General features: G+C 42.0%; 7 protein-coding genes and 1 long non-coding RNA gene across 12 annotated transcripts; 3 read left to right on the plus strand and 5 right to left on the minus strand.

The window, feature by feature from the left end:
• Positions 1 to 5,583: 5,583 nt before the first annotated feature.
• On the plus strand, positions 5,584 to 37,702 carry LOC140116672 (uncharacterized). Its single transcript, XR_011852896.1, has 3 exons — positions 5,584 to 5,912; positions 36,982 to 37,358; positions 37,650 to 37,702. It is a non-coding gene; the product is annotated as an uncharacterized lncRNA (long non-coding RNA).
• A 9,398-nt stretch (positions 37,703 to 47,100) lies between these two features.
• On the minus strand, positions 47,101 to 57,171 carry SNRPE (small nuclear ribonucleoprotein polypeptide E). Its single transcript, XM_072137587.1, has 5 exons — positions 56,965 to 57,171; positions 55,335 to 55,361; positions 53,477 to 53,539; positions 49,529 to 49,607; positions 47,101 to 47,330 (listed from the first exon to the last, which is right to left on the minus strand). The coding sequence occupies exons 1-5, from the start codon at positions 57,016 to 57,018 to the stop codon at positions 47,275 to 47,277; spliced, it is 279 nt and encodes a 92-aa protein (XP_071993688.1). The 5' UTR covers positions 57,019 to 57,171; the 3' UTR covers positions 47,101 to 47,274.
• Positions 56,901 to 162,263, plus strand: TRAF3IP3 (TRAF3 interacting protein 3). Of its 5 annotated transcripts, none has more exons than XM_072137583.1 (15): positions 56,901 to 57,218; positions 121,310 to 121,691; positions 123,258 to 123,381; positions 125,430 to 125,493; positions 128,338 to 128,362; positions 130,055 to 130,084; positions 131,416 to 131,511; positions 134,895 to 134,966; positions 140,724 to 140,864; positions 141,498 to 141,635; positions 146,994 to 147,138; positions 149,620 to 149,682; positions 158,972 to 159,117; positions 160,444 to 160,557; positions 161,980 to 162,263. In XM_072137583.1, exons 2-15 carry the CDS (start codon positions 121,371 to 121,373, stop codon positions 162,100 to 162,102), a joined length of 1,602 nt encoding a protein of 533 aa, XP_071993684.1. In that variant the 5' UTR covers positions 56,901 to 57,218; positions 121,310 to 121,370; the 3' UTR covers positions 162,103 to 162,263. The 5 variants fall into 5 exon arrangements, with proteins under 5 accessions (XP_071993684.1, XP_071993685.1, XP_071993686.1 ...); XM_072137584.1 differs by lacking the exon at positions 56,901 to 57,218 and adding an exon at positions 112,616 to 112,741; XM_072137585.1 differs by lacking the exon at positions 56,901 to 57,218 and adding an exon at positions 117,794 to 117,845.
• HSD11B1 (hydroxysteroid 11-beta dehydrogenase 1) lies at positions 63,947 to 74,351 on the minus strand. The gene is made up of 6 exons (XM_072137581.1): positions 74,165 to 74,351; positions 70,742 to 70,872; positions 68,320 to 68,431; positions 67,729 to 67,914; positions 65,951 to 66,094; positions 63,947 to 65,096 (listed from the first exon to the last, which is right to left on the minus strand). The coding sequence occupies exons 1-6, from the start codon at positions 74,250 to 74,252 to the stop codon at positions 64,870 to 64,872; spliced, it is 888 nt and encodes a 295-aa protein (XP_071993682.1). The 5' UTR covers positions 74,253 to 74,351; the 3' UTR covers positions 63,947 to 64,869.
• Positions 162,264 to 166,977: 4,714 nt separating the features above from the next.
• Positions 166,978 to 172,577, minus strand: C2H1orf74 (chromosome 2 C1orf74 homolog). Its single transcript, XM_072133129.1, has 2 exons — positions 172,356 to 172,577; positions 166,978 to 168,289 (listed from the first exon to the last, which is right to left on the minus strand). Exons 1-2 carry the CDS (start codon positions 172,380 to 172,382, stop codon positions 167,474 to 167,476), a joined length of 843 nt encoding a protein of 280 aa, XP_071989230.1. The 5' UTR covers positions 172,383 to 172,577; the 3' UTR covers positions 166,978 to 167,473.
• A 15,303-nt stretch (positions 172,578 to 187,880) lies between these two features.
• IRF6 (interferon regulatory factor 6) lies at positions 187,881 to 200,794 on the minus strand. Its single transcript, XM_072137588.1, has 8 exons — positions 200,515 to 200,794; positions 196,168 to 196,344; positions 192,354 to 192,561; positions 191,319 to 191,429; positions 190,156 to 190,302; positions 189,658 to 190,050; positions 189,297 to 189,415; positions 187,881 to 188,803 (listed from the first exon to the last, which is right to left on the minus strand). The coding sequence occupies exons 2-8, from the start codon at positions 196,339 to 196,341 to the stop codon at positions 188,510 to 188,512; spliced, it is 1,446 nt and encodes a 481-aa protein (XP_071993689.1). The 5' UTR covers positions 196,342 to 196,344; positions 200,515 to 200,794; the 3' UTR covers positions 187,881 to 188,509.
• Positions 200,795 to 240,122: 39,328 nt separating this feature from the next.
• LOC140119013 (guanylyl cyclase-activating protein 2) lies at positions 240,123 to 254,079 on the plus strand. The gene is made up of 4 exons (XM_072137590.1): positions 240,123 to 240,787; positions 247,213 to 247,362; positions 250,934 to 251,048; positions 251,953 to 254,079. The coding sequence occupies exons 1-4, from the start codon at positions 240,587 to 240,589 to the stop codon at positions 252,078 to 252,080; spliced, it is 594 nt and encodes a 197-aa protein (XP_071993691.1). The 5' UTR covers positions 240,123 to 240,586; the 3' UTR covers positions 252,081 to 254,079.
• A 9,372-nt stretch (positions 254,080 to 263,451) lies between these two features.
• GUCA1A (guanylate cyclase activator 1A) lies at positions 263,452 to 272,155 on the minus strand. The gene is made up of 4 exons (XM_072137591.1): positions 271,641 to 272,155; positions 268,214 to 268,363; positions 268,032 to 268,122; positions 263,452 to 266,091 (listed from the first exon to the last, which is right to left on the minus strand). The coding sequence occupies exons 1-4, from the start codon at positions 271,836 to 271,838 to the stop codon at positions 265,913 to 265,915; spliced, it is 618 nt and encodes a 205-aa protein (XP_071993692.1). The 5' UTR covers positions 271,839 to 272,155; the 3' UTR covers positions 263,452 to 265,912.
• Between the last annotated feature and the right edge of the window lie 14,478 nt (positions 272,156 to 286,633).

Here is a 286,633-nt window from a genome sequence, read left to right on the forward strand (position 1 = left end):
CAATGCAATGCAAACAGCGGCTCATTTCGCAAAAAATGACACCTCACACAGCTCTGTGCGCCAAAGTAAAAAAAAAAAGTTATTAGCTTTTTTGTACACATTCATTTAATTTTTGAAAATGTATTAAAACACAATAAAACCTATAAATTTGGTATCACCGCGATCGCACCGAACCAAAGAATAAAGCTGAGGTGTTATTTGGAGCGCACAGTCAAAGTCGAAAAAACTGAGCCCACAGGAACGTGACGCAGTTTTTTTTCAATTTTTCCACATTTGGATTTTTTTTATAGCTTCACAGTACACGGCATGTTAAAAAAAAATCACATTACGGGAAAGTAAAATTTGTTACGCACAAAATAAGCCCTCACACAGGTCTGTACACGTAAAAATGAAAAAGTTATGGATTTTTGAAGGTGGAGAACGAGACATGAGCGAAAAAACCCTGCATCCTTAAGGGGTTAAGCTAATTCTATAACACTTTCTAACGTGATCTACACTTTTATATAGTTGGCAGAGGCTACTTTGGCATAAAGTAGCCTTTTCTCCCACTCCCCAGAAAGGCTACTCCATGCCCCAGTAGCCTGTATCCTCTCTCCTGACCTCACAGGTCGGTGAAGGAAGGGAGGAACAGTAAACGAGCACAAAGGTGGGGGCTAAGATCTGATGAGTGAGTGACACAGACAAGTCACATGTTGTTTTTAGAAATGCTTTCAAACTAAAACCCAACCCCTGTAACCACCCCAGGATTTTGTCAGGGTGCATGGTAAGTTATAACACACAGTTATATTGTAATGCAAGTGCTTATGAAAGGCAGAGAGGCATTTTTGCACTGCAGGTGTGATGGGCTTCTGCAACCTGTCTTTAGTGAAAATGAGGTCCCTGGTGACCTGGTTCCCTTTAATAGGTAGATTCCTGATGGTAGATTTCCTTTAACTGCTACAGGGAAATTTGAGAACTAACTTCATTTGTGAGCATTTCTCCATTGATGTGAAAGCAAGTTACAACAAGAAGGGTCAGCTCTTTCTAGAGCTTCCATACACTTCACGGGAGAGAGACAGATACCACTCTCCACCTTCTTTACTGCAGCAATACAGCAAATGGATCAGGATCATCACAGTGTCATGTATTTCAATGTCAGTGCTATGAACAAAGATCTGAGACCTCTGATATAAAACCCAAAGCCGACTGTAGAGCTAGGTCATTCTTTGAATTTAGTGACTGGAAGGATGGGGCTTATCTCACAGATCTCCACTTGAACTTGAATGTTAAATTTAGAAATACATGATGTTCATAATTATTAGGCAGCATTATACTACAGGTAAAACTGCACAAAAAGAGAATCAATGACACTGGCAGGACACAAATTGTAAAAAGCCATTCAGAAGGAATTAAGACTCAAACTACTGAAGCGTTATGAGCACTCCATCCGATGCTTTGTTATTAATAGCAGGGTTGCACAAAAAGGGTTGGAAAGAAAAGGTGCAAATTAACTTCAAAAGGCTTGAGGAGAATTAAACGTGAAACAGCCATAAACTGTTTAACCCTATCGCTACCAGGAGTTTGCGGAAATTTTGCACCTACATTTGGCAGAGCAATTTTTACAATTTTGACAAAAACAAAATTACAAGAAGAATCATACTTAATTTCAAAAAACATACACTTGTCACAATTGAAATTTATAAAAATGTATAGACATAGGCACCATCATTCAATTTTGATTCAAATTTTTATGAAAAATGTACCTTAAACAAACTAATATGTTTCCCCCAGGAGATAAAAAATGGGTGGCACGGTGGCTGACTGAGTAGCACTCCTCCTTGCAGCCCTGGAGTCCTGGGTTCAAATCCCACCCAGGTCAACATCTGCAAAGAGTTTGTATGTTCTCTCCGTGTTTGCGTGGGTTTCCTCTGGGTACTCTGGTTTCCTCCCACACTCCAAAAACATACTGTTAGATTGTGAGCCCCAAGGGGACAGGACCAATTTGTCATGCTGTGTGCAGCGCTGCGAAGTCTGTGTGCGCTATATAAATAAAGAATTATTATTATAATGGGGCTCATTTACAAATGGTTGCGGATCCCACTTTCTTCGGTCTGTGCTCTGTTTTAGGGGATTGCACGGCTTTGACAGGTATTGTGTCACACGCAATCGTTTTTGGTGCAGCGGCGCTGGCTTCCATGCAACAAAATTGGGGGGCGTGCCGTCGGACGATCCAACTGATTCGGACTGAGCGCGGGATTTAACTTTTAAATTGTGTCACAATCCACTGCACTAACATGCACCACTTAAAAGAAGGTGAACTCCATCGGACCTGAGCGGGGAAGTGACACATGTGGATATCGGGTGCACAATCTTAGTGAATTGTAGCAGAGTGCATTCCCGTCGGACAATGCACTTTCGGTGAACTCCGTCTGACGGGTAAGTAAATGTGCCCAAATATGTTTCACACCTCCTAAATGTTAAAAGTGAACATGTGTAGAGTTCATACATCATACATACCTCATAGACATATGATCACATAAACAAATCATAAAACTAAAATAAGCAAAAATCTGCTACTTTCTGAATATATATTGATAACACACATTATAAAGTTAATGAATACATAAATTGTATATACACTCACCGGCCACTTTATTAGGTACACCATGCTAGTAACGGGTTGGACCCCCTTTTGCCTTCAGAACTGCCTCAATTCTTCGTGGCATAGATTCAACAAGGTGCTGGAAGCATTCCTCAGAGATTTTGGTCCATATTGACATGATGGCATCACACAGTTGCCGCAGATTTGTCGGCTGCACATCCATGATGCGAATCTCCCATTCCACCACATCCCAAAGATGCTCTATTGGATTAAGATCTGGTGACTGTGGAGGCCATTTGAGTACAGTGAACTCATTGTCATGTTCAAGAAACCAGTCTGAGATGTTTCCAGCTTTATGACATGGCGCATTATCCTGCTGAAAGTAGCTGTCAGATGTTGGGTACATTGTGGTCATAAAGGGATGGACATGGTCAGCAGCAATACTCAGGTAGGCTGTGGCGTTGCAACAATGCTCAATTGGTACCAAGGGGCCCAAAGAGTGCCAAGAAAATATTCCCCACACCATGACACCACCACCAACAGCCTGAACCGTTGATACAAGGCAGGATGGATCCATGCTTTCATGTTGTTGACGCCAAATTCAGACCCTACCATCCGAATGTCGCAGCAGAAATCGAGACTCATCAGACCAGGCAACGTTTTTCCAATCTTCTACTGTCCAATTTCAATGAGCTTGTGCAAATTGTAGCCTCAGTTTCCTGTTCTTAGCTGAAAGGAGTGGCACCCGGTGTGGTCTTCTGCTGCTGTAGCCCATCTGCCTCAAAGTTCGATGTACTGTGCGTTCAGAGATGCTCTTCTGCCTACCTTGGTTGTAACGGGTGGCGATTTCAGTCACTGTTGCCTTTCTATCAGCTCGAACCAGTCTGCCCATTCTCCTCTGACCTCTGGAATCAACAAGGTATTTTCGCCCACAGAACTGCCGCTCACTGGATGTTTTTTCTTTTTCGGACCATTCTCTGTAAACCCTAGAGATGGTTGTGCGTGAAAATCCCAGTAGATCAGCAGTTTCTGAAATACTCAGACCAGCCCTTCTGGCACCAACAACCATGCCACGTTCAAAGGCACTCAAATCACCTTTCTTCCCCATACTGATGCTCGGTTTGAACTGCAGGAGATTGTCTTGACCATGTCTACATGCCTAAATGCACTGAGTTGCCGCCATGTGATTGGCTGATTAGAAATTAAGTGTTAACGAGCAGTTGGACAGGTGTACCTAATAAAGTGGCTACTTTCAAAAGTAGAAAACCTAGCTCTTGTAATGTCTTTAAACAGTTTAAAGCACGTACCACCTTCATGCAACATTTTGACAAACATAAAGGGGCACATTTACTTACCTGTCCCGTTGAGACCGCCGATGCGGAATGTCCGACGAGGATTCGGAGCTGCCGCGATTCACTTACGGCGTGCGCCCGATTTCTTGAATGTGTTGCTTCCCCACTGAGGTCCGCCAGTCACATTCTTTTTCCCGGTGTATGTCAGTTCTGATATTGAGACACAATTTGATTTATAAATTCCGCGGTTCGTCCAAATCAGTCAGGTTGTCTAACGGCCACGCCCCCCGATTTGTGTCGCATGAAAGCCAGCACTGATGCGCCAAAATCCGATCGTGTGCGCTAAAAACCACTCTGCAATTCAGGGAAAATCGGAAATATTTGGAAACCTGACGGAAATGTGTCCGATGGACCCTTAGTAAATGTGCCCCAAAATGTGGAAAAACATATATTTCCACATCGAAACAGAGATCTACATACAAAAAGACTTGTAAAAATATTAAGTGACCATGGAGGATGAGGAGAAGTAGAAATCCATGGCGGCCTGCTGTGATTTTATGTGATCATATAAATAGGGTAGATATGGCAAATTATAGAGGGAAAAGGACCTAAGATGACATCAGCCTGGTCACATGACATGAATTTAAGACAAGGCATTGTGTAAAAAACTTGACACATTGGGGGATGTTTATCAGGACCTCTGCACACCCCCAGTAGCGCAGAGGCCATGAAATAATCGCAAATGCTAGCTTATTGCTAGCTTTTGCGATTATTTGCCTCGATCCGCTACCTTCACGCCAGTGGGGCATGAAGGGGGGCGCGGCCGGCCGAGAGGAGGGCGCGGCCGGATGGGAGTGGGCGTATGAGCGCCAGCGTATGATAAATATCCTCCAATGTTTCCTATAAAGGAAGGTATGTCCTCCGAAAGGTTGCACAGGTAGCTGGTCCCTCAGTAAGAGGCTCACATGTGTGTCTGAACGTGGAATGCTGAAGTCTTTGTACTAAAACTGTTGCATTAATGCAGATTACTGCAGATAAGTACTTGCAAACAGACTCTTTTTTTGTTACCGTTTTATCTCGAATTTGTGCTGATGAATATCAGTGAAAAAATGTTTTGCAATAAATGTTTATAAGAAAAGTAAGAAGCAAGATTTAAGTCAGTGGGAAATGGTTTAGAATATATGCATGGATGAAGTGAAGAGGTAATTTAATTAACCCTGACTATAAGTTCCACTGCCAGAGCTGATATATAAAATGTTATTGTATTGGGATTTTTCTACTGATCTATAACATTGCTATAGTTTGTGCCTATAACATTGCTATAGTTTGTGCAGAATGAGAAGCCTGGGGGCTGTGACATCAAAGTTTTTCCAGGGGAATTGGTAACTTCCGTGACCAGTGCCAGAAAACACCCAGTATGTATGAAAAGGGCTCTGTCCATGAGCCCTCTTCATACACCTGCTGCTCCCTGTATGACTAGAATGTCCTTGTGTGGAAAGGGGTTAAAACTACCTTCACCAACCCTAACTATTTGCATAAGTTAATAGGCACTGTTCCAATGATTCCAAACCAGTTGGAATTTTCTTTCTATTTCCCAACTAGTTCTCTAGTTCTGTACTGTGCGGAGGGAAGTAGAGCCAGTTGATGCAAGACAGGGAAAGCATTTACTATAAAAGCAGCAGCACACTGTGAACCAGTCTCTGCATAGAGCTCACAAAATGCTAAGGCATAAATGAGCATAGCGCTGTGCCAACAAAACATCAGAACTAGCAGACAGGACAGATGAGGGCATCTGGTACACAGGGCCGGATTATAGGGGGATGCCCGGGGCGCGACCCCAGGGCCCCCCACCAAATGTGGGTGATTCAGGCGTTCGCATGACTGCCTGAATTGCCAACAGTTTATTTGGGTCCAGCTCCCCGGCACTACCGAACACACTTTTTAACCCCATAGACCATTGGAGGTGTACCAAGATGCCAGTATCCTGACACTGCGAGAGAAGAGGAGGAGGTTGGTGCGCATTGGGGGAATGGAGGAAGGTAATAACAATTTTATTATTTTACCTAGTTATATAGTTATAATATGAGGCTCTGTATAGTTATTATGGGGGAGGTGTATATAGTTATTATAGTGGGTGTATATAGTTATTATAGGGGAGACACTATATTGTTATTATAGGGAGACTGTATAGAGTTATTATAGGGGGTTGTATATAGTTGTTATAGGGAGGTTGTATATAGTTATTAAAGGTGGACAGAATGTAGTTATTATAGGGGGACTGAATATAGTTATTATAGGGAGGCTGTATATAGTTATTATAGGGAGGCTGAATATAGTTATTATAGGGGGACAGTATATAGTTATTATAGGGGGCTGTATATACTTATTATAGGGGTCTGTATATAGTTATTATAAGGGGACTATATATAGTTATTAAAGGGGGCTGTATATAGTTATAGGGGGCTGTATATAGTTATAATAATAGGCTTATATATTTATTATAGAGGGGATATTTATATAGTTAATACAGGGGGGCTGGGTATAGTCAATTTAGGGGAACTGTATATAGTTATAGGGAGCTGAATATAGTTATTATAGGGGGCTGTATATAGTAATTATAGGGAGAGTGTATATATTTAATAAAGGGGGACTGTATATGTTTATTATAGGGGGCTGGATATACTGTATTTATAACTAGCAACAATGGTGGGGAGGGCCCCCACCAGTTAATGCCCAGAGTCCTCCACCATCCTTAATCCGGCCCCGCTGGTACATGTACTTGCTATTGTTGGTGGGGCACAGTATACAGGGCTATTATTGCTATCACAACACATATGTACTTGGAGACCCAAATCTGTTGGTAAGAAACAAGTACCACATTTAGATCCAGTTTTTTTGTTCTGAGACAGTTGCAGTGTGGTACTGCCTAGATTTCTACATTAAAAGCAGTTGAAATAATCTGTCAGATCCAAAATTCCCAAAAACCCAAAAACAATATTAGTGATGTGTGATGCTGGTCTCTGTTTGTATACAGAACTCGTCAGTGCTCTTCCCACCACACCTGCCTGCTACTGCTTGTAAATCATGCCTTGGCTGTGTTAGGGACAGCACTTCGGCTTCTGTATAAAAACATAGTGACCTTGGCTGAACCTGGGCGCGGAGAGAGGTGAGTATAAAAGGAGAGCCATTTGTAAATCTTTTTATTCCTGAACAACCCCTTTAATATATATTACAATATCCATATTAGGAGTCCCAAGTGGTTGAAAGAAATCACAGCCATATACATCTTCCACTCTTTATGATTCTTTACTATATACAACCACCATTAGCCACCATGGCTTACTGTAGAAACGCAGTATATATATTAAAATGTGGTAAATTATATCAAAATTAAAGGTATAGTTGTTTGCTGCCATCCTTCCTATCTGGTAAACGTTCTGATTCTATAAAGCATTAGGTTCTTTGTCCATTGTCCTGAGATTTTAAATGTTGTTATGGATGGGAAGATCAATGAGCATTCAACGCCAGATTCATGGAAAACTTTCAGACTAGAAACATTGTTTCTTGTTGACAATAACAAAATGCCCACTTGGCAATAACTAAATAGCAGCTATTATTGTCATTTGCAATCTTTGTCAATGCTGAATTGTTACATTGTTATCTGACAGCATGTACTACATTGAGTTAAATCATTTGTACAGTATGTTGTATAAAAGAGTATACCTAGGCTGGAAAATAAAAAACAAGACGTATTTCATGATATTCCATCAACTCAGATTTATCAGGTTTTAACAAAACATCTCTACAATAATGTCAAATTTAATTAACATTGTTGTAAATGTTATAAAATGCAACCAAATAAAATATGTTCTGCTTGAAGTTTTAAAGGGATTGTCTCATCAACAGCAATAATCTTTGGCAAACTACTGAGGTGGTATTTAGTATGACATAATATTCGGTATGTTGTACTATATTATCATCTTAATTTTTTTTAATGTAGTCCAAGAACAGCTTAGCACCTGATCATTTTATGTCTATATACCTTAGTGAAAAGTAGCAGAGACAAAAAACAAAAGCGCTCATAGGGTGATATTGTCCAGTTTTAGATGTGTGATATAGTTGGTTGGTGCTCACCTTGTGGAGTTGTGCTCAACATAAGGCACTGCTCTAGTTTAGGCATATAGGACGATGGTTAGAGGTACAGCCAGTATCTTTGGGGTCTCCAAACTCGGGGTGCTGGACCGGTTGGAGTAAGGCAATAGGTTCAGGGGTGTCAAGGATAGGAGGCACACAGCAAGATCAGTAGTTCTCCAAAGGGTTTTATTAGTATTAAAAAGATCATACAGGAATACAACGCGTTTCAGGGATCAAAACGTCCCCTTTCTCAAGTGAAAATATAGATCCTGGCCTGTGTAGTATTGGAGTCTCCCAGGAATTACACATCTCTCTCTTGCCTTTTAGTTTGTCATAATATTAAATGTACAATGTTTTGTACAATGTATCAGCCTGGAGTTTAGATTATTTAACATACAGAGCATTGCCAGGTGCTACTGCACAATTGTATCCTCTTCTCATATGAGAACCGGGCTACGAGATCTCAACCTCTGGAGATCATCAAACTTTCTCTTTCACTCAGAAATAACACATATCTTGAAAATGTGAAGGGACTAGTATATGAAAAAGAGAGAAAAAAACTTTTCATTACTGTTCATGTGTAGATAAAACTAGAAAGATGTAATAATCTTATTTTAAAAAATTGGATTTATTAATCCCTTTTCCTTTTGGTAAACACAACTACTCTGCAGAATGGAAAAGACATTACACCAGTGATCAAGTTATATTTTGTATGTAAATGCTGTGGCTGATAATAAATTATTTTTTTCATTGTGTTAGCTAAATCATCTCCTATCTTTTTTTAATATAATCTCTTCAACTAAATTTGAAGGTGAAATAATCTCTTTCCAATAGAATAATTCAAGTTGACCAAAGTCTTTCTTATCTGTCTCATATGTTCTTTCACTGCAGCCAAGAGAAGTAATAAGCATTGCTCACTGGTAGTGAACAAAAGCGCTTCTGAAAATAGCTGCAACTCCCTCCAGCCGGACTGGATCCTGGTTACATAATGTCTGTCGGCAACACAGGCCCATTGTGCTGCTGTCACTGGACTCATTGTCTGATATCCAGGGCCTCTCCGCTTATTGTTCTCAGCCCTTTGTCTGTCAGATTCCTTTGTCAGTCTTTGCACAGAATTGCTCTCCTTTCTTCCTTTGTTCCATCTCTCGCATTTGTCTTTTATTTTCTCTCCTATTTTCATCTTTTTTGTTAACCCGTTCAGCACTTGCTGACTCTAGAAGCCACTGACCTATAGTGTGCAGAAAATAAAATGATAATGTTAAACCGTTAAAGCATTGAAATTTCCAAACAATTGTGCTTGCAAAATTTTTTTCATAATGAATCATTATTTACTAAACTGTTTGAATTATTTCTAGCATACAGTATTTTTCGGACTATAAGGCGCACCGGAGTATAAGGCGCACCATCAATAAATGCCTGCTAAAATGTCTAGGTTGATATATAAGGCGCACTGGACTATAAGGCGCACCTGATTATAAGGATGAATGGCCAGCAGGTGGCAGACCTGTGCACAGTTCAAGGCAGCTGTTGTCTGTAAGTACGGTTCATATACGGTTCAAGGCGCACTGGACTATAAGGCGCACCTTTGATTTCTGAGAAAATGAAAGGATTTTTTGTACTTATAGTCCGAAAAATACGGTATATTAAAGCTCGCACGCACACTTTTGCCGGACTGTACACCGTTTTTGGGGCTAAAACGGCTTGTACAGGTATTTAATAAGTGTGTGCTGGGATTGTGGTGCAGCTTAACTGGCTTCCATGCGACACAAATTAGGGGGCGCGCCTACGGACAGTCCGACTGATTCGGACTGAGCGCGGGATTTAACTTTTAAATTAACGTATATACTCGAGTATAAGCCGACCCGAGTATAAGCCGAGACCCCTAATTTTACCACCAAAAACTGGAAAAACCTATTGACTCGAGTATAAGCCGAGGGTGTAGTATACAGCCAGCCAGCCCCCTGTAGTATACAGCCAGCCTCCCCCCTGTAGCATACAGCCTGCCCCAAGTAGTATACAGCCTGCCCCCAAGTAGTATACAGCCTGCCCCAATAGTAGTATACAGCCTGCCCCAATAGTAGTATACAGCCTGCCCCAATAGTAGTATACAGCCTGCCCCAATAGCAGTATACAGCCTGTCCCAATAGCAGTATACAGCCTGCCCCAATAGTAGTATACAGCCTGCCCCAATAGTAGTATACAGCCTGCCCCAATAGTAGTATACAGCCTGCCCCAATAGTAGTATACAGCCTGCCCCAATAGCAGTATACAGCCTGCCCCCAGTATGCCAAGTGAATAAAAAAAACAAACTTAATACTCACCCTCCGACGATACTCACCTTTGATGTTCGGCACGGCTCCCGGTCCTCGGCGGTGGCTCCCGGTCCTGGCGGCGGCTTCCGAACCTCGGTGACAGCTCCTCTCTTCTTTCTTCACTGGCGGCTCCCGGTCTCTTTTCTTTTTGACTAGCCGGCAGTCGTGTCCATGCGACTTGCCGGCGGGCGCACACTATGATGCGGCAGTGTCGCCGCCGCTGACGTCATCCGCGGCGACAGCGCCGCATCACAGTGTGCGCCCGGCCGCAGATCGCATGGACGCGACTGCCGGCTAGTGACAGCGCCGCATCATAGTGTGCGCCCGGCCGCAGATCGCATGGACGCGACTGCCGGCTAGTGAAGAAAGAAAAGAGACCGGGAGCCGCCAGTGAAGAAAGAAGAGGGGAGCGGAGCCGCTGCCAAGAATCGGGAGCTGCCACCGAGGATCCGGACACCGGAGGGTGAGTATTATTTTTTTTTTTTTTGCCCCTTTATGTTTGCCCCTTAGTTGACTTGTGTATAAGCCGAGGTGAGGTTTTTCAGCACATTTTTTGTGCTGAAAATCTCGGCTTATACACGAGTATATACGGTGTCGCAAGCTCAAGCACTTAGATGCACCACTAAATTGATGGTGAACTCTGTCGGACCTGAGCAGGGAAGCGGCACATGCAGGATATCAAGTGCACGATCTTAGTAAATCACAGCACAGTGCATTATAGTCGGACAATGCACTTTCGGTGACCCTGTAAGTAAATGTGCCCCATTAAGTATCACAGAAGGGCAAATTTACATGAAAAAAAATTACTTGATAACTAATACTTTCCAAATACCTGTTGTATTTTGTTTTTTAAGTGTCCTCTCATTTTTGTAGGATGTTATGAAACTTTTGGTGAGATTTTTCACATTTTCGTTCAAACCACAAAATCCTACTTTTAAGGGATCTGCTCATGTTTCAAGTAACTGCAAGAGGCCTAAATAATAGTAAAACACCATATATTAACCCATTTAAATGTTTCACAGGGGTTTAAAAAAATAAGGATGTTAAATTTTGAAATTGTCATTTTTGGGGGGGGGGGGGGGTAAGTGAACATTTTTAAAAAATACCAAATGGCCCCACAAGTTTGATACTCAATTTCTGCTGATTATGCCATTACCATATATGTGGTGGTAAATTGCTGTATGGGCATATGACATGGCATTGAAGGGAAGCTGCGCCATTCAGAGCAGGGCCTGACTGTAATTTGGATTGCACACAATTGATAAATAATTAGATAATAATTTTAATCAAGCATTGTGGCAGTAGTAATGATCAGCATCAGATTCCATTTTTTGCAGCCTCTCTCACTTATTATTTTGTCCCTGAGTACATCTAATTTTTAATGACACTTTTTACTTTTGGACCCCTACTTAAACCTTTTTTTTAATTTTTTTTTTAAACCACCTCGAATCTATAATACTCCCCTCACATTGGCTGAGAGAGCCATGAATGCCACATATTTTAAAATGTTATTCCGTAAGAGCTGTACAATATGCACATGACCCCCAGTAGATAGGTAGTCCCAGTGTATTGGGTGCCCCTGCGATCTACGTCTCCGTGGCGGCACCCCTTTCCGAGCTCACTCACCTCTCCACGTTCCTGCTTCCTGCTGGCTTGTGCGCACGCGCCGACACTCGCAGATTTAAAGGGCTAGTGCACCGCTAATTGGCACTACTCACTTCCCGGGTTCCTATAAAGACCGACGGCTCCAAGCATTCCCTGCCGGATATTAGTGCTTCATGCCTATGAGGAAGCTTTCCACAGTGTTTCCTTCCCAAGTGTTGACCTCCCGTTGTGACCCCGGTCCTGTTCCTGATTATGCTCCTTTGCTGCTAGCCCTGACCTCTTGCTCCATCCCCAACCTCACATCATTGCCGCCTGCCTTGACAGTCTGCCTGTTCCTGACCACAAGACTGCCTAGTGATCCTGTACCTCGACCTTGGCTGCCTGGTGGTACCACGCTGCAGCAAGACCATCCTGCTTTGCTGCGGGCTCTGTTGAAGACCAGGTGCCACTTAGATTCTGGTCCCAGGTGTCTGCTTAGATCATCGTCCACGGTGGTCCAGGGGGTTCACTACTCCAAATCCTGACACCCACCACATGCCTCCCAGTAGATAGGTAGCTACAGCATATTCTCCCAGTAAATAGGAAATCACAGCACATGCCCCCAAGTAAATAAGTAGCCACAGCATATGCCCCACAAGTAAATAGGTAGCCACAACACATGCCTCCCAGTATATAGGTAGCCCCAGCACATACCCCCAGTAGATAGGTAGCCCCAGCACATACTCTCAGTATATAGGTAGCCACAGCACATGCCTCCCAGGCTTAGACGATAGTGGTGATGGCACCTGGGTCGTACAAAGAATGAAGGCAGAGGTAACATCGCTGCCTGTGTCCAGTGATCAGTCTAACAACAAACAGCAGCCATCACTATTTATTAAAGATCCGTCTGAGAGCCAGATGCAGCTAACAAAAGAGCTATATCTGGCTCCCGAGCCATAGGTTCCCTACCCCTACATAAGAAGGTCGCTGGTCTTTTCTGCCTCTACATGCGAAAGTCCCCTAATTGGGGTCAAATTATAGTCAGGCAGGATCTTACTCCAGTTTTTAGAAGTGATTTATGAGCTACTTAGATGTCTTTTGCAAATCAGATTCATCATAGTACAGGCAGTCCCCCGGTTACGTACAAGATAGGGTCTGTAGGTTTGTTCTTAAGTTGAATTTGTATGTAAGTCGAAACTGTATATGGTTATAATTGTAGTTCCAGACAATTTTTTTTTTGCCCTTTTGACAATTGGAGTTTCAAAATTTTTTGCTGTAATTGGACCAAGAATTATCAATGAAGCTTCATTACAGACACTTTTAAGCTGATTATTGCAGCCTGGGACTATAATAAAGCATCCAGAGAGCTTCCCCAGAGGTCACAGTGGGCAGAGGGGTCCGTCTGTAACTATGGGTCGTCTGTAAGTCGGGTGTCCTTAAGTAGGGGACCGCCTGTAGTTTGATAAATGTAGTGTCAGTATCACAGACGTACGTCCAGGAAGGAAGCCTTCCGGGTCACACTGGACTTTACTCTGACAGCTCTTCACCCTGCAAACCTAAGCAACTTTAGCTGCCACCACTCATATAAGGCTGAGATTCAAGACAGGGAAGCAGCACTCCGTGAAAAAATCAGTGTTTTATTTCGCCAGTGGGCGAAACACTGATTTTTTCACAGAGTGCTGCTTCCCTGTCTTGAATCTTGGTTATCCATGGGTTTTGGAGTCGGATCCCTTTGAAGCTTGCACCCACCACGAATCTTAATTCGTTTTTTTCATTGTGCTGCTCCCCCCCAATTCCTTTTTTCTTGCACTCATATAAGGCTGATAAGATCAGACAATGCCCTATTTGGGTAACTCTATAATAAGGGTAACCTTTCTGGGCCATTTACCATTTTTGTGTTTTGGTTGTTTATTTATTTTTCTGTTTATATACTGTAGACATATGATGGTTTGTTATCTGAGGGGCAAATTAGACTTATATTTTGTTCAGAATACAGGGAAGCTTGACACATTTTTAAATGTGGCAGAATTGCCTGAAGTTGCTCCATGATCTTACGGGCTTTATTTTTGCATCTTTTCCTATGTGGTCCAAAAGACACCTCTCCTTTATCCATTGGGTTGATACTTTCACAGAAAAAAAAAAAAAATCTTTTGTACAAAAAAAATCTTGCTGTGTAAGGTGTAATTTTTTTGGGACTGTAAAATCTTTAGGTCACTTTTTATTTAAATTTTTATGTGTTGCGAAATGGCTGGGGAAATGTAAATGTGCATGCTATTTTCTGTTACGGGGTTCATCATTGGGAATAATTGTTTTTATATTTTGATAGATGCAATATTTTAAGATGTGGCGATACATAAAATGTCTATGATTTTACTAGTGTATTAATTGTGTTGTAGAAAAAATGAGGTCTTTTGAGATTTTATATTTTTAAGCTTTTTTTACTATTATTTCAGGCACCATAGGGTACTTAAACCAAAAGAGATCTGATCATTTATACAATAAACTGCAATTCACTCACCGGCCACTTTATTAGGTACACCTGTCCAACTGCTCGTTAACACTTAATTTCTAATCAGCCAATCACATGGCGACAACTCAGTGCATTTCGGCATGTAGACATGGTCAAGACAATCTCCTGCAGTTCAAACCGAGCATCAGTATGGGGGAAGAAAGGTGATTTGAGTGCCTTTGAACGTGGCATGGTTGTTGGTGCCAGAAGGGCTAGTCTGAGTATTTCAGAAACTGCTGATCTACTGAGATTTTCACGCACAACCATCTCTAGGGTTTACAGAGAATGGTCCGAAAAAGAAAAAACATCCAGTGAGCGGCAGTTCTGTGGGCGGAAATGCCTTGTTGATGCCAGAGGTCAGAGGAGAATGGGCAGACTGGTTCGAGCTGATAGAAAGGCAACAGTGACTCAAATCGCCACCCGTTACAACCAAGGTAGGCAGAAGAGCATCTCTGAACGCACAGTACGTTGAACTTTGAGGCAGATGGGCTACAGCAGCAGAAGACCACACCGGGTGCCACTCCTTTCAGCTAAGAACAGGAAACTGAGGCTACAATTTGCACAAGCTCATTGAAATTGGACAGTAGAAGATTGGAAAAACGTTGCCTGGTCTGATGAGTCTCGATTTCTGCTGCGACATTCGGATGGTAGGGTCAGAATTTGGCATCAACAACATGAAAGCATGGATCCATCCTGCCTTGTATCAACGGTTCAGGCTGGTGGTGGTGGTGTCATGGTGTGGGGAATATTTTCTTGGCACTCTTTGGGCCCCTTGGTACCAATTGAGCATCGTTGCAACGCCACAGCCTACCTGAGTATTGTTGCTGACCATGTCCATCCCTTTATGACCACAATGTACCCAACATCTGATGGCTACTTTCAGCAGGATAAAGCGCCATGTCATAAAGCTGGAATCATCTAGACTGGTTTCTTGAACATGACAATGAGTTCACTGTACTCAAATGGCCTCCAAAGTCACCAGATCTCAATCCAATAGAGCATCTTTGGGATGTGGTGGAACGGGAGATTCGCATCATGGATGTGCAGCCAACAAATCTGCGGCAACTGTGTGATGCCATCATGTCAATATGGACCAAAATCTCTGAGGAATGCTTCCAGCACCTTGTTAAATCTATGCCACGAAGAATTGAGGCAGTTCTGAAGGCAAAAGGGGGTCCAACCCCTTACTAGCATGGTGTACCTAATAAAGTGGCCGGTGAGTGTATAACTGTATTGCAGTATATTGTGAATTTACTGCTTCTATATTAGTCTCCAGCAGACTCTAATATAGATTACCTGAGAAACCTGGTAGTGTTGAGCGAGTCCCAGAACTTCAGCTAGAATTAAAGTTTGGTGTTTATTTAGTAAATTATATATTTTTTTTAAAAATTGCACATTCACAAATGATAAAATCTTCGGATCATGCCAATACCGTATATGTGTCAGTAAATTGTTGTATGGGCACATGATATGGCATTGAAGGGGAGCTGCGCCATTCAGAGCAGGGCCTGACTGTAATTTGGATTGCGCAGACCCGGGGCACTTATCTGAGAATTGGATACCCTGGTAAGAGGCAAGGGGGGTCCGATCCACATTGGAAGCTCCTTCCGGCATGACCGCTGCAGTGTATAAGGAGTTAACACTTGCAATCGGAGGAACCTCTGAAAGCAGGTGCTACATCATTATGCCAGCTGCGATATGCGTTTTGTATGGTGACGGCTCTGCTGGTGAGTAACGCACGCCTAATAGTACAGCGCTGGTGGAGAAGTACCTTTCCGCCGTGCTGTACTATTATGGCGCGTGTCGGTAACGAGTTAAACAAACAGCAAACAAGCTGAGAATGGCTGCAACCTTACTGATCTTCTTTCACTCCTGTTATGATGCTTAACCCTTCACCGACCCGTGACATAAAAGCACGTCATGGGTTGTCTGCAGGTGCATGGAGAGGGCTCACGGGCTGAGCCCTCTCCAGAGCCGGTAAGTCTTTGCTGCATATCGCTAGCCCCGATCGCAGCTTTGCCAGCGGCTTCAAAAGATCTTGTTGGAGAACGTCGATGGTGAACGGTTGCCATGACAGCCTCAGGTTTTCCAAAAACCCGAAGCTGTCTCATTTTAACCCATTGCTTAAAATGTGTAATTCCCGCATTGTAATGAATGAGGAGGAAAATCCCCATGTACTGCCATACGGTAGTATGGCAGTATATGGTAGGATCAATCAGACAACCTAGTACCCTAGGGCAGTGTTGGCGAACCTATGGCACGGGTGCCAGAGGTGGCACTCAGAGCCCTCTCTTTGGGCACCCAGACCATCACACAGCACAAAGGTCACCATTCAGAACTTAAGACCTGAATCAAGGAGTTGTGGACAGAGCTTGATCATCATTGTAGCCCCTTCTCTGGACCTGTTATTCATCCTGTTAAGGGGACTTTAGAGGGAAACTACAATAATAGTACAAATTTCTCCTTCTTTCTCCTGTATTGGTGTCCTCAGGGCGTCAATACGTTTGAAACCTGTTACCTTAAATTGGCCTTTGCAAAAATTTATGGCTTTTGCTTGTAGTTTCGGCACTCGGTCCCTAAAAGGTTCGCCATCACTGCCCTAGGGGGTCTGAATAATAGTAAAAGTAAAAATAAAAAAAGGAAAAAAAAATTATAATAAAATAACCTAAAAATTCAAATCACCCCCCTTTCCCTAGAACTTATATAAATATAAATGACGAACCAAAAAGTTAGCACACAATTCAGTCGTAACATTTGTTCGTAAATTAATGCGAACCCACTCTACTATATATCAATGAAACCTCAAGAGAGCACAAGAGTGAAATCTGGTTCATAGAAATCTCATTATACCGTTTGGTTAAAATTTAATTACTTTTATTTAATCGTTACATTAAAAACCACAGTATGACAATAAAGTTTGTGAAGTGCAAATAAGAAATAGGTTATCCTCGGGAGTTCCACTATAGCGTCCACACTCCACAAAAACACAGGAGTACATCCAGGTTGTTAGCCACATGTAAATTTATCAAGGAGAAGTATACATAGAGTACCAGTGCAATCTCCACATATAAACTTATCACAGAGGATACTGTAAAGTGCCTAGTGCAGCAATAAGTGACAATACAACCCGACATAAATATCTAATGAAAGTTTGTAAACATTATAGATCTTTCTTTTGCATTGTGCTAGGTGACATAATTGGCTTACCCATGTTCTGTAAGGTGTGGGCGCTGATACCCCGACGCGCGTTTCGCGTTGCCGCTTCCTCAGGGGGCCTGCATGCAGGCCCCCTGAGGAAGCGGCAACGCGAAACGCGCGTCGGGGTATCAGCGCCCACACCTTACAGAACATGGGTAAGCCAATTATGTCACCTAGCACAATGCAAAAGAAAGATCTATAATGTTTACAAACTTTCATTAGATATTTATGTCGGGTTGTATTGTCACTTATTGCTGCACTAGGCACTTTACAGTATCCTCTGTGATAAGTTTATATGTGGAGATTGCACTGGTACTCTACGTATACTTCTCCTTGATAAATTTACATGTGGCTAACAACCTGGATGTACTCCTGTGTTTTTGTGGAGTGTGGACGCTATAGTGGAACTCCCGAGGATAACCTATTTCTTATTTGCACTTCACAAACTTTATTGTCATACTGTGGTTTTTAATGTAACGATTAAATAAAAGTAATTAAATTTTAACCAAACGGTATAATGAGATTTCTATGAACCAGATTTCACTCTTGTGCTCTCTTGAGGTTTCATAAATATAAATGAACAGTAAAAATCACAAACACATTAGGTATCACTGCATCCGAAAATGCCCGATATAACAAAATATAATAACGTTTTTTCACTGCATTTAACCCCGCAACGGAAAATAGCACCTGAATTTGGAAATGGCATAAAACCTATAGAAATTTGGTATCCCTGTGATTGCACCGACCCAAAGAATAAAGTAGACATGTCATTGTGGTGTACAGTGAAAGACGTAAAATCCAAGCCCACAAGAATATGACGCAAATGCGTTTTTTCACCAATTTCACTGCATTTGGAATTTTTTTCCCAGTACACAGCATGGAATAATAAATATCTATGAAGTGCAATTTGTTATGCAGAAAACAAGACGTCACGTCTTTACGTGTAAAAAAAAAAAAATTATAGAGAAATGAAAAAACAAAAAAGGGCCAGGTCTTTAAAGGGTTAAAGGGGGTTCAGTTTTTTTTTTTATATATAGGTCCCAGGGGTGTATAAATATAACAAATGTACAAATAATCACTCCTGTTTGTATACAGAGGCTCAGTTGTGATGCAGCATTGACAGCAATGCACCTGCTACAGCAGCAGTTGCAGGCTGTAACAGATGTACACCGGTGGACTTGATGTAGCCACTGAGCCTCTTAGTATTTTCAGAGCAATGTGCAGAACAGGGAGAACACCTAGTGCACAATAGATAATTCCCCCCATGTCAAACATTATAATCAAGCATTTGTGTCACTGTGGCAGTAGTATTGGTCAGCATCAGATTCCATTTTTTTGCAGCGCAGCCTCCCCAACTTATTCCTTTGTACCTGAATACATACGATTTTTAATTACACTTTTTACTTTTGGACCCCCACTTTATGTTCATGCTAGACCGTAAAAACCTGGTTGATGGGTGCTGAGCAGCCAATCAGTCAGCTTTTAGCTCTTAGCAACCACAGTCATGCACCAAAAGGACTTGGCTGTGATTGGAAAGGCAAGACATGTGATAGGGAGATATGGAGAGTCAGTTAGAAACTTATATAGAAATATTTAATATTTGCTCTTTTCAGGGTAGGTAGGTAGGGAGAGGAGGCTGTGAGGGACAGCCATCTATTTCATATAATTGCCCTTTTCAGGGAAGTGACTGTAACTATATCTATATAGACATATCATCCTATAGTACAGTGTCAGTGACTGTAACTGAATCTGTATACGCATGCCATCCTACAATGCAGTGCAGGTGACTGCAACTATATCTGTATTCACATACTGTCCTATAGTGAAGTGACTGTAACTGCCTCTTTATACACTTACCATGCTATAGTGCAGTGACTGTAACTGTGTCTGCACACATACTGTCCTATAGTGCAGTACCAGTAACTGCCTCTGAATATGCATACTGTAATTGTATTTCTATACTCAAGTCATCTAAAAGAGCAATAACTGGATTTCTATGTTTCGACATTGTATTAACGCAGCAGCTGTATTTCTATAATCATACTGTGCAATAGGACAGTAACTGTATATCTATACTCAAACGGTGTTATAGTACAGTACCTTCATTTCTATACTCACACAGTCTAGTAGTGCAGTAACTGAATTTCTATACTAAAATGTTGAAATGAAGAATGCAGCAAATAAGGGACAGGGAAGTGGCTGTGGCGCTGCTTCTGGAAGTGATGGAGCTGATCCTGCAGGTAGAGGACATGTTATATCTGTGCCTTCTACAACTAGTGCAAGCTTGTGCTAGGGTTTTCGGCATATTCCTGTATGTCACAATAGCACCCCTGATTTCTGTTGCATGAAAGCCAGCTCCGATGCGCCAAAATCCGACTGCATTTGACACAATCTCCTTCTAAATGTCTATCCCCAAAATACTAACGGAAATGCGGCCGCGGGACCCTTAGTAAATAAACCCCACTATGTGCCATGTTCGATTCTCCACAACATCCACCACCATCGGATATGGCCCGTAGCACAGGGAGGCAGACTGTGTCTCACATGGTGGAAGATTATAGGTCCTCCCTGTTTAATATCTGGGTTGGTAAATTGGAGGCATGGCCAGAGCTTGCCCTCTATGCCTTTGAAGTGCTGGTCTGCCCTAGGGCAAGTGTACTATCAGAGTATGTGTTTAGTACCTATGGGGGTGTCATCATAGACAAGATGATCTGCTTATCCACAGATGATAAATGAGGAACCAGGCATGGATCCCACAGGTTAGGTAGTGGTCATACGTTTGTGGTCTGGCATGTGACAGTGCCTCTTCCACAGCCACATTCATCTTTAACTCCTCCTGGACCTCTGACACCTTTTTCAAAATGATTACTTTACTTTATCTGCTAAAATTAAAAAAAAACATATATTTCTCTTCATTTTATTTTTTATGTTCTCATATTAAGTACTTCCCTAACCCATTTTTGCATGGCAATTGCTGAAGAGAGAGAATATCTGTGTCTGCCCGCCTGAATCGCCAATATTGTATTTGGCTCCGGGCTCCCCGGGCCGAATCTCGCCAATGTTCCTGCCTTTTGCCTATGGCAGAATGAGGGAACAATAAGTTCCCCACTCTGCCATAGAGGATCGCATGTAAACAAAAATGGCGGTGCCCTGCCATCTTTGTTTACATCTGATATCGCGAGGGGAAGATGAGGACGGCGCGGGAAGGTGAGTACAATTTTATTATTTTATCTACAATTGTATATAGTTATTATAGGGGGATTGTATATATTTATTATGAGGGGGGTTTATATAGCAATAGTAAGAGTCTGCATATAGTTATTTATTATAAGGAGGCTGCATATTGTTGTTATAGGAGGACTGTATGTAGTTATTATAGTGGGTGTAAATGGTTATTATAGGGGCTGTATATCGTTATTATAGGCGGACTGTATATAGTTATTATAGGGGGTGTATATAGTTATTATAGGGAGACTGTATGTAGTTATTATAGGGGGACTGTATATAGTTATTATAGGGAGGTCTGTATATAGTTATTATAGGGGGTGTATATAGTTATTATAGGGAGGCTGTATGTAGTTATTATAGGGGGACTGTATATAGTTATAGGGAGGCAGTATATAGTTATATAGTTATTATAGGGGCTGTATATAGTTAATGCTGTGGGACTGTACATAGGTAATGTTGGGGGCTGTATATAGTTACTGCTGGGGAGCCATATATATTTATTACTGGGGGCTGTATATATTGATTACTGGGAGCTGTATACAGTGATTGCTGGGGGAGCGGTATACAGTGAATACTGAGGAGGCTGTATATAGTTATTGCTGGGGAGTGGTATATAGCGATTGCGGTTTCCTGTCTGGACTACATTCAATGGGGGTCCCCACCATATACCAAATGTATATGGTAAAAGCCCTGGATTTGTCTGCAGTAACCCAAGGGTTAATGCAGACATGTGGTAAGCAGGAGAAGTCTGTTTGGTCTATGTTGGTGTAACTGGCACAGACACCTTTATAATGTCTGTACTGGGCCTGCTTATTATGGAGTAGGGGTAGGCTGGTAGTGGGACTCCTACTCCACCCGGGCTCCGGTCCTGGGTCTCTGTATAGCCCACAGGTGCGGGTCACAGACCTCGTTAGAGCCTGATTTAGTCTGCAGGCCAGAAGCAGTAGGAGAGGCACTACCTGGAGAGCTGAAGGCTGGACTGTGTTCACACAGCAAAGGTAACTGAGTGCCTCCTGATATTCTGCTGGCCAAGAGCGTGTGCCAGGCAGCCTGGAACCCGTATAGTTAGGTGCTATAATTGTATTAGGCAGTGCCTAGCCGGGTTTATGGTTTATTGTGTATTCTACTGCAGAAAGAATAACTGCGTCTGGATACCAAATGCAACTTCTACTGCAGTGACAATAACTGCGTTTGCAAATCCATAGTGTCTTCTAACGCAGAGAGAATAACTGCATATAGATACCTATAACATCCTCTACCAAAGTAACAGTTTTAATTGGTTTATTTTATTTTTTTTAATTAGTTTTAATGTTATGCCATAATTCTATGTACTTTCCCTGACTGAGCTACTATTACCCCCATTTTGCAGTCCTCTACACCTTACTACCCCAATTTTAAAGCCAATTTTGGGACACAAAGTTCAGGTCGCCACTGATTTCAATGGGATTTGGATTCGCTGCTAGGTTCGGTAAAATACAGGTCCATGAACCATACTATTTTTCGAAATGTGGGAAAAAGGCTTTGAACCCAAATTGCAATGGGTTTGTTCAACACTATTGGTAAGTTATAAAAGCTCCAGTGACCCATGCTGTGGAATTTAGTTTTCTTGCATCACCACAGTGCAAATATGCATTTTCACTGTTTCTCCCTGGGGATATACCCAAACTCCCTGGAGACCTACCCCTTGATGCAATCGCTGGTCTTTCATGTGAGCCACCCGCACCACTCTGCTTCACTAACACTGCAGAGCAATACCGCTTAAGTCACTAATCTGTGTGCTCCGCACCTCACTCTACAGTCACGGCCAAAAGTTTTGAGAATTATATAAATGTGAATTTTTACAAAGTCTACTGCATCAGGTTTTATAATGGCAATTTGCATATGACCTCTCAGCCACCATGGGAATATCAAGAGATGGCTAGGATACTACGTGCCTGCTATATCCCCTATAAGTGAGGATTTCCCATGAAGATGATTGTGAGTAAGGAGGGCAAGAAGTTCAACGTTGCATCATCAGCAAAACTCCAGCAACTAATCCAATAATGGGGATTGCCCCAACTGGGGACTTCCCCTGGAACCGCGTGAGCACCGAGGATTTCCGCTGGAAATCAGTGCAGAAATCCTGAGCTCTACCCTCGATTTGATGTGTCATTTTTGGGTTCTTAACCTGTTAATGAGATCCTTGGAACAGTACCTGGTCTGGTTTTAATGTTAGATAGCTGTGGATCTATCATACAAGATTCATCACCCTATGGAATCCTCTGGAGGAATTATCACATTTTCTATTTTCTTGACATATGTCAATGTTGCTATTATTTGGTTCTCGTTAGATGTTAATGTTCACTGTGTTAGGCAACTAACTAGTGGTCTTACAGTAAAGAATTGGTCCGACACAAGCCATAGCTTACTGCATATGCTAAATCTAAGTGGTCGTTATGGTAATACGAGTCACACCAATTAATGTCTTTACAAGGGGTCTAGAATGTGGAAAGTGGCTATGGACTCTAAAGCAGACTTTTTTGTACTCAGGATATGCACTAAACCAGAATGATATATTTAGAGTGCAAAATCTAGCAATCAAACAATCAGTGGCCTTATCAGTGATAGACAAACAAATTGATCCACAGGGGCGCTTTATTATTTTAGTATGCTCTATTAATAATATTCTATCTATAATTGTGGCCTTATACAGTCCTAATTCTAAGCAAAGTAAATCTTTTACATCGCTGTTTACTAAAATCATTCAATAACTGCAAATGTGGCCCTCAGTAGATATCTCCAAAACAACAAATAACAGCAGCCCATCCGAGCTGGTACATAGAGAGGCGTAATTAGATGTATGGTGGTTGCATCACCGCCAAGAAAAAGACTATTCCTCTCTCTCCCATCCGCATAAGACAAAACAGATATGTTTCTGACTTACCATTTACTGTTTTCAAGAGTAAAAGCTTCCAAGATATATATAATTACATGGTCTGATCGTGTCCCTATCTTGTTAGAAATTTCAGAGCAATATGACAAACCACACTCATCTGTGTGGCGATTAAATAATTATTTGCTGCATCACTCAGCATTTTAGAAACCAACAGGAGACACTCTATCTCAGTTTTTTTAAGACAATGGGAAAAGTGAGGTTTCCCCTGAAATGAGTATGAGAGGTCATTTTAGGAGTACAGTATATGCCAATAAAAGGATGAATGATGAAAAGAGACTAATCAAGTTTAATGCTTCTTCATGTATTGTATAAAACAGTTCTCTGTCCGCATAGAGAGAACATGATTACTGAATTGCAATACCAACTAAAGGAAATTGACTCTATGTATGAAAAGACACTAGGAAAAGTTTTAGCAGCTCAAAGAAAAAAGCACAGAGACGGATTGATAAACAAAATTAAAAGGTCTTTGATCCCCAACAGATTGCAGAGGTTATGGCTGACTGTTACTCCACCCTATATAATTTAAGGCTCGATAAGGATACTCCACAACTTGATAAGCTAGCAATCCAACAATTTCGTCAACTTACCCGCTTTTAAGACAGAACAAGCTAAATCTGTGTCAGTCTTTATTACAGCTACTGAGACAATCAGGTACATAAAGCAAAACAAAGCCCCTGGACCAGATGGTCTGACAAATGACTACTGTACTATAAGAAATATTCACATATATTAGCCCTGTATCTAGTAAAAGTGTTTAATAAAGCTCAAACAACAGGTATGTTGACTAAAGGAATATTACTAGCATCCATTAGAACACTGCTGAGGTCAGGTAAAACCCCAGACAGACCCTCCAATTTCTCCTATATCCCTTCTTAATACTGACTTCAAGCTATAGTCTAAAATTATTGCTGAGAAGGTGGCCCCCTCCTGCCGGGGCTCATACACCACTTCTTCAGGAGGAGGGACTCTTTAGATGGGACACAGCGATTCATAAATCTGATTAACCTTGTTGAGTGAACTTGAACGCCTTCTCTGCTCCTATCTTTGGATGCGGAGAAGTCATCCGACCGAGTTCACTGGGACTCTCTAAGCAGACAAATTATTCTCCATCTAGTTCTGTGGGGTGACAATGTGGTAAAATTATCAAAGTACAGGTGTATAAACACTTTCATCTGGCTTCTGACATTTTACTAACACACTCAGCGTCGGACTGGCCCACCGGAGTACCGGAGAATCCTCCGGTGGGCCCTGACGCCTGCTGGGTCTCGGCACTCTGGTGCCGGCGTGGCCCCGGCGCTCATGGGACCGCGCGGCCCCGGCGCTTCAGGAGAAGGCGCGGCCCCGGCGCTCAAGTGACGGCGCGGCCCAGGTGCTCATGTGACGGCGCGGCCCAGGTGCTCATGTGACGGCGCGGCCCAGGCGCTCCGATATCCGAGGCCTGCTTCCTGCTCCTGTGACGTTCCCGCGGCTGCTGCAAAGGTAAGGCCCTCTGTGTGTGTACTGTCTGTACTGGGGTGGGGGGTGAGGCCCTATTTCTATGCTCGGGTGGGAGTTTAGGCCCTATTTCTATGCTGGGGTGGGGGGTGAGGCCCTATTTCTATGCTGGGGTGGGAGGTGAGGCCCTATTTCTATGCTGGGGTGGGAGGTGAGGCCCTATTTCTATGCTCGGGTGGGAGGTTAGGCCCTATTTCTATGCTGGGGTGGGAGGTGAGGCCCTATTTCTAGGCTGGGGTGGGAGGTGAGGCCCTATTTCTAGGCTGGGGTGGGAGGTGAGGCCCTATTTCTATGCTCGGGTGGGAGGTGAGGCCCTATTTCTATGCTGGGGTGGGAGGTGAGGCCCTATTTCTATGCTGGGGTGGGAGGTGAGGCCCTATTTCTATGCTGGGGTGGAAGGTGAGGCCCTATTTCTATTCTGGGGTGGGGGAGAGGCCCTATTTCTATTCTGGGGTGGGGGATAGGCCCTATTTCTATGCTGGGGTGGGAGGTGAGGCCCTATTTCTATGCTGGGGTGGGAGGTGAGGCCTTATATCTATGCTGGGGTGGGAGGTGAGGCCCTATTTCTATGCTGGGGTGGGAGGTGAGGCCATATTTCTATGCTGGGGTGGGGGTGAGGCCCTATTTCTATATTTCTATGGCAGTACACAGCCATACATGCAGCTACAGTCGCAGTACACAGCCATACATGGAGCTACAGTCACAGTACACAGCCATACATGGAGCTGCAGCCGCAGTACACAGCCATACATGGAGCTGCAGCCGCAGTACACATCCATACATGGAGCTACAGCCGCAGTACACAGTCATACATGGAGCTACAGCCGCAGTACACAGCCATACATGGAGCTACAGCCGCAGTACACAGCCATACATGGAGCTACAGCCGCAGTACACAGCCATACATGGAGCTACAGCCGCAGTACACAGCCATACATGGAGCTACAGCCACAGTACACAGCCATACATGGAGCTACTGGAGCAGTACACAGTCATACATGGAGCTACTGGAGCCGTACACAGCCATACATGGAGCTACAGCCGCAGTACACAGCCATACATGGAGCTACAGCCGCAGTACACAGCCATACATGGAGCTACAGCCGCAGTACACAGCCATACATGGAGCTACAGCCGCAGTACACAGCCATACATGGAGCTACAGCCGCAGTACACAGCCATACATGGAGCTACAGCCGCAGTACACAGCCATACATGGAGCTACAGCCGCAGTACACAGCCATACATGGAGCTACAGCCGCAGTACACAGCACAGTACCACATGAAGGGTGAGGGTGCGGGGTAAGGGGGGGGGGTCTGGAGGGGGCCCCCCAAAAAATTTTCTCTGGTGGGCCCAAGGTACACCAGTCCGACACTGAACACACTGACACGTAGAAAGAGAGATAAGATTACACGTAGGCTGACAGAGGCTGAAAGACAGAGGCTGAAAGACAGAGGCTGAAAGACAGAGGCTGAAAGACAGAGGCTGACCGACTTTTACACTGTTAGACTTTTAGATCTGCTACATTTCTGTTCTCACATATATGTGCCTGCCTCCCCGTAATCTATTTGGAGTTTGTAGTTTGCAGCTCCTCTCTGCTCAGGATGTGCTGACAGGAAGGGAATCAGTGAGAGTCTCTGTGCTCCGTGCAGGGAGCGGGACTACTGGCTCAGAGCAGAAAGACATAGAAACTCAGCTCCACAGCTGTCACACAGAAATACAAGATGGCGGCCTGACCCTAAGTCATAAGTCACAGGGTCGCATCTAGGGGCAACTGAAATTGTGCACTAAAAGGAAAATATAAAATGGAGGCAAACAGGAGGACGGCGCCTCGTGTATTAACGTAAAAAACAATAGGGAAGAAAAATATGCACCAAGGAGGTATACAATTGGGGGGTGCCGTGATACACCCCCCTAAAAATACGCTCACCTAGGTTGGCTTAATATAAGCATATAGTGTCCCAAGTGATTTCAGTCTGCCCATCAGCTTGCCGGCGTCATCTATAGATGGAGATATCGACCAAATACATAGAAGGGATTACATAACCCAGAAAATAGCTGGTACGGCGCTGTAGCTCAAAAACGGTCCTCCGGTAGGGTTAGAATTCTTTGTTTATTATTTTTCCAAAACGCAAACGCGTTTCGACCAAAAGCTCTTCTTCAAGTACAAATGGAACGGATCTTGAACCCTGACGGAATCATCTGTGTAGTCTACACAGGACTACACAAATAATTCTGTCAGGGTGCAAGATCCGTTCCGATAAAAGTATTTTTTAAAATCGGCATATCATAGGCTATTGGAACCTGTTACCAGCAAAAAATTACATTCCTGGTAACAAGTTCACTTTAAGGTTCATGCACATAACCCATGTGTTTTGTGAGTTGGCCACACAAATAGCGGCTACCTCATGGACTCTACCCTACTTTGTATTGGGCACATTCATGGAGCATTGTTTGCACCTTGCATCACCTCGCCATGAATGTTCCAACTCCCTGCACTGCAACAGATAGAAAAATTCCTATTCCTGCCCGTCTTTGCAACCTAGGAAGTTATTTAGTGGGTTAGTGTCACCCACCAGCTGATGTGAGATGGGCCACAAACGGGGATCACATTCCCCTTCTGGTGACCTGCACATGTTCTGAACAGCACCCCTTTATTGCTATCCCATCAGGCCTGAAGTGATAACGTCATGTATATTGCAAATGTGGCATCTGGTCCAATCCCTAACCACAGCAGTCACTGGTGAGGTTTGGTATTGCACCGAAATGCTTTGTACACAATGGGGCTTATTTACTAGAGCAGCGATGGCGAACCTATGGCACGCGTGCCACAGACGGCACGCAAAGCCATTTCTGTTGGCACGCGTACCGTCGCCGGTAAGCCTCTGCCCGCAAAAATTTGTCTATGCGAGCGGCGGAACTACATGCCTCTCCATAGACAGAACCGCAGAGTTTTTGCGCATGCGCGGTAACCTGGGAAGCGCTGAAAGTTTCAGTCGCTCCCATAGAAACCGCGCATGTGCAGTAATTATCCCGGCCCGCTCCGCTCTGCTCCCTCCCGGTTCGCTCCACTCTGCTCTATCCCGGTCTGCTCCCTCTGTCCCGTTCCGTAGCCCCCCTCTCCTCCGCTCCATAGCCCCCCTCTCCTCCGCTCCGTAGTCCCCCTCTCCTCCGCTCCGTAGCCCCCCTCTCCTGCGCTCCGTAGCCCCCCTCTTTTCCGCTCCGTGGATCCCCCTCTCCTCCGCTCCGTAGCCCCCCTCTCCTCCGCTCCGTAGCCCCCCTCTCCTCCACTCCAGGTGGGAGTGGAGAATGCATGCAGCGTAACCTGCATGCATTCCTGGAGAACTTTCCTGTAGAATAAAAGAAAATAAAGTAAGTTTATCTGTGTATATGTATGTTATATGTATATGTATGTAATGAGTATATGTATGTAATGTGTATATGTATGTGATGTGTATATGTATGTGATGTGCATATGTGGGTGTATATGTATGTAATGTGTATATGCAGGTGTTTATGTATGTGATGTGTATATGGTGTATAAAAAAGAGATTTGCGGCACTCACCCGTTGGAGATATTCTTTATTGTGGTTTCACATAAAATCAGTCCGACATGGTACAGCCAAGGTGGGGCAGAGATAGGAGCAGGGGGTCAGATAAGGCGACAGCCGTTTCGCGCCGTCTGGCGCTTTCTCTAGCCTGTGATGTGTATATGTAGGTGTTTATATGTGTATACATATATATATTATATATATATATTCTGTATGTATTTTATACTACATGGCGATAAGCTGTATGCATTTTATACTACATGGCGGCATTCTGTATGCATTTTATACTACATGGTGACAAGCTGTATGCATTTTATACTATATTACGTATATGGGGGGGGCGTCTCTCTATGGCTCGTTTTCTCAATTAAAACCTTGTTATTCTAGTTAAATTTTTGTGTTGGCACTTCACTTCAAGTCAGAAGGGTTTGGGTTGCATTTTGGGCACTCGGCCTCTAAAAGGTTCGCCATCACTGTACTAGAGGGTGGGTGACAACTGGTTTTCATTCCCTTCCTACACCAACATGACAAAAATAGAAGAATGGTTTTACAAATATGGATTAAAACAAAGAGTACAATGCAGTACAGAATTGTGATTCTGATTGTCAGAAGACAAAAATAAAAAAAATAAAGTAGTCCATAAAATGCTAAAAAACTCCAAAGAAGACTAGAGCAAGCACTGGGAAATGGTCAAACAATCCTCTTATGAAACATGAGACTCACAGTCCTGAGAGTGATTGGACTGGTCCCTTGACATCCAACAAACAAAACCAGCAGGGTTGGAATGTGAGTTGAGGAAGCATCTCTCCATTACAGCTTACTGTCTGCAACCCACGAAAAAGTCAACAGGAGACAATGAGGTGTGGTGGAAATCAATTAAGACAGCCAGGAGTGATATAAGAGATTTTTTGCAAGAAAGGGTTAAACCACTCTACAGGCGCATCTTCCAAGAGTATAAAGGATTTTTATTCTTGCTCATAATACAGGTCTGCAAACAACCAATTGAGCCAATGCCTTCATCAAGTAAAAACAATGTATGTATAGGCGTGGTATAAGGGAATTTTGAGATTAGTGCGGGTTAGAATGCAAGCTAAGTACAAAATCACAGTCAGCAGCGCATCTTCTTATTTACATTAGGGACAGAGTAGGGACTAAACAGGAATTGGGCACAGATGTTTGAAAAAACCTTTGAATATTGGCATGACAATATGTATTGAATTCCCAATCATGAAGTAGCCATGTAGTCCTCCAGCAGTTTTATACATTGATGTTTTGCTTAAGTATTAATCTGCTCTTTTAAAAATAAACTAGTATTTAAATTTTTCTGTTGGCATCTTTATATGGTATGAATGTAGATTTGCAGGTGTACGCCTCCCACCTCTATTGATATCTAAAATCTTGTTTTATTTTTTCAAGCTTATCTTTTTGTTATTGTGGTCTGCAGTTATACGAAGGGAGGATGCTGGCTTCTCTCTCAAGCGTCCGGGCAGTTTCCTATTTACAAAAGTTCTAGCTAATGTTCATACCCCCTCCTCCCTTTACCCTTCCCAAACTGAGCCACAGTGAGGTCTGGCACCTATAGTGATCCTATCTCATTTCCTAAACCAAGTCACATGGTTGGCACCAGCTGCTGACATACAGTAACAAGTAAGTTATCACATCCTACACCTGTGGGGATACAGTGTACATTGGAAATGATACTTTTTTAAGGTTAGATTAGTATACAATGCCCAGAGAATTGTTTTTGACTGCATGGTAGATAAATGATTAAATTCATTTCTAGACTGATTTTTTTTTTTTACAATGGGTGTTTATAAAAAGTCAAATTACACACTTGTAAAAGTACATTGCTTGCAGTTTACACTTTTGGTCAGTAAAATTTTCTGTAAATGACCTTGAGAATGAACTATATATATATATATATATATATATATATATATATATATGTTATAGAAAAAGACCCTTGTCTTTAAGCCATGTGTTAGTGGATCCATCCATATAAATCATAACCGGATAATTCAAATCGTCACCAAATAGTAACTATGGTGGAAAGTTCTCCTAACATTTTTTTCCAAAACTGACATTAACTCTGTAGACTCTTCTGAATGTGCCTTATTAGAGCAAGATGCAATATGAGGAGTATAGAGCAAGCAGGTGCTGATTGAGGGTGCGTTCAGGTGAAAGACTTGAACTGAATGAGTGAATTTGATTTTGGAGGGGAAAAGTGCTCCACAAATGTCATTCACTCGTTCAGTTCATGTCTTTCACCTGTTCAATTGACAAAACTGCACCTAAAACTGCACCGCAATCAGCTTTGAGGTGGTTTTAACTGCAACGTGTGAACGCACCCTTAGAGAGGAGCGACATTCAAGACCAATGCTGCTATAAATTAAAGAGGTTGACCTTACATAAGTTTCCCATATGCCTTTAATAATGATAATCTCTGAATGTTTCTGTGTCAATGAGAGAGAGAGACAGACAATGGGTAATACCATGAGGGTGCTCTGGATTAGTGAGATAGAGATAGCTGAGTATATATGCAAAGGGTAGCAAGGTGAGAACAGTGAAAGGCTGGAACTCTCAATGCAGGTACATAAACATGCAGATACATGTATAATGGAACAGATTTATTGAAAGGTGGCCAACCCCTTTTAATAGTCAGTTTAAATCTCATTCAAATTGCTTTATAAGTGCTAGTCAGTGCCATATTGCCATATGACCCTGCAGATGCTTCTCAGTAGGAGAGCTAGATGAGTAAAATTTCCCCTACCTTCAATGTGCAGTGCATGGAGGTCATAATTGCAACTCATTTTAACTTAAAAGCACTGATTCAACTGAGAATTAGAGCTAGATTGGTTGTATATTATCTATGGTGGCTTCTGTCTTTGTATACAATATATGGAGGGTTCTGGCTGTGTATACAATCTACTGGGGGTCTGGTTGTATATACTATCTATGAGGGGTTCTATATAATTGAATTAATGGGTATATAGGGACTGGATTTTTATGAAAATTGATTGCTATATATGGAACACTGTATATAATTTAATTTGGGAGTATGTATATCTGGGCCATTATAAATAAATTAGGAGAGCTGTGTATAAATAAAGCAAGGGTATCTAAAAATACAGTAGAAAAATAAAGTAAAAAAAATAAAAACCTAAAAGTTCAAATCACTCCCCTTTCCTCAGAACGATAAGGTGGTGAACCTTGGAATAGAAAATAGCCCTGAAATGTCCAAATCTTCACTTTTTTGTGATTTTTCAACACATAAAAGTTTCAAAAAGTGATCAAAAGGTTGTTCAGTCCCCAAAATGGGTAGCAATGAAAATGTCATCTCATCCTGCAAAAAATGACACCTTAAAGCTCTGTACACTGAAGTGAATAAGAAATATAAGAAGATACCACAGTCACGGTGCTTGGATCTTTGAGTAAGTGTCCATGCTAAATTTCCTTTAATCACTCAACTATTGTCAGGATTTGGGATCAGTGGATCCTCTGGACTACCGCAGGAGGTGGTACTTGCCGACACCTGTGACCGGAATCTAACTGGCACCTGGTCTTCACCAGAGCCCGCCGCAAACGGAATGGTCTTGCTGCTGCGGGGTACCAACAGGTCGTTCCACAGGTGCGACTAGCCAAGGTCGAGGTACCTTTGCAGGAGACAGTCTTGTGGTCAAGTTCAGACACAGGGTCAAAGCTTCAAGGTCAAGTCCAATCCAGGGGCAGCAATGGGAGGTCCAGGCAGAAGGGAAACAGAAACACAGGAACGGATTGGAACACACAGGAGCACGGTAACAGAAATACAGCAACAGGAACCCAGGAACACACAGGAGCACGGGAACAGGAACACAGAAACATGGGAACAGGAACGCAGGAACACACAGGAATATGGGACACAGGAACGCAGGAACATGGGAACTCAGGAGCAGGAACACACAGGAATGTAGGAACAACCAGAAACGCAGGAATACTCCACCGCTGGAGCCAGGACAGATGAGCTGGCAGGCACCGGGGGCAGAGTAAGGCACCGGGATGCGCCTGCGACCCAAGATATGCACCCGTGGCCGTGAAAGTAACCCCCCCCCCCTCGTTCTCCCCCTCTTCTTGGACTGGAGGAACCTGTGTAGAAGAGCACAATCCAGGATGTTCTCTTCGGGTTTCCAAGACCTCTCCTCTGGGCTGAACCCCTTCCATTCGACAAGATAGAATCGTTTCCCTCTGACTGTCTTCATATCAAGGACCTCTTTCACCTCAAAGACATCAGAAGCCATCAGCTTCAGGATCAGGAGGAGGTACTTACCGGGAGAATCGATTAAGGAGGTTTCAGCAGGGAGACAAGGAAACAATTCGGGATGCGCATGGTGGGAGGAAGGTGAAGCTTATATGTCACTGGATTAATGCGCTGTAACACCTCGAACGGTCCCAGGAAACGTGGACCCAGTTTGTAACTGGGGATCTTCAACGGAACATAGCTGGAGGACAGCCACACTTTGTCTCCTGGAGAGAAGATGTGATTTCTTATCAGCCTGAGTTTTGGTGCGGCGGACGCCAGAAGCAGAGACTGATGAGTCTGTTCCCAGATGGATTTAAGGTCTTTTACCAACTCTTCCACAGCAGGAACATCAGCAGACACGGAGAGAGGTAGGGGTTAATCAGATAGGGGTGGACGTGGATGTATCTCGTACACAACAAAGAAAGAGGAGGCACTGGCAGACTCAGAGTCCAGGGAGTTGTAGGAGAACTCTGCCCATGGGAGCAGAGTGGACCAGTCATCCTGTCAGGTGCAGAAACAATGGAGATAACAGCCTAGGATCTGATTAACCCTCTCGACTTGTCCATTAGACTGAGGGTGATACGCTGAAGAAAAGTCCAATTTCACCTGGAGTTGTCTGCACTTGAGAATGCCAGAACTGGCAAATAAACTGGACCCCACTGTCAGATACAATATGCAGGGGGAGACCGTGAATCCAGAAGATATGAGTGAAGAACAGGCTGGTGAGGAGCAGACGACAGACCTGGCAGCGGGACAATATGGCACATTTTGGAGAACTGGGAAGGTCCGTGAACAGCGAACAGAGGAACAGGGAAAGTCTGGAATAAAGTCCATGGCCACGTGAGTACACGGGCATCTGTGTATTAGCAACTGCATCAGGAGGCCAGTGGGTTTGACGCGAAATGGCTTATTATGAGCACAGGAGGTGCAGAAGCCTAGACAGACTTCAGTTTTGAGAATGCTTCCTCAGCCGCCGGAGGACAAAGTCTGGGATCAGCGCCTTTTCTAGTTAAGGCCACAATGGGAGATATGAGGGAAGAGAAGTGAGGAATGAATTGTCGGTAATAATTTGCAAAGCCCAGGAATCTCTGTATGGCTCGAAGTCCTACTCGGCGAGACCACTGAAGTACCGCAGACAACTTGGTTGGATCCATCTGTAGGCCTTTATCGGAGATGATGTTACTGAGAAACGGAAGACACTTTGGAACTGGCACTTCTCCAGTTTGGCATAGAGACAATTGGCCCTTAGGCAGCTAAGAACTTGTCGTATGTGGACTTGAAGAGACTCCAAATGAGCAGAGAACACAAAGATGTCATCTAAGTAGACGATGACACAGGTGTATAGCAAGTCTCTGAAGATATTAACAAATTCCTGAAATACTGCAGGCGCATTGCACAGTCCAAAGGGCATGACCAGGTATTTAAAGTGCCCATCTCGGGTGTTAAAGGCAGCCTTCCACTCATCGCCCTCCCAGGTGCGCATAAGATTGTATGCCCCTCGAAGGTCCAATTTAGAGAAGACGGTCAAAGAGTTCCGTGATCAGGGGCAGTGGATACCAATTCTTTACCGTCACTTTATTGAGCCCCCTATACTCAATGCAGGGGGGGAGAGATCCATCTTTCTTAGCCACAAAGAAGAAACCGGCACTGGCAGGAGAAGGGGATTTGCAAATTAACCCCTTCTGCAGATTCTCCTTGATATAGGCCGACTTGGCCGCAGTTTCAGGCATGGACAGCGGGTAAACTCGACCTCGGGGAGGTGATGTGCCCGGCAGAAGCTCTATAGGGAAATTGGATGGACGATGCGGTGGTAGGGTCTCCGCTTGCTTTTCAGAGAAGACATCAGCATAGTCCAGATAAGCAGCGGGAAGACCCACCAGAGACTTAAGAGACTAGGAGGAGGGCATAGTAGAGACTGGATGGAGAGCCATGAATCAGCGAGACTGGCATTCAGGACCCCAGCAAAGGACCTCCCCAGTCTGCCAGTGTATGACAGGTTTGTGTCGCTGCAACCACGTAAGTGGAGGATGTGGAACGGGAAAGTACATAGCAGGACAGGGCAGAATCCAGAAAGTTTCCTGCAGACCCAGAGTCCAAGAAGGCACACACTTGAAACTGGCTACCTGTGCCAAAACTGAGGAGCACGGGAATGACCAGATGTGGAGAAGCTTTGCACACACCTAGGGACGCTTCTCCCAAGAACCCTAGGTGCTGTTGTTTCCCGAATGTTGGGGACAAACAGGACACAATCCAATGGACTGGCACAATACAGGCAGAGGTTCCCCTGACCTCGTCTGGAATGCTCCTGCGGGGAGAGTCTGGCTCTGTCCACCTGCATAGGCTCCTCTGCAGACGGTATGGCCGGAGGCTGGAGCAGCATTTGGAAAACAGGAGCCAGGCAAGGTAGACGCCATGGATGGCCTTGGGGTTGCTCCTCGGTACGCTCCATAAACTGCATGTCAATCCAAGTCGCCGCGGGGATGTGACCACTCAGGGTAGGTGGCAGGTCACGAGCGGCCAATGCCTCCTTAACTTGGGGAGAGAGACCTTTCCTGAAGGTTGCGGACAGGGCTGCATCGTTCCAGGAGAGTTCCGAGGCTAGGGTATGGAACTGGACAGCATATTCTCCCGCAGAAGAGTTCCACCAGCGCAGATTCAGTAGCACAGTCTCAGCAGAGGAGGTCCGTGCAGGTTCTTTGTACATGCATCGGAGTTCCGCCAGGATTGCTGTGTGAGTAGCCGTGACCGGCTCTCTGTCCCAAAGAGGGGTAGCCCAGGCCAGGGCCTTCCCAGAGAGGAGACTAATGATAAAGCCACCCTTGATCACTCCATGACAAATTGAGATGGTATGAGTTCAATCTGCAGGGAGCACTGGGTAATAAAGCCGATGCACTGCTTGGGGTACCCATAATACTTATCGGGCATAGATAAACATAGCCTAGGTTCAGGAGCAGGCAGGCTAACCGGAGCAGCTGGAGGAGCCGCAGGAATTTGACTCTGTGGCAGGGATGCCATCAATTGCTGCCACAGACTCCATTGGAGAAATGAGCTATGTTTTTGCCATATGAAATCTGAAATATTTAATACAGGACTACCCCCCTGTATTGGAGTGATGTTTTCAATACTATACTGAAGTCCCACAGGGAAGCAGGATTCCTGGTATCATAGATGACTATTATATCAAGAGTCCAAGTCCCAGGGGAGTGCTTAATTCAAGAAATACGCCAGTGATGCCTATTTAATTGGGTATCATATATTTGTCATATTTATATGTTGGGAAACTGCTGGGAAACGCAACATTTGAGGTCCCAGCAGCAGAAGATCCTGGGATCAGGAGACAAAGGCATTAATCTTGATGATCTGGGCACTTCAGGCAAATTGTTTACAAGGTAAATAGCTGTACTATCATACGAGTGTTGGAAATGAATAATGTCAAGAAGTACAAATGTTAAATGTCTTTCTTGCTGCAATGTCAAGAACAAGCTTTGTTTGTGCAGAAACGTTGCATTTGTATATTTTTTTTTTATTTCACTAGTTGGCTTTATTGTAAGTCTACATCAACATGTTTTTCTACCCTACTTGATATTTGAAATATTTCAGACTTTTAAGTCTTCATTTTGTATTTACATTACCAGATGTATTATTTATCCCTGACAAATAATACTGAAGCAGTGTGAATAGGTGTGTATCCTAATGGGTCCTTATGTCAAGGTTTCTGTCAGTAAAAAAGAATGAGAATTACTTTGTATTTTTATGTATCTTTTTATGTATAAGTGTTTTCATGTGTAAACATCAATTCTATTTCCAAGAAAAATATCAAATTAGAGTGTATTCTCAAAAGAGGTATTGCTAACCACTCAGTTGTGTCTATGCTTTATTCTAGTTCCTTGGAGATAATGGTGGTGGGCAATAATAGAGAAAGAAAATGTGAGAGGCTATTGAAAAGAAACACAATACAATAGTGGACTTATATGCAGTGATGTCAATGGGAAGAACAGGAAAGAAGTCAGAGTGGACTGTCTGAAAAGCAGCAAGGTTGAAAAAAATAAATAAAAGGATATGTGATCTGCAATAAACAATCCATCTCTGCCCCTCATCCTTATAACATCCCCCCTCCCCCTATGAACACTGAGTGACAGCTATAGACGCATCTTGGAGCCCACTATAGCCAGAATTAAAAAACGGTGTCCATGGCATTTCTATGTTCTGGAAGGTACTTTAGCGGGTACTTACCATGAAGGCCAGAAGCACACAACCACGGTAAGTCATAAAAACATAGACTATGTGCTGGCCAGTTTTCACAGCAGAAAAATACATCTTGATTACAGTTTGGCGCTGATGTTTCATGGGGAAGAAGCAACTGCTTACATCATATATTTAGTCCCATCCTCTGCACTGTGATCAGTCTGTGTAAATCCGGCTTTCGTGATTCATGGACAGTTGTGTACATCCACCCTAAAAATTTTGAATTATACCGATATGAGACACAACAAGCTATTGTAGTAAACTGTTGCACTGTTGATTTTTTTTTTCTTTTTGCTTATCTTTTAGCCAAAACTAGTTTGGAATCTCTTGAACACACTGAAGACATTTTAAAGCCCCTACAAGGTTTTTAGCACTTTCTGAAAATGTCAATGTCAAAATCTTCAAATAAAAAATCTTCAACTCCTTATTGTACTACACACTGCCTTGGGCACACAAAATATCAACCCTCAATTCTGTCCAACCCCATATAAAAAGAAATGGTTTAAATACTTTTAGATTTCATCTCAATTACTATATTAGTGCATTGCCGTACTTAAAAATTGGTCATGGCTTAGATATAACTCAAAATATGGCGGATTGTTTAAAGAAAAACCTACACTTGTTTATAGAAATGTTAGATCATTAGCAAAGAGTCAGGTTTGAGCCATATTGCATGTAAAGAAAATTCCATGACAGATAAGCATGTGTTCATAATGACGGGTGCCATTCCTTACAGTCATGCCAAAACGTTATATCCATTATGAAATGTTAGTGTATGTCTTCCTTTCAAATTTAAAAAAAACCCTTTTTTTCACGTGTGACCACAAGAATGTAATGTACTGTAAATACTGAAGCGCACATGGCATTAAGGGTATATTGGACAAAACACACATGGGATTTAAGTATGTCTTAATAAAAAGACAGCGAGATTAAGTTTTGGGCCCAGCGAACATGCTCGGCTCATGGAAATTAACCAGTGTGCGGGTCAGAACCCATGGACCGAGCTCAGTGCATAACCGGTGTCAGTTAAGACCAGTCTGCTACTGTACACCCCTTCAAGAAAGGGCCTGACGAAAGGGCATTGGCAGGTACCCCTCACTAACAGGGCTAAAGAGAAGACAGCTTTTGTTACTCCTGATGGGCTATTTCAATATGTTGTACACTCCTTTGGGCTGCATGGGGCTCCCGCAACATTCCAGAGGATCTTGTGCTAAAACCTCACCATAGATATGCCTCAAACTCCCTCCGGGCTGCAAGGTTGGCAGCAAACCCTCGAAAATGTGCACTAGGTCTGGAAGAGGCTGTTACTTGGGGTACCGTATTGGGCGAGGTGTCATCAAACCCTAGGCAAATAAAGTGGAGGCGATACAGCAGTGGCCACGAACTAGGACCAAGAAACAGGGGAGGGCTTTCCTTGGCATAGTGGGCTATTATCGCCAATTTATTCAAGATTTTGCGACTGACCTGACCAAGGGTAGCAGTTTGGTGATGGTGAAGAGGAGTGGAGAGGCTGAGGGGATGTTTCAGCAACTTAAAACTGTTTTGTGTGAGGGACCTGTACAAATCACCCCTAACTTCACCAAGACCTTTATTGTGCAGACCGTTTGTCTGCACATCGGTGCAGCACGGTAATCTAAAAATCCAGGGATGTATGATACGTCTCAAGTACCACTGCCAAAATGTGAGGTAGTCGTATCCGAGAAAGCTATCTTGTTTCTAAGGGACAACTTGGCTATGTTTATGAGAAATTATCTTCACACAGGAAACTTTTTATTTAATAACATTCAAATGAAGAAATGTTTTAATATGGACAATGAATGTAATTTAATGTGAATGCCCAGGTGGGAATACCCCTTTAAGCATGACGTTGTATGGCTGATGCACCTGGTCCGACAAGTCCTCCCCTCCCATGTACTTGTTATAATTTAAAATACAGTCCGGTGGGGGTTTCTGTACTGGTACCTCATACTGGGACAGGGGTGGTGGTGTGCCCATGTATTGTGGTTAATACAAGGACTCCTCTCTTGTCCTTGTACTTAACACACAATACAGAGTAACTGCATAGTGCCCTGCTTTCGTACCGCAGTATTTCTGGAAGCAAAGCACTTGAACAGGGTAGTGCTGGTGTAGAAATTGTCCAGGTAGAGGTGGTAGCCTTGGTCCAGTAAAAGGTGCACCAAATCCCACACTATCTTCCCTGTTAACACCCAGGAAGGGGGGGGGGGCATTCTGGGGGCACTATAGTGGAGTCCTTCACTTCATATACCCTGAACCCTGAACTTGTAGGTATACACTTTCACACAGCTTATACATCTTCACGCCATATCTTGACCTCTTGTTGGGCAGGTACTGCGGAATTGAAGTCTCCCTTTAAATTGTACCCAGGACTCGTCTATTCTCACATGTTTAGTGGGGGTTTATGCCTGGGCAAACTTGGCACTAAAATGATCTAACATGGGCCTGACCTTAAATAAACAATCATAACTGGGGTCACCTCTGGGTGGGCACTGTGTGTTGTCGGTGTAGTGCAAAGCAAATCCTGCTCATTGCCATGCGGAACATGGGGGTGTGGTACAGTATATCTGTGCTCCAGTAGTCCCTGAATGCGGGCTTCTTTACAATCCCCATAAGAAGTATTATGCCCCAATACTTCTCCCTCTCTGTTTCAGTGACAGGGGTCCACCTGTAGGGTTGTGCATAAATTGAAGAGGGTTTTTGGGCAATATGCTGTGCAGCATAGAGATTGGTCTGGACTACAAATAAATTCAACAGCTCCTGATTGAAAAAAAACCTTAAAAAAGTCAACAGCTCTGAGCTCTGCCATGTCAAATTTAATTCCAGGTTGGCCCACAAAGTCGGGAACTGAGGGGCCTGGGACTACCCATGTGGGGTCTGTGGAAGCCCCAGACACTTCAATCGCAGAAGGCCCAGGCACAGGAACCCTACGGCGCCTTCTCGAGTGTCCTTCTAGGTCACTGGAAGATGAGCAGGAGGATGATGATAGGTAAAAGGGGACATACAGGCACACCAACAGCACAAAAATAATACCAGGCACCAAAAAAAAAAAACCTATGTGTACAAATGCACCTAGCTTGCCCTAAGACAACCTAACTTCCGCTAAAGATACTGATCAGTACAGTGCTATTCACATGGCACACTAAAAAGTGCGTTTGGGTTTAGAAGGGACAGACGGGAGATGGCAATAAAACGGAAAACAAGTTTAATCACGCAAGGTGATCACGCAGGGAACACACAGGACACAGGAGGGAACAGGGAACAATACGGATCAGATACGAAAATAGCGTTTGGTGCAAACAATAACTCTCTGCTCCTCTCTCCAGCGATACCAAACCAAAATGGAGCTAGTGGAGGAAAAGGAAGGAGCTAAAAACAAGTTTTCAGCCTATAAACGCTGCAATTGGCCAGTCAGGATTGAGTTGCCAATCGCAGTGATCATTGGGCGGGATTGATCCGATTGGTCGGGTGACGTCAGCAGGAGGTTCTCCTGCCTCCGCCACGTTTGTCCCACCACGATGTTACAATATCATGTGACGTGGTGGCAGAGAAGAGCCTGGGTGCCCTTGCGCCATACTAGTACAGCACTGAGCGCTAATTGCAAGAGCCAGTGCCTTACTAGGGGTTAAAGTACACAATTTTGTTATAACATAATTGCCTTTTACAGTCGGACGATTTTTTTTTTAAATTATGGCACATGCTAATGATAATTCCATGGTGGAGAGAAGCAATACTCATCGGTTAGCCACATGAAGGTGTCTGTGCAAAAGGGGGAGCAGGAGCCTGCCAGCAAGAAAGGAGGAGACAAGCCATCTCTGAAGAGAGCTGGAAGAGGTGGGGAGACTGCAGCTGTTTACTTTGCCGTCTCAGCAGTGTCATTGATCTCAAATAGGCCTGGAGAAAGGACTGGTTGAACTCCACTTTATATAGCTACACATAAACACATATGCCAGTGCCAATGAGGTCTGGACCTCTCTCTACCTACATGCACAGGAAAAACTGGAGAGGATTCTTATAGCTTATTTGGTTTCCTGTTCATATGACACCAAACTTCAAATTAGCCATCGATAGACCATAAGGCCTCCATGGGAACCTAAGGGCACCCTTTTTTTAACTAACAACTAAATGGAGTAAATGAACTTTGATAAGCCAGCGAGTCGGACTGGGCGTATTACTCATGCTAGAGTCCATTGGCCTCCTCTCAGCACGTCATCAATTCCACTCCTCTTTCTCCTAGGTCACTTGGCCGTCTTGCTGAGTTCTCGTGCATGCGCATTAGGTGCTTGCGGCTGTCATGCACGAGAACTCACCAAGTCGGACAAGTGACGTAGGGGAAAAAGGAGTGGAATTGATTATGCGATGAGAGGAGGCTGCTGGACTGGAGCATGAGTAATACGCCCAGTCCAACCAGGCAGAGAATCAAAGTTCATTTTCTCCATTTGTGACCATTGATCATGTTAGTTAAAAAAAAGGTTTCCTAAAGTTTCCATGGAGCCCTTATCTAAGGATAATTTTTCAAACAGCTGTGACAGGTTCCCATATGTTACATGGGTATAACCCAGAAAACTGAATCAGGTTTAGGATGCTGCACCACCACCTAGTGAAACAAAATAAGTATAGCATTTTCAGGTACAAAGTTATTGAGCTATTGATCCCACTTCTGTGGGATGAAAGCCACCGCTGGACAATTCACATCCTCATATTGCGGACATCTAGTATTGTATATACCAAATCACCAAAAACATTGAGAGAATTCAATAAAAGATTAATTAATGTTCAAAATTTATGTTACAAAAAATATATGAAATCTTTATGAAATCTTTATTAGAACTACAATGATTAAAATTTACACACATAAAATGGCCAGTTATCCCTTTTTCATGATCTTCTTACCTGTAATCATGGATTACTTGCTTTGACAGCTTTGTGTAGCCATTAAAGGCACCGTGTATAGTTTATCATCCTAGTGCGGATTATCCTGTATTCCATGTTTAGTCCTGCATGTGCATATATTTAATTTGCAAAATGTAAACTGCTGCACTCAATTACTGTGTATTATCTCTGAAGATGTCATTATATCTTTCATTATATATTTATACACGTGGTGATGCATGTTGGGCTTTTCTACTTATTGTCTCACCTGGAAGACACCATTTTATGCATGTAATTTTAGTAATTTTTAATCATTGTAGTTCTTATAAAGATTTTATATATTTTTGTGACGAATTATGATCAAACTGGTTTTCTCAATGTTTTCAGGGGTTTGGTATATGGTTTAGCTTTTGTGAGAGTGTTTAGTAACTCATTCTGGTTGTATGGGCAACTCATTTTAATCATAGTATTGCATTGCTTTAGTACCATTTAGTATCGGTCCAGCGTTTAGCTATCTTCAGGCAGCATACTTTAAAAAAAAATTTAAAAAAAACTGATGAAGCTGCAGTTATTCTCTGGTATCCACAAAGGAAGAGGAAGTTCAGCTCCATTACTTATACACATTGCAACATTGCAACAATTAATGTGCTTGCTTAGGATGACCCATTAGGGTGTGTACACATGTTCAGTTTTTCAGATGCAGTTTTTGATGTCCAAACCAGGAGTGGAGTGAAAAAAAGAGTAGCAAATCTCAACACATTATAATCCAAACCTGCTTTTGGCCGCAAAACCTACACCATAAAAACTGAACATGGAAATGTACTCCTAAATTACCTTTTTCTGTGTGGGCCTAAAATATAAATACTAACACCTCAGTTTCACATAGTGTCCAAGAGCAAGTGTCCTTTTGGTGTACGTTTTCATTACATTTTCTGGAGATGTTGGTATCCATAAGATTGGTGGCAGATTTATAAGCTATATTGTGATAGCTTTCATCCTAAAGAACTGAATTAATCTTTATTATATAGTAAGATGCTGAGGGTAATGTGTATTCTACATATGGAAAACTTGATATGTTAAGTTGTGAGAATTTACATAAAAGCAACAAAGTTCGCTATTTTCAGGACAAACGTATAAGATCAAGCAATACAATTCAATGCCAAGGTCATATACTTTATACACTCACCGGCCACTTTATTAGGTACACCTGTCCAACTGCTCGTTAACACTTAATTTCTAATCAGCCAATCACATGGCGGCAACTCAGTGCATTTAGGCATGTAGACATGGTCAAGACAATCTCCTGCAGTTCAAACCGAGCATCAGTATGGGGAAGAAAGGGGATTTTGTGCCTTTGAACGTGGCATTGTTGTTGGTGCCAGAAGGGCTGGTCTGAGTATTTCAGAAACTGCTGATCTACTGGGATTTTCACGCACAACCATCTCTAGGGTTTACAGAGAATGGTCCGAAAAAGAAAAAACATCCAGTGAGCGGCAGTTTTGTGGGCGGAAATGCCTTGTTGATGCCAGAGGTCAGAGGAGAATGGGCAGACTAGTTCGAGCTGATAGAAAGGCAACAGTGACTCAAATCGCCACCCGTTACAACCAAGGTAGGCAGAAGAGCATCTCTGAACGCACAGTACGTCGAACTTTGAGGCAGATGGGCTACAGCAGCAGAAGACCACACCGGGTGCCACTCTTTTAACCAGAGAACAGGAAACTGAGGCTACAATTTGCACAAGCTCATCGAAATTGTACAGTAGAAGATTGGAAAAATGTTGCCTGGTCTGATGAGTGTCGATTTCTGCTGCGACATTCGGATGGTAGTGTCAGAATTTGGTGTCAACAACATGAAAGCATGGATCCATCCTGTCTTGTATCAACAGTTCAGGCTGGTGGTGGTGTTGTCATGTTGTGGGGAATATTTTCTTGGCACTCGTTGGGCCCCTTGGTACCAATTGAGCATTGTTGCAACGCCACAGCCTACCTGAGTATTGTTGCTGACCATGTCCATCCCTATATGACCACAATGTACCCAACATCTGATGGCTACTTTCAGCAGGATAATGCGCCATGTCATAAAGCTGGAATCATCTCAGACTGGTTTCTTGAACATGACAATGAGTTCACTGTACTCAAATGGCCTCCACAGTCACCAGATCTCAATCCAATAGAGCATCTTTGGGATGTGGTGGAACGGGAGATTCGCATCATGGATGTGCAGCCCACAAATCTGCGGCAACTGTGTGATGCCATCATGTCAATATGGACTAAAATCTCTGAGGAATGCTTCCAGCACCTTGTTGAATCTATGCCACGAAGAATTGAGGCAGTTCTGAAGGCAAAAGGGGGTCCAACCCGTTACTAGCATGGTGTACCTAATAAAGTGGCCGGTGAGTGTATAGGAGAAATGATAATGGAATAAGAGCACAGATTAATAGTCAAGTTTCAGAAGATTTAATGAACATTAGCAATTAACTTTTCAGTTAAAGCAAATAAAACTGTGGACTTGAAATAACCAAACCAGGATGAAACTGTGTAGCTAAATCCAATGGCTTGAACTGTCAGTCTTTGTAAGATATATTCCTCTACGGATCCCATCTTGGTCTAAAAAGTGGACACTATTTTTGTCTTAGAGAGGGGGTTATGTTATTCACTCAGAAGCTATATTGTTAAATGTATATTCACCTCTTGATTCAAACATCATTTTGACAGTTCTGTACTTGACTCTTGTCCTATATTTTTGCTTCAGCACCTGCTTATCTTACGTTTTGGCCTCACCGAGGAGCCATCGGAGGACTTTTAGGAAAAAAACAAAACAAAACATTCTGTTTAGAGTCTAGATAACGGTCTTTTACATTGAGGTCCCTGGGTCAGCGTACTAAGTATGGACATTTGACCATCATGGTGATCTCCCCAGACAGGCAGTCCAGACGGCCAAGGACCAGAATTTGACAAAGAGCGCTCAGGGTAAGTCTACTTTTATGGTCTACCTTGACTGTCACTTCTGTTTCACTGGCTCCATGGATTGGGTAAGGTAATTTTCTTGTGTGATATTATGTACTTTGCCTTTAAATGTCCATATATGACAGTATGCTCACTATAATTGTGGCAAAGGACCACTTGCAAGGTGACTGGACAGTTACAGACAGTCAGTCTGATGTTAGCTGAAGATGTGAGACGGGAAGGAGTAACCCTTAGATGTCCGCAGTGCTAGAGTGGGAGGTATTCTGTTGGTGATTGTCACATTATCACAGTGCCTATAATACTGTTTGACTGGTGCCATTAACCCCTTACCGACCAGAGACTGTCTGGTAGTCTCAACGGTGAGTACTGAGCTAAAATGTTTGATCCACAGTTGTTCCAGTCCCTGGTGGCCCGAGTGTCATCAGAAGGAAAGGAAAGCTAAAGCCCAGATGACAATGGGACCTGGATGCTGGGAGAAAGGGCTCTGCCCTGCACCCGACAGTAAGTCAAGTAGGCCACAGACAAACAAATACATCCAAAATGACCATACTAGTGCTCATAAACCGCCAGTGGTTTGCCAAGGGCATTACCACCCGTCACTAAACTAGTGAAAACCTTCTTGGTATCTGATCTCTTTTGACTGACTCTATACTCAGGGACACCTTGACTATCTGTGTATCTATAGGGCTGACCAGAATGCCCCCAGGGTAGGAGACTTTACCTACGGTTGGTGCAACAGGACAATGACAGCACAGGTAACTATGTTAGCAGTGTCAGATTTGTACTGGATTTGTGGGGATAGAAGAGTCAGGTCAAGCCTGCCTAGAGACTGGGAAGGGATGTGTACAGTATTGTGATAAAAGGTGTGCATTCCTTCCTTGTCATCCCCAAGGATAAGTTTGATTGGACACAAAGAAAAGGTAGGGAATCCCAAGGGATTCTGGAGGTCCAAGAAAGAACCACCTAAATGACAATGTTTATATAGATACAGTAGGAGTACTAAAGGGTTGGGGGGAGGGGAGGGGGCTGTGACCAATACATTTCCCACCCTCTGCTTATACTCGAGTCAATAGTATTTTTATTGTGGTCGTTGCTGGGAATGTGTAAGACCCTAATAATAAACTTACCCTGTTAAAGTTCGACTGCAATTCATGTGGAATGTGGAATTCATATGAAAATGAATTGGCCAGTCAGTGCCGAGCCATGACCTTCCACTTAAATCAAAAAGGAGTCACTGATTGGCATTTTCCCTTTGTGTCCACAGAATATTTGTGGTGTTCTAACAGCTAAAGAAAAAAACTGGATAAACCTTTTACAAAAGCAAAGTGTGTGGCAGGCAGCTAGTGTGCTCAAAACACCACGATTGGGTACCATAGACCTCTAAGGTGGCTGTGATGTGGCCACAAATTTGGCGGACACGTCACAGCCCCCATAAGTGCATGAAGGCATATATTGCGGGGGAAAAAAAAAAAAAAAAAAACTACATAACCAAAGTAAACCATTGAAAAATCAAATTGGTTGTCCAGGCAACTTTTTGATAGGTGGGAGTCCTAGTGATGATACAACCCCTAAATTAACAGATGATCTGGTCGCACATGTGCCCTGCTGCTGTTCATCTCTATGTTGTGTATACAGATAACTGAGCGACATACTCTGCTATATCAGTCCGTGCCATAGACAATGAACAGAGTGCAGATTTGATAAAAGTAGTATCTTAAGAGCCTAGAACCATCCTATATTTACATAGTGTATTAGTGTTGTATTCCTATGGCAATGCATATGCTACTACAAGTCAGAAAATGCTATTTTTTTTTCTTAAAACGTAATGAATCCATATTTTACATCCACTAGGTAATTGAATAGATGTATAGGTGCATCTCAGAAAACATACAAGGATACAGATAATATTTAGAAATTATTTATATATAAAAAAAAAAAAATCTAAGTGTACACAGCCATAATGTAGAACAGTTCACAAGAAACAAATTGCATCAGGTCATTCAGGAGTTTCAAACTTTGTGTATTAACAAAAAATTGTAATTTTTAACAAAAGAAAAAAAACAAAAAACTTGATTTGGTTAATTTACGACACTTTGTAGCAAAGTAATGTTGTCTCCTTTAAGCATAATACGACCTGTGAAAAGTAAGAAAAAATGATGAACAACCAAAAACAAGTCAATTAATCCATGTAGAAACCATTAAAGAGGACACGTCAACCCCCCCCCCACCACCAAATATGTCCCCCATAATCCTCCCCCAGCCATATTCTAGCAATGACTTTTTTAAAAAAAATTTAGGTTGGCAAAGTTAGTTTTAATTGATCCAACCTCTTACAAAATAAGGGACCGTATCCTGGTATCCTGCCCCCCCCCCCTCCCTGGCAGTCAGACGTATTCATGAGGGGGCTGGGCAACACACCCCCTCCACTCTCCTGTTCAACGGGACGCTGTGAATGAGCCCCTCTACGGCCGTATCACAGAGAGCCGGCAGCGATTGCGCAATATATGAGCTGCTGCTGGCTATTCTTATAGGTGCCCGTTGAAAAGGGGCGTGGAGGGGGTGTGTCGGCCGGCCACCTCATGAATACGGCCGACAGCCAGGTTACAAGATATGAGCATCCAACCTCTTATTTGGTAAGTGGTCGGATAAAAAAAAACAAAAAAAAAAACACCAACTTTACCAACCTAAATTTTAAAAAAATAAAATATATATATATAATTGGTCTTTGCAAAGCTATGTTGGAGCAGTAACAGAATGGTCTGATATTTAGAGGTTTAAGGCTACATACACACTGCACACAGTTATGGCGCTTGAGGGGAAAACATTTACATCCTACCCATTCTCTGAATTCGGGAAGGTCAAGACTAATGGATCATCACAACAACTTATACATCAGGTGTAATAAGCCACTGAATTCTTGCATATCTTAAATATATCCCATGGAGAATAACAGATCCAGAATATCATTTGACAAGAACATCTGCAGAATCAGGGCAATTGGACCCAATGTGGGAGATGGCTAAATTAAAAACTCATATATACAGTTTTAACTACTTTCAGAATCCTTTTAATTGTCCCCAGCTTCTAGAATCAAAGGGGATGTCACCAGGCATTTTATTTAGCATAATCAGATATTGGCTGTTGAGATACTAATCTGCACAGTGAGCGGTCATGTTGCTGAGGCAACCATCTGCCGCGCAGCAACAAACCTACACCGTTCCTATTCTAATGAATCAGGCGCGTACACTGGACCTCAGGCTGTTGCCATAGCAACCCAACAGACCAGCATCCAGTCATGTCTCTCCGAGCTCCACTATCATATAGGACAAAGAGGCTTTCATGAAAACCCATTAAGATCAGTACAATGAACACATTAATGTCCTGCAGCATCCACTCAGGGTATCCAAACTACATTTTGCAAGGGTGCGAGGCATTCAGGAACACGTCCCTGTATCAAAACAGCAAACTTCTACAGAATAGGGGAGATGTATCACAGGCTGTGATCGCACACCAGCATATGACGACATCCAGCCCCTCCGGATTAGGCCTCCTGATGTATTCGGCGGGGCAGCTGCAAAGCGTATATACACTTCTGCACCAGGTCCTACCGCGTGTATTGAGTGTGCCAGTGACACGCTCCTTGTACCCTTGGCATGGAGATGGTGTATAGGGCATTATAATCACAATTACTGGCAGTTTTCTTGCAACTGCAATTATTTCAGGGCTTCTTCAGCGGTTTTCTGGCATAAAAGCCCTGATAAAAGGTCCCCTATAAAATAATCTAACACCACAGACACATGTTCCCACCAAGATGACATGGCACTGCCAAACCCCATAGAGCGGCAGAGTTAAGAAGGTGCATAAACTTCTTACCAAAGTATCAAAAACATACTGAAAGTGAAAATCAACATGGATTACGTCTACTACTAGTTCTTTGCCATGTCTTTAGGAAGCTTTCTAAACAAGCAGTGTATGTAATAGTACCGGGTATATATTGCAAGGCTTTTAATGGGCATGGCATCACATGTAGCATGTGTGTACATGTAGCTTTAGGAAGGTTTAGGGTACCATGACTGTGCATAACAGAAGTCAATGGGGTTCTCTAGCCATGGCCGTTTTAGCATTGAGTAGTAATTAACCAGACAAGAGTTTAGAAATTTCCAGGAACAAGCATATGCATATTCTTTAGCTAAAGAAAGCTTACATGCCCTGATGGAACATTGGCAAGGTTAATATGATGAACCTCAGCTGCATAAGAACTTGCTGGTAACGCAGTAGCTCCGGACATGGCTCCCTTTAATTCAGACCTAATATATTTGTCTAATAACTCACCAAGCTGTTTTCGTGACTTTGTTTTCAGATGGATTTCTTCAGCATCATCCAAAACCAGGTTCATATATTCATCAAATCCCTATAAATTATGTAAAATAAAATTTAAAAACAAAACCAAAAACACAGCTCAACACAAAATTGGCTACATAACATTAGTTCAGTCAGATGGTGAGAAAATTACTTTCGAGGTCAGAAGCTTTCTTTGCAATGTAGTCCTTTTATCAGGTGACTCCAAAGTGACATGTATTATGTAACAAGGATTCTAAGGTCACACCCCTAAAATAATCAACAACAGTGAGGAAGCGTTCACATGTGTCGTTTTGGGATGCATTTAAACACACATGTTTTCCCAGGTTACCATACTTTGAAAATTTGTCTTCATTGCTGGAAGTGTAAGCAGTTGTGTTAAAAATGTTCACAGCTGCTTACATTGCCAGCACTGAAGAATAACGCTTTCAAAGCAGCCAAACGCATAGTAACAAAAAATGGATACATCCTGACACATGTGTTTCAACGCACACCAAAAGTCAAGTGTGAACACACACTCAGGGTGCTTTCACACAGTGCATTTTTTAACTAACTGAAAACACATGTCTTTCTGCATGTTTAACATGTGCTTGGCTGCTTTGAATCTGTTTTTCTTCATTTGTGGTAAACATGCAAAAATGCTTGCGTTTTCAGTGCGTTTCAAAACTGTCCAAGAATTTACTGTGTGACAGCACCCTCATGGCACTTACAACTGCATCACAATTAGTTTTGAGGTGGCTTTTAGGTGCAAATTTGTTAATTTAACAGATAAAAAGACAAGAATTGAATGGGTGAATTTTTATTTTGAAAAGGAAACCGGTTCCGCAAAAGTCTTTCACCTATTTAAGGGGGATTTCCACGAAGAACAAGGTTCTTAAATGTACTCAGGATAACAAAATAACACATTCTCCAATTCACTGTTATTAACAAAAATAAAGCATTTCACAGATATAAGTTGAACCTGTCTCTATCAGTCCGGCTGTACACCATTTCAGTTGCCCCTAGACACAACCCTGTAACTTCTCCCTGCACTCTAGCCACGCCCCCTCACACTGATATGGATGTCCTGCTGGCAGCAGCGTGAGGAAAACTACGAGCTGCAGACAGATAAGTTATTTATCTGGGGAGACACAGCAGGAAGGCACAGCAGATGTAGTATTTTGTGTAATAGCAGAAATTTAGGAAAGCCAACATTATGTGTAATAAGTTTCTACTGGATCTTATCTCTAAGTGTCAGATAAGTTCTTTATCCAGGGCGGAGGGAGGGAGGTATGTAGCAAAGGTGACAGTATGTGTGTGTAGCCAAGATGTAGACGTGCCGAGAATGTTATATGCATGTCATGAATCCCATCACCTCTCATCTCTGATATGTCTCATCTTTCGTTCTAGGTGTCAGATACTAGTACAATATTAAAAAGTTAAATAAAAGTGTATATAAACCTGTACCCTGATAATCTAGCCACATTGTCAGCTCACAGAACTAGATGGATCATAATGTGTCTGCTTAGAGACTCCCTGCCCACACCATCACTGAGTAAAACTGTAAAAGTAAAGGGTTAAAAATTATTTTTATTGTGTTAACATCACTAGGGGATTGAGATTTGAGAATTTTCGTTCATGGGAAAACATGTGTAAATTAACAAAACTGCACCTAAAACCACTGAACACGTGATGGCACCCTCAGGCCGTGCATTGAACCCGGTTTTGGCCCGTTTTAAGCAGTCTGTTAAAAAAACGCATGCATTTTTTGAAAACGCATCTGTTTTTGAGAGGTTTTACCAATTATCTTAAAACGGGTCAAAAACGGGTGCGTTTTCTGAACGCAATGTTAACACCCTAGAAATTAAATCTAGATCATACGATAACTTTCAAAGAAACAACCCCCCCCCCCCCAAAGGATCGATATCGCACTGAAAATTCTGGCATTGGTGCAACCCTATACCCATGTTGTACTTGCTTTGGTAAGTTTTCCTCTTCTGTCTATAAGTGCCACAGGTCATGTAACCCACCAGCAGCTGCTTTAACCCCTTAACGCCGAAGCCACTTTTCACCTTCCTGACACGTCCCATTTTTTTCAAATCTGCCCTTTGTAACGCTTTAACATATCCAAGTGATTTTGAAACTGTTTTCTCGTGACACTTTGTACTTCATGTTAGTTTAAAAATGTATGCGTATATTTATAAAAAAAAAAAACAAAAAAAAAAAAACAAAACAGATATTTGGTGAAAATTTGGAAAAAGTCTAGATTTTTGAAATTGAAAATTTCCTACTTTTTTCATACGTAGTCATAACAGCAAAACAAACTTGATAACTAACATTAACCGAATGTCTGGTTAATGTGGACATGGTTTTTTTTAATCATTCTCTCATTTTTTTAAAGATGTTATGGGGCTTTGAACTTTAGGTACGATTTCTCAAATTTCATAAAAAACACAAAATCACTCTTTTGCAGGACCTGCTTAGATTAAGTCACTTTAAGAGGCCTAAATAAAAGTAAAACCCCATAAATTACCCCATTATAAAAACTACACCCCTTAATGTATGTAAAACAACTTTCTTGGAGGTTGTTAACCCTTTATTTTACAGGGGATCGGATGCAATTTTGAAATTTAAATTTTTTTGGCTAAATGAATGTGTTTTTCAAAAAATGTACAAATTCTCAGTGGATAAAATACCAAAACTGTCCACAAAGTTTGATACCCAATTTCTCCTGAGAGTAACAATACCCCATGTGTGGCGTAACCTGCTGTATGGGCACACGCCAGGACATTGAAGGGAAGCTGCGCCATTCAGAGCAGATTATGCCTTATCCCTTTTAATTGGCTATACAATCTTTATTTCTTGGGAAATTTGGAAATAAAAAGGGCTTTTTTTTGTGACATTAGATACACTTGACAAATACTTCATTTAAGTGGGTCATTAGCTCATTGATGAGATTTTATTATCTCTTAAATGTATGTAGGAAAAAAAAAAATTGTACATTTTTGTTTCCTTTCTCCTTGCATTTTTTTGGGGTCATTCACTATACCATAAAAATAACTTTATTCTATGGATCACTATGGTTATGGGGATACCTCATTTATATATTTTTTTTTATATATTTTTACAATTTTACTGAATAAAAACTAATATAGAGAAAATCTCACTTATTTTTGTATCGCCATCTTTACGGAGATATAACGCTAATATTTTTTTGGTTGACAGAGCTGGTTTAGGGCTTATATTTTGCGTGTTGAGTTGTCCTTTTCAGTCATACCATTTTGGCGTACATAACTTTTTTTGATCACTTTTAGAAGCAATTTAATGAAAAATGTACATTTTTGGCGAGTTTTTCGGGTTTCGTTTTTACGGCGCTCACCAATCAGGTCCAATAATGTTACCGAGTTATTGTTCAGATTGTTACGGATGCTGCGATGATTTTGTGTTTTTTTTTTTTTTTTACTTTATTAGATATGTATAGGGAATGTTTGTGTTTAGGGGACTTTAACTTTATTTAATTAATTTTATTAATAAATGTTTATATCAAGTGCTTTAAACATTTTTATTTTTTACCTTAACAGGTTGGCGTGAACAAGCGATCCTCTGATCACACGTGACCTTAGCATGTAAGGGGTTAATGCCTGCTCTCATCTGATCGCAGGTACTAGAAATGTTCAGGAGCCGGTACCAGAAGCATGACGTAATAATACTGCAAATTGCGGGAACGCACCTCCCGCCATGCAGTATTATTACGTCAAATGTCGGGAAGGGCTTAAGGACACCTCAAATCCAACAGGTTACTAGGCTATATGTTCATTACTGAATCTATATGGACATGGGAGTGGTGTTCACATAGGACGAGCATTCAAAAAAATTTACACTAGAGTCTATGTAGTCTCTAATAAAACAATAATACTGTGGGTATAGTATTTAAATACTTACAATGATGCAACCTTCAATACGCATGTTCACCTGCTCATAGAGCCAGACTTGGATCCTAGATCTCTGTAAAGGTAACAGTGAAGTCATCAGCAAAGGAGCCAAAATGGGGGGGGGGGGGTTGTATCAATCTGTCTACGCCAGAAAACTTGAGTGCTGTGCGCCACATTTACTGAGGGTGCAGCCACATGTTCAGTTTTACAGATGTCATTTTTGAAGCCAAAAGCTGATGTAATGCGTTTCAAAAGGCATGAAAACAAAACCAAAACGCAACGTGTGACTGCGACCTTAAGGTTTACACCATTTTTAGGCTGTTTTCTGACTCGTTTGTTGGCTCGTTGCATCTTCATTGCCTTTGGAAACGCATTACTAGAGCTAAGGAGAGGCAATTTCCTAATTACATTACTGTTAACATTTGCATTAATAGAACACATGTTAACATGTGTTAACAGTTTGCAAAGTATTGTATGTTTACAGTAATGTGTAAACCTCTCCTCAGCTGTTGTAAAGTGTTTCAAAACGGATTGAAAATGCAACGAGTGTCCGCACCCTATGATGCTGGATGATTATTCTGGTGCAGTCTGACACAATGGGGAGATTTATCAGAAGTGTCAGAACTGTTCTAGTTGTTGATCATGAGCAGAGCCGACGTGGGAAAATGCAAGCAGAGCTCCGATTGCCATGCGCAACTAGGAATGCTGGTGCAGCAGCAAATTAGTTCTATTCTGCACGGGACCAACATTTTAATACATCTCCCCAATGTACGTTAGTGGCGCTATATACATCCACACACACGGTGTAACAAAAAGGTTAAAATGATCGAATATCTCACAAAATACATACCGGATCGGAAAACTAAAAATATAAGTGTCAAAATGTTTTTTTACAAAAATGGATCCAATGACACAAAAGTTGACGCTGTATTTTTACCCACCAAGGGTGAGGTGGGGGAAGCGGCGATCCATTGCCATGACTGCCTCGGGTCACACAAAGATTTGAGGCTTTCATGTTTTAGGCCATCTATTACAATGTGCAATTTGCACATTATAATAGAAGGTGTGCAAAATCCCCATCTACTGCCATACTGTAGTATGGCAGTATATGGTAGGATCAATCAGACAACCTACGGTTAAAGTACCCCAGGGAGTCTGAAAAATAGTAATTAAAAAATATTAAAAACCCTAAAAATTCTAATCACCCCCCATTCCCTAGAAGTCATAAATATGCAGTAAGAATCATAAACACATTGAGTATCGCCGCGTCCGAAAATGCCCGATCAAAATATAACGGTTTTTCATTGCGTTTAACCCTGTACCGGAAAATAGCGACCAAATTTTTTGCCATTTTGAAAATTATTTTAAAAATTCAATGAAAAGCGATCAAAAGGTCGTACAGTCAAAAGTCGCAAAAAATGACATCACCCACAGCTCCGTAAAACAAACTATGAAAAAGTTATTAGTGTCAGAAGATGGCAAAATGAAGAATTTTTTTTTTTTTTGTACAGGAGGTTTTAATTCTTGTAAATGTATGAAAACAGTATAAAACCTATACAAATCTGTTATCCCTGTGATCACACTGACCCAAAGAATAAAGTAGACATGTCATTTGGGGCACACAGTGAAAGCTGTAAAATCCAAGCCCACAAGAAAACAGCGCAAATGCAGTTTTTCATCATTTTTACTGCATTCAGAATTTTTTTCCCCACTTCCCAGTATACAGCATAGAATATGAAGGTGGGGAGTGAAAAATAAAGATGCAAAAATGAAAAAGGGCCTGGTCCTTAAGGGGTTAAACATTGCCAGACATTGCTGCCCTCCCCCCTCAATGAAACTGAAAATATGTATATCCTATATATACTTACATTTTGGAGATACCTGAAGATCAGATTCTGAAAACAACGAGTTAAGGCAATTTAAAAAGTAACATCAAGGTATTATAGTACATGACTCGGCACTATGGTACTAGAAAGACAGAGCCTATAGTCACATAACTCTTATGCTCATGCAAGATGAATGTCATACACATGTATGACTTAACAGCTAGATGTACAGGAGATCCCTACACATGTATATGCTCCCCGCCTCCCTGATGTACAGGAGATCCCTACACATGTATGTGTTACCCGCCTCCCTGATGTACTGGCGATCCCTACACATATATAAGTTACCCGCCTCCCTGATGTACTGGCGATCCCTACACATATATACGTTACCCGCCACCCTGATGTACTGGTGATCCCTACACATATATACGTTACCCGCCACCCTGATGTACAGGAGATCCCTACACATATATACGTTACCCGCCACCCTGATGTACAGGAGATCCCTACACATTTATATATGTACACTGCCACCCTGATGTACAGGAGATCCCTACACATGTATATGCTCCCCGCCTCCCTGATGTACAGAAGATCCCTACACATGTATATGTTACCCGCCACCCTGATGTACAGGAGATCCCTACACATGTATATGCTACCCACCACCCTGATGTGCAGGACATCACTACACATGTATATGTTACCCACCACCCTGATGTGCAGGACATCACTACACATGTATATGTTACCCACCACCCTGATGTGCAGGACATCACTACACATGTATATGTTACCCACCACCCTGATGTGCAGGACATCACTACACATGTATATGTTACCCACCACCCTGATGTGCAGGACATCACTACACATGTATATGTTACCCACCACCCTGATGTGCAGGACATCACTACACATGTATATGTTACCCACCACCCTGATGTGCAGGACATCACTACACATGTATATGTACACCGCCACTCTGATGTACAGGACATCACTACACATGTATATGTACACCGCCACTCTGATGTACAGGACATCACTACACATGTATATGTACACCGCCACTCTGATGTACAGGACATCACTACACATGTATATGTACATTGCCACCCTGATGTGCAGGAGATCACTACACATGTATATGTTACCCGCCACCCTGAAGTACAGGAGATCCCTACACATGTATATGTTACCCGCCACCCTGATGTGCAGGACATCACTACACATGTTTATGTTACCCGCCACCCTGATGTGCAGGACATCACTACACATGTATATGCTACCCGCCACCCTGATGTGCAGGACATCACTACACATGTATATGTTACCCGCCACCCTGAAGTACAGGAGATCACTACACATGTATATGTACACCGCCACTCTGATGTACAGGAGATCCCTACACATTTATATATGAACACTGCCACCCTGATGTACAGGACATCACTACACATGTATATGTACACCGCCACTCTGATGTACAGGAGATCACTACACATGCAGATCACTACACCCTGACGTACAGTACACGTGATGTTCGGGCTCCTGATCACAATGCGCGCCCGCACGTGCGCTCATCCTCAGCCGCCACCGCTTCCCCGCAGCAGGAGAGCAGCTCCCGACTCCCAGCAGAGTGAACCCCTTGCATACAAAAGGATACGATGGGTTGAACCATCACTTTCTGCACTTTCTGCCCCTGTCCGCGGTACGCCATCTTCTCCACAGAGCAGCCACTTGTGAGGAACCGGAATCACAATCAAATGGTGCAACCAACCAGGCGCCGTGACGTCAGATAATCGCCGGAAGAGCTGGACACGAAGCTCCGGAAGAGACGTGACGTACACTCCGGAAATAGACCTTTCCCGCCAATTCATGGTAACAAGCGCCGGGCTCTTCGTCATCAAGATGTGCCAGGTTTGTGAGGTCATCCTGTCATGTGACACCAAGAGTTTGTGTGGACAGTCGTTGTTACTGCGTATTGCCATGTCCAGTAGTTCTGGGACGGCGCTCTCTGATCTCCATTAGGGTGCGGTCACACGTTGCGGTTACAACTGCACCGCAAACCGATTTTCGATGCAGTTTTGTTGATTTAACAGGTGAAAGATATGAACTGAACTGGTGAATGTGATTTTAAACGAGAAACATGTTCCACAAATGTAATTCACCTTTTAAATTAACAAAACTCTCCTAAAACCACCTCAAAGCTGACTGAGCTGCAGTTTTAGCTGCAACGTGTGACCGCACCCTAAGTCATGAGATGTAGCGTTAGGCAAATGTCCTGCCATATAGAAGACCTCAGCTGTTTTCACGCAGTTTTGTAATAGTGATCCCCTGTGATATGTCAGATGGATGAACATTCGTAGTAAAAAATCAGACAGCACATTGATGCTAACTGCAGTTAATAAATTTGTTTTGTTAGCTTTAGCCTGAATAACAAAAATCTTGAGTAATGTGGCACCTAGAAACAAAGTTCTTGTTTCAGTGTAAAGAGGAGAATCTTCCATTAACTATGGCACAAGGATTGTGCTTCTAGTTGCCACAGAGCCAGCAGATATCCCCAGTTAATGTTACCTGCAGGAGAGTAATTTTTATGTGTTGCTGTCATTTATTAACAATAGATATCTTCATGTATATTTAAAGAGGGCCTGTCACCTGTAAAAACTGCACTAGGAGCTGCTTACTAAAGTTAGAAACTCCTAGTGCACCAACAGACGCAGCAGTGTTGCACTGCTAGCATTTTCGGAAACCTCTGATAACGCTAGCAGACACTGCCGCGATGTACACTAGAAACGCCAGACCGTGCTGTAAGCTGTCCGACGTATTCATGAGGTGCTGCCTCTCCCCCGACCCCTCATGAATACGTCGGACCGCTTACTGTGTGGTCCGGTGTTTCTAGTGTACATCGCTGCAGTGTCTTCTAGCATTATCGGCGGTTTCTGATAACACTAGCAGTGTAACACTGATGCTTCTGTTGTAGCACAAGGAGCTGCTTCGTGTCTTTTGGACTGTGCACCTTTTTAGGGGCTAAAACGGCATGTGTGCACTGGGATTGTGGCGCAAGCGACCCTTTTTGTGGCACAGCTGCTCTGGCACAAATTAGTGGACGTGCATATGTATGTCCTCTAAAGCAGTGTTTCCCAACCTTTTTGTATCTGCGCACCAGCTGCACCTAAATGATTTTTCCAGGGATTGGGGCCAAGTCATCCTTTTACCATGGTCATTGGAAAAAAAAATTGTGTGCCCTACAAATACTCCATATCTAACCCCAACCCAATATAATGTCCGATTTCCACTATAGTGCCCCTTTTTCTGTAGCTCTCTTTTAATGTCCTGGTCAGAGGACGACTACAGAAAATGGGACATTATAATAACCCTTTTTCTACAGCGACCCCCACACACCTATAATGTCCCTTTGTCTTTGGGATTTTCACTGAAATGTCCACAGCAGTGCTCCCCAAAATGCAATGTCCCCAACTGTGCTCCCCTCACCCAATGAAACGTTCCTAACAGAGCCCCCCAGCCAATGAAATGTCTCCAGCAGTGTCCCCTACCCAATTAAATGTCCCCAGCTGAACCTCCCCCAATGCAATGCCCCCAGCCCTGCTCCCCTATTAATAAAATGCCCCAGTAGTGCCCCACCATAAAATGTCCCCAGCAGTGCTCCCCCACAATGAAATATTCCCAGCAGTGCTTCCACCCCTAATGCAATGTCTCCAGCAATGCTCCCCTCCAATAAATTGCCCGAGCAGTGCTTCCCCATTAATGAAATGCTCCCAACAGTGCCCCTCCACAAATGAAATTCCCTGAGCAGTGTTCTTCCTCATACAATGTCCCCAGCAGTGCTCCCCACCCCTAATAAAATGCCCTGAGCTGTGCTCCCCCTAATGAAATAATGAAATGTCCACAGTGGAGGTCCCATAAAATGCCCCCAGTAGTGCTGCCCCCCAATGAAATGTCTCGAGCAGTGCTCCTCCATAAATGAAATGCTCCCCCCCCCCACTAATTAAATCACTAATGAAATGCCCCACCCCATATAATGCCCCCACCAATGAACTGTTCCAAGCAGTGTTTCCCCCTACTAAAATGTCCCCATCAGTGCGCCCCCGCCCCCCCCCCCCCCCCCCCCACGAAATGTCCACAGCGGTGCTCCTCATCCCTAATAAAATGCCCCCAGCAGTGCTCCCCACCCCATAATAAAACTCTCCCAGCGGTCTAAGTGACACCTGGTCTTCACCAGAGCCTGCCGCGACTGGAGTACAGCATTGGAATTGCACCACAAATTAGGGGGCATATCGTTGGACGGTCCAACTGATTCGGACTGAGAGTGTATTTAACTTTTAAATTGTGTCACAAACCCTTTGTTTAAGATGCGCCACAAAAAAGATGGTGAACTCTGTCGGACCTGAGTGGGGAACCGACACAAAAGAATGATTTCAGGCACACAATCTAAGTGAATAGCCGCACGCCGCAGGACAATGCACTTTCAGTGAACTCCAGTGACCGGGTAACACATTTTCCTTTTTTTAATCATACATTACACAAAAAAATCTATAATTAAAGCTACAATAACAGTCTTTTTTTAGCAAAAAAAAACACGCGCAGTGACATTGACAAAAAAACTAGGTGGTGATACAAAAAAGTCCCCCCCCCCCAAAAAAAAAAAAAAAACTTAAAAGAAACCTATAAATACGGTATTGTTGTATGCATAATGACCCAGAGAAAAAAAGTGATTATGTTATTTACGTTCAACAACATAGGCAGAATATTTTTTATTAGAAAAGACTGCATCTAATATGTGTTCTTTTTTTAAATGTACTGCACAGAAACATTCACCAGCAGGGGATATGAATCCCAATATTGTGCTATTATTAACTACATTTTGCGCCCAAAAATCAAGACCCCATATAGGTATGGTAAATGGAAATATAAAAATTATAGTTTGCCGAAGGAATTGACATGTATAAATATGTATATATATATGTATATATATATGTATATGTATATGTACACTCAATGCTCAATTGGTACCAAGGGGCCCAAAGAGTGCCAAGAAAATATTCCCCACACCATGACACCACCACCACCAGCCTGAACCGTTGATACAAGACAGGATGGATCCATGCTTTCATGTTGTTGATGCCAAATTCTGACCCTACCATCCGAATGTCGCAGCAGAAATCGAGACTCATCAGACCAGGCAACGTTTTTCCAATCTTCTACTGTCCAATTTCGATGAGCTTGTGCAAATTGTAGCCTCAGTTTCCTGTTCTTAGCTGAAAGGAGTGGCACCCGGTGTGGTCTTCTGCTGCTGTAGCCCATCTGCCTCAAAGTTCGATGTACTGTGCGTTCAGAGATGCTCTTCTGCCTACCTTGGTTGTAACGGGTGGCGTTTTGAGTCACTGTTGCCTTTCTATCAGCTCGAACCAGTCTGCCCATTCTCCTCTGACCTCTGGCATCAACAAGGCATTTCCGCCCATAGAACTGCCGCTCACTGGATGTTTTTTCTTTTTCGGACCTTTCTCTGTAAACCCTAGAGATGGTTGTGCGTGAAAATCCCAGTAGATCAGCGGTTTTTGAAATACTCAGACCAGCCCTTCTGGCACCAACGACCATGCCACGTTCAAAGGCACTCAAATCACCTTTCTTCCCCATACTGATGCTCGGTTTGAACTGCAGGAGATTGAGTTGCCGCCATGTGATTGGCTGATTAGAAATTAAGTGTTAACGAGCAGGTGGACAGGTGTACCTAATAAAGTGGCCGGTGAGTGTATATATGTATGTATATATGTAGATATATATATGTTTTAGAGATTGGCATCATTTGCTCTAATGACTTCAGTGGCACTTCAACTATTTCATAAACCTACCCCAAGAATCACTAAGTTAAGCACAACTATGAGCTGTTTCCCCAAAAATAAGACCCCCTCTGAAAATAAGATCTATCATATGTTTAGGATATTGTCCTAAGGCTTGTGTATACTTTTCTTTGGACTTTGGAACTCTTTTCATCATAAACATCGAGCTACACTATATGCATATCCACACTGCGCCACTCCGTCTTATATGCGCCATAACCTCCCGCTGGTATACCTGTACTCATATGGACTGCGCTGACAGCTTTGTATTTCATACTATGTTGTCTTGGCGATTTGTAGATAATGCATGTTTATCGCATGGGGCTAGGTACTCTATTTGGATATTTACAATGGTTAGCCCTATATTTGCTACTATGCATCTATAGCTTGCACCTTACTTAACGGATAGGTATCCAATATTGCGGTCTTGCTTTTACAAACTCTGTCCTACTGCATTATATGTATATGCACATTGCGCCGTTCCACTTTTGTATACACCCTCACCTTTCGTCATTGCTCCTGTACATGAATCTTGCGCCGTTTCATTTTGTATATGCTTGTATCTTTTGTCGTCACCCTTGTACTTTATATTTATATATATACAGCGCCGATAGCTCTGTACCATATATATTATGCCGCTTTGGTGATTTTTAGACGACACAATTTTTTGTTCGCAGTAGTCAGTTACGTCATCTTTTGCAAGGATTAGATATTCACTTATTATCATGCGCCTTTCGTTTGTATTTTTTCGACAGATATGAATCTACTTGAGCTGTACTTACCGCAATCATGGCTCGTATATCTCTTGCCGTTTCTTCCTTTTTCTGCTGTGCAGCAGATTGGACGTTCATACCCAGCTCTGGGTCCGCCTCCGTTGCTTGGCAACACACACACGCCAGGCTCGGATCTCAGGCCATCATGACCCGGAAGTAGTTCATATCGCACCATGACGACATGGATCAGGACTTGGTTCACATATCATGATGCCCATGCGTACTTGGAATCGGCGGGGGGTCTTCTGATCTGGTACCTTTTGCGGACTCATTACGAGTTGGAACGCATATTTTGATGCGTTTAACATTACAGGGGGCGGCATAGCAAGACATTCACACACTTTCGGGGGGAGGGATTAGATGATTTAAATAGCTGGGTTTATTTCCCTTCCTATATCCCCTGAGGAAGCCTGCTAGACGGGCGATACGCGTGGGGCATTTGTGGTCTCTCCTCTCTATGCTTTGCATTAGGTAATGTGATGTACTCCTTCATGGTATCTAATTGAATCTACTGTTTACATATCTAGCTGCTATCCCTTTGCATGTAGCACTTTATCTATGTGTTTCATTATCTGTATGTATATGATTTATTGGTGTGATGACTTTCACACTTCACTTACAGTATATTAATCAATTATTTTTACAGAGACACTGTCCATTTACTCCATGCACTACACACTATAAAGTTTAAGTGCTTTATTGGTTCACATAGTATAGGCACATTTGCACTTTATTATTATATACATAGATTAAAACCTTGGACATTACTGCTCTTTGTGTGGCTTTGTGCATATATACATTTTTAGCAGCTTTGTTATCTATTTATATTTATTTTTGTTGTATACATGGGGAATATCTCTTTGAGGAGAGACCATTATGTTCTTATCCCCTTCATTGGGGTTTTTAAATGTTTTTATTTGTACTTTGATGGAATAATAAATTGATTTTGCTTGCACATCCGCTTTTTTTCTTCTTTTCAAATCATCACTGTATTTTGGGATGTGATATTAGTTTATTTAATTCCCCCCCCCCCCTTCTTCAAAAAATTGCTTGAAAATAAGATCTAATGCACTTTTTTTCAGGCCTAGCAGAAGTTATAGCTACCGCTCCCCCCACACCATACACTAGTGTTAGGTTGCGCTACGAGCAGCTACCTGGACAAGAAGTCTTCATAGAGTCACATGAAATTCAGAGTTATAAGACTGTTAGATAAGTTGTTGTTAGGCAAGTTTGTTCATAAATTCTGGATTTTTTAATGTACCTTAGACAGGGGCGCACCATCCATGAGGCAATGTGAGCAGTCTGTCTTGGGAGGCACTCCTCTTTGCCTGTAGGTGGCAGAAAACTTCAATCCCCATTTTCTGTGTGCGATCGTGCCCACAGATCCATGAACAAGATTCAGCTGTCTATGTGACAGCCCCAGCGGTGAACGAAGCCTGTCTGCGGCCCGAGGCGAGCCATAGAAAAACGCTTCCCATATGCTGCAGGTGCCGGCACCTTCTTAAAGCATCAGTAAGTGCAACAGAATTTTCATTCCCACCTTTAAAGAGGTTTTCTCATCTGGGCATTCACGTTCAGTTTCATTAATCTGCCATATATAAACATTTCTTCAATTGGATGTTATTAAAAAAAAATGTTCCTGTGTGAAGATAATTTCTCATAAATGTAGTCATGTTCTCCCTTAGAAACAAGATGGCTTCCTCGTATACGACCACCTCATAGCTTGGCAGCGGGGGCCAGACATGCGCTATTGAGTTCTGTCTGACCTCCTGGATTCAGCGTTCATTACCACAGGACGGCTATTAGATATGCAGTAACTCCCAGACATTTATATATACATAAACTTTTTGTTTATTTGTGCAATCACTCCAGCAGAGGTGGCTGTATCCAAGGACACAGCCCTGTTTCTAAGGGACCATATCACTACATTTATGAGAAATTATCTTCACACAGGTAATTTTTTTTTAATAACATCTAATTGAAGAAATTTTTATATATTGCAGATTAATGAAACTGAATGTGAATGACCAGACGAGAATACCCCTTATGAAGTAACCTAGGGCTATATATCGTATGCTGCGCACCTTCCTGTGGAGCCTGATGAATCAGCACAGCTAAAAATATGGCCGCTAAAAATATACTAATGAGAAAGAGAGGCCCCATCACTCCTCTTTTTCAAAACCTTGCCTTCCCCCCTGGGGTGGGTAGGCACAGGTTCCTTTGCTGGGTAGCCTCATCTGACATCAGAGTGGGTCAGATTGTGGATGGCACATCGGCCCTATCCCTGGAGTCCTTTACTTATCAAGACTCCCAGGCTTTTCAAGATCTGTTCTATTGAATCCTTTTCTTGCATGTGTGGCCCTTGACCCGAATCCACCCGTTACCACTCCCTTTCTGTTTGTCCCCTTTCCCCGCCCCTACCATCTCTATACCCATATCATTTTTGTGTTTATGCATTGCGGTCATTTTATTCACTTGTTCCTAGTTATGAGCCGCACATTTGTTCCTCATTTGTTGTTTTCTTGATGACTTGCTGTGGTCCTGCACAACCTACATTTTCATAGTGCTTGTCTTTTTTTTACACTTTGTACTCAATAAATCTTAATTGATAACTAGGGTTATATAGACTAGCATGCCTAGTTCCCCCTGGTCTGAGCAAAGGTTTTTGGATCCTGTGCTGCCTTCCATGACCCTCTGCCTGTTACTTGACCATGGAATGGGCCTTGAAATCTCAGGGAGAAGAGAAAAAATATAGTAATGCAAATTATTAAAAATTAAAATTTTTCTCATTTATATTCATAATTTATTTTTGCCTTGCTGTTGTGATTTGTACCAGTAAAGTCTTTTTTCTTGTTTCATATATTCAATATTCTTTAGTCTTTTTTTATTTTTTAGCTTTTCTATAATATTTTCTTTCTGTATTATAAATCTCCTTAGTTATTCCTTCTTCTTATTCAGGGCCCCGACATCATAATTCTTAAGAACAAGGTACTCTAAAAATTCTGGTGCCCAGTCTCTAAGCAACATTGGGATTTTTGTGGCCTGGTACTGGTAATACACTTCTCGTTGTCTAAGGGCCCCACCTTTAATTATTTCAAGAGCACATTCTTCTTTTGGAGCTGCAGGCTGCTGGATCACGTGTGATACCGTATTTATAGCGGAGTCTACAAGTACAAATACGAAGTGTTATAGTTGATAGTAATAATATATTGAGAAACCAATATATTCTCCCAGTCATTCACCTATGATTTCATAACATGTCAACTTTACAATATAAGGATATTTCAGTTTCACCAACAGCCACACCATGAATAATGGATTGTCTCAGCAAATTCAGGACAGTTGGTAACTATGGAAAAAACTTTTTTGCCTTCATGAAGAGGCAGATATTTGCCTGAATTTTGCATGCCAGTCCTGTTGGCATGTAAACAAATACAGTTGAATTTCAAATATAATTGAAAACTCAAATAATAGAAAAATACACTGTTCAAAAAAAATTAAAGGGAACACTAAAATACTCGCCCCCTCTCCTCTCCATAGAAAATAATAGCCACACGGCCGTAGATACGGCCAATGATAGTGCATGCTCTATCTTTTTGAGGCTACTGCTCGATGAGCTTGTTGCGCTCACTGTACCGAGCCTGTGCACCATAGCTGTCTATGGGGGACATATGTACAGCCACAAGCTGTGCCTGTACATATGTCGCCCCAACGGTCGTGTTCATGGGGACTTAAATGGGTTGTCTTGCTAATTGTCTGTCATTTCTACCTGTTGTCTGCTCCATTTGCACAACAGCAGGAAAAATTGTTGATTCATAACTGGACAGGTCGATTTCACAGAAGTGTGATTGATTTGGAGTTACATTGTGTTGTTTAGATAATCCCACAGAGTCTATCCCCTCTTTTCTTTGCTGCTCATAGAGGAGAGGATAAAGGATTGAAGAACGAGGCAGATCTGCACTGGTGCAAATCTGTTTCATTATTTAGTTATTTTATGTAGGAGGTACATTTTTCTTACCTGTATCAATGTAGCTGATAACACACAGTGTGATAGAAACGTTAACCTTTTGATGATAGAACTCCATTCGGAGGGAGCTGAAGAAGCCATCCAGTGCAAATTTAGTGGTTGAATATGGCACAGTCAAAGGTAAGCCAACCTTGCCTTTAATTTAAACAATATTAATGATTTAAAGACCAAACATATATATTAAAACACATTTAGCAAACTTAATGCAGAACTGAAGTTCATTTGTAACAAAAGTCTTGGCTGCTTCTTACATGTTTTAGCAACCTTTTCCAGCAGTCTGAAACAGAGGTGGAGCCTATAAAAAAGGAGACTTTTGCTGGAAAATGGCTAGAGATTCAACAAAATTCTGCTACAATGCAAGCCAAATAATTGGTGGGCTGACACCAGGCCTTAGTGCTTACTTGTCTGATATTAGACCACAAACAACGTGCCCCTGGTCCATTGTTTGCAGTGATGTGTCATCAGCGTGAGGTCAGTAAAAACCAAGGCCATGTGTGTGAGCTCATAGAAATAAACTGGGACCACGGCTACCACACATCCACAACCAACTTTTGTGTGCACAAGGCCTAACTTGGAACAAATCATTTTTTTTTTCCAGTTGTCCACTGTCTAATGTTTTTTCATATCTACCCTTTAGTCTAAAACCACAGCCAGCTAAAACCTTACCTCCCAAAGCCCTTTTCTCTAACCCAGAAACATATTATAATATTGTCCTTAATTCCCCCCACATAGTATAATGCCCCCTTCCATTGGCTGTCTCCTCTATGGACCCACATAATGCCTCATAATGCAACTCAGCAACATATAATACCTCCTCTTTTATTTTATCCACCCTTTACTTTTGTTCCTCCCCTCATATTGTGGCCTCCTGTCCACCCCCCCCCTCATATTGTGTCCCCCTGTCCTTTCTCCCTTTGTGGCCCCTCGTGTCCTCTCTCGCACTGTGGCCCCTCGTGTCCTCTCTCGCACTGTGGCTCCTTGCAGTATATATTTAACAAATAAAAACTGAATTACCTCATTCCCTGCAGTCCTGCTGCTTCTTCTTCTCCCGTGTTCTGAGATTACTCTGAGAAGGGGATTGGACCAAGCAAGGGGGGAGGTACCTCCACACATCTCTGCTGTAGAGTGGAGTGAAATGTGTGGAGGCTGCAGGAGCTGATCCCGCCCCCTGCTCCTGGCCCCAAAACCTCTCCAGTGTGTGTTGGGACTGGGACCAGGAGGCAGGAAAACCTGGTACACGCCAGGACATTGACACAGTACAGATTTTTCTTAAAGGAAACTTATGGTATCTAGTGTCAACCCTGACAACTTTCTACACATACATATATTTAATAGCCTTGACTTCACTTTAAAGGAAACCTACCACTTGAAGTGGCAGGTTTCCGATGGCAATACCGGGCACCAGCTCAGGGTGAGCTGGTGCCGGAGCTTATTTTAGTTAGTGTTTTAAACCGCGGTATCGCGGTTTAAAACACTTTTTAAACTTTATAGCCGGCGCAGGCAGGTACGCGCTCGGCGCTTACCGTGCGCGCGGCTACATAGGAAGTGAATGAGAGCCGCGCGCATGGTAAGCGCCGAGCGCGTACCTGTCTGCGCCGGCTATAAAGTTTAAAAAGTGTTTTAAACCGCGATACCGCGGTTTAAAACACTAACTAAAATAAGCTCCGGCACCAGCTCACCCTGAGCTGGTGCCCGGTATTGCCATCGGAAACCTGCCACTTCAAGTGGTAGGTTTCCTTTAATATATTTCCATATTAAAATGCAATTACCTGCAAATGACGAGACCACAACGACATTGCCACCACTTGCTTTTAACATTGGCAAAGCTTCAACTGTCATGGTAGCATAGCTCAGGAAATTAATTTCTAGAAGTTTCCGTATATGATCCACATCACCATCAAAGAAATTAAAGTAGGTAAAACCAATGTGGTTCAGGATTAGCATGTCTAGTCCACCTAGTTGTAAAGAAAAGTAAAATCCTTAGATTTAGCAATTATTCAAAGGGTAATGAACATTTGTAGAATGCTGTGACTTATTATTGTACATGTGCTTTCTTATATATTCAAGAAATATTAGTGCTACAAAAATCCTCTGGTATATCTTGGTTCAGTATTTGACAGGCATACAGATGAAAAGGAGCAGCAGAATGCTGTTAGGGCATTTTAGCTCACAGATCAAATGAACAATGTTAGCCAAACAAAATCTTTCAAGATCCAAACCTGAATCCATTTGTGGTTTTCAGCATCTAATATGAATGAGACCCAGATTCAAAATACTTCAGACACATCTTTCTAAAACTTGCGACCAAAAGTCCCACAGAACTTACTAAATACATTCTTAAGTCAATTATTAGCTCTTACCGAACAAACGTTTAGCTTCATGCACCACATGTTTTGCAAAAGTCATATTGTCCATACTTCCAGGGATGTAATAGGCAGAAGCTGCCCCAAGGTTTGTACATTTTTCAATAACCTAAGAGAAACATGAAAATGTGTAGCACAGTGCTGTATATATATTATATATTGCATTAGCAATAGCAGTATCTACTATTTATGATCATAAAAGTTTAGTGTGCTCTTGCTTAACCCCTTTGTCACCACATGTAAATTTTTGGTGTGTATGAGGCGGCTGTGCAAGAGGAATAAGACACGGGCTCAGGAGATTACATCACATGTGAGAGCTGGTAGAATCTAGTAATTATTCAGTCGTTTTTTTAATGCATTTTTTGCTTAAAAAAAATCTTATTTTGGTAAAATATTATATTTTTACAGTTTGTGATTGTTTTTGTGTGGATTATAACAAACTAGTTACATGTCATTCAATGACATGTCAATCCTCAAACTCTTGTTGAAGTTGAGGATTGTGGTAATGCTGGGTGATTAACTTAATTAATTTGATTTATTGGCATCCTAATCACCCACAATTTAGATTTTCAGCAGACTTGTGAAGTAGATGTGCCTCTTCTGGGGCAGAGGGAAAGCCCGAGCCACGTAGAAGCGTGGATGAAGCTGGAGGTCAGCAGAGGACGGCAGTCAGGCTATACTCTGCTGTGGAAAAAGTCTCATGCAAATTAGTATGCACAAAACTTTTTACCGTAACCAAAGGGCACAATCACTAATAATATATAAGTGATGAACACATGAAAATATGAACAAATTTGCTGCTGTCACCTAGTGTCTCCTATCCTGTTTGCCCCCTCCACTTTATTAGGCCCTGTGCACATAAACGTGTAGAGAACGTATTAAAACAGCCGTTTATACAGCCCGATGCATTCCAATGGGCAATAAGGCCATTCATATACATGGCCATATTGTCCACCGTACCGTGAACGGGACGTATAAAAATTTAGAGCATGTCCTATTTTACACCATATTTCCGTTCCATGCTGCCCATAGAAGTCAATGGGAACGTACAAAATTATGCTGCTGTATATACGTTTAGTTTCCACGGAGACCTGGGCCTATGGGAGAAACCTAGGTTTCTAGGGTACGGTACAGATATGGTGCAATACGTTGCCATATGATTGCAATACATACTGTATTTACCGCCACAACACAGCCGTATATAGAGCACAGAAAAGACCATACAGGCCTGTGCATGAGACCCAAGTCTCTGCTTGGGAGTCAACTAGTTCCAGAATGGAACAACAGGATCCATGCCATTCTTCTGCTGAGGGGGTACATAATTGAGTAGTGCCCATCATGTGCTGTCCGCTGTTGTGTCAGCCCTGCCTGCACTTGCTATAACATTGGCCATGCATTGTCCCTCCATCCCAATGGAAACATAGTATAGATTTTTTGATGGAATTTGCTCCCACTTTCCTAATAGTTCTTTTCAGTTAAAAAAGTGTGAGTTGGTATTCTAAGAAGAGATTAATAAAATGGTACTGCATCACAAAATTTGAAAGAAGTTGTGATTTTTATTTCATCAGCCTCACATGGAAAATCGAAATAAAACTCCTGTTATTTTTATTAAAGGGGTTGTCTACTTTCAGCAAATATTTGATATGGTTTATGTAAGGTTATACAATTTTCCAATATACTTTCTGTATCAATTCCTCACAGTTTTCTAGATCTCTGCTTGCTGTCATTCTATAGGAAGCTTCTATGCTTACTTCCAGTGGATAGAAATCTGTCCATGTGATGTAACATGACATGCATTTGTGGACAAGCATATGCACAAACAGTTGTTACCATGCATAGTCATAGGAGCTGTGATAATAACTGCTTCTGCACCTGCCTCTTCATCACATCAGCCTGGACCGATTTCTATCCACTGCAGGTAAAAATAGAAGCTTTTATAGCAGGAAAGCAAGCAAAGATCTAGAAAACAGAAAACGTATATTGGAAAGTTGTATAACCTTTCCTTATACAAAATATATCAAATATTTGTCTCAAATTATATCAAAGTGACAACCCCTTTAAGTGCAATCCTGGTGATGAAATGGTCCTGTGATAGCCCTGCTGCCTAACATGTTTTATCAGTTACATGTTACTTGTATGAAGAAAACCATATTGATGTGATGATTCATTTGCTGTGTGGGAGACTAGGATAGAAGAATTTTAACTTGTAGCCCCTGGGTTAATCCAAACTGCTATGTAGAATGGATGCTGTCCTAATACCGCTAATATACCCAATTAGTTCTTGCCCATTAATAGCTGAGAATACTTACTAAACCCTCATGATGCCTCCACATTTCAGTGTTCATGTTACACAAGGCAGCAGTGATTTGTTATCTTTGTCAAAACAAAATGCATTTGTAGAACAGGACAACGTTGTTACCTTCTTGAGTCTTTCTTCAGTACGAGCCGTTATTAGGACATGTGATCCCATCTTTGCCAGGTGATATGCCATTTGTTCACCAATGCCAGAACTTGCACCAGTTACAATTACCCTTTTGCCTTTAAGCATTTCTAAAGAAATAGAATTCACACTAGTGACTATGTTAGATGCATGTTTTCTTCACATACTGTATGCTTAACTTTAGTTGTAGGCTTTTTACTTACCAAACCACACATTAAAATTGACCATGTGAAAAAAAAAGTTTGTGAGCCACAACTCTTTCTGACCCTCAGCAGGTAACACTAATAACAGCTTTTCTAAAAAAAATTGATACTGTATATTTTTTCAAAATAATTTCTTTACGTTTACTCTAATGGCCTTGGATTTTACACATTAGAGTAAATGGAGATAGGGGCATGTATTTTATCTGTATAATCTTCTGGAGAATCTAAAGATTAGGTTAGTTCACTGTCCACAACGTAATTGATTTATTCTTTCGGCCTTGACCTATGCCTTTTTTTTTAACCCTTTAGCACTGAGGCTGTTTTTGCATTTCCATTTTTTACTCCCCACCTTCAAAAATCTATAACTTTTTTATTTTTCCATGTAAAGAGCTGTATGAGGGCTTGTCACTTCATAGTGACGGTATTTAATATTCCATGCCATTTACTGGGAAGCGGGAAAAAAAATCAAATGCAATAAAAATGGTGGAAAAAGGCATTTGCACCATTTTCTTGTGGGCTTGGATTTTACGTCTTTCACTGTTCGCCACAAATGACATGTCTACTTCATTCTTTGATTCGGTACAATCAGGGGGATACCAAATTTGTATAGGTTTTATAATGTTTTCATACATTTACAAAAATTACAACCTGCTGTACAATATAAAAATTCTACATTTTACTATCTTCTAATGCAAATAACTTTTTCATACTTTGGTGTACAGAGCTGTGTGTAGTGTCAATTTTAGCAACTTTTGGTTTTTAATGCTACCATTTTTAGGACTGTATGGCCCTTTTATCACTTTTTATAGAATTTTTTTATATTTTAAAAATTTTCGACTCTGGGCACTATTTTCCGTTACGGAATTAAAACCCTGGAATAACTGTTATTTTATTTTGATAGATCAGACATTTTGGGATGTGGTGATACCTAACATGTTTATGGTGTTCACTGTTTATTTATATGAGTTCCAGGAAAAAGGAGGTGATATGAATTTTTATTTATTTTTTTCAATCTTTTTATTTATCTTTTTTTAAATTTATTTTTACTATTTTTCGGACCCTCTAGGGTACTTTAACCCTAGGTTGTCATGACAACCGATCACCGCCCCCCAATGACCTCACAGGGGTTGGCAATCGAATCCAAGATGGCGACGCTCATGTGCTGCTGGAATTTAAGCATTTACATGGTTAACAGCTGTGACAGGTGTTACTGGTGGGTGTTTGCTGCAATATGCATCAAACGCCCACCCTGTATGGAGAGGGCTCATGAGCTCCATACATCTGCAGCTAACAAGTGACGTAATAGTATACATGGCGAGACCCTGCCCTACCTGGCTTAGAAATAAGCGCAGTTCTGGCCCACTCTCTGCTGGCCGCGCCTCCCACCCCCTCTGGTGTGGAAGTGCCGGAAAGAGGGAAATAATAGCAAGTGCTAGCAATAAGCTAGCATTTGCGATTATTTCGTGATTCCTATGCCATTGGCGTGGTGCCACCCGACACTCCCCCTCCACGTCCCTGTCAGCGGGGACCTGTAAGAATAGCGCATCTCCGATGCGCCGTGCTTATTCACAGCGCCGGCCGAATGTGCTGTCAAAAAGCATGGCGCCGCCTCTGTCAGTGCGGCTGCATCAGAGAGACAGGTCTCCGCTGACAGAGGCGTGGAGGGGGATTGTAGGCCGGCCACCTCAAGAATAAGGCCGACTGCATCGGACAGGATACGAGGATCCGTCCTCTTATTAAGGGGTAAGGGGATCGGATCGATTAAAACCAAATTTCCCAACATAAATTTTTTATTTAAATGGCATAAATAGAAAGGGTCTGGGGAGAGGATTATGGGGGAATATTTGGTGGGGGTCTTTTGGGGGGCTGACAGGTCCTCTTTAAAGTGGCTTTGGCCCTTTAATAAATATTTTTCTGTTTTTTCTACTTTCTGCCTAGGATACATTTTTTCTAAAAGTTCCAAAAAAAAGTCTCAAAATAAAAAAAAATGCCCCAGGACATACACCAGTAGGCGATTGGAGTAACTATGAGACTTTTTGTGGGACTTTTTGCAAAAGTCCCAAGTCGTGAATCTGACTTTGCACGGTGTTGCACTAGCAGTAGTTCTATGTTTACGACAGATTCATGAAGAGGTGTAAATAGTCCTGTGAGACATATTGCAAAATCCCAGGAAAAGCAATGATGAATAACCCCCATTATTTATGCTTTTATTAGGTATATAGGTAATAATGCATGTATATAGTATACACATCTTTACAAGATTTAGCTATAAAAACCCTTAGACCTAAAGACTTCTGACCTGCTTGTGTTCACCTTGACATGCTATTCTACATTTGTGTCACGGATTCACCTGCTGGTTGATGATTACCAAGAAGCACTATTTTATATTACTACCCAGTAAATGTGAGATAAGATTGTGAATATATTTTTTGAAGTTAGGAGCAATCATAAAAAAATGACTGTGAAAATGGCAACACCTCACACTATAAAAAGGTATTCTAGGATACAAAAGACAAAACTATGCTCAAAGTCATAACACTCTGATATGGTTACATTAAAAGGGCTGACACCCATAGGGAGACTTGTGATCAGGGAAACATGTCCCCTGGAATCCTCCTTGTGCATAAAGCTCGAATGTTTGCCTAACACTTCATTCACTTCTGTGGAGCAGTTGAGACTGATTTCACACAGCCCTACATAGCGCTTTGGTCATACATGGAGATGTTTAATTTAAAGGGAGGACTTTTCACCCATTTGAGGTCCACATGTTCAGTTTTTCAGATGCAGTTTTTGAAGCCAAAAGCAGGTGTGGATCATAATGGGTCGAGACAAAATAATTGAAAGGTGCTGCTCCTCCTCCTACTTTTACTCCACTCCAGGTTTTGGGCATCAAAAACTGCATCTGAAAAACTGAACTTGTGGTTGCACCCTCAAATGGGTTGAGTGCTCTTGTTGGAATAACACCATTAAACTTTTTTATTTTTTTCCATTTTTCATATATTTTGAGGACGGAAATTTTCTGAAAGTGCATATGCAAATGTCATGCTTACTTTAGAGTATAAAGTTTCAGCAATTGACCGCCTGCCTATTTGCATTTTTGCTCTACTTATTAATAAACTCTTGCAGCCTGTTTGTAAACAGATTAGCAACAACCCCACACAGGCTAGAAACAAGCTGGACAGGGACACAAAATTCATACCTGGCTTAAATTCTTGATTTCCTGAGTAAAAGTAAACAGCCAACAGAATCCCAAAGAGGGCAAACAGTGCTTTCTTCAGTAATGCCATGATTATAGATGTATAGAGTGCACACAAGAGAAGTTCTCAGAGCACTGCAGTGTAGCTCTCAGTCTACCACAGCTAAGGGCTGGGCTTACTGGTATCAGGGAAGGCAGGTCCAAAGGCGGCCTTTTGTTATCACACACTGTGAATTACGTGCTCTCAACAAAATGATTATGTCTGTTTCTGATTTGACTTTATCATATGTCATACATGAGGTAATGCTAATTTTATTTCAAAGATTTTTTTTTGTTTTTTTGACACAAAAATATTTGATTTTTACCAACCGTACATGAATAGAAATGTTGCATAACTTAGGGGCACAAGTATCATAGTTTTTCGGCTGCCACTTTTTCAAGTTTCCTGAAGTTGGACGACTTATTCATTGCAATGTATCTTTTTCCCTTTGTAATACATGTCTAGCATGCTCTGTTTTGGGACTTATTAGGTGCAAGAATAGGACAATTTCGTAGCCCAAAAGTCTCACAAGTTTAACAGACATCTGCGCTACAAAGATAAACACAGCACACTGCATTAACCCCTTAAGGACTATTCACTGTACAAAGATAAGGATTTGTTCACCTCTCTGAATTAAAGGTACATCACTGAAGGGGTATAAAGAGAGTATCAACTAAATGATGTAAAGTAAAATATAACTTTTAATTCTGAATTTTTTAAAAAAAATGTAAAGAACGAATGTAAGGGGTGTGTAGTGCTACACCAATTTCGTGTGCGTTAAAAACAATTTTTATTGGCCCCAGTTCATAGGACCAGTCAGGGACAGACTAGACCAGGGACGGATGGTATTGCAGGGGTGACAGGCTAGTGGATAATAGAGAGCCTTTATGTGTGCCAGAGGCAGGCTAGTGCACCTCTTATCCGGCCCAACCCCTTGCTTGAGATAAGAGTTATAATTTGATAAAAATATGTATCAAGTCCCCACCACAGTGCAGGGCAAAATGTGCCCCCTGCGCCGGGAAGGGAGAGAAATATGGTGGAGGCTATCAGCTGAAAAGGTGTAGGAGAAGGGTCAGCTGGTCGGCTAGACTGAAGCCACAATGGGCTAAAATCAGCTGCTAACCTATTAACAAAGCTGTCTACAACCCTAACTCCTCAGCGAGCACTCCTAACGATACTCAGATCCTACGCGTTTCCTGACAACTCTCATCAGGGATCAGATAGATTTGTCATATTAAGATTGAAGGTATAACGCATTGTGATGAGTGCACATTCGCACAGCGTATCCCCGTATTGATATCAACGGCAGCGTGCACGGGGACACGCCGGGTATTTAAACTTGAGACCCCGCCCACCTGTGACCTCACAGGGTGGCTAGGAGCCAATGCAAAGAGCCGTGTCAGCCGAGCCCTCTCATTGGACACACCCATGTTACGTCAGGAAGTTCCGGCCCCTAAACACAGCCGGGGGCGGAGACCCACCGCCGGTCATGTGGTCACGGATCTGGCGCGTCACTCGGACCGCCCAGATTCCGTGTCGGCTGGGGCTATTGGACGACTACGAGGTGGACCAGATATCGATGATGGAAAGCCACTCCTGTTTAGAGAAGAGAGGTGGGTATAGGGTACCAAATAGATAGATGGGGAATCAGATCGGATGCCCGTCATTTGGCATCCTCGGTCAGGTACAGATGTGTAAATAGAAGGCCACTGCAGCACGAATACTGTGAACAAAACAGAGCGGTAGAGATCTTACAGCAAAGTGTATATGTAAATATGAAGAGTGTATTCCGAACTCAACCAAAGATAAAACAATTGAACAATTGATAAGGCCAGAGTGTTTTCTCTGAAGGAGAACTTCCTTTTTCTGGACATTCAGTCTCTATCAAGACAGCCTTTAACTCCCTCACTAGGACATATAAGGAATATACTAGGTCCTGGTGGGAGATTCAGAGCCTAGAAAATTATTTGAAGCATAAAATCGTCCCTAGGGGTCTGAGGATCCCGATTACTCCATCCCCCCGCCTGAAAACATCAAACATTAAGAGTAGGTGGGAGGAGGAGGTCACAGCTAGTTCCCTGCGGTTAATGGGCATAATCCTCGAGGAGGAAAAAATACTGTTCAAACAGATTAGTGAACAACTTCAGGGCGAAATAGCAACAATAAGGACCCTGAAGGATACAGCTAATTTTGATAAAAAGGACAAAGTACTCCAACAAACAATCGAGAGATTTACGTCTCAAATTAAGGAGCGAAAACATTATCAATTTTTACGCGACCTCCAGGAGTTTAAAGATAAAAGGGCATACGACTTCTTGGCACAGGCTCACGTACACCCAAGTTCCCAGGGCAAACCCCCAGCTCCATCCACCTCTGAGAGCGACACAACAGACTCGGAATATCCGAGCGGTTCTCAATCTCCAAGGACTACTGGTGATACTCAAAGAGGGGGTAGGAGAGGCAGACCAAGAAGTCGAGGTGCCAACAGTCGGGGAACTCGGGGAGCTTTTTTAGCCAACAATCCCCCTATCTCGGGCTACCTACTGAGAGGGGACCAAGGCCAATCCAGCAAAAAGTGAGACCTATTAGGGAAATGGACCACTGCATCATCAATTTGTCTAAACATCATCTGAATGATGCTGAGATGACTCTTCTCCATAAAGGTCTGTCTTTTGTCCCATCGGTACGCTTTGACTCCTTTAGCTGGGTCAAGGATGTACACTTGTTTGCTAGGAAATTGAAATGGAGGAAGTTCTTCAAACACCATGACCGCAAAAGATGCATAGAACTGGGGATTAATGAATCGGATTTGGGGGATTTTGATACCATGATTGACTTTATGCAAGAATCTGAGAGGGAACCAGGGAAGGGTCCGTTCACGTCCCTCAAAGAGAAAAACTATAAATTTCCGGCAGTAGAATCCACACATGTTGACCTTTTCGTTGACCTGGTCACTGAGGAGCTTAAACATCTCGAAGGAGGCATCCATGATCCGCTCAATAATCTGAGCCCCGAAGAAAGAGCAGCCCTAGTGGATCTGGAGCGGAATGATAATTTGATCATAAAACCCTCGGATAAAGGGGGGAACATAGTCCTCCTTGAACGGATGGACTATGTCAACATGTGTGACAAAATGCTGTCGGATGCAGATACCTATCGCCCTCTATTAGTTAATCCTGTGGAAAAATTTTCAAGGGAACTCAAGATTATTCTTGATAGGGCCTTAAGGGATCACTTGATCAGCAATCAGGAACATAACTTTATGCTCCCAAAATTTCCCACCACGGCAACCTTTTATGGCCTCCCAAAGGTCCACAAAGGCTATCCCCCACTCAAAGGACGACCAATCGTCTCGGGGATAAATAGTCTTTCTCAGAATATCAGTATTTATGTGGACCAGATCTTGAGACCATTTGTCACGAGTTTGCCGTCATATGTACGAGACACCACAGACGTCCTTAAGCATCTTGAGGGAATTGTCCTGGAGGAGAACATATACCTCGCAAGTTTGGATGTGGAGGCTCTGTACTCCTCCATCCCACACTCTAAAGGATGTGAGGCTGTGGAGACCTTCCTGAGTATGAGAGGCACTTACTTCTCTAACCATAACAAACTGGTGGTGGACCTTCTCAGATTCACCCTGGAAAGGAATGTGTTCCTATTTGGGAACAAGCTCTTCCACCAGCTGAGGGGGACCGCTATGGGGAGCCCGATGGCCCCCAGCTACGCGAATCTTTACCTCGGCTGGTGGGAGGACCGAATAGTCTTTTCAGAGGAGCATGCCAGATGGACATCGCATTTGTCCATCTGGCTTCGGTATATAGATGATATACTGATACTCTGGTCATCTACCCCCGATGAGTTTCATGCTTTTGTCCAGGCACTCAACGTGAATGACCTGGGCTTAAAATTTACAAGTGAAATTCATGAGGAATCCATAGCTTTTCTGGATTTACGCATATCAAAATCCGTGGACGGACAACTGCAGACGAAGGTACACAGAAAGGAAACGGCAACTAACAGTTTACTGCGGTGGGAGAGCTGTCACCCTCCACCCCTTAAAAGGGGTATTCCGAAGGGCCAGTTTCTCAGACTACGCAGAAACTGTAGCCAAACTGAGGATTTTTTGACACAAGCCAAGGATCTCAGTGACAGGTTCGCACAGCGTGGTTTTCCTAAGAGAACTGTCACGAAAGCCTTTCAGCATGCCCTCGGCTCAAAAAGAGAAGATCTCTTGAGCCCTAAAACGAGGGAGAATGATAACATCGTACGGATGATTGGCACTTTTGATAGGAACGCTGTGGCGGTCAAACAAATCCTCAGTAAATACTGGCGGATCTTGAGACAAGATCAGGATTTGGAGGAATGCCTAACATCATTTCCATCTATCACATACCGTAGGGGGAAAAATCTTCGTGACAGATTGGTTCATAGCCATCTTGAACCTGTCCGCCCCCCCCAGACATGGCTGACGAAAATAAAAAATGTTGGCACCTTCAAATGCGGAAATTGTAGTGTATGTCCACTGGTGCTTCTGGGGAACAACTTCCAAAGTGCTAGCACTGGTGCCATATACTCCATAAGGGAATATTCAAACTGTAGGACAGAAGGTGCTGTCTATATGTTATCTTGTCCCTGCCCACTAAATTATGTGGGTAAAACACACCGCCAAATTAAAATCAGGATACAGGAACATGTAGGAGATATCAGGAACCGACGGGACACCACTGTAGCCAGACATTTTGAGATCCACCATAAAAGCAATCCCAAATTACTACGCTTTCAGGTGATAGAAAGAGTGAGACCCCCAAAAAGAGGAGGCAATTGGGATAGACTAATACAACAAAAAGAAACAAGGTGGATCTATACCTTGAATACAGTGGATCCCAACGGTCTAAATGAGAAGCTTTCCTTTGTGAGCTTCCTTTAATCTCCTGTCCCGTCCACTCTGCCATTCCTCAGCCATTCATTTAGTAATTTATTAATTTATTAATCTATGGTCTGTGTGTCTTTTTCATGTCTGCTTTTTATGTCTGTCTTAATGTTTTCCGGTTTTTGCTGTATCTTCCCCTTTTCTGTGAAACAATAGTCCCCTTATCAATTGTTCAATTGTTTTATCTTTGGTTGAGTTCGGAATACACTCTTCATATTTACATATACACTTTGCTGTAAGATCTCTACCGCTCTGTTTTGTTCACAGTATTCGTGCTGCAGTGGCCTTCTATTTACACATCTGTACCTGACCGAGGATGCCAAATGACGGGCATCCGATCTGATTCCCCATTTATCTATTTGGTACCCTATACCCACCTCTCTTCTCTAAACAGGAGTGGCTTTCCATCATCGATATCTGGTCCACCTCGTAGTCGTCCAATAGCCCCAGCCGACACGGAATCTGGGCGGTCCGAGTGACGCGCCAGATCCGTGACCACATGACCGGCGGTGGGTCTCCGCCCCCGGCTGTGTTTAGGGGCCGGAACTTCCTGACGTAACATGGGTGTGTCCAATGAGAGGGCTCGGCTGACACGGCTCTTTGCATTGGCTCCTAGCCACCCTGTGAGGTCACAGGTGGGCGGGGTCTCAAGTTTAAATACCCGGCGTGTCCCCGTGCACGCTGCCGTTGATATCAATACGGGGATACGCTGTGCGAATGTGCACTCATCACAATGCGTTATACCTTCAATCTTAATATGACAAATCTATCTGATCCCTGATGAGAGTTGTCAGGAAACGCGTAGGATCTGAGTATCGTTAGGAGTGCTCGCTGAGGAGTTAGGGTTGTAGACAGCTTTGTTAATAGGTTAGCAGCTGATTTTAGCCCATTGTGGCTTCAGTCTAGCCGACCAGCTGACCCTTCTCCTACACCTTTTCAGCTGATAGCCTCCACCATATTTCTCTCCCTTCCCGGCGCAGGGGGCACATTTTGCCCTGCACTGTGGTGGGGACTTGATACATATTTTTATCAAATTATAACTCTTATCTCAAGCAAGGGGTTGGGCCGGATAAGAGGTGCACTAGCCTGCCTCTGGCACACATAAAGGCTCTCTATTATCCACTAGCCTGTCACCCCTGCAATACCATCCGTCCCTGGTCTAGTCTGTCCCTGACTGGTCCTATGAACTGGGGCCAATAAAAATTGTTTTTAACGCACACGAAATTGGTGTAGCACTACACACCCCTTACATTCGTTCTTTACATTTTTTTTAAAAAATTCAGAATTAAAAGTTATATTTTACTTTACATCATTTAGTTGATACTCTCTTTATACCCCTTCAGTGATTAACCCCTTAAGGACGCAGGTTTTTTTTTTGCTCATTTCTCGTTCTCCACCTTCAAAGATTCATAACTTTTTCATTTTTACGTGTACAGAGCTGTGTGAGGGCTTATTTTGTGCGTAACAATTTTTACTTTCCCTTGATGTTATTTATTATAACATGCCGTGTATTGGGAAGCAGGAAAAAAATTCCAAATGTGGAAAAATTGAAAAAACTGCATGTGCGGCACGTTCTTGTAGGCTCAGTTTTTACGACTTTCACTTTGTGCTCCAAATAACACCTTTATATTATTCTTTGGTTCAGTACGATCACGGTGATACCAAATTTATACAGGTTTTATTGCGTTTATACATTTTCAAAAATTAAACGAATGTGTAAAAAAAAAAGGAAAAAAAATTAACTTTTTGCGAAATGAGCGGACGTTTTCATTGCTTCCATTTTGAGGGCTGTGCGATATTTTGATCACTTTTCATTACATTTTTTATGTCATGTAAAAAGGTGTAAAAGTCGCATTTCGGACATTTGGGCGCCATTTTCCCGTTTCGGAGGTCACAGCCGGTTATAACCGTTTTTATATTTTGAAAGATCGGGCATTTTGGGATGCGGCAATATCTCATGTGTTTGGGATTTTTACTGTTTATTATATTTTATATCAGTTCTAGGGAAAGGGGGGTGATTTGAATTTTTTAAACGCTTTCTTTTTTTTCACAATTTCTAAGACCCTCTAGGGCAGTGGTGGCGAACCTATGGCACGGGTGCCAGAGGTGGCACTCGGAGCCCTCTCTGTGGGCACCCAGGCCATCAGCCCAGCACAAAGATCACAATTCAGGACTCCTCCTGCAGTCACAGGCAGCCCAGAGCGCGCCATGTTCAGCACTATTTTAAAGTGACTTGAACAGTAAGGGAGGAGCAAGGAGGAGTGGACAGAGCTGGATTATCATTGAAGCCCCTTCTCAGGGCCTGTGATTCATCCTGTTAAGGGGACCTTAGAGGGAAGCTACAATAATAATCCAAATTTCTCCATTTTGCTACTGTATTGGTGTCTTCAGGACGCCAATATGTTTGAAAACATGTGGCTTCGGTTGTAGTTTGGGCACTCAGTCTCTAAAAGGTTCGCCATCACTGGGTATATTAACCCTAGATAGTCAGATGGTTCCTACCATATACTGCAATACTACTCCGATTGACACATGGCGCCGCCCATGTGCGTTTTAAGTGCCGCCGGCAACTTTGTTGGTGGCAAAGTAGTGGTTAACACCGACCGCGGGTGATAGCGTTGGGTCTTTGCTGCAATATGCAGCAAAGCCCATCTCTGTATTAAGAGGGCTCAGCCCGTGAGCCCTCTTCATACACCCTTCATAGCTCTGTGGCGGATATATCTGTCAAAGAGCGTGAAGGGGTTAAATCCACAAGGCAGCTAACTTTGGTACGTTGCTTGATTCTGCACCTAAAAAGCCTCAACCTGCAAAAAAAACCTCACAAAAAGCTGCACAAAAAAGAAGAAAGCAATAGGAGTGATCCATGTCGCCCATAGAGGTCAACAATGTCTTAACTTGCAAAATTAATATGTTATTCTTCAAATATAAATAAGAGACATAAGTCCACACACCATAGATTTCGCTTCATATTTTCATACAGTAAAATATAAAAATTTCCAGTCTCTTAGCTCTTATGGGAAAAAATTTGTATGCTAGAGATGCTGTCATGAAGCATTTTGGTACACTTCTTGTCTCAGATCTCTTTCCTTCACTGCTGCACAGCCGCTTCTCCGCTGCTCTGAGGCCTTCGGGTGCAATGATCTGATGATCATCCAGCCTGCCAGCTTCAGTACTACACACAACAGCAGGAGAGAAATGCTGCATACCTGGAATATACATTTTCCACAGTCCAGTTGCTAGTAACAAAAGACACAAAGGTATGATAGCAAAGCTATCCAGGACTGCTGCTTAAAGGAAACCTACCAGTTCAAATGGTAGGGGTAAGCTGTAAATACCGAGCACCAGCTCAGGGTGAGCTGGTGCCGGGGCTTACTTTCGTTAGTGTTATTAACTGCTGTATCGCAGTTTAAACACTTTTTAAAGTTTATAGCTGAAGCTGCTTTGTTTTAGCATTTTTGGGAGAGTAAATTCTTGATGTTGTGTATTGTGGTAAATATAAATCTGGTTACTTTGTGTTAATATTTTTAAATGCCTATTTGTGCATAAACCTCTGCCTTGATGTGAGTGTTGTGTAAAAAGTACCGTATATACTTGTGTATAAGCCGAGTTTTTCAGCACAAAAAATGTGCTGAAAAACGTCCCCTCGGCTTATACACGAGTCATACTGTCATAAAAAAATCTTTAAAAAATAATAAACTTATATACTCACCCTCCGGTGGCCCCGACGTGCTGCGCTGCTCCCCCGATGTCCGCGCCGCTTGTCTTCATGGCTTCCGCGCTCGTCTTCTTTCTTCTGCTGGGCGCCGTCATGTCTTTCCCCCGGGCGGCGCCTAGTATGACGTGAGCAGTGAGCAGTCACGTGAGCAGTCATACTAGGCACTGTCCGGGAGAGAGCAATGGTGGCGACCGGAGAAGAAAGAAGACGGGCGCGGAAGCCTGAAGACAAGCGGCGCGGACATCGGGGGAGCTGCGCTGCACGTCGGGGCCACCGGAGGGTGAGTATATAAGTTTATTTTTTTTTTTATGCTGGGGGCAAGCTGTATACCACTGGGGGCAGTGCTGTATACCACTGGGGGCAGTGCTGTATACCACTGGGGGCAGTGCTGTATACCACTGGGGGCAGTGCTGTATACTACTGGGGGCAGTGCTGTATACTACTGGGGGCAGTGCTGTATACTACTGGGGGCAGTGCTGTATACTACTGGGGGCAGTGCTGTATACTACTGGGGGCAGTGCTGTATACTACTGGGGGCAGTGCTGTATACTACTGGGGGCAGGCTGTATACTACTGGGGGCAGGCTGTATACTACTGGGGGCAGGCTGTATACTACTGGGGGCAGGCTGGGCTGGCTGTATACTATAGGGGGCTGGCGCCCCGGAAGAAGCCGTGGTAGCGAAACCCTGGGTCGGGCGAACTAGCGAGTCTGGCGTCCACATGGTGGATTTTATATGCGCATGATTTTATTCTATTTTGTGAGTATGTTTTAATAAAATAAATTCCATATATTTGAACATACTACCCTATCTGCTGCTTAATCTCTTTTATAGTAGCTGTACACTATTTGGCTACAGGATGCAAGAAAACGCAGCTTAAAACTGTCTGAATAGCGATCTATTCCCGTCCAAATACCGTTTGTGTGGAAGTGTACTGAAGAATTTGGAACATAGTTGGGAAAGGAGTGAAATCGTCGATTTATCAAAGGATATATAAAAGGACACACAAGGAGCTCCGGTCAGACTGTTTTATTTTTACTAATTGCTAGATGTGGGATCCATCTGTGACTGTTTGGCAGCTCCTATAGGGGATAGTGTGCATCACATAAACACTTTTTATTTAGTAGAATTGTTTTGCTGTAATTTCGGTTTTATTTGTACACATCAAAATTGTAAAAATTGCTCTAGCCAATAACGTGACAAAATTTCCAGAAATGCCTGACAGTGAAAGGGTTAAAGCATAACTGCCTTTGATAACAATTCTAATGGTACCTATATCATGCTGCTGGCTTCTTCTTATTCTGGTACAAGTAACATATTAAGATTCGGCTATTCCTGATGTGGGTGGCTACTTCCATGTTGTGACATCAGCTCGGGCAATGAAGCCAAACCAGGACTGCTTGTTTGTAATTGGCCAATCTGAAGCATGTGATGAGTCACATGCTTGTGACATCACTGAACGTCCTTTGCCATTCCTTTAAGGCCCCATGCACACGGGCGTATAGAGAGCATGTCCTATTTTCCACCGTATTTCCATTCTGTACGGCCCAATGGGAACGTCTAAAATGAGGGCTAAATATGTGCTGCATACGGCTGTTGTGCACCTTATGCTGCATTATCCATGGAGACCTAGGCCACTAGGAGGAACCTAGATTGTCTGCAAAACTTTGTGCAAAGTGAAAATAGTGTGCATCTCGCATTCATATGATTAATTGCTCTGGTCCAGCAGCTCACGTCGATCTGGGACAAGCGTGATGACAAATATGCTTCACAATTGCTACCTGAGGAGTGGCGCCAAGGGGATGCGAAACAGCTTAAAAAGCTTGGTGAGTACTTTATCCTACCAGTGCAGTATCCGTGTCACCTTCAGCCATATACAGCACCCTTGTCACCAGCAGCCATGTTCCACATCCATGTCACCTGCATCCATGTGCCACATCCATGTCAACTGCAGCCATATTCCACATCCATGTCACCTGCAGCCATGTTCCACATCCATGTCACCTGCATCCATGTGCCACATCCATGTCAACTGCAGCCATATTCCACATCCATGTCACCTGCAGCCATGTTCCACATCCATGTCACCTGCATCCATGTGCCACATCCATGTCAACTGCAGCCATATTCCACATCCATGTCACCCGCAGCCATGTTCCACATCCATGTCACTTGCAGCCATGTGCCGCACACCAACAGCCATGTTCCACCTACAAGTCACCTGTTGCTATGTGCCACACCCTTGACATTTTTTAAATTGTTATTCTTTTTTCATTTTTATCTTTCTTTGTTTTGTAGTGGAGTTCATTAATAAGAGATGGGTATCGGCTTAGGATCAATATCGCCGGGAAAAGTCCCTTAAAGCTAAAAGCGATTCGGGAAAGCTGCAGAAAAAAAACTTTCATACTACTTGAGATTTTTGGATGACACCATGGATGTTGAAGCGTAAGTATATATTAAACAATCTACGTACCCTTGACGTGTGCAGTCTTTCTTTTTATTGTATTTTAATTTTGTGTTAATATTTATCCTTTAGAACAACTAACAACCTGTTGCATTCCAGGATGTCAGATGCAAGTGCTACAGAGGTCACTGACCAGCATGAAGAAACCTATGACTTGGATGCAACCAGCGATTCAGAGGAAATGGTACAGGAGCAGCTGTGTGCTATTCCTGCATCGGCATCGCCACCACCTCCTTGTACGAGGGTTTCTGGCCCGCAAAAAAGGAAAGCTCCAGCCAGCTCTGTCCTCTGAACCTTGGCAGAGTCAAGGATTCTGGATGAACTGGAGAGTTGCTGGCAAGACTCCCCAGAGGACATCTTTATGAGGTCTCTGGTTCCATATCTGAAGGAGGTGGATAACGAGGATTGAATGAACTGCTGTGCTGCCCTATTTGGAGTGCTTTAGGTCTTTAAAAAAAAATCACCCCTCCATCATGTGTCACCAAATAGTGCAACACCGGCAGCGAGTTGGTAGACTCCTGCCCCCATCCCTCCCAGACCTGTTTTCCATCAATCCTCGTATGGCACCGAATCCAGGCAATATCCCGGCCAGTATCCGACTTCCTCCCAAAGTCGGGGGTCAAGCAGTGGCTTTTCCAGGGAATTTTTTGATTTGTAGATATATATACAGTATTATACAGTGGTGGCCAAAAGTATTGGCACCCCTGCAATTCTGTCAGATAATACTCGTTTTCTTCCAGAAAATGATTGTAATCACATTCTTTGGTATTAATATCTTCATTTATTTTGCTTGCAATGAAAAAACACAAAAGAGAATGAAAAAAAGGCAAATCATCGATCATTTTACACATAACTCCCAAAATGAGCCGGACAAAAGTATTGGCACCCTCAGCCTAATACTTGGTAGCACAATCTTTAGACAAAATAACTGCGGACAACTGCTTTCGGTAACCATCAATGCTCTAATGGAATTTTAGACCATTCTTCTTTGGCCATGCACAAGGTCAAGCAGTCCAGTGCCAGAGACCGCAAAGCAACCCCAAAACATCAGGGAACTTCCGCCATGTTTGACTGTAGGGTCTATTGAAGGCTTATTTTTTTCCAGTAAACTCTATGTTGATGCCTTTTCCCCAAAAGCTCTACTTTTGTCTCATCTGACAAGAGAACATTCTCCCAAAACGTTTTAGGCTTTCTCAGGTAAGTTTTGGCAAACTCCAGCCTGGCTTTTTTATGTTTCTGTGTAAGAAGTGGGGTCCTCCTGGGTATCCTACCATACAGTCCCTTTTCATTCAGGTGCTGACGGATAGTACGGGTGGACACTGTTGTACACCCGGGCTGCGGGGAAGCTTGAACTTGTTTGGATGTTAGTCGAGGTTCTTTATCCAACATCTGCAAAATCTTGCATTGAAATCTCACGCCAATTTTTCCTTTCTGTCCACATCTAGGGAGGTTTGCCACAGTGCCATGGGCTTTAACAGGTTAAGGACCGGGCCCTTTCATGTTTTTTCATTTCCATTTTTCACTCCCCACCTTCAAAAATCTATAACTTTTTTATTTTTACACGTAAAGAGCTGTGTGATGGATTGAATATTCCATGCCATACCATACTGGTAAACGGGAAAAAAATTCCAAATCCAGTGAAAATGGTGAAAAAACGCATTTGCGCCATTTTCTTGGGGGCTTGGATATTACGGCTTTCACTGAGCGCCCCAAATGACATGTCTACTTTATTCTTTGGGTTGGTACGATTACTGGGATACCAAATTTGAATAGGTTTTATAATGTTTTCACACATTTATAAAATTAAAACCTCCTGTACAAAATTTTTTAATGTTTATTTTGCCATCTTCTGGTGCTAATAACTTTTTTATACTTTGTTGTACGGAGCTGTGGGTGGTGTCATTTTTTTTGACACTTGATAATATTTTCAATTATATAATTTTTAGGACTGTACGACCTTATGATCACTTTTTATCGTTTTTTTGTTTTTTTTTTAATTTTTTTTTTATATTTTTCAAAATGGCAAAAAAGTGCCATTTTCGACTTTGGGCACTATTTTCCATTACGGGGTTAAACGCATTGAAAAACTGTTAATATATTTTGATAGATCGGGCATTTTTGGATACGCTGATACCTAATGTGTTTATGATTTTTACTGTTTATTTATATTTATGTCAGTTCTAGGGAAAGGGGTGATTGGAATTTTTAGGTTTTTTTATTATTTTTTTTTATTTTTCTTTTTACTATTTTTCAGACTCCCTATGGTACTTTAACCCTAGGTCAGTGATGGCGAACCTTTTAGAGACCGAGTGCCCAAACTAAAACGCAAAATGTACCTACTTAACACAAAGTGCCAATTCACACTCAGGGCCAGTACCTGATCAGTAGTAACTCCTCTCTAGTGCTTCTAAATTGAATTGCGTTTTAAAATGCAAACTGCCCAATAATGCCAACATAGATAACTAGAAAATCTGCAGCAGTCCTAGGTTAGTAATTAATAAAAAAATAGATCACTACATACATAATGAGCTGCTGGGCTTAACAGTCCAGTGTTAAGTTTACACAGAACTCCTGGGATACCAGATCGCAAATATTACTCAGGACTGCTGCAGTCTGCCAACTTTCTTTTCTTGCATAGGACTGCTACCTTATAAATCACTGTTTTACATGAAGGAAGAGGCAGCAGTCCTATGTAATGAATGAAAACTGTCTAGCTACAGAAGTCCTATGTAACTTATGGAGCAATAAGATGCAGCAGTCTGTTACTCAAATTGGCTTTTGTACCACACAGGACTGCTGCAGCCTAATGTTCCATAGTTTACTTAGGACTGCTGTATTTCCCTCAATGTGACACAAAAAGTACAGGGTAAAACCTTTTACAGGACTGCCTGAGGGAGGGTGAGGCAGTAGTCCTATGTATGTAACTTACATAGGACTGCTGCTTTTCCCTCCATGTAAAGGAGACAGTCCTGTGTAAGTACAATAGTGCTGTTCCATACACAGGAGTGTCTGATAGGGATTGGGATCCTGCAGTCCTATGTACAGTGAGTGAATAAGCATCAGGGCTGTTTGTGGGGTCGGGTGACAAAGGAGGATAAATGCAAGTGGAATGAGCAGAACTAAGAGCTCACCCAGCAGATATCACCCAGCAGCCTTCTCACAGCCTGGACTCCTGTGCTGCATCTGTAGCTTATCCTCAGTTCTTCCTGATGACAGGCGGGAGGAGAGCAGGGGCTGAGGCAGGAGACGCTGTGTGAGTGTCCAGCGTCTGTGACTCCGCCCACATGCGACCTCTGTGGCCGGCTCCGTGCTGCTGCATGCTGAGGAATTTGTTAGCTGTGAGCAGACAGGAAACTCCACAGAGACCTGACACCTTCACAGCATGAAGATCGGCTGAGCAGGGTCAGTTCCAGTGAGCCTCCGGTAGTGGTTCAGGCATCGGTGCGCGTGCCCACAGAGAGGGCTCTGCGTGCCCTCTCTGGCACGCGTGCCATAGGTTCGCCACCACTGCCCTAGGTTGTCTGATCGATCCTATCATATACTGCCATACTACAGTATGCCATACTACAGACACGAGGCTACCATGGAGACAGTTCGCCGCACCCCGATGACATCACGGGGAGCAACAATGGCGATGGCGCCCAAGCTCAGCCATCTTTTTAAGGCTGCCGGCAAAGCTTTGCTGCAATATGCAGCAAAGACTTACCGGCTATGGAGAGGGCTCAGCCCGTGAGCCCTCTCCATGCAGCGGGACCCGACTGCTGTTGTGAATACACGGCGGGTGGTCGTGAACCAGTTAAACTTCTTGATGACACTGCGCATGGTAGACACAGGAACATTCAGGAGATGGACTTGTAGCCTCGAGATTGCTCATGCTTCCTCACAATTTTGATTCTCAAGTCCTCACACAGTTCTTTGGTCTTCTTTCTTTTCTCCATGCTCAATGTGGTGCACACAAGGACACAGGACAGAGGTTGAGTCAACTTTAATCCATTTTAACTGGCTGCAAGTGTCATTTAGTTATTGTCACCACCTTTTAGGTGCCACGGGTAAGTTACAGGTGCTGTTATTTACACAAATTAGAGAAGCATCACATGATTTTTCAAACAGTGCCAATACTTTTGTTCACCCCCTTTTTATGTTTGGTGTGGAATTATATCCAATTTGGCTTTTTGACAATTCTTTTTGTGGTTTTCCATTGAAGACAAATGAAATGAAGATAATAATACCAAAGAATTTCTGATTGCAGTCATTTTTGGGAAAAAACTGAGTATTATCTGACAGAATTGCAGGGGTGCCAATACTTATGGCCACCACTTTTATATATCTGTTTATATGTTCTTACACAATATTTATATTAAAATTTTATAAGTATTAAACACTGCCCTTGTCTTTTTATTAATTTAAGGTTTTACATAAATGATCAGTTGATGATTTTTTCTGCAATGTAAAAACTCATTCTTTTCTACCTTGCAAAGCAGCATACATGCACACATGGCAAGACAGCAGGGCAGAAAGGAATTGCCTTTACATGTAGGCAAACACTTTCTACATAACCCTTTGGGGTAAAAAAAAAAAGTCACAACACAGATTTTTAAAATAATTTCAGTATTATTTATCACTCTGAACGTGTGGAAATAATGAGGTCTTGGTGAATTTCATTGACTTTTTTTTAATATGTTTTCTAAAAGGGTCAAAGAAATTTTAAGCTTGCACCCACATAAAGGGGCCCCACTTCTTGCGAGTCCCTACACTAACTATCCAAAACAATAAATGGCAAAATAAAAAACTTAACTAGGAGTCCAGAACCTTAACATCTGCGAATAGCATCAATCTGCCCAGGGAACTGCACTCTCTGAGGAAACGAAATAGGAGGTGAAATATTCTCAAACATAGAGTCCAGCTGTTCCAAGTCTTTCTTGGAGAGTGTGGTCCAGGGGAATAGATGCTGTACATGCTGGTGCTAACTGTCTGATGTACCATTGTCAAAGATCCGAACAAAGTTGTGCAGGATGATGCAAGCTTGCACTACCTGCTTCACATTGTCTGGCTCCAACTGGATAGAGCTATGGAGAACCCGCCACTTGCAGCTCAGAATCCCAAGGGCACACTGCATATACCGTCTTGCACGGGTGAGTCGGTAGTTGAAAATGCACCTCCGATCATCTAAACCACGTTGAGGGAATGGTCGCAACACATGACGAGAAAGTCCAAAGCCTTCATCAGCAACAATAAAAAATGGTGAAGGAGGACCCAAAGATCCAGGTAGACATCTTGGTTCTGGAAGGGCGAGCTGGCTGGTGCAAAGCCGTTTGCCCATTCTGGAAGCCCTGAAGACCGCTGCATCCGCTGAACTTCCATAGGCCCCAATATCCACAATTATAAACTTGTAGTCACTATCAGCGAAAGCCAACAAGACCACAGAAAAATATTTTTTATAATCAAAGAATTGGGACCCTGAGTGAGGCGGCTTCTTCACACAAATGTGGTTACCATCCAGTACCCCCATGCAGTTTGGAAACTGGGCTGAGTCTTGGAAACTGTCAGAAATCCGGATCTTCAATCGTCAACTCGGACAAAACTGCAGCTTTCAGTTTCCCATGTTATTTTGCAAGTCGATTGAACAATCTGTGAAATGGTGGAAACACAGGAACTCATAATGCAAACGAATTCCCAGTTGCAAGAAACCTGTTTTAAAAATTGGGGGAAAAAAAAATAAAAAAGGAAGAAATAAAATGGTATTACATTAAAAAATAACGTACCACAGTGTCACAATGAGCCATTCCTCTGGAGAGATGGACCACCTCATGTTCGTATCCTGAAACCGGGGCCCGATTGCAGGTCTGACGATCAAATGTCAATAACAGTATAAAGAACCACAATATAGAAGTCAGAAGCCAAATATCCAATACAGTAAAAAACCTTTTATCTTTATTTCCACATAGCAATCAAAAGGACAAAAATTGTTAAAAACATCACTTAAAACACACAACAAATACACAAAAAGCGATGGTGGTTAATTGATAATACAGTCAGCCGTCCCAATGGACATGTAAGCAAATATTAAGAGAGCACAATGTATATATATGTACAGGACCCAGACAGTATTATTGCCCCCCCAAAAAGAAGGGGGCGTTATGTACATAGGTGCCTACAAAAAAAGTGTAAGAGCTTCCTGACCACCACCGCAGTACCCCGACGAACGTTTCGCCGTCGCTTCCACAAGGGGGAAGCGACGGCGAAACGTACGTCGGGGTGCTGCCGTGGGGTCAGGTGACCAAATTTGGGCCTGGGCAACCTATTGAAATCATTAGCCAGCCCACCATATTTTATGCGGATACAGGGGGAAATATGTCCTGTATATCCGGCCAAAATACGCCCGTATATACAGAAAAGAAATGACCATACGGTCGTGTGCATGGGGCCTTAACATTTTACCGACATGTGACGTACTATTATCGGGTGCGGGTGCATGGAGAGGGCTCACGGGCTGAGCATTAACTTGAAATCAATCAGTCCAGGCGATGAGGATCTGGAAACAAACTGTGTGAGGGGGTGCTCTAGCTCACATAGTTCACGATGCTTAGAAAACATTGCATTCAAGAGGAAAGAAAGAGCTGGCACTCACCGCTGTTGAAGTAAAATCAGTCTTTTATTCCATATCGCTTTAAAAACTTTGCTACAGGAGCCCACAAGAAGCGATGAACCATTTCGCACTACAAGCGCTTAATCCTGCCTAATGGGAAGGCGTCCTCAGCTGTTTCTTAACTGAGCGGCCCTATATATTAGTGTAATTTGATCTCCTTTGCAGGTTTAGAAATTGTTCCTGTACCTCCTAATGGATTCTTAAAACAAATGCGTTGGGACCACTAGGTCTTAACAATAAAAAGGATATGAGTGTGTCTTTATAATGAAAAACGCTGTAAAGTTATATTGTAAAGTTTCTGCTGTAAAGTTTACTTGCTCCTTTTTGTAAAGAAGGTGCTGGCACCCTGAGCTCATTTGTAACTACGATATATTAGCGATTCCTTATCCTTTTACACCTCTACCAATTATCTAAGCATTCTTTATATAAAAAACAAAAAAAGATAATTTATCTTACCTGCGTCTTTCTGACCCTATGATATTGTGGATTGTAATGCCTTTTTCTGTGTTCAAGATTTTAGCACCTCCTCCTTTCTCTCCAGACCAATTAAATGAAATGTTTATGGTTGCTAAGTTACGGGTCGGGGCCGCTAAGTTAAGAAACAGCTGGGGACGCTTTCCCATTAGGCAGGATCAAGCGCTTTTAGCGCGAAACGGGCCGTCGCCTCTTGTGGGCTCCTGCTTTATTCCTCTCTCCTGTAGCAAGTTTTTAAGGCAATTTTTAAGACTGATTTTACTTCAACAGCTGTAAGTGCCACCTCTTTCTTCTTGAATGCATCGGATTTAAAAGAATGGCGGCGCATGGGCTGTCTCGTTTTAACCCTTTCATTACAGCACATCAGCACATTGTAATGAATGAGTTGGAAGTTCCACATATACCGCAATACTGCAGTATGGCAGTGTATAGTAGGACAACCTAGGGTTAAAATACCCTAGGGCAGTGGTGGCGAACCTATGGCACGGGTGCCAGAGGTGGCACTCTGAGCCCTTTCTGTGGGCACCCAGGCCATCACCACACTCCATCTATCTTCCTGCAGTCCCAGACAGCCCAGGATTTGCTTTGCTATTTTAATGTGGCAGCACTATCTGGGACTACTGGAGGAGTGGAGGGGGGGGGGGCAGATCCTGCCCTGACAATTCCTCTCGTTTATGGGACCCTGGAGAAAAGCTACAATGATTATCCAAATTTCTTCTATTTTCTGCTTTATTGGTGTCCGCAGGGTGCTGCTCCGTCGGCCATGTTTGTTTACATGGCACCCGGACCGGAGCGACAGCTGTGCGGGACATCGGAGGGCACCGGAAGGTAAGTAGTTCTTTATTTTTTTAAGCAGCCCCCTCCGGACACCTTTAGTTAATTTTCATAACTCTCTGACAACCCCTTTTAAAGTACTTTCAAATTATTTGGGACAACTTGTTTGTAATTGGAAGACCTGAAGCATATGCAACACCCTCGCCGATGCAAGGCGGAGGAGTGGTTGCGAATACGTCCCACCATGTAGCTTGCAGCCTGTGTAGGGTCTAGTCAGCCCCACAGCATGTCACTACATCACACTACATAGTCCTTATAGGACACAGGGGAACATTGCAGTGGTAGATCCTGCCTGGCAAGGCAGGAGTTAAGTGTTTTGTGTGATGTAAAATGTGTCATCCAATCACATGTACTATCCCAATGTATTGTAAGTTGAGATGTAATTGGAGGAGCAGCCACCACCTGACCAGGGGAGTAACAAAAACCCTGGCCAGAAACTTCTAGAAGAGAGTTCTCTCAGGAGAGAGTAGTTCCAGCCAGACCTAGGAGTCTGCAGAAGCAGACTGGAGTAACTCCAGTCTAAACTCTATACAGCTAGCATACCAGACCAGAGCAGGAAGAGCCTAGCCCCTGCCTGAAGAGTGGAGCTAATAGCTAAGAGTTAGTGAGGAAAGGGGTATCATCCTACCTTCAAGGGTGATACCTGAAGCAACCCAGGACAAGCTGAAGCATCCTTTTAGGACACAGCTACGTCCCAGCCTGCCCTCTGCATCCAGGCTGGCACTCTACATCCTGTGGCTCCCTCCAACTGCATCTCAGCACTCCAGTATTCTGTTAAAGGCACGTTGCTGCGGTTCCTGTCGGTTCCAATAAAGAACTGTAAGTTGTTTTTGTTCAACCTCTGCCTCCGTCTGGTCCCTGCTACTGCAGCCTCTCCCTCATCATTTCTTGCCAACACCACCCCGCTGGAGACCTGCCAGGCTGTAGGACAGCCCTCCGGTTCCCCATACCAAGCACCGTGACACTAGCTTGCCTAGGCCGCAACTGCCAGCCACTCAGGTACTGCGGGCCCCGGCTGACTCCAGGCCCCCGAGAAAAGGCTAGGCCCCGGTGGGGGATGTTGCAAGTGGCGTCACGAACAGGATCTCTACTTCTGTGCCTTATTCTGGCACGAAAGACTAGCCTTTATTGAAAAGACTGTGCTGCCTAACCCTGCTGCCATTCGGGTTTAGGCCCCAAGTGATTGTGTGTTTCTGCATTGAACTGTATTACTGCTGCCACGTGCTGTCGAGGTCCGCTCCAGCACTCAAGAGGTTAATCTCTGCAAAGAACTTTGTCAGCTATGCTACATCCGGCGCTGCCGCGCCTGAAGTATTTTACCTCACGAAACTGGCGCAGCAAGTAATTGCAGCCCGCCAAAACCTTCACTGGCGGGAAACCCAGATGACACACCAAGGTCCACCCACGCGCGAATGGCGCAAACCCCGCCACCTGTGGCGCAGGAAAAAATAGAGCCCGCCACAGCTCTTGGCGGGAAAGACTTGGACTCCTCCCTCTGGCATGAAGCGGACTTCCTGCCCCGCCTCAACGAAACGCCAGAACGTGTGTGGATCTTGTGCAGTGAGGTCAACGCCATGTGGGGTCCTCGGCCATTCCCCTCCGTGGAACAACCGGAGTTCCTGGAAGTTCTTGAGACCATGATTGTGGTCTCTGCTCAGCCGGTCCGGAGGCCCTTCGCTGGGCACCGGCTGCATCGAGGACTGACCCGAGCCTTCGTCACGAGGACGTACCTCCAGACGGTGACGGAGCGCCAAGTACCACGCGGGCGGTTCATAGTGCCTCTCCCAGCTACCATGCTGGTACCGCGGGCCCACGTGGAGGCGCCACGTGGGGAGGCCCCGACTCCTGTCGAGCCAACCCCTGGGCCTACTGCTGCTGTGCAACCTGCACCGAGGCCCACTGCTCCTGCCGACCAGCCTGCCATACCTGCTGTTGTGGTTCCTGACCCTCCGGCTGCTCCTGCTCCAGTTCCGGCACCTGCCCGAACATCCATGAGACCAGAGCCTACACCGGAGAGACCTACTCCAGCACCGGCACCTCCGCAGCCTCGAGGCCGAGGTGAGGCCCTCCGCCGGCAACTCCGAGACGCTGTCTGGGAACAGCGACGCCGAGAGAAGGAGGCCCAGCGCTACATGGCCGGCCGATCTAAAGAAGGAGCCTGGGTGAAGCAAAACCGCACCACCGGCATGGTCCGGTACTTTGACCGGCAGCGTGGCTATGGCTTTGCCACTCAAGACTATTCCGGACGGGAGGTATTTATTCCCCGCCGGTCCGTCAAAAGGCCTGATTTGCCGGAGAGACTCCATAATCTGAGACCGGGAGAGTGCATTGAGTTTTCCATGCAGGAGGGACCTCAAGGGCCGTGGGCAGCTGGCGTGATCCGGATCCCGGACTCTGATGAGGACCGCTACCCATCATGTGACGAGCTGTACGTGGACGACTAATGGCCGGAGTCTCCGAACACCTCTTCTTCCTCGGCTGCGAGTCCCCGGGCGGTGACCCACGTGAATGCTCCATCCACGGTGATCGTGAATACAGGCCCCATTGCTATCCATGGGCCGGGCATGATCCAGGGCGCCACCCCCACCGTCTCCCCTGCAGGGAGCGTTGCCAGATCCCGCAGTTCTTCCGTGGGAGAGGATATCCCGGTTGGTGAGCCTTATCCGGAGGCTCCAACTAGACCCTCATCTCCACCTGCCGGTTACCAGTGGGGTGACGACCCGGCCCCAGAAGAATCGGAGCTGGAGGGAGCTCTATACAGCTAGCATACCAGACCAGAGCAGGAAGAGCCTAGCCCCTGCCTGAAGAGTGGAGCTAATAGCTAAGAGTTAGTGAGGAAAGGGGTATCATCCTAGCTTTAAGGGTGATACCTGAAGCAACCCAGGACAAGCTGAAGCATCCTTCCAGGACACAGCTACCTCCCAGCCTGCCCTCTGCATCCAGGCTGGCGCTCTACATCCTGTGGCTCCCTCCAACTGCATCTCAGCACTCCACTATTCTGTTAAAGGCACGTTGCTGCGGTTCCTGTGGGTTCCAATAAAGAACTGTAAGTTGTTTTTGTTCAACCTCTGCCTCCGTCTGGTCCCTGCTACTACGGCTGTCACCATCACGGGCACCCTGTCCACCATACAGAGACTCATACTCTAAACACCAAAGGGTTGCCCCAGGGAGATCCGCTATAGCAGCCTCTCCCTCATCATTTCTTGCCAACACCACCCCGCTGGAGACCTGCCAGGCTGTAGGCCAGCCCTCTGGTTCCCCATACCAAGCACCGTGACACTAGCGTGCCTAGGCCGCAACCGCCAGCCACTCAGGTACTGCGGGCCCCGGCTGACTCCAGGCCCCGAGAAAAGGCTAGGCCCCGGTGGGGGATGTTGCACATGTGATGAGTCACATGCTTGTGACATCACTACAGGTCCTACAGCCAATCTAAACAAGCATCCTATTGTCTCTAGCTGTACTATATGGTTTCCCATGGCAACCAGAAAGTATGGCAAATGAAAATAAGCCTGGAGGTCAAGGTAAAATCACTGCTAGCTTCTAAAACGCCGCAGAGAGCTAATTATTGTAACTTAGAGAATTGCTTATTTTTGCTAAGTGCAGAGTTAGGCAAAAGTTTTTATACTTTACATTTGTACTTTAACCCTTGCTAACATTTGACGTAATAGCACTGCATGGCGGGAGGTGCGTTCCCGCATTTTGCAGTACTATTACGTCAAGTTTCTGGCACCGGTTCCTAAATGGAATCCGCACCAGAAGCTGCAGGTGTCGGCTATAATATTCCTCTAACCCCTTACACGCCGTGGTCAAAGCATCGCTTGTTCAAGCCAACCTGTTAAAAAGTAAAAAAAAAAAACGCTAAAAACACTAAATAAAGATTTTCTAATAAAAAGATTTAAAGGGGTTATCCGGGTATAAAAATTTACTTGGGACCGGGCTGGGCGCGCTATTTAAAAATAATGAACGTGTAGTTAGCTCCTCCGGCGCCGCTGATGTCCCGCAACGCGGTCCGTTTGATCTGTGCCCCTGTTTGTCTCAGCTTTGTAAGCTGCGGTTGTAACAATCTGTACAGTAACTAAGAAACATTATTGGACCTGCTCAGGGAAAGCCGTAAAACAAAACCCGAAAAACTCGCCAAAAATGTAAATTTTTTTATAAAATCCCTTCACAAAAATGTTCCAAAAAGTGATCAAAAAAAGTTATGCACACCAAAATGGTACCACTGAAAAGGACAACTCAACATGTAAAAAATAAGTACAAAATTGATTAATCCTCCGCCTCTATGTTCATCCACTCCACATTTAGGAAAAAAGGTGCAGTACCTTTCCAACCAGAGATTTTTGGTACTCACAGGGACAGTCCTTAGTCCATACCCAATGTCCTCAGCGTTGCATGCCTAGGGCATGAAAAATCCTCATACAGGGTAAGGTAACTCGGCACGGCGTCCCTCCTGGGGATTCTCAAGGTAGCTCTTAGCTTCAGTGCTACTCCTAATTGTTCCCACCCGGGAACTTGTTCCTCCACTACTCGTTCCACTTTCTTTGTTCCTTCTTCTAATTACTATTAGATATGGGAAGAGAAAGGAAAAAAACAATGGTGCAGTACTTTTTTGATCGTAAAAATTGTTTTAATGGAAATACTCACAAGAGTAAAGATTAAAAAGGCCTTATGGATAAAACAAACACGCTCGGTATACCGCCCGACTCGAGTTTCGCCTGATATGGCTTCTTCCGGGGCTTACCGGCGTGTTGGGCTACGTGTCTTTTATATGCAAATTCAATTCATATGCCCAACACATGTCGGGCATATGACACGTAAAAATATATAAAAACCTATATAAACGGTGTACGACCCCTGAAAAATACAAAAAGAAAGGAAACCTGAATTGACAATTTTCCTCCGTACATTCAAGAGTTAATAGACTACACATCCACTAAAATCAAGTATTTGTAAAGTGCATCTCATGTCGCAAAAAATAAGTCCTTATATGTCCAAATTGCCAAAAAAATAAAGATTGTAAAGCCAATAAAAAGTGACAATGCATAATCTGCTCTGAATGGCGCAGTTCTCCATTAATGCCATGACGTGTGCCCATACAGCAGTTTGCCACCACATATAGGGTATTGTTATACTCGGGAAAGATTGGGTATCAAACTTAGTGGAGCGGTTTAGTATTTTATCCATACATTTTATGAAAAACACATTCATTTAGCCAAAAAAATTGCATCCGATTTTGCTTTAACCCCTGTAAAATAATTAAAGGGTTAACAGACTTCAATTTGTTTTATGTACGTCAAGGGGTGTAGTTTCTATAATGGGGTAATTTTGGGGGTTTTACTTTTATTTAGGCCTCTCAAAGGTGCATTGAGAGCAGGTCCATTAAACCTGCTGTTATGACTATGTGTGGAAAGAGTACTGTATATACTCGAGTATAAGCCAACCCGAGTATAAGCCGAGACCCCTAATTTTACCACAGAAAACTGGGAAAAACTACTGACTCGAGTATAAACCGAGGGTGGGAAATGCATTGGTCAAACCCCCCCCCCAGTTGTATACAGCCTGCCAGCCCTCAGTAGTATACGGCCTGCCAGCCCCCATGTAGTATACAGCAGCCCCTAGTAGTATACATCCAGCCTCCATGTAGTATACAGCAGCCCCTGTAGTATACAGCCTACAAGCCCCCATGTAGTATACAGCAGCCCCATGTAGTATACAGCCTGCCAGCCCCCATGTAGTATACAGCAAGCCCCTAGTACAGTGAAGGCGAACCTTTTAGAGACCGAGTGCCCAAACTACAACCAAGACCCACTTATTTATCGCAAAGTGCCAACACAGAAATTTAATTTGTGATTTATACTCCCTGCTCTGCCACAGCTTTCATTGATACCGGCCCCTGAGGACACCAATAAGGCAGAAAATAGAAGTAATGTGGATGACAATTGTAGCTTCCCTCCAGGGTCCCAACAGGAAGAATTGTCAGGGCCGGAGCAGGAGCTACAATGATGATCCAAATCTGTCCACACCTTCCCACTCCTCCAGTAGTCCCAGGTAGTCCTGTCACTTTAAAATAGCTCTGTGCACAGCAAGCCCTGGGCTGTCTGGGACTGCAGGAAGATACCTGGAGTCCTCTCTGGTGATGGCCTGAGTGCCCACAGAAAGGGCTCCGAGTGCCACCTCTGGCACCCGTGCCATAGGTTAGCCACCACTGCCCTAGTAGTATACAGCAAGCCCCTAGTAGTATACAGCAAGCCCCTAGTAGTATACAGCAAGCCCCTAGTAGTATACAGCCAGCCAGCCTCCATGTAGTATACAGCAGCCCCTAGTAGTATACAGCCTGCCAGCCCCTAGTAGTATACAGCAAGCCCCTAGTAGTATACATCCAGCCTGCCCCCACAGCCCTTAAAAAAATAAACTTATATACTCACACTCCGATGTCAGTGTGTTCCGTCTTCTTTCTTCTCCGCGGCTGCTCTTCTTGCTTCTGTCATGGACGCGGCCATGTTTTCTTCGTGGCCGCACATACTATGACGTCAGCAGCGGCCGCAATATAGTATGCGCCTGCTAGAAGAAAACATGGCCGCATCCATGAAAGAAGAAAGAAGAGCAGCCGCGGAGAAGAAAGAAGACGGAACACGCTGACATCGGGGAGCCGCGCTGACATCGGAGGGTGAGTATATACCGTATATGCCGGCGTATAAGACGACCTGGTGTATAAGACGACCCCCCTACTTTCCTGTTTAAAATATAGAGTTTAAGATATATTCGCCGTATAAGACTACCCCTTTTCCAACGCATACAGTAGTATACAGCACAGCCCCCAGTAGTATACAGCACTGTCCCCAGTAGTATACAGCACTGCCCCCAGTAGTATACAGCACTGCCCCCAGTAGTATACAGCCTAGCCCCCAGTAGTATACAGCCTAGCCCCCAGTAGTATACAGCACAGCCCCCAGTAGTATACAGCACAGCCCCCAGTAGTATACAGCACTGCCCCCAGTAGTATACAGCACTGCCCCCAGTAGTATACAGCACTGCCCCCAGTAGTATACAGCACTGCCCCCAGTAGTACACAGCACAGCCCCCAGTAGTATACAGCACAGCCCCCAGTAGTATACAGCCCAGCATTTAAAAAAAAATAATCATATACTCACCCCGATGCTCCCCCGATGTCCGCGCCGTCTTCTTTCTTCTGCCGGGCACCGCCATTGATCTTCCCCGGCAGGCGCCTAGTATGACGCGCCGCTGCTGACGTCATACTAGGCGCCGACCCGGGGAAAAACATGGCGGCGCCTAGCAGAAGAAAGTAGACGGCGCGGTGAGTATGTCCCATGCGCATCTTTTTGAGGCTGCCGGCAGCTTTGCCGGCAGCCATCGCTGTGAAAACACCCGCGATCGGTGCTAGCACCGATCGCGGGTGTTACCGGTAAGCCTTTGCTGCAATATGCAGCAAAGACTTACCGGCTATGGAGAGGGCTCAGCCCGTGAGCCCTCTCCATGCAGCGCGATCCGACCGCGATCGTCTTATACGCCGTCATTACCGGCGTATAAGACGATTACCGGCGTATAAGACGACCCCAGAGAAGACAGAAGATTTTTCTGTCTTCAAAAGTCGTCTTATACGCCGGTATATACGGTAAGTTTATTTTTTTTTAAGTGGGTAATTTTTTTTTAAATAGACTCGTGTATAAGCCGAGGGGCCGTTTTTCAGCACATTTTTTGTGCTGACAAACTCGGCTTATACACGAGTATATACGGTAGAACATTTTGAATTTCGAAAATCGTGTATTTTTCAAAATTTTTACCAAATATCTGTTTTTCTAAATTTAAATAAACGCAACACATACCACCAAAATTTGAAGTACAGAGTGCAAAAGTGTCACGAGAAAACAATTTCAAAATCACTTGGATATGTTAAAGCGTTCCAAAGTTATAACCATTTATAGTGACACAGGGCAGATTTGAAATAATGTGTCGTGTCAGGAAGGTGAAAAGTGGCTTAGGCGTTAAGGGGTTAAACGTTATTGTCTCTGGGAGGCTGATTTCTGTAATTAGGGTACATTCACATGGCTGTCTGGGGCAAATAGACGGCAATGGCGGCCCTGTGGCAGTACCGCAGCTCCCAGTACCCAGGATCGCAGCTCGCGTCTGTGTGTCGGCGACACACACAATATAATGCCACCCATCCTCTCCTACCAAGTCATCTTGAGGCTCCGATGGAAAGTCATGTGACCGGAGTTCAGGTTTCATGACGTTCTACATCGGCCGCGGGCTGGAGCAGTGATTAGCTCCGCCCATCCCCATGGCACACAGAGCCATGAACAAGATTGAGGGGTTTGGGACAGACATCGGCCCACTCTATGGGGGGCCAGCGTCGGCCTGCTCTCCAGGTGGAGCATCTGCAGTCCTGGCCTGCTCTGTGGGTGGAGAGGTCTGGGGCTGGCATCAGCCCCAAATAGTACTATAATTATCTCAAGTAGCTACAAAAACAGGGGCAATAGCAATTTTCTTCTATAGATAGACATTTATAGTAGTAATAATAATCTTTATTTATATAGCACCATCATATTCCGTAGCGTTTTACACATCATAGGGGACACATAAAAATAAAATTAGACATTACAGAGTAAAAACAGTCATATGGAACAATATTCTATTGCGGTCCTGCGTATTTATGAGGGGGCGGTCTGAGGCGCTGCCTCTTTCCCGGACCACCCCATCCACTCCATAGGCCAGCGGTGACTGCTGCCCCTAAACCCACCCCCTTTCTAGTGTACAGGGCGGCTGTGTTTGTTATCGTTATTGGAGGTTTCTGATAACGCTAGCAGTGTAACACTGCTCCATCTGTTGTAGCACTAGGAGCATCAGTTTTTTAGTTTGTAATGTTCATATTATGTTTATATTTGTCCACTAGATGGGCCTTAAACCCAACACAGTGGAGGAATTTACTGTCATAACTAGTTTTGCTGATAACTGCATTCAGGGCCAGCTCCAGGTTTCAGTAGGCCCCTGGGCGACAGTGCCTAACTGGGCCCCTTAGCAGTGAACTCATGCGGTGGCATTAAAAAATGCAAAACCGTAAGATACCAATATTAATATACTTTAGTAAGCAGCTCCTAGTGCCATTTTTATAGGTGACAGGTCCTCTTTAAGGGTGGTGTCACATGTATCGCTTTTATTCTGTTTAGAAATGGAATCAAAGTGCACAGGGGCACGTGCCATGGTGTCATATATTGTTTCAATGCAAGACACCAGGGTCCGGTTACCAATCATAATTCCATAGAAACGCATATGTGATTGGGCCGTGGCATGTCCCTGTGCGCTTTGATTCAGTTTCAGTTTGTTTGGATACCAAATTAAAACCTCGCATGAGCTGCATAAAATGAAAGAAAATATTAAGGGTGACATTTTGCTTTGGGCACCAGGGACCTGATAGGGGTTAAAGCGAACCTGCTAGAAGGATTTTACCTATCAAGGTAATGACATGCTGCTGCAGTTCCCATCAAATGTAACACTAACATGTATTTGACTAAGATTTTAGCTGGTTCGTCTTTGAGTAATCACATTTTGAAAAGATTCAATCCGACCACCGCCCTCGTGACGTCATTGGGGGGAGGGGGGACCTGATTGGTTGCCATGACAGCCCGACCCGTGCCTGTCTGGTTTCTGTAGATTACTGTCCAAAAATGACATATATAGGTACCCTGGTATACTTGTAAATGGTAGTATATTGTACCCTAGATGGTCTAAGAAATAGAAAACAAAAATTTCAAATCAACCCCCTTTCCCTAGAACTGATATAAATAAACAGTAAAAATCATAAACATGTTAGTTATCGCTGTGTTCCAAAATGTTCAATCTATCAAAATATAATAATGGTTATTCCTGGCCTGATCCGGGAATAGCGCACAAATTCGTAAATACCACTTTTTTGCCATTTTGAAAAATATAACATTTTTTTATAAAAAGTGATCAAAAGATCTTACAGTTCTAATTGAAAACATTGAAAACATCATCTAAAGTTGCAAAGAATGACACCACACACAGCTCTGTACATCAAAGTATGAAAAAGTTATAAGCGCCAGAAAATGGCAAAATGATGAATGTTATTTTTGTACGGGAGGTTTTAATTTTTGAACGAAAACATTATAAAACCCTATACAAATTTGGTATCCCTGTGATCCCACAGACCCAAAGAATAAAGTAGACATGTCATTTGGGGCGCACAGTCAAAGCCGTAAAATCCAAGCCCACAAGAAAACGGCACAAACACGGTTTTCACCATTTTTGCTGCATTTGGAATTTTTTTCCCGCTTCCCAGTACACGGCAGGGAATATTCAATACCATCACTATGAAGTAGAATTTGTTACGCAGAAAACAAGAACTCTTTATATGTAAAAATAAAAAAGTTATGGATTTTAGAAGGTGGGGAGTGAAAAATGAAAACGCAAAAACTACGGTAAAAAGGGCCTTGTCAGGAAGAGGTTAAAAGCTGCACAAAAAAAGTGTTGCACTCTGTCGGAGCAGTGCCATATTCATGAAGAATGGAAAACAGAAAATGTGCAGTTTGCCTTTGAATAGTGCAGAGGGCGCCAGATTCAGGATTTCTGATTTCCGCTGCACTATACAAAGGCAAACTGCACATACTACAGACTGAACTGTTCTTAGTGAATGTGCCCCAATGTCCTGGCTTATAACTTCTGCATGTAACCTCAGCTCTGGCAATGCGAGGGGTAAGGGCATCTTCTGTAAAATGTTCTTAGTAGAGGTGTGTTAATAATCCATTTACAATGCTCAATAGGTAAATCGAAAGCTTATATGTGTACAAAATAAGTACTATATGGTCCTAACAAGACATAAATCCAATTCTTAGCATCAGTTTGTAAAGTTCATATTATGTTTATATTTGTCCACTAGATGGCACCTTAAACCCAACACAGTGGGGGAATTTACCATCGTAACTTTTTGAAGGCAGTTTTGCTGTAAACTGCATTCAGGGCCGGCTCCAGGTTTCAGTAGGCCCCTGGGTGACAGTGCCTCACTGGGCCCCTTAGCAGTGAACTCATTAAAAAAAACGTAAAACAGTAAGATACCAATATTAATTTACAGCCCCCCAGGCTTCATTAATTAAGTATATACAGCCTCCCATGCCCCATTAAGTAATTTACAACCCCCCAGTCAAGCTCCATTAATTAATATACATCCCCCCAGGCTCCATTAATAAATATACCCCCCCCCCCCCCCCCCCGCCAGGCTCCATTAACAAATATACCCCCCCTCCCAGCCAGGTTCCATTAATTAATATGCCACCCCAGCCAGAATACATTAATTAATATACATCCCCCCCCAGGCTCCATTAATTAATATACACCCCCCCCCCCAGCCAGGCTCCATTAATAAATATATCCCCCCCAGCAAGGCTCCATTAATAAATATACATCCCCCCAGGCTCCATTAATTCTACATCAGCTACATCTTCAGAGTGAGAGCAGCACAGTCTAATAGACGCTCTGTGGAAGAAATACATTGGCCACGCCGATGCAATTATGTTCTGTGAGTGACCATATGCGGTGCCGCCCCCTGTTACCCGTGCCACACTGTTAGGTGCTTCTCTCAATTACATCGGCGGCAAGTATGCTGATGTAATTGAGTTTTCTTATCTCGCCCCTCTGGGGCCCCGGCACTTCCCGGGTAAGCCGGGTGCAGGCGCTGGCCATGACTGCATTGACTTGTAAATAGAGATGAGCTGACCCAAACTTTCTGGTCCAGTTTGGGTTTCAGGTGCGCCCTGCGCGACCCACAGATGTTGCCGGATATGATGTTCGCTGTGTGAATTCTTTAATGGAACCCTTTAAAGCAAGGCAAGTTTGTAGCCCACAGCCCCATGCCAGTAGCATAGCCAATAAAAAAAACCATTGAGCCACATTTATCAAAACTAGTGCAGTCTGTACTATGTGCAGTTTGCATGTGGAGTGTGCAGATTGCGGCAGATTCATCAATACTGGTGCATCCTCTTCATTAATTTGGCGCCCCCTGCACTTCTTGGGAAGCGGGCAACTTTTTTTGTGTGCACTTTGTTTATGCTGCAGAACTGTGGCACACTTCAGTAATAAATGTGTCGCACGGTCCGACTAAGCACTAACACGCCCCTTTAGGTGCACATTTTTCTGTCTTGTTTCACACTGTGCAGCCGCAACACAATGTGCAAGCAGTTCTTTTTCTTCTTGTTCTTATTTTGCAATTTTTAGTTCAATGTCAAACACAAAACTGGCGCAGGCACTTTAATAAATGTGGCCTAATGAGCGCTCATTTGTCTAGGAGCCTTCGGTGGCATTGAGTAAATCTGGCAAATTGTCCTCTCCTAATCTAGGTATCGCTCTGCACTTGGTTGTGTCACATTGCCTGCATAAGGCAAGGAAACAGCATATGTAGTGCAGCCTGGTGCACAGTGCAGAGGAGTGAGGTATTTTTTCTGGTCTGGGGGTTCATATTATCAGTTGTCTGCTTTTTGAAGTCTGTATTATTGGATATCATGTGGTCTGGCACCAGTATTATTATTATGCATTCTCTGATCTGGGTCAGTATTTAGCATTTGATGCTTCTGGATTGTTTCATATAGTACTGTGGTAGTTGGTGCTACTAAAGTGGCTACAAGTACAGCCCTTTGAAGTTGAATTATATGACCCCTCAGATGAAAAAAGGTTTAGAATTTTGCGTGCAATTTTTCACATTTTTATAAAAATCGCTTTAGAAGGACCTGCTTTGAGAGGCTTAGATAATAGTAAAACCTCATAAATTAGTTTAAGAAGTTTATTAATTAACCCATTTGGTGTTTTGCAGGGGTTATAAGAAAATTGAGGTACAATTTACAAACTGTACTTTTGTAGACAATACATTCATTTTGGCCAAAAATTAAAAATTTACAATGTATTATATGACGAAAAGCTCATCAAAGTGAAATACCCAAATTCTCCCGAGTGTGCCGATATCCCATATGTGGTGGCAAACTTCTGCATGGACACACAGCAGGGAACATAATGGGAGCGGGACCTACATATCACTCTTACTACAGATCGAAGGGAGAAAACATCCAGGAGACTAATTAGAAGATGCTCACAAGATGGTATAGGGTGCCCCATGTACTTCACAAAATGTTCCCAGAGGTCACATCGTGCTGCTGGCACTGTGGAATAGAGGAGGGAACGCTTTTACACTGCTTTTGGAGCTGCCCCAAAATTATCCCCTGTTGGCAATTTAGGTGATTTGCAAGGTGACAGGTAGAGGGTTATAGGATGACTCCGCTTGGGTCTTATTGCACCACCACTAGATTTCCCTTGGCTTGGCACATAAAGAAAGTCGCTGTTGTATTATCTTCTCAACGCAGCTAATGCTTACATCCACGCCTGCTGAGCCCCCTTTGCTGTCTCAATGCTTGGGGCGGGTCAGCAAGCTACACCTGATGGAGGGTCTCTTGAACACAGATCCAAAGAGAGCTGCATGCTTTCAGAAAACTTGGTTCCACTGGTCCTCCTTCATTTCTTCTTTGGAACTAACAAGTATGGTACCAATGCAGATAGCAGAGTGCTAGGCTACCATACACCCGGGTACCAGGAGGAAGGTAGGTGTGGGTCACTCTAATCCTTCCACTCTCTTTATTCCCCTTGTTTCCACTTTCTTCTTTTCTTCTAAGTTGTTCTTTTATCCTAAGTTTAGTAATTCCGTATCTCTTTGCCATGGTGTTGATAACATTAGAGATAATTGTGTGATAACCAGGCTCATTTGTTTACCTACTTGAGTGCACTCTTGGCACTTCATTGTGCTTAAGTGTTTATATGTGTATTTGTTTGTTTTAAAACCTTTGAATAAACTTTAATTTATCAAAAATGGTACTTCTAGATCAATTTCTTATCCTGTTTTTATGAGGTTGGATGTGAAAATATCATAATTTGCACAAGTTTTTACATTTTTTTGCAGCATTTACCGTGCGGGTTTAGTAAAAATTTTGTTATTGTACGGGTAGTGTTTTTGTGGTGATTTAGAGTTTTTATGTGATTTTTACATAGGGGCATTAGGAGACTTTTATTACCCAGTAATGCCCAATAATACCCATGGTGACCACGGCCAGGTTAAACAGCCAGGATCAGGACTATCGCAATCCCAGCTGTTACTGCAGAACCCCAGCTGTCACATACTACTGGGATCCTGCGGTGATCAACTAGCTCAGCTTGACTTAACTGTACATCATGTTACGGTAATTCACGTGAAGGAAAACTGGCAGGCACTATCTTCCATCAGAGCAGTATCCCCACTCGACACACATTAAGCCACAGACCGATCCTGGAACCAGAGATCACGGTAGAGGACCATGTGGTGGTGCACAGTTAATAAACATAAAAGTCCATAAGCAACATGCAGAAGAAAGTAACGGCACTCACCCACTTGATAGAAAAGTGTATTTTACGCTTCTTCACCTGAATAAAGGGCATTACACTTTTCTATCAAGTGGGTGAGTGCCGTTACTTTCTTCTGCATGTTGCTTATGTTACGGTAATTCCCTGCACCTTATGATGTACAGTTATGTCAGCATGTGGGATAAATGGATTCGGTGTCCAGATTTTACCCCATTAAACTACTAGCTCCCTCATGTAGATTATGACATGTCCTTTCTAAAATTCCCTCCATTATGTGAAATCTCACCCATTTACCGACAAAAGAAAATTCTCTACCAAAGTAATATGCAAATGCATTTGTCCCTTTTAAAGTCTGGAACATTTACAGTTGAAGCAAACAAAATTGTAATCTTTAATGTGTTACATTTCTTTAAAATTAACGGTACATAAAAGGGAGTGATGTATCCAGGTGACTGGCCGTGAGATAGATTGGGCGACGGTGGTGAAGCAAATGTGGGGAACCAGTATCCACACACTACCCCCAGCACATAAGAAATAAACTCAGCAACTTCTGGTCCTGCCTGTAGCTAAGTAATCCCTGGGAGAAGAGGAGCTTCAGGAAGTGCTCGAAGGTGAGTACTGAGTTAATTTTTTGTGTGCTGGATACATATATACTGGGGAGCAGTGTGCTGGATACATATTTACAGGTGTAGTGTGCTGGATACCTATATATTTGGGGGAAGTGTGCTGGACTACTTATATACTGGGGGAAGTATGCTGGTTTACCTATATAATGACCTCTTCTTTGAGCCACACATTTAATCTCTTGCTCGCTCTTGCCGGATGCATCTCAGAAACATCTCTAGAGTCCGACCGTTTCTCACATTTGAAACCTGTAAAAGGCTAACTGTTGCTCTGATTCATTCTCGTCTAGACTACTGTAACTCTCTACTAACTGGTCTTCCACTCACCAAACTCTCTCCTCTCTAATCGATTCTTAATGCAGCAGCCAGGCTCGTCTTTCAGACTAAACGCTACACGGTTGCCTGCAGTTCATGCCAGTCACTGCACTGGCTGCCAGTCTCCTTTCGAATACAATTTAAAATAATAACCCTCATCCACAAAGCTCTGTATAATGCTGCACCCCCATACCTCTCCTCTCTTATCTCAATCTATCGCCCAACTCGTGCTCTTAAATCCGCCAGTGATCTTAGATAAACCTCTACCCTAGTGCGGACCTCCCACTTGCGTCTCCAAGACTTCTCTAGAGCTGCACCCATTCTATGGAATGCTCTGCCCCGGACTATCAGACTAATACCTAACCTCCAAAGTTTCAGACGTGCTCTTAAAACCCATTTCTTTAGGCAATCCTACAACACTCATTAATGGCATGAAGTTTTAACTCTTTTACTAACCCGTCCTGTGTCCTCCTCCCATCTGTTATCCAGCAACCAGCAGGCACCAGATTTCTCTGCAGTCCCATTCACCCTGGACCTTGTATATAAGATGATGGCTGATGACTGGGTCAAGCGACAGCAATTCCATTTATTATATTTTGTTCTATTCCCTTAAGAAGAATGGCTTGACATTTATATATTCTTTTACCTCTTGTGTCACCCCACTCCTTCTCATAAACTGTAAGCTCTTGCGAGCAGGGACCTCACTCCTCTTGTTCCATACGAATGTTTGTGCTCTGTCATGTTTTTTTGTATTTGTCCCCTATGATTTGTAAAGCGCTACAGAATATGATGGCGCTATATAAATAAAGATTATTATTATTATAATGGGGCGGAATGTGCTGGGTTACCTAGTGTGCTAGGCAGTGTGCTAGGCTTCCTATTTACTGGAGACAATGTTCTGGGCTACCTATATACTGGGACGCACTGTTCTGAGCTACCTATATACCGGGGATTGGCAGGGTGCTGAATACCTCTATACTGGGGGCAGTGTGCTCTATACATACATACTTGGGGTTGTGTGCTGGATACCTATATACAGAGGGGCAATGTGCTTGATACCTATATACTGGGAGACAGTGTTCTTGGCTACCTAGATACTGGGGGGCATGTTCTGGGCTACCTATATACTTGGGGGCAGTGTGCTTGGCTACCTATATAATGGGGGAAATGTGCTGAAATGCGTATATACCTGGGGGAAAGTTCTGGTCTACCTTTGCTTGACTACCTATTTACTGGGGGGCAGGGTGCTGGACTACCTATATAACAGGTGGAATGTACTGGGCTACCTATATACTAGGGGCAATGTGCTGAGCTACATATATAAAGGGGGGCAGTGTGCTGAGCTACCTATATACTGGGGGAGCAATGTGATGGATACATATATACTGGGGGCAGTTTGCTGGATATACATATACTAGGGGGCATTGTGCTAGAAATATATACTGGGGGAGGCATGTGAGGGGAGCCTGTGACCAATGTTTCCTAAGGCTTATACTCAAGTTTGTCCAGTTTTTTTGTGTTAAAATTAGGGGCCTCTGCTTATATTCAAGTCGGCTTATACTCAAGTATATACGGGAAGTAAGGTACAGTATCTAAGAGGGGACACAGTAAATATCTAATAAAGCAGTGGTGGCGAACCTATGGCATGGGTGCAAGGGGCGGCACTCAGAGCCCTTTCTGTGGGCACACGGGCCATCGCCCCAGCACACCAGACAGGACATATTTTAAAGTGATACTTACTTCGCTACTTGGGACTGTAGGAAGAGGGAGATAAGTAGACAGGACCGAATTATGTTTCGAGGACCTTCTGCTGGCCCCATGATTCTCTATGTACCGAGGCACACTGAAAAGAAGCTAAAATGATGCAAATTTTCCATCTTGTCCTCAGGAGGCCAATATGATCAAAAGTTGTTGAAAAACACAAAGCAAAAAGTTACTGCTTTAATTTTTGGTTGGCACCTCACTATAAGTAAGGGAGGTTTGGGGTTGCAATTTGAGCACTCGGCCGCTAAAAGGTTCGCCATCACTGTAATAAAGGGAGTATATTATTTTAAATAGCGGGCAATAGAGGGGTGTTTTATTCTGCACTAGTCTAATGATCATCACATTAATACATCTACCTCAATGTATTTAATGGCAAATGTATGTATAGTAATAGTCCAGTTTTTTGCTTGATACGCAAAAGGAAAGAATGTGTCATGAATAAATGTTGTAAGGGAGAAAACTGGTGTATTTTATCTTCTTATGTGACCCATTTGCTAACCCCTTCCTTCCTATAGTCATAGATACAGACACACTACATGAAATAATATCTGTGGGCCATATTGTATGTGTAAAGATTCCAATTATTTATACCTAACTAATACATATTTTCATTTGTATGGTGATTATTCCTACACATATACAGGCGGTCCCCTACTTAAGACCACCCGACTTACAGACGACCCCTAGTTACAAACAAACCTCTGGATGTTAGTAGTTTACTGTACTTTAGCCCTAGGCTACAATAAACAGCTATAACAGTTATCAAAGGTGTCTGCCTGTACTACATATGACTCCTTGTATATTAAGAAATAAAAAAGAATGCAATGGTCCTCGTTAGTGAAAACTAAGAGCAAAACTTTCAAGTTGCTCATGGCAACCAATCAGAGCACATCTTTAATTAATAAAACGTGAACAAATGTGCAAATGCCTCAAAACATTGTGACGCTGTGGGGCTCATTTACTAAGGGTCACAGTGCACTTTTGGCGGACTTTTCACCTTTTTCGGGGCTAAAACGGCTTGCACGCGTATTTAAGAAGTGTATGCGCTGGGATTGTGGCACATGCAAGCCCTTCGTGCCGCGGCTGCGCAAGCTTCCATGCAACACAAATTAGGGGGTGTGCCGACAGATTGATTCGGACTGAGCGTGGTATTTAACTTTTAAATTGTGTCGCAAGCCCTAGCCCTAAGATTCACCACTCAAAAGATGGTGAACTCTGACGGACTTGAGCGGGGAAGCGGTACATTCATGATTTCGAGCGCATGATCTTGAATCAACGCACAGTGCATTACAGTCGGACACTGCACTTTCTGGGAACTTCAGTGACTGGCTATGTAAAGGTGCCCCTGTTTGTGTGGGTGCAATCAATGACAATGATTCCCTTTACAATTACCACAATAATCTGTGTTCTAAGAGCTATAGAGGACAAAGTAGAAGTGTCTGAAGTGACATCTTCCTCCAGACTTTCAGGGTGACTCAAAAAGTTATTCTTTTTTTATATAATAGATGTTATGCTTTCAAAAACAAGGGTAACTTATGTGTATATAAATATATTAATTCTTGTATGTGTTTTAGGGCAAATAGGTGTGATTATTTTACATTTTATACTAGGTGTTTGCACACTCAGGGTCTGATTTCTCATACAGTAAACTGCTTTACTGCTGTATATTTGTGTGTTTTTAGTACATCCCATCCTTCCTTTGACAGGTCTGAGAAAAGACTCCTGAGGTACTCGATAGCTGCCCTCTTTGGGGTATTAGAGAAGGTGATTGGCATCCACCTGACCCATTGCATTTACACCATTTAAAGGGGTTAGCAGCAGCAGTCAATAATACAGCAGATATCCATCATGCAAGGAGGGGGCATAGGTCCTAAGCCACAATGTGCTGTAGTTATACAGTGCCAGGTGGGATCATCTAGAAATGAAAAAATTACACGCAGAGCGAGAGATTCTTGCTAAGAAAAGCAGTAGTGCATTTCCTGTAGTTACCTGCGAATACCAACAAGAATATTTTCAGAAAGAAACATCATTGTAATAACACATTTCTAGAGCAGGGGCACACAATAAATGTTGAGTGTGTTTACTACCACAGTTGGCATAAGAAGTTAATCTAATTAGAAGATGGCAGTGTGAACTCCAAGCCAAAAACTGAAAGGAGGAAAGAGCAGAAGAGAAGAGGCGGAAAGTCTGAATCTTGTGGCTTTCTTAATTTCCTGTTTAAACAAATGCACACTACAATGTGACGAGAGCGAGCGAAGTGTGAAATGTAAAAGAGTATTTTATGCAGACACTACGAGAAGCAGTGAGAAACGCATCTGTATTAAGAGGGTGAACTCTTAGTACATTATTTACTGAGCTTCGCAGGTAACAGCAACCATTAAGTGTCATTTATTTGGGGATTTTATGGTAGAACCGGCAAGGCGGCCTGGATGTTGCTTTTTTTGAATGGGGAGGACTCTTGCTTTCTACTTCTGTATTTTAATTTTCTGTTGTGAAAGAAGAGCAGACCAGATGTATTCAGGACTGCTGTGGCAAATCAATAAACGGAGTTTTTGAGGCAGTATTTTAGAAGTTATCACAAATATGTCAAGTCACCAGAAAGATATCGCCTGTTGTAGATGTAGTACTTTTGCATTATAAGCTGAATATTTCTATGTATGTCCCAGTAGATCAACTATTCACCTTCACTACTTTATTCTCACATAAGTCTTGTGGCATCTTGTTTTTTCTTTTTATGTGCCAAAAGTAAATTTATATGTTACTATTTAGAGATGTAGGAGGACAGGAAAATATTTTTACAAAAATGTGTTGCTTGGATGTAAAGTTTGTCATTGTGCCTGACAGATTAATGGCTATTCCTCTCAACTTTTAGAGCAAAAGGACAACCCACTGACTGACCCCTTGTTTGACAATGTGTGGAGGGAGAACCCTCTGCATGTCCCATAGACAACAGGAGGTATGGGTGGGGACAACCTGAGATAAGCCCTTGGCAAAACAACAAAAACTGCACACTCTAAATCAAATTTTTAAAATTTTTTGGATGGATGGCAGTTTAGGATAGCTGTGTTTATTTCTCAACTGCACCATTATTTGTTTGAACCTTAGGCAGTAGAAAATAATTATCATCAGGTGTAAAAGAACTTTTACTACATACTTAAAGGCTGAGATTGAAGCCTGTATTGGAGACCACACAGATGATGTTATATATAGCCATTGCACATCCGTTCTTTAAGAGGACAAAAGGACATATTTTTATAGATGTCTTGTTTATTAGATTGATGACCTAAAAAAAAGTGGGCCTTAATTGTGTTGGTCACTGTTCCCCCCTCCCCACGCAATAGGCTATGTGTACATTTTGTTTCTCCCTAGATTCTGGGTATAAGTCACGAAAGACTCCTATTTTATATTCTAGTAAGTTGAAAGGCAACATATACAAGAAAATACTCTTAGGTTTTACATATGTTGGGGTCATAAATTCTCGCCACACTTTCTGCAACAATAAGTCAAAGTTGGAAAGAGTTATTATGTAGGATTTGATTTGATGGAGAAGACACTAGATATCAGTACTGCTTGTGTTTGATCAGTACAGTAGGCTATGACAAATCTTGTAGTGTGCATCACATTGAGAAGTATGTCTATTTTTCAGGATGGTAAATTGGGATTTGGGCAAAAAATTTGCCCTGAAATTTCTGATGGCAGCTTGGTCTGGTTTGGAATGGTTTGACTTTAGGCTACATTCAAACGACCATGTGCCCGCCCAGGAGAGGAGGAGCCCTCTCCGTAGAGAAACATGGCACATGGTGCCGTATTACAGGGAAAGATAGGACATATCCTATCTTTTCCCCAAGTACGGAATGGTGCGGTGCCATAGGTGTGCTGCACCGTACCGCTCCGTAGGGTGCTGTTAGCCCATTGCTGGCCTATGGGGGACACATATCATCATATATACGTCGGCTGGATATACGTCCCCCAACGGCCGTGTGAACTCAGCCTAAGTCCTAATAGTATGAATCCTTTTGACTGCACAAAGCACTTGTTCCTCCTCCTTCTGATAAACTTTTTGTTGACTAATCAGAGCTGAGCAGTTTTGACATGTGACATCAAAGTACCACTTCAAATCGCTTGGTATCGATCTGGAAGTAGGTAAAAAGATACTTGGCACCAGGTACTTTGCAATTTTTTTTATTTATTTTTTTTGCAGTGGAAAAGGAAGCAAAGTTTACAAGCGAAACACATTTGTGTTTTTCATGGCCCATCCTTTATCACTAAGGTGTTTGTCATTTGCAGCTCACATGTAGTTTTCTTTTATAGGACTCCTAAGAAACATAGTTTCTTATGACAGGAGAAAAGTAATGCCATTAGGGAATTATAATTTTATAATGAATAATTATAGTACAATTAAAGGAGACCTGTTAGCTATCCATATCACATTTAGTATGACTTGTCTCACCAGCCAGGTGTTTCTCTGTATACTGTGAAAATGCCAAAGCATTGATTACAGGAACTATAAAACCTAGAACTAACACTTTCAGGAGCATTTTTGACACCAGGTTCTAAATCCATAGGCATTACTGTAAGTTGATCCACCTTTGAAGCTTCTGCTATTCTTGGAAGGCTTTCTACAAGATTTTGTATTGTTTCTTTGGGGACTTTTGTCCATTCATGCAGAAAAGAATTAATAAGGCCAAACACTGATGTTGGATGAGGGGGCTTGGTTTGTAATCTCCATTCTAGTCCATTCTATATATGATTGATAAGGTTCTGTGTGGGCCACTTGGGTTTTTCCACCCAAACCCCAACCAATGATTTTATGGTCATTGATTTGTGCACTATCCTTGTTATAAACAGGAAAGGGCCTTCCTTAACCCATTTTCACAAAGTTATACAATTGTCCTAAATGTCTGAAAGTCTTATGAAGCTTTGACATTCCTAATTGTTGGAACTTAAGGGCCTAGGTCAATTCCTGACGAGCAATCCAATAATTAAACCGCTCCACTAATGCAGACAGGCATGTATGATTCTCCAGGCATTCACCAAACCCAGATCTACAAGTTTCCACTGCTCTGATGTGAGTACAGGGGCAGAATCAGAGGTTGCACTAACATTTTTCCAGAAGGGTAAAAATACTCCTCTCACCATTTTTGAGGAGTATTTTTACCCGAGGAGGAGTATGAAAATTTCGGTAGCACACTGCGCACACAGCACACACTACACTGCGCACACACTACACTCACACACTGCGCACACAGCACACACTACACACTACACTCACACACTGCGCACACTACACACTACACTCACACACTGCGCACACAGCACACACTACACTCACACACTGCACACACAGCACACACTACACTCACACACAGCACACACTACACACTACACTGCGCACACAGCACACACTACACAGCGCACACACTACACTCACACACTGCGCACACAGCACACACTACACTCACACACTGGGCACACAGCACACACTACACACTACACTGCGCACACTACACTCACACACTGCGCACACAGCACACACTACACTCACACACTGCGCACACAGCACACACTACACACTACACTCACACACAGCACACACTACACTGCGCACACACTACACTCACACACTGCGCACACACTACACTCACACACTGCGCACACAGCACACACTACACACTACACTGCGCACACTACACTCACACACTGCGCACACAGCACACACTACACTCACACACTGCGCACACAGCACACACTACACTCACACACTGCGCACACAGCACACACTACACACTACACACACACTACACTCACACACTGCGCACACAGCACACACTACACTCACACACTGCGCACACAGCACACACTACACACTACACTGCGCACACTACACTCACACACTGCGCACACAGCACACACTACACTCACACACTGCGCACACAGCACACACTACACTCACACACTGCGCACACAGCACACACTACACTCACACACAGCACACACCACACTCACACACTGCGCACACAGCACACACCACACTCACACACTGCGCACACAGCACACACTACACTCACACACTGCGCACACAGCACACACTACACTCACACACTGCGCACACAGCACACACTACACTCACACACTGCGCACATAGCACACACTACACTCACACACTGCGCACACAGCACACACTACACACTACACTCACACACTGCGCACACAGCACACACTACACACTACACTCACACACTGCGCACACAGCACACACTACACACTACACTCACACACTGCGCACACAGCACACACTACACACACACACTGCGCACACAGCACACACTACACTCACACACTGCGCACACAGCACACACTACACTCACACTACACTCACACAGAACACTACACTCACACAGAACACTACACTCACACAGAACACTGCACTGCACACACAGAACATTACACTACACTGCACACACAGAACACTACACTACACTGCACACACAGAACACTACACCTACAATCACACACTCACCCGTCCGGATCTGCGGGCAGGTAGAGATGGAGCAGGACAGGGAGCAGCAGCCCCGCTGTCCACAGGTATCGCGGGGCCTGCGCTCTCGCTCCGGAGCGCTGCTGACACAGATCACTGTGTCAAGTGTCGCGCTGAGCGGTCCGGCGCGCGCTGTGATCGCGCGACATTTACCTCTTTTGCAGCCGCTCAGCCTGCGCGCTGCAAGGAATAATTGCCAAGCGTAACTTTACGCATGGCAATTATTTTGGGGGGCAATGGCGCCTCATCACGCGTCTATGACGCGTGGTGAGGCGTTAATGCGACCTCTGGGCAGAATACTTGACAGCACTCCATCAAAGACTTGGCTTTGGTGATATAAGGCGTGTGTGCAGCTGTTTGGTCATGAAAACCTATGTCTTGATAGATAGATATCACTGACATGCTAAAGCCCAGCATGCAGTAGATAAAAACCCATTACAGGTTTGTGTATGTTCCCCATGCCTTAATGTGCATTTTGCATTCGATTCTTCAGGAGATTATGTGCAATGTTCTGTATATAAGAAGAAATTGATGCTTTTGTTATATAGTTATACATTGCCAGGTGGATCCAAATTTAAATATCTAATATATTATTCTGTATATGTACCCCTTGATTTTAATAGCACTGGGAAATATGATGATGCTATATAAATAATGATTTATTATTATTGATCTGTTTGTTATGGTTTTGTCCATATTTACATTTTGCTGGTAAGAAGTCGCTAGCACTTCCCACAACTGCTATACTAAAAATTATCAGTAACAGCAGTACTAAGAAAGGCCCAGATAATATTGGCTAAACACATTCCCACTGCGGTCTGCTGTGCAGAGATAACAGTCTTAAAGAAACTTGCTGGCTGTCACTGTACCTACCGTACTAGTTGTCACACTGTCTGATGCAGGCTATGCACAAGCCCCTCACTGGTAATGGTATGTATCATTGAAGCAAATGTTACTGGAATATACCATCGTTTTATAATCTGTCATATATATAATTCATTTTCTGTAATAGTGAGATCAGTTGTTACCTGTTTAGCAAAATAACTAGTAGTGTATAGGAAAAGGAAAGGAAAGTGACACATGTATACGATCTTCTGAGTTGCAACAGCTTAATGTATTAAGCTGTAAAATGTATTACAGCGCATTTATTTCAACAGTCTGTTAAAACGTTATTTTTTTATATGTTACAATAACAGGTATTATATGTTTTGTTTACTTTTATTTCTTTTATATCCTTTCTAGGAAAAGGAGGATGATTTTATTTTTTATATCTTTTTTTTTTCTTTTAATTTCATTAAATTTTTTCATATATATTTTTTACAGCCTTGTAAGACTGATAGCTTATTCTGTAAATTGCAAAGCAATGTTGCAATTTTTTGTCAACTTGCAGCTTTCATATCCCTCCCTGATTTTGTCCGTTAGCTTTTTCCATATGACGTTATAATGCTAATGATAGTGTTGCTAGAATGACAGATATAGGAGCGTTTGAGAGGCTGCAGGCTGTCATAGTAACCAATCGCCACCACCGATGACGTCTGGGGCAGGCTCAGGAACTGGATAGCGGCACTTAAAGGAAATGCTAGTGTGTGCCCCCTCTGGCAGGATCTACTCTTCTTTTAGCTTTTTATCCCCTTTTTATTACAAAAAAGGCTTTCAAAATTATACAAATGAGCCTAAGGGGCTCCATACTCCATTAACAGACTCAATTAACAGCTCCTCAGGCTCATTTACATAATTCTTAACACCTTTTTTTAAAGAAGCTAAAGAAGAACAGATCCTGCCAGAGGGGGCACACACCTGTAGAGTGTGCTCGCTCCTGATATTAGATGTTGTGCTCATTCACACGAAAGTAACAGGAACCGATATGCGGCCGCAATATTTATCAGTCCCCATTGACGTCTATGGCGTCAGTCACTGTGCAGTGAGTACACGTTGTTTCACTGAACCGTGACCGTGTACAGCGAAGTATGGGACATATAGGACATTCGTGCTACTGCCTGGGCAAACATACGTCGTGTGAATGAACCTTAACAGTTGAATTCGGTGCCTATATCCTAATCTAACAGTAAACTAACTGTGGTAACACCGTCCACAGCCTTTTTGGTTCTGTAGCATAATGCATAAATGCATAACAAATATAAGATTACCGCAGAGTAAGTTATAATTGTTTTACATTTTGTTGTTGATATAGCTATGCTGAATTTATCATAGCCTCTGACACAATCCTGGCTCAGGTTATAGTTAAATTCTACTCCTGGCAGGATGTGGTGTAGAATTCATCAGGGTACATGATCGTCTTAGTATATCCTGCGTGTTGTACACCGACAGGGAGGGATCTAGACAATGTGCTTAGTCTTGATAAATGCCCCCTACTGTGGTCTTCATCCAGATGTATCTTTTTCTGTACCTTTTTTGTAACAGAAACACAGAAATCCTAATATAAACTTAATACATTAACACATATAGGATTTTCATAGGCAGTGGAGACTGCTAACACATTCTTAGTGGTTCAAACAAAGGACATTTTTTTAAAGATGTTTTAAACACACCAAGTGATACCTGTTTTTTCAGATTTCTGGCTCCACAATGTTTTGTTTTAACCAGGCAGCAGTTGAATTAGGCCCTGTGGGCTTATATGACGGAACTCTGCTTAGTAAACATGGGCAGAGGCATACATTGTATATAGAAGACAGACTCAGGCTCCTGAACCTATGACATGAGGAGACATGTATCTGTTACACCTACCTGGCAGCACCCAATCGCATTCCACACACACAGCACATGACCTGCCCCAAAACACTTTATGGTCTCAGGGATGCAGACACAACAATATAAAGTAGTGAGACATTGACTTGACAGAAACCTCAAGTGACTTTCTTACTTCTTACGTGGAAGCCAGCGATGTACTTCACTTATGTTCATTCAAAACTTGCTCAGAGCGGCAGAAGAAGTGAGGTAAGGAAGGACTGGTTTTCTGACTTACTATGAAGGTGTCTGTACATTTCTGGCAATGCCTCTCTTTGTAGGTTACCTCAGCCTTGTAGTAGCGCAGGGGCTGCATGTAAGTGGATGCTAAGGGTGGTCAGTGGGGAGTGTTTGAAGTTTTTCATGTGTTCACACATTGCAGACACACTGCTGGTACTGCAATACTGCAAAACTGCATCAGAAATCAGTCATTTTTTTCAGGGTAAATTCCACAGCCATATCACAATGTGTGCAGATGCATTAGAGGCAGATTGAGGCTACATTCACACGATGTATGCCCGCCGTTAATGTCAGTTTAATGTCAGTTTAATCAGGATTTTCACAGTTCATTTCATCTTCCGCAATGCAAAGAGTCAGAGCAGCAACATTTATGCAATAAAGTCTACAATAATTTATGCTGATTTTGTTTATTTAATTCAAATTCAAGGCATGCCTTCAACAGAATTATTCCCATTAAATGCAATCTCCAAGCCTAGTGTCAAGAAGTTGGCCACAGACAGTGCAGCAGCAATTGCACACTACCCATAGCCTGTGACTGGCTATAGTCTGCCTCCGTAACTGTCCTGTCCCCTGACTGCACACTAGCTTTAGCCTGCTGTGAAAATAAAATATAAAAACAGACTTCAGAAGAGATGGATAATCCTTGCATCGCAGTGAAATATGATGCAAGGAGCCCCTAGATGCCAGTGGAACGCTGTAGTGTGGAACTGTGATCATCTGTAAAACCAAACAATGGACCTAAATAGGAATCAAAACTGAATGCATTTCTCTATGATGCAGTTAAACAGGTTTTCCACTTTCAGCAAAAAAATGTATACCATTTGTGTAAGTAAAAGGTATACAATTTCCCAATATACTTTCTATATCAATTCCTCACACTTTTCCTCTTTTTGCTGTGCTTCTATTGAAAGCTTCTATGTTTATTTACGCAGGATAGAAATCTGTCCATGGTCTTGTTATGGACACGAAGGTGCACAAGCCATTATTAACACAGAGAGTTATCAGAGACATATGATACTAACGGCTTGTGTACCTGCAGACCATGGACAGGTTACAATCCAGTGAAACATAGAAGCTTTCTATAGAAGCTCAGCAAGCAGAGACCTAGAAAATGGTGGGGAATTGATGCAGAAAGTATATTGGAAAACTGTATAACTTTTCCTTACACAAACAATATCAATTGTTTGCTGAAAGTGGACAACCCCTTTAAGTTTAACGGCAACTTGTGAAGTTAAGGCCATTTTTATACCACAATTTTTTGTATTTTCTTACTATGAAAGAGCTACAAAAAACATGATGGTCCTAACTGGGTGAAAAACGATTCCCATTAAAGATTGTTGTCTTCATATCTGCAAAATATATTAATATGATTGTATGCTGATCATTAATATTGTTGATTGTTCTTTAAGACTGAAGCTGTGATTGAATAAATAGAATCAACCCCACCGATGGTAAACGCTTAAGATAACTATGAATAGTAAAAATGGAAAGTCCCCAGTTCGACAAAAACTGCATAGTGAGAATTTTGAAGAGAAATATGACAGAAGACTTGAATTCCATGAAACCTTGAGGAGCCGCCACAATACAACCTCTTGTCGCCAGGACAATCCCGGCAGGGCCAAAGAGCCGGAGAGACATTCCCCGAGAGAGCAGGAGTTTTTCAGGAGACGGCACATTTGGACTGATGATAAACAAATAGGATCTTCTCCCAAGTCCAAGATAAATGTTGCACATTCATCAATGATAGAAACCATAAAAAGCAAAGATGCAGATATCTCCACAAGATTCCAGGTAAGGCGAATGCTGTACAGTGCAATGCATTAAAAACATTCAGGCATGGACACAGTAAGTGTATCCTACAATATTTTATGTGTAAGAAATTTTTTTAGGCTACAGAAAGTGTAAATTGTACAAAACTACACAAACATATTTTTTGTGGTGTGGTGGGGAGAATGTTGAGATCACCTGGTGGCTTTTTTCTTGAAGGGGTTTGCCCATTTTTGATATGTAAAGTAAAGTCTCCCGTCTTTTACCTCATCAGCCAGACATTGCTGACCATAAAATGACAGCAGATGGAGGGCCATGTCATCTCTAACTGGCGATTGCTCATGGGCAGTTAGGAGATCACATCACCCTCCATCTGCGGCCATTTTATGGACAGGAATGTCTGGCTGAGTAGGTAAAAGACTAGAGGCTTCACTTCATATATCAAGAAAGCAGAGCATAACTTTTAATGTGCATTGGTAAATTACCTAATATCCTGCCCCTCACATTTACACACACATTACAGAAAACATGAGGTAAAGTGGCTAACCCCTTTAAGGTATTCTGGCTTTTGCAATAGTATCACCCCAAGATTACCTAACCAATATAGTAATTGTATATTCAGGTGGAGGAAATACACTTGTTTTATAAAGCTTAGACTACACTCACATCTTTTTTTCATATGCTTAGCATATAGGCCAAGAAAGCTCCCAGCGTATATATACACCAAGAACATCTAAAGGCTTATACTAGCAGATGTACACATCCTTTTTGCCTTCTTCTGTATTCCTTTTATACAGTGGAAAACACAGGATGGAAATATGCAGCATGTGACTTATACACCCAGTGGAGACCATTAGATTCTATGGGGGACGAATGCAAAGAATTGCATCCATCTGCGACCTGAGTTCGTTGGTGATGTTACTGTCCGTATAAGGACAGTTACATCACTGTGGTAAACACCCTGAACATTGGCAGCAGAAAATCAATGGTAGCTGCCATAGTTCGCTTCTCCTCTCGCTTTTAGGGAGAAGACGAGGAAGAGGATTAGGTATTCGCATACAGTGGAATACATCTAAGCCGTCAGTTGTAAGTGTACGCTAGAAATCCGCCTAGTTAATCCTTACAACACAGGGCTACAACGAGGTCTGAACGTTGCCTTGCACCAGTTTTGAAAATGGCAGGTTGCAATAAATGCAAGAACTCAGATTAAGAATGTTGTCTGCAGCCACGGCACAGTCCTGCATTCAGAATTCCAATATTATGTTCCATTATTTAAATGATAACAGAAGTCTAACCGATCCATTAAAATGTCCATTGACTTCCATTATTGAACGGAAAAGTGGATGGAGGCTGCAGGGCTATTTTTTGAATCTCAAATAATGAAAGTGGTGCAAACTGACTATAACCTGGACAAGTCGTGTCCATGTAGATGTGCCTTATAAGAAAATTAAAATGATCAAGAACCACATGCTATTTCTGTGATGATCAGCATTTCAGATTTGTCACTTTTAATCCCTGATTCTTTGATTCCCTGATGCATAGTAATTTTGCCTCCAACCAGTTATTTTCTTATCCTTTTCATTTATGAAGATATCCTGGAATCATAATCGCTCGAAGACATATCCTTTTGACTATAGAAGTTCAATATATGAACCATGTTTAGGTCCTGATTACAATAAAACCCAAAGCAATGATCTGACAGTAAGAGAAAGAGGTAAGAAAATGAGCACATATTTATTTATGTTTAAACATAATGTTAACAGTTGATCAAAGGTTTGTGGGTTGTAGTACAGAAAAAGGTAGTTATTACCTGTATATACTTGAATATAAGCCGACCCGAGTGTAAGCCGAGGGTGGGAAATGCATTGGTCAGAGTCACCAGCCAGTATATAGCTAGCCCCTGTCCCCCAGTATATAGCCTGCCAGCCCCTGCCCTTCAGTATATAGCCAGCAGCCACTGCCCCCAGTATACAGCCTGCCCATAGTATATAGCATGCCAGCCCCACCCAGCATATAGCAAGCCCATCCCCTGCCCCAAATATGCCAAGACTTAAATTTAAAAAAATTAACACTGTACTCACCTTTCCGACGCCCCTGCAGGTCCTCTTCTTGCTTCGGATGCTCCTGTGCCTCTTTGGATCCTTCGGCTTCTCTTCTCGTTTGGCTCCTCTTCGGGTTGTTTGCTCTCTTCAAATCTTTGTGCTTAGCCGGCCCACAGAATTATGTCAGCCGCTTGCCGACGTAATTGTTTGTGAGGCACTGGCATTGCGAGGGTACCCGAAGAGGAGCTGAACGACCCGAAGAGGAGAGGAACGACCCAAAGAGGACCCGAAGGACGTGAAGAGTCACCTGAGCATCTGAAGCAAGAAGAGGACCGTCGGTGTCGGAAAGGTGAGTACAGTGTTACCGTAATTTTTTACCAATTTTTTAGCCAAGTTAGTGCTAAAAAACTCGGCTTATACTCTAGTGCCCCACAGTATATACAGTATATCATATTCCTTAGACTTAGGGCTATTATGTTTTGCCGAACTTTCATCAATTTACAGTTGCAGATCCCATGCACCTGCTGCATAAAAAATCAGCAGCACAAAGTGAATTGCAGAGCAGATTTTAAAATCTTATTGGGGCACATTTAGGAATGAAGGAAACTGCCCCAAAAGTGCTCTGACTGTGTATAACACTCGGTGCGCCACATGTGTGTCAGAAATCATGAATCTGGCTCTTCCCTGCACTGGCCCGACAAAGTTCAACAACTTTTTTGTGGTGCATCTTTAACATAGGGCGCGCAACTGTGCAAGTAGTTTCCATGAGAAAGAATGTGCAAAGTCTGACATGTGCCCCAATTTGTGCTGAAATTGTGGGATTCGGTTGCAGAGAAATTCTAACACAAAAACCAGGCTACTTTGGGAGCTATTTCAATGAATATTCAACCATTCCACTTTTCCTGTGTACACAGCCCAGAGGAACAAAGAATTATAGTTTTATGTTTAATTTTACAAAATGTAAACAAAAATAAACAATTTTAAAAAATTCTAGATTTTTGAAAAAGGTCTAGCATAAAAAAATTATTTGCTACCAGTTGTAACCAATAACTGTGCAGCTTTTAACCTTTTTGTACAGAAGATGAATGTAAAACGACCATCTGATTTGGTTGATGTAGGCCCAAAGAAACAAAGCTGCATCAGTCACAGGAAAGCATTGCAAATGCTTGAAAAGAATTGTTCAACTGCTACCTGGCTCTGATGGGCCACTTTACACACTGCAAGGTTCTTGGCATTTATGGTAACAGTGTTTTTTCAATAATGACAATGTGGTCTTGTGGAGATTACACATGTTACATCACAGAAACACAGCAGAAATTCAAGGCTAGTGTCACAATCAGTGTTTTTGTTGTACACATTTTTAGATTGTCTTTCCTAATCGATGGGTGATTCCCATCCGGAGGAAAAATATACTTTTCCTTCTGAGCGGGGTTCATCTATTGATGACACAGGGGATGCAAACAGTCCTCATGACCAGTCCTTCCGTGACACTGCAATCGTCAAGTGCATATAGCCTTGCTTTAAGCTTTATTTTTGCACTGTAGTTCTAGTAAAGTATGTGTATACATTGCAGACAGTAGTTATACAAACATGGTTTTGTGAAAGAAAAATATTTGCTGGATGGATAAACTACATACAGAACTTACCGTATGTATGACCATGAGTAATAGAGTCTAAGTGCAGCAGTATTACAGATCTTTATTTATCTGTTCCTTTACAGGAGTCCAAACAATCCAGGAAACCCCATCCATCTGTTTAAAGAGGGATTCTAGCCAGCAAACCGAGTAAGCAGATTTACCGTAGAAAAGGATGGAGCATCTTTTTTATTCATTACTAAAAAATGCTCGTTGTGGTAGTTGCTGAAATCTTGCAACCAATATAGCTTCTTTGTAGGTTGTGTTCCCCGATAGGTCATGCACACAAGGTTTCTGCAGTAATCGCCAGTCACAGTTATGGTAGCATATGCTTGCTAAAGACATTAATGGACTTCTTGAGTCGCACATGTTATTTCAATGCAGGAAAATGATGAGCTGGAATAATGGGGTGCAGTCACGCGTTTTTTAAAATATCTTTATTTTCCTTTTTTACAAATACAAAAATGTAACATCTTGCATTAACAGTTACACAACAGTACAATGCCTTATTACTGATAACATGAAAAACGCCTCTTTTTACTTATATTTTAAAAATTCACTTCAAAATAATCCTAAGAAGTGCATTTTCAGTGTAAAAACGCACCAAGAATGCACTGTGTAACTGTACCCATCGGAAAAATAGTAGGTGAGTCATTTTATTTCACCTCGCTTACCTGAATATTCTGTATATAGGAGACATCAAAGCAGGTAGTCAGGGTCGGACTGGGCCCACCAGTGAAATTGATTCTGGGGGCCCACCTACTGCTGCATGGAAATATTATCTGTATATTCTAAGGTCATGTTTATAGAATGCATTTTCATTCCATTTTGAAAGGCACAGCACACACATTGGTTTAATAATAGTAAAAACACAGATATATTTTGAGATATGTTTTGCAATGTAAACGGTTACGTACAGGATATTTATAATTGTAACCCCAGCCAAAATTTTTTTTGGTCTCTGTGACAATTGGATTTGAAAACTTTTGGGTTGCCTAAAAGACCAAGATTAACTATAAATATATCAATTGCAGACACCTTTGATAACTGTTACAGCTGATCATTGTAGCCTGAGACTAAAAAACAGTAAATTACAAACATCCAGAGGCTGTTTGTAACTAGGGGTCGTCTGTAAGTCGGTTGTTCTTAAGTTGAGGACTGCCTGTATTTTAAAACACAATGCAAACACATAGGGCAGTGATGGCAAACCTTTTAGAGGCCGAGTGCCCAAACTACAACATAGACCCGCTTATTTATCACAAAGTGCCAACACAGAAATTTAATTTGTGGTTTATACTCCCTTCTCTGTCACAGTTTTCATTGATACCAGCACTCTGAGGACACCAATAAAGCAGAAAATAGTCCCAGGTAGAGCTGTCACTTTAAAATAGCTCTGTGCACAGCAAGTCCTGGGCTGTCTGGGACTGCAGGAAGATACCTGGAGTCATCTCTGGTGATGGCCTGAGTGCCCACAGAAAGGGCTCTGAGTGCCACCTCTGGCACCAGTGCCATAGGTTAGCCATCACTGACATAGGGGAACATTTACTAAAAGCAGTGCAGTCTGTAGTATGTGCAGTCTACCTGTGTATAGTGCAGAGGATGTCAGAGTCAAGGCACCAATTCTTTTTGAATCTGGCCCTCTCTGCACTGCTTTGGCGGAGTGCACCACTTTATTATGGTGAACCTTTAATATGGGGTGTGTAACATCGGGTGTGTTGACAATTCTGTCGGATTTTGCTTGATAAATGTGTCACATGGTCCGACTGGGCACCGGACCTCCCCCTTCAGAGCAGAAATTTGTGTTGCATGAAGACTAGTGCTGCCAAGACTCAAAAGGTCGTATGCAACACAACTGCATGCATTTTGCACATAAAAGTCAGCCCTCTATCATATCCCTCCCATAATGTGGGCCCCTTTCTCATATCACCCCCATAACATGGGCCCCCTTCTCATATTCTGCCTCATAATGTGGCTCCGCTCATATCCCCCCATATTTTGGCTCCCCTCTCATATCGTGGGCCCCCTGTGGGCAGAGTCAGCGACGATGGGACGCGGAGCTAATAAGCTTCGAGGCCCACCAGTGTTTTCACGAACACACCAGCGGCCAGTCCGACCCTGCAGGTAGTATACACTATCCCCCTCCCCCCACCTCTGGGCAAAGAAGGATAAGACACAGCTCTAGTGTAATTCCTAAAATAATCACAGGCCTCTGCATAGTCTGAAAAGTCATCCTAAAGATTGGGTTCACCTTAAATAAGACATTTTACCTTTTTTCTGCAGTTTTGAATAGTTATTAGCCCACTGTTTATTGTGCGGTTTTATTTTTTCTCGAGTCTTAAATATTTCTGCTTAATCAATGTCTACTTGTAGCTTTCTGCTTTCAGATGGGCAGAGACAGGCTATCTGCTCTCGCCCCAGATCACCCACCTTACAATAAAGAACCTATTGGCCTCACTATCATGTAGAGTGCACCTGATTCATGAAGACCCGAGCACGGTCTTCATGAATCTAGCACATCCTGCGGGCGCCCAAAGTGCATGAACTGGGTGCACCAGTTTTTTTCTGGTGAACTCAGTTTAACGGGCATGAACCACAATTATTGCGACTTCTGACATAAATGTGTCCGGCCAGTGGAAATACACAACGGAACACCCCTTTAGGTGCATGGTATTGTGTCTCGGCGTGCATAGACTGGTGGGAACACTTCATAAATACATGTGCAAGCAGTTTGCATATGTATTTATGTGCAATCCACGCCAGAATACTGACACAGATTGCTTGATAAATGTGGGCCAATAGTGTCAGAGAGGAAGAGAGGGCCTGGCTCTGCCCATCTGACCAGTAGGGACAGTGGATGTGGTCCCCTTTTAGTTTAATAAATTCTTAATATGAGAAGAAATGCATTCCACTGAATACAGTGTTTGGATGTCTATATTTTCATTGTGGTCAGTTTTTTATGGTAATTTATATTAACTTTTTTTTTTATTTTTACAGTTGTGCCATAGCTGTATTAAATGGGGTAAGTATACTCATGAATTTCTATTTCATCTATTTCTTTCCCCCTTTGCTCCCACTCTTACAAAAGGCAGTTCCAGGGGCTAACCCTATTAGTCACCCTCTAATCGAAAAGAAGAGGGTGTTGTTATTTTTATTATATACACTGCCATTTGTAATTATCATTTCAGGATTTTGATTTACACCTTATCATCAATCTTTAATATCTTTATTCAAAATATCATTAAAAGTGTGCTAGAAATAGCCATAAGTATTCATTCAGGCTTTTCAAGGTACACCTTCAGGTGGGCATCCAAACACATATGTGCAGACCGAAGTCCGATAACATGCACCAAGAAACAAGTAGGCGCAATCACAGGAGCACAGGTTAGCTTCCCGCTGTAACACCTATTATCAGTGGTTGTATATAGTAGGTCTGTCTCAATTATGTCCCTGTCTGATGCGTTTCTGCATCTACCCTACCGATCGATGCGTCATCAGAGGCATACCAAGATACAACTGTACTGCAGTTTATGGATTTTTTGCCTATGATTCATTACAACGCGCAGTGGCTCATTGTAATGAATCTGCAGTAATCTGACAAAGACCTGAGGCTGTCATGGCAACTGATCGACGCCCCATCCCCCCCGATGACGTTCGGGGGAGCAACAATGTGAAGAAATATGGCGGTGCCCAGGCAGCAATATGTAGCAAGCCCATCTCTGTATGAAGAGGGCTCAGCCCGTGAGCCCTCTTCATACACCCTTCATAGCTCTGTGGCGGATATATCCGTCGCAGAGCATGAAGGGGTTAAAGGACTTACTTGCAAGTGCACAAATAACATACAAATCATATGCAAGTGCTCTGTTGTCAATTGAGGATCCATATCTGCAAGTGGGCTAACCAATGAACCACTGTGCTGTCTACAGGTAAAGAATCGTTCCCACAGCTACGATCAAACAGATTTTCTAACCAATGGGCAGTATTTGCATTAAGTAGAAGCAGGGTATTATCTGGGCAAAGAAACATTTGTTCACGTGGGACACATGGATGTAAATGTGAGATATCCCAGCAGTTTCACTCCTATTTATCCTGTCCTTTTCCATACAGATGAATGTGCAGTGGACTAAAAGTTCTGAATCGGCTGCTATAAACACATATTAAGAAAAAATAATGACCATAGAATTTGGACTCAAGTTGGATGACCACAATGTTACCCTATAGGTTAAAAGGGAACCTGTGAGCCAAAATTGACCTAATAAACCAACATCTGAATGTTGTCAAGCAGATTAACACCTTCTAGATCATATATTTTTCATGGCCCATTGTGATGGGATCATTTAGAAGATCATTTTTGAAGTGAGAGGTAAAGGTATAAAGTCATGAAGGCGAAGAGTATTGCTCTGAAGTTAAGCTTCCCCTTCCTCAGAACGTCTTCTGCTGCGATTAACATCATTCACCAGATTTCATATGAGTCGGTTATGATGTTGGAAATTGATTAGGTCAAATTTATTAGGTCAATTTATGCTGACAGGTTCCCTTTAATGCAGTAACATTGATCATTTTAACCTAATGACCCCATGGCTAAAAGGTAAATAATGACATTGTTCACAAATAAGTGAACAAGATAACATTTCTCTTAACATTATAAAATGGTATGATATAAAGTGGATTAACATTAATCTAATACAATACATATATCTCTATTTTTTTCTAGGAGTTACTTCAGCTTTCTGAATACCTGATGGTAAATAATGATGATATTACATGGACGAGTGTGTGAGATGCGAGAAGTAATCTGTTACTGCAAATACCATTTGTCTTTATTAGGCCTGATGTACATGACTCTATATATATGGGACTGTGAGCGAGCGGCACAAATTGCGACTACCTCATGCCCCCATTGAGGTCTATCGTGTGCCGTCACAGCGCGGTGAGGCAGAACACTTTTAATTGATATGTCAGGCCACAGGCAACGAAACACAGCTCAATGTTTGTGGCACGGATGTGGCCCTCATTTGCATACTTTTGTGTGCATGAGGCCTTATACTGGCTAAAAACCTACCCTGTTTCCCCTAAAATAAGACATCCCCCAAAAATAAGACCTAGTACAATCTTGTTCAGGCTTAGAAATATAAGGCCTCCCCTGAAAATAAGACCTAGCGGCAGTCACTGCAGCAGCTCCCCTCACGCCATACATTAGTATTAGGAAATCTTTTAGATGCTACAGAAGGTTGTGACATGGGGAAGAATTCATGGCATTAAATCACTGACTGTTTTGCTGCAAATGTGATCCCAGCAGCTCCCAGGATAAGAAGGGGTCATTTATGTAAAGTGCTTTTACTAAACATGAGAGACTGGGGCCAATGATTCTAATAGAAATGGAGTCACAAGAAATACAGCATGAAATTCAGAGTAAAGGATGTTAGAGAAGTAGATTTTTTTATTCAACGATAAATGTAAATTCTTGTTCAGGGAAAAATGCACAACACAACTGGCGGTCCCAACCACATTTATAAGGCAAGAAATTCCACTTATTAAACCTGGAAGGGCACACCCATGATGTGTCACCTTTTCTGGTGATTACCTCTTGAAGCTCATCAAGATAATGCCAAGAGTTTGCAAAGCAGTGATCAAAGCAAACGGTGGCTACTTTGAAGAATCTAGAATATAAGACATATTTCAGTTATTTCACACTTTTGTTAAGTATATAATACCACATGTGTTAATTCATAGTTTTGATGCTTTCAGTGTGAATCTACAATTTTTTTATAGTCATGAAAATACAGAAAACTTTTTGAATGAGAAGGTGTGTCCAAACTGTTGGTCTGTACTGTACAACACACACCGCTGCTATATAGCTCCCTCCCCTGATGAAGCTTTACTCTCCTCAGGATGTGTTGTTATTTGCCAGCAAGAAGTCAGTGTGTGTATTTTTGTTAATAACATTGAATTAAGGAATGTGTTATTTTGTTATGCTGAGTATATTTAAGAAACCGTCTTTGTGGGAATACCCCTTTAAAAGGAAATTGTTAAATGAGTAATTTGTGTTTAATGACATCTGCTATCTTCTTGCAGGAAGCCCTACACAGGGAGCGGAAACTGAAGAAGAAACTTTGTGTTTTACAGGAGCTCCTCAGTGTGCTAGTACAGACCTCAGAGAAGTCTTGGATGGTAATTTCTCAATGTTGCTCTACTATAGTATAGCGACCCAATGACAACAATAATTATGAGACTTACTGGGAAGTTCACGTTTTGTTTCTCAAAGGGAACCTGTCACCACATTTTTCACAAATGCAGCTAGTGGCAGGTTCCCTTAGAGCCCTATAAACTAACTGACACCCTTCTTTTAGCTAAAAATAGTTTCCCTTAGATCCCCATAAATCATCTTTAAAATTTTACCTGGCATCCAAGGATATCTATAGCCAGTCGAGGGGGGGGGGGGGGCGTGGCCTCCTTGGGTTCAATCCAACAGCTCCTTCCCATGCTTTTTATGCATGGAGCAGTAATATCATGTGACCAGGGTAACATCATCTCAGGTCCTTTAGCCTCCTAACATTAGCAAACTGTACACCATGCATATATCTTAACTCATGGAATCACAGCATACCCGCATGAACTTCTACTCCTGTCCATCCTCCATGCAGGATGCTGTGATTTCATGTGATCAGATATATGCATTGGGTACAGTTTGCTTATGCTAGAAGGCTAAAGGATCTGAGATGATGTCACTTTGTTCACATGACAGTACTGCTGTATGCTGAGAAAGCTATGTTCTGAGTTGTTGGATTCAGCCCAAGGAGGCCATGCCCCCTCGACTGGTTATAGATATGCCTGGATACCAGGTAAAATTATAAATTTGATTATATGGGTATCTGAGGGAATCATTTTTATCTAATAAAAAGGGTGTCAGTTAATAGGGCTCTATGGGAACCTGCCATTAGCTGTATTTGTGAAAAATGTGGTGACAGGTTCCCTTTAATATAGGACAAAACCAGTTTAGATAACATTAAATAGAAAATAAATGTGACTAACTTTGTTGTACTAGGATGGAAGAGGGGCTTATATGGATTTTCCAGGCTTTACATATTGATTAAGGGGGGGTTGGCCACTATTACTAAACTTTACCATATGTGACTGGTCGGTCACATATTTCTGCCTTCCATCGGATGAAGGGGGGCATGCAGTCATTACTTTGTGCACGCCCCCCTCTGTCATAACCAGTCCTGTATAAGTGGTTGGTCATAAAAGTCCTTGGCACACCCCTCCATCTACTGCTTTGGGAGTGGTTATGGGAGAATGGGACTCTCTCTGTGACTGCAGTTCCAAGGGAAAGGAAATTAAGCTGTAGTAACTCATCATGGACAGTGCAGTCGGCTGATATCACAAGTTTGGTGGTAGTGCAAGGTGCTGGCTTCACTCTTATGTCATACTCATGACCTTGCTAAAGAACCTCCTGAATAACCCCTTAAACCACCAATGCACCTTTTTATTGTACTTACCAAAGTGCTTTAAACATACACATAAACATATGTACCAGTTCCAATCACAGTCTAGCTATGTGTTCTTGAAGGAAATCTACTAGGATAAACCAGCAACACTTACTTATAGATCAAGGCCATGGTGAAGTGGCAATCATCTTTTATCCATGGCCTCTTTCCTTCTAAATAAATCTACTACAATTATGCTAATGAGCCAAAAGGGCTCTTGGGAGCGGTACCAAAGCCTCTCTCCGTGCTGCACTTACAGGCTGTTACACCTTCTCCTCCACCCCTCTGCTTCCTCAGACATTCACCCTTCCCTCTGCCTGATGTATTCTCACTGCAGCAGAGGAAGTCTCAGCACAGGTGGGAGAGGGAAGTGCTCCTGCAAAACATTGGAATTAATGTAGATTTTATGAGGGGTAATTTATCAAGAGCTTAATGTTTCCCCCTGCACCGCAAGTTGTGGCAGATATACGAATAGGCTCCGTGCTCCTAGTATGTCCTGAGCATGACCATGTGGCTGCAGCACAACTCTGTGGCAATTGTACTATAACCTGCGTCAGGAGCTGTCAGGGATGCACCAATGCAATCTGCAATTCTGTATCAGTACAAGTTTCTCATGCACAATGCTGCTGCTAACCCGGGTGATGGTAGCTGACAGTCGACGGCAGGACACGCAATGCGTGCTGTGTCAGCAGACTTCCGTATGCTAAACAAGAAGTACCCATTTTTTAGGGCAAGCACAATCACATAATTTTGTGATGTCAATTACATTACATACAAATATATATCCACATTTCTATATGGGTGCATTATTTTTTTTATTTATGAATGTACATTGTAGGTGAATAAGCATAAAAGCAAAAAATGATGAGCATAACATAAATATTAGTAATTAAAGGGGTTGTCCGAGAGGGAGTGAGGAAGTACATGTTTAAGACAAAAAAAGGAGAGAAGGCCACAGCATCCAATATGATGAAAAAATTTAAACCTTTATTCACAAAGGCATAGAAAAAAGTGCACGTTTCAATTGACAATGAATCTTTGTCAAGATTGAAGTACATGTTTATTTATTTATGCAGACCCCTGGTCACCTCGCTATTTTTTTTCTAACTCTTTAGCAACCCCAATAATAAATATTTAGTTACTTAACAGAATGTAAATTTGTTTTGGGGCCTAAATGTCAAAAATACTTTCAATCATAAAACTTCAGTAATACAATTCTATCTGCCCATTTAAATCTGTTTTAAGTGAATTTGGAACTTTTTCGGGATAAATTAGAGCTGCCTGTGCCTTGCGATCAATTTTCCTAGGGTTCAGCATCACATCCACCATTGCATTCAGACCCCACACACTACATATATTAATGACTCCACTGGTGGGTGGAACTCTTATGATGATGTGGGAGTGAACACCTAGAGAAATAAGAGATAAGTTACACTGGTTTATTACTATTAGGCTACGTTCACACGACGTGTGCCCGCCGTACACTCCCTCTCCATAGTGATGTATGACGCACGGCTCTGTATTCCGGAGAAAGATAGGACATGTCCTATCTTTCTCCCGGCTATGGGACGGTACAGTGCTGCACCTTACCGCTCCCGTGCGCCGTTGTGCGCCCATTGCCTTCTATGGGGGACGTATATACGCCGTATATATATATACACGTCTCCCATACTGCCGTGTCAATATAGCCTTACATGAATGCAGAATAAATAAGAATCTAATTGTTATCAGAAGTTCCTTCTGATGAAGTTTTCTTCTGATGAATCTAAGATCTGTGGTCGTTCAGCATTTCCTTTGTGATGGGTTTTCAAAGCCCATGACAGGAAAAAGGTAGGACTATTGACAGGAAGCACAGTTGAAGAGATGTTAGATGAGCTGAAACGACACTAGGTAAGCAAGTGGGTGCAGCTTCTATTTTTCATGTATCTTCGGGCACATTGGTGGTTACCATTGTCACTTACTATTTTGTTCATGTGTAATTATTAAGCATGGTTATGTTTCCGGACAATATTTCACATTCTTTGAATAACAGCTGCATTTACAGTCCTGTTTATACATGTCTTACAGGCCCAGCTTAATGAAGACCATCTAAAGTGCAAAGTGGCAAAGCTTGAAAACCAGCTCTTCTACTACACTCAGGTACATTAGAGAGAAGCATTATTTTACCCTTTCACTTATAGGATAATAAGGCCACACGATTTTTAGTTCAAAGGTGCATTCTTTTTTTTAGACATGAACCATGTGACATCAGGACTCCCTTAATGTTACCTTTTAATGTTCCCCACAATAGTGGGGCATAAGAGTTTTGTAATGTAGAGCTTAGTATTGTGTCATGAACATCTGTATGGTGGTTTTTATATCTGCTACACAAAGGGAGTCGTTCAACAGATTCTCTTTAAGTCTCCATGTGTTAGAGTGTGGCGGTGAAGCTAGGAGCACTAAAGAGCTTGTAACCGGTAAATGATCTGACCATAGGAATCTGTCATTGGAGCATCGAGGTTGTGTGTCAATAAGATGGTAGGAAAGAAAAAAAGAAGTCTTTCCTATGATAGCGTTGTGTGAGTGATAGGTAAAGTCTTTTTCGTTAGGATGGAGAAATCTCCGCAAATCGACCAGGTGCATATCTCTCAAGGACCTCCTTAGTCTACGAAATTATGTGAATGATCCAGTGGACTTACCCTTGGTGGAATCCATGCAAGGTTCAAAGGATAGGTTAAAATCTCCACCCAGGACAATCCGCAAACCCTACCAATTTTTGAGAATGTGGATGCCAAAGGGGAACTGTCCCTGGTTTAAAAATAAATATTAGCAATAGTGTACACTCTGTTGGCATACAAAGATCTCTGAATTGCAATATCGTGGGGCCCTGTCAAATCATACGCATTGAGCTTTCCTGGGAGACATGGCAGTGGGGTTTCATCAATAGAGATGGAATCAGCTGTGCATATTATCTCAAGGACAGCTCCCCATTAGGTTCCCACTTCCCTGCAGTCCCTGCAATCATGTGGAGTATATCAGCTTCCTCTGTAGCACACCTAAGGCACTCAGAATTGGATCTGAAACAATAATTGAGAGGATTTGTCATGTGTAAAAGGCGTAACTGGGAAATTCTGCGAGCTTCACTAGGGGAAAGGATCAGCGCCGACTCTAATGCTTTATTCCATTGATCATCCCCTATAGGCCCTACTCTCTGTCCCATTTAGCACGACACTTCAGCTGCATACATTTTGAGTCATTGAGCAGTACCGTGTATGAGTACGAAATTAATCCTTTGGTAAAGTTTGCTTGTATTACCCTATTCAGCGCCCCACTGGAGCCCACCTCCATAGGTTCCTCCCTTGCTTGTTTGTCGAAGGCATGACGGATTTGTAGGTACTGGTAAAACCATGCATGCAGCAACTGAAATTCTGCTTGTAATTTGTCAAACGCCTTGTATCAACCCTCCGAACATAGGTGTTGCAATGTCTTTAGCCCTTTCAGTTCCCATGGGGTGAATCCTTCTAGCCGGAATATTTCTGGTAGAGTTGGGTTTACCACAAAGGAGTGTCAGTGGTAAATTTGGGAATTTGCATACTGCTTTTGACCTTTGACCATACCTTAGACATGAGGGACAGTGCAGGTTTACATTTATCAGACTAATCTATTGTAGGTAGGTCTATATCAGTGATGAGCTTGGTGTGTCAAAATTCGCCAAAAAACCGAGCATAATTCGTGTGGTGTGTCATCTTGAAAAAAAAAAAACATAATTTTGTGATATTTGTAGTTTAAATAACTATATGTATGTAATATGTATAATTATTTATCTTCTAGGGTACTTTAACCTTAGGTTGTCTGATTGATCCTACCATGTACTGCCATACTACAGTATGGCAGTATATGGGGATTTTCCACATCATCTATGACTATGTGCAATAGATCGGTTACAATCAGACACGTGTGGAAATGCTTAGTAACCTGCAAACTCTGGTTATAGTGAGTCGCAGGCGCCGCTATCCGCATATCCTTCATGAGGAGGAAAATAATCGCAATGTCTGGTGTTTTGCAAGGCGTTGCGATTATTTCAGGGCTTGTATGTCACTAAACTGACACACAAGCCCAGATGACGCTCTTTCATCATACAGTTCACAGACATTACTCACTGTATGATGTGAGTGGCTGTCTCCCTCATCCCTGCTGTGGAGATGGTAAGTGTAGAGGTGGCAGCTGCTGAGACATCATACAAGGCAGCAGCGATGTAGCCTCTGTCTTTGCTGCCTCCCTCCCCCCTCCACAACTAGGAGCCAACTAGGAGCTGCAAAGGAGTCTCCTCGGTGTATAGCCGGGTCACCTCTCCTGCTGTGCCCCGTGCTGATACCTGGGCTGACTGGAGGGCACAGCTCTCACAGGGGGAGTGGCCGGCCCAGGGGAGAAGGAGGAAGTGCTGTGAGCTCAGTGCGTGACAATCTTTCAGCCTTCCGGTTACTGCACCTGGCCGTGTAGGAACCGAGGATGAAACTTAACTCTCGGACGCCCGCGTGTCACTGAAAATGGCAACATGTGTGAGCACTGACACGCGTGTCATAGGTTCGCCATCACTGGTCTAGATCTATCTATAGTAGCTACAAATGCTACAGTCCATATGTGAAGGAAAGGGAAGCGGTAACCCAGGGAAGTGTCCTTAAGGGTTAATAGTGGTTTGAGAGCCTTCCATAGTTGTAGAGGACGTCTCGCCAGTTCAGGCAGTACTGCTTGGGCGCGTCCTTTGAAGGAAAGTGGTTCTGCAGCTCTAGCTGCTTGTAAGATGGCTTCATTTTCTCTGTAAAAATGTATGTGAAGGATAAGTCCCAGTGTTTGGAGCTGTCAGTAGGCATGGGGGCTAATTCCCTGTATGCGATCAATTTCAATTGGATGGTCTTTGACTTCAGGAAGGTTGGAAGCGAATAATCCTGGTGCCCATTTTTCTAATTGCAAAGGTGCCTCTCAGGCCACACAGGCCCTCATAGCCTTAGATTTATACAAAATATAGTTCCTAGAAAGTGCAGAATACTGTTAGTTGCTTCACTTGTAAAATTCCCAATGGATTATAAAACAAGGTATAATTGACTTCCACGCTATTTTTTTCACAATATAATTGGTGTTGTGTTATGGCAGCACAATTTGCATGCAGATCATGACCCTCTTTGAGGTCTATGGCACCTGGTCACACTGTGGTGAGCAAACGTTGTTGAATCGTGACTATGTTGCAAAAGTTAGGAATTTTATGGAGAGGGTAGCGCTGAGGAGTGCTAACCCCTCCTCCCTGCTGTGTGCTATACCTGGTTTTTGGCCCAGGGAGCACACAGCCTTTTGAATGTAGGCCTGGTCCAGAGGATATTGGTGCTCCAGGGGCTGGGAGTTTTAGCAGACCCATAATATGTGTCTTTTCAATATAAAGAGAACAACACTATATAAGAAACATAATAATTGGGGAGCAATTTTCCATATCTCGTCCACATATGTGGACATTGCTCATCAGGAAAAACAAGCATGTTGTGGAAAATGCACAGAATACTTGTTTTTCTGGAGTTGAATGTAAAGTCACGTGTGGAAAAGCTTTGCATCTTTACTATGGGCACCAACCCATTTGGATACAGACCCTATTTAAAAAATTCTCCTGTAATTTCTCCTCTAATCTTGAACCTGGCTCAGTTTATAAGCACATTTGCAGTATACCATCTTGTCTGATGATGCTTCATCCAGGATAAATATACAGACATGTGGTCGGGTCTCTTTCAGAAGCTATATTATAAATTTAAAGGAAACCTACCACTTCCGATGGTGGGTATAAGCTGCAAATGCCGAAGGCGCACAAAGTGGTCTCGCGCACGGTGCGCCGAGCGCATACTGTGGTACGGTGAAGCTACTTCCTATATAAAGATTAATAAAGCGTTTAAACGCTTTACATTATTTAATAACATAACGAAAATGAGCTGGTGCACGGCATTTGCAGCTTATACCCACCATCGGAAGTGGTAGGTTTCCTTTAATACCAAACTGTTATAGAGAGGCACATGCAGTGGACAGTAGAATGTGAACTCTAGACCCCTACAAATCTGCCTGATGAGTCTCATAGAGTTAATTATAACAACTGCATTGTGATGGAAATGGTGAAAACGTTGAAAATGGTGTGGCTAGACAAATAGGAATGGTAGTAGATTGTAAGATGCCTCAAATAGAGTACTTCACAGTTTCCCAAGTAAATTATTGAAAGGTTAATCTCTCACCATTAAGGAGGAAACAGACTGAGCGAAAGAAAAAAAAAAAGGAAAAGCATGCACGATTCATGCATATCTTCAGTGCAAATAGAATAGATTAATGTATCATATTAGGCTCAACTTATTGTGAAGGTAATGGGCATTTTCATTGCAAAATCGTTGTTATGTATGCTGCATGCACCTGGTTCCGGCATTGGAGCAAGTTCAGATCCCACTAATCTTGCTTTGGAGGGTATTCCAATCAAAGCACAAGGATTTTTCCGGATTCTTGGAAAACAGGCGCTGCATACACTTTCATGTAAGTTAGAAAGCAATGTCTTTATTATCTTTTGCGACAGGTTTCGATCCTGTACCAGGATCTTCTTCAGGCATTAAAAAATACATAATCTTACATGCTAAAAGCACATTTATATATACATCTAAAGGGAAATGACATCAGGTTGATTGACAATTGGAAGCGGATTTACGAAGCTTGATTGACAGGATGTCTCAACTAATCAAATGTCTTATCTTTCCATTTTTTTTTTGTTTGTGTCGTTACTCTTATTGATGGTAACATGACTATATTATCTGAAATATTTTTCCAAGTATGCATTCATTCATGGAAGTTTAAAACCTATGTAAATGTTCTATTAGCGGTGATCATAAAAATGCGAAGGAATCATTATTGTAAAACATATATGAGATATATAAAATACATATAAAAAAAGATAAAGTTCTAAAGGTTTTGATGTCATACCTTACAACTGAACATAAGAAAAAATTCAATCACCTCAAAATAAAAGGAACAGAGCAAATAGAAGAGAATCGTTCTGGATTTATCGATTGAGAACTTTATATCTAGATGGTCTAAACAAAGTTATAGAGTCCAAAATACCAATATTTTATATATTTCCGTTTCTTAATCTTTTTAAATGTATTTTATGTATCTCATATATGTTTTATAATAATTATTCCTTTGCATTTTTATTTATATTTTACACCGGATAGAACATAGGTTTTAAACTTACTGTCACTGTCTATATTAAAGGGGTAATCTGAGAATATTAATAAATTAGGGACGGGCTATACATGTAAAAATTTTGCTGTACTCAGCTCCTCCGTCGCTTCCGAGGTCCTGCACAGCGGTCTGTCTGATCCGTGCCCCTGTTTGTTTACAGGAATATGGAAGCTGCGCTCTGGGAGCTACCGGCTGGCCTGGCCACTCCAATCCGTATCCCAGTGCCTACAACACTAAGAGATAGGGACGGGTGGGAGCTCCCTGAGCGCAGCTTTTGTGCCCCTGTAAACAAACAGGGCCATGGATCAGACAGACCACGCCGCAGAACCCCGGGAGCGAGTACAGCTTTATTTTATTTATTTATAAATCCCGCCCCAGCCCATCCCTAATTTATTCATACTCTCGGATAACCCCTTTAAAGGCTGTGTTTAATCTAATATATTTTATTTATATTGTAACTTTTAATCCAATCAGTTTATAGATGACTGTTGGATGCTTACAAATCATGGACATTGGCATGAACTCGGTACTACCTGCACAGTGCCATGGAGCCTCCATGATACTTTGGCCATACCGACAAGAGTAAAATTGTAAATCTTTATTAAATAGGAGTCATGTGAAGATTCTGTAGAAGGCTCATGCATGGTTGATTTATTTTACTAGAGTTTTCCAAAAACCAGTGTGAAAAAACTTCTTTTGGAGATGGAAGACCACAAGATGAAATATCAGAAGAAAGCCAAAGAATCACTTCAGAAATTATCAGATGAGAAAATAGCAACGGTGAGACAACTTCAGAATGTGCAGGTCAGTACTGAACACACATGCAGTCCACAAACCATAAATCAGTGTGCTAGCCTTAGAGATCTCTTACAAACTAGATTGAATAATCTTTGGAGAGTGCCAGAAAAGCCCTTTTTGTGGGAGGAGGTGGAACCCTGTACTGCAAATGTGTCCTGTGCTCCATTTATTTCTACTATGTTAGAGCATTTATTAATCATTAATTTGGATCAGCATGAATAATTATTATAAGCATTGCAAATTATATGGATGAATGGATTCCTATATACCCTTATATAACACATGCAATGTTATTATACATGCTGATCCAGATTTGGTGGCTAGTCTACTCCGATGGCACATAGAATATATTTTGACTATCATAAACTAATTTGTATTATGAAGTGTGCTTACAAAATTGATGCATGTTGATCCACAATTGGTGCCTACTTCAGTTTTAAACATGCTGACCTGTATCATGCAGTACAAATAGTGTACCTATAAAATTAACAAATATTGATCTATATCTCTACATTAGTAGTGTATGTGTCACTACTAAGCATAAACAATGTATTTCTGATATTCATGCATTCCGATCCACAATTGAAGCAAACAGTGTGTCCACTACATATAATATATATATATGCTTCCAAATTGCAGATGTCATTATCAGTATCTTCAGATGAATGTGATTTGTGGAAAGAAGAATATGAAAAGCTAAAAGTAGACTGGATTGATCTAAACAACAAACACTGTGAGCTTAAGAATGAGATGAACATTCTTCATAGCAAACTGCAGGTACTCAAGTGTTTAGCAAGAGAAAATCTGTGTCTCACAAACCTACAATATACAGATTCAATCTAGGCTAATATTATACGAAGTGTTATTACATTCAGTTTGTTTTCTATATACATGACATATCTCTTGCAGGTACGCACATACAATAGAAGTACCGTATATACTCGAGTATAAGCCGACCCGAGTATAAGCCGAGACCCCCTAATTTTACCACCAAAAACTGGGAAAAACTACTGACTCGAGTATAAGCCGAGGGTGGTAAATGCATTGGTCAAGCCCCCCCCCCCAGTAGTATACAGCCTGCCAGCCCCCAGTAGTATACAGCCTGCCAGCCCCCAGTAGTATACTGCCTGCCAGCCCCCATGTAGTATTTATCAGCCACCAGTAGTATACAGCAAGCCCCTAGTAGTATACAGCAGCCCCCAGTAGTATACAGCAGCCCCTAATAGTATACAGCAGCCCCTAATAGTATACAGCAAGCCCCTAGTAGTATACAGCAAGCCCCTAGTAGTATACAGCAAGCCCCTAGTAGTATACAGCAAGCCCCTAGTAGTATACAGCAGTGCTGAAAAACTCGGCTTATACACGAGTATATACGGTACATGTGATTCCCTATTTTGAAATAGTTTGTAAATAAAACACTTGAAAAGAAAAATGCTATAGCTTGAAATTGCAACCCACTGGCGCCATGCGCTGTACATTAACTATGGAAAGTACCACTACTTTCCTTGTTCATCCATTTCCCAAAAATAATTAAAGCTTCTTCAGCTCTGCAATCGCAAATAAACGAAACATATTACTTTATGTAAATCTGGGGGATGAATGCACAGAAACGCTAATGTATGTGTAATAGCCTTGGAATCTCCAGTGCTTCCCACTTAGGGTACATTCCCACAGCCGTGTGCTCCCCCAGACTGATTCCCAGGTGAACTCAGGGTCGGGAGGAGGAGGGGTGAGCGCTTTTTACCCCTCCTCCCTCCTTAAAGGAAACCTACCACTTGTAGTGGCAGGTTTCCGATGTCAATACCGAGCACCAGCTCAGGGTGAGCTGGTGCCGGAGCTTATTTTAGTTAGTGTTTTAAACCGCGGTATCGCGGTTTAAAACACTTTTTAAACTTTATAGCCGGCGCAGGCAGGTACGCGCTCGGCGCTTACCGTGCACGCGGCTACATAGGAAGTGAATGAGAGCCGCGTGCACGGTAAGCGCCGAGCGCGTACCTGCCTGCGCCGGCTATAACGTTTAAAAAGTGTTTTAAACCGCGATACCGTGGTTTAAAACACTAACTAAAATAAGCTCCGGCACCAGCTCACCCTGAGCTGGTGCCCGGTATTTCCATCGGAAACCTGCCGCTACAAGTGGTAGGTTTCCTTTAAGCAGACTAAATATTAGGAAATTCCTTTATACAGGGTGGCCCCCCCAACTCGGTGGCAGCGCAATGGCACAATTGCGTGCTCACTGTGACTGTAAGCCATAGAAGTCTATGGGGGGCAGTGTGAATGAACCCTTGGAGTTACCTGACATTGCCCTTGCTCCCTCAGTGAAACTAACTAGAGAGGGTGCACTGCAAATTTGCATTTAAATTGAATATTCTTCTCCTCTTGGGACAGATTTTCCCAATGCAATAAATATAGAGAGTGTGACAATAGGGGCTGAAAAGTTGAATGCATGAACAACTTTTGATAGGTATTGTGCTCACCTTTGTGTCCGGTTCCCTGCTTCAGGTACAGTAAACAAATCTCCAAATGTCTATGTGGAGATTCAAAAATCAACTTTTACAAACTAGCGCTGTGTCGATTAAAAAATGCTGTATCCGGATAGCGCTACGGAAAACAACCTGCAAAATAATTCTGATTTTATACGTATACCTTTTAAATAATGAAAACTCTTTTGATCGGCGTGGCAACAGTAAAGTGGATATTTCAACCCCTCCATCCAGAGATAAAATAGACATGCTTAAAGAGAAAGTTGCACTAACGAGCCCTCCCACAAACCACACACAATACCTTTTATGTCTCTTTATACATGTTACAATGATGCCTGTATCCATGGGATTAGAGCCACCATTCATCTAAAAAAAAAAAGACTTTTTTAAGTCATGGAGGCAGACAAGTGCAGTTTACAGTCAAGCTACCCTGCCCTCCTCAGTAATGCTGACATCATCTAACAGCCACCCTAAAGAATGAGAGAGACATGTGACTCTATGGGGGTCATTTACTAAGGGCCCTAATCGGGTTTTTCCGTTGCGTTACCCAAATATTTCCGATTTGCGCTGATTTTCCCTGAATTGCCCCGGGATTTTGTCGCACGCAGCATGAGGTTAATTTTCTTCATTAGCGCAATCCTTTTTTTATGAATGTATGGCAACAGTTCACTGGCTGATCCCTATCCAGACAGGGTGGATGTTTGCCACATATTGCAGCAAATCACACTGCTTACACATTAAAGTACCCTAAGAGGTTTAAAGTACAGTATTAAAAAAAAAAAAAAAATGTAATAAAAGCCTAAATATTATGATAACCACCCTTTTCAGAGAACTCATATAAAAATAAATAAACATATAAAGTCATATACATGTTAGCTATCCACCATGTCCCAAAAGTCCTGATCTAGCAACATAAAAAAATGGTTATTCCCAGTGGTAAACCCTGCAATGGAAAATAGTGCAGAAATGTCTGGAATGTCACTTCTTGCCATTTTACACAAAAAGTAATATAAAGTGATCAAACGGTTATGTAGTCCCCAAAATGAGTAGCAATGAAATCATCCTCACGTCCTACAAAAAAATTATACCTTAACCTCTTCATCACTGAGGTTCATTGGTGCCTGAATGTCCAGGTCAATTTTTGACACTCCACTATGCGCTTCTTTAAAAAACAAAAGCTTCTTTGGAAAAGCTTCTCATATCATAATAATTTTTACTTTGTTTATTTCATGACATGACATGACAGGGGGCACACTTCAAACGCCTATATCACCTAGAACAGTGATGGCGAACCTATGGTGGCACTCGGAGCCCTTTCTGTGGGCACTCAGGCCATCACACCAGTACAGAGTTTACCAAACAGGACCAAATCCATCAAATCTTCCTTCAGTCCCAGGCAACTTAAGAGATGTTGCTCTCAGTGGTATTTTACAGCGACACTTCATTCACTGTTTGGAACTGCTTGAAAAGTAAGAAGGTGTTGAAAGAAGTGCATTCTTCCTGTACAGAGAGACCCTGGAGAGAAGCTACAATGATAATCTGAATTTGCCCTCCTTCTTTCAACTGTATTGGTGGCCGCAGGCGGCCGATACAATTGAAAGATGTGGAAGAACAGGTAGCAATAAGTTACTGCTTAAAATGCCATGTTGGCACTTCACGGTAAATAAGTGGATTTTGGTTGTACTTTGGGCACTCTGTCTCTAAAAGGTTTGCCATCACTGACCTAGAAGCACAATGTCATATTAAAAAGAAGAGTCTCCCCATCAATATGACATAAGGATTGTGTATGGATGCTTCAAAGAACCTGAGGTATCCACTCTTAAATTTACAATCAGAAAAAGAAATCTATACCAAAAAAATCAAAAATTTTTTGTACAATTTTTAGTGTAGATATATCCAGTTCCAGTGTTGTAAAGCAACAACACACAATTCATATTAGTATTAACCCCATAGCGCAATAAGACGTACCTGTACGTTTTATTGCGCATGGGGTAGTATGAAGAGGGTTCACGGGCTGAGCCCTCTTCATACACGCTGGGTGCTTGCTTCACAATGAAGCAAGCACCCGTCGCTAACACCCGCGACCGGTGCTTGTACCGATCGCGGGTGTTAACCCTTTCATTGCCGCCGGCAAAGCTGCCGGCGGCATTAACGAGCCGGCGGCGCGTGGGCGCCGCCATCTTGGCTCCGATCGCTGCTCCCCGTGACGTCATCACTGTGTGATCCGAGGCTATCATGTTTTAGGCCATCTATTACAATGTGCGATCTGCACATTGTAATAGATGGTGTGCAAAATCCCCATATACTGCCATACTGTAGTATGGCAGTATATGGTAGGATCAATCAGACAACCTAGGGTTAAAGTACCCTAGGGAGTCTGAAAAATAGTAAAAAATTTAAAAAAAAAAAAAAAAAAAAAAAATTATATTAAAAAAACCTAAAAATTCTAATCACCCCTCTTTCCCTAGAACTGATATAAATATAAATAAACAGTAAAAATCTTAAACACATTAGGTATCACCGTGTCCGAAAATGCCTGATCTATCAAAATATAAGAATGTTTTTTTACTGCGTTTAACCCCGTAACGGAAAAAAGTGCCCAAAGTCGCAAATGGCATTTTTTTGCCATTTTGAAAAATATAAAAAAATCAATAAAAAGTGATCAAAAGGTCGTACAATTCTAAAAATAAAAGCATTGAAAAGGTTATTAGCGCAAGAAGACGGCAAAATGAAGAATTTTTTTTTTGTACAGGAGGTTTTAATTTTTGTAAATGTATGAAAACATTATACAACCTATACAAATTTGGTATCCATGTGATCGTATTGACCCAATGAATAAATTAGACATGTCATTGTGAGTGCACAGTGAAAGACGTAAAATCCACGCCCACAAGAAAACGGCGCAAATGCGTTTTTTCACCATTTTCACTGCATTCAGAATTTTTTTCCCGCTTCCCAGTATATGGCATAGACAATTAAATGCCATCACTATGAAGTGCAATTTGTTACGCAGAAAACAAGCCATCACACAGCTCTATACATGGAAAAATAAAAAAGTTATAGATTTTTGAAGGTGGGGTGTGAAAAATAAAGACGCAAAAACGAAAAAGGGCCTGGTCCTTAAGGGGTTAAAGGTGAGAGTCCTATCTTTTCCCGGGCTACGGAGCGGTACGGTGCCGCACGTGTGCTGCACCGTACCGCTCCCGTACAGTGCCCTGAGCCCATAGAAGTGTATGGAGGACGTATATATCGGCCGTATATACGTCCCCCATACATGTGTGTGAATGGGCGCTTTATATGACATTTTGTATCTATGTGCCAGGGTTCAGGAGATATGTGTCCAATGTCATGACGTTTATAAACTTCCTTTCTGCAGGGCGCATGTGCAAATATGACGTATAAACCCTGCAAATTTGTGGCTTTGCAGGGTTTAGCCACCAAAACATATTTTTTTTAAATAATACCTTTGAGAGTGAAAATGTAATATATACATAATGTATATATATATATATATATATATATAAACATAATATATAACAATGTTCCTTCCATGCCACTTTTGCAGGATTAGCTAAAGCATAACGCATAAACTAATTTCTAGACTTGCATGACTCTTTGTCCAGTGTCCTTCTTCTGATATGCCCTCTTCTTTTAGATGGTTGTATCTCAGGAGTCACAATGTCAACATCTGCATAATCGAATACAAGAGATGGAAAAAGAGCAGATTGAGCTGCAAGCCATAAATGAGCACCTTCAGGAAGAAAATGAACTCCAGAAGGAGCAGCTGATCTCTCTACAAGGTCTATACCATTTACTTCTATATATGCTTCCCTAGTGGGAGACCAGTGTACTTGCACAGTGAACACCTAAGGAATCTAGAAGAAGGATTCTATTAGAATTTCATTGGGGGATATATGTCATTATACTGTCAGGGGTGTATGGAGATTATGGTCTACGTCCTCTCCATACAGTGTGCTAGCCCTTATTGTGGCAGGTAACATGATGTATACCTAAACAGTGGCCTGGCTTGCGTGCCACCATATTTATGCCGGCCAAAAGCTTCCATGATATCATTCAGAGGCACTGGTCAGTTGGTATGACATCCAAATAAATAAATCACCCCGTTTCCCTAGAATGCTTATATACATGATAGTTATCCCCACATCCCAAAATGTCCAGTCTACTAAATATAACAACAATTATCCCATACTATAAAGATATCCAAATCACCACTTTTTTATAAAATTAAATTTGGAATAAACACTATCGAAATCCAATTCTATCAATGAAAAAATGAACTTGTCATACAAAAAATGTAATCTTTCACCACTCCATGTGAAGTATGAAAAATTGCAACTGTTTGGGCAAGTAACGGGGCCCAGAGCTCCTGGGGGGAGGCCCAAATAAGGCTCTGTCGGCTAGGGGCCTACTGAAACCTGGAGCTGGCCCTGATTGTGCTGAACTACAGACTAAAGAAGTGTGCCTCTTGGAGCACTCCATGACCCTTTTGCACATGAATGTGTGCATTTCCCAAGCCGCAAACAAGGGGCCGTGTGTCATTAGAGTATGAGGTCCGGCGATGAAGTAGAGACTGCATTAGATGCAAAAACAAGCAACAATGGTAGCTGTTCGATAATTTGTGGCCTGGGCAGTCAGCCCATGCACAGTGCCATAGAATCCCTGGCCATGGGCATGAGCCCATAGAAGTAAATGGTTGGAAGGAGATGGTTGGCAACCACATATACAAGGAAACTGCACATGTATACAAGACCCCTTTCAGGAACTTTGAAAGTCCTCCAAAGTTTCTGAAATGCTGACAGAAGGCACCCTACATTTCCAAGAAGCTCTAATACTGTATGTAGGCTATACATAAAACTAGACTCCTGGGGTTCACAATTTTTATATAGCCCAGGTCCCAAAGCAGTTTTAACCCACCTCTGCTTCCCAGTACACTGCACGCCATATTAAATGGTGTCATTAAGAGGCCCAAGATATGGGCATTTGGAATGCAGGAAATGAAAAATGGAAACAGAAAAACTGAAAATGATGTGGTCTTGAAAAGGTTAAAATACTCAAATATATCCTGTTGCTTCAGGTATTGTATTAAAGGGGTTTTCCCATGAAACAGGTTATACAATGGGATAGGGCCTAGCTTGATGATAAGTTTCAGTGATGAGACCCCAATACATCACGAGAACAGGAGATCCGATGTACCCCATTCAACCTCTTTTGGCTCCCAGAGATGACAAGAGCAGACATCCACGCACGGCCATGATGTCTCGTTTATCTCTATGAAGCTGACGGAGATTACTGAGCGCCATCCTCGGCATTCTCAGTCAGCTTCATAGAGATGAACAGGGTAGACCGAACAAGCGCGGACTGCTGCTCTTGTCATCTCGGGAGCCACAAGAGGTTTGAATGGGGATCCCCGTTCTCGTGATGTATTGTGGTCTCATCACTGAAACTGATCAGCAAGCTAGGCCCTATCCCGTTATATAACTTGTTTCGTTCTAGTGATCTGTGAGGGTCTGATCACTGAGACCCCCCACTGATCAGAAAGTTAGGCCCTGTCATGTGGATCTACCTTGGACCTACCTTGTTTTGTGAGAAAACCCCTTTAACTCTGTCAGGAAGCAGACAACAGTACCAGTCCCATATTAGCTGCCAGTAGTATATGTATTCACTAGGAATTTCACTTTGATAGAGACCACATTAAAACTTTACCAGGGTACAAGACCCTAGCTGGGTCACCCACATAGTACTAACTCTGTAAAAAAAACTCTGTAAAAAAACTCTGTAAAAAAAGCTGCTGGAACCAGCCCAAAGCAAGACTGTGGACTTCCTGTGATGCCCTGTGTCCCGAAGGCTTGTGGCATATGGAGTGAGTTGTGTAGTCATTGCTTTCTGCACACCCCTTCTGTCATAACTAGTCCCATAGCAGTGGTTGATGTCCTTGGCACGCTCCTCCAACCACTGATATGGGCATGGTAATGATGGAGGGGGCATGCAGACAGTAGTGACTACACATCACCCTTCATCAGCTGGAAGCCTTCAGGACACAGGATTTTACAGGAAGACCTGGTGCCCCAGTAGATTTACAGGCAAGTACTATATGGGTGACTCTACGAGGGTTTTGTACTTACCCTGGTAAATTAAAGTTATAATGGCAAACTCCTTTTGTTGGAATAATTTAAGTTATAATTTATGAGCAATGTATGTCTGCAGCACTCATCCAATCTCATGATTATGCAGATAAATACAGTTTTTACATCTCTTTTTAGGTAGACTGAGGAACTCGGAGGAACAAAAACTTGAAATGCAGAAACACATTAAGACTTTACAAAGTAAGTAAATGTCCCAGATATATCAAAAGTAGTGCAAACTGCACAATCTAGTATTGCATTGTGGAGCACCCTGCACTGCTCAAGAAGGGTGCACCAACTTTTTTTTTTTGCCGCAGAGACTTTATAAATACATGTGCAAGCAGTTTGCATGTTCTTTTCAGTGCATAGTCAGACAGAAAACTGCCATTTTAATAAATGTGGGGCGAATGTGTGCTAAAGTTTAAATCAACACTTCATGATTTAGAGATTCCTATATAACATTTTTAACTATAAAATTAAAGGGGTATTCCCATGAAGAGAAGTTTCCTCATTCTCTAATTCACTGTTATTAACAAAAATACAGCATCTCACAGATATAAGCCCAACATGTCTCTGTCAGTCCTGGTGAACACAATTTCAGTTGCCCCTTGTTCCCGACCCTATAACTTCTGGTTTTAGTATGATCCTTTATGCTGTAACTAAGGGGTTATCCGGGTTTAAAAATCTTTTTATGGCCGGGCTGGGGAGGGCTAGTTAAACATAATAAACATGTACTTACCTCCTCCAGCGCCGCCGATGTCCCGCGCCGCGGTCCCTTCGATCCATGCCCCTGTTTGTTTACCCGGAAGCCGCGCACAGGGAGCTTCCAGTCCGCGATGTGGACGGCTCCTCCCATCCGTCCCTATCTCTCAGCGTTGTAAGCGCTGGGAGATGGTGCGCATGGGAGCTTCCGGCCGTCCGGAAGTTCCCTGTGCGCCCTTGTACTGAAACCGGCGCACGGAGAAGATGGGCCGCGGCTCGGGACATCGGCAGCACCGGAGGAGGTAAGTACATGTTTATTGTGTTAAAATAGCCCTCCCCAGCCCGGACATAAGAAATTTTTTAAACCCGGATAACCCCTTTAAGTGTACATGTAAAATTGTTAAAATCTGGCCAATAACGTGACAAAAGGGGAAAAAAACTGTTTACAATCTAATTGTAACTATAGCTATAGCCAGAAGGATCACAGATACATAATAGCTGGGATGATGCCACTTTTCAAATACATGTAACTGAAAACAATTTCAATTTATATTTAGTGGCTCTAATGGGTCCATTCTTCAAACTTTTGTCTTCAATAGAAACTGGATATACTTTACATTGAATTTACAGTCTTCCTACTTTACCAGATTTAAAGAGGACCTGTCACCCGGAAATTCGGCACTAGGAGCTGCTTACTAATGTTAGCAGCTCTTAGTGCTATAACTAATGCAGCAGTGTTACCGCTGCGGAGAACTATAGAGACGCCGGACCGCTCTCAAAACGGTCCAGCGTATTCATGAGGAGCCGGGATTAGGGTCCAGGGAAGACCGCCCCGTCAAGAATACGCCGGACCACTTTGAGAGCGGTATTTCTTTTATTAAAGCATATGTGTATTACAGTAGACATATACGAATGGCACCAGTTCAACTGTAAATATAAAGCATTAATTCTGAACATATGAACATTCCCCCCCCCCCCAACTCCCCCCTCCCAGGTCTGGCTGTACCATGTTCCTCAAGAGGTATTCCGTATTCTATCTCCCAAAGAGCTATCTCCTTTCTAACCTCAGTTCACCTTTTCCCTCCCAATTTCATCTATCCTACAGGGCATACTCTTTGCCATCTCCGGATCAGATCTTCTGTTCCCATTCCTGGGCATTCCAGCCATTTTTTCCATTGTTTCCCGAACTTCTTAACTGCATCTCTCTTTAGATATACTCCCAATTCCATCTTAATTGTAGTATTCAGCGAGCTTTTGATTTCTGACATCCTCGGGGGATCAGCATCTAACCAGTGCCTTGCAATGGTCTTACGTACTTGGTACAACACCTTAGCCACTGCCGTCTGTTCTGCCCTAGTGACATCTACCTCACCCACGAATCCCAATACACACACTTTAGGATCTTGCTGAATTTGGAGAGCGATATTTCTATTGTACTCTGCAGCGGTGGTAGATAGCGTTAGCAGAGGTTTCTGAAAACACTAGCAGTGTAACACTGCTGCATTAGTTTTAGCAATAGGAGCTGCTTACTTCAGTAAGTAGCTCCTAGTGCTGAATTTCAGGGTGACAGGTCCTCTTTAAGATTGTTAAGAGAATGGAGTAATACCTTGTGCATATGTCTCCCTCTAGTGGCTAAAGTACTGTATTACTACGTTAAAATATGGCTGTAGATTTACTTGGACTTCTTATATTACTCATAATTTAAAGGGGTATCAGGAATCACCATAATTCATATACGAATGGGTACTTAATATATAAGATAATATGTAATTAGTTGTTATTTAAAATTTAGCTCCCCTTAGCGGAAAATGCTGTGGACATACATTTTAATTCATCATTACAGAGTAACTGGCCCTTTAATCAGTCCATTCATTTTGTCCCTGTGGTGGAGACACAGGACAGAGAAGATGGCCACTGGTCACATGTCCACATCACATGTTCTGCATCTGCCTGCGCAGGTCATGTGTGCACCACTAGGTTTGGCTGTAGTCAGTGGGTTGCAGTGCATCCAGTATGGCCGGTGCCATCTCATGGAGGTGATGGCAGTTACACATCATAACTATGGGAACAGAGCAGGGCATCACTGGGAGCAGAGCATAAGAGAGAGGAAGAGTTACTGAGAACTAAAGGATTATGGGACTTGTAGTTTCCAGTAGAGGCCGTCTTGGTAATAACTCCGCATACTGTAGAGAGGCCATAAATTTTGTGAATCATAAAATCAAACTATTTAAGCTGGATTTTTTGACTAATGCCATTATTGGAGATTTATCAGAAGTTTCTGAGGTAAAACTTTTCTAGTTGCCACGGGCAACTTTTCTGATTGGTTGCCACGGGCAACTAGAACAGTTCTGCTCTAAGAAACTTGTAATAAATCCCCCCATTGAGTTTTGTTATATTCATTTATCATCATGGGCTTTTGTCATACATATTCCCGGAATACCCATTTAAGTTTCCAGTATTCTCATCATACAAAAGGGTTTCCAGCAGAGATATGCTTTACAACAACGGAGAAAGAGAAATTGTAAGACTTTCAAATGAATCTACATGCTTGGTCCCGTTGTGACTGAGGGTCATTGGTGCCTGAATGCCCAGGTCAATTTTTGCAGTTCTGTTCTGCTCTTCTTTAAATGATGATCTCTTTGGAACCACTTTTCCTATACAGGCGGTCCCCTACTTATGAACACTCTACTTACATACGACCCCTAGTTACAAACAGACCACTGGATATTGGTAATTTATTGTACTTTAGTCCTAGGCTACAATCAAAGGTCAACAGTCATCACAGGTGTCTGTAATGAAGCTTTATTGTTAATCCTTATTCTTATGACAACCCAACATTTTTAAAAATCCAATTGTCACAGAGACCAAAAAAGTTCTGGCTGGGATTACAATGATAAAATATACAGTTCCGACTTACATACAAATTCAACTTAAGAACAAACCTACAGACCCTATCTTGTATGTAACCCGGGGACTGCCTGTATGAATGTGAAAAAATATGTTTCTAGGGAAAGGGGGGTTGATTTGAATTTTTAGGGGTTTTCTTAAATATTTTTTACTATTTTTCAGACCCACTAGGGTATTTTAACAAGGTTGTCTGATTGATCCTACTGTATACTGCCATACTACAGTATAGCAGTGTATGGGGACTTTAGTGATCATGTATTACAATGCGCCACTAGCACATTGTAACAAAGGAATAGAAACTATACAGCCTTACAAAGATCTGAGGCTGTCATAGCAGCAGATTGTCACTCTCCGATGATGACATGGGGAGTGACAATCTAATCTAAGCTTGCACCAATCGTGGGTGTTACCGGTGGGTGTTTGCTGCAATATGCAGCTCCTAGTTCTAAAACTGACACAGCAGTGTTACACTGCTAGTGTTATCGGAAACCTCTGATAACACTAGCAAACACTAGAAACGCTGGACTGCTCTCAAAACGGTCCAGCATATTCATGAGGGGACGGGACTAGGGGCGGCCGCTGGCCTATGGAGTTAGCGGGGTGGTCCGGGGAAGAGGCAGCGTGTTTCTAGTGTACAGCGCAGCATTGTTTGCTAGCGTTATTGGAGGTATCCGATAGCGCTAGCAGTGTTACACTGCTGCGTCTGTTTTAGCACTAGTAGCTGCTTACCAAAGTAAGTTTTTGAGGGTGACAGGTCCTCTTTAAGGATTGATATCTCTAGTTCTGTTTCACCTAAAAACTCAATACATTTTATTGCTGTAAGGCTACATTCACACAATGTATATTTCGGCGTAGGGCTCACCCCCATCCCTCTCCATAGCGATATATGGCCACAGCGCCGCCTTACGGGAGAAAGATAGGACGGTACTTACCGCTCCCATAGGGCGCTGTGAGCCCATTGCCGTGTATGGGAGACATATATATGTGCCGTATATACGTCGGCCGTATATACGTCCCCTATACATTCGTGTGAGTATAGACTTACATTGTATTGATGTTTCTAGGTTCCCTGGTTCAGGTGATATGACTGTTTAAATTGGGATTTTGTCTTGAAGTGTATAGATACAGGTCTTGTGAAAATGTGACATATATTGCTTCATGGCTGTCATGAAGGGGTTAAGTAAGACTTGGAAAATGTAAGCAAAACAGGCACACACTTCTCAAACTTTTGGAAAACAAAGCTGTGTAAAAGGAGTGCTATGCCTCACTAAATGTCCCAGACGCTCTTTGTTCTCTTTGTTGTGAGCTGCAACTTAAAATAACAGTGCACAGATCAATTTGACACTTACCTGACATTACGATTGGTATTTATACCTTGGTTCTAAGTGCCATTTGCACCATAATCTGCTTGCAATTACTCAGCACACTGACTTGGTACATTCTGAACTGGTTTGGTCAGAATGTAGCCACAAATTCCCACCCTCAACCTAAAACTTCTACTCAGTCCAAATCTTACTTTTGGCCTTTATTCAGGCTATAAGGTAACCAATCAATACAATAGTGTAAGACCTTAAAGGAAATCTGAATCCATCATTCAGGGACACTTACTCATAGATCCAAGCGCTGTGACTGCGATAATCTTCTTACATTTGTTATCCATGGCCTCCTTTCTTCTAAAATAAACTTTTAAAATTATGCTAATGAGCCACAGAGGCTCTGAGGTCGCGTTACCAGAGCCCCTCCATGCTGTAGTTTCACATGTTGTTACACGCTACATGAGCTGTTCCCCCCTCCCACTTTAGGCTGAAACTTCCTTTGCTGCATAACATCAGGTAGAGGGAGGAGGAAGTGCTGAGGGATCAGGGGGGAGATGAGACAATCTAACAGCATGTGAAGCTGCAGCACCGTGGGGCTATGGTAAATGTTGATTTTAGGAAAAAAAAAGAAGACCAAGGTTAACAAATATAGCAAGATTACCACGATGCCTGGTTGGTTTATCATACTGATTTGGTTTATCATTTGATTTCCTATAAACATCACTCCAGGACAACACATTTACCGCTGATTTCAGTTACTCCTCGCACACATGCATTTACTGTGCCAAAACTTGCCACAGCAATAAGTATCCAAAATTTGTATGAACACTCCTCAATCCCACCCAAATACACTGTGGCACAACACTACTAGAGCAATAATGTTCACTGTCAAGTCAGCAAACCGTACAAAGTAATGACCACTTCTCAACCCGAGTTAATATAACTATAAACTAACACAGTAATAGTGTCATATCATATAATACATTAATGACAGTATACACTCACCGGCCACTTTATTAGGTACACCTGTCCAACTGCTCGTTAACACTTAATTTCTAATCAGCCAATCACATGGCGGCAACTCAGTGCATTTGGGCATGTAGACATGGTCAAGACAATCTCCTGCAGTTCAAACCGAGCATCAGTATGGGGAAGAAAGTGATTTGAGTGCCTTTGAACGTGGCATGGTTGTTGGTGCCAGAAGGGCTGGTCTGAGTATTTCAGAAACTGCTGATCTACTGGGATTTTCACGCACAACCATCTCTAGGGTTTACAGAGAATGGTCTGAAAAAGAAAAAACATCCAGTGAGCGTCAGTTCTGTGGGCGGAAATGCCTTGTTGATGCCAGAGGTCAGAGGAGAATGGGCAGACTGGTTCGAGCTGATAGAAAGGCAACAGTGACTCAAATCGCCACCTGTTACAACCAAGGTAGGCAGAAGAGCATCTCTGAACGCACAGTACGTTGAACTTTGAGGCAGATGGTTTACAGCAGCAGAAGACCACACCGGGGGCCACTCCTTTCAGCTAAGAACAGGAAACTGAGGCTACAATTTGCACAAGCTCATCAAAATTGGACAGTAGAAGATTGGAAAAACGTTGCCTGGTCTGATGAGTCTCGATTTCTGCTGCGACATTCGGATGGTAGGGTCAGAATTTGGCGTCAACAACATGAAAGCATGGATCCATCCTGCCTTGTATCAACGGTTCAGGCTGGTGTTGGTGGTGTCATGGTGTGGGGAATATTTTCTTGGCACTCTTTGGGCCCCTTGGTACCAATTGAGCATCGTTGCAACGCAACAGCCTACCTGAGTATTGTTGCTGACCATGTCCATCCCTTTATGACCACAATGTACCCAACATCTGATGGCTACTTTCAGCAGGATAATGCGCCATGTCATAAAGCTGGTATCATCTCAGACTGGTTTCTTGAACATGACAATGAGGTCACTGTACTCAAATGGCCTCCACAGTCACCAGATCTCAATCCAGTAGAGCATCTTTGGGATGTGGTGGAACGGGAGATTCGCATCATGGATGTGCAGCCGACAAATCTGCGGCAACTGTGTGATGCCATCATGTCAATATGGACCAAAATCTCTGAGGAATGCTTCCAGCACCTTGTTGAATCTATGCCACGAACCGGCATGGTTACTAGCATGGTGTACCTAATAAAGTGGCTGGTGAGTGTAAATCTACACAAATTGACAAATGTGAAAATAATTCATATGGAAAGAGTATATTATTGTCATGATTGCACATTTTCACCTGATGACAGGTTTCTGTAGACTTTTTAATACTAATTACCAATCTGCTTTTATCATTAACATTACTACAGACAGTCCCCGGGTTAGGCTACATTCACACTAACGTATGGAGGATGTATATACGGCGATGTATATACGGCCGATATACGTCCTCCATAGACGGCAATGGGGCGCACGGCGCCCTACGGGAGCGGTACGGTGCAGCACACGTGCGGCACCGCACCGACCGCGCCTGGAAAAAGATAGGACCTGTCCTATCTTTTGCCGTAATACGGCGCCGTGCGCCATTACTTCCTATGGAGAGGGGTGGGGGTGAGCTGCGGTACGGTACGGGCAGGCAACGGCAGTGTGAATATAGCCTTACGTACAAGATTGGTTCTGTAGGCTTGTTATGTTTTAAGTTGAATTTGTATGCAAGTGGTAACTGTATATTTTGTAATTGTAACCACAGCCAAATAGTTTTTGGTCTTTGTGACAAATGGATTGAACCCCTTAACGCCGAAGCCACTTCCTGACATGGCCCATTTTTTTCAAATCTGCCCTGTGTAACTATAAATGGTTATTTCTTTGGAACGCTTTAACATATCTAAGTGGTTTTGAAATTGTTTTCTCGTCAAACATTGTACTTCATGTTAGTTAAAAAATTTTGGTGGTATGTTTTGCATTTATTTATGAGAAAATCAGATATTCGGTGAAAATTTGGAAAAATTCTCAATTTTCAAAATTCTAAATGTTCTACTTTTTCCACACATAGTCATAACAGCAAAAAAACTTAATGACTAACATTCAATGAATGTCTACTTTATGCCTCCGTGGTTTTTTATACATACTCTCATTTTTGTAGGAGGTTATAATGCAATTTTTCACATTTTCATAAATAACGCAAAATCCAGCTATTGAGGGACCTGCTCAGGTTTCAAACCACTATGAGAGGCCTAAATAAAAGTAAAACCCCATAAATTACCCCATTCTAGAAACTACACCCCTCATCGTACATATAACAACTTTTATGAAGTTTGTTAACCCTTTAATTGTTTTATAGGGGTTAAAACAAAATTGGATGCAATTTCGAAATTAACATTTTTTGGGCTAAATGAATGTGTTTTTCATAAAATGTACAAATTCTCAGTGGGTAAAATACCAAAACGCTCCACAAAGTTTGATACCCAATCTTTCCCGAGTATAACAATACCCCATATGTGGTGGTATGTAATACAGATGTATTACACTGTATTATGTGACACACTGAGCATGCTGAAGCATCACATAATATTACTGCATAATGTGGGAACGCACCTCCCGCCATGCAGTACTATACGTCAAATGTCGGGAAGGGGTTAAAAAATATTGGATTGTCATAAGAACCAGGATTAATACTAAAGCTTTATTGCAGACACCTTTGATAACTGTTATAGCTGTTTATTGTAGTCTAAAACTAAAGTACAGTAAATTACCAACATCCAGAGGTCCGTTTGTAACTAGGGGTTGTCTGTAAGTCGGGTGTTCTTAAGCAGGGGACCGCCTGTACTTTTACTTCATGAAGTATATAAAAGTATGCCTGGCTCTCTACCTGCAAACTGGATTCACTTGGGCATCCATTACAAGACTGCAATATCTCTGTCGTCATCATCATTATCTCCTCTGATAGCTCTCTTCCCCCTTCTTAATCTTAATTGTAGCAAGATATTTTATTCAGCATGTTGTTTATATAGTAACAACCCATAGATAAAAGTAAATAATATTGAACCCGTGGGATGAACGTCGTAAAAAAAAAGTTAAAAACCTGCCAAAAATTGTGATTTTTATTGCATTTTTTTGTGGGATTAAATAGGTAAAAAGTTATCAAAAAACATATGTTCTGCAGAATGATATTGTTGCAAAGTGCAACATGTCCCACAAAAAACAAGCCATCAACCAGCTCCGTAGCCAAAAAAAGTAAAAATGTAATGCCATTTGGAATACGGTGATAGATAGGTTTTTCCTAACATTAGGGTTTATTTGACAAACTTAGTAAAGCATAATAAAAAAGTCTGGCACGCACACGGCAAGACTTTCATTGCACAGGTGGTTTAATAGACGTGCAGCTGCACTTTAGCATAAAGAATATAACTTTATATTTCTATAAAAAAGACACTCCGAACAATAATAAAAAGTATTTTAGAAAGGTAAGTAAAAGGCAGATATATTGCATTTTCCTGTTACGATTTTGCCATGTGAATATACCCTAATTCTTTTTTAGTTAAATGTCTTTCAAAATGTTTGGATCTTAAATAATGTTGGATTGCTTCTTTCCTTTACCAGTTGACATTGTAAAATTGGAGCAGGTAAACATGTCGGAGTGTAAAAGAGACACAACAACATCACAGCTCAGTGAGTCAAGAGAAGAGGAAATGCAAAGTGACCAGCTCCAGGCTGTGAAAGAAACATTACTGTCACAAGAAAAAGAGGTAAAGCTTATACACCACACCAAAGATCAGTTTATTCTAGGTTTACTATGGATGTATACAGGAGGCGGCAGTACCGTTCCAACCACAGCCCCACTCCTGCTTCAGCAGCAGTTTCAGGCAGTAGCAGGTGCGTGGCTGTTGTTTGGACTACACTACCGGCCTCTTTATACAAAGGTTGGTAGTGGTGGACGGCGCCATGGATGAACAGGAGAGAGGTGAGGTTTATTGTTATTTTTCTGTGGCGACCCAAACCCCCTTCCCCCAACATATCATTTTTTAAATTCTCTGGCAACACCATTAAGGCTGTCCAGAATGTTTAAAATAAAACCAAAATCTGCTTGAAAGAACACTAGCCTCACAGGTCTTATTGTACTGATACTATTAATAGTTGGGTCTCATTACACTGATGTTACATTTACAGGATCTATGACATATATGACAATTTTATTAAATATTAATATAAGTTACCGTAAGTTATACAAGTTATCACAATCGGATCAGTGGGGATCTGAAACCGAGATCAGATTCTGGCTGCCCTATTTCTGGAACTGCAGTTTGCCCACTATACTGAGAACCTGGTTGTTATTCTTACTCCATTCTCTGTGTTGCCAGAATAATCAGATCAGTGTGGAATGCCAGACCTCAGAAAAACCCTTTAATCTAGCATAAAAGAGGTTGACCATGATTTTTATTTCATGGCCTAACCTTAGGATACACTATTAAAGGAGTATTCCCATCTGGCCATAATCTGCCATATAGATACATTTCTTCAAGTGGCTGTTATTACAAAAAAAGTAAGATTGTGAAGATAATTTCCCATAGATGTATGCATGTTGTCCTCTGGCAGCAGTGCCCACACACGTGCTATGCAGCCCTGCCGGATCACCTGGATCCAGCATTTTTGGTCCATTTTTAAGCATCCATTTTCAGTCCTTTTTTGACCGTTTTTTTTAATAGATAAACAGGTTGTAAGCAGCCAAAAGCATGGTAAACAGTCAAAAAATGGATGCCTTTTAAAAACGCATGTGTTTTTAAACAGACGGAAAACGAATGCTTAAAAACAGACCAAAAACACCATGTGTGACATCACCCCAATTCCTGGCTACTTCATGTCAGAAAAGTATTTGTTTCTTTGCATGATCACTACAGTAGCAGTGGTTGTATCCAAGGAAAACAGTCTGGTTTGTAAGGGACAACATGACTAGATTTATTGGGTATGTAGACTATACTGTCATCTAGGAAATAAGTAACTGTAAAAAGGTGTTTTTAGAACATAGGCTTAGGCAAAATGTATTGTGCTTATCTAAACCGTCTTCCATTTTGTAGTGTGCAAGTCTAAAAGCTGAACTTGAACTAATAACTGATGAATACCAGTCTTGTCAGAGAAAGCTGAAACAGTGTCGAGAAGAGCTCAAGGGAATGTCTAGACAAAAACCAAAGGTAAAAACATCACCGATAATTAAACAGATGGGATGAAAATAAGGCACACACCAAGTAGCTTTAAGTTTTTTCTTTGTTTTCAAATGTTGTAACATTAATCCTCCACCATATAGTAGATATAATTTTTATAACAGATCGAAAATTAGAACATTTCGGCCATCTGGACCTTTGTCAAGTTAGATCTGTATTCGTCATCAAAGGCATTATGGTAAGGTTGGGCAGAGCTGTTATATCTACTATATGGTGGAGGGTTGTTGTTACAAAACATTTGAATTGAAACAAAGACAAACTTGAAACTACTTGGCGTGTGCAGGCTTGACAGGAGCACCACCTATCATTAACTGTGCAGTACCTTGTTTCTTCAATGATCACTAAACAGATCACTTCGTTCAGAAGAGAAATTGTACGATTACAACCTGATCCCTCAGTTCTCAGTAGCAGCTCCTCCCTCTACTCCCAGTGATAATCTATCAGACTTTCCTGCTGTCACCATAGTAGTAATGTGTGTAACTGCCATTACTGCACATTCCCTCATGGGTCTCAACACTGGCCAATTAATAACAATTACATATGTGCTTATATTTTAATGGTCCATTTGAATAATAATTATGCTTATTCCTGGTATACCCCTTTAAGACTCTATGGAGGGCAAGAACATGCTGTTTTTCACGGCAGACATCTGCTATTAACTGCAGGAGTCGTGTTGAATGCCAACTGTGGCTTCAAAACAGTGGTTGTGTCCGGGTGTGATGTCATCAGGAGTCGCTGATTAGTTGTCCTGGCATCTAAGAGCATCGGAAAGGCTCCTATGGCTGTCAATGTTTCTCTTACAGCCTGCTGTGTGACACCATACACCAAGGTTGTTTTTTTTAAAGAGGTATTTAGTATTTACCATATAATTTTTTTGTTTTATTGCATTGACCTAAAAGAGGATGTGTAATCTGGACCACACATTAAAAACAAAGCCCACAAGAAATTTCTTACCAGTAAATTGCACAGAATATTAATCGTTGTCACTTATGTGGGAAGTAAAAAACGCAAAACTGAAAAGGGCCTGGTCCTGAAGGGGTTAAGGTATATTTTTACATGAGTTGTAGCTTGAGCAGGCACCTCACACTATAGGGGCTATATAAACCATGGTTGTGTGTACGAGCCCATAGAAATGTAATCCATTGAAGTAGCACACGGACAAAAATGTTTGTGGGCAGGAAGCCTAACACCCAGAATCTCCACAGCACTAGCAGGTTGGGTATCTGGGTAATGCCACGGTTATAGAGATGATTTACATTATTTTTTTATATTTCTCCTTTAGCACCATATCCTGATATAGTCATTCATTTTATTTACAGATAACCTAAAAAAAATGTATTGGAGATCCATGTTCATATTTGAATGATCACTCAATCTCTCATCTTCCCACAGAGACGCTGCTGCTTCTGGTTGCCAGTCTTAATGGTTACATTGGCTGTAGTGATGGCGCTCTTGCTCTCCAGTCACATAGAACATTACACACATGGAAATATCACCCTACCTCAGGTTTATTAGTTTACTAATGTTCATAAACTGTTTTTAGTTTTGTTACTATTATTTTATAATTATATGTGAACTTAAAAATATATAAATTTGAAAAAAAGGTGTTTGGAGTTGGAGTATTTATCTGTAATATGACCAAGGGTAGCTATAATAAAGTGCCTTAAGGAAGACAAGTCATTGCAGTATTATTGCACAAGTAACATCATCTTAATAATGAAGAGGATCTAGTGTTTAGAAAAGCCTTATATTGAACCTTGAGGACTTGTTTATTTCTATAACATTTTATTGCTCTGTTGACAAATATATATGAACCATTCAATTCTCCATTTACTGTCAGCCCCATATGATGAGCAGACTTGCCAACGACCTGTAGTTATGAGCAGGAACATCACTCAGAATGAACCAGGTACAGAGAAGGCAAATCAGTCGCATCAATTATGTGCACACACTGGTATACAGGCCACTGCTATCAGAGACCGCTGAGTGGTAAAAGCAGGCTTCCTTCTTTACCATCGCTGTACTGAAGAGACCCAACCAGGTCAAAACAGTAATGTCTGCAGTGGGGAGTCTGTTCCTTCTGGAATAGATAGACTGGTTTATTATTAATGTCATAAGGATTCCTGAAGGTCATGCTTGATGTCAAAGAAGCTGCCTAAGGGTGGTGGCACACATAGAATTCTGAACCCGTTTTTGGGCCTGTTTTTTCCGGTTTTCTTCATTATCATAATTGGGGAAAAATTGACAAAAACGGAAAAAAACTGATGCATTTTCAAAAAGCATGTGTTTTTTTTTTTAACGGACTGCTTATAAAAGGCCCAAAAACGGGTTCAAAACACCACATGTGCCACCACCCTTACTAGGTAGCTAAAAGAGGCGTGGTAGTCTCAGATAGCAGGTGTGCATGCAAAATAGATACAGCTCCTATATATTAGACCAGTGATTTTCAACCTGTGTGCCGCGGCACACTAGTGTGCCGCGGGGAAAGTTCCCTGAACCATGGTGTCCATGTGTAGTGCTGCCGCCGCGCCCCCATGTTTCTGCACCCATACTTACCTACAAGCCCCGCGTCGGCGATCCGCCCATCTTCTATAGCTCCTGCATCGCGTGGCCCATGTCACGTGACTGACGTGACCTGACGTCAGGTCGCGTCAGTCACGTGACCAGAGGCGCGCGGTGCAGGAGCTACAGAAGATGGGCGGATCGCCGCGATAGGAGTGAAGGTACGCGGAAGAAGACGTCAAGGGTAAGTATATAAGGTTATTATTTGTATAGGGAAGGCAGCTAGGGTCTTTTTTTTTATTAGTAAAGGGCGGCCGCTAGGGGCTCTTAATTAGTAAAGGGCGGCCGCTAGGGGCTCTTAATTAGTAAAGGGCGGCCGCTAGGGGCTCTTAATTAGTAAAGGGCGGCCGCTAGGGGCTCTTAATTAGTAAAGGGCGGCCGCTAGGGGCTCTTAATTAGTAAAGGGCGGCCGCTAGGGGCTCTTAATTAGTAAAGGGCGGCCGCTAGGGGCTCTTAATTAGTAAAGGGCGGCCGCTAGGGGCTCTTAATTAGTAAAGGGCGGCCGCTAGGGGCTCTTAATTAGTAAAGGGCGGCCGCTAGGGGCTCTTAATTAGTAAAGGGCGGCCGCTAGGGGCTCTTAATTAGTAAAGGGCGGCCGCTAGGGGCTCTTAATTAGTAAAGGGCGGCCGCTAGGGGCTCTTAATTAGTAAAGGGCGGCCGCTAGGGGCTCTTAATTAGTAAAGGGCGGCCGCTAGGGGCTCTTAATTAGTAAAGGGCGGCCGCTAGGGGCTCTTAATTAGTAAAGGGCGGCCGCTAGGGGCTCTTAATTAGTAAAGGGCGGCCGCTAGGGGCTCTTAATTAGTAAAGGGCGGCCGCTAGGGGCTCTTAATTAGTAAAGGGCGGCCGCTAGGGGCTCTTAATTAGTAAAGGGAGGCCGCTAGGGGCTCTTAATTAGTAAAGGGCGGCCGCTAGGGGCTCTTAATTAGTAAAGGGCGGCCGCTAGGGGCTCTTAATTAGTAAAGGGCGGCCGCTAGGGGCTCTTAATTAGTAAAGGGAGGCCGCTAGGGGCTCATAATTAGTAAAGGGCGGCCGCTAGGGGCTCTTAATTAGTAAAGGGCGGCCGCTAGGGGCTCTTAATTAGTAAAGGGAGGCCGCTAGGGGCTCTTAATTAGTAAAGGGCGGCCGCTAGGGGCTCTTAATTAGTAAAGGGCGGCCGCTAGGGGCTCTTAATTAGTAAAGGGCGGCCGCTAGGGGCTCTTAATTAGTAAAGGGCGGCCGCTAGGGGCTCTTAATTAGTAAAGGGCGGCCGCTAGGGGCTCTTAATTAGTAAAGGGCGGCCGCTAGGGGCTCTTAATTAGTAAAGGGCGGCCGCTAGGGGCTCTTAATTAGTAAAGGGCGGCCGCTAGGGGCTCTTAATTAGTAAAGGGAGGCCGCTAGGGGCTCTTAATTAGTAAAGGGAGGCCGCTAGGGGCTCTTAATTAGTAAAGGGAGGCCGCTAGGGGCTCTTAATTAGTAAAGGGAGGCCGCTAGGGGTTTTTTTATTAATAAAGGGAGGCCTTTTATGACTGTTTTAGTGTCATTTTGTGCTATTTTGGTTGGTGGTGTGCCCCAGGATTTTCTAAGTATAAAAAGTGTGCCGTGGCTCAAAAAAGGTTGAAAATCACTGTATTAGACCATAGGTAACTGAGGTAACAAGGACTTATGAGATCTCTACAAGGCTGAGTTTAAAATGCATTGACTATGGGGAGGAATATGGCTTTATTTGCATTGCGTTCACATCATTGTGATGTTAACCCAAAACGTTTTACATCATGATTATGTAAACACAATATTTTCACTATGTTAACTTTGTAAAAAACCACTCAAACACAGCGTGCAAAACTGGCCTGTAGTAATTTGCAATCTCAGATAGCAGGGGCTGGTGTTTTTCTTGCACTGCTCTCAGCATTCTGCATCTGGTTACCATCATTTCACAATCTCAGGGGCAGCAGTGGCCTTTGGTAGCAGAGGCAAGTGTTTCATCCTAGGCATGAGTGCATACACATTATTGATATAATTGTCTTGCATTCTCTGTGACGTGCCCTGCGCAGGGTTGCCTCAGAGACAGGAAATGGCGCCCAAATGTCTGAAATGCGACTTTTACATCTTTTTACATAACATCAAAAATGTAATGAAAAGTAATCAAAATGTCGCACAGTCCTCAAAATGGTAGCAATGAAAACTTCGGCTCATTTCGCAAAATATAACACCTCACACAGCTCCGTACACCAAAGTATGAAAAAGTTATTAACGTCAGAAGATGAAATATTTTGTTTCTTTTTCGTACACATTCGTTTAATTTTTGAAAATTTATTAAAACGCAATAAAACCTATATAAATTTGGTATCACCGCGATCGTACCAAACCAAAGAATAAAGTAGAGCAGTTATTTGGAGCGCAGAGTAAAAGTCGTAAAAACTGAGCCCACAAGAACATGACGCACATGCGGGTTTTTTTTTTCAATTTTTCCACATTTAGAATTTTTTCCTGCTTCCCAGTACATGTTATAACAAATAACATCACGGGAAAGTAAAATTTGTTACGCACAGAATAAGCCCTCACACAGCTCTGTACACAGAAAAATGAAAAAGTTATGGATTTAAGGGGTTAAGTAACTAGAAACTTTAGCAACTTCTTTACGATCTGCTGGCTGAATAGGGAGGGAAAGCTTATTTATATACTTTGATAAGGCAATAAGAAAACAAAATTGGATACAGAAACCTAGTACAGTACAGAGAACCCTGGTGCACTCCATCCCATGAGTAACTGCTGTAGGATTGAAACAGGAGCTGCTACAGCAGTAACTCATAGCACAGGGAGGGAAGCTACTGTGTACTGTGAAGAAATCTAACACAGAAGTGCACTACAGTGATCTAAAACCAGCTACATTCCTGGAATATAAACCTGTTTTTCTCAGTCCTGCTGCTACTAACAACACAGAAAGGTATGGTTACACTGATGTTCAGGGCTGCTGTCAAGTATTCCCTTTAATAAAATATTTTACAAAGTTAATTTTAAACACTTAGGCCATAAAATAGCCATTTATGTGTTTGTCCAGCAGGAAAACATGTGGAGAAAAAGCTGATTCCAAGAGCCCCTCGGCCTCGGTTAATACATTATCATGTAGGTTTGTTCTTAAATTAAAATTGTGTGGACGTCTGAACTGGTATAATTTTTGCATGTAACTCCAAAGTATTTTTTCTGTCCATCTAACACTATTTCTCATAGTGGGCCGACATGTAAACAAGAATTAATAATAGGCTTTATTGCAGACATTTTGGTGATATATATTGAACATTACAGCCGAAGACCCGAGGCTATTTCGTTTTAACCCCTTCATGAGGAGGAAAATCCCCATATACTGCCATACTGTAGTATGGCAGTATATGATAGGATCGATCAGACAACCTAGGGTTAAAGTACCCTAGGGAGTCTGAAAAATAGTAAAAATAAAAAAAAGTTAAAAAAAAAATTATAATAAAAAACCTAAAATTTCAAATCACCCCTTTCCCTAGAACTGACATAAATATAAATAAACAGTAAAAATCATAAATACATTAGGCATCGACGCGTCCGAAAATGCCCAATCAAAATATAACGGTTTTTCAATGCTTTTAACCCCGTAACGGAAAATAGCGCCCAAAGTCGAAAATGGCACTTTTTTGCCATTTTGAAAAATATAAAAAAAAATCTATAAAAAGTGATCAAAAGGTCGTACAGTCCTAAAAATGATATCATTGAAAATATTATCAAATTTTGCAAAAAATGACACCACCCACAGCTCTGTACACCAAAGTATAAAAAAGTTATTAGCGGCAGAAGTTGGCAAAATCAAAAAAAAAAAATTTTTGTACAGGAGGTTTTAATTTTTGTAAATGTATGAAAGCATTATAAAACCTATACAAATTTGGTATCCCCTTAATCGTACCGACCCAATGAATAAAGTAGACCTGTCATTTGGGGCGCTCAGTGAAAGACGTAATATCCAAGCCCACAAGAAAATGTTGCAAATGCGGTTTTTCACTATTTTCACTGCATTTGGAATTTTTTTCCCGCTTCCGAGTACATGGCATGGAATATTTAATACCATCACTATGAAGTGCAATTTGTTACACAGAAAACAAGCCATCACACAGCTCTTTACGTGTAAAAATAAAAAAGTTATAGATTTTTGAAGGTGGGGAGTGAAAAATGGAAATGAAAAAACAGGAAAGGGCCCGGTCCTTAACCGGTTAATCTAGGAGACTAGACCAAAAAAAAAAACATAGGTAAAGGCAGCAAGAACTAGAGCTTCACATCAAGAGAGATGAAGATATTACTTGAAAAATAAGTTGAACTTTTTTTTTCACAGAGCTACAGCTGGTAGTGTTACATTTTCTGTAATAATCTCAAGGTCTGTAAACTGGCACTGCCCATTAAACTTGTGCCTTATACCCTCCGTCCAGGTATGTAGGAGCAAACTCAGAGTTTGGTATACTGACTCTGGAATTGTAAAGGAATAAACCTGCACTTTGCAGAGTCCAATTTTGGGGCATGTGGTCTCTACGGTGACATGCTTCAATGGTGTAAATGACAAACAGTTTTCAAAGTTCTTGGTAGTGTCGAACCAGTAAACGGCAGGGTAATGCAGGAGGAAACCAAACATGGTGCACAGATTCCAGTCCGTACAAGGCAGGTCTGCAATGGAAATAGTTCCTGGTGGTGCATTCTGGTAAGGTGTTAGATGTAGCAGAAGTTCTGAAAGTTGGGCCTGGATGAAGCAAAGACGATCTTGGGAAAACACTTGAGGATGCAGGAGCGTGGCAGAAACATCTATAACATATAACTCACCACTATTGAGCACATTGGCCATACAAGAGGCTGCCCTCGGCACATTGATGATAACGATGGTTCCTTCTATGTTCAGAATGTGTAAAGGACCCTGTATAAAGCCAATCTGATGAAGCGCCTGGAGATATCTCTGTATTTGCAGGACATCTGCTGTACCCAAGTCATAAAGAAAACATGGCTTTAGGCCACAATCTACAGCCAGTATTTCGGCAGCAAGTCTCGTAGCAAGTGACCCTTTGAATCCTTTAAGATGTTTCTTAGCGGCAGAGTGCAGGCTCACAATGAGAGACATTTCAACTACACATAAAGCTCCTCTGTAATGCCATTCAGTCTGCAACAATAACACATGAAATACAGAATGAAGTTATTAAATGTGTAAAGGTAATAGTAGCAAAGTTGCAACTGAACATTGTAAAAGGGAAAAATTATTAGTATCATATCCTACTTACAGATTATAGGGCTGGTGGCACAGGACTGTGGTCAGTCCATGAATAACAGACTGTGCATTGGCTGGATTTCACAGACTGACCACAGTGCAGAGGAGGGGTCTCCTAGCATCGTAGTGATATGTGAAATAAGGAGTCCCTGCTTCCCCACAGAACAGCAGCACCAGACTGTAATCATGATTACAGCGGGAAAGAAGAGACTCCCTTGTATGATTTCACTATAATGATAGGAAACACATCCTTTTTATAGTGGTCAGCTCATGCTCTTTTTATCATGTACCGACCACAGCCCTAGAGCTTCCTTCACATGCCAAAAATTTCAGACACAAGGTCCCCCAGGTACTATTAAAGGAAATCTGTCACCAGGTTTATGATGGCTGTCAAACGGCAGCATAAAGTAGTGACCCACTACAGTTCAGTTTAATATAGAGGATTTTAGAAATTTCAATCGAAAAAGTTGTGTACTGTATGTAGCCAGCGGGTGAATCACCACTCTCTGCCTGTCTCAATGCCTCACTGACACTCCCGACACAGACTGTAGAGAGGAGGTCGCTGCTGCTTGTGAGGAGAGGTGATTATGCTCTGTCCTCTCCATACACTCCTACACCAGGTGATGGGAGAGTCAGGCCGCATTCACACTTGGAACACACATTTTGAAACACAATCCAAAGACTTTACCCCGGACCACATGCTGAGATAACATTGCATTTCCATCAGATTTACCAAACTTGATGGAAACACAACACTACCTTGACGTGATCACTAGAGGAGCCTTTGGGTTGCATTTAAACACACCATGTGTGAACATGGTCTTAGGAGATTAGACGCGCGGCTTTTCCTTCTCTCCAGTGAGAGGAGCTGATACAGATCTCCCCCAAATAGCGTGGTGCACTGATTCTGAGCCAGAGAGGTCATAATTCTTTTTTAGCTGATCCCTTTATGCCCTACTGCTGAGAATTAGTTATTCCAGTCCATATTTCAACTGATGTTTCCAGGTAACAAATTGAACCATCCATATAAATATTATCCCATCCAGAATTCCGAATTTATGAATGAATTCAAGATGAGTAAAATACGATTTAATTAAAGGTATCATGGGACTAGAAGAATGGTGAAAAAAAAATCATTCAGGCCGCGGTCACACGATCCGCTAGGCGTCCGTTCATAACGCGACGCTAGCGCACAGGGGGCGGTCCTCGGCCCGACCGCACATGCGTTAACAGGGAAACGCATGTGATTGATAAGCCGATCGCATGCGTTTCCCTGTTAACGCATGTGCGTTCGGGCCGAGGACCGCCCCCTGTGCGCTAGCGTCGCGTTATGAACGGACGCCTAGCGGATCGTGTGACCGCGGCCTCATAGTCATTCAGTGGGAGCTGTTCTTTCAGGCCATGTTCACATGCAGCGATTGAATTTAGTTTAGAAAAACAATTTAACTGCAGCGAGAAGGAGATTCTCCCAACTGCAAACGCTTTTAGACATGTGTATTCCATTGTTCACCAGCAATTCACATGGGGATCATCCCCAAAGTGTTTAGATCTAAATGCATCTGTGCTCAGGAGAAGCTCCTCCCCGCTGCACATGACTTTCGCTTCAAAATGCAATTCCAACACTACGTGTGAACACTGCCCTAGAGTGGTAGGTGTGCTCCAGCAGCCCCGACTACTTCATGTTGATGGTCGCCTTCACACGCATTATTTGTTAATGCATTGTAAACACAGTTAATTTACATTTATAATGTGTGGACATAACATTTAAATTATGTTGACCCTAGGAAGAAGGCAGAAGACAGTTTATTAGTACTTCTGCCTTCTCCTTTCTGCGCTACATAGAGCAGACCATGAGCCCTTTCCATACTCCCCTTAATGCCGGCCATGTTTTTTATTACAGCGGTTTGCGGCAAGGGGTTAATATGTCTGTGTCCATGACAATGCAGTAAAACAGATCACTAAATGCTGTTACTAGAGCTAAAGCAAGAAGATCCTCTTGTGGAGCAGCACCGAGCAAAAGGTAGAAACGGGTGCAAAAATCTTCCAAACGGGTTCAGACACAACCCACCGTAGTAGTGAAGTTAACGATGAAGCAGCACTCCGTATAGTGAAAAGATATTGGCTTTATTCCACCGTGAAAAACATGCAAAGTTTCACCTTATCAATAAAGGCATTTTCAAGCATCCAGTAAAAACAATTGAGTGGTTTTACCTATATCAGATGGTCATTTTTTGATGTATGATTATGTGTAGGTATGTCTTAACACTTGTTTTTAATTGTATTTTTATACTTACGGAAGTACTGATGACGTCACTTATGTACACATGTTGTGGTAATTACGGTAACTCACCCCCTATATAAACCACTCAATTGTTTATAGTGGATGCTTGAAAATGCCTTTATTGATAAGGTGAAACGTTGCATGTTTTTCTAGGTGGAATAAAGCCAATATCTTTTCACTATACGGAGTGCTGCTTCATCGTTAACTTCATTAGAGCTAAAGCAGCCTCCATAATCAAAGCCAATATTAACAATAGTACTGCACCTCACTCCACTTAGAGTTCATATGGTGCTCAAGTAGGGCAACCAGTCCATAGATAAGTAAAATAAAAACTTGGCACTCCTCTATGATGAAACTGTGTAAATTTATTAAGTGATCACAAAGGAATCCAAAAAGTAATTTTGTGCAACGTTTCAGTCTTAACCAAGACCTTCATCAGACACGGCTTGCAGGGGCATCGAAGGCTGAAGAAAAGAGGAGCTGACCACTAATAGAAGGTTGGATATAGGAATGGTAAAAACCTTCCACCAGAGAGAAGAGCTCCACCAGAACAATGAAAAACAGGTGTGGGACAGCAACTAATATGATCATTTTGAGGTCAGCTTATGTTTTTTGCGTGTACTTGTAGCTGAGGAAATAAGAGGGGTCAGGTGATATATGGCTGAGCACGGCCGACTAATTTGCATATTTTTTAAGTATTTATTTCTAATTTCTATTTAAGAAGAGCAGTTACAGGCACAAGATTACAAAAGCAGCAGGTCACTAATTAGGAGTTCACCATCAGTTATGGCGATACACGTCCATTAAGAAGCAAGCCCCACGATAGCGTCATATTGTGGCTTGTGTTATGACGTCATAGCACGGGGGACGGAAAAGCAAAAGCAGATAGGGGCCACCGGAAGGTAAGTGGTTTTATTATTTTATTGTTTGACCAAGTAAAAAAAAAAGTATATAATAATTAAGATTTGTTATTAAATATACAATAGATAAACTGGGTGACATATAGGGTCAAATGATTATGTGCTCCCCATAATAAACACAATGATCATGTTATATATACGGTATATTGCAGTATACTGATTTACATACAGTATGTCCGTGATGAGTCTATGATCACAGACGTGAGAAGTGCAATGCCATGGACTGATATCCATGCACAATGTTATGATGTGCAGAGTTCTCGTTCCCTGCAGTACAGTGTCTCCAGGGTTACATGTCCCCAGCAGAGTATCAGTCTGTGGCACTTCCATCAAATGTGAATACAACCTAAATATTCATGGGGTTTTATTATGGGGACAATGTCAATTACAATTCATAATCGTGGCCCTAGAATATTATTATTAATAATTATATATAATAAACTTAATTGAGGGCAGTATTATAACCCATTCAGGCAGCACTGTGTACCTTGTACAATCATTGAGAGAGCTACCATGCTACATATGGATGAGCTGCTCTGCTGCAGGTGTGTGACGGGATCTCTCCCACTGCAGATATATATATATATATATATATATATATATATATATATATCTGTAGCATGTGAATGATGGTCACCCCGTGCACTACACTCGCTATGCCGTGGTGCGGACAGCCGCACTCCTGAAGTCAGACGTCTCGCAGGATTACACAAGAACCCGACAACACCCAGCAATTCACAGCCCGCTACACTACACGTACCATCTGCCCTCCCGCAGCAGGAATCATCCGTATCTTCCTGCTTCCGGGTCACGTGACACGGGTGTACTGGAGGAAGTTGTATATATGGTTGTGGTGGCGCCTCATCGCTGCTGCTAGTTTACTGCAGCCACTATATAACGCTCCTGTAAGGAAGTCAGCCTTGTATGTTTACCTCCTTTGTGTCCTCACACGGCGGTGATAACCCTTGGTGGGGCAGCAGGGTGTTATCCCTGATATTAATGCCCGGTACTGGATGATGCCAGTGTACCGTATAATGGCTACTCTGTATCCAGTCACATAATGTAATACACCGTGTAATACTCCCTCACAGTATAATATGCCCTCTGCTAGTACCGATCCAGGGTATTAACGCATCTAATTACAGCGATGTGTGGGCGCTGCCATCTTTGTTCTGATCGTCGCTTTCCGGATCGTCAATCGGTTGCCAGACCCGCAGCTGCATGGCATATGCAGTTTTATTACAATGAGCCAGTGTAAAATCTGTGTAAAAATCCCAATGCTGCAATACAGTAGTATTGCAGTATATGGTAGGAATGCTCAGACCATCAAGGCTAAAGTACCCTAGAGCAGCGATGGCGAACCTTTTAGAGATGGAGTGCCCAAACTACTACCAAAATCCACTTATTTACCATGAAGTGCCAGCGTGGCATTTTAAGCAGTAACTTATTGCTACCTGTTCTTCCACATCTTTCAACTGTAACGGGTGCCTGAGGCCACCAATAAAGTTGAAATAAGGTGAGCAAATTCAGACTCGTAGCTACTCTCCATGGTCTCCCTGTACAGGAAGAATGGTGGGTCCAGCAGGAGGACCTACAAAGATAATGAACTTCTTTCAACATCTTCTCTTTTTTGAAGCAGGTCCAAACCGTCAATGAAGTGTCAATGTAAAATTGTGTGCAGCATCTCATAGGTTGCTCCGGACTGCAGGAAGATTTGATGGATTTGGTACTGTTTGGTGAACTCTGTCCTGGAGCTATGGCTTGAGTGCCCACAGAAAGGGCTCTGAGTGCCACCTCTGGCACACGTGCCATAGGTTCGCCACCACTGTCTTAGAGGGTCTGAAAAATAGTAAATTAAAAAAGTTTAAAAAATAAACCTAAAAATTCTTTTACCCCCTTTCCCTAGAACTGATATAAAACGTAATAAACAGTAAGCCACGTCAAAATGCCCGATCTACCAAAATATAAAAATGGTTATTGGCGGCGGTGAACTCCATAAATGAGAATAGCGCCCAAATGCTCTATGCGATTTTACACCATTTGACATCACATAAAAAATATAATAGAAAGTATATGCCTGATTTGTCGTAGTGGTTGATAAATGAGGCATCTGAGCAGGGTCGGCGTCAGCACCCAGGCAGGTGCCAGAGCCCAGAGATGCTGGGGGGCCCACACAGCCAAATCTCAGTCCCCAGCAGCCCGGAAGCACCAGATGGGCGGTGAGGGGCTATATGTAATGAATCCATGGGGGGGATGTATATAATAGAACTATGATGAGGTTGTATATAATTCAACTATGGGGAGGCTGAATATAAAATAACCATATATATATATAACCAACCCATTTTCAAATGTGCACCCCTCAAACTATCAGAAACAGCTTTTACGAAGATTGTTAACCCCTTGAGATCTCTGCTGGAGGCAGAGTCTAATACAGAGCAAAAAATAATACGTTTAAAAAAAAAATAAATTCTGTCACCGCCCCCTTTTCCCTAGAACACAAATGCATCAGGAAAGAAGGAGGAGAATTTTTGAGATTTTTAACCCCTTCACGCTCCGCGGCGGATATATCCGCCACGGAGCGCAGTGACTTAGCGCTCAGTGGCGGATATATCCGCCACGGCGCTTATGCCGGCTCGGCTCTGGATCAGAGCCGAACCGGCATCGGGAAACACGGGGTGCCGGCTGTAACTAATAGCCGGCACCCCAGTGTAACACCCGCGATCGGAGTTGTCTCCGATCGCGGGTGCTTAACCCGTTAGATGCCGCGGTCAGCGCGACCGCGGCATCTAACAAGTATCTGGGGGGTCTTTCCCCCACGATCGCCCCCCCCCCGAACCGTTTTCGGGGGGCGCCGATCGTTGCTATAGTAACTCTGGGGTCCGATCTGGTCCCCAGAGTTACTAGCAAGAATTGCCAGTAAGATGGCGTCTGTGACGTCATCTTACTGGCACAGTGCCAGCCTATGCAAGTGCATAGGCTGACACTGATAATACTCTGCAATACATGAGTATTGCAGAATATTATCATGAAGAAGCAATCAGAAGATTGCTTCTTCATGTCCCATGGTATAAAAGTGAAAAAGTAAAAAAAAAAGTTATTCAATAAAAAAATAAAGTCATAAATCACTAAAAATGCCCCAAACCCCCAAAACATATAAAGAGACATATAACTCAAAAAAAAAGTCTAAATCATAACACAAACCCCACATATATAGTATCACCGCGTCCGTAACAACCCGTAGAATAAAAGTAAATCATTATTGAACCCCCACGATAAACGCCGTAAAAAAAAACTGTTATAAACCCTCCAAAAATTATGATTTTTACCTTTTCAATCCCACAAAAAATTATATAAAATGCGACCAAAAAACCATATGTACTCAGACATGATACTGGTGCAAAGTACAACATGTCCCGCAAAAAACAAGCCATCAACCAGCTCCGTAGCCAAAAACGTAACAAAGTTATGCCACTTGGAAGACGGCAATACAAAAATTATAGATTTTTCCCCACATTAGGGTTTTGTTTGACAAATTTAGTAAAACGTAAGAAAATATATTCATGTCTGGTGTCCCTGTAATCGTATCAACCCATAGAATAAAGATAACAGGATTATTAGTCTATACGGTGAACACCAAAAAAAAAAAAGTCAAAAATCCAGTACAGAATTGATGCTTTTCTACTCCGGCCTTAAAAAAAAGTTCCTAAATTTTCAACAATAGGTGATACCAACCCCAAAATGGTAACAATGGAAAAAGCATCTCATCCCGCAAAAAAAATGCCGTCACATGGCCCCAATAACGAAAAAGCGAAAATTTTATAGCCTTCAAAAGGGGCCAATGAGGAAACTAAAATCCTGGCAGCTGCAGCGCCCTCCTTCCCTTCTGCGCCTCGCTGTGCCCCCATAAAACAAGTAACGGCCACATGTGGGGGGTCTTTGTACTCAGGAGAAATTGCAGAACAAATTGTATGGTGGGTTTTCTCTTTTTATATTTTGGAAATGTGTAAATTTTGGTGCTAAATGAACGTATAAGGGAACAATATGACCATTCTAAATTTCACCTCCATTTTGATTCAATTACTATGAAGATCTCAAGGGGTTAACAATCTTCGTAAAAGCTGTTTCTGATAGCTTGAGGGGTGCAGATTTGAAAATGGGTAGATTATATAGGGGGTTTTGATGCTAAATATGTAAAATTTCATTCAAAACTGTATTTATCCCCAAAATAGTCAATTCTGAAAATCCGGAAAAGCGATATTCTATTTGTAAGCCGCGTGACGTCAAAATAAATTATCCAGATATTTCAGAAATGATGAAAATGTAAAGTAGACAAATGGGAAATGTTATTCAGCAACTTATTTAGCTGGTAAATCTATCTGCCTGAAAACGCAATGATTTAGAATTTCGAAAATGGCAAATTTTTCAAAAAATTTATCATATTTTCTTTTTTTTGTAAATAAACGCAAAACTTATCTGCCAAAATTTACCACTAAAATGAAGTACAACATGTGGGGAAAAAACAATCTCAGAATCGTTTTGATAAGTAACAGTGTTCAAAAGTTATAACCATATAAAGCGAAGCAAGTCCGAATCCAAAAAATCGGGCTGAGCCTTAAGCTGTAAAATGGCTGCGTCCTTAAGGGGTTAAGTAGCCTGATCTTTACATGAATGAAATCGGTATTTCATTATGCCCTATGGTGCAGGAGTGTAAAAAGCTGTAATTTTCCATTCTACTCTTTCCTTTCTGGTTAATGAATATCTAGTTGCCGCTTATGCAATATGCAATTACTGTGAAGTAATAAAACAGCAGTTTGCAGGTCACTAGTAGGTTATGTGGTCAAAAGCACATTGTGTAGGTAAATATCCCCTATTTTAAATCCTGAAATTTTATTTATTTTAATACTTCTGTCCAGTGCAGTCTGGACCATTTGTGACTTCTTTTTTTTCTTGCTGACTGTTATTTCTCCCATGATTTCTTAACACTGCATCACACAGGCAGCTAGAGCCATCTCTGCCTGATGGGGAAATTGTGATAATCATTGTCTCTTTGTATCCTAAGCCAAAAGGCTACACTTTCATCTTCTAAATCATAGCTGTGTGTGTGTGTGATCATGTGCACCCCTCTGTGGAGAGTCTGTGTGGTACAGTCCATACAATTGCATCATCCAGAAAATCTAAAGGGGTTGTCCACTTTCAGCAAATAATTGATATGGTTTGCTAGAAAAGTTATACAATTTCCCAATATACTTCCTGTATCAATTCCTCATAGTTTCTAGATCTCTGTTCGCTGTCCGTCTATAGGAAGCTTCTATGTTTATAACTGCTCATGCACCCTACTGTCCACCACAAGACCATGGACAGATTTCTATCTGCTGAAAATAAATATAGAAGCTTTCTATAGTGGGACAGCAAGAAGAGTTCTATTGATATTGTAAAATTGTACAACTTTTCTTTACACAAACAATATAAATTATTTGCTGAAAGTTGACAACCCCTTTAAGACTGTGACCCCTGAAACAACACAAAGTCATGGAGATTTACGGGGGTTAACCATGAGATCATATGACACAACTGAAGATCATATAAAAAGAATTAACAGAAGTTTGGTTAAACCAAGCATACGTGTGTTATCAATGGAAAAAGGAGAGCTGGAGAAAGCTTATGCTTAAGTTGAAAAATTCATTTTCAACAACAAAAAACTGAAATGACGTCAATATGTACACATAGGTGAATATCACATTAGAAGAATGACATTCAGCGATCCTGATGTATTCTCTTTAATGACGTGCACCAATCTGATCTCAGATGCAACGATAGCTAAAGATTAAAGACCACACGTGCACCAACATGAAGAGGTCTGTATGAGGGAACATCACACTGGTCATACCCTCAAGATTATGGTGTCAGGTGGCATAATGAATGGTAGCCGGACCCCTATAGACTTCATTCCAGTGTGCTAGCAACACAGGGTTATACTCATTTGGTCGTGGTGCCATTGGTACAGCCATTTTTAAGGTGCCCCAGGAACTATTTTTTAACACAGTGACACCATGATACATGTTGCACATACTATCGTGAGCCTGCATAAACGCCCTACCATGGTTGGAGACTAGAGATGAGCGAACATACTCGTCCGAGCTTGATGCTCGGTCGAGCATTAGGGTACTCGAAACTGCTCGTTGCTCGGACGAATACTTCGCCCGCTCGAGAAAATGGCAGCTCCCGCCGTTTTGCTTTTTGGCGGCCAGAAACAGAGCCAATCACAAGCCAGGAGACTCTGCACTCCACCCAGCATGACGTGGTACCCTTACACGTCGATAGCAGTGGTTGGCTGGCCAGATCAGGTGACCCTGGGATAGACTAGCCGCTGCCCGCGCTGCTCGGATCATTCTGTGTCTGGATGCCGCTAGGGAGAGAGCTGCTGTTGGTCAGGGAAAGCGTTAGGGTGTTATATTAGCTTACTGTTAGGCAGGAGTGATTCTACAAGAACCCAACAGCCCTTCTTAGGGCTACAATAACGTTATACATTTTTTTTTTATTTGCATGTGGCTGGGCTTGCTGGCACTAGTAGTGCAGCTAGTACCATATTGTGAGGAATTAGCAGGGGGACTTGCTACCGTTGTGTTTAGCTCTTAGTGACACGCATATCCACCTCAAACACCAAAGTGGGACAATTTATTAGGGGTTTGATTAGAATTAGGCAGAGTCTGCTGATTTATTTATTTTTTTTTTTTACCTTTCGTTCATTTTATAGCTCAAACTCATCTTGCAAAGCAGTGTGCTTTCAGTGTCGGCTACAAAATAGCCATAGGAGAACCCCAACGGCTTACTTAGACCTACAATAGCGTTATATTTTCCTTTTTTTGGTTTGCTTGTGGCTGGGCTTGCTGGCATTAGTAGTGCAGCTAGTACCATATTGTGAGGAATTTGCTGGGAGACCTGCGACCGTTGTGTTTAGCTCTTAGTGACATGCATATCCACCTCAAACACCAAAGTGGGACAATTTATTAGGGGTTTGATTAGAATTAGGCAGAGTCTGCTGATTTATTTATTTTTTTTACCTTTATTTCATTTTATAGCTCAAACTCATCTTGCAAAGCACAAAATCCAGTTGTGTGCTGTCAGTGTAGGTTAGAAACTAGCCATAGCAATAGGATAGCATCGTTTTGTTAAAAAAAAAAAATAAAAAAAAAATAAAAATAAACACAAAAAAAAAAAAATTTAAAAGTTTACACTTTAATTTGGAAAATGTTTAACCCGAGGGCTAGGGGTAGAGGACGAGGGCGTGGACGTGGGCGTCCAACTACTGCAGGGGTCAGAGGCCGTGGTCCTGGGCGGGGTGAGACACCACCTGCTGATGAGGGAGCAGGGGAACGCCGCAGAACTACACTCCCTAGGTTCATCATGTCTCAAGTTACTGGGACTCGTGGTAGAGCACTGTTGAGGCCAGCACAAGAGTGCGAAGAGGTGATGTCGTGGATTGCGGACAATGCTTCTAGCCATTTGTCCACCAGTCAGTCTTCCACGCAGTCCACCCATGTCACCAAAATCGGCACTCCTCCGGCTCCTCCACCTCAGCCTCCTTCCCCCCAGTCTGCCCCCTCCCAGCAAAATTTGGCATTTGAACCGGCATACTCTGAGGAACTGTTTTCTGGACCCTTACCACAGTCACAAACCACTTGTCCGGTTGCTGCTGAGCAATTTTCCGATGCCCAGGTTTTCCACCAGTCGCAGTCTGTGATGGTGATGATGACATTATTGACGTAGTGGAAGAAGTGTGTAAAGAGGTGTCGGACGATGAGGAGACACGGTTGTCAGACAGTGGTGAAGTTGTTGTCAGGGCAGGAAGTCCGAGGGGGGAGCAGACTGAGGGATCGGAGGATGATGAGGTGACAGACCCAAGCTGGGTTGATAGGCCGGGTGAACACAGTGCTTCTGAGACGGAGGCGAGTCCTATAGCAGAACAGGTTGGAAGAGGCAGTGGTGGGGCCAGACAGAGAGGCAGGGCCAGAGCTGGTGCATCAGCGCCAAATGTTGCCCGTAGTCAAGCTCCTGTGGCGAGGGCTAGATTTTCAGAAGTCTGGAGGTTCTTTAAAGAAACACCGGATGACCGACGGACTGTGGTGTGCAACCTTTGCCAAACCAGGATCAGCAGGGGTTCCACCACTACTAGCTTAACTACCACCAGTATGCGCAGGCATATGAATGCTAAACACCCCACTCAATGGCACCAAGCTCGTTCACCTCCGGACGGGCACACCACTGCTCCTTCCCCTGTGTCATCTGCTAGTCAGCCCCCTGACCAGGACCACGGCCAAAACACCTCCCGTGCGAAAACCCCATCTTCGCCTCCACGATCCTCCACAGCATCCACCAGCGTTCAGCTCTCCATACCCCAGACGCTGGAGCGCAAAAGGAAGTATAGCGCAACCCACCCACACGACCAAGCCCTCAACGTCCACATCTCCAAGTTGCTTAGCCTGGAGTTGCTGCCCTATAGGCTGGTAGAGACCGAGGCCTTTCGAAACCTCATGGCGGCGGCTGCCCCTCGGTATTCGGTCCCCAGCCGCCACTACTTTTCCCGATGTGCCGTCCCAGCCCTGCACAAGCACGTGTCAGAGAACATCATCCGTGCCCTGACCAACGCCGTTTCTGACAAGGTCCACCTGACCACGGACACGTGGACGAGTGCTGCCGGGCAGGGCCACTATATATCGCTGACGGCACATTGGGTTAACTTGGGTGGAGGCTGGGACCGAGTCTGACCCTGGGGCTGCTCATATACTGCCGACGCCGAGGATTGCGGGGCCTACCTCGGTCCAGGTCTCAAAGGCCTACTATGCCTCCTCCTCCTCCCACCCCTCCTCCTCCGAATTACCATCCGTGGGCATGGCGCCATCAGTCAGTAGCTCTAGGCACAGCAGCAGTGCCATCGCTAAGCGACAGCAGGCGGTGCTCAAACTGCTGAGCCTAGGCGATAAAAGACACACCGCCCAAGAGCTATTACAGGGCATCACGGCGCAGACTGATCTGTGGCTGGCACCGCTGAACCTGAAGCCAGGCATGGTTGTGTGTGACAACGGCCGTAACCTGGTGGCGGCTCTGCAACTCGGCAGACTGACACATGTGCCATGCCTGGCCCATGTGTTAAATCTCATAGTTCAGCGTTTCCTCAAGACATACCCCAATCTGTCTGATTTGCTCACGAAGGTGCGCCGCATCTGTGCGCATTTCAGGAAGTCCAGCACAGATGCTGCCACTCTCAGGGCAGCGCAGCGCCGCCTCCAACTGCCCGCTCACCGACTGTTGTGCGACATGCCCACGATTAACCATGTTATCCAGAGTTTACCAGCAGCGCAGAGCGATTGTAGACTTCCAGATGTCAACTTCCACCAGAACTGGTAGTCAGGTCAGTCAGCTTCCTCAAGTCTACAATGAGGAGTGGACGTGGATGTCTGCTATCTGTCAGGTGCTGAGTAACTTTGAGGAGTCAACACAGATGGTCAGTGGCGATGCCGCCATCATCAGCCTCACCATCCCGCTGCTTGGCCTGTTGAAAAACTCTCTGGTCAGCATGAAGTCGGAAGCTTTGCGCTCGTCACAAGAGACGGGGGAAGAAGATTCCCTTGTTGATAGCCAAAGCACCCTTAGGTCTGTTTGTCGGCGCATGTCGGAGGAGGTGGAGGAGGAGGAAGAGGAGGAGAATGTTGGCGAGACAGAAGAGGGGACCATTGTTCAGTCCTTCACTGTTCAGCGTGTATGGGCAGAAGAAGAGGAGTTGGAGGAGGAGGAAATGGGCAGTCAGGCCAGTGAGGGGAGTGAATTTTTGCGCGTTGGGACTCTGGCGCATATGGCAGATTTCATGCTAGGCTGCCTATCCCGTGACCCTCGCGTTCAAAGAATTTATTCCAGCACCGATTACTGGGTATTCACTCTCCTGGACCCACGGTACAAGCAAAATCTTTCCACTCTCATCCCTGGAGAGGAAAGGAGTGTGAGAATGCATGAATACCAGCAGGCCCTGGTGCACAAGCTGAAACAGTATTTCCCTTCTGACAGTGCTAGCGGCAGAGGGCGTACTTCTGCGTGACAAGTAGCGAGGGAGAGTAGGCGAGCAAGCAGCTTGTCCAGCACTGGCAGGGGTACGCTTTACAAGGCCTTTGCCAGTTTTATGTCACCCCAGCAAGACACTGTCACCTGTCCCCAGTCTCGGCAGAGTAGGGCTGATCTTTACAGAAAGATGGTGAGGGAGTACGTAGCTGACCATACCATCGTCCGAAATGATCACACAGCTCCCTACAACTACTGGGTTTCAACGCTGGACATGTGGCACGAACTGGCGCTGTACGCCTTGGAGGTTCTTGCCTGCCCTGCCGCTAGCGTGTTGTCCGAGCGGGTTTTCAGTGCAGCTGGTGGCATCATCACCGATAAGCGTACACGCCTGTCGACTGACAGCGCTGACAGGCTGACGCTTATCAAGATGAATAAAGCCTGGATTTCTCCGGATTTTCATTCTCCAACAGGTGAAAGAAGCTCAACCTGAATAATGTATGCACTCCTCCTCCTCATTGTCCTCCTTCTCCTCCTCTTTGTACACTAAAGCATAGGAAACTGGCTATTTTTTGCCAGGGCCAACTGGCTCTAGCTATAGTACTCTATGTATTTAATTTTTCTGGAAGACCACCTACCTGCTCCTCTGGTTTGAAAACTTTTTTGGACTGCCACATACAGGCACTCAATTTATTTAATTTTTCTGGAGGACCACCTACCTGCTCCTCTGGTTTGAAAACTTTTTTGGACTGCCACATACAGGCATTCAATTTATTTAATTTTTCTGGAGGACCACCTACCTGCTCCTCTGGTTTGAAAACTTTTTTGGACTGCCACATACAGGCACTATCCAAATTAAATTGTCTCCATAGCAGCCTCCACATGTCGTCTTTTTAGCTGGCTCCACACGTTGTCTCCATTGCTACCTCCACACGTCATCGCCATAGCTGCCTCCAAAAGTCGTCCATATAGCTGCCTCCATACATGGTCTCCTTATCAAACGAACTGTGTCAGGCAGAATTTTAGGTTGTTTTCATGGCTTCCACATCAAACTTGTTAACTTTGTCGCCACCCTGCTGTGTAATCCACAAAATATACTGGCAAACTTTTATCATTTACCAATATTATTTCAACGCTTCTTGCGCATCTGTTTACATTCCCCTCACCCGCCATATCCTAAACTTATAAGAACGCTACTACACTTGATCTTATACAAAAGGTTCTTAGAAGTGCTGTTTGGGGAGTAGCCTAGAGACAGGGGCTTGGATTGGCGAAAGCTCGCCTGGCTGCGGAGCGCCAGCTCCATCTCAAGATCCAACTAACATAGTTTTAACTGCAGCACCTTTAATCTACTACTAGTTCACTGCCTCCATACATCGTCCCCTTATCAAACGAGCTGTGTCAGGCAGAATTTTCAGGTGTTTCACCAGATACATAGTGGAACGCGGCCCATCTGTTGCCGCCATGCTGGAGACCTGAAGTTGCAATCATAGCAGCGCAATATGGATGCCCCATACTGTCGCTCTTAATCATGGAACCATTTCCGTAAAAACTATTAAAAATAGAACCACTATGCTATTCCATTATTCCTAGGTGAAATATTCAAACGACCCGGCCTGCTTTGAAAATGCTAATTTTTTCAAAGTAAACGCTTCTGGCCCCCAGGCCCATTTTGGGTGGGGAGGAGCCGAGAGACAGGGGCTTGGACAGGCGAAAGCTCGCCTGGCAGTGGACCGACAGCTCCATCCCAAGATTAGGCAGCCTCAGAGGCATCCATGCATGCTGCCCCTGCTGTTTCCTGTCCATTTTGCCTCCACGATCCTCCACAGCGTCCACCAATGTCTCATTTCAACTCTCTATACCCCAGACGCTGGAGCACAAGAGGATATGCAGCACATCATCCCCTTATCAAACGAGCTGTGTCAGGCAGAATTTTCAGGTGTTTCACCAGATACATAGTGGAACTCGGCCCATCTGTCGCCGCCATGCTGGAGACCTGAAGTTGCAATCATAGCAGCGCAATATGAATGCCCCATACTGTCGCTCTTAATCATGGAAGTCGTCTCCATGGCTGCCTCCACATGTCGTCCCCTTATCAAAAGAGCTGTGTCAGGCTCATTTTTCGGGTGTTTCACCAGATACATGATGGAACTTGGTCACTATGTAGCCACCATGCTGTGTTATCGACTAAATATACCGTCAACCTTTTGTTCACATAGGAAATCATTTCACCTCCTTTGGTGAAACCTGAGTCCATTTAGGGTATGTCGTCATGGCACTCTCTAGCCTGCCACTACTGCCGCTGCCTCTGCATGCCGTCCCTTATAGTGTCAGGGTCAATTATTGGATGTTTTAGATGCTATCTAGCCTCATTCGGTCACTCTGTCATGGCCATGCTGTTGCCCATAATTTTGGCATAATGGTGTGATTAAGCAGCCTCAGAGGCATCCATGCATGCTGCCCCTGCTGTTTCCTGTCCATTTCCGTGGTGTTTCCATCCTTTTCTGAGGTTCCCAGGTGTTTGGCCAAGCTTCCCTGTGCAGAGCCTTGGTCCCCTTGAAAAATGCTCGAGTCTCCCATTGACTTCAATGGGGCTCGTTATTCGAGACGAGCACTTGAGCATCGGGAAAAGTTCGTCTCCAAGAACGAGTACCCGAGCATTTTAGTGCTCGCTCATCTCTATTGGAGACCCCTCTGAGGTGTCTCATCTGGAACTATCCTCCTACATTTCTTCAAACTTGCTCAAACATTTCTTCATACATATTTCTACAGACACATTTATACACTCAGATATTCACACATTTATATATAGTGCAGACCAAAAGTTTGGACACACCTTCTCATTCAAAGAGTTTTGTGTATTTTCATGACTATAAAAACTGTAGATTCACACTGAAGGCATCAAAACTATGAATTAACACATGCAGAATTATATACTCAACAAATAAGTGTGAAACAACTGAAAATATGTCTTATATTCTAGATTCTTCAAAGTAGCCACCATTTGCTTTGATTACTGCTTTGCACACTCTTGGCCTTCTCTTGATGAGCTTCAAGAGGTAGTCACCAGAAAAGGTTTTCACATCATAGGTGCCCTGTAAATTCAGGATCTCTGAATGATCCAATGTTGTCCTAAATGACTGATGAAGATATTTATAATCCTCCTGTGTGTAATCAAGTCTCCATATAAATACACCAGGCAGGTCCGTGATACTGCTGTGGAAAAGTTTCATCCATTTCATCTCAAAAAAGGAGAAGACTGATCAGAGATGCAGCCAAGACGTCCTTCATAACTCTGGATGAACTGCAGAGGTCTTCAAGTGGGGCGGGAGAGTCTGTCCATAGGACAACAATCAGTCATACTCTGCACAAATCTGGCCTTTATGGTAGAGTGGCAAGAAGAAAGCCATTTCTCAAAGATACCCATACAAAGTCTTGTTTAAAGTTTGCCACAACCACCTGGGAGACACCAAACATGTGGAAGAAGGTGCTCTGATCAGATGAAACTAAAATCAAACTTTTTGGTCATAATGCCAAACTATATGCTTGGCGTAAAAGCAACACAGCTCATCACCCTGAACACACCATCCCCATTATAACAAACAGTGGTGGCAACATCATGGTTTGGACCTGCTTTTCTTCAGCAGGGACAAGGAAGATGATTAAATTCATGGGAAGATGGATGGAGCCGGTAAGTGGGTTGGAGGGCTTTTGGCTGTGCCGTCGGCAAGTGTTTGACATCTGGGGGGGTTGGGGTGTGTGGCTGCGGCGATGCTCATGGGGCAGGGCGGTGAACTGTGATGTCCGGCAGGATTGGGGGAGGGCAGGTGGCTGTTCCTTCAGGCTGGGGGTATGGCGGGTTTTCAGCTGTGTCTGCAAGCAGGCGTAGAGGAGGTGTACAGGTGGGACTGTTCAGTAGGTGTTGCTGTCAGCTGGGTCCTAAGGGCTCAGGAGGGAATTGATTCAGTTCCACCGTCCATCCCAGGTCCCTTAGTAATGCGGGTCCCAATTACTGCTACGGCTCTTGTTACGCCCCAGCACATCGAAGAAAATTCACAAAATTCAATAGCCTGGGGATGTTTACACAATAAAGATAATTTTTAACCCCTTACAATTTTACCGACCTGTTCACGATTGCCTACATTACACAGTAACTGCACTGATCTGCTCCCTCACCTTGTGTCTTTCTCTAACCTCCTATATAGGATTGTGAGCCCTCGCAGGCAGGGTCCTTCCACTTGTTCCAGATCTTTGTAGTTTGGTATTTGTACTTGCAATTGCTCTTGTCCTAATGTAAATGTATGTGAATCCCTTATCGTTTGTATAGCACCGTGGAATTAATGGTGATCTGTAAATAAATTACATTAATAATAATGCCATTGTTTGTCAATTGCAAGAGAGCTTCCAGCACCACAGAACATTCCTCAGAGACACTAACCTTAAGAACATGCAGAGGCATGTAAGTGCATGCATTTCTGTACACGGTGCTCAAATAGAATGAATTGAGAAGTTTAAAATGGATTTTTTTCTTCATTTGCATATCATTTACATATCTATCAATCTTTTATTTAATAGTAATTAAACTTGTTTAGCTGGGTTAGTTATAAAACCCCACATTGTTTCCGGAGGGCTGTTTCATCTCACTGACCTCATCAACATATCTAAGAACACACAAAAGGATGGATTGTCCAGTTAATCCCAATTCATCTGAATGGTCATTCAAGAAAGGACAAAAATAAAAAACACCCAGTCTGTGTAAAAGCCACAAGTATAGAAAAGAAGTATAGTGGCACTACAATGCACACAAAGTGTTACTAAGGACTGATTGTTCATTTGGATGGACCTCTGTGGGCTTGAGTTTTTGAACTAAGAGCTTCACAGCAGCTATGAAAACACTAATGCAGGAATGCCCCATGCCCACCCACTCCACTAGCTGCCATGCGCCCTTCATTCCCACATTGAGTAGAGGTGGTGTAGTCAACGTAAGAATCACAAATACTTGCACTGAACACTGCTGATTATTTTACAGCAGTGGTAAGTCTTCTGTATTAATTCAGTGGGCACAGTATACATTCTAATGCAAGGGGATCTATATAATTTATTAAAAGTTGCATAATGTTGCAATGCGTAATGGCAGGGGCACAGTTGAAGGGAGAGTATACATTTAGGAGGAGAGTGCTGTTATTCAGTGACGCTATTTCAAGTGGTTGTGATAATTTTAGGGGTACAGTGTGGAGAGGTAGTACAAGGAGCTGAAGGCATCTAGGCTACAAATTCTGAAGCAATAGGTCACAGCCAAAAAAAAGACAGAATGATTTCCTTTTCTGATGGATTTTACATGTAAATCACTTGATGTCATTTCTGTAGGTGCCTGGATAGTGTATTCCCATGACAGGAGGTTAGAAACAACTGTATAGCCATTCAGTTTTACTTACACAGGGTGGCTCAATTTTACTGCTTATAGTACATTCCATGGCACCTCTATACAGGTAAATGTATAGGTAATTGTAGTACAAATAAAATGATGCGCAATCAAGCTCTCGCCTTGCAAAAAGCCTTTACTAGTTTGCTTGGATAAATCATTACATTATGTATTGTATGATCTATCATCATTTCAGTTTAGTTTATGCAAGAACATATTCTAACTGCTATAATCTGAACATCTACAACCTAGTCCAGTGGTGGTGAACCTATGGCACGGGTGCCAGGGGTGGCACTTAGAGCCCGCTCTATGGGCACCCGCACCCTCACCCCAGCGCAGAGTTCGCCAGATAGGACTCGAGGCATCTTGTACTTCCTAGAAGAAAGCTTCAATGATGATCCAAACTTCTTCTCCTTCTTTCTACTGTATTGGGGTCCTCAGGTGCCTATACATTTTAAACATGCGACAGAGCAGGGAGTAATAAGTTTACTGCTTAAATTGTCGCATCGGCACTTTGCAAAAAACATGTGGGTTTTGGTTGTAGTTTGGGCACCCAGCCTCTAAAAGGTTTGCCATCACTGACCTAGTCCATCCCAAAGAACTCCACAAATGACAAACCTGTGGACACTGCCAAACTCCCAATGACACCAAGAATCGGCCCGTTAAGGAAAATACTTCCACAGGAGATATAGCACAAACTAGGCAGATTTGCTATTGAGCATATTATGGGTAAATATTCATTGTTGTTATCATAATAGTTACTTTAAGGACTTGTTGTGGTGCTTAAATCAATACAAAATCACATCTGAATAAGGCAATAAGAAAATTTACTTTTTACAAAATAAAACATTATTTAAAAAAAAGCAAGTAGAAATTCTGTATTTCAGGAAGTCATTTTATACAAAAGCCTATTCTGCAGCAAAGCTCGTACTAACCACAGTGAATGCCATAACAAAAGCATGTATTTCACTGGCTATTTCCCAAATTAGTTAAAGGATGTATTAAAATAATAAATAAAAACTGAGTAGTACCTGGACACTAAAATCTGCAGAATGATTATTGTTGTATATGCCATAGAAATTCCAGCTTTCTCGAGGCACGTGTGGTATACATTTATACATATATTCTGATGCTTATCAGGAAACTTAGAATATTTACAAAAATTTGTATATAGAAGATATCAGTTGCAGATATTTTGAATGCGTGCCGTTATAAGCATTGGATAAGTACTTGAAGTGACTTGTGCACAGGGAAACAAAAAGATACAATGTAGCTGCATCTATTTACAGACTTTTTTAAATCTTCTCCTGGGATAAATGGCTGCCAGAATACATCTACCAGACCCAGATTAAAGTCAGAGTACCCATAGATTCCAAATTTGGACACTGGTGCTTTTGCCCGACAGTCCTCAAGACCACACAAATTATTTGCATATGGAATTACTGGGCTTGTAGAGCCTGAGCCATATGAATGTTTGGTGGTTGCAGATTTGGTGGTGCCTGCAAAGGGGCTTGCTGCATATTTGGTTGCTGCATGTTTGGGTGCTGCATGACTGGCCAGCCATCTGGGCCCTGGTGGTTCTGTAAAAGGCGGTAAAGTTGTTTCAGGTGAGCAACAATGTTGTCTTTGATATCAGGAACAGAAATCTGCAGACGAACACTTCCACTTTCAAAAGAACGAGTGACATCTCCAGAAAACATCTCAAGGATCATCCGGGCTACCACTGGAATAATCTGCCATATAAAAAATATAAAAATACATGTCAACATTTAAAAAAAAAAAAATTACAACTCTGCCAAGGGCATTGTGAAGGGCACACTTAAATGTGTTGTCAGGTCAGCTACTAACTGCCGTTGCTGCTCTTGCCATTTTGTTGTGAAGCCGGGTAATGTCTGTAGATAGATCAACGCATTAGGGACATTCAGAGGTCTCCGAGCTCAGTAACCTGCCTACAGACATGGCTCCATAACAAAAGCATTGAAATTGCAACAGGAAAAACCAGCAGACCTGCAGGGGAACAGTTAGGAAAGTTGGTTCACATATTATTTGCTTACACCACTGTGAGATCATTATTTATACTAGCTTGTCACTTGCTGCAGTGATGTGTAAACCACAGCAACATCACCAGTCGACACACTCATTAAATGTATGGGCAGCTTTAGTGGAGAGCTAAAAAAAAAAAAAAAAAAACTAATGTGAAACTCAATTCAGCAGAATAAAACTCACCTGCACAATTATAAGTTTGCGCTCCTTTGGTTTACCATCAGGCCACTCCTCTCCAAAACACAAGTAGATTTCAAATGCCGGATGCTTAGCTCCACCTCCTTTCTGATGTGAAATAAGTTCTGTTTTTGGCAAATAAAACAAAAATATATAAGCATTTAGAAGAAAGATGTTTCCATTTTAAAAGCAGTAAAAAAAATAAAATATTATATATATATATATATATATATATATATATATATATATATATATATATATATATATATATATATATATATATATATATACATACACACACACACACACATATACACATGAGTGTGTATATTATATGTAATAAATGAAGTAAAAGGTTGTCACTTACCACTTAAAAATGTCTCCAAACAGAAAAGTTTCACTCTCTTTTGTCTTTCAATCAAATTCGGAATATTTGGTGAAGGAGAACACGGCCCTGTCCAGTACACCTTGCATTGGCATAGTCTTACTGCATAGATGGCATGTCCGCTCACTTCTAAAATAAGGCCTCTGTCCATGACGTCAAGAAGGCGGCCGGTGTACTGTTTCTGACGTTCATTTGCTATTTGCTCAGGACCAGGGAATCGAACCTGCTCCAGACTTATAGGGCCAAAGAGCTCTTCCTGATTGGGCATAGGACCCAGATCTCCATAGAATAGTCGGCAACCTTGCGGGTTACTGACTGTCATTGTTTGGCCCATCTCTTTCCCTCTGTACAAAAACTGGATTTCTAAATCAGTCACTGTAAATAAAAATAAATAAAAATCACATTATGAAACAATGATAGCTTACTGTGGGGAAAAAAAACTGTAGTGTTCGTGACAATGGTTTAACAGGTTTTACTTACTTGGCAGAGAACTAATCCACAACTCAGGAGTATTGAAAAACTCCATTGCTCCTGGGGTCTGTGGAACTTCCATATCTTGTGGCTCTGATTTTGGCCAATTCGGCTCTGGAGTGCAACTTCCAATACTGGCAGGTGCCATGGGAGAATCTGTAAAGATACGTTAGCCTCCATTAATAGGCATGTAATCACAAGCAGTATTGATCATTTAGTCTATCATTTAGTTTATAAGGCTATTTAACCACTTGTTATCCAAGCATATTCCGTATCCATATAAACGATATACAGGTAATGTCTACATCTGTCTACAAGGTGCTGCTTGCACAACAGACATCATGGTGTCTGAAGAGTTGGATTATATATTGAGCCTTTTGAACTCTACAGTTTTTACCAGGAAACAGTTAAAAGCATAACAAAAATAAAAATAAAAAATTCTTACTCTCAGAACATTGCAGTTTCGGTAGCAAATGCTCTAGTGTTCACCGCCATCAAATACAGGTCACATATTTGTAACATAATTCCCAAACCTTGACAGACAGGCTGGACAACATTACTAAACCTTTATGAGCGCTGGTAACAAAAGCTGTACTGTATTACAAAACCCTACATTTTATACTATTGAAAGTAAAAACCCTGGGAAGTCCAGGGATATCTTTAGTGTAGTTATAAATTATATGGTTTTGATGCACTGCTGAATAGGTATGAATAACAACAACCACTTTTTCTGGCAAAATTATATTCAATTATTTTCACCACGGTCCTTAAATTCGTGGAAACTTTACAGCAGGCCTTATCAATAGCATCTGTTTACCCACATTGTCCTATTCACACATCCATTTTCTTCTCAGTTTACTATCCATGATTTTCAAGGACAGCATGAAGTGTGAAAAAAAACACATAAAATAAAGGGTCAGTATACCAACAGAGAAAACCGTGGATAGCATAAAAAATGGATGTGTGAATAAGCTCTAAAAATCACATTGAAACCCAAGTTTAAAAACAGGTTATTTAGGTACCTGCAAAAATCGACCGTTTCGTGGGCGTCTTAAGATTGAAAGAATTCACTTGAGAACTCCACTGGGAGCAGGCACATAAGTTCAGCAACATCATGAACAATTGCAATAAGACTAAGAGAATTTATGAAAACGTAAATGCTGAGTGTTTACCATTAATTGTTAGGCCATTGAATGGCTCTTGGATTGGGACATGAATCTGAGACTGGCTTATGTCTTCATCTTCATATTCATCATCATCCCATGGTGAGGACCCAGTGGAACCTGTTGTTGAGCAGAACAGACATACATACTTTTTTTTATTCTTGTGTAGATGAAGACCAAATCTGCACTACTCAATCTCTGACTCTAGCTCCACCTGGAAACAACATATGTATGGAAGGCTGCCCCTCGCTTAAATTGATTATCTTTGGCCTGGTCCAAGTTTATACTTTAAAACAGCTTTGCAATGGGATGTACACAAGAGCAACGTCCAGGAAAAAAAATATAACATGGCAGTCACTGAAAAGATCAAGTGTATGGCCTGTGTTAGCCACTGGACAAGACAATGCGCAAAATGGTATTATATTTCATTGCAACTTGTTGTACTTTGTTACATTTATATAAAATGTTACACATCCCCACTTGTAAAGCACCGGTCAAGTACGGATGTTAAAGGAAACCTACCATTTAGAATGGTAGGGGTAAGCTGTAAGTACCGAGCAGTGCCGGTACTTACTTTCGTTAGTGTTATAAACTGCGGTATCGCGGTTTTAACACTTTTTAAACTTTAAAGCAGAAGAGGCTTCGGCGCTGCACGCGACCGTGCAACATCTCCGGTATTTCCTATGTAGGCTCGTGCACGATTGTGCGCACGCAGCGCCTTCTGCTAAAAAGTTTAAAAAGCGGTTTATAACACTAATGAAAGTAAGTACCGGCACCAGCTCACCCTGAGATGGTGCTCGGTACTTACAGCTTACCCATACCATTCTAAATGGTAGGTTTCCTTTAAGTTTACCTAGTATGACCGCACAGCTTACACACAGCAAACATCTCTAAACTAATTTGTTCTGTTCCAAGCTACTAGAGGGATTAGTATTCAGGCAAATTGTAGATCCGCCTGCCTTCCAGTTGTCATGAAAACCTGGCACCATTACATAATTTTCTACACAAGTAAATTCATGTATATTTTACATTGTTTATTCTCACCTGGATTAATAATGGATCCTCCTTGAGACTGAGGTATGTCGCAGACCTCATATATTTTGATTGGATTCATGGGAACTTCTTTGGTGCCATCATAAATAAGCTTGAACTCACGACTCTTGTTAAGGGCACAGCGTAATTGGGCCTTCCACTTGGCCGGATCAGGATCATCTGCTCCTTCATGATATTTTCCAGTCTCCACAGCCCATGCCTGCGTAAAGACACCTATGGTTATCATTTCATGCAATAATAATAAAGCAGAAAACCTATGATGTATTACCAATCTTTAAGCTAGCAAAAAATATCTAGAATATAGATCTTTATTGTAGGAAAAATAGCATTTGACATAATAAGTGTTCATTCAAACCAGCAGCTATTGAAGGTGTCATTCATGGATCACAGAATTAGTACAGGGAAAACATTGGCTCTTAGCTACCTTGTAAGGCAGCTCCCTTAATATCAACCAGGACTTTCAGGAAGCATTATGACCTGATGCAAGATAAAAGAAAAACCAGTATATTATATATATTTCAAAAGGACCAGATTTCCAACTGTAGACAGCTCAGTTTCGATGTGGTCTTCATCAGTACAGCGTAGGGAACTGGCTTAGCTTAGTGAGAGGCTATTGACTAGGGTTTGAAAGAAAGTTCTCCTTAAGAAGAAGATACTTGGCCAATTCAGGCCTTGCAGGCATTTGGAGGATTACAGTATTGATGCTCCACTGGGGTATTCTGGAAAATATGCAAATACTTTTTCCAGGATGGGATAAGGAGAACATAGCCTCTAGAAGAGCTCCTACTTCCCAGCCCATAGTCAAAAGCCTCTCACACAGCTAATCCAGTTCCCTACACTGTAGTGAAGAGATGAAAACACATTGAAACAGATCTGTCTACAGTTGGGAATATGTTGCTTTTGGAATAGAATACTCGTTCTGCTTTGATCCCACATCATGTCATTAGGATTCCATAAAGTCAAGCTTGATGTTAAGGTGGCTGTCTTACAATGTTGTTAAGAGGCAATGTTTCCTAATCACAACCTGGAAAATGTATTTACAGATTTCTTAGAATCCACTAGTGCAGTGGTTCTCAACCTGTGGGTCGGGACCCCAGCTGGGGTCGAACGACCAAAACCGGGGGTCGCCTAAAGCCATCAGAGCCACAATTTTACTGTGTTTTTACTGCGAGTTGCATGGTTTGGGGTCACCACAGCATGAGGAACTGTATTGTGGGGTCACAGCATTAGAAAGGTTGAGAACCACTGCACTAGTGGATGGGGCCTAAATTGGCAAAGTCTCTGGAGTCTTCTTACTTCACCGACCCTAGAATTGGGGGTATTCTCTCCCTTGTGCATGGACACTGATCTAATGCGTATAGTGGATTGAACTGTGCTAAAATAACAGTAATCAATAAACATGTACTTTTTGTTTAGATGGGGAAAGATTACATTGTTTAAGACTGATAATGCCACTCACCAGCATCTCCAGGCACTACAGAAACAACTGCTCACTTTTATTTGGTTACCAAATTACAGATTAAATGGGTACAATTCTGTGTCTAGTTTGTGTCCGATTGTTAGACAAGCACTTTCTTTATCCCCCCAGGTCCTTTTACTGGGTAAACAAAGATTAGGATGACAAGTAATGAATAGCGTCTGGGCAAACACTCAGTCCAGAATGATTGAGCTGTAACGCTCCTCCCATTACGTTAAATGAAGTTTATCCTACTTTACTTTCATTTACAATAAAACAAATAATTCCAACTTTATTGTATACAGCAAGCAAAAAAATGTAATTAAAAAAACAAAACAAAACCGTGTCATTGTTTTTTTCGAACATGTTTCTGACCAATGTGACCTTTATTCATGTAAGTATGTATAAGAGAAACAAAGTAACACTAATATTTTTATTGCACGTTTTTGATTTAGTTTATACAGCAACACTGAATATCTATTTTATACAGTGATGCTGGAACCAAGGAGTGCTGGTAGTTCTCTATGAACTTTGAGATCAGAGAAAACAGAGCTTTCTTATGACTTTTTACTTCTAGCGATTCGTTAAATATCCATCGCCACTATTCCTCTCAACTTAAAAGGGTATTCCCACGAAGACAAGTTTCTTAAATGTACTCAGACTTAGAAAATGTGTTATTTTGTTATCCTCTGTTATTAACAAAAATGCAGCATTTCACAGATATAGTTCCAACCCTTCTCTACTGTCTGATGCTGCAGTGAGCTACTCTCTTCCTTCAGCTACCACCCTTGCATTTCAGGATGAGCCCACACAGACACACAAACTGGGGCATATTTATTAAGGGTCGTGCGACCCTTTTTTTTTCTGTTTTCTGTTAGGCATTGCAAGTCTTTTTAGTGCAAACCGCTTGCACAGGGATTTACGAAGTGCCTCGCCACATGTCTGACAGAATTGTGTAACATGCCCCATGTTAAAGGTGCATCAGAAAACAAAAGTGGTGCACTCTGTTGGCAGGGGAGTGCAGGGGGCACCAGATTCATGTACATGTAACCCACTGACTTCCTGCTGGCACCTGAGGAGAGTAAAGCTACAGACAGATAAGATCTTTATCTGGGGGAGTGGGAGGCACAGCAGATCTGACTGTATTGGGGGGGATTTGACAATGTGTCTCAGGTTCCGTCAGTCTCTAGCTGGAAAATACTTGTCTTTTGCTGTGCCAGATTTATCACTGAGATGGTGAGTTCTGGTGCAGTATAAGACTGTCTGTTCTTACTTTAGACCTAAATTTTTGGTCTAAAATTTGGTCTAAATTTTGTGCCAGACTTTTTGGCGCACTGACAATTTCCCACAAGCCTTGTCCACCTCACAGAGGCCACACCCCCTTAATCGGACAAGTCGGGGAAACTGCCAAAAAAGGTCTAAAAGCCTTGTTAACTGTGCGGCAAGTTATTTTAGACTGTTTTTGGTACAACCCCCCCCCCCTATGTGTTATAGGTTAGATATAGCAGAGCTGTGTATGTTATGTCTGTAATAGTAGATCTGAGAATGTCACGTGTAATATGCTTCTCATGGATGTAATCTCTTTTTCTAGGTGTCAGATACTAGTAGAATGTTCTGAAGGTAAATGAAAGTGTATATAAACCTTGTAACCTGATAATCTAACCACACTGTCAGCTCAAAGCACAAAAGGGATCATGAAGTGTCTGGTTAGAGAGTCCCCGCCCCCACACTCTGCAATTTTACACTGACCATCACTGAGTGATAGGAGTGAAAACAGCAATAAAACTGAGCAAAATTGTAAAGCAAGGGGTTAAAAATCACAGTGTGTAAAATCACTAGAGAGTTGAAATTTGAGAATTTTCTTTCATGGCCAAACCCCTTCAATCTATCGTTCAACCATATCAAGATTCACAGTAGCTTGATAATGGCTGATACAAACAATCTTCGGGTGGCTTTACAAACTCAATAGGGAAAGGAGAAAAATTCACTGCCAGAGACATCTCATGGCAGTTTCCTTGACGGGAAAAAAAAAAAAAAAAACACAGGTTGAAATTGCTTGACCCCCAACCTCCTTGTCTGTGTGCCATCTGTTGATTCAGCAAGTGGAACACGTACAAATAACGCACACGTGAACTGCCCGATCCACAAAACTCAGTGGCGCTCACATGGACCACAATGACACATAGGCTCAACGGACCATGGAGTCATTGTTTAAAGCTAGTGAAATGCACATTTATATAGCATCTAAAGTGTTATAGGAATAGATTTTTGTGCACCTCACAATTATATCAGGTTGAGCCACGTATAGCAGATAAAACATGCATTACTAATAGTAACGTTATTATTCACCTTGAAGATTGTGTTCTCCTCTTCATGCTGAGGACTGTGGCGTGTTGCATGCTTCCATGGGATTTGAAACCTCTTGGCTTCCCTGTCTAACCACGTAAGACCAGGATACATTCCGCTGTCCACCTGAGCCACCAGCCATGGCTTTAGACGAACACGACGTGGGTGAAGGGCCATTTTCTGTAATAAAGAAACTGATAATGAACTGCTTGGTGTCAACTGAGCCTTCTGTTTACTGTCTGGAGAGACAACATTCCTCCAGTAGAACATACAAGAACAATCAAGGTCAACCTAGAACAGATTATGAAGAGATAATGTATGTCTACTACTGATTAATTCTGCTTCAGATCCATAATTTACAGCTGCTTTTCTTCTTTGTCACTGAGCAAATATTTAGCTGGGTCATGAATTCCAGAATGTCTATTAGATGACTTTGCCCTCTCACTCATCAAACAGGTCTAAACACCATCAGCATTTAATACCAGACACATGTTCATCTGTGTCACTTCAAAGAGCCAAAAACTGGTCACTATTATTAATTTCACCAACACAAAGACTAAGGGCCCACTGACATGAGTAGAAAGCCTGCTACATACTACAATCCTAGTTGTGGGTTTGGATTTTGCGCTTTTTGTATGATAATTCAACAATTTTAATGTTTGCAATATAATGCATGTTCTTCTATCAGAGGCCATATTTAAAACAAGACAACTGTGCACACCCTTTTGTCCAAATGATCATTGTTCCCATCATTACCCTGTTTAAGTGGCCTTTTAAGGGGTATTCCGGTGCACAGACAGGGGAAATAGAGGGGTTCGGCTAGTCTTGTGCATCCCATAAAAGTGAATGGAGAGAGCCATATAACCATCATCTCATAATGCAATACATCTTTATATACTACCAAAAGTTCTATGTCCACTTTATATATTATCTGTATGTACATAAAATGTGTGGAAATTTGCTAGGTATATCAGCAACTATTGCCAAATTGGCTTCTATTGCAAAAGTGAATCAGTAAATGGAAGTGAAGGTGGGGCCCAAAACCATCGGTCATTTATGACATATCTACAGTACATATAAATGTATTTTATGAGATTAGAATAAAGGATCTAGCAAACATTTAAACAACAATGCTTTACATGTGTTGTGTCTGATATTATACTTTAACGGGAAGGAGTCTCCAAAAAAATTAGCCAATTTTGATATTTTATAAAATGTCACCACTTATTTTAGTAAAAAAAGTATATGCTCCCACTTTCACTGAAGCTACTGGACTTTATAACTTGAACTTTGTAGGGATTTTCTATCCCACAGTCACTTCATTTGCATCGCATACAAGATGGGTTACAATACAAGGCAAAACCTCTATAGAAAACACCACCATAGCATTAACCTCTGACAATAAATGATTTAAGGGCTTATTTGCATAGAACATGCTTCTAAAACTCTATAGATGTAAACAAGTAGCGCTCAGGCAAGATGGCAGCCCTCAGAATCATGGGAAGAAAATAGATCAAAGAAAATAAATTAAATGAAAGAGATCCATTTATCTGGTTTTAAGATGTCAATATGAAAAATGGTGACATAATCCATTAGTAAATTTAATTTATGCTCAGCTTGAATATAAATTTAATGTAAAACAGCCACGTGACTCATTATCAAACATCCTTTATTTATGCAGATTTTGAAACTACTAACAAATAAGACTTTGCCAACACTATCCCAAACCTCACATAGAAAACAAAAACAAAAATCCATATTGCCGGGTAGAACAATAGCTCAGTACATGAGCCTGAGAATCAGGAATAATTGTAAGAGGCATACAGTGTAGGTCACAGAATGTAGAGTACCGCAGGAAAGAGATGAAAGCTTGAGAGCTACATGCTCAATAGCCTTTGATGTTCCCAGATAGTAAATGGAAGGCAACCAGCAATTACTGTATTTACAGAACAATGGCCCTAAAGCACCAATAATTTATAACAGGACAAGGTAGATGGAGAGAGCCACAGCACCGAAGGAGTTAAATTCCAAAAAAAAGTCTTTATTTACATCTCATCCAGGCATAAAAAAGTGACGTTTCGATTCCCATTAAATCTTTATCAAACAGATTCAATGGGAATCAAAACGTCGCTTTTTTATGCCTGGATGAGATGTAAATAAAGACTTTTTGCGGGGGGAATTTAACTCCTTAGTGTTGTGGCTCTCTCCATCTACCTTGTTTGCATTGGGTTTTTCTGAGCACCAGAACACTCTGCCGCCAGCACCTTCCTCTTGAATTTGCTTTTGTACAATTTGGACTGCTGCCTCTCATTTCCCTTTTATAACAGGACAATATATAGATATCATGTAGTATTCTGACCCAGACAAGAGGATAACTCTTATATAAGCCTGAACAGAGAATGTACATGCTAAATGACATTACAAAATTCTCTACCTCACATATAGGAAAAAAAATGTTTATACCACCACACCTTTTACCTGGCTAATGCAAAACATTAGGAAATACAAACTATTTGTGTAACTAGAGTGGCAATATTTTGATAGAAAGAGGCCATTATGTATTTCCCATGCTTGTAGGTACTTAGTAATAATATGTACCCTTCTGGGGGCCATGTTGGTTCCAGCTCTCTGATAAGGCCAGTAGCATGGACCATGTGAGGTGCAGGGACCACAAATAATTCTGAGCCCAGTGGTTGGCTCTGCTGTCACATCCACACTGTATGTTGTGTCCCCAGTCTGATGGAATTATAAATCTTGGAAACAAGAGTCCTGCCACAAGCTGTTATTTCCATTGTTCACTAAAGTAACAAAATTAAAAAAAAAAAAAAACAGATTTCCAAAGTACAAATCACAATACGCCAATAAGAGTAGAATATCAAATTTTGGCAAATAATACACTTTTATCAAATAAAAAAGGGCCGGCTTAAGCTGTAAACTGATTTGGCAACACATTTTAAGGTTAGTTTATGTTGGGGCCTGGGGCAATAAGATCCAACCCTTCAGCAGGTCCCTGCAGGCTTCATTGTCTCCTAATTATTTAGTAATCTGACCAAACTGACATCAAGTCTAGCCATGGGGTCTTACCATTGGGACATCACAAAAAAGCTAAGAGCCTATAACTTTAAGAAACCAAATTTAGAAAAACAAAATTGTTCTAATTCTGAATATCTTTCAATATGCTGCCCTTGTGCTAATTTATCCCTCTTGGCCTTTGTTATCCTCCTTCCATTGGCTTCTATCATGGGGGAAAAGGTTTCATCAAACAACCTTTTTACCATTTTTTTTTTTAATTGCCATAGACTATTTTTGTCATTCTCAACACATGGCGTAAGCATGCACTCATCCAATAGTCATCTCCAATCACATGCTGCAGCACAGTCATTTAAAGCAAGAAGCGTCTAATCCATCACACAAAATAAATGTTCCCCATATTTGGTGCAACTTATGACAGTAGGGTCCAAGTCTGTCTATTAGACATTATTAGTAAATGAAGAAGAAATGCAACTTCCCTACAAGTAGCGAAGAAAATGGTTAATTTATCTCCACGACTTTCCACCCACACAATAATATAAAAAACAATCCAGTGTGAGCTAAATAAATATCTTAACACGACTTGTTATACAACAACAACACAAATAAATGCTGTATGTAAAAGGTATTACAAATTAAAGGGATTCCTTCATTTGAACCATAGTAGCGTCTGTTGACATACACATTGTGTACATTGTACAACTACATGGTCTGTCCTTACTACACAGATCGGAGTATAAAAGCCGACCATATCCTCCAGGCAGAGTCTTAGATCTCAACAAACATACTTGATGCCATGTAAACGGCTTACACACAAGTTTCAAAATGTCACTTCTTAGGAAAAGAAACCCTATTTGTGTACATGGGCAACCACAGCCCCAACCAGCTGACTATGGGAGGGTCACAGCAGCTCTGATACAGGGCTCACCAAAAACAAAGGGTACCAGTGACATAATAGCTACCACAAACATGGGTAGTAACTAAATAAAATGTATCTCTACTCTATACAAAGACCATGACTTTTACTACAGGATTATTACTGGATAGTAAAAAGTTTTGCCTCCCACCTTCCAGGACACATGACTGTAAGTGATACAATGTAAAAGGAAGATCAAAACCAACGATGAAGATAACACAAGAGACGGTAACTACAGAGCTTACTACATGATACATAGTGCTGGGCAGATCACCCGATCATGTCACCCGATCATAATAATAATAATAACTCCTGAGCCAGACCCGGCACAAGTTCTACCGAAACTACAATATGGCAGCTGATCAGTAACACGGGAGCGACCCAGGAAATAGAGCGCCACTTACCTCCACAGCAGACCTCCGGCTAGCAGCGACCTGCAGGCACCCGATGAATGGCTGACACTGGGGAGCGAGTGAGAAGCCCCCGGATCTGACCCCCTTTTGCCTCCTCCCTGTGATTCCTGTGCTAATGACTGCGCTCCCTTCCTGCCCGGCTCAGGTATGGGTGACGTCACTTGGCTCAGGGCTACAGGACACACCTAGCAGTGCGCTGCCCGCCGCTCTGTTCCTCACAGCATGAGGCAGGGCACTATGGGAGCGCACAGCGGGCGCCGCTCAGGCTCCTCTGTGTGCTAATGGCGGCTGTCCAGTGCCCTGCACCTCAGGATGTGAATTGCGACTAAACATAAACACTGCTAAAGCTGGGGGCATCTAGGAGGGCAATGTTTTTTTTAAATGTGGTTTACAATTCCCAAACTAAGGTCACGTGGTGGGTAAAATATTAATAATTTAATTCCCTCAATTATACCTTTTCGTTGTAAATATTTGCCAAATTACTATTTCCTTCGATTATATAATGCCCTGCTCACAGGTGAATTTGACACAGTCGCTACTCTGAGTTCCTGTTCCCACATGGTGTTTTTGTGGCGTTTTTTAAAAGCATCCAAAATGCACATGAATTTTTGCCAAGACCCACTTGCGTTTTGGATGCATTTAAAAAGTGGGAACACGCCTAAACAAAATGTGTACCAGGCCTCCAACCATTATGTATTTTTATTGTAAATATAAAAATATCTTTTGGGCCCCAGAGACTGCTGGGTCTGGTCACAGCAGTCTTTCTTGCCTTAAAAGACATCTACCATCAGTAAAACTGATGGGAGATGTCCTCTAAAGTATTTATTCAGGTTGGCATCAGGGGTCACATTCAGTCATATCTCTGGGAGGATAGTGGGTGAGCCTGAGCTGGTTCAAGGGGATCATTAAATTATATATATATATATAGAGAGAGAGAGAGAGAGCCCTCCTAGATAAGACATACATTACAACATATTGCAATTGTCTCATTAGCATTTGTATGTAAATACGTGTTCACTGTGTAACAATATGGAAGTCAGGTCACCCGTCTAGACCTTTATACAACATGACTACAATATTATTGCAATACTAAGGAATCGACCTTCCATTTTACTTGTAAAAACCTGTGGCAAATAGACCTGCTTCCAAGAAATCACCCAATGGAAAGCATTATCAGAAGGAGGAAAACAATCTGTCTTTTATGACTTCTTGCCCTTCCTGGTCTGTACCTGTGCTAGATGTCAAAACCTGCATCACACAGCATAAACATAAGGCCCCTTCCACACTAGCGAGTGTGATGCGATGAACTCGCATCACACTTGCAACGCAAGCTGCCGGGAACGCACGGCCCGAACGCTGCACCGCGGGAGTGAACTGACATGCTGAGTTCACTCCCGCGGTGCAGCGTTCGGGCCGTGCGTTCCCGGCAGCTTGCGTTGCAAATGTGATGCGAGTTCATCGCATCACACTCGCTAGTGTGGAAGGGGCCTAAGTCTCTTGCCTTGAGACACCTAACAGGCACTAATGTTTATGGTACTTTATCTGAAATTGTGATATTTGGCAAGAGGGACACTGTTTGATAAGCAGATCTGTGCTTCATTCCAAGAACTTGGTCAGATCCTGTCTAGGCAGAGCTGGGAAACGCACCCAAAGGCTTCATTGAAATGTCCTGACAGGATCCAGTCTCATTCCTGGCATTGAATAAACAGCTCCTGCTTAGAGCCACATGAATACAGCAGCGAAGAACGGTTTCCTATAACGAGTGGAATCTGAATACACTCACAGACTACATCACTGGCTCATTCTAAATGTTCAAAGAGAATGGGATAAGGAAAGACGATCTTACTGATATCTTCAGATTTCTTTCCTTATACATGATGAGACATGAGTCGTTCACATTGTGCAACTTCTACCAAATTTGATATGTAAAACATTGATACACTTTTGTTTGAAAGTTTTTGCTTACCCATTATATATTATGGGTATAGAATATTTGCTTACTCATATAAATTATTTATTAATCCAGTACATCTATACTATGACTATGACGTGACTTCCTTAGCTACTTCTGAGGTGTTATTGCATTAATTAAATAAAAATTTCCAACTAGATGATGTATAATGAGCAAGCGTCTGCGATGATGTCAGCACTGGTGTCATGGAATCATTCTAGGTGTCTCCCAAACCACAAGGAAACTATTTCAGCAAGTATATTCCCAGAGAGTTTTCTTTCATACTGATTCAGCTACGGATAATGGGGCAGATTTACTTACCCGGTCCATTCGCGATCCAGCGGTGGATTCGGGTCCGGCCGGGATTCATTAAGGCAGTTCCTCCGACGTCCACCAAGTGGCGCTGCTGCACTGAAGTTCCCCGGAACGCACTGGAGTACACCAAGCCGGGCTGAGTGAAGGTAAGTGCAAGCTCTGCAACACATTTTTTTAAAAAAATGCGACGGTTTTTCCGAATCCGTCGGGTTTTCGTTCGGCCACGCCCCCTGATTTCCGTCGCGTGCATGCCAGCACCGATGCGCCACAATCTGATCGCATGCGCCAAAATCCCGGGGCAATTCAGGGGAAATCGGCGCAAATCGGAAATATTCGGGTAACACGTCGGGAAAACGCGAATCGGGCCCTTAGTAAATGACCCCCAATGTCTTGGAAACCAGCATGGGAAAGCTCTTTAAATCTGCCTGGGGGTGCTTGGACACACATTAATTTGACTTTGATGAATCAATCTATATTTTAAGCCCATATCTCCTTTTATTATCTTCCTAAGGCTCCATGACTAGAAATACATGTACCGTATATACTCGAGCATAAGCCGACCCGAGTATAAGCCAAGGTACCTAGTTTTACCACCAAAAACTGGAAAAACCTATTGACTCGAGTATAAGCCGAGGGTGGGAAATGCATTGGTCACAGCCTCCCATTATATAGCTGCCAGCCCACTTCAGTATATAGCCTGCCAGCCCCTTTATGTAGATAACCTGCCAGCCCCTTTATCTATATAGCTTGCCAGCCCCTTTATCTATATAGCCTGCCAGCCCCTTTGTCTATATAGCCTGCCAGCCCCTTTGTCTATATAGCCTGCCAGCCCCTCTGTCTATATAGCCTGCCAGCCCCTTTGTCTATATAGCCTGCCAGCCCCTTTGTCTATATAGCCTGCCAGCCCCCTGTTGCCGGTAAAAAAAATAATAAACTTACTACTCACCATTCCGACGGCCCGGACTCCTCTCCATCTTCATCTTCATGCCGCAGCTCCACGGCAGCTCCGTGGCCACGCCTCTTCAGTCTTCATGCTGGCTCGGGGCCGCGACAGCTCCTTGCGCACGGCCAGCCCGGCGCACTCTGTGACGTCAACAGCGGCTGACATCACATTTGAGTGCCAGACGGACCATGCGCACGGAGCTGTCGCGGCCCCGAGCCGGCATGAAGACAGAAGAGGCACGGCCACGGAGCTCCGGTGGACCTGCGGCATGAAGATGAAAAGGAGCTGTCCGGACCATCGGAATGGTGAGTAGGAAGTTTATTATTTTGTATACCCGGGTATAAGCCGAGTGTTGAATTTTTAGCACAAAAGTTGTGCTAAAAAACTCGTCATTTTCATGTGTATCTGATTCTTATATCTATATCACCAATATGATACAGGTATAACTACCACAATACTGAACCTCATTTTGTCTTGTTCTACGGACATAACATCAAAGTTGGATCAGCCTGGAGCGTGTTTTTCCACTTTAATTTTGTGGGTGATTCCAAATTCAGATCTCCATTGGTTAAAACATTTGATTTCCATTGATCATTTTTTGTGATTTTGTTGTCGGCACATTCGACAAAGTATTGAATGAGAATATTTCATTCATTCAGATCTCGGATGTGTCATTTGAGTGTTCCCTTAATTTTTTTTTGAGCAGTGTATTAGTAATAGAATTGACAAGTCAAATCCAAACTACAGCAGCAATAGGAAAGAAACAAAAGAAACATACCGTAGGTCCACAGTCTATGTAGAAGAAAAAAAATGCCACAATGGGGGGATATTTATCAGGGCTTCTGTGCCTTGCCACTAGATTGCAAATGATAGCTTATTATTGCGATTATTTTCCGCCAGGAGGGGCGCGTGAAAGGAGGGGGGGGGGCACAGCCGCCGGGGTGTGTTCCTGTCCCCATGTCTCCGCACTTGTAGTTTTTATATGTGAAAAGTCACTGGCTGTGCTTATTTCTACGCAGACAGGACCTGGTGTAGAGATGCACGTGGCCCACGACCCCGCAGGCTATCATATGCCGACATATTATAAATAACCCTCAATGGGTATATACTATTATGGAATGTGGCTTATGGGGGACAGTGTGGCTACGTATGGGGTGACATTTTGGCTCCGAGGGGACAGTGTGGCTTATGGAATGTGGCTAATGGGGGGGACAGTGTGACTATGTTGGGAGGGGCAGTGTGACTATGTGGTGGGGGCAGTGTGGCTACGTATGGGGGGAAAGTGTGGCTACGTAGGGGGGACATTGTGACCATGTAGGGGGGACAGTGTGGCTTATGGAATGTGGCTTATGGGGGGACAAGGTGGCTATGTGCGGGGGGCAGTGTGTCTACGTATGGGGGGACACTGTGGCTACATAAGGGGGACAGTGTTGCTATGGGGGGGCAGTGTGGCTTATGGAATTTGGCTTATGGGATGACAGTGTGACTAAGTAGGGGTGCAGTGTGGCTACGTACGGGGGAGAGAGTGGCTACGTACGGGGGACAGTGTGGCTACGTAGGGGGGACAGTGTGGCTTATGGAATGTGGCTTATCGTGGGACAAGGTGGCTATGTGCGGGGGGCAGTGTGGCTACGTATGGGGGGGCACTGTGGCTACATAAGGGGGACAGTGTTGCTATGGGGGGGCAGTGTGGCTTATGGAATGTGGCTTATGGGATGACAGTGTGACTAAGTAGGGGGGCAGTGTTGCTGCCACGGGGATGATGGGCAGTCTGGCTACTGGGAGGGGAAGCCCACTAAAGGGCCCACTAAGGCTCTTTCGAACAGAAGCCTACTTAATACTGGAGCCGACCCTGATACTTATAAATTAAGATGTTTAAGTCACAGTGGTTTTATTTTTGCACTGAATTTCATAGCTGTGGTGCAGGCAGCAATTAGTCCCGGGTATAGTGATTTTTTTCATTGGACTCTGTTCTGAGTGAGTGGGGATTACCTGGGAAGCTTTGTCCTTTTTTGGAGATTTTTATGTTTTATAAATTGTTCTCTAAGTTTGATCTCCAGGTGACCGTTCAGTAATTCAAATTGTATTGCATCTGTACAGTGCATACCAGAGGTGACAAAGTAAATATCATTTGCATTTTTTAACCAGATGTGCTGGCTTCTTCATTGATCAGTGTATATAATGAAAAATTTACAGAATTCCTGGAAAACCTTGAGGGGGTTACTCTTGTAACCATGCTCCATATCCTGGTTCCAGTGTCACTCAGTATTTCCAGTCTTTGGCACTGGTGCCTGGCCTGTAATGTCCTGTGGTCCGATGAGGCCACACATTGGCCAAAGTGAGTTCCGTTATCTCCTGCAAATTCCTGGTAGGCACTGAAGACCGGAAAAGTGCTGGATTGATCTGGAAGCTGGAGCAGTGTAAATGCACTTTTTCTTTTGTGCCACCCCTGCTCCAGCCCCCACAGAGTTTTTATCAGAATTCCTGGAAAACCCCTTTGACCCTTGTCTAAAGACTAAATCTATTAACACACCTCAACTTCCAAGCCTTAACATGCTATTGTAAATGGTCAGCGTCCTAACAATAGGTCCTAGACAGGTGATATGTAGGAACCTAAATGGGTTTCTTTGGCGACATATGCACAACAGTCTGTTATTTGTGACTTTTTTTTTTTGGCATGGGCAGGAATAGGACCTTGTCTAAGTTTTGCAGCTTAGATAGATGACACAGCAGATCCTTGTAAACCATGGCTATGTGCATCAGCTCAGAGAAATGAGTGTGTTTGTCCATTCAATCAAAACTGAGTTTGTGTGCATGAAGCCTTAAACTGTTACCTATGCAGCAAACTATTGGGTCATATGAGGATAAAGTAGAATTCTATGACTTTAATAATAGAGAAAAGTAGGATAAATGCAGAAATGAAAATCTCATTGAGTCAGCTGAATGGTTATGCCTTGGTATGTTTACTGTATGACTTGAGAGGAGAAGGGCTGTTGTGCCATCCTTCACTACAAGGAAATGATTCAAGTATATTTTATTGTAGGGAATTGTCCACATGTATTTTAAAGGAACATTTTTCCTGGTCGTTACACAGCTTAATGACCTTCTTTTTACAGGAAGTTTATCTGCTTGTATTGGTGTCAGTAAGCAGCCAATAAAGGCATAAAGGCTTGGATAAGGAGCCAGGAAAAGTAGCTGTCTCTATAATCCCTACATAGTATTTCCGGTTCTGAGTGCCTCCTGAACCATTTGCATACATATTTGGAAAGAATAGGATAAGATTTTAAAACCTTGAGTCTTGGGCATAGGCTTACATCACTCATATTAAAAAAGAGTGTTCTAGTAATCTCTGTTATTACCACAGATTCCCATGGCGCTCTATTGAAAAATGATTTATTTGTGTTTATCTGATCACTTAGGGGGTTAAAGCTATTGTAAGTGTGACATAGATTTTGTATGTGTTCTTTGTTCAGACTTGCATTTTACTGAAGGAGAAGAATGTAAGCAGTCAGCAGACTCCATCTGCAGTACACAGTAGCTCTGTTTGGTGCCTCATGTTTTAAAGCAGAGGCTGTATTTAGAAGGCCGATCTGTAGGTGGTTCACAAAGTGATTGTTCTGTGTGGGTCTGAATAATACACTGATCTTCTGAGAAGTCACTGATTCACTTACTTGTGCCCATTCTGTTGGCATCTCCCCAGAATGCTTGGCATAATTGATAGTTTGCCCCCGCCTTTCATGACACATCCTGACACTTTGCACACAAATTTGTGTTAACACACCCATGGATTTCCTTGGCCTTAGAGTTAAACAATTTAACACAATTTTAGGGGAAACTGATGTGTTTGTGGTGATCCTGATTAAGTGTTAAGTCTTTTTAGGGATGAGCAGCATGCAAATGTATAGATCTCCAAGAGGTGTTAACAGCCTTTGTTCCTAAGGAGCCTAGAGCCCAAAAAGACCTCTTAACATATGTAAAGAGGCTGCCAATATCATTAAGATCCTTGTGGCTACTGGGGCATATGAAAAGCAGAGCTGAAGGTTTAACCTTTTGTTTTGCAGATTATTCAAAGTCTCTTTGTTTGATATGTAAAATTAGAACAGCAGCAATATGTACTGTACACTGTACATGAGCAATTCAAGGAATTATATGTAAAAGATATTGTACTACATTTGTTTATTATTGCAATCCATCCCTCACAGGATTCTTTTAAGCACAGTACGTTGTTTCTTATATTACATTTTAAGTTTTTTCCCTGTTTTTTTTTTCTTCTGTTAAACATATGTAGATTTATTTTCCCCTTGGGGGAAATAGTGCTATTCCCAATTTGCAAGTTTTAACATATGTAACTCAAGCAATTACTTATTTGTGCAATTCTTGTCACGGTTACTCAGGATGCTGTATAATGTATGGAAAACTACATGAATATATAAGGCATAGATACACTTAAGGCTAACCCACTCTTACTATTAAACTGCATAGTTAGTACTTATGATAGCATTGCTTCTATCAGTAAAGTACCATTTAAGTATTAACCCCTTAATGACTGCCATATCGGGATTCTACGGCGGTCATTAAGGGTACTTCTTCTGGCGAATGCCTTTCTATGGCGGTGCGTCAGATGAAGATTTAGGGACATCGGGTCAGTATAGTGCCGGTGTCGAGCTGTGATATCACAGCCCAGACCCGGCACTAACACCCGGGATCAGGAAAACTCTGATCCCGGGTGTTTAACCCATTACACGCTGCGTTCAAGCATGACCGCGCCGCGTAAGTGCCCCCATCGTGGATCGGACCTCCCCCGGTGTGCTTCGGGGGATCCAATCCCTCCTACCTCAGCCCCGGGGTTCGGCGAGTGCCTTGAGGCCGTCGGCTTCTGTCCCCACCGGGTTCCGCCTCCTGGCAGGACCCGGCTGTATGTAACTGAGCATGCTCAGCAATGTACAGTGTATGGCAGTGTAAAGGCTTGAACAAGCGATCGGATGATCGCTTGCTCAAGCCAATAAGTAGAAAATGTAAAAAAGTGAAAAAAAAAGTTTGAGTCATTTTATAATATGATTAAATACATAAATAAAATAAAAGTCCCATAATCTCCCAGTTACACATAAAATGCAAATAAAGTATATAAAACACAAAAACACACAAAAAAGTACATATTTGGTATCACCTCGTCCGTATTAATCTGTACAATAAATCTAAATCAATATTGAACCCGCTCGGTGTACGACGTAAAAAAAACACGAAAAACTTCCCGTAATATATAAATTTTCATCAAACACCATCACAAAAAAATTTCTAAAAAGTGATCAAAAAAAGTTACGTTCCCTAATATGATACGACTGAAAAGAACAACTCTTTTTTCGCACATCTGACAACAGAAAAATACAGAAGTTATGGCCCTAAAAAGTTGTCAATAGTAAAAAAATATTGGTTGGTTTTGCTCAGTAAAATTGAGCAAGATAAGAAAACCAATATAAATGAGGTATCACCGCAATTGTAGTGAACCAGAGAATAAAGATAAAAAATTATTTTTACGTCACAGTGAGCGGTAAAGTGCTAAAAATCCTAAATAAAATTGATTTTGTTTGTGCCCCCCTTGAAATAGTTAAAAAAATCTCATGAATAAGCTTTAGACCCCCAAAATTATTTATCTATACATTGTATCTCATCCCGCAAATAATAAGCCTCATATGTTTGCATTACCAAAAAAAATAAAGATTTATAGCTTGTACAATGTGACAATACAAATCTGCTGTGAATAACACAGCTTCTATTCCATGCCCGGCCGTGCGCCCATACAGTAGTTTACCACCAAATATGGGGTATCACAACACTCGGGAGAAATTGGGCATCAAATGTTGCAGAGCGTTTCATCATTTAATTATTATGAAATGGTCAGTTTTGGCCTAAATGAATGTATTTTCCCAAAAAATTCAAAAGTTTCTAAATCGCAGGTCCATATTGTTTTAACCCATGTGAAATACTTAAAGGGTTAATAGACTCAATAGAAGTTGTTTTACATACGTTGAGGGGTGAACTTTTTATAGTGGGGTAATTTATGGGGTTTTACTATTGTATAGGCCTTTCAAAGTCACTTGGAAGCTGAGTTGTCCCTCAAAATGTGAGTTTTGGGGATTTTCATGAAAATGAGAAAAATCGTACCTAAAGTTCTGCGCCTCCTAACATCCTAGAAAAATGACAGGATGCATAAAATATGATCTCAACATAAAGCAGACATTCAGTAAATGTTAATTATCAAGCTTTTTGGGTAGTTTTACTTCCTGTCTAGAAAGCAGAACATTTCAATCTTGGAAAATGAAGAATTTTTACAAACTTTTGCCAAATTTTCACTTTTTTTCAGACCGAAATGCAAAACTTATCACTTAAATTTTACAACTAACATGAAGTACATTGTGTCACGAGAAAACATTCTCAAAATCACCTGGATATGTTAAAGTGTTCCGAAGTTATCTTGACTTAGGGCAGATTTAAAAAATCGAGTCTGCTGAAGTAAGCTGAAAACTAGTGTCGGTGATAAGGGATTAAGAATACCATATATATAACTTTCTGTTACTTAGTTCATTTAAAATAAGCTTATAAATGATTAAACAATAAAAGTAAGAAAATACTTAAAGGGATTGACAATGCAAGATAAGTACATTGTACTGTCTAGAGCAGAGTATAAAGGTAAATGGGGTGTGCTTATAATGATATCAGCTAACAATAATAAATGATTGCTTTAGTGAATGATGAAAACACAATGGAAGAAAGATTTGGTAAAGGTTGATTTTGTCTGTTTGAGGCATTGTATGCAGAATGGGAATAGGTACTATAGATATAGTGATTGGCTAAGAGTGGAAAGTATGACAGCCCTATTTAGTGGTTATTAAAGGACCTTTTTATTCTTGGAAACCAATGGGCATGTATGGCTGTACAAATGATTGCTCAAAGCCCATGATTGTGTTACTGAATTCATCAGCCCTCAAACTAGAATTTGTTGACTGAAGATTTTTTACAATTGTGAAGGAATGTTTATAGAAACACTAAGGTAATTTTACTTTAACTGTATTTTGAGAGGTATAATAATACAGTAGGTAGCTGGTGTTCAGATGTAAACATGATCCAAGCACCATCCCTTATAAATGCTTTCACACTATCAAAACCATTCTGTTATCTACTGTTCCCCAGACCACCAGTGTTCTTCTCTCCAGTGCACACCTTTGTCTTTGGGGCTTCTATGCCTAGTGTCTTCTGGGTTTTCTGATATTGCGTCCTCATTGTAAGTGAAGTGTCCTGCATCAGAAACATTTCAGATAGAGTGTCCTGAATGCATAGAAATCTTTATTGTTAAAGGAAACCTACCACCATGGATCATCCTATTAAGGTAGATCCGGTGTCAGGTTCCTCTAATGTAGAGTAGTATAGCCCTTTTTGGTGCTAATTCTTTCATGGCCCAGAACTTTTATAGATTTTAATTCCCCCAATATGCAAATTTCCTAAGGAGGCTACTGGGGCATATTGTAGCCGGAGCTGAGGCTACACAGCACAGCTACTCTTCACCCCAGTAGTCTCTTGCGTTCCGCCTACCAATCCATCTTCACCGAGGCAACTACAAGGAGCTGTGCGAACCCAGCTTTGCAGACAAGTGCAGATGGGCCACATAAGAATTAGCCCTAAAAAGGGCCATACTACTATACTTTAGAGGAACCTGCCACTAGATCTACCTCAATTTGTAGATTTGTGGAGGTAGGTTTTCTTTAAGCATTTTGGAACTCTGTGGATCTAAACCTTGCAGCCACACCCATGGTGCACTAAAGTGTTGCCTTGCAAATAAAAATACTTTACCTGCTGTCAACACTTGCTTATGATGCAGTATAAAAAAGCAACTCACTGCACAGGAGCCTAACTGATGCATTACAGACAGTAAATTGTCCTTAGGGTACATTGTCAATGGAGGGAGGAGGTGGCCCCTCCTCCCTCCATAGAGAATAGCGGGACCATTCCGCACACACGCTGAAAGCGCGTGCGCTGTTGCTGTCTATGGGGACGTACATGCGGCCGCATGAACGTCCCCGCAGACGGCCATGTGAATAAGCCCTTAGTCATATAATGATAGTCAGGAGAGATGAGTGACTCTAAAGCCTGTTTAGAGCCTGTATATTTTAATGCACCCCTATGTAGACCACTTCCAGAAGTAACAGGATTGACATTGATCCTCACCTGTTTATTTCTGTGTTTGAGCAATTAAGTTCTGCTGGTTCCTGTGCTGTGTTTGCTATTGTCTTTGCTATTACTGCCTTGGCCGGTGTACCTGACCTCATATTACAGGGTTCCATCTGCCCTGTCCTGACCAGACTACCTTCAGTTGTATCCTGGTTTATGTCAGCTGTGTCTAGTATAGACTACACCTGGGGATTCATTACATCAAATTCATCCAAGGAGGTAATTGTGAATACTATGGAGGGCATTGGACTCTGCTCTTGGGTTTAATTACAAGCTAAACCATAGTAACACAAAATGATATGTGACACAAACCAGGTTGTAATCTCAAGTTATTAGTGAAATCACACAGAATGCTCAATGCTGAGATGGACTGGGAACCATGCCTCTCTTCTCCGTGGTCCTGCACTACCTTGACTCTACTAACAGGAAGAATAATTTGAGAAACCAATTATCAGCTACTGAAATATGGCTATCTCTTACTCTGCCCTTCTTTGCAAGACCGTAACTCCTTGGGATGGAGCTGGGGGTCTACCCTTAAAATACATTTAAGCATTTAAGGCCTTTGGCTGCATGATTGGACAGGTTCATGGTGGGAGATACTTAATGTCATTGTTCTTAGTAACCTACAGGATTTTTCCATTGACTTTTTCACATTCTTTAAAAACATCTACCACTAAAACCCTTGCCATCCAAATATTTGGTTCTAGTTTCCCCATGTTTCAGCATGTTCATCTTTGTGTTACTATTTTTGGATGTGGTTATGTTGTCTAATCAAGTTTAGACTGATGTATCCAATGCAAATTTTACAAAAATTTGACTCCATTTAACAGGTGATGTAGAAAGTGGAGTGACATCTTAAGAGAATTTTCTGTTCACCTACAGTATTTAGTTTTTCATCCAGAACACAAAGGTATAATGAAAAAATGCAGCTGAACGGGTAAGGCTCAGCAGGTTGTGGGCCAACTGTGCCAACTAACTGGTTTGGTGTCTGTCTGAATTCCTGGAAACACTTGAAAAATGTGTGGAGAATCCAGCACTCATAGGGAAATGAAAATCTTATTTATTTTATACCATCTTAAAAACACTGGGTCTAGACAGTGTCTAAGAACCCAAAGTGGTTTGAAACATGTAGGTTGCACCACATTGTATTCCTTTGTTTTTAAGATGGTTTAAAAGTCCAGTGGGTGACATGCTCTATTCTCCACATTTTTCAAATGTCTCAGGTACAGGCCGGATATCTCCTATCTGTGCACAGTGGAATACCAGGAATCAACCAATATGCCCAGGAACTTTTGTAGACATCGAACGATCAGCTGACTATTTTTTGTTCTTTAGTAGTGGCCTTATGTCCTTGTCAAAGCAAAGTCCAGATCCATATACAGGAGTTAAATGGTGACATTAGAGTCATGTCAAGCCACGGTTGTCAACAGAGCAGAATACAGAGTCACAGATGAGAAAATGAATCAAGGAATAGAGCTTGGGTTAAACACAGAAATCCAGATAACAAATAAAGCACACCTTAGCTCTTAAAGAGGTATTCCGGGAATATGAACGTCTGACACAAAAACCCATGATGATATAAATAAATGAATACAACAATACTCAATGTCAGTCACAAAACGGAGCTTAAATAATTTGATTTTATGATTTACAAAATTTATGGCCTCTCTAAAGTAGGTGGAGTTATCACTAAGATGGCCGCCACTGGAAACTACAAGTTCCATGATCCTTTAGTTCTCAGTAACTCCTCCTACCTTTTATGCTCTGCTCCCAGTGATGATCTAACAGGTTTTCTTGCTCTGTTACCATAGTAATGATGTGTAACTGCCATCACCACAACAATGGCCATACTGGATGCACTGCAACCAACTGACTACAGCCAAATGTAGTGGTGATCACATGACCTGCCCAGGCAGGTACAGGACATGTGATGTGGACATGTGACCAGCAGCCATCTTCTGTCCTGCAACGGACCGCGCGGAGGAAATTAACGGACTGATTAAAGGGCCAGTAGCATTTTAATTCTTCATTACAGTCTATGTCATCAGCATTTTCTGCCAAGGGGAGCAAAATTTTAAATAACAACTAATTACACATTGGCTTATATTTTGAGTGCCCACTTGTATATGAATTATGCTGATTCCTGGAATACCCCTTTAACAGTAGAACCACAAAGCTCAAGTGATACCCAGCCAGTACACCACAACAGATAACGAGGGAGCAGCAGCACAACAGCTCATGAGCCTTATCCATCACCACTACAGTGCACATCTACGTTTTGATTTCTACTCTAAGAGTTTTAGATATTAATTTTAAGAAACTGGATGAAATGATAGAAACACTTTAACCCCTTAATGACCGCTCTATGTGCTTTTTTGATGCAACGCCTTTCAAAATGAAATGCAAAACTTATCACTTAAATTTTACAATTAACATGACAGACATTTGGTAACAGATCAATGAATTAACTAATTAGGAAAAATGTTACAATACACCTTCACTTTTTCATGTGTGCAGGGAAGTGAGAAATTACTAGGAAGTCACCTTGCACCAGATGCTATGGATCTACAAATGAAGTGTGATATTTCAAAGCCTTGACCGACGTGTTCAGTTGGATGTGACAATGTAAATATAGTCAGATTATTCTCCTAGTTTACTTACTTTGTTTTTTCCTGGTTTAAACACATATCACATGTATGATAAATCTTCTTCCATTACTAACAAGTTTTAGTTCCCAGGTAAAAAAAAACCTGAAAGGCTTTGTACTGCTACTGTAAATTAAATACAATGAGATTGAATGTTCCATTGCAGCATGATCGAGAAACATTACAAAAGATGAGTGTGATTTTTTTACCCCTTGAGGAATGGAGATAAGCAACAAAGTAAAGTTTTGTGTGACAATAGAAAGATTGTGCAAAATGCTTGCACATGTATTCATTAAGTGCCTGCGCCAGTTTTCTGTCATGGCTTCGCTGTGTCTGACAAGACAGAAACAATTTGCACCTTAAGAGGCGCGTTAGTGCTTAGTCGGACGACCACGCGCCACAATTTTGCCGAATGAACAAAGTACACAAAAAAATTGTTGCACACTTCCCGAGCAGTTCAGGGAATACCAGATTTATAAAGAATGTGCACCACAATTCATGAATCAGACGCACCCTGCACACTTTATAGGCAAACTGCAAATAGTGCAGTTTGCACTGTTTCTGATAAATATTTTCTGAAAAATGTGGGCCCCTGACTTATTTCTAACTACTGATTAAAGCTGTTTTCCAGGATGAACAGATTCTGAGCCAGTAAATGAATGAGAAAGTAAGGACAGGACCCTATTTGCAGCTCACGCTCCCCTAGGCAAAACTTCTGGACATGCTCTCCCCCCCCCCCCCCCCCATTATAGGATCCATTTATACTCGGCAATAATCATGATTTGCTTGTTTCTATAATTATATTAATGTGTTAACAAAGTATAAAATATAAAACTATATAAAACTATCACCTACCTACCTTCATTAGAATTACCGCTTGTGTTCACAGTCTTTTGCACTATGAGCCCACTATGCTCCTATACATTATGACACCCCTGTGCTCTCCAATAGGCCATTAACCTGTCGCATTTCTACGGTATAGACTGGCACTCCCAAGTATTCCATTCTATATTGTAACACCCCTCTGACCTCACTCTTACAGACTGTTTTGGACCATCTCTCATTAAAGGAAACCTACCATTTCAAATGGTAGGTTTAAGCTGTAAACACCGAGCACCAGCTCAGGGTGAGCTGGTGCCGGTGCTTAGTTTCGTTAGTGTTAAAACCGCGGTATCGCGGTTTTAACACTTTTTAAACTTTATAGCATAAACTGCTTCGGCGCTGCGTGCCGAAGTGGCTTCTGCTATAAAGTTTAAAAAGTGTTAAAACCGCATACCGCGGTTTTAACACTAACGAAACTAAGCACCGGCACCAGCTCACCCTGAGCTGGTGCTCGGTGTTTACAGCTTAAACCTACCATTTGAAATGGTAGGTTTCCTTTAAGTAAATAATACCTGTGGCAGTAATCTGGCCAAGTATGAAATAAAAATAAATATATGGGAAAAAATCAAGCTCCTGATTATAATAAAAATAATACAATTACATTTGAAAATGTCCCCTATTGACTTGGTTACCATAATCTAAAAAAACCCATATAATTCATGCCATGTTGTTTTTCGTGCCTCTGTGCTGTCCTGGCAGCCAATTTGCCTGGTTTACATTCCTGATTCTAGTCCTTACTGTTTCTGGAATCACATTCCACTAAAACCAGCATGCATGGCATTGGTTCCTCAGTATATCCTTAGCAAGATCAGCCATCATATCATCTGAAGTCTCATCTCCATGCACAAACTTCTCTGCCTCTTTCCCTCCTTTCATCCCTCTTTAATCCCTATTCACAGAACAACTTCTTTCCATTTATGTATCACTCTCCCTTCCTCAACCTTTGTTCACATTCTTCTTGCAGTATTTCACATTCCAAAAAAAGTGTCCTGCAACCCCATATGTCCCCCCCCTAAACCACCATTTCCTATCCTGTGGCAAAGTGTCCTCCGACCAATACTGCCCATAGCATGCTTGATTGCACGAGCTCTGTCTCTAGTAAAGCATTTTGCAACCTCCTCTGTCTGTGTCTGGTTATTCAGAACATTGTGAAAATGCCACCCCTGTTGGGAAAGCATACCATAGTGACCTTAGCTCAGCCACATTAATAATGTGATGTTGTCTGACTTAGCCAAAAACCACCAAACCATGGGATGTCAGCACAAATAGCTTATATGTCTTCTTTACCCCAGCTGTCTCTACCCCTGTCTGTAAAGAGGTTCTCCCAAGGTTGAAAAACATGGCTGCCATCTTTCAAAAACAGTGCCGTACCTGACCATGGTTTGTGCAGGTATTGCATATCAGCTATATAGAACTGTTTTTGGAAGAAAGCAGCCATATTTTTCAACCTCGACTTTTTAAGTCGTTAGACTTTTTTTCTGGTTTCTTTATCTTTAAGCTGTCAGTGGTGTAATAGACGGAAAGCTGATTTAGGCTATATTCACAATTCTTTTTTAAAACGTTCAGGTTTCCTGGTGTGTATTTGCTGAGCACAGTACATGACATAGTGGGGCAGATTTACTTACCCGGTCCTGTCGGGTCTGCCGCGATTCATTAAGGTCGTCCGTCCAATTTCCTGCATGAGACGCTTCCACGCTGAGGTTCGCCGGAGTTCACCATCTTCTTCCTGGTGCATTGCGACACAATTCCGTTTTTAAATTCTGCAGTTTGTCCGAATCTGTCGAGTTGTCCGATGGCACGCCCCCTGATTTCTGTTGCATGTAAGCCAGTGCCGATGCACCACAATCCGATCGCGTGTGCCAAAAACCAGAGACAATTCGGCGCAAAATGGAATTATTCGGGAAACCCGACGGAATCACGGCCCGCGGACCCTTAGTAAATGAGCCCCAGTGTTTTATTTTTACGCCAGAGAAGTTGCTGACTTCAGATGTTGCTGGTTGTAGCGATTGGATTGGAAACCCCTGCACTGTCCCACTCCATGCCCCCTTTCACGTCCCTCCACGCTAGGTGGCGGAAAGGGGAAAAAATTCACAAGTGCTATTCAAACACTAGAATTTGCAATTATTTCATGACTTCTACACCACTTTTGTACCAAAGAAGTCTTCATTAATACCCCCCAATGTGTGTAGCCAGCAGGCCTTCCAAATGCTGCATTCACAGATCTTTTCTCAGTTAAGAAAGCAGTGGGAGCTGGTGTTCTGGTCCCCCAGGGCCTCCCTTCTCCCAATCCCTGGGGCATTACTGCTTCCATGTTTTATTCAAAGCCTAAAGGTCTCTTTTCTTCATGTTTTCTTTGTAATGTGTGTCAAAATGGTGGAAGGCAGGTTATTAGATACCTTACCAATATACATCTATTTATAGTTCTGCTCCACTTTCTGTAAAGTAAAGCCTCTGGTTCAGAAATGTATTTTACCTCATCACTTACCACAAAATGGAAATTGTCTCAGCATAAGACTTGGGCTCCGGCCATACAGCATACAGCCACGTGCAGGAGAGCGGAGGGGAAAACACTGCATTTAAATCTCCACCTACCTAGTATCACGCATGTCTGAGGAAGGAGGACACACCTCCGAAACGTCACACTAGACCATACGGGCGTCGGTTGCTCAGTGAAAAGCCATGATCTCCTAGCGTGCTACAATTTTATGGACAATTGACACTGTTTGCCGAAGATATGGTGATGTACTGGTGTTTTATGTCTTTTCACATTTGGATATAAAGAAAAATTGATTTATATTGCTGACTCCGGTCATATGTCTCTAAATGCTTGGTTAATGGGTTATGAGAGCCCTCATTTGTAGACCGGTGTACACACTAGGAGTCACACGCTACAGAGCTTTTTTGTTTTTTGGTTGATGACTGCACATATTTTTCTCATAAGGCTCTAGAAAGCAAATTCTGAGGGTTAAAATAGCCACTTTTGCTGATATCTCTAATATTACTGAAAATAGAGCAGAAATTTTGGCTTTCACTGAGACCGAACGCAGTACGATTTTGCAACAGGCAGAAGAAGCAGGGTTCAGTTTGAATACGATTAAAGAAAATGCTACAAAGAATTATGCAAAGCTTTTAGAAGTAGCTAAAAAACGCGAAATTAACCTGACCTTGCATGCATCTACCTTGACTGAATATGTGAAGACCCAGAGGATCCCAAGAGGGATGAGGTGTGGTTTACGTCCAATGCTTTTAAAAGATGATGCGGTTTTTGTTCAAAAATGGTTTGCTTTGTGCAACCGTCACTCTATAGATCTTATGCTGCTGACTGTGCAACATCTCCAGCACGCTATCGAAAAGACAAAGATTGAATACAATTCGTTGGATAATGAATTTAAGTTGAATGGTAACACCGAGTTATATGATAAAACACATGAAGAAATTAGAGATAATATGGCTAAACTCAGAGAGACATTACTTCGCAATAAACTGTCTAAATTTGAAAGAGACATTAGAGACTATCAATTGAACCGTGTGTACGCCTGGTCAGAAGAACGGAGATACAATCGAAGGAAGAAAACTAATGAGTCTAGCGTGTCAGAAAGCGATCAGACAGATGGCGAAACTAAGTATACTAAAAAGAACAAGACTGGAACGAAAAAAAGTGAAAAATCTAAAGATTTTTTAGGAAGTCAAGAAGATGGGGTGAACGACACGGAGACATCAAGCGACGGTGCAACCGGGGGTACCCCAAAGGGGATGACCACCAGACTGAAGCAGAAGAAGAAATGAGTGAACTGGCTGTGAATATCTCGACTCGAGAATTATCTTCCATTGAGAACCGTGTTATAAATAAAGGTTTAGGGTTTGTCCCAACTCAGGACGTCACTCAATTTGACTTTTTGGTTGATTTTTACAAATTTTGTCGAAACTTAAGGATTAAACTGTTTTTTCAAGGTCAAAATAAGAAAAACAACGCGATCCCCCTAGCACTGAAAAAGAAAAGCTAGTTTGATCCCGAAATATCCTCTCCATTTTTGGCGACCTTTGAAAAAATGGTCGTTGATGAAGTTTCCAACAAATGGGATTCTTGTAGAAACCATGTGTCGAATAATTTATCTAAAGATGAAAGAAATGCGTTAACATCATTGAAAAAAGATCCTTCTATAATAGTGAAGAAGGCGGATAAGGGAGGCGCCACTGTAATTATGAACAAACAATATTATTATGAAGAGGCATTGAATCAACTGTCAGACACAGTGGTTTATCAGAAATTAGACCAAGATCCTACTAAAGAATTTAAGAAGTATATCGATCAGATGCTACAAGTTGCCGTCCTAGAGGGTAGCATAACGGAAAATATAAGTAAAGCTCTGTCATTCGATTCCCCCAGGGTCCCCGTTCTATACTTGTTACCCAAGATACATAAAGGGTTAAACCCCCCGCCTGGCCGCCCTATCGTATCCAGTGTGAATTCTATTTTACAACCATTATCCATATACGTGGACTCATTCTTACAGAAGATTGTTGCGAAGTTGCCTAACTGTCTTAAAGACACAAATACGTTCCTGACTAAACTAGAAGAAGTGAATGCTGCTGAAGTCACATGGTTATGTACATTAGATATTAAAAGCTTGTACACTAATATACCCTATAACGAAGGAACTGGAGCAGTGCATGAAGCACTTAAAAAGGAGCCGTCTTTAAACAACAGAGACATTAAATTTATTATGATGTTATTGGAGGTTATTCTTAAGAAGAATTATTTCAGATTTGGAGAAGAATTTTACTTGCAGCTACAGGGATCCTCCATGGGGGCCCCTGTGGCTCCGAGTTATGCTAATATTTATTTGTCTTTTTTTGAGAACAAATTTGTACATGAGAGCCAGTGGTCTGAATCTATTGGGCTGTGGACCAGATATGTGGACGATGTCTGCTTGTTGTGGAAGGGGTCTGAACAAAGTCTAGAAGAATTTATCACATATCTGAACCAATGTCATCCCCTTATTAAATTTTCTGCAGAGAAAAATAAACAAGTAATTCATTACCTAGATGTTGAAGTGAGGAAATTTCAAGACCAATTCACCACTACTCTATATACTAAAGAAACAGATCGAAATAACCTGCTTAAACACAATAGCTACCATGCCCCTCAGACGTTTAAAGGGATCCCGAAAGGGCAATTTATAAGAGCTCGCAGGATTTGTAGTAATGATAGTGAATATCTGATTCAGATGGAAAAATTAGTTAAAAAATTTGTACAGAGAGGCTATCCGAGAAAAGAAGTAGAAAGAGTTGGCATCGAAGTTTCCCGTCTACCCAGAGACCAAGTTAGGTCATTTAAACCTAAGAATAACCAAGAGAGGATATCGTATATATCCCAATTCGATAAACATGCCCATTTGGTTAAAAAGACCATAACCAAACACTGGCCTATACTTACCCACGATCCGAAGTTTGGATCACTATTCAAAAGCTGTCCTAAATTCATTTATAAGAAAGGGCGCTCGGTCGCCAACGAGTTAATTAGATCTGACATCGCAGTAAAGAAAAAAACACGACAAACATTCTTAGCTACAAATAAAAAGGGTACATTTGCTTGCCTATCTTGTCAAAATTGTACAGGTATTATTAAAGGAGACACTTTTAACCACCCTAGGAAAGGGACACCAATACAGATTAAAGGATATTTTACCTGTAATACTCAGTCAGTCGTGTATTTGTTAAAATGCCCGTGCGGCTTGGCATATGTAGGGCAAACAACAAGATCCATCAAAACTAGACTTAATGAACATAGATCTGTTATTAGACAGTTCCTTAGTAAAACGGAGGAGGAGCTTAAAAGCGTCAGTGAAAGCGTTAAACATGAGACTGGTGTTGCCAAACACTTTCGTGAGTATAGACATAATGTCAGTGATCTTAGATGGCTAGTGCTAGAGAGTGTGGAAATAAAAGAAGAGACCGCTCTTAAGAAAAAGTTACTTCAGCGTGAAGTTTACTGGATTACAGCGTTGGACACCGTCCAGCCTCGGGGTCTGAACGAACAATGTCATTTTAATGTATTTTTGTAAGTATGTATGTCTGTTGTATTTCGTTTCTAGGTTAGTGGTATCTAATGTAGATTTTGCTATATAATAAGTTATGTATAACTATGAGTATTAAGAAAGCATTTAAATCTCCACTTACCTAGTATCACGCATGTCTGAGGAAGGAGGACACACCTCCGAAACGTCACACTAGACCATACGGGCGTCGGTTGCTCAGTGAAAAGCCATGATCTCCTAGCGTGCTACAATTTTATGGACAATTGACACTGTTTGCCGAAGATATGGTGATGTACTGGTGTTTTATGTCTTTTCACATTTGGATATAAAGAAAAATTGATTTATATTGCTGACTCCGGTCATATGTCTCTAAATGTTTTACCTCATCACTTACCACAAAATGGAAATTGTCTCAGCATAAGACTTGGGCTCCGGCCATACAGCATACAGCCACGTGCAGGAGAGCGGAGGGGAAAACACTGCAACCCCTTCCCTCTCCATAGTGAGGGGAGCGTCCGGCACCATAATATGGGAAAATATAGGACATGTCCACTATATTTTGCTGTGCGCAGTCTTGGTGTTGTGAAACAGTGGGGCAGATTTATCAAGTGTCTGAAAGTCAGAATATTTCCAGTTGCCCATGGCAACCAATCACAGCTCAGCTTTCATTTCACCAGTGCTCATGAATATTTTAAAGGGGAGCTGTGATTGGTTGCCACGGGCAACTGGAAACATTCTGACTTTCAGACACGTGATAAATCTGCCCCATTGTGTGCTCACTGCACCTGCGCCTAAGATGTAGAGATCAGGGCTATTACAGCTGCAACCCAGATTCAGCCTGCATAGACTTGAAATACACTGGCTACATATGGGCTTTCCGACAACAGTCACTTACACTCTCGCTAGAAGGAATGTACAACTTGTTTCTTCGCAATCTGAATTTCTTAAGGTATATTACAAAAATGTCAACGCACTCCCAATCACAATATTATTTGAAATGAGAGTTACGACTAAATCGAGCAATGGATAAAGGCACAGATCATGAGGGCCCATAAGCCAAAATGAATATCTGCACCATTAGGGAAAAGGAAGATTTTAGCTCTAACTTTACTTTGTTTTATGGATCCCTGCCTGCTCTGTCCACTTTTTTAGTAATGGCAAGTATAACAGAAAATGTAGGGCAGTAAGAAAACCGACATACAAGGCATGATAATTCAGCTTCTCTGGTTTGTTCTATTCCTTCTGGAAAGTTGTAAATCAGTTAGGATGTGGATCCATACCCTCTGATACCGTTCAATTATTGCAGGCTTCTCTCAAGTACAAGAAAAGGGGTATGCTAAAACTATGTAGGTATTCAGTAGGTGTGGAAAGTATTCAAACCACTTTACATTTTTCACTCTTTGTTTCATTGCAGCCAATTGTTTTTTTATTTTGTTAATTATTGTACACTATACACCTCATCTTGACAGAAAAAAACTGTAATGTAGATATTTTTGCTAATTTATAAAACTAGAAAAACTGAAATATCACGTGGTCATAAGTATTCAAACCTTTGCTATGACACTCATATTTAACTCACATGCTGTCCATTTCCTTTGTAGGGTGCATTCACGCGTTTAGGTATTCAGATGCAGTTTTTGATGTGCCAATAAGGAGTGGAGTGAAAAAAGAGGAGTAGCAACTCTCAATGATATGTTCTCACCACTTATGATCCACACCTGCTTTTGGCTTCACAAACTGTATCTGAAAAATATTTGAATGCACTCTGATCCTCCTTGAGATGGTTATACTCCTTCATTGGATCCAGCTGTGTTTAATTAAACTGACTAGACTTCATTAGGAAAGGCACACACCTGTCTATATAAGGCCTCACAGCTCACAGTGCATGTCAGGGAACATGAGAATCATGAAGTCTAAGGAACTGCCCAAGGATCTCAGAGACAGAACTGTGGCAAGACACAAATATGGCCAAAGTTACAAAAGGTCCTTAAGAGCACAATGGCCTCCATAATCCTTAAATGGATGAGCTCCGGAGACACAGCAAAGAGTCTGAATGCTTATGACCATGTGATATTTAAGTTTTTCTTGTTCAATAAATTAGCAAAAATATCTACATTTCTACTTTTTTGTCAAGATGGGGTGTAGAGTGTACATTAATAAACAAAAATAGGAACTTTTTTGATCTTACAAATTGGCTGCAATGGAACAAAGACTCAAAAATTTAAAGGGGTCTGAATACTTTACCATGTGTGGAATGACAGCATATATAAATGGGGAAATAATGTGTGATCTCAACCAACTCTATTAACTTTTATCAGCTTCTGTGAAATGATTTGAAAAGAAATAGTTGCAGAAGTGGTTAGTGAAAAATGAATAAACAAAAATGGAAAAAGCTGCTGTGGAAAGGGCTTAAATCTTTAAGGAGCAGTTCCTAAATCTCACATTGTGCAGCACACGCCTTGATTCAATGTGTCCTGTTAAAACTGTCCCAATCCTCTTACCAGCAGAATCCCATTTAAGACCTTAGGCCATTTATAGAAACAGGTCATTTTTTTGCCAGCTGACTTGAGATATGATATATTATCCTGTCTTAGTAATACTGATGCCATTGCATAATTTCATTGCATAACAGATTATATTTTTCTTAATTATTTTTTTCAATTAAATTGAAACAGAATTATATGTTATATAAAATGATGCTGCATTATAGGAGGTCATCAAATATTCATCTTGCACTCTATTCTATTGTTGGGAAGCGGCAGCCACATGACTATTACAGTTTTATTATGTTTCAGTATAATCCATTTAATTTATGTGACATTTTTTTGTTGGCTTTATTATGTATCCAACAGTAGTCCACATTCCAGTTCAGGTGGGAAATGAAGATTATGGGTGCTATCGGCACTACTGCACAATGCTGGCAGGGCAGTTCTACGCCATGTCTAACCTGGTGTAGAAATGCACCCTAGCCTGTGCCTGAATGCCTACTGAACCACCGGGTGTGCCCCCCAGATTTCAGGTTTACAATCCCTGATAAATGTTGCTCTATATATTTATATGTACCACCCCACTGAGGGAGTACTATGACTGTAACAAGTTTTTTAATCAAAAATTGTGTGTGAAATGAATTCTGTTATAGGAAAATAAATAAGATTGAGACACATCGATTCCCCCGCTGGTCCTGATACAACACTGCCTACATCCTTGGTGCTGAATGCTTACTGGTGTTATTTGTCACACAGGAAATGCGTACTATTTATTTTCCTCACTCATCAATACTTCACAAAATTTTTGACCCAACGCTTCCACCAGCTGCTACAATTAACATCCTCTTCCTCTTTGCGTATGAAATGTCCTTAATTCCCTCTTTTATGTGAAATTTCGCCCATTTACCTATAAAACAAATCTCCTTCAAAGTCATTTGAAAATGAGCAGAGAGGCTGGAGTGACTGTACAAATAAATATCACCCCGTTACCGGAGCACAAGGCCCCTTGACCTCCAGACCGTTACTAATATATAATAATAATAAACACACAAAGACCTTTCTTAAACGCAAACCTGAGGGTTGACATGAGGGTCAGCCACAGCTTTATTAAGATAATGAAAAAATAATTAGAATTTTTTTAAAGTTCTTTATAATATTATCTTAACGTAGTTAAAGTTGCAATAAACAATTCAAACATGTTTACAAACATAAACAATTAGTGCAAAAGATCCACCCACCTGTATGCCGGTCAGCCAGTGGGCATGTAGGCCAATAACCCCTACTCATCCACCAGCTGTGACAGTACAAAGCATGATATCCAAAAAACGTGATAAAAAAGGAAGGGAGGAGAAGGCTGCACTTAGTATTTAAGCTGTGCTCACTGCCTGTACCACCCACGAGACTACCCTTAGGGGGCCACATTATAAGAGAGCGATGAGATGGGCCACAATATGAGGAGGAGATGAGACGGGCCACAATATGAGGAGGAAATGAGAGGGGCGACAAGATGAGGGGGAGATGAGAAAAGCCACAATGTGAGGGGTAGATAAGAGAAGCCACAGTATGAGGGGAAGATGAGAGGCGCCACAATATGAGGAGGAGATGAGAAGGGCCACAATATGAGGGGTAGATAAGAGAAACCACAATATAAGGGAGAGATGAGAAAAGCCACAATATGAGGGGGAGATGAGAGGGTCCACAATATGAGAGGGAGATGAGAGGGAGCCATAATATAAGAGGGAGATGAGAGGGGGCCATAATATCTGGGGCTGTTGAGGTACTACAATGTGAGGGGATGGTGAATGGCCACAAAAGGATCTGGCAGAGGCACTGATTGCAATGATAGCTTTTACCTAATGCTTGACCTTACGTCCATCTTCACAGGATTGAATTACATTTTAGACGCATCTGGAGACTTTTCCCTGACACGCAGATGTGTTTAGACTTAAAGGCATATTCACATCCAGATTCATTAATCTGCCATGTATAAACATTTCTTCAATTAGATGTCATCTAAAAGAATGTACCTGGGTGAAGATAATTTCTCATAAATGAAGTCATATGGTCCCATAGAAACAAGACTGTGTACTTGGATACGGCCACCTCTGCTGGAGGGATTGCACAAAGAAACAAAAGGTTTTTGTATATGTAATGTCCAGGAGTTACTGCAGGTCCCACAGCCGTCCTGTGGTAATGATTGCTGAATCGTGACATTTTGTATTTCATGTTTGTTGAAAAAATTTTTAAAAACGTTTTACATACATAGTCATGACAGCAAAAAACTTGATAACTAACATTAAACGAATGTCTACTTTATGTGGACATGGTTTTTTTATGCATTCTCTCATTTTTGCAAGAGGTTATGAGGCTTTGAACTTTTGTTGAGATTTCTCACATTTCATAAAAACACAAAATCATGCTTTTGAGGGACCTGCACAGATGTCAAGTTACTTGAAGAGCCCCATAAATTACCCCATTATAGAAACTACAACCCTTAACGTATGTAAATCGACTTTCATGAACTCTTTAATTGTTTTACAGTGGAAAAAACAAAATCGGATGCATTTTTGAAATTTAAATTTTTTGGCCTAAATGAATGTGTTTTTGGAAAAGAAAATGTACAAATCAGTACGCCAATACCCCATATGTGGTGGTAACCTGCTGTATGGGCACACACTGGTGCATTGAAGAGAAGCTGCGCCATTCAGAGCAGATTATGCATTGTCACTTTTTATTGGCTATACAATCTTTATTTTTTTGGCAATTTGAACATATAAGGGCTTATTTTCAGCGACATTAGATGCACTTACCAAATATTTCATTTTAGTGCATCATTAGCTTATTGATGAGATTTTATTAAAATGTATGTAGGATGAGAAAATCGTAAATTTCTGTTTCCTTTCTTCTTGTATTTTTTGGGGGTTGTACACGAATACAGAGAAAATCTCATTTATTTTCGTATAGCCATATTTTCAGAGACATAACTTTAATATTGTTTGGTTGAAAGATCTGGTTTAGGGCAAATTTTTTTATGTGTTGAGTTGTCCTTTTCAGGTGTACCATTTTGGCGCACATAACTCTTTTTGATCACTTTCTAGAACATTTTCGTGAAGGGATTTTATGAAAAATGTAATTTTTTGACAAGTTTTTTCGCGTTTTGTTTTTACAGCACTCACCGAGTGGGTCCAATAATGTTTCGTACTGATTGTTAGGGACACGGCAATACCAAATATCTGGTTTTTTTTTTGATTATTTTGTGTTTTTTTTACTTAATTAGATATTTATAGTGAATGCTTGTGTTTATGGGATTTTAACTTTATTTAATTAATTCTTTATATTAAAAAGTGTTTTTATGGTTTTAACTTTTTTTATTTTATTTTACAGGTTGGCTTGAACAAGCGATGCTCCGATCGCTTGTTTAAGCTCTTCTTCACCTAACACAGTGTAATACAAATGTATTACACTGTGTTATGTAACACTGAGCATGCTCAGTGTGTTACAGCCGGGCACTGCCAGAAGGCGGTGCGCAGCCCCACGCAACCTCCCGCCATGCAATACTATTACATCAAATGTCGGGAAGGAGTTAATACTGATATGTTTTGGGATGCATTTTGCCTCATGCATTTGCTGTGCCTATCAAAATGCAATGAAAATTAATTCTGTAAACGGAGCCAAAGAATATACAGGAAATATTTCCATGTAGGAGTAGGTGAGCCCTAGGCCCCCCAGTCCAACACTGCATAAGAATTCCCTCTTTCCTCTACCCTGGAAGCGTCACAGAATGAGCTTTACCAATCCGCAATAACACTTATAGGGAAAGGCAATTACCTGCATCCATCTATGATGCCATTATAGTCCTTTTGCTGAAACCCCATAAGGACCCCATGGTTGTGGGTCTTATCACCCTATATTATTATTGAATGTCGATTACAAACTTTGGCTAAGCATTTATATTTGGTTGTCCTAGATTTGATCCACCAGGATCAATATGGTTTTTTGCTGGGCAAATAAACCTCAGAGAACCTTAGGGGGGTAGAGGCCATCACTGACTATCACAACCTGTGTGGATGCAGTCTACTTAAAATATACATAGTAGCAATACCTTTCAGTGGAAAAGACCAGACCTTATTACAAAATTCCGCTAAATCATTAGAATGAAAACAGATGGGTCTAATCGGTAGTCCTCATAGACTATCTGTGGTAGAGCGAAAACGCTGTATAAGGGGTGGCTCAGGTTCAATAGGATTGTGGTTTACTCTACCTATTGTATGATGACTCTACCGATCCCATATAGCTTCTGCCCTGACAAGAGCAGTCACAGAGACTGTCCTTAACACCTATAGATTATCATGCACCACCCTGGCACATTTTAACTCAAAAAGAGCATCATTAGAGGGAAACAGTGAAAAACAAGAACAGTACGTGTAAAAACGTATATGCATTGTCAGCTAGGTTCTGGATCCATGCATAGTAGAGAAGGACAAGAAGATCGAAGTACTGAGCTGTGCTGATGTTCACACAGGTAGAAAATATATCTATTGTTCTTATGGTTTAAATCATAGCCTTAAGATGGATGGCTCTGCACCCACCCACTCTCTCAATGTGGAGGAAACTATTAGACTCTGGCTTTTCCACAACTTAATTTATAAAGGAAGGGGATGGCCACATAAATTTAAGGCCTGGGGATTGTGGTGTACACTTTATTCTACCGATTGCTTTGTCTCTCAACTACGATCCTTTATCAGTTCAATACATATGTTTTCAGTATTCATTCGATGAATATAATATTGGGGATCAGATGTGGAGGGAGACTATACCAGGGGCTTTTTATTGGAAAATTTTTGCACTATTGTTTTCATTGTATTTCTTTGAACTTTTTTTTTTTTTTTTTAATTTTCTTTATTCAAATTTTCCATAAATACTACAAAAAACATTAATCAAAAGCGAGGGATAGTTTTAACACAGTGTTAAATAATCTTTTAGTACATTAGAAATATGCTATACGTCTCCAATAATCCACTATATATTATTGATATCTGAGCATCTCAATAATCAGAAATAACCATAACACTTTCACTTATACAGCTCACTTATAATCACCTTAACTACAACAATAAATATTTGATATCATAGTGCTATTCTTTATCCTCAGATTCCCTCTTACTTTTTCTTTCCTCCTAATCTATTCCTTTCCCTCCCAGTCAGCGGGGAAAAATAAATAAATAAATAAATAAATAAATAAATTAAAAGAATATGCATACACATACATATATACATAATTCCTCCTCACAGTTAGTTCTCAACATTATCGTCTAGCCATCTTTTTTGCCACCTTTCCTCCTTTCCTAATTCTATATATTTAATTTTTTCAAAAATTTTTATTCTATCTAGTCTCTTATGCCATTCTGCCATGGATGGTCTTTTAAGGAGATTTCCAATTATAAATCAGTATACAGCGAGCCACCTGTAGTGCTATTCCCAACTATCTAACCTGATGTGAAGTACCAGCGATATCACACATATTTCACAGCACAAAGACATCTGGTGTCTTTGGAACCGTCAGTCCTGATACACGGCTTACCTCTATATGTATATCCTCCCAGAATTTCAGTACCACATTACAGTTCCACATCATGTGGAGGAAATCTGCATTTTGTTCCTGGCACTTTGGGCATTTTACGTTCTTTGTTTTCTTAAACCGATTGATCATAGCCGGAGCGTAGTACAATCTATATATTATTTTGAACTGAATCAGACTGATTGCTTCTGAGCATACAATGTTCATATTTTGGAAGATGTTCGTCCAATGTTTATCCGATAGCACTCCAATGTCTCTTTCCCATTTTCTTTTACTTATGTGTGTGTCTGGTTCCCTTATATTGTTTATAATAAATTTATATATTTTGGATAATAATTTTTTCCCCCTCTAACTTTTCCCAAAAATTCTATTATATTGTGATTCCCTATCCTTAAACTCTCCTTATTCTATGTGCTAATTGAACATAATAAAAATAGTTTGTATCATCAATATTATATAATTCTTTCACTGTGTCAAAGGGAATTAATATACCATCTACAAACATCTGTGAAATAAATTGGATTCCTTTATGCTCCCAAAAAGTCCTCCTGTGAAAATTCTCTAATTCCTTTACTCTTACGTTCTGCCATAATGGTGAAAATTTTGTGCTATTATTTATTTCATATTTTTTTTTAATCCATTCCCAAGTTTTTCGAAAACAACTGCATATTGGTAAACTTCTAAGTGTAGATTGATTCAAACGGCCTGTTCTAATAAAACTATTCCATTCCTAGTGTCTATTCCCGCTACTCGTGCTATTTCCCCAATAACTAATTCATCAGCGCCACCCACCAAATATTGTAATATTGCCGATATAAAATACAAAAAAAAAATTAGGCAGAGACCATCCCCCCTTACCCTTTGGTTTGTAAAGTATTTCTTTGAACTTGCCTGTATGTGCAGACCACATGTAGTACTGTGCTGATTTGTTTTTTTGCTTATGAAAACGTCACTTGTTTTTACTCGCTTGTATACGTTTTTGGATTGTGCACAAATAAAAGGATGTCCAAGGATCTTTGCTTTATTGTTTATTGCTTATTTGTTGTACACATTAATTATGCAATTTTCTAGGGCTTCAAAAACTGTGATCTTGCACAGACCCACAGATCTTACATGCATACAAACACCTTGCTTACTCCACTGGATAGGGGATACTTATCTTTCATGGGATAATCTCTTCTATGTAGGCTGTGTGTACATGTCTGTATGCGCAGCAGTCATCAGTCATTTGTGAAAGAGATGGGGGTGAACGTTGGGTCATGAATACAGTGGAATTATAACTATTATGGCAGGTTTGCAAGGCTAGTGTAAGGTGACCATTGTCCCTGGACTGTAAGAAATGTGTGGGCCCCTCCTACAGAGACAAGATCAAGACAGGATAGAAAAATAACACATTTTCTAATTCACTGTTAGTAACAAAAACACACCATTTAACAGATATAATTCTAACCTGATGTTTACAATATTGTTTGTGCCTGGATACGACCGTAAATCTTCTGACTATGGTTAGATTTTTCTCATAAATAGCTTCTTTTGTCTGCACGACTGCAGTTCCCTCTGCCTCCTGCCCCCCCTTGCATTACATGACCAGCACAGACACAGACACTTACTGCCAGCAAGCAGCGTGCAGAGACTTACTCTACTAGCTACAGACAGATAAGGTCTTTATCCATGGTGGAGGCATATAGCAGTGCTGACAATGTGTGTTGTAGGTTTGTTAGCAGAACTGCAAACGTCATTGTGTGGGCAAAACCCTTTAACTCCCATATGTTTATACAAACAAAATATACACAGTCGCACATAATGCACTTACAGTTTACACATACACAGATAACTTACATAATCAGATCAGAAATATTAGTTAAGATCAAGTTTGCCCATGAAAGAAGCAGCCTGTGTCTCAGTCACCTCACATTCTTCCTCTACTCCACACCATCCCTCTCCCTCCTCTGCCTGCTCAATGCACATGAAATGAGGTGCGGAGGGAGCTGGATGAGTGTGGAGGAGAGAAGACTGAGACACAGACACACAGTTTTTTCAAATACTAAAAATATTCAGAATGCTGATAAAGGCATTTTTGAATTAAGTAGCAAAGGCTATTGTAACCTGTTACCAATGATATCCCTTGTGACCTGTTTGTGACTCTTTCAACTTTCTGTTTACAGAGCTGTGTGAAGGTTTATTTTCTGCATAACAAATTTTACTTCTCAGTGAAGTCATTTATTATTCCATGCCATGTACTGGGAAGCTGGAAATAAATTCCAGATGTGGTGAAATTGGCAAAAAAAACGCATTTATGTCACTTTCTTGTGGGTTCAGTTTTTACGACTTTCACTTTGTGCTCCAAACGATATGTCTTCTTCATTGTTTGGTTCGATACGATCACGGTGATGCTAAATTTATATAGGTTTTTATTGTGTTTTAATACATTTTCAAAAACAAAAACAATGGGGCACATTTACTAAGTAGTGGGAAATTGCACTAAAAGGGCTCTGCCAATGTATAACCCTGGTTGCGGAAGATTCATTAAGAACATGCACCAGAAATCATGAATCTGTCGCTTCCCTGCACTGACCTGACAGAGTTCACCAACTTTTTTGTGGTGCACCTTAACATGTTAAATATAGTGCACAGTCTGACTGAGGGCCGGAACGCCCCCTAATTTGTGGCGCATGGAGGCTAGTGCAGCTGCGCCACAAAAAGGTTATGTGCAATACAGTAGTGGCGCAGGCACTTCTTAAATACCTGTGCAAGCAGTTTACACCTAAAAGAACGTGAGAAGTCTGTCAGAAAACTGTCGCAAAGTCCTTTGTAAATGTGCCCCAATGTGTATGAGAAAAAAATAATTGTTTCGCCATCTTTCGATGCTAATAACTTTTTCATACTTAAGTGTACGGAGCTGTGTAAGGTGTCATTTTTTGTGAGATGACATTTTTATTGATCTTTTTATGACCTTTAATCACTTTTTATGATACTTTTTATGTGATGTAAAATGGTGTAAAAGTGGCTTTTCAGACATTTGGGCGCTTTTTTACTTTACGGGGTTTGTCGCCGGCGATAATCAATTTTATATTTAAACACTTGTGCCTGCGCTTCCTTTCTGACAGCAGCAGGAAAAGGAGGGAGATGATCGGAGCCTGAAGCAGCTACTGTAATTCCTGTCCTTCTTTCTCCTTTGCCACATACTTTACCTAGATGCGTTTGGATGACTATGGAGCCTGGAGCCCCGAGAAAGGAGGATGGTAAAAAGGATAAAAATAAAGGGGCCCACAAAAGTTGGATATTATAAGTGAGGGAGGCCCAAAAGTGGACCTTGCATGCAGGGGAGTAACTACTGGGATGTTAATTAAAGATTTTCCTGACCCACTTCTATGTATCACAGGACACTGAGGTTACTTGCCAGTTTGCAATTCAGAACTGATAATGGTCTTGATTTTAGAGGTGCTGAAGTGGTATGTGGTCTGAAGTGGTGTAAGCCACTTGTGACTTCAGACATCAGAGACTCATCATCTGGAAAAAGCTTGCCCTTCAAAAATAACTTAATTGTTGGAAGATGCTAAAGTCCAATGGGGAGAGGTCAGGTGATTAAGGGGGATGTGGTAGAATTTCAAACCCACAGGATCATGCTTATAATTCCCCCCTTTGGTACCCCACCACCCGAGGCCACCCGACCTGGCACATTGAATAGATTGAACTATGTGCAGCATGTGTGTACATATTCTGCTGCACATCTTCCATGGGACACCTGTACTCCTTCTCCCCAGGATCTTGTTTATATGGTAATGTTATTGTTTAGCACATTCATGGATTATTGATTGCACTTGCACTTTAGGGGACCTGGTTACCTATTTATAATAGCATGACATTTTATGGTTTGGATAAATACTCACTGTGTTAACCTTCATCCAGGTCTACCCTTAATGTAAATGAATTGATTGTACTTGTTGTACTTACCTACATGTTAATTACGCTTTTTCATGTTATCATGTTATTCCTCCTGGGGAGTCTAGAGCTCTCACACCCGGACTGTGGGTGTTTTTAAGTGTTTTTATGGTTTTTGCTTAATAAAGATTAGTTATCCTTTCCATATACATCTGTCTTCCCTTTTTTCCTGTTGGCTATAATATTTACAGATGTGGAAATTCAGTAATTTTATTCACCCCAATTACTTAACTTCAACATCTTCCATAGCATAGCAAGCTGAACTGTCGCTGGCTTAGTGAGAAATCACTGGTTGAGGGAAAGTCCTGCCTAATTCCTCCATGTGCTTAGCAACTACTGGGCTGCAGTTTTATCGGTGGCATTTGTGCCTACCTTTAATGAGCAGGTGATAGCACCAATGAAATAAGAGACACTGGGTGTATATACTGTATGTGTGTGTATATGGCATGTATATAGTGACTGGTAGTGCATATGCTGTGTATTACTTTACCATATGTGTATGCACATGATGTTTATGTACAGTATGTGCATATACATGATGTGTATATGCTGTATATGAGTGTATACAGTCCTGTAGCCAACCCAAACTGCATAAGGCCCTCCTATGGGCCCCATATATATTAACCCCTAATGTGGCCCACCTTCTTGTGCCAACCTCACATATAATATACTCCTTGAATTTAGCTCTACTAGCTCCATTTTATTTATCCCCTCCCCCACTAATAAAGCCCACAGAAGTCTGCTATGGTCCCTATGAGGGGTGTTCATTAAAGATTTACCCTGACACACTTCTATATATGATATATATGACAGGATGCTGAAACAGCAAAAATATAATTATATAGGTTACTTGCCAATTTGCAAATCAGAACTTGATTTTACAGCTGCTGAAGTGGTGTGAGGTCTGATAATGGACCCAGTGGAATAGAGAGCACTCATCAAATTCCTTTGCTTGAAAGGCAGCAGACTAAAGGAGATATTTGATGAGATGAAAAAGATTTATGGTGATAATTCCCCATCATATGATGTAGTCAAGAACTGGCACCATCAATTCTGATCGGATTTCGGTGCCAACAGCATCAATTCCACGGTGACCCCACTCTGCTATTGATGAACACACCATGCAGAAAGTTAAGGTAGCCATTATGGAAAATCACTGGGTAACCATTTGTCACATTGCCCAAAATTTCAAGATTAGTGTGGGGTCCGTGGGAAAAAAAAAACATCCAGGGCCATCTTCACATGCATAGGGTGCATCTGCTGTTGGGTTCCACAGTAGCTCACACCTTTCCAGATGCAGGAAAAGGTCGAAGGCTATATGTACTATAGAAACCACGTGGACATTTTCAGAAGACTGATCACAGAGTTTGAAATCTGGGTCCACCACTATGATATACAGAAAAAGGGGGCATTATACCTTTGTAAAGCCATAAAGTAAATACCCACTGTACACACTCATATACAGGATATACACATCAAGGATTATTTATCATTGGTTTTTCTGGGCTGTTTTTGGCATAAACAAGTCTTAAAGTAGTCACATTGAGGGTTTTTGAGCCTCTTCACAGCTAAAAAGTCTCACAGGACATTAATCTGGCCTAATCTGACCTAAACACAGAACTACTGCTAGTGCAACACCATGCAAAGCCAGATTCATGACTTTAGACTTTTGCAAAAAGTCTCATAAAAAGTCTCAAACTTACTCCAGTGGTTTATATGCTGAGACTTTTTATGCATTTTGAGACTTTAATAAATCTGATGGGCAGTGGAGCTCCAAAAACAGACATAGAACTGTCCCAAGGAGCTGGTATAATGATAAATAACCCCTATCATGTACACACATACGGGGCAATTTATCGGAAATGCCTGAAAGCAGAACTGTTCTAGTTGCTCATGGCAATCAATCAACTTTCATTTTCAAACTCCTGTTTTTATAATTAAAATTGCTCTTCTGATACATTTCCCCCATAAAGTTAAGTAAAAGAGTGGAGTAAGGTTCAGGACAATAGGCATGCCTTAGGGCTTAACATTTTGATTTGTAAATCATTTGTTTACATTATATTAGGTATTGAGAGAAGGGAATCGACAGCTATATGTGAATAAATTCTTAAAGTTTTTACAGTAGGATTTTCAAATTAAGTTGTAGCATTTTATGATTGTTTAAGTTCTGTAGCCGCTTTCTTCACCTCTTGATCCCTGCGGCTATACGGATTACATTGTTTTCTGCTTCAGTTTTGTGGGTAGCATCCAATGAATTTGGCAACATTTCTTTGATCCCTTGCACAAGATGCAGTATTACAGGGTCACACCTAAGAAATGTTCTTATAGACTTTTACATTGGCATGTATGACGTCAGCACGTATTCAGTCACTGAGTTTGTTCTATGAATTTTTGAGAAACGCACCTATATTTAACAACAGAAAGTAAAACTCATGTAGCCAGACATGATTTATGGCACAGGAAATCTGTAACTCTGATTATTCCCCTGGTTTTCAGAGTTCTGGTTTTTCTGGATAAACTGGCTTAGCAGGATTACTGTGTGCACCACAAAGAATGCATGCTGCTGTCCACTGCAGAGCCCCATTTAAAGAAATGTCCACTGCAGAGCCCCCCATAAATGAAATGTCCACAGCAGAGCCCCCCTTTAATGAAATGGCCACAGCAGGTCCCCTCCAAAAAAATGTCCCCTTGACAAAAAAACCCCCTATACTCACCTTCAGCTTCTTGTCCCCGCAGCTCCATCTTCTACTCTTCTGGCTCACACGCAACACTATGACATCACATGTCCGTGGCCCCGCCATACCATAGTGTATGCATGCAGGCCGGAAGAGAAGAATATGGAGCTGCGGGGAGAAGAAACTAGAGGTGACTATGACGTTTTTATTTTAACCTGGCAATCTTCACCCGGGCGCCTGCCCATAAAGCCTATATGAATATATGAAGATCCTTGCACACAAGGTATAATACCAAGCTAGCAACACATCATGTAGCTAGTGATATCTCTCATGCATTAGCTTGCTAGCACTACCTAGAGTTTATTTCAGTATTTAAAGGTTGATTTATTAAGTGCTGATGCATTGAACGGCAAAGCTTGATGTTAAACATACCCGCGGGTCACTTGATATACTTAGAGGCTCAGCACGGTGGGTAATTCTATGCCAGGAACTGGCCCAGGCAATAGCTAGATCTACAGCCCACTCCATGCACCTTCACACTTACTTTGTGAATGTCAAATGCCTCCTTTCTTCTAAAAGAAACTTTATAAATGAAGGACTCTGGTGGGCATTACCTATGTGCTGCAGCTTCACAGGCTACCAGCTACCAATACAACTGGGAAGTAAAACCAGCAGGGGGTAACTATTACAGGGTGTGCAACCACAACCATCCTGAGGTAGGTGCGGGCCCTTTCCACCATTTAAGAAGGCAGAGGCGCTGGAGCCAACACCATCGGCACCACACCGGCTGCCTCATTAAAGAATGAATGTCAGAAAGGCTGCCTGTAGAGACACCACTGTTTGTGGCCTCTCTATGACCCATCATGCACTCCTGTGTCTCTCACTAATAATTAATAAGGGGATGTTGGAATTAAATACATATGCATTAGAGGGTTCTTGGGTCCATTTACTAACTATATATACATCTTGGGGGTCTTGCTACTAAATATGTATAAACCTGAGGGTTTTGCTACTAAATATGCATAAATCTGGGGATCTTGATAATATACACTACTGCTCAAAAGTTTGGAGTCACTTATGAATTTCCTTATATTCAATTAAGCTGACATTAACCAAATCATTAATATACTGTATACATTTTTAATGTGGTAAATGGCTATACTAGCTGCAAATGTCTGGTTTTTAATGCAATGTCTACATAAGTGTATATAGGCTCATTTCCAACCACTCTAGTGGTTTAATGGTACATTGTATACATTCAGCCATGACTAAGGATAAAGAGTTTATCCAAAATGCGTAGGCTAACTTTGTATAAGAAGAAGGATTTGTAATTCTTTTATAATGCTTTTATTGAAGTTTAAAAGCAGTTTGTATTAATTTAATTGAAGTTTGTATTATTGTATAAAATCAGAGCTTATTGTAATGATATGTACATATTCCCCTCCAGGTTGTACTTGTTGGGTGTGTTGTTATAAAAAAAAATGTTCAATAAAAAAATATCTGATTCAAAATGCGTAGTATATTGCATGGACGATTACATTGTGTCTACTTTTATGCACTATATGTATTGCAGAAGACATTAATAAAGATTTGGGATTTTTACTCTATGTGGAGTTTTGTATCTTGGAGCCGGACTGCTGTGTTTGTCTAGTTGTACTCCATAGAAGCTGGAGAATCCTTGCTCAATCGAAATTAGCCAATAGAATGGCTACATCTCAGGTGAACTGACTATGTGTTTTGTTGTGGACTTAATGGTAAATTGTGTTTGCTAACTGGGGTAAGAAGGCTAATTGATGTTTAAAAAACCCTTGAAAACCCTTGTTCAAGTATGCCAGCAAAGCTGAAAACAGGCCAATTAGAGAAGCTATAAAACTGACCTTTCTTTGAGCTGGTTTACAATCTTGGGCATCACATTTGTTTGTTCTATGAAAATCTCATAATGGCCAGAAAAAAAGTCTATTCTCGTTCTTAGAAATAAAGGCCATTCCATGTTATGAATTGCCAAGAAACTAAACATTTCTCAATTGGCAGCTTCATTAATTAGAACCCGCCAAATGCCAGTGTCAACCTCTACAGTGAAGAGGTAACTCCAGGTGCTGCCCTTCAGGGCAGAGTGATAAAGAAACAGCCATATCCGAGACAGGCTAATAAAAGGAAAAGATTAATATGGACAAAAGAACACTGACATTTGACAGAGGAAGATTGGAAAAAAGTGTTATGGACAGACGAATCTAAGTTTGAGGTGTTTGGATCACACAGAAGAACAAAAGTGAGACGCAGAACAACTGAAAAGTTGCTGAAATAGTGCTTGATGCCATTTGTCAAGCATGTTGGAGGTAATATGATGGTCTGGGGTTGCTTTGGTGCTGAAAAATTGGGAGATCAAGGTGATTTTAAATAAGGAAGGCTATCACTTCACTTTCATGCCTTGCCATGCCCTGTGGACAGCACTTGATTGTAGCCAATTTCATGCTACAACAGGACAATGACCCAAAGCTCACCTGCACATTATACATGAACTATTTAGGGAAGAAGCAGACAGCTGTTATTCTATCTATAGTGGAGTGGCCACCCCAGTCACCAGATCTCAGAATCCCATTGAGCTGTTGTGGGAGCAGCTTGACTGTATGATACGTAAAAAGTGCCCATCAAGCCAATACAACTTGTGGGATGGGCGTCTGGAAGCATGGGGTGAAATATCTCTAGATTACCTCAGCAAATTAACAGTTAGAATGCCAAAGGTCTGCAATGCTGGAATTGCATAAAAGGTAGCCTTCTTTGATGAAAGCAAAAAATATATATTTCAAACCTTGTCAATGTCTTGGCTATATATTCTATTCATTTTGCAACTCATTTGAAAAATAAAAGTATGAGTTTTCATGGAAAACACAAAATTGTTTTTTAAACAACTTTTAAACGGTTGTATATATATACTGTATATAGGACCTTTGCAACTCAATATTAGAGATGGAGCACACAATAGTGAAAACTAGTAACATGCATAATCCAGTTTATAAATAGCCAGAAACTGTTTTATTCAAAATTTGTTGAATGTCACTTATGCCTTTAAAGAGGTTGTCTGACAGTATAAAAAACCTGTTGGTGGCCAGGAGTGCTTCCGGCTTCCTGTGCTGCCATCACTCCGGTCCATGCCCCATGTAAACAAACAGGGGCTGCACTGCACTGCGCTCATCTTCTGGGCCGGCTGAGGTGGCCGGACATGTCCACCCATCCCTATTCCCAGCATTGTATTATGCGGGACGGTGGGCAAGGCCATGGCATGAAGCTGAATGCAGCGTTGCTTTCGTGCCCCTGTTTGTGGGCACCTGGAAGGACCGCAGAGGTGAGTAAATGTTTATTTTTTTAACCAGCCCCATCCCGGCCACCAATAGGTTTTTTTATGCTGTCGGACAACCCCTTTAAAGATTGACTGCAGTGATGACCTGACTTTGGACAGCATGTTATCTGACAAGAGTTAACGCCTTCAGAAGAGTAGCAGTTTTTACATTAAAAAACACATGGAGGTTGTCTCTTTACTACTAGCTTATGTATCTTCCCCATACAATTTAGGAATGAAGGTCCTATTAGGTGCTTTCTCTTCTTTCTACCCTAGACCTGTCTCCCATAAAGCACAAAAAGAGAGAATACAGTTTAGCTTTAAATCTAATATATGCTCTTTTTCTGATTTTCCTCTTTGCCTTTTTATTATTGCCACTCTGATTAATTTCTATACTTGAAATAAATGTAACAGATACAGTAGAATTCATTATTATATATTTGTACCGTGTAGTAACTTGCATGGTGTATTGTACCTTTAAGAATCACATGAGAGCATCCTTATGAGAATCTTCTAATGATCTTAGGTCTTATCCCTATCTGGCAACACATGTTGTATTTAGTCTAATGGAGCCAACCCCCTCCATCGTCTCCTTGTGCAGATCAGACAGAGCATTATCTGGGAACAGGCACTGTTAGGCGCACACCGGACTTACAACAATTTCTGATTTCTGATTGTATCCAGTAAAAGCTCGGATTTCTGTTTACAGTTAATCTGTTAATACAGATAAATGCCAATGACAAGGGATGGATCAAGAAAGATACTTCCAGATGAGAAGACTGAATGCGAGTGGGTACACCATATTAGAAAACTGATATTCTTTTGAGCCGTTTTATATTTTCTTGTACAAGAACAATTGGACCTTTCTTCTCTCTCACCATTCCACAAAGCAGAAACACTTGGAATGTGGTTTGCAGAGGCAGGACTACAAAGCTGCATGGGTGGCACCATATTCATATTGTCTCACAAACATAAGGTCATTGGGTCATTGAGTGAAGAGGGAAAGCAAGACTGAGGAGACGGAGTGCCATAAAAGACATTTGTGAAGATGGGGCAGCACCTCAGTGAGGAGTCTAACAGGGTGGAAATAGATGTGGCCGAGCTCCAGGAATGGTATAAGAAATTTGTTGTAGAATGCCCTAGTGGAACTCTTTTTATGCATGAATTTAAGCGTTTCTTCGGCGTGACTGACAACCAAGAAGCAGCAGACTATGTGGAACATATGTTCAGAGCTTTTGATAAAAATGGGGTAAGTTTTGCCCTTAAATCTTTTATGCTATAACACAAGCAATCAGATATCTGTGTCTATTTACTTGTGGGAAAATACACAGTATAACTTGTTATTTATTCATAGCTTTACGATTTCTGCACTTAGAAGTCGGTGTAATCTTTCTAAGATAGAGAAGATGCCTGTTCAATTAAATATATGTTATTGAGAACCTTTCCCCTCTGCTCGTGCGATATACCATGTTGCCTGTGGATCAATCAGCATGTATGGAGCAGCCTGGCTAAACATGAAACAGAAGTGGGTTTATAAATATTAGTGATTAGATGTGTTCAACTAGTAATAAGGACACTGAGACTATTACTGGAGACTGAAGCTCTAGTCCTGAGCAGAAACCAAACTGTCTGACCAGACATATATGTTACAATAAAAATGTTTTTTTTTTAAATTTCCGTTCCAACCAGAATTTTTTTCAGGTGGCAGGTTAGGACACATTTTTACCGGGGTTAACTGCTATAGCACCAATTTTCTGGATATTTTTTTTTGTTAGGGCTTTAGATTTTTTCAGTTGCTGATTCTGCTTTTACCATCAGCCTCAATATAATATTCAGGAGGGAGAATTATCACTAGAACTGTAAGATATTAACATCTCTAAATGTCAGCAAGTCTTTTATCCAAGCAAATTTACTTAAATGTATTCTATACTATGGAAGCCTTGAAGCATAACAAAACTTTTGAAGCCATTTCAGATATGAATAGATGACAATATTATTATAACAAAAAAAAGCAATTGGAAAGGGAAACTTACAACAATGTAAAGTCCCAAAAGGTTGTTACCAAAAGGCACAATAAGATTCAATTTAACCTACCAATGATTTATTACAAACACGCAAATAAATAACATTTCATTTTATTAAATTAAATATCCAAAAGAAAGTAGGGGATTGTTTAAAATTCAGTACAAATATGGGACAATATGTACAGGGGTCAATTTATGTATAACCTAACCCAGAAACATGTATAATTTCAGATAATGTATACTGGTTTAAAAATACATATGCCAAAATACATTTAATCCATTTAGATACATCTAGTTCATTAACAGTGGAACAATATTAATCATGGCTAAATTACAAAGGTCTACATAGATATCTCCACTAAAACATTAGTCAAAATCCTAAAGCTATCAAATATACTCGAGTATAAGCTGAGATTTTGAGCACAAAATTTGTGTTGAAAAACTCTAACTCGGCTTATACTCTTCTATAAAAAAATTAACACTATACTCACCTTTCCGATGTCCCCCGTAGGTCTTCTTCTGCTTCCGATGCTCCGGTGCCGCCTCATGTCCTTCGAATCCTCTTCGAGTTCTTCCGCTCCTCTTCGGCTACTCTTCAGGAAGTTCCGCTCCTCTTTGGGTCCCCTTGCGCTGCCGGCAGCTCACAAACAATGATGTTGGCAAGCGGCTGACGTCATTTTGTGTGCCGGCCGAGAGCGAAGACCCGTAGAGGAGCTGAACCTCCTAAAGAGGAGCAGAAGAGCAACGGAAGAACCGAAGAGGACCGAAGGACCCAAGGCAGCATCGGAAGCAGGAGAGGACCTACAAAGGATGCCGAAAAGGTGAGTACAGTGTTAATTTTTTTTTTTTACTACAGGGGCTGGAAGGCTGTATACTACAGGGGTTGGCTGGCTATATGCTACAGGGGCTTGCAGGCTATATTTTACAGGGGATGACAGGCTGTATACTAAGGGGGCTGGCAGGCTATATACTAGATGGGGCTGGCAGGCTATATACTAGAGGGGGCTGTCAGACTATATACTAGAGGGGGCTGGCAGGCTATATACTAGAGGGGGCTGGCAGGTTATATATACTAGAGTGGCTGGCAGGCTATATACTAGAGAGGCTGGCTATATACTACAGGGGCTGGCAGGCTATATACTACAGGGGGCTGGCAGGCTATATACTTCAGGGGCTGGCAGGCTTTATACTAGAGGGGGCTGTCAGACTATATACTACAGGGGGCTGGCAGGCTATATATTAGAGGGGCTGGCAGGCTATATACCAGAGGGGGCTGGCAGGCAATATACTAGAGGGGCTGGCTGGCTATATACTACAGGGGCTGCAGGCTCTATACTACAGGGGGCTGGCTGGGTGTATACAACAAGGGGGCTGTCTGGCTATATACTACAGGGGCTGGCAGGCTATATACTACAGGGGGCTGGCTGGCTATATACTGGGAGGCTGTGACCAATGCATTTCGCACTCTTGTAAAAAGTTTTTCTATTTTTTATTAAACTTATTTCAAAAAAGATATTATAGGATCCTCTTGATCTTTCGCTGATTTCATTGCTGTAGAGCCTGCAGTATGGTTTGCTTCTTTTGTGTCAAATTATACAATGTAATATGGATACACCAAATATTATATTAATAACAATAATCAACAATAATGAACATAATGTTAGTTTCTAAGAGCGGAACTCTTCTTGTAGACCATGGCAACCAATCAGAGCTCAGCTTTCATTTTATAAAAATCTGTTGGAAAATGAGCTGCGGGCTGCTGTTGTTGGGGGTGGGGTGTAGGGTCTGTTAAGAAAAGAATTAAATATGGACTCACCTTCTCTGCTGCATCAGGGACTGGAACAGGGGGCGGGTGGGCATGACAGGCAGCACTGGAAAAGATGAGTACATATTTATTTTTTATTTACTGTCCCCCTAGCCCACCTCTACATTTTAAAAAAAAAGCCAGACAACCCCTCTAACCTTTCGGGACTGTAGTAGCTGTTGCTAATTAGCTTCACTTGAAATACTCAGAAATATGCGGATATAAACATGTATGTTAAAATAGTTTTTTGTCTGGTAAAAACATCTGACTGAGACAAATGATGTCAGATTTTTTCCCACCTTCAGTGTGACCCAAAATCTTGAATAATTAATTGAAAAAATAATTTAAATCATTTAGAGGGGGAAATTTAAAATGCATCACTAAAATAATATCAGCTTGTGTAGCCAGTACACAACTGCCAAAATTTATTTCAAATCAAGCATGATAAACCTGGGACACTTACTCATAGACACAGGCACTGTGGTAATCTTATAATTGCTATATATCACCACCTTCCTTCTAAATCAACTTTTGAAATTATGCTAATGATCCTGAAAGGCTACACGGTGTGTTATCAAAGCCCCTCCATGCTGCTGACTCACAGGAGGCTGGATGAAATCCTGACAGGTACTGGTTGTACCTCATATAGCTAGGCTAGAGTAGTATCCAATGAACATGCAGGGAAGCAACACTCCTGAAGATTTGTAAAGATTTATTCACCCAAAGGCAAGGTGGGAAATTTTAGTTCCTCAATGGAGCTATTTTCAAGCATTGAGGAGCTGAAACGTTGCACCTTGCCCTTTGGTGAAAAAATACTCCAAAATTTCAGGGGTGCCGTCCTGAGTGTTATATGGATACTGCCGTGACATTCGAGTTTGTTGAAGTTTGCACCCTTGTTGGGACCCTAAACTCTCTGCTCGCTGATCCATTACTTTTTGTCTCTCTGGCTAGACTGCAGGGTAGGGTAGCAAAACAGTTTTTTTACAATGAAAAATCATTCAAGCCCGGCTATATGCACTAAAGCCAAGGTGAAGGCAATTATGAATAGTTACAGAAAAAAAAGCTGAAGATAAAGAAGGAGTTTTCCCTTTTAGCACAACTATGAGCCAAAGCATACCTCTAAAACAATAAAAGAGTGCTTTCACCAGAACAAAATAAAAGTTTTGGATGACCCAGCCACAGCCCACACCTTAATTCAAATAAAAATATAGTATCATAGTATATAAGGCTGGAAAAAGTCCATCAAGTCCAACCTTTAAAGGGGTTATCTGAGTTTACTAATAATTTAGGGCCGGGGTGGGCTATTTAAAAATAGTAAACGTGTACTTACCTCTTCGGCCAGCCGGTAGCTCCCATCTGACACCATCTCCCAGTGCTTACAATGCTGAGAGATAGGGACGGATGGGAGGAGCCGGCCACATTGCTGGCCGGAAGCTCCCTGTGCACGGCTTCTGTGCCCCTGTAAACAAACAGGGGCACGGATTTGAAGGACTGCAGCACGGGACATCAGCGGTGCCGGAGGAGGTAAATGCACCTTTATTATTTTTAAATAGCCCTCCCCTGCCCGGCCCCAAATTATTAGTAAACTGGGATAACCCCATTAAGAATTAAACAAATGTTTTTTCCTATAACTCGTGATTATTTTGCTTTCCAGAAAGGCATCCAGGCCTCTCTTGAACACGTACATAGAGTCCGCCATAACAACCTCCTGTGGCAGAGAGTTCCCTAGTCTTACAGTAAAGAACCTTTGTCTATGCTGATGGTAGAATCACCTCTCCTCTAGGCGTAGAGGATGCCCCCTTGTCCTGGTCACAGGCCTAGGTATAAATCTATCTTTGGAGAGATACGTGTACTGCCCATTCAGGTATATTTGTACATTGCAATGAGGTCTCCCCTCAGCCCTCTTTTTTCTATACTGAATAATCCCAAATTTTGTAATCTGTCATTGTATTCTAGTCCCCCCATTCCCTTAATAACCTTAGTTGCTCTATGTGCTGCACCCGTTCAGGTTCTACTATGTAATTTTTATACACGGGTATCCAAAACTGTACACAATATTCCATGTGTGGTCTGACCAGTGATGTATGTAATGGCAAAATTATGTCCTTATCATGAGAATCTATACCTCTCTTGATACATCCCATCATTTTTTTGCCTGGCTCTGGTCACTAAAATAAAGTTTACCATCCACCAATACCCCCAGTCTTTTTCAACTCCAGTTTTACCAAGTAATTGACTGTTTAGAACATAATTATACTTTTTGGTTCCATGGCCCAAGTGCATAACTTTACATGTATCTACATTAAACTTCATCAACCATTTCTCTTCCCATTCCTCAAGCTTCCACAAATCCCTTTGTAATGCTATACTATCAGCCTCAGAATTTATTTCTTTACACAGTTTAGTATCATCTGCAAATATTGAAACTTAACTGTGTAAACCCACTACAATGTCATTAATAAAAATATTAAAAAGAAGTGGCCCCAATACTGACCCCTGTGGCACTCCACTGTTAACATCAACCCAATCTGAGAATGTGCCATTAATGACAACCCTCCGTTTTCTATCAAAAAGCTAATTGCTTATCCATGAACAAGAATTTACATTTATCATTGAACAAAAAATTATCTAACATCCTTATGACTCTCCAAACTCTGAATTTCAGGCTGTATTTCTTATGATCTATTTCTATTAGAACCATTGGCCCCAGTCTCTCATGTTTAGTAAAAGCACTTTCTATAAATGACCCTTCTTATCCTGATAGCTGTTGGTATCACATTTGCAGCACAACAGCCAGTGATTTACTTCCATGAATTATTCCCCATGTCACAACCTATTGCAGCCTCTAAAAGATTTCCTAATACTAATGTATGGCGTGGGGGAAGCTGCCGCAATGGTGGCCGCTAGGTCTTATTTTCAGGGGAGGCCTTATATTTCCAAGCCTGAACAATATTGTACTAGGTCTTATTTTTGGGGGATGTCTTATTTTAGGGGAAACAGGGTAGTAAGACAATGGGGCACATTTACTTACCTGTTCGGAGGAGTTCATTCACCGACAATCATGCACTCTGCCACGATTCACTAAAATTGTGTGCCCGATATCTTGCATGTGTCGCTTCCCCGCTCAGGTCCGATGGAGTTCACCTTCTTTTTCCTGGTGCATTATAAGTGCTTGAATTTGCAACTTAATTTGAAAGTTGAATCCTGTGCTCAGTCCAAATCATTCCGATCATCCAACGTCAAAATGCTGCGCCAAAATCCATTTGCGTGCGACACATTATCCTGTTAAATATCTGTCACAGCCGTGCAAAACCCGAAAACATTGGAAAGTCCGACGAACCCTTAGTAAATAAGCCCCAATATGACCAGCAATGAACTAGCTGTGAGCCTGCTGCAGATGACTGGAGCACAGTTCTTTCAATCACAACAGTTTACTACCGCTGGACCAGAGCAAAGCTGCAGAGGAACTGGATGTGGTACAATTAGTCAAAACATAGCCAGCAACATAAACCATTCACACTAAGAAATGTCAAGCAAAAACACAGAGAGAAATGAAATCCAACCATAGCCATATTCTGCGTGCAGAGGGAGACACTGGCACAGGTGTAACAATACAGTCAACAAGTTTTATATGGTATAGGGTGCATATTTCAATCATATGTGACTTTAAAGGTGGAAAAAGTTATGAAATGATCCTACTTGGTATGATATATACATGACAAAACCTGGCTTCTAATTCCACGTACATAATTCTTCTCATTGTTAGAAATCATACAAGAAGTCTCAGTATACATCAAAGTTGTGTGTAAATTGAAGAAGTTAATCTTCTGTTTTTGTCACTTTTAGGATAACACAATAGATTTCCTGGAATACGTGGCTGCTCTTAATCTAGTTTTACGGGGCAAACTTGAGCACAAGCTGAAATGGACCTTCAAGGTGTACGACAGAGATGGAAATGGCTGTATTGACAAGACTGAGCTATTAGAAATAGTAGAGGTAAAGAACTGTGTACATTTTAATTAACGTTTACATACAATATTTAAAGGAAACCTAACATCAGAAATCTACCTATTAAGGTAGATATGATGGTAGGTTCCTTTTAACCTACTAAATCCTAATCTATCTTTAGCTAAACCTACAATGCTTTCTAAACTAAGCTAAACTTTGTCTAGCTAATATGGAATTTTTCAGAGATGCTACTGGGACGTGGAGCAGCCTCTCTGGGCAGTGGGAGCAAAGGCTACTCCATTCCTCAGTAACCTCTGCAATCCCTTTCTTTCCTGCTAAAGATAGATTAGGGTTTAGTAAATTAATGGAATCCTACAAGCAGATCTACCTTAAACGAAACCTACCTTCACAGATCTACCTATTAAGGTAGATCCGGTGGCAGGTTCATCTAATTTATAGCAGCTGAGCCCTTCTAGTCCCCTGTAAGATTTGTAATATTTTATGACCCTAATATGCTAATTTCTTTCTTTCCTTCTACCAAAAATTTTCAGCATGCAGCTCTATGTAGCTGCGCACACTCGTCCGTGAAGCCGGATTTCTGTGCATGCGCAGAAACCACGTTGAGACCACACAGCAGCCAGCCTGCCCTCTGCATAGACTATCTATGCAGAGCCGCGCAGAGCCACATTCAATGACTTCTTTGCACAGAGCTTATGAGTATTATCTTCTGCTATCCTCACACACTTGTACTACTAACGAATCCACTGAGGAGCTGCACGCTGAAGATTTCTTGGTAGAAGGAACAAAAGAGGCTATTGGCTTTACTGTGAACTCCGGCTACTTCACGCTCCAGTAGTCTCTTAACAAAATTAGCATGTTAGGGTGATAAAAGATTATAAATGTTACAGGGAACTAAAGGATTAGCCCTAAAAAGGGTTTGGCTGCTATACGTTAGATGAACCTGCCATCGGATCTACCTTAATATGTTTCCTTTAATAGGTAGATTTTTGATAGGTTTCATTTAATATCTTTTTGTTGCATGGCATGCACGGTCTGATAAACATTTCTGTAGTTAGATTTCATAAAACAATTAACTTTTTTGGTTCTTCAACTTGTATGTGTTATGATAATATATTGATGATATTTATTGCCAATGCCAAAAAGCAGGATTCTTATGACCCTGTCCTTCTAAGCTTCTCAACTACAATTTAGAATTGAACTTAGGTTTGCTGGAGACTTGCCCTTATTATCCAGATTGACATTAGGCAGTGACAGTATTGAAACCAAAGTGTTTTATTTTAGGTAAGCCTTTTGATCTTTGACATGTTATAATATGCAAACGCTTTTCATCCTAAAGCTGGCTGAGCTGAAATCCCTATTTCTTGTCCTCAGAACAAACCAAAGTGGCAAGTGTGGACATCTTTACTTTTGTGAACAAATTTCAAGTATAGTTTATTACACAGCATTTTGGAAGAGGTGCTACATGGTGGAGAAATATACAACTTCACAAGCAAAAAATTAAATGCCAAAAATAACATGGACTACATGATATAATTCTTAAAAAAAATCACATAATATACTTGAAATATTTAACTTACATCATTCAGTGTTATTTATTAACAGATTTTGAAAAACTATTTATGTGCTTTGTTTATTTTTGTAAAATCTACCACCAAAATCCAGCATGATAAACCAGGGAAACCAACTCATAGATCCAGGCACTATCACTGTGGTAGCCTCCTTATATAAGAAGAAGATTACCTCACGGTATTTGGATCTATAGGTTAGTGCTCCTGGTTAACACATGCCGACTCTGTAATACTATACCTGTAGTCTATTCTGAGGGATGCGTTAAGTTGGGCTAAACATTTGATTCATATCGCGATCTTGTACAGTACCGGCAATAGGAGTAACGATAATAATCATAACGGGACTAGGTAGGAGGCGGGTCAAACCGCCGACAGCACCGCCCACTAGGCGGCGATAGGCTAGGACAACCGCCCTGGAGAGGCGTCGATGGTGACGAGTCACCAGCTGATTGGGCACAATTACCTGTGACGCATAAACGCGTCATCAGATACACAGTGCGTTTGGATTGGCTGACGGGGGGGGGGGGGGACTCGCCAGCGGTGACGAGCTTAGGATCCGGGATTTAAACGGGGCTGAACCGGCGCGCGCCATGGCTAACACTGGCCACGGTGCACACCACACAGACTATGAGATAATGAACCCTAGTTAACTAAGCCTTACCTTACCCCTGATGAGTTTATGGCGAAAACGAAACGCGTAGGGCCCTAGGGTCTGTTAGGGAAACATGGCAGGCAGAAAATTCAGTTTAAACAGTTTAGACCAGTAATCCAAACTAAACTTGGAGCATGCAGATAGGGCCAAGCATAGCCCCTTGCTCTAAATAGATGCACCTCTGCCAACTCGCACAACTGTGATAGCAGGGGTCACTGCAGTGAGGATCTAGAGGTCATTACTTTTGATATTGCCTGCTTACCCACAGAATGTGGACGGAAACCGAAATCCATCCACATTAGTTTTTATAAATCAACTCCGTCAGTATGTGCGCCAATAATCATAGCGCAAGAATTTCAGAGTAGGTCAAGGAGCACACATGCTCACATACCTACCAAAGACAATAACTGACGAAGTGAGAATCTTTTTTTATATGTTGTTTGTCTGTTAGTATAGTTCTGTCCTAATAATTTTAATTGTAAAAAAAGAAATAAAAGCTACGTTTTAATTTCCGTTAAGAATACCTCCAATCACAGTGAATCTCCTGGTTTATCATGCTGGATTTTGATGGTGGATTTTCTTTAAGAGATTTGATGTTCCACTGTGTCTCATATCTGCCCCACAACCTGTATTTGCCAGGTGTTGGATTATGACAGCACCTGGGGCCCAACAATGACCCATGTGTCTGCCATCTACAAAAGCCATTCAAAACCAAATCCTAGTGCAATAAGCAACCTGTCAGTGTAAAATGTACATGTAAAATACATTACAGTCGTTTTATGCTTATGAAAAATTCTGTAAATTAATAGAAAATGGCACAGATAATTAGCATAATGTTGTAAAAATATTGAAAAAAAAAAGAAAAAAAAATTGTTCATCCCATCTCCCAATTAAAGTAATAAAAAGAAGTCAAATGGTTTGACAATTTCCCCTTCCCCTATGGTTTCCTGTGGATAGTGAGTCACTTTCATGGGACAACTTGTGTAAGTTTATTTTCATGAAACTATTAAAGGGGTATACCCTTTCTCTAATTCACTGTTATTAACAAAAATGTAGCATTTCACAGATATAATTCCAACCTATCTCTATCAGTCCTGCTGTACACTATTTCAGTCACCCCTAGACACAACCTTGTAACTTCTGACTTGGGGTTGGGCCGCCATCTGGGATTTGTGTGTGACAGCTGTGCTGCTGAGTTCCTGTGTCTTTCTGCTCTGAGCCTGTAGCCACGCCCCCTGCACGGAGCTCACACTGATACACAGTTATTGTGTTAACATCACTAATGTTAACAAATGTGAGAATGTTCTTTTGTGGGAAAACCCCTTCAAGCCTCTTTTGCTTCCTCATATTTGATGTTAAATATTCATTTTTATTACAGTCCATATACAACTTGAAGAAAGTTTGTCGCCAAGGTCAAGAAGATCGGTCTCCTTTGTTGTCACCAGAAGAAGTGGTGGATAGGATATTCCAACTAGTGGATGAGAATGGAGATGGTATGCTGCTGATAGTTCAATTGCTAGACAGTTATTTAGAAAAGCTTTTCTAACATTCCCTCTTGTGTCATTAATAAGGCCTGTTTACCTAAAAAAAAAATTCCAAAATTCTATGCAAATGAGCAGAGAAGAAACACTTTTTACCTGAGATTGGTTACATTTAGAGTCTGGAAGATGAATTTCTATTCAGACACACTAAAGATTAAATTCCTGCCTAAGGGTACATTCAGACAGCCGTATGCCCGCCCGTCCGCAGCCGGGCGGGTATAGCGCTGTGTGCTGGAGAGGAGGTGACCCCTCCCATGTTCATAGGGAAAAGCGCGCACGGCCGCACACACAGGGAAAGATAGAGCATGCTCTATCTTTTCTCAGTGTGGGGCACGGAACCGGCACCGCCACCGAACTGCCATTGGCGTCTATAGGGATGTACATGCAGCCACAAATTTGCGGCCACATATACATCCCCATAGACGGCTGTCTGAATGTACCCTAAGTCTGTAACTGTTTGTATTTCTGGTTCTTTAGCATATACAACCACATTGCAGGCTGGTGCAATTTGAAAGATGAGATTCTTATCTCTAATATGTTCGTGTGGTTCTAGGTGCTCTAGAGTCCAAGATAGGAATGTCATGAAGTGGATCCCCTATTACAGCCTCTAAAAGTGAATCTTCTAAGCTAATTTGCATATGACTTTTGAATTGGTAAATTGTTAGATAAAAGAGATATTGCTAGAATGGACATTTCATACCCTACCTGAGGATGCGTTATGTGGTTATGGTGGACATGCCCACCCTAGAAACCTTGGGCCCCATAGAACCTCTTGCTCTATTGTGACTTTTGATGCTCAATGTATATTTATATACTGTTAGTATACTTATGTACATTTTTATGACTTTCTTTGCAGGTCAGCTGTCTCTAGATGAATTCATAGATGGTGCTCGCAAAGACAAATGGGTGATGAAGATGCTTCAAATGGACGTGAGTCCCGGCAGCTGGATTAGTGAGCAGAGAAGAAAGAGTGCTCTGTTTTAATGTTAACTGGTTGGATACCTTCTTGTTTCTTTAATTGAAGACCTGATGAGCTCCACAGAGTATTGGAACTTCTCAAAAAGAGTTGGGCTATCAGGTTTTGAAGGCATTCAGTCACTGTGTGATTCCAGCAGCAAGCATTACTGATCAGAAATTATCATAAATGTTATTTTATTTCTGATTCTGATATTTGCTGCTATTGTGTTCTACGCATTATTTTGACCAGGCATTCCTTATCTCTATGTACAACATAAATGTTGTGTTGGTAGGTTGCTCAAATGCTATTGTTCTGCAATCTTGATTTTGCAATGTTGGCTCAAGTTGAAAGTGTTTTTTTAAATTGTACCTTTAATTATTTGCTTTTTACTACCCAATAGAAATGTTAAAATGAGGTTTTAAAGTCAAATGACAAACTAGGCAGCTTCTTAGAAGCAAATTTGACTGTAAGGCTCATCTACATAACCGAACCATATCTAAAAGACAACATGGTGAGACCCTGCAAGGACATAAGGAATGGGGCTGTCATATCTTTTATTCAGTCACATGTTGGAGGTCAAAGGCAGGTTGCCATAATTCAACGTTAAGGGATGGCACAGGCGCAGTGGGAATTTCACAAGTCACTTGTTAAAATACCTGCACCACCTTCCTTATTCTTCAAAGTTTGTGGCCCAATTATATTTTTTATGCACTTGCTTTGTGCAAGTTGCGACACATTGGCCCACATTTACAAAAGCCCCTGCGCCAGTTTTCTGTCGGAGTTTGCACTTTTTTTTCAGTGCAAACTACTTGCATGGGTATTTAAGAAGTGTCTCCGCCATATTTGTGTCAAACGTGACAGTTCTCTTTTGTGGCGGCTGCACTATTTTACATGTAATACAAATGTCTGCACTAAAACGGGTGTTCCAATGCTCAGTCGGACCGTGCGCCACATTCCAAGTCTGACAGAAATGTGTTGCACGCCCTATGTTAAATTTGCACCAAAAAAAGGGGTGCACTATGTCGGGGCAGTGCAGAGGGTGCCAGATTCAAGAAGAACCAGAAATCCTGAATCTGGAGCACCCTGCAGTTTGCACTGTTTTTAGTAAATGTGGGCCATTGTTAAATAGTGGTGCCCACTCTGAATTAGGTCTGTTGCACCTACTTTTTCTTGATGCACTTTGCTTTGTGCTTTTGAAAAAGGATTGTGGCACATTTCAGTAATAAATGTGTCGCAAACTACAAACACGCTCCTAGGTACACAGTATTTCAAGGTGTCGGACAAAATGCATCAGCGACACATTTGTGGTGCACAAACATAATAAATACAAGTACAAGCTCAAAAGACACTTTTTTCATGCAAACTTGGACAAAAAACTGGAACAGGCGCAATAATATATCTGGCCATATGTGTCCAACGAAACAAAGCATGGAGTCAACCCTTTTTCAGATTTTTGTGCAGAAGATCTACAGATTATTGCAGTACCAACAAAGTAAACGAAAGATTAACTAATCTCACTTAAATCTCAAAAGTGTCCTGGGGTGTGGATATTAAATTCACTCTATGCCGCAGATTTTCACTGTAGATGTGAATTCTGTTGCAAATATGCAGCCAAATTCACAATATGCAAATTTTGTCACTGATTTGCAAAATACCCAATGGAGAATCTGCTGCAGAAATGTGACAAGTTTTACTTTCTGTAACAGTATTGTTTCACATGGATGCCAATGTTGTGTGTATAGGAACACATTAAACCACTTTAATCTGCACTAGTATACAGCACTTTAAAACCTTGTACAGATATAACATAAGTGTTTAACCTCTTCCTTGTCAAGGGGTCTTTCAGCGATACAGAACCCTCTGGCAGGGAATTTCAGCAGATATGTATTATGACTGGAAGAAGAAATGTTAATTGATAATAAATGTGTGTGACAAAACTGTAATGCTATTGCATGTGAGCATCCTTTTATAAATGTACTAAACTTCTTACTGTTTATTTAATAAAACTAACAGCAAATGTGAAAATATGTTTCCACAGTTATTAAAGAAAAATCTGATGGATAATGGTGAAGCAATATCACAGCCCAGAGTAATAAAGGCAGAAATTTACAGTACTGTAGAATGATAGTAACAGGGAGTGTAACCAGGGGCGTAACTTGAGGGGGTGCAGAGTGTGCGATCGCAACCGGGCCCAAGAGGCCTAGAGGGCCCATATGATGTAACTTTCCTATATGAGTTGACTAGTACTATAAACAATACATTGTAATGGAGGGCCTGGCACACATTTTGCACTGGGGCCCAACAGATTCAAGTTACGCCGCTGAGTGTAACAATCTAAAGCAAGCCCTATGTGTTAAGCAAATGCAGCCAACCACAAACTTTATTTGTTGCTATGCAGTGAGTAGTATATGTGGGTCAATTCACAAAAAAGTCTGTGTTAAAGGGAACCTGTCATCAGGAAGGTCATTTGTACCTGATGATGGCTTTAAAAAAACAGCCTCACCTATGCTGATTCTCATTAGAATGTTTAAAAAGTTTATTCACATTATCTGCCTCTGGGAGCCAAGCGAGAGCTGGGGAAGGGGATGCAGCTCCAAAAGTCCCCATATTCTCGCTGTAACCTCTCCTCCAAGCTGACACCCCTTCCTCTAACTCTCTCTTGCGGCGGTAAAATTACATGAGGGGGTGGGGGTGCACAGGGGAGGGGGAGATACATCAAGGAGACTGAGACTCAGGCTGATAGAGCTGCCCCCTCCCCAAGATGTTTCTGCTGGCAACGTGTCAAATAACACTTGACTCAGGTATTGAAGCAGCTATTCCTTGGATTATTTTTGTTTATGATGTTTGGAGTCCCATACCCTCTACATGCAGACTGCTGTATTTTTGGTGTTGTATGGTCCAGATCATCAGGAGTATCTCCTCCCTTAGTTTCCACCAAAATGCTTGTGATCAGGGAATGAGTACCACAGCTTTTGCATTGTTTACAGGCCAAACATGTGGTGCTTGCTCTGTATAGCAAGGGTTTCAATGTAAATAAATATGCAACTGGCCAAGCTGATCCCTGCTGCCTTTGAAATTCTATCAAAACTTAATTCAAACATAGAATGTGAACGCTGCTCAAATGGCCCCAAACTTCTTTAAATTGCCCAGGGCCCATGGTATCCTTAATCTTCCCCTGGTTCCAGGCCGCCTTAGTTTAATGCAGTGTGTACAGTGGGTAAATTAAGAATCTGATACACTACCTATATTGCAAGTTTTCCCACCTAAAAAGAATGGAGAGGTCTGAAATTTTGATTGTAGGTAGATTTCTGCGTTAGACAGAATGGGACACATTTACTTACCCGGTCGTGCGCGTTCCCCAATCCAGGGTATCCTATGAGAATGCACTGTGCCGCGATTCACTTACATTGTGTGCCCGATATCCTGCATGTGTCGCTTCCCCGCTCAGGTCCCCCGGAGTGCACCATCTTCTTCCCGGCGCATGTAAGTGCTTGGCTTGTCACACAATTTTAAAGTTAAATCCCAAGCTCAGTCCGAATCAGTTGGATCATCCGACGGCCCGCCCTCCGTTTTTTGTTGCATGAAAGCTGGTGCCGATGCGGCAAAATCCAATCACGTGTGACACAATCCCCTTCTAAATCCCTGTCTCTGAAAACGTCGGAAAACCTGAGAGAAATGTGGCTGTGGGACCCTTAGTAAATAAGCCCCAATCTGCAATAACTGTTGGCACAATTATTAGAAAATGGAAGAAATACATGATGACTGTCAATCATCCCCAGTCTGGGGCTCCATTGCAGATTTCGCCGCACCGGGTAAGTATGAGTCTAAATAAAAAACGCTTAGCACCAATTCACACTGTTGGTGCTAGGTGTAGATTTTTTATTTGCAATTTTGTTCATACTTATACAGACTGGCACCTGTATAACACCGATAGCACATCCACTGTCCCACCATTTATGTATCACACATAGTTATCGGGATCAGGTTAGTGCTGAGATAAAAAAAAAAATTAAAGCATGATTCTAAGAAAGGTCAGAAATCAGTCCAAGGCCTTGACCTGATATGAGATTGTCTCTAAGATTACCATTCAAAACACACTAACCGGTCATGGTTGAGACCAAAATAGAACTATTTGTTATCGATTCCACTTGCGAGTTTGAAGCATGAAGAAACATGAGTTCAACCTGAAGAACACCATCCAAAACGTGAGGTATGGAGTTGAAAACATCACACTTTGAGGGTATTGAAGGGAGGATTGATGGTGCCATGTATTGTAAGATTTTGGCCAACAAACTCCTTCCACTGGTAAAAGTATTGAAGATGGATCGTGGCTGGGTCCTCCAGCATGAAAATGACCTGAAACACACAGCCGGGGCAACTAAAGAATCGCTTTTAAGGTTGCCTGGTCAGTCTCCAGAAATGAACCCAATAAAAAGCCATTGGAGTGTGCCAAAATCCCTGATGCAGAGTTTGCAAACTTGGTCAAAAACTGCAGACAACATCCAAACTCTGTAATTGCAATTATAATTGGTTTCTGCTGCACGTATTCAGTACCAAAAGTTCTTTTTATCTATTGTATCAAATTGTATGACTCATTTTCTGCTATAAAATGCAGATTAAAATGCATCCATTACAAAATAGGTAAGAGGCCCCACTTCACTATAACCACTTTCATTCTTCCAAAAACATTCAGAAGAGAAGAGTATGGAAAGTTAATAGTAACTGTGGTCTACCAAAAGAACAGGGGATAATACAGATATTAATGACAGTGTACAGGTAAAATGTTAAGTGAAATAATGCAAATAGCATAGACACAGTAGAATTATAATTCCCTTTTCTCTGATATGTGGGTTTTTGAATATTTTTTGCGACTTTGTAGGCACAATTATAGAAGTATGGGTCAGTTTTACTTCCATTTGAGCCTGAAAAGTATCTTATTTGCTCAAAAATAATGTGCAAATAATGAATAAACCTATCTTGCAAAGATACAGTGGGAACATTGCAACAGACACACTTACCGTCAAACTTTTTAACATCCTGGCGTAAGCACAAATACTCCCAAAAAGTCGGAAAAAAGTCAAAATAAAGAATATAAAGATATCCACATAGTGTTGTAACATTGCAGGTACATTACACACAGTAATGTCAAAGTATAAATGTAATTAGCATAAAAATGTCACAGTTTAATGCTCATAGTGTTGGTACATTGTACACAGTAATGTTACAAGACAGATGTAATGAGCATAGCATTGTCACAGTACAGATATGATGCTCATAGTGCTGTTACAACAGGGGTAGGGAACCTATGGCTCGGGAGCCATATGTGGCTCTTTTTATGGCTGCATCTGGCTCTCAGACAAATCATTGATTAATAGCCATGGACAGTGTGTACATATAAGGCACACACGGCGATGATCACTAGATGCAGGCAGGGATGTTACCGCTACCTGCATCCTTTGTGTGACCAAGGTACCATCGCTGCACCATTGCTTAAAGGTGTATTCCCATCTGGGCATTTACATTTAATTTAATTCATTTGCCATATGTAAACATTTCTTCAATTGGATGTTATTAAAAAAAATGTTTTTATCTTCTGTGTGAAGATAATTTTATCATAAATGTAGCAATGTTGTCCCTTAGAAATGAGATAGCTTCCTCGGATACGACCACCTCACATTTTGGCAGAGGTGGCCAGACATGCGCTATTGAGCCCTGCCTGACCTCCTGGATTCAACGATCATTACCACAGGACGGCTGTAGGACATACAATAACTCCTGGACATTTCATATACAAACATCCTTTGTGTCTTTGTGCAATACCTCCAGCAGAGGTGGCCGTATCCAAGGATATAGTTTTGTTTCTAAGGAACCATATGACTACATTTATGAGAAATTAACTTTTTTTTAATAACATCTAATTGAAGAAATGTTTATATATGGCAGATTAATGAAACAGAATGTGAATGCCCAGACAAGAATACCCCTTTAAGGTGAACGGTCCTGTGTCATACAGTAGAGCAGCATCCATTCCTCTCTATGACCCAGGCACCAAAGCAACGATGGCAGCAGTGCCTGGGTCACAGAGAAGAGCGCGGGAGTGATGAGAAGCCGTTGAAGGGAGAGCAGGTAGGTGAATATTCCCTTTTTTGTTTTGCTGTGACTATCTATCTACTGGGGGAAAGTATGTGCTGACACTATCTATCTACTGAGAGGCATGTGCTGTGACTACCTATCTACTGGGGCCTGGGGTCATGTGCTGGGGCTACCTATCTACTGGGGGCATGTGCTGTGACTACCTATCTACTGGAGCCTGGGGGCATGTGATGGGGCTACCTGTCTACTGGGAGGTATTTACTGTGGCTACCTATCTACTCGGGGCATGTGCTATGACTACCTATCTACTGGGTGCATGTGCTATGACTACCTATCTGCCTTGGGCATGTGCTGTGGCTACCTATCTACTGAGGGCATGTGCTGGGGCTACCTTTCTACTGGGGGCATGTGCTGGGGCTACTTATCTGCTGGGGGGGGGGGGGCATGTGCCGTGATTATCAATATATTGGGAGGCATGTGCTGTGGCAGCCTATCCACTTGGGGGCATGTGCTGGGGCTAGCTGTCTATTTGGGTGCATGTGCTGTGGCTACATATGTACTGGGGGGCATGTGCTGGGACTACCTATCAACTGGGGACATGTACTGGGGCTGCCTATTTACTGGGGGTTATGTGCTGTGGCTACCTATTACTGGGGCTCATGTGATGTTGTTACCTGTCTACTAGGTGCATGTACTGGGGTTACCTATCCACTGGAAGCATGGGCTGTGAATACCTATTTACTGGGGGCCATATACTGGGACTACATATCTACTAGAGGGGAAGTCCTGTTGCTACCTATCTACTGGGGGGCCATGTGCATATTGTATGGCTCTCACAGAATTATATTTTAAAATATGTGTGTTAACGGCTCTCTCAGCCAAAAAGGTTCCTGACCCCTGTGTTACAATATAGCTGTAATGCACACATTCATTTGCAGTACAGAAATAATGCACACAATTTCACATAGTAATGTGACACATTGGGGTGCCCGCGGATCGCACTTTTGTCGGATTTTAGAAATTTTCGGGATTTGTGCCGCTGTGACAGCTATTTAGAAGGGGATTGTGTTGCATGCGATCGTATTTTGGCGCAGAATGCGACAGAAATTGGGGGTCGGACGATCCATCTGATTCGGCCTGAGCGTGGGATTTAATATTCAAACTGTGTCGCAACCAATGCACTTACATCATCCAGGAAGAAGATGGTGAACTCCGGCGGACCTGAGCGGGGAAGCGACACATGCAGGATTGTCGGACACTCCGTATTTCGGGAACTCCTGTGGCCGGGTAAGTAAATGTGCCCCAATGTGACAATTTTAATAGTATTTCCCAAAGGATAGTAGTGTGATACTGGACATTACCAGTCCTAGGGTACATTAAACTCTATAGCCGTTCTGCCAAGCAGGATAGTTTAAGAGCAGTTGTCCAATTTTTTTTTGTTGTTCCCCAAAGTGGCAGGAACAAGGAACCTGTTGATAAGGGATAACAATGAAAGTTTTAACAATTTTAACAAATATGTGGGCAGGTGTTGGATGGACAAAGCTGCCAAAAAGAACTGTAGAAGAAGTGCTGCCTGGGAAAATAAAATAAACCACCTTTACAAGGCAGCTGTTCTTTAAAGGAAATCTACCATCAAAATTAAGCATGGATAAGCCATTACTCATAGATCCAGGCCCTGTGACTGTGGTAATCTTCTTATATTTGTTACCCATGGTCTCCTTCCTTCTGAACTTCACAGGCTGTTACAGTGTGCAAGGAGCACTACCCTTCCCGCTGTGTGCTGAGATTTCCTTTGCTGCTGAGAGATTACATCAGCCTGAGGGAGGGGCAGGTGCTGAGGGAGAAGAGAGGGAGGGGAAACAATGTAACAGCCTGTGAAGCTGCAATAAGGAGGGACTCTTGCAATGGCCCTGGGGCCCTTCAGGCTCATTAGCATAATTTAAAAAGTTGATTTTAGAAGGAAGAAGGCCATTTATACCAAATATAACATTACCAGTTTCAGTGTCTAGATCGATAAGTAAGTTTATCATGCTTTATTTTGATGGTATATTTCCTTTAAGAACGACAATAGGTTAAGTTAAGTAATAATAATAAAAATAATAATAACAATAAACAGCAGCAGACTCTTTATGGAGAAGATGACATAGAACTCATCTCCTATATCTCCTGAGTGTCTTGTATCTATTGTTGGACCGCCTCTGTACAGATGCCACTCTAGAAGTTTTTCTTTCTCCACTCGCTCCAGCGTCTTTTTCCCTTCTCCTCCTGCTGTACAATATTGGCATCCTGAGTAAACCAGTATAATTTGGCACGGTAGCAGCAAGGAAGGATGGTGGAGATTCTTGGGCATCTGCTAACCCTTTTGTCCGACACTGATGACCAGTCTATACTAACCTGGAAACTCAAAATGCATAATAGACTTCACACAAAACTCTAGGGCAGTGATGGCGAACCTATGGCACTGGTGCCAGAGGTGGCACTCAGAGCCCTTTCTGTCGGCACTCAGGCCATCACCAGAGATGACTCCAGGTATCTTCCTGCAGTCCCAGACAGCCCAGCACTTGCTGTGCACAGAGGTATTTTAAAGTGACAGCTCTACCTGGGACTATTTTCTGCTTTATTGGTGTCCTCAGGGTGCTGGTATCAATGAAAACTGTGACAGAGAAGGGAGTATAAATCACAAATAGAATTTCTGTGTTGGCACTTTGCGATAAATAAGCGGGTCTTTGTTGTAGTTTGGGCACTCGGTCTCTAAAAGGTTCGCCATCACTGCTCTAGGGTAATAGAGTGTAATGTGATCATGGAATGTAGGACATAACAGCCCCACTCACTGAATGTTTGCTGGTGAGGTCACCATAGACTGAACTGATCCAAACAAACAAATCCTGTTTTCTCTCCCATCAAGCTGAATGACAGCTGAGCTGTAGTGAAATAAATGTACAACTATGGCTTACATCAAGCAAAGGGCCTTCCTAAGGATATATGCTTTACAGTGGCGTAACTAGAAGCTGATGGGCCCTAATGCAAAGTTTTTGCCAGGCCCAGACTAAAATGTATGGTTTATAGTAATAGTCTTCTCATATGGGAAAGTGACACCATGAGGGCCCCCTAAACCTCTTGGGCCCTGGTGCGAGCGCAACCTCTGCACCCCCTAAAGTTACGCCCCTGATGCTTTAGTGTGTTCTCTGACAGTTTGCAATTGCCAATATTTGTTCAATGGTTACATGATGTGATAAGAGGGATACTTGACACATGATTCTTTAAACTGTAGAGGACACTATGGGCCACAATCACCAGCCAAGGGCTGGGGTTCAGGAAGAATGGTGTTGTTCCACCCACACACCAGTGTAGGAAAAAGTGCCTCCTACTGCACATATTGTCAGCGCACATTATGAAGCACTGTACAGGAATATACAGTGTAATGTGGGGGTAGCAAACTAGTGTAATGGGGAAGGGAAACCATCTCATTCAAATCACACTACAGAAGCATATCATGAAAAACAAAGTTGCATCTGGTCAGTGTCGAGTAATTTTTCCTGGAATGAACACTTTGCAGGAGCTCATTAATGTTGCAGAACTACTGGCATACAGGTTTTGGCCATTTCTGACAGTGAACTAAATATTTCAATGTCAGAAAAAAAATGTCCTCTTGTCCATGACACTGTTTTTACCGCGTTTCCCTGAAAATAAGACAGCGTCTTATATTTTTGTTCTTTAGCGGGATCTTAAGTCTTATTTTCAGGGGTGTCTTAATTTTCTATGACCAAGAATATTTATTGTTGAACAAAAAAAACCTGCATATAATTAATAAACTGTAGTCATGTTATCAGCACAAGCCTGAAGTCAACCGAAGTTATTATGATTATAAATTACACATACGAAAATAAAAGGATACCTGCGCTGGAAAATGGCAAATATCTAATTAAATGAATGAACAAATAAGTAAATAAGTAACACATTCTTTAAAAGGAATAATCTGCCTGTAAGTTGTACTTGATGTTATGGAGATGTATTTGTAATTGGATTTCTAGATGGAGATATGTAAGTAGCTTTTTAGCAAAAAATTCCAGTCGTTCTGATTCGCCTTCTTTCTCTCAAAACTTTTCTTAATAAGTTGCTTGGTTCTTTTGAAACACGTTGAAAGGAGAAGTGTCCTTCGGACCGACCTGTAGTGTGAGAGATGTCACTCTTCCGGTACTGCATGCGGAGACTAGCCGCCGGCTGGGGAAGTCCCGCCTTAGTGAACAGTAAAAGCAAGTTTACTGTGGAAGTTCATGTGTAAATTTTTGTTGCTTTATCACCTTTTTGTGTCTCTACATGGCACCTGTGACATTCTGTGACTTTATAAAGAAAATAATTTTCTTATGTGTGGTTTTTACATTTTTTGGTGGAAGTAAGTGGGTTATCCCCATAGAGGTACCAGTGAGGGCACTCATATTTTCCAACTTTTTTGCACCAGTAATACCTATATTTTGTTATGATTATAAATTACACCTGGCCATTACATATATTTAATGTTGGAAAAGTGTGTATAATATAAAGTTGTATAGTGTTTATATGTCTGTAGTTTATACTACTGAATGCTAATCTTCTTTGGCCATGCTTCAAACTTAACCTCACCTCTGTGAGAGATGTAATCCAATGGCAATGGATTTTTCTTGATCGGATTTCTTTACTTCCCAAATTAGAATCCTAAATAGGAAGGCAGGGGCACAAAAGGGTAAAGGCATCAACAAAGGTCAGGCAAACTTTTATGCCCTGGATATTCTTAGTACAGGGATTCAATATTAAACCTAATGATTACAATGAGCCACTCTGATGCCAGAGATAGAAATAAGTGATGCCCTAATGTTTCCTGAAAAGAAAGCAACATACTGATGTCAGTGATAGGAAATGTGCTGTCTGTATTGTTATCTACAGAGTGTACCGTCACCATTGGTTAATACATGTTTTAATAATACTACCTTGGAAAGCTGTTATGCCCTTTTGCTAGTTATAGTGGAAAAAAATTAATTATTTTTCCCACTCTAATCAACAACAATGTGAGGGAATTACCCTTCTGTACATGGAACTCTGGTTGGAATGTAAGTGAATGGAAGACCTTCCATTATAGAAGAGCGTAATGAAAGGCTCTACTACAGATTTCATATGGATATGATATGAATATTGGTGTGATCATAACTATACACTTTTAGACCATTAACCTTACATATTACTTTATTTCTCAAAATTTTTATTTTCATGCAAGTTTTATTACATGTAGAACCTAATTCATCATCTATTAAATAAAAGAAAACCGAAATATAAGAGACAATGAGAACTTTATTGTTTGCATATAACAGAGGTTTTTAGAGTTTACCATACATCCTGACTGTAACACATGAAATGAAGTATTGGTCATTCACAAAAATGCAGATATGTCCGCAGCTAAACAAATTAATCCCTAATCTTTGCTATGAACATCTAGAGCGTCTCAATCATTTTATTTAGGTGACAAGTTTTTATCCTATTCTCTAACACATTGATGTTAATCTGCTTTGGTGAGCAATTATGGTTGGACCAAAATTTTTATCAACATATCTCTCACCATTGTCCATACCCGCAAATCATAATGGCCTTGAGACACATGTATTACACGTGACACCATCATCTGACGCTGCAAAGCAGATCAAAAACTCCAAAATGAGCCGTAATTAAATTGATCCCAAAATTTCTATAAAAGATGTTTTGTCTGTTCTGGAAAATGTCTTCCAAAACTGCTAACAGGTTCCAAGAACAATTCAAACCCTAATCGGTTTGCCAAATTGCAATCGGGAAGTTGTTGCAGGCTGTCAGGAAGGTTGCGAGACACTCCCGAGGTCTGTAATATCCAATTAACAGGAGGAACACCAACAGTGAAGCATGTATTCTGCTGCTGGCCCTTAGGTCATTCTGTCTCTGGCCTTGAACTACAAATAATGACATAATAATGATACCTACATAATAATGATACCTCCACTCTGGATGAAAATCTGTTCCAAATATAAAGCAAAATCATAAAGTGTAGTAATAAAACAAAATTCCTAAAGGAAATCTGCCACAGGGAATCTTTTGGAAATATTCCCCATGGTTGATTCCCTGTTCCTGCAGCAACTGCATCCCGTTTCTCACTAATTCTTGGATGTAGCTGCTGAAGAAATAAAGTGTAATCCTTATATACGCAAATTAATTTCATAGGCCTTCGCCCCCAGAGCTTTCTGAGACCTGCCTCTACGCGCTCCAGCCTGTCTTCTCGCGTGTCACCGGCAGCAATCAAGCTCTGTGCGACACGCCAACTGCTGGGGAGCTACTGTGCTGAGCTTCCCTGGCACCAGACGCATCGCTGACAGCGGAACAGGAGCTACTGTGCTTACACAGAGCTCGATTACTGCCAAAGACGTGCCAGAAGAACGGACTACAGCGAGTAGAGAGCTGTCTGAGGCTACTCCACGCCCCCAGTAGCCTCTAAAACTAATTAGCATATTTAAGGATATCACTTATTTCTGCAGTAGCTGCATCAAATAATTAGAAAAAAATAGAATGCAGCTGCTGCAGAAAAAAAAGCAGATTCCAGATGGTAAATTTCCTTTAATACATATGTTTATTTATGTATTTCCCAGCCTTATACCACATAATAATGTCAAGAGATATAAAAATTACACAGCACAGACAATATAACAATAAAATTGGTTGAACATGCTAGTGTTGGCCGACTAATCAACTGGTACTAGCAGTGTAGTTAAACCAATAGAACATAATTTATATTAAATATACGACATATATAAAATATATGACAGAGCTGCTACAGGAAACCTCATATCCGGTAATAGGGTGAGTATCGGATGAGAGAAATACGATATGAAGAGGAAAAAATCAGGCTGATACCACGCTGCTCAATAATACACAATGTTTAATTTATAAATCTGATGGACAACGCGATTCGGAAGCGGACTGCCTCCTTCGTCCGGTCTGATAGCACAATCTCTTGTTCTCTCTTTAAATGGTTTGTTCCAGATGAGTAAGAAGTTATGCTGATCCGTAACCGGGCAGACTTTGAGATTTTCAAAGTGCGAACCAATAATAAATATATAGGAGATTGCGAGCTGAAACGCATTGTCCATCAGATTTATGAATTAATCTGTTGTGTATTATCGCGCACCGCGGTATCACCCTGATTTTTTCCTCTTATCGTATTATACCACATAACACTGATATAAGTATCTTATACCAGTGTATGTACAATACATTTCTCCAATACCTACAAGGTATATAACATACTTCCATCCACTGTAATTTCATCAATATATCCTGTCTGTCATAGTGCCATAACCGCCCTAAGAAATACATAGTGAACCAGATGCTTGTATGTATCCTGGAGTGTGCCAAAATGAATAGCAACATATTCAGGTCAAAGATACAATGAGATGAATTAATGGGGGATGTTGATAAGCCATGATTTTCAGTCATCTGCTAAATCATATTGTACAATTGACCCTGTATTGGAAGTATGAAGTATTGACTAATACTGATGACCAGGATCCAAGATCCCTATTAAGTATAGCCCCAGTAATGAATTCTAAATCTTTTATGTAATTTTAGGACTGAAAGTAAGGTTGTGAAGATGTTTACCCACAGTGCCAGGTGGGGTAGAAAATCTGAAATGATCGATGTGGGCATGTCATAGGCAAAGTCCACAGAAAAAAAGGGATGAAAAGGTAATGGAAACACAGACAATATGTCTTCTAACTCAGGGAAGAGAGTCCACAGTTGTGATTTCCTTACAAGGCCTTTCCTTGATGTCCATCCTTTTACCATCATTCTGAATCATATGGACTATGTGCTTCAGGTCTAAACTGCGGGTCAGAACCTCCAGCAGAAGCTCATCTTTCTGTACTCCTTCCATAAATTCCTCCAGCGATAACTCACCTAGGAATGAAACAGACACAAATGATAGAATAATACATTTATAAAGAAGTTCCCCAGCTCTCTATGCAAACTACATTTCAAATGGATTTGTGTTGCAGCAGTAACAAGGGGATAAGTTGCCAAGAGTATAACTCAGCTTTTAACATGCTGATATAAACCTAATGTCCTAAATGAATGCATCATATATAGAGGAGAATACTTAAAATGATTCTATGCCCTGGGAATTACTACCTGGTAGACACCAGTTTTTGTAATTGACTAACTTGAGAAATACATATTTTCTATAGGTTTCTGGAATGTAAAGTGTAAAAATGTTTAGCATGTACAAAATAAGGATACTTTCACACAGTCAATTTACATCAGTGTGTGAAGCCAAGATATGGAACCTCTAAAGAGAAAGGAAAAGCTCTGTATCTCTTCATTGTTCTAAGCCAACTACTGGTTTTGGCTAAAAAATACTGATGCACAATAATGGCAGTGTAAAAGTGCCCAAAAATTGAGATAAAGGGCATTACTATCTGAATACTTCTCCAAGGTTTTGCTCCCACAGAATGTATCTGTTCTAATAAAATATGTATTGTTAAAGAGGACCAGTCTCCCTGACTAAACCCTTTAGGAGCTGCTTACTACCTAGCCTTTCCCCAGTAATAGCAGTGTTAAACTGCTAGCTTTATTGGAACATACCGATAAAGCTAGCAAACTCTGCACTGCCATAACTCTCAGGCAGTTCAAGGGAGGCGGTGACTGTTGTATGAAGTCTGGCAGTCACCGCCGGTCTATGGTGTGGGAGGGCCGGCAGTGACCGCTGTAAGCTTGGTCCGGCATTCCGAGGGCTATGTAGTGCAGTGTTTACTAGCTTTATTGTTTTGTTCTGATAAAGCTAGAGATTTAACATTGCTATTACTGGGGACGAGCTGTTAATGTCTGTTAATTCATTTATTTATATATATTGATTCATTCACAATTTGAGCCATGACATTCTACATCTGTTATTCATAATCAAGTTTACTTAATGACTTAAAGGGGTTTTCCCACAAAAAAAGTTAGGGCCTGACTTGCTGATCGGCAAGGATCTCAGTGATCAAGACCCCCACAGATCACGAGGGGGTCCGATGTACCTCTGTTGGGCGGCTGGTCTATGCTGCCAAGTTCATCTCTTTGGAGCTGACGGAGATCGACAAAGCGCCATGCTCGACAATTTAAAAGATTAAATTAATGTAAGCACATTTTTTATTATTTTTGTACCTTTGTATTCTACTTTACAGGTTTGTTACACTCCACTGTCAGATTTTGTTTTCATGTAAGTAAATATATAGCTTTACATACTGCTCCATGTACTGTATTTTTCTGCAGGATATGTTTGTGTTATAAAACACTGGGGCACATTTACTTACCCAGTCCCTTGGAGTTCCCGAAAGTGCATTGTCCGTCCGGAATGCACTGTGCTGCGATTCACTAAGCTTGTGCGCCCGATTTCCTGCATCTAATGCTTCCCCGCTCAGGTCCGCCGGAGTTCACCATCTTCCTCCCGGTGCATGTAAGTGGTTGGCTCGCGACGCAATTTTTAAGTTAAATTCCGCGGTTTGTCCGAATCCTCCCCCCCCCCCCCGATTTCTGTCTCATAAAAACCGACGCGATTGCGTCAAAATCCGATTATGTGCGCCAAAAACCCCTTTTAAATCCCTGCCCCAGCATTACAAAATGGAAATTGTCGGGATGTCCGACGAAAGTGTGGTCCACAGGGCCCTTAGTAAATTAGCCCCATTATATCTGTTATTTGTAGTAAGTTGTAGGAGTTTGACATCTAGTGGAAAGCTCTGGTAGTTACAAGAAGCAACACCAAAGCAACTCAGCTAATTCTATTATGTTAGGAAATAACACAGGACTAAAAAGACCTTATATAAAGTAGTCTTAAAATAATGAAAAAAAAGATAACTCACCATCACCATTAATATCAATTTTGTCAAAAACCATATCTGTGAATTCCTCTGCGGTCATCTCATCGTTACATCTGTTAATAGCTCTGATAGCCTACAAAATAAAACAGCAGGTTTAGTTTATATTTAGATGTAGAGAACATAGTGATATAATGTGTAAAAGGGAAAAGGATGACCATTCTCACCTTTATTATATTGAGAAGTTCTCCTCTGTCTATGCAGCCGTTCCCATCCACATCATAAAGCTTAAAGTACCAGCGCAACTTCTGCTCCACTTTGCCTTTAAGGACTAAACTCAAGGCTGCTACATATTCCATAAAATCCATGTAGCCATCCTGTAAAAAAGAATATTTTAGAACATAAAACATTTTTAACCTTATTTATTATAGTATAACACTAACCAGAGGTCATTTTGTTACATTCTATGAATACTAGTACTTTTCTTTGCCTTGTAACTTGTAATTTTCTCTAAAATACAGATAATCAGGTAAAGTTTCTCTGGAAAGCTTATAAAGTGCCCACACAATACTGCTTTTACTTGGGGGTGAGCTGGGAGGTGGTAGAGTCTGTATACTTGTGGGGTGGGGGGATTTAATTGTCTTGGGGATATTTAACTTGATGGTGTTTTTTCAGCTTAAGGTTTGAAGATTATAGCAGATTTATCATGCCAAGCGTGATTAAAACCTGGCACACCCAGGGCCTTATTTCTGTCTAAGCACCTAGGGCGTCAAGGAAGAGTGGTGGCCCCGTGGGGGAGGGGAGAGTTTAAAATGTTTTAAAAAAAAAATTAATGGGAGCTGCAGAAGGGAGAATATGGGATGCTGTGTGGCATACATGTAATGACGTCACCACCACAGCCAATGCCTGTGCAGCCTCTTTTTATGGCCTGTGTAACTGTTACGCTGACCACGACCAGGACCTGCAGCAGCTGCCGCTCCGGTTGTGATGTCACTGCTGCGCCTCTGTATACATACAGTTTGCAGGTGAAGGGGGGCACAACAAGGTTTTGAGGCCCCACAGTGCCACAGCTCAGATAACCCTTTTAACTATGGAGGGCGCTGTATATAGTGGGTCGGTAGCTTAGGGTTTGTAGGACCAAGTTTAGTTGCGTCTAGGTTCCTGGTGATTACAGTCACACGCTGCGCTTGAATTACATTAAGGAACACTATTTATGTGCAGTGGCATCGCATGTGCGCAGAACACATTCCTGATGGCAAGTGTTTCACTGTAAGTGCAGATGAGATCTGGAGAAACTCCCCCGCACTGTTCTAGAATTGTCTTTGTAAATGTAATTCAAGTGCAGAGTGTGAACACAGCCGGAGGTTGCATTCTGATGATGCGTTTGCAATTCAAATGCATTGAGCAAAACGCATCAGACACATATGTGCTATGTAAGTAGCAACATGTGTTCTGTATTTTAACATTTAAGGGGTTGTCGGATGGGGCCTAACTTGCTGATTGGTGGGTGTCCCGTTGCTCCCATCTCTAAAGAGCTGATGGAGATAGCCGAGCGCCATACTTGCTCCATTTATAGTGATGACTAACAATCTCACACACATGCTGCTACTAAATGTATTTACATGCGATTAAGTATTTTGCCCAATGCATTTCAAAACACAATGCAAAAGCATCATGTGAATACAGCCTGAAGCAGTTTTTGAATCTAATGCTTACAGTGGATCATTGGCGACGGTCCAGCACTGATCTCTTCTAGTAATATGCTGGGGCTCATGGGGTGTTGGTGTTGATAGGGGTCGTAATAGGTGGCCAATAGGGGGCGTAAGCACTGAGAGTGCCTAGGGCAGCATAAACACTAAATATGGCCAAGGGCACGCCGCGAGGCATGCAAATATTTGGAATTTTTACATTTTTAATAGTGTTGATGCTGTTTGATGACAATTATGTGACAATTTTTATATTAAGACTGTGAATTTTCCTTAAAATTATCTATAAATCTGCTCCATAGCAACATTGTAACTGTACGTTGCTAATTATCATCAGCCTGCACAGTGTGTAAAATATAGGCCGTAACCTGGTCATTTTAGAAGTTGGGGAGGCTTTATATACCTACATGCTGTGTACATGGCAGACAGTGATTTATTATTATTTACTTTAGTCTTTTCCTTCCTTCTTAACTAGCTGTTAGCTCACATCACTAGCTTCATACCGCAGATAAATCTCTGCCAGGCTGATGTCTACATGCAGTAGTGTTGTGAACTAACTGCTAGTTAAGAAGGAGTCATTTGGTTAAACTCTAAAAAAAGGCTAAACAGGCTCAAGTTTCTTAGTAACATACACATACAGACTTACTTTAAACTTTACAGACATTTGTAATGGAACATTATGCACAGCCTTACATTAAAATGTATGATATAAACATCCCCAGCCCTGACACAAAGCTAACCAGAAAATATGATTGAAATGGCACTTACACTTTAAGCACGGCACTAGCATTCTGCTATAAGACCACAGGGTGGCGCTGTTATGAGACCAAATTATAGTTCTAACTTGCTGCTTACTGTGACAGGACAGACAATTTTAATAAATGTTAATTGTGACAAATTTATATGTCTACAATTTTCTATATAAAAATATAATGACTATTGTTTGTTTACTGTACAAAAAAGTTATTGATTTATTCTATGTATAAAAAGAATGCAATATATTTGCAAAATTAAAATTGGCCAAAATATTATCATTGATTTACACGGATTGGATTCATATGTATTGAAAAAATAATCCCACTATGCTTCACTGGATGCAGTATTCTTCTACTGTATTTGCTCCATTCATACTACAGTTTTGCCAGTGCAAAGGTGGGAAGTACTGGCCATCTGACCTACTGTGGCGTTGCAGAGTTCTGGAGCACTGACCATGTGTGCCAATGCATAGTTCTGGAGTGCGGATCCCATGGGATAGTGCAAAATTGTGGATTTCTGTGGAAAGTGGCAATTCACAATACTGGACGTCTGACCGTCTTTGTTAGTGCAAAGTTTTGGACTCTCTGTGGCAGTGCACAGCTCTGGACCTCTGACCCTCTGTGGCAGTGCACAGCTCTGGACCTCTGACCCTCTGTGGCAGTGCACAGCTCTGGACCCCTGACCCTCTGTGGCAGTGCACAGTTCTGGACCTCTGACCCTCTGTGGCAGTGCACAGTTCTGGACCTCTGACCCTCTGTGGCAGTGCACAGCTCTGGACCTCTGACCCTCTGTGGCAGTGCAAAGTTCTGGACCTCTGACCCTCTGTGGCAGTGCACAGTTCTGGACCTCTGACCCTCTGTGGCAGTGCACAGTTCTGGACCTCTGACCCTCTGTGGCAGTGCACAGTTCTGGACCTCTGACCCTCTGTGGCAGTGCACAGTTCTGGACCTCTGACCCTCTGTGGCAGTGCACAGTTCTGGACCTCTGACCCTCTGTGGCAGTGCACAGTTCTGGACCTCTGACCCTCTGTAGAAGTGCACACATTTGATCCTTTGACCTTCTTCAGCACTAAACTGGGATCTTTAGCTCTCATCTAATTATAAATACTGTACTGTATTAATCTGGCTTTTCCTTATCTGTACTGTACTGAAACCAGACAATAGTGTATAGGTAGAAGGAATAGACACGTTACCTTGTTAAAGTCAAATGTGTCAAACATTTGTTCAATGTATTGGTTAGATGCTGGACTAAGATTCTTGAGTCCAAAAAACTGCTTGAATTCATGCTGGGTCAACTGCCCAGATGGACACTCCGTCATGAACTTTTTATACCATCGATGAATTTCTGTCGAGCTTAGTTCTTCGACTGCTTTTCCATCCATATTCCCCATTTTGTAACAATAAAGAGTTGTTGCTATTTATCCGTGTATAAAATGCAGTTCCCACAAATATCCAAAGTCTTCAGTAATTTATCCAAAAATAAAGATATATGTCCTTTAAGAGTCTTCAATATATGAGATCCTACAGATACAAGGAGTCCAGTGTCTGTTCTTCAAAGGTCTGAGTGAAAAGACATTCAATAATAGAAAAACTTCAATTAAAGAACCACACAATTCCACTGCTGACCAATCACAGAGCTTCTCAGAGGGGTAACCCCTCGTGTCTCTGCAGGTGGAATTCCACAAGTAAAAAAACAAATACACCCCCTCTTAACAAGCTATGTTTAGTGATTAAGAAAGAACAAGATTACAGAAGGAGGTGGTTTAGGATGCCCCTGAAGGGATTTGTAATCTTCTAATCTCAGATCAGGCTCTGACATTGTCCTGACCTATGAGCACTCTAACAATAGCATTGCTTCATTTTTTTTACTTATAATTATTGTAAAATTAATAATTTTAATGGCAATTAATTAATTGCTTATTTCTGAGGTTAAAAGCTACTTGTCAAATGCACCATTATTTGAATACTTTACACATAAAATACAGTGGAGACACTAAAAAAGTAAATGGTTTGATACAGTGGGTAATGTAAGTTTAGAGTGCATCCTATCTAAAAGCAGAGGGGGCCTCATGTTCAGGGAGATAGTTATTGATCATATGGGAGTATCTATAACCTTTTAATGGCAGCCCTTTTCATTTTTTGTTATAATTTCATACAGTTTGAATTTTGACATTTTTAAAAAATGTTTTATATATTATTTTGTCCCTGTAGGGTCTTTCAGTTCTAGAGGGCCTGACTTGCATAAACAACACCCCCTCCGGCACTCCTTGTATGAGTAATAAATTCTGGCTTATGGTACAGGGGAGTCCTGTGATGTTCACGGCTTTAGTCAGGGACTTGTATAGTTCCCTTATTGCATGCAGGTCAGGCTGTACAACTTTCCACACTGGTGGCGTGCAATGGCTGTGTCCAATGGCTGGTTTTAGTGCAAGATAGACTTCCTTTGTTGCAAGGATATGAACTAGACATCAGCAGGTAAATATTATTGTACTTGTATCAACTCTGCTGCATCAGCAGCACAATTAAGTGTCTTATCAAAACAAACCAAATCAGGAAAGATCAAAGAGAAAAAAACCCAGAACCAAGGATAGAGCCTATATTTTTAGAGTTAACAAATCAGTCTCTAGGAAGCTGCCAATCCTAAACCAATCTTTAGGACAGCCTGCATTTCACCAGGTGATAATTAGAGATGGGCGAATCGATGCTAAAGATTCTACATTCGTTTAGAATGTAGAATCTGAAGTTTACAGTGATGCGTGGGAACGAATTTCAATTTCCCCCCTCTTTATTAGCAAAATGGCCCACGAGCACAACGTGTTACATAGGGCAGAGAACTCTGGGATAAAGAAAGGAACATGGGGGTAGTGATCCTCACTGTTTGGCGGTAGTGTTCCTCACTGTATGGAGGCAGTGTCCCTCACTGGATGGAGGTAGTGTTCCTCACTGGATGGAGGTAGTGTTCCTCACTCTATGGCTGTAGTGTTCCTCACTCTATGGCGGTAGTGTTCCTCACTCTATGGCGGTAGTGTTCCTCACTCTATGGCGGTAGTGTTCCTCACTCTATGGCGGTAGTGTTCCTCACTCTATGGCGGTAGTGTTCCTCACTCTATGGCGGTAGTGTTCCTCACTCTATGGCGGTAGTGTTCCTCACTCTATGGCGGTAGTGTTCCTCACTCTATGGCGGTAGTGTTCCTCACTCTATGGCGGTAGTGTTCCTCACTCTATGGCGGTAGTGTTCCTCACTCTATGGCGGTAGTGTTCCTCACTCTATGGCTGTAGCGTTCCTCACTGTATGGCTGTAGCGTTCCTCACTGTATGGCGGTAGCGTTCCTCACTGTATGGCGGTAGCGTTCCTCACTGTATGGCGGTAGCGTTCCTCACTGTATGGCGGTAGTGTTCCTCACTCTATGGCTGTAGTGTTCCTCACTGTATGGCGGTAGTGCCCTCACAGTATGGGGGTAGTGTTCCTCACAGTATGGGGGTAGTGTTCCTCACTGTATGGCGGTAGTGTTCCTCACTGTATGGCGGTAGTGTTCCTCACTGTATGGAGGTAGTGTCCCTCACTGTATGGAGGTAGTGTCCCTCACTGTATGGAGGTAGTGTTCTTCACTGTATGGAGGTAGTGTCCCTCACTGGATGGAGGTAGTGTTCCTCACTGAATGGGGGTAGTGTTCCTCACTGTATGGCGGTAGTGTTCCTCACTGTATGGGGGTAGTGTTCCTCACTGTATGGGGGTAGTGTTCCTCACTCTATGGCTGTAGTGTTCCTCACTCTATGGCTGTAGTGTTCCTCACTGTATGGCGGTAGTGTTCCTCACTGTATGGCGGTAGTGTTCCTCACTGTATGGTGGTAGTGTTCCTCACTCTATGGCTGTAGTGTTCCTCACTGTATGGCGGTAGTGCTCCTCACTGTATGGGGGTAGTGCTCCTCACTGTATGGCGGGAGTGTCCCTCACTGTATGGCGGGAGTGTCCCTCACTGTATGGGGGTAGTGTTCCTCATTGTATGGCAGTTTTATTCCTCGCTGTATGGTGGTAGTATTCCTCACTGTATGGGGGTAGTGTTCCTCACTCTATGGCTGTAGTGTTCCTCACTCTATGGCGGTAGTGTTCCTCACTGTATGGCGGTAGTGTTCCTCACTGTATGGGGGTAGTGCTCCTCACTGTATGGGGGTAGTGCTCCTGACTGTATGGGGGTAGTGTCCCTCACTGTATGGGGGTAGTGTTCCTCACTGTATTGCGGGAGTGTCCCTCACTGTATGGCGGTAGTGTTCCTCACTGTATGGGGGTAGTGTTCCTCACTGTATGGGGGTAGTGTTCCTCAATGTATGGTGGTAGTGTTCCTCACTGAATGGCGGTTGTGTCCCTCACTGTATGGGGGTAGTGTTCCTCACTGTATGGGGGTAGTGTCCCTCACTGTATGGCTGTATTTTTAACTGTATGGAGGTAGTGAAGCTCACTGTATGGCTGTAGTGTTCCTCACTGTATGGGGGTAGTGTTCCTCATTGTATGGAGGTAGTATTCCTCACTGTATGGTGGTACTGTTCCTCACTGTATGGAGGTAGTATTCCTCACTGTATGGCGGTAGTGCCCTCACAGTATGGGGGTAGTGTTCCTCACTGTATGGCGGTAGTGTTCCTCACTGTATGGAGGTAGTGTTCCTCACTGTATGGAGGTAGTGTCCCTCACTGTATGGAGGTAGTGTCCCTCATTGTATGGAGGTAGTGTCCCTCACTGTATGGAGGTAGTGTTCCTCACTGTATGGCGGTAGTGCTCCTCACTGTATGGCGGTAGCATTCCTCACTGTATGGTGGTAGTGCCCTCATTGTATGGGGGTAGTGTTCCTCACTCTATGGAGGTAGTGTTCTTCACTGTATGGAGGTAGTGTCCCTCACTGGATGGAGGTAGTGTTCCTCACTGAATGGGGGTAGTGTTCCTCACTGTATGGCGGTAGTGTTCCTCACTGTATGGCTGTAGTGTTCCTCACTGTATGGCTGTAGTGTTCCTCACTCTATGGCTGTAGTGTTCCTCACTCTATGGCTGTAGTGTTCCTCACTGTATGGCGGTAGTGTTCCTCACTGTATGGCGGTAGTGTTCCTCACTCTATGGCGGTAGTGTTCCTCACTGTATGGCGGTAGTGTTCCTCACTGTATGGTGGTAGTGTTCCTCACTCTATGGCTGTAGTGTTCCTCACTCTATGGCGGTAGTGCTCCTCACTGTATGGGGGTAGTGCTCCTCACTGTATGGCGGGAGTGTCCCTCACTGTATGGCGGGAGTGTTCCTCACTGTATGGGGGTAGTGTTCCTCACTCTATGGCTGTAGTGTTCCTCACTCTATGGCGGTAGTGTTCCTCACTGTATGGCGGTAGTGTTCCTCACTGTATGGGGGTAGTGCTCCTCACTGTATGGGGGTAGTGCTCCTCACTGTATGGGGGTAGTGTCCCTCACTGTATGGGGGTAGTGTTCCTCACTGTATTGCGGGAGTGTCCCTCACTCTATGGCAGAAGTGTTCCTCACTGTATGGGGGTAGTGTTCCTCACTCTATGGCGGTAGTGTTCCTCAATGTATGGTGGTAGTGTTCCTCACTGAATGGCGGTTGTGTCCCTCACTGTATGGGGGTAGTGTTCCTCACTGTATGGGGGTAGTGTCCCTCACTGTATGGCTGTATTTTTAACTGTATGGAGGTAGTGAAGCTCACTGTATGGCTGTAGTGTTCTTCACTGTATGGGGGTAGTGTTCCTCACTGTATGGCGGTAGTGTTCCTCCCTGTTATGGGGGTAGTGTTCCTCACTCTATGGAGGTAGTGTTCCTCACTGTAGGGAGGTAGTGTTCCTCACTGTATGGCTTTAGTGTTTCTCACTGTATGGAGGTAGCGGCCCTCACTGTACGGCGGTAGCATCCCTCAATGTATGGCGGTAGCATCCCTCATTGTATGGCGGTAGCGTTCCTCACTGTATGGGGGAAGTGGTCCTCACTGTATGGCAGTAGTGTTCCTCACTGTGTAAGGGTAGTGTTCCTCACTGTGTAAGGGTAGTGTCCCTCACTGTGTAAGGGTAGTGTCCCTCACTGTATGGCGGTAGTGTTCCTCACTGTATGGTAGTAGTGTTCCTCACTGTATGTCGGTAGTGTTCCTCACTGTATGGGGGTAGTGTCCCTCATTGTATGGTAGTAGTATTCCTCACTGTATGGGGGTAGTGTCCCTCACTGTGTAAGGGTAGTGTTCCTCACTGTATGGCGGTAGTGTTCCTCACTGTATGGTAGTAGTGTTCCTCACTGTATGTCGGTAGTGTTCCTCACTGTATGGGGGTAGTGTCCCTCATTGTATGGTAGTAGTATTCCTCACTGTATGGGGGTAGTGTTCCTCACTGTATGGGGGTAGTGCCCCTCACTGTATGGCGGTAGTGTCTCTCACTGTATGGCTGTATTTTTAACTGTATGGAGGTAGTGAAGCTCACTGTATGGGGGTAGTGTTCCTCACTGTATGGGGGTAGTGTTCCTCACTGTATTGGGGTAGTTTTCCTCACTGTATGGGGGTAGTGTCCCTTACTGTGTGGTGGTAGTGTCCCTCACTGTATGGCGGTAGTGTCTCTCACTGTATGGCGCTAGTGCCCCTCACTGTATGGCGCTAGTGCCCCTACCTGTATGGCGCTAGTGCCCCTCACTGTATGGCGCTAGTGTCCCTCATACAGGTACATGCGCTGCCAACTGCCACCGATCTGCGGGTTAACAGCACGTGAGCCTTCTTCATGCACCCGCACCCAGCATGTGATGTACCGTTATATCACATGCCGTGATTCCATTCGACCCGAATTTTCTCTAAAAATTCAGCAAACCGGGTCAAATCGAATTTACATAAATTTGCCCATCTCTATTGATAATAATATAAAAATCATTACAGCATGCCTATTAAATACGTTACACTCAATATACCCATATTGCATACTAGGTGGTGCTGTCGTTACACACATATGCAGCCTAAATTAGCGTAAAATCTAGATATTATATAGAGATTACAAAGACTGCAATTCTATAGATTACAAAAATGGGTCCCTGAGTTATAGATCACAACAAGTTGATCAGGACTACAGTGTCCACTCCAATAAAATCACTAGGGATAGAATTTAATAATTTCTGAGGAACGTGTCTGAGGAAGTGTCCCCTGAAATGTCACATGATGCGTCAGAATCTTCGCATGGAACTCAGCCTCGTTTTAAGCCTTCAAGTTCTCTGAAACGCTGTATGTTGGGTTAAGGATATATTCATATGGAAGGAATTGTGGTTTAATAACTGAGTATAACAAATGCCAGGGTGGTGTATGCACACCGATCTGGAATCGTGGAAACTGGTTTGAATTTTATGAATGTTCTCTGCACGTATATGCGGATTATTGAAAATACATTGTGAAGATACAAAAGAAAATTGATGTATGTGTAATCTATTTTTACTGCTTATTATGTGCCTAAGGAAATTGAGGAAACCCCAATTGGAATACTTCTGTGCCGTTAAATCAAACACTGCTTTTGTCACTTAGAGCATTTAGCAACAATCCTAACTCCAGGACTTTACACTTACAACATACTGCAATGCTGAAGTATGGTCTAGGAAAACATGCAAATAAGTTATCCAGGTTAGTATAAGGAAAGCCATGCCTCTTTTAGCTACCTTGTAAGGCAGCTCCCTTTACATCAAACAACTTTAAGGAAGCCTTATGACATGATGCGGGATTAAAACCAAACCAGTATATCTATTCCAGAAGGAACAGACTCCAAACTGTAGACAGCGCTGTTTTGACCTGGTTTGGTCTCTTTAGTACGAGGTAGCTAAAAGGCATGGTTTTCCTTATCCCATCCTTGGAAACTTATTTGCTTGTTTTCCCATTATCCCCATATAGGAGCGTCAATGGCTATAAGTCTCCAAGGCGTGTGGAGACTTATTTGTCAGTCTTTGTAAGGAGAACTCTTACTTCCCAAAGTATGGTCTAGTAATTTATAATAAATAGACTGCCAAGGATATCTACATGGCAGGATGAAGGGGGTGTGCATACATTTCTTGACTCCCTTAATCAGGTGGAAATGCGAAGGACACGGGACATCATAGGAAGTCATGAGTTCTGCTGCTGTGGACTACAGAGAAACTTTTCCATGATAAGTATTGTACCCTATTAAACCAAAGAAGCAATATTTATACTGTATCTATATATATGACATGGAAATGGAATTAAATTACATTATAAATATATAACTAATGTATTTAAATAATGCTGGGGATGTATGTAGTGATTACTGGGGGCAGTATATAGATAATGCTTGGGGCTGTATATAGATAATATTAGGGGGACTGTATATAGTGATTACTGGGGGCTATATATATTTATTGTTAGGGGGCTGTATATAGTTATTGGTGAGGGACTGTATATAGTGATTACTGGGGGCTATATATATTTATTGTTAGGGGGCTGTATATAGTTATTGTAAGAGGGCTGTATATAGGGATTACTGTGGGGATATATATAGTGATTACTGGGGGGCTGTATATGGTTATTGCTAGGAGGCTGTTTATATTTATTGGTGGGGGGCTGTATATAGTGATTACTGGGGGGGGCTGTATATAGTTATTGCTGGGGAATTTATAAAGTGATTACTGGGGGCTGTATAGAGTTATTTCTGGGGGGCTGAATATAGTGATTACTGAGGGCTGTACATAGTTATTGTTAAGGGAATATATATAGTTATTGCTGGGCGGCTGTATATATCGATTGCTGCACCCTGTCTGGAATACATCCTGTGGGGCACCTCCACCAGTTTTTGCACCCCATTCCGGCCCTGTCCATAGGCTTCTGTGTGCTCCCACTAAGCATACACATCGCTCAGCAGAATTGAGCAGGAACTTGCCGCATCTTCCGCCCTATTTTTTCACAGCATAAGTGACAGGATTCAGAGGTAGTGGACCCACTGGACCATTGCAGACGATGGCGTAAGCTGATACCTTGAAACAGGTTCACCAGAGCATGTGGAGCGACCTGGTGGTACCACGCCGCAGCAAGTCCAATCTGCTTTGCTGCGGCGTGGTACCACCAGGTCGCTCCACATGTTCAATTTTGTCCACGGTGGTGGCCATGGCAAGGTACCGAGTCGTGAGGCAGAATCGTGGTCAGGGACAGGCAGGAAGTCAAAAAAGTCAGCACAGGATCAAGGTCAGGAGCAAGGCAAAACATCAAGGCTGGCAGCAGAGTAGCAAAATCAGGGATGGAACCGAGGTCACAACAGTAAATCAGCATAAACGCACAGGGCAAGGAATACTCTCTCAATGCCATGAGAGCACAAAGATCCAGAGGGGCATAAGGGAAGAGGCTGGCTATCTATTAAATTACAACGTGGCCAGCGCCAATTAGCGCCCTTTAAATCTTGTAGAGCCGACGTGGGCGCACACTAGGAGACGGGGACGCACGCACCGGACAGCAGGAACCGCAGCTGGATCGTGGGGAGGTGAGTGACACTGAGGAGCACACAGGGGAGCAAGGGTGCGCCTGTGACCCGAGACATGGGTCGTAGGGGCATCCGTGAAAGTAAGGCCAAGTGTACAACCGTGTGCAGCTCATGGAAACATGGGCTCCTCTTCCAGGTGTGCGATCCGTGGGATCGGCCAGCATTTCCACGGTCTGCACACAATTGTGTGCTTTTGGCCGAAGACATATACAGTACTGTGCAGACTGAGGGAAAAAAATTGACTTACATACCCTTCCATACATTACTTGGATTCAGGTGGTATTTGCTTCATCTGTGTGAAGTTAATGATTTTTTTTGCCTACAAGGTTTTAATAATAGTGTGGCCTGCTTTCAATTAAAAATAATCGGGATGGTTCAGGTATATTTGGGCAGTAATTTTAATAAGGTACCCTGCAGACAGATGTCAACTAAATTTCAATGTTATAACAGGAGGGCATTTATCAAGGCCAGTTTTTCGTACATTGGGGCCAGTACCGGAGCCGTTACCTGGTCATAAATTAGGTTCATGGCTCCTATATCCCATGTAACGTTTTAGAAGTTGTATGTAACATTTAACTCTACATTAATAGTAAAGGTTTCCCAATATCTGTGGCTAGTCTAATTGGGTATAGGCCCTATAAATTTGTGTTTTAAGATTTCTGTTTTTTACAGCAGCAGAGAATGAACAATGGTGGAACAAACCATGACAACAAATCACAGACTATTAAAGTCTGACACCAATTATGGTGTAGGGGCATATTTTTATTACATATGCAAATTTTATCTACAATTATCCAATTCTGTTTTACTCTGATACACATTATTCACATGCAAAGCACCTGTACTGCGCAGTTACTTAGAAAGCCAGCGCTATGATAGTCTGATAAAAGTAGTTTACATGAAAGAGGATTAATCTCCTTAACAGTATGATCCAAGGGTCAGCAAGCTCTTCACTAGATTGCATAGGTATTTTAATCCTGTTGAACCTTGATTCCCATGACTAATCATTTATACTGTAAGTGGACTCTTCATCTATGTATAAGCCCTAATTTGTTGTCTTATTTGGACATGCACTCATGCACAGTTACTGTATGGAAATAACGGGAAATTAATTTAAAGCAAATCCACAATCCGGATCTCAAGGACTTCATGTATATCGGTATTTATAGGACATTTTGGATTAAATATACCATGGGCCCAGGTCTTTTCCCCAAACCTTGGTCACTTCTTTCCGCAGTGTAGTCTTGCCAAGTTGTGTTACGTCTTTGACCCCTCCACTGCAACTACAGCACAGTGGTCTTGATTCTTCCACCATACGGGGGCAGGGGTGATTGCCCCGAGTTCCACCAGGAGTAAATGGAGGGCACCGGCCAGCTTCTTTTGAGCCACTCACTCCCCCTTCTCAGTAAACAGGTAGCCCCTTCACACTGCCATAAAAAATGTAACTCATTACTCACCTTACACTCCTTTTCTCCCCTTTTATTTTGTAGCAGGTCTGGCAGCGCTAGCTCCGTAATGAGTTAATATTATTTTATGGCAGTGTGCTGTAGCTACCTGTAAACTGGGAAAGGGGGGTGAGGGTGCGGAGTCTATATATAAATTGGGGGGGGGGGGGTTGGGGCTACCTGTATACTAAGGGGGGAGTGTGCTGGGGCTACTTATCTGTATACTGGTGAGGGGGAAATGTGCTGGGGCTACCTATATACTGGGAGGGTGTGCTGTGGCTACCTATGTAAATACTGGGGGCGTGTGCTAGGGCTACCTAAGTAAATACTGGGGGCAGGGGCACTGTATGTGTTAGAATTAATTCGGGTGAACATTGGATAAGATAAGCTAACTTAGAGGCTTAGTGCTGCATATACTATAATCCATACATAAATGCATGTCTCTAATATTTTTCATTTGGTGGTGGGGCTGCTTATGCTAAAATTTGGGCACATGTTTTTTCGCCCTGTATGACAAATCACCTAGAAACTACTCTGGTCTTGATAAATACCGATTAGCATAGAATGGTGATGGAACCTGTACGCCTCCACATCATCGAAGTACTACCGGCTACTAGGCAAGTAATGATGTAGACAAAAAAAGAATAGAATAGAAAGGCATAGAATTTAAAAGGTTATTGGGGCAGATTTATCAAGCTGTTGAAAGTCAGAATATTTATAGTTGCCCATGGCAACCAATCACATTTCAGATTTCATTTTAAAGGGGAGCTGTGATTGGTTGCCATGAGCAACTAGAAATATTCTGACAGCTTGATAAATCTGACCCAATGAGTTTACTGTGCACATTGCATAAGATAACAGGTTAGGAGTAGCATGTTAATGTTTTAGGAATGAAATACTATTTAGACAAGTAAAAAGTATTATAACAAAGATACAAAGAAACATGTTATGTATGCAAGGTCACAGACATTACTTAACTTGTTAAAGGAAATGTATCACTTTCTGACATAGCATTGTGTAGGACATTTTATAAGTTTATGACTTTTGTGTAGTTTAATTTTGTGTACAAAATTTATATTTGTATAAATGAGCTTTCCGATGCTTGTAAAGGGCTATGCACAATAATATATTTACTTGTAGCTGAGTTTGGCAGTGGAAGACTCCCTTTATCGCACCTCTATCTCAACTCTAAATACTATTATTTTTTTGGATTTTAGCCAGATTTTTGTGATGCTTTTATCACACCCACATATCCTTTAATCTTAGAATTGACTAAGGGGCAATGCTGTTTTTTGGCCACTAGTCCCATACTGTTATTACAGATCATTGTGTTACCCTACAGTATCTTAAAAAGGACCTGTCACCCTAAAAAAAAGAGCACTTGTAGTAAGCAGCTCCTAGCGCTACCCCATTTTTAGCAGTGTTTAACTGCTAGCTTTATTGGAACCCTCTGATAAAGCTAGCAGACACTGCAGCACCGTAGCCCCAGAACACCAGACCGAGCTTACAGTGGTCAGGCATGTTCATGAGGGGGCAGTCCAAAGAGGCGGTGACTGCTGCAAGAAGCCCGGCAGTCTCTGCCGGCATATGGAGTGGCGGTCTGGGGAAGAAGCAGTTCCTCGGACCACCCCTTCATGAATATGCTGGACCACTGTAAGCTGCAGTGTCTGCTAGCGTTATCCAATAAAGCTAGCGGTTTAACACTACTAAAAATGAATTAGGTCTAGGAGCTGCTTACTTTAGTAAGCAGTGTGTTTTTTAGGGCAACAGGTCCTAATTAAGTAATGTTAGTGGATTTGGTTGCCACAAACATGACCTTGAGTCACAAACCATTCTAGTTGTGAACACTTGGGACGTACTGCAACCCTATTACTTTGGTGTTGCAATATTTGGACAGGAATCACTTTGTAGCCCCAGCCTAATAGTGACCTAGCTTTCACTTACTAGTACTATCTTTTCTTACATTTCTGACGATACAGGAAATGGATGTAAAAGCAAATCAAATATAGCTGATAAAATATGTGCTTAAAGGGATATATTACTGTTTAGACTATACAATTGTCATACAGCATTCTGAAAGACAGACATAATATCACTACAGGCACTGAACTGTACAAAAATCCAGACAAGGAGGGTCATGAAATAAGTCAATGAGGTTTCTTTTCAAGTATTATGACTTCTCAAGCATGCTGAAATGCCACTTCCAAATTACATTCATGTTTGTATGTAAGTGTGAAACAGCCACTGATGGTAACCTTCACAACGCATGGATGGAAAATCGTCATACTTCATGGTAATTGCTTCCTACTACAAAATAAAGTTCCTGCTACAAGACTATGAAAAAAAATAAGAAGAAATGCAAAGAGACACGCTGTATGGAAATTCATATTCACTTTAAATAAATCTGACACCCAAGAAGAGCACAGCATATGATAGTGCTGGCCAGAATAGCACTATTAAATAGTATAGAGCAGGTCACATATAAGAAAAGAGTATCAAAATTATGTGCAGGCTCAAAAGAGCCAATCAAGTAGCAAGAATAATCAAATCAAAAACAAAAGAATTACAAGTTACTTATGCAGCTTAAATGGTCTAGCCAGTCTGAGGGAGCAGGGGATAAACGCAACGCGTATTGCCACCCAAAGTGGCTAGCTCAGGGCTGCAGACACATTGGGGCAGATTTACTTACCTGGTCCATTCGCGATCCAGTGGCGCGTTCCCTGCGGTGGATTCGGGTCCGGCCGGGATTCACTAAGGTAGTTCCTCCGATGTCCACCAGGCGGCGCTGCTGCGCTGAAGAGCATCGGAATGCACTGGAATACACCAAGCCGGGCTGAGTGAAGGAAAGTGCAAGCTCCGCAACACATTTTTTGTTTTAAATGTGGCGGTTTTTCCGAATCCGTCGGGTTTTCGTTCGGCCACGCCCTCCGATTTCCGTCACGTGCATACCAGCGCCATAATCCTAACTCAGTTCCCAGAGACTAGTCCAGTCATATGTCTTATTTTTTCACACCTTGAAATTATCAGTTTGAATGATATACTGTCAAAGTAAATTTGTTTTGAAACATTTCCATGGATAAAGAATAATATGATCATCTGAAAGAACAGAAACGTGTTTTAGTGAAGTGCAGGTATTAATGACTAGATTCTTTTGTTTTACCACATAATCTGATGGGGTGGTTATAATATGTATTCATACATTATTAGCTCGTGTTGGCCTCTCCTTATTTAATTAAGACTCTTTCTTTTCTATTCTATTCTTGGCACTGATTTAAAGTCTACACCCATGTAGAACACCCTAGTAATTATGCATAGAACACGTGCATTTCCTTTTCATAAAGCTGGTACTAAAAAGCTGTGAATAAAGATCCAAAACTAACTAAATATTTAGAAAAACACTGTAGAGAGTACTATATTTTTTTCCCCTAGAAATATGTTGACAGAATATTCAATATTGTCTGATGCCCGGAATTAACTTTCTGGAAGGAAAAATTTCTTTCAAAACAGAAAGTATTAATAGTGAAGTTTTATTTATTCAGAAACATAAGGTCCTGATATTGAAGCAAGTACTAGTATCGCTCCTACTCGAAGCAGTGAGGCAAGCAGAAAATTGTCCAGCTTCGCAGATTTCACGTGCACCTGAAGAACACAATACAAGTGAATTTCTGGTCACTAAATCTGTTCAAGAAATGGCTGTGGAGGCTACAGAAAGTAGATTGACTACACCAACATTTGAAATAGATGTGGAAGTTGGAGAAAATATAAGTGACAGCGGGACAAGCACTGTCCGCATTAAATTCAGCATTTAAACAATTTATTAGCAACCGATAGAAGTCAGAAAAGCAATGGTTGTTGTACTCAACTACCGACAATTCCATCTATTGTTTTGGTTGCAAACTGTTCCCACCAAAAACTACCGAATCTGCTCTACTGGATAAAATGATTGGAAAAATGTTGCAAAAAAAAGTAATGAAAAGACAGAATACCATGAGAAAACTTTCCTTAAATGGAAAGACCTGGAAACTAGGCTAAGGCTTAATTTAACAACTGAAGCTCAAACAAAGACCTCATTGCATTTACAACATATTTTAAAAGGTTAACAATTAGAACAATGGCCGTTCACAAAATTGCATTTTGTGGGAAATCTCAAAAATTCTCAAATTTGTGGAGGCGATTCTGTTCTAAAAAACCACATCAAACGGATAACCAACCATAGCATTTACACTCACTACCTTGAAAATGTCTCTCAAAATTTCATCATCCACTTACTAGCTACCAAAATCAAGGCCAAAATTTTGGCACAATTATTTTCCACTAAATATTATTCTGTTATTTGGACCGCTCTCCTAATATAAGACATAAGGAGCAAATTACCTTGATGGTCCATTTTGTTACAGTCAAGGAGAACTGTGGAATTTGTAGGGTTCCTCAGAATAGATGACTCAACAGTAGCAGGCAAGAAAACAGTGTTGATATTGAAGATACGTGTGGCCAGGGTTATGACAATGGGTCTAACATGAAAGTTAAAATTAATGGGGTACAAACTTGTGTGCTATAAATAAACCCACAGGCTTTCTAGGTTTATTACATTGCTTACACTTTAAACTTAGTTGTAAGTGGTGCAGCATCTGCCTGTGATGAAGCGGTGGAGCTTTTCAGCACAATTCAGAGCCTTCATACATTTTTCTCTGTTTCTACTCCTTGATAGGCTATCTTTAAACAGAACCTTGGGGCTTCACACCAATCCCTTTGATTAAAACCATAAAGTGGTATCAGATCGGAGAGTCCTTTTTTATGTGGTGAATGCCGTCCACAGTCAAATTACAAAGATAGATGAGGTGATGCCCTTGCTGACATTATGAAGGACAACACTCTAGAAGGAGCTGCTCATTCAAAAACAGTTCCAGAGGTTAGGGGCATCCAGAAAAACATGTGGAATTTAAACATTTTGTGTGGATTAGTTCTGTGGTAGGATGTCTTATTTGAAATTAATATCACAAAAAAAAATTAAAGAATTTAAAATTTATTTTGATGTTGCAGGGACACAAGTTCCATTATTGTTTATTGATATTTTTGCCTCAGCCCACATTCCATATGTACCGATGCCTCTTCCCTAAATGCAAAGATCTGTTCCATATATATAATTGACACAAACCAAGAATTAGCAATTAGGAAGATTTATGAATTTACCAGAGAGTAAAATGTGACATTATATATATACACACACATAAATGCCAAAATATATTTGAAGCACGTTAG

Source organism: Engystomops pustulosus, chromosome 2 (assembly GCF_040894005.1).
Source record: "Engystomops pustulosus chromosome 2, aEngPut4.maternal, whole genome shotgun sequence".
NCBI classification, from domain to species: Eukaryota; Metazoa; Chordata; class Amphibia; order Anura; family Leptodactylidae; genus Engystomops; species Engystomops pustulosus.

Bases quoted from the DNA above. Each gene is read 5' to 3' on its own strand.
- HSD11B1 (XM_072137581.1), bottom strand. From the start codon at position 74,252: ATGGCATTACTGAAGAAAGCACTGTTTGCCCTCTTTGGGATTCTGTTG. The intron at 67,915-68,319 runs GTAAGAGCTAAT...CTTTACAACTAG, and splicing joins TGAAGCTAAACGTTTGTTCG to GTGGACTAGACATGCTAATC. The intron at 65,097-65,950 runs GTAAGAAAAATG...TTGTACTTGTAG, and splicing joins TATCAGCTACATTGATACAG to ACTCCGCTATAAATACGGTA.
- TRAF3IP3 (XM_072137583.1), top strand. From the start codon at position 121,371: ATGAATAGTAAAAATGGAAAGTCCCCAGTTCGACAAAAACTGCATAGT. The intron at 121,692-123,257 runs GTAAGGCGAATG...TCATTTATGAAG, and splicing joins ATATCTCCACAAGATTCCAG to ATATCCTGGAATCATAATCG. The intron at 128,363-130,054 runs GTAAGTATACTC...ATTTTTTTCTAG, and splicing joins CCATAGCTGTATTAAATGGG to GAGTTACTTCAGCTTTCTGA.
- LOC140119013 (XM_072137590.1), top strand. From the start codon at position 240,587: ATGGGGCAGCACCTCAGTGAGGAGTCTAACAGGGTGGAAATAGATGTG. The intron at 240,788-247,212 runs GTAAGTTTTGCC...TGTCACTTTTAG, and splicing joins GAGCTTTTGATAAAAATGGG to GATAACACAATAGATTTCCT. The intron at 251,049-251,952 runs GTATGCTGCTGA...CTTTCTTTGCAG, and splicing joins AGTGGATGAGAATGGAGATG to GTCAGCTGTCTCTAGATGAA.
- SNRPE (XM_072137587.1), bottom strand. From the start codon at position 57,018: ATGGCGTACCGCGGACAGGGGCAGAAAGTGCAGAAAGTGATGGTTCAA. The intron at 49,608-53,476 runs GTAAGTATTTAA...CATAATTTATAG, and splicing joins GTATTGAAGGTTGCATCATT to GGATTTGATGAATATATGAA. The intron at 47,331-49,528 runs GTGAGTTATTAG...TACTTTTCACAG, and splicing joins AAAGTCACGAAAACAGCTTG to GTCGTATTATGCTTAAAGGA.
- GUCA1A (XM_072137591.1), bottom strand. From the start codon at position 271,838: ATGGGGAATATGGATGGAAAAGCAGTCGAAGAACTAAGCTCGACAGAA. The intron at 268,123-268,213 runs GTGAGAATGGTC...TTTATTTTGTAG, and splicing joins AACTTCTCAATATAATAAAG to GCTATCAGAGCTATTAACAG. The intron at 266,092-268,031 runs GTGAGTTATCTT...TTTCATTCCTAG, and splicing joins AATTGATATTAATGGTGATG to GTGAGTTATCGCTGGAGGAA.
- C2H1orf74 (XM_072133129.1), bottom strand. From the start codon at position 172,382: ATGATTCCTGCTGCGGGAGGGCAGATG. The intron at 168,290-172,355 runs GTACGTGTAGTG...TTATTGTTGCAG, and splicing joins CTGCTGCGGGAGGGCAGATG to ACTGAATGGCATTACAGAGG.
- IRF6 (XM_072137588.1), bottom strand. From the start codon at position 196,341: ATGGCCCTTCACCCACGTCGTGTTCGTCTAAAGCCATGGCTGGTGGCT. The intron at 190,051-190,155 runs GTAAGTAAAACC...TTTTATTTACAG, and splicing joins GTGGATTAGTTCTCTGCCAA to TGACTGATTTAGAAATCCAG. The intron at 189,416-189,657 runs GTAAGTGACAAC...TGCCAAAAACAG, and splicing joins TTTGGAGACATTTTTAAGTG to AACTTATTTCACATCAGAAA.